At 43.6% G+C, this 288,358-nt stretch overlaps 2 protein-coding genes across 7 annotated transcripts; one reads left to right on the forward strand and one right to left on the reverse strand.

Annotated features, from left to right (window-relative positions):
* The first annotated feature begins 28,233 nt into the window (after window positions 1-28,233).
* TFDP2 (transcription factor Dp-2) lies at window positions 28,234-161,506 on the forward strand. Of its 6 annotated transcripts, none has more exons than XM_073625632.1 (11): window positions 28,313-28,393; window positions 60,556-60,611; window positions 119,327-119,451; window positions 120,145-120,192; window positions 125,629-125,791; window positions 127,498-127,641; window positions 134,480-134,548; window positions 141,748-141,899; window positions 142,211-142,377; window positions 149,943-150,045; window positions 153,967-161,506. In XM_073625632.1, exons 2-11 carry the CDS (start codon window positions 60,609-60,611, stop codon window positions 154,124-154,126), a joined length of 1,134 nt encoding a protein of 377 aa, XP_073481733.1. In that variant the 5' UTR covers window positions 28,313-28,393; window positions 60,556-60,608; the 3' UTR covers window positions 154,127-161,506. The 6 variants fall into 6 exon arrangements, with proteins under 6 accessions (XP_073481737.1, XP_073481733.1, XP_073481732.1 ...); XM_073625631.1 differs by lacking the exon at window positions 28,313-28,393 and adding an exon at window positions 59,696-59,759; XM_073625633.1 differs by lacking the exon at window positions 28,313-28,393 and adding an exon at window positions 60,345-60,423.
* Window positions 161,507-201,253: 39,747 nt separating this feature from the next.
* Window positions 201,254-267,598, reverse strand: ATP1B3 (ATPase Na+/K+ transporting subunit beta 3). Its single transcript, XM_073625637.1, has 7 exons — window positions 267,300-267,598; window positions 224,541-224,669; window positions 216,651-216,755; window positions 208,377-208,567; window positions 207,274-207,324; window positions 204,121-204,204; window positions 201,254-202,238 (listed from the first exon to the last, which is right to left on the reverse strand). The coding sequence occupies exons 1-7, from the start codon at window positions 267,406-267,408 to the stop codon at window positions 202,068-202,070; spliced, it is 840 nt and encodes a 279-aa protein (XP_073481738.1). The 5' UTR covers window positions 267,409-267,598; the 3' UTR covers window positions 201,254-202,067.
* Between the last annotated feature and the right edge of the window lie 20,760 nt (window positions 267,599-288,358).

Genomic DNA, 288,358 nt, shown 5'->3' on the forward strand with positions numbered 1-288,358 from the left:
AGTTATTTCACTCCTTGTCGCTTTGTTCAGCGAAAGGAAGAAAGTCCTATATAAGCTCCAAGTCACTTTAATTTGAGTTTACACAGGGCTGAGAATAATCCCTTTGCCCCGATGTGGTGGTTACCAGGCACCAGTTCTGCCATATTGGGGGGGTTGAATGACATGCTCCACCCATAGGTTTGCACAACTTATTGAATTAGGGTGTGCAACCCAAAACTTAAACATATACAGTATACATAAGTATATACATATACATACACACACAGATACATACACTCTCATAAATGAATTTTAAAATGAATTAAAACATGGATGGTGTCAATACAGCTGTGGACATGTCAGTAGACAGAGGTTAGTGTCAGTCAGTACAGCAGTGGACGTTTCATTGGGGCAGTCGTTGGTGTAAGTAGAGCAGTGAATGGTGTCAGTGGGACAATAGACTTTGCCAGTAGGGCAGTGGACTTTGCCAGTAGGGCAGAAGATGGTGTCAGCAGAGCAGTGGACAGTGTAGTAGAGCTGTGGACAACGCAGCAGGCAGAGATTTGTGTCAGTCAGTACAGCAGTGGACGTGTCACTAGGGCAGTTGTTGGTGTCAGTAGGGCAGTGGATGGTGTCAGTAGGGCAGTGGACGGTGTCAATAGTTTTTTATTTTTATTATTTTATATTTATATTATATTTTACAAATGTTTTAATTATTTTTTACAATATTTTTTTTATTACAATTCTTTTTAGGAGCACCATTGGGAGGCTTTGGTGAAATATCAAGGGTCTAAACAGACCCCTGATGTTTTACTTTTGAGACAGGGAAAGGGACTGAGGACAAAGATCCCCCAGTCCCTTTCTCTGCAGACTCAGCTGCACTGAACAGTGAATGAATGGACAGTACTCTGTGCTGAGCAACTTTCTGTTCATTTACAAAACAAAGCATAGTAAACTGTGTTTACTATGCTTCAGTCATGAATGAACACGGTGAATGATTGGTACAGAAAAGGAAGGGGCTGTAAATGACATATCTACCAGTCCCTTCTCCTGCTCTTCATTTCAAAATATGCCCTGTAGCAGCCAGCAAAAGAGGAGAGGTTGGAGGCCGACAGTGCTGGGGGGGTAAGGGGGGGGGGGGGATGACACGGGGGCCCGGGCAGCAGGGGGAATCTGCACCACATGGGGTAATTAGGGTTTGCCCAGGCACACCTGGCACATTCTGTGCCCATACCTGCCATTTTCTTTTCTCCTTTCTTTAGGCTAAGTGATGATGGTCTTTTTAGTGTTAAGTGTTATAGGTCAGGATGGGATAGGGTTGATAGTTAAAGTTAGGTCAGTAGTAGGGGATAGTCTAGAAGTCAGTAATACTTGAGTTCACGGTTTTTTAATCTCTTTTGGCACAGAAGCCCTGCTTCAGAAAATACCTCCCCCAATGCTGAAAACCAGTTAAAACTGTCTTTAACTCAATTTGGGAGGTTTTGGAACAGAAAGTGATGGGAAATGTTTCCAAAAGGCACACAGACAGCAGGAAAAACCTGTTAGCTGTACTACTCTTTCTTAGTTTTCTTTCTGTCTGTCTCCCTATTGGCATGAACAGCAAAAATAAATGCTGCTCCACCCTATGCAAAGACATACAGGTAATGTAGAAGGTGCAGCCACTGGGGTTAGCCTGGTCCCAGAAAAAAGGTAAAGCTGCAGAATCATCTGCTGCCACTGTGTGAACTGCAGTGGAAGGAAGACTGTGCATCTTCACAGTACCTACCTTTGGGAGATAGTGTTCCTGACACCAGTCCTTAAATCCTATAGTATAGGGATGTAGTGTAGTGTACCTCAGCAGGAATAATCTCTAAGCAGAGTCTTTTTTTTCTCTATTAAAAACAACAAATAGAAGTGCCATTAGACACTAACTCAAGCGCTCACAATGGACTGCTGGACAGAATTATTCATGCATATGAAGTGGCTGCATAAAGTTTGCGAGGAATGTCAGCTGTCAACTCTTGAAATAGCAGTAAAAAGGTTGCAAGAGATTAGCAACTGTCATGGAGTTTCTTAAGAATGGAAAACACAAGTGCCAGTGTATGATCAGCAGCTCTTGATATAAAAGATCAGGAGAAGATCCACAGAGAATTGCAAGCAAGTGACCAAGGTGCTGAACCATGAATTCTAAAAGTTTATTTATTAAGCATTAGCTAAAACGTATATGGATGTCTTGGACCGTAGTGGAGGAGGTGAAGGGGAATCTACAGACTGTCACAGCACAGATCAGGGGGAGACAGCAGGCTGGGTGGTGGTGAGCCGGAGCAGGATGCATGCAGACAAGCCACCTGATGGCCAGTGTGGAATGTGATTAACCCCACACCAAGGAGCCTGGTTCAAGGCAAAGATGGAATGTGGAAGCCCACAGATAATGGCCAAGACAGCAGGGGTGGCCAAGATCTCGATGACCACCACACCTGGATAGGAGGCTGAAAGTGAAAGTGAAATGCGCCAGAGAAGCCAAACCTCAAGCCGCCAAACCTCAAGCCGCGGCTGCAGTGTATCCTCACACACACTGTGCAGTCTTGTATAGAGCTTGTGCAAGGGATAGCAGTGGGTACGCGTATGCGTTTTAGGGTCCTGCCCCCTTTTCAATGTCATCTTTTGACGTTGACATTGAAAAAGGGGCAGGACCCTAAAATGCATACACCTACCCACTGCTATCCCTTGCACAAGGTCTATACAAGACTGCACAATGTGTGTGAGAATACACTGCAGCTGTGGCTAGAGGATCGGCTTCTGTGGCAGTTTGTATCCCTGGCTTTCAGCCTCCTACCCAGGTTGTGTTTGTCAGGGAGATCTCGGCCACCCCTGCTGTTCAGCATTTTTGGCCATTATCTGCAGGCTTCCACATTCCATCTTTGCCTTGAACCAGGCTCCTCAGTGTGGGGTTAATCACATTCCACATTGGCCATCAGGTGGCTTGTCTACATGCATCCTGCCCCGGCTCACCACCACTCAGCCTGCTGTCTCCCCCGATCTTTGCTATGACAGTCTGTAGATTCCCCCTCACCTCCTCCACTGTGGTCCCTGACCTCCATGTAAGTTTTAGCTAATGCTAAATAAATACACTTTTAGGATTAATGGTCCATGCCTTGGTCACTTGTTTGCAGTTTTTGTTTATCTTCCATTTGCTGTTTGAGCTTCCTCCAGCAGGGTGTACTAGAGCAGTATTTTTCTGTGTTATGAATGTTTAATGACTTAGCCAATCAGTAGGTTTGGGGGTGGGGGGGTGGGGGGGCTGGTGATGCATGTTGAAAGAACTGTTAAATATGTTGGACACTCCTGTTTTTTCTTGGGACACTTCTTGTTCCCTCTCTTGCCAGTGAGGATGTCCTGGTAGTAAGAATTGTCTCTCTCCCCAGGCCTTTGGGCCTAGGGCAAATAGAGAAGCAGGGATCTCCCCTTCTGGAAGGTATTCATGTAGATGCTGGCTGCTGGAGTCTAAGATTATCTGGCCTAGAGGAAACAAGCTGCAATTGTACCCAACAAGAGAATTGGGTGAGTTACTCGTTAAATGGAGAGAATACATAATAATCTTTCCATGTTGTCCTGCCTTGAAACACAAAAAGAGATATATCTTGAATCTCAATCGCCAAGGTGCCAAAACTTTGTGTCCAGCCACCATAGCCTATGTTCAGAAGATACAGAGAGAGACGTCAGAGATGAAGAGATTAAGAAGAGATTAGAGCCCAGTCTGGTGCTTTAGATTATCCAAGTTTAGGGGATATCCTGATCCACCCCTTCCCCATCCCATATTCCAATGCACAATAAACCATTTCTTGAGCTTACTTAAGTGACTGGGGCCCATCCTTTTTACGCCCTAAGAACAATGCCTGAGTCTGAATGCGCCTGGGCTTTTGTTGTCATATAAAAGTACCTAAAACTTTTGTAATGTAGCTGTGAGTGATCTGGAAGTCAATATTTATTGAAGATCAGTATTAGCAGTGCTACACTGGCAACTGTTCCTGACTTAACAGCATCGAGTTGAAGATTTATCCCTGTAAAAATAACCCTATTTGTCTCTTTGGAACCATTCAAATTGGTGGGGTGTGAGTTGCAGAGACTTTGAAAAAGGTTCCTGCACTTTTGTGCCATTTCATGTGCAACTTGCTTTGACATCTGTGTATGAAGTCGCACAGATGTCAGCAAGCCGCACATTAACTGTTGGGCAGTTTACTGTTGGGCAGTTTTGAAATCATACTAAAGTAGCACAACTTCAAAGATGCATCCGGTGTGAACCGGGGGTAAAGGTGCATTCACGCTTGCAATTGCACCCATACTGTGATTAGCTACGAGAGACAACCCCATTGAAAGCAATGGGAGGCTACTGACTCTCGCAGCTAATCACGGCCACTGGCATGTAATTTCTTATGCAGTGATTGCATGGGAGTGATCAGCCCTGGATGCAGACTGCCTGCACAGTGTGTCCTAACAGGACTCTGACAGCAAAAAAAAATTAACTGAACAGGGTTTTAAATATTCTCTACTCTATTCAAATCTAAAAAGAAAAAGTTTTCACTATACATACTTTAACCTAACTAATAAAGTGAAATTAACATTACCCAAATCTAGCTCCTAATCTAAACTCTAACAAAAACCCCTACTCTGCTGACTTAAGGGTCTCTACATTGATATCAAGCTGCTCACTTTTAAAAAGACACTTACTGCCCTCCAAAAATACAATTACTGCCTCCACACTGCCAAGCAGACCCTTTTTATCACTCTTATTAACAACTTCTCATCCAGTCTCCGTCAACTCTTCTCTACCTTCAACTCTCTGCTTCGTTCTCCATTGCCTCCATCAACTAACTCACTGCCCAGGAGATTGCTAAATCACTTCAAAAATAAGATTGATAAAAATTGTAAGGAGATCTCCTCTGTGCAGATACCTCCCCCACCTAATACTCTATGTCCACAGGTACAATTATTACTCCCCTCATTCAACCCAGTTACCATAGGCAAGATTGCTAAACTTTTTTCTAACTCCCACTTAACCACCTCCCCCCTGGACTCTGTTCCCTCTCAAATACTGTGACCCTCTGGCTCTATCCTACACTCTCTAACTCACATCATCAATCTCCCCCTCTCTACTGGCATCTTCCCCAACTCTCTAAAACATGCACTAGTCACCCCATACTTAAAAAGTATTCCTTGGACCCCACAAACCTTAACAACCTAATCTCCTTGCTCCCCTCTTCCTCCAAGCTCCTTGAATTCCTGGTCTACAAACAACTGTGACCAGCAAAGAGTGACTGTATTCTTCTTTGGTTCTCATCCTACCTATCCCACGGCATGTTCAGTGTCACTTACAATTCCACTTCCTCCTATCCTCCTCCTTTCTCCATCAGGGGTCCCCAAGGTTCTGTTCTTGGACCTCTTCTATTCTCGATCTTCAACTGCTCCTTGGGTCAAATGATAGCCTCCCATGGCTTTCAATATAATTTCTACGCTGACGACACCCAAATTTATCTCTCTACCCCTCAGTCTTCTCAGACATCACTAATTTACGGAACATCATATCAGTCTGGATGTCACACCACTTCCTCAAATACAAATTTATCCAAAACAGAGCTAATAATATTTCCTCCCCCACGTGCCCCTTTTCCTGATTTCTTCATCAAGATCAATGACACAACCATCAACCTGTTCTCCCATCCAGTGTGCTAGATTTTGTCCTGGACTCTGAACTCTCCTTTCATCCCCACATCCAAGCTTGCCGCCTCAACCTCTGCAACATCTCCAAAGTACGCACCATCCAAAGCAATGACACCACAAAGCTTATGATTCACTCTCTGGTCATCTCTCGCCTTGACTACTGCAACTCCTCCCTCATTGGATTACCTCTACATAGGCTATCCCCCCTTCAGTTCATCATGAATGCTGTTGCCAGACTCATCCACCTTACCAACCACTCAGTGTCTGCTACCCCTCTGTGGCAATCCCTTCATTGGCTGGCACTCACCCAGCAAATTCAATTCAAAATACTAACAATAACTTACAAAGCCATCCACAACTCTGCCACCAGCTACATCACCAACCTAGTCTCAAAATACCAACAAAATTATTCTCTTTGTTCCTCCCAAGACCTCCTGCTCTCTAGTCATCTTCTCCCATGCTTTCCTCAAAGGACTTCTCTCAAGCCTTTCCCATCCCATGAAACTCTGTACCCCAATCTGTTCAGCTTTCTCTTACTGTCCACTTTTAAGCGATCCCTGAAAACCCTTCTCTTCATAAAAGCCTATGCCACCTCCACCTTACAACTGTATTTCCACTCCATTTCCATCACCTAATCTCCCACAGTTATTACCTTTTGTATCTTGTGCCCCTCCCTTTTAGATTGTAAGCTCCAATGAGCAGGGCTCTCTGATTCCTCCTGTATTGAATTGTATTGTATTGTAACTGTACTGTCTGCCCTTGTGTTGTAATGTGGTGAGCAAACTGATAGCGCTATATAAATCCTGTATAATAATAATAATACTGGTCCAGGAGTCCAGCGTTGCTATCACCCAGGCAGGTTCTTCATTGGTCTTCAGGTCCCCGGTGCCACCATCTTGTTGTGGGAAGCTGGCTGTTACTTCCTGTTTCACAGCCAGCACCTCACTGCGCATTTGGACTAGTCCCTCCACCTCCTGGAAGTTTTGACGATGTCCCAGGAGGTTGTGCAGGCAGGGTGCGGGGGGGGGGGGGGGGGGGTGACCGTCCTCCTCCAAAAAAAGTGGTAGAGGATGGGGGAGGAGGAGGAAAAGCAGAACTTCCCTTTTTAGGTAATGTTCCGCTTTAGAAATCTTCCAAGGCTGTTATTCAAACATGCATAAAAAACTTCCAAACATAATACGCATTACATAATTATCAAGTGTCCCTGATTTTTAGCACCACTACCAGAGTTTACAGATTTGCCTGAAATTTATTGTGTCTGAAAAACCCATCCCTTGTTTTTAATTTTGATTCACTGTTCTTTTCTGTGTGCTAACTCTTGGTCTCAATTTGTTCTCAATTTCTTAGTTAACGTGATTGTAAATGCTGATTTTTTTAAAATTAAAATAACAAACATGTTATACTTACCTGCTCTGTGCAATGGTTTTGTACAGAGCAGCCCTGATCCTCCTCTTCTGGGTTCTTTTGGTGGTGCTCTTGGCTCCTCCCCCCTGCCAACTACCCCATAGCAAGCTGCTTGCTATGGCAGCACTCATGTGGGCTCGCTCCCGCCCCCCGTTCCCCCCTTACTGGCTTTGATTGACAGCAGCGGAAGTCAATGGCAGTGATGGGAGTAAGTCACACATGTGCAAGTCACAAGCAAGTCTCAAGTCTTAACCTTCAAGTCACAAGCAAGTCCCAAGTTACTGTGGCGAAAAGCAAGCAAGTCAAGTCGAGTCCCTGCTAGAAGTCAAGCAAGTCAAGTCAAGTCATTTATTTTGGTCAAGTCACAAATTAAGTCAAAATACTGATCTACCCTGAAGCCGGGACTCGGGTGGAGCTTTCTTTGGGGGGGGGGGGCAGGTTTTGCCTAGGCCAAGACACAGCACTGGTGGTGCCAAGTCATTGCAAGTCAAATAGCCCAAGTCAAAGTCAAGTCGCAAGTCATTAGTGTCAAGTCAAAGTCAAGTCGAGTCATTTATTTAATTTTGTCAAGCAAGTCGCAAGTCCACAAACATGTGACTCGAGTCCCCCACCTCTGGTCAATGGCTCCTGCTACTGTCTCTGAGCTGATCTGAAGGGTGAGAACCGAGAGAGCCTCTGCTCTTGTGCACATCGCTGGATTGAGATCAGGCTCAGGTAAGTATAAGGGGGCGCTGTGTGTGTGTGTGTTGGGGAGTGTGTGTTTAACCTTAATGCAGAGAATGCATTAAAGTGTTACTAAACCCACAACAGTAAAATCAGTGTGTATATGCAGTAAATCATACTTGTTATACTCACTGTGGAATCCAAGGGGTTAATCCTCTGCATTGTGTAAAAGGCTGTTGGATCCTATCTTCTGTGATCCTCCCTTTCTTCTACTGTCCCCAATCCATCTCCTGATAAGACAGAGCCTTTGTGGGCACTCTGCACATGCTCAGTTTGGTGTGTATTGTTAGAGAGTTTTTTTTCTGGGAGGGTGCATGTGATCAGCACAGGGCCAATCAGCACTGTCCAGACAGAGGGGTCGGTGGCCAAAGGATAGTCAGAGTAGAATGAAAACTCCTCCTACAAGCTTTAACCAGACACTGATAGAAGTCACAGGACTGTTATATACTGCCGATGAGAAAAGGTATTTAGCAGTTTATATTTACTAAAACTATTGCATTTCCAAGTTCTGTACTGTGGGAGACCAGATATAGTGAATGCAGGGTCCTGGGTTTAGTAAAAAGCCTTCAGCCTTTAGAACCATTTTACAAGATAACTAAATCCAAAAAACAATGCAATATATTGCAGTTTACCAGTCCTTGAATAGGGTGGCTGCATTCGTTTTCTTTTCCCAGGCTGAGAACATTTTCTACAAGTATAGAAAAATACTTGTCGATTCTGCCAGGAATGCAGTGTTCTTGTCACTTCCTGTGAACTGAAAAGTAAACTGATCTTTGTCAGTGAAACCTCTTTGATTGCTGGCCATGAAAAACATTTTTGATTCATTGCTTTGATACATGTGTTTTGTATGTGAAGATGAACAGCCAGAAGTTTACAGTGGGTGTTTTGGGAATAGCCCCCCGCATTACAAACATGTAAGCGAAAGTGGTTCCTGGATCTCCCAATTACCAAGATAAAGAAATAGGGTGGATTGGATCATATCAGCAGTGCTTGAATAAAAAAAAATGAAGCTCCGAGCAGATAGGCTAAGCTCCTAGTATGTTTGTAAAGCTTCATTTTGCATTTGGACTAAAGTATATACCTTTAGGGCTCATTCAGGCTGGACTTTGTCATGCTTATTGCTTCATTTTCCAGTGAGAGAAAATCCATTGTTCTTTAATAGGCGCTGTACACACTGTTCCTTTGTATTGATTTGCACTTTAAAAAGTCCAGCGTGCTGCATTTGGGTGCCGTGATCTGCGTTTTGCCATTAAAGTTCAAATTTTGTAAACAATGCAATGCATCTAAATAGATATCACTGCAACACATATTGGAGTGTAAGTGTATGCAAATAGCTAAATTCACGGAAGTACAAAAGTGTCAATTCTCCTACCTGCAAAAGATTTGTAATTTTCTCAGCCATCCTTTTCAATACAAATACTACTGACAGACAGCATAGCCAGGTCTATGGCAGTCCATACATTATGCAATTTTCCTTCCTTCAACCATGGGTTGAAGGAAGGAAACTGATCGATTCCCCCATCAATACAGTCCATATTGACCGAGGAATCCCTCCTGCAGCACTATTGTGTTCTGCTGGCAGAGAGCCTGCCTCACCAGAAGAATAAAATGATCACTGCTGGCAGCTATAGCCACCGGCAGTGATCAGATAAAAAAAAAAAGGCCAAGCTGGTTGTCCTGAAGTCGATCAATGGATCGACTTCAGGACAACCAGCTTGCCCATAGATGGATCAAAATTTCGTTGGTTCAGCAGGAATTTTGATCCATCTTTTGTTGGCTTAAGACCTTACTTTTCTCCAACACATGATAAAGTCAAGGTCTGCCCAAGCCTGTGACTGAATGGTGCAGTAGCAACAGCACACTGATAAGGTCAGTCCTTTGTACTACACTCCTCTTAAGCTGCCCATAGATGGGTCATTTTCTTTTGATCAGCCAGTGGATTCAGCGGATCAGCCAGCGAATTCCGGATTCCGCCATTCTCACAATGGAGAATGGTGGATAGAGGATACCTCCCCGCTGTGCTATTGTATTCTGACAGCAAGAACTCCTCCGCTGTTAGAATAAGCTGGTCAGCGCTGCAGCCACTGATCAAGTGAAAATTTTGCAACATTCCAACAGTTGTTAGGTCGACTTCTGTCAAGCAGGAACAGCCATAGATGGATTGAAACTCGTCTAATCCCTGCTGAACCGGCTGAATTTCGATCCTTCTATGGCCAGCTTCAGACAACACCTTGAGAAATGTACAATGTAGTACAATCTGACTGGCCGGGCGGGGATCTGTGTGAGTTTTCTATATTGGTCCCTTTGTTAAATGAACATTGAAACCACTTTTTATTTCACTCTAAAATAGAAAGTGGCATGGGTGACACAGACGTGGCTGCAAATAGGGGGACCACCAGTCCTCCTGTAGGGGGCCCGGGCACACAGGTCCGGACAGGGGGTGGGGGGGGATTGGTGTGGTGAGGCGGGGGGCCAATTACAAGAATGATGCAGTGAGCTGCTCTCCCTCCCTGCAGCAGCTGAAAGCCAGTTTCTCCCCCTCTCCCTTCGGCGGGCTTTCAGCGGCATCGTTCCTGTAATTGGCCCCCCGCACCAATCCTCCTCCCTGTCCTGCCAACATCTGATCATTACCCCCCCCCGTGTGCCCCCCAATGTGATGCCACCCTTCTCCCCCCGCAGTGCTGCCGGCTTTCATTTCCTGCCGGGCACTGCGAGTACACAGGGGGAAGTGTCAGCTGTGAAGGATGGTACAAAAACATTCACAGTATACATTGCTTACATATTACTGTATAGAGGAATACCAGTCAACCGTATTCAACAGGACTACTAGAAAAAAGAGGTTATCAGATATTTACTAGGAGAATAATACTCTCACCTGAACCAGTGAGTCTTGGATAGACACTGGAGGATCCCCACTGGGGGGGGGAGCAGAGGGGAAGACACGGTGGGGGGACATAAGGGGAAAGCAGGGGAGAAAGAAGGAGGTGGGGGAACAGAGTAGAGCGGCGAGGACATCGGGGGGGGGGGGCAGGGAGGATATATAGAGGGGAGGGAGAGACCGGGGGGGGGGGCGGCGATGACCAACAGGCTAAGGTACACCCGACCCAGTATTGTAGGCAATCCTAAGGTTCTGCTTCCGGGCAGGGAGGAGAATTCTCCAGCTGTAAAGAGCTCCAGGAGTTTATCCAGGAGGACAATATTTCTTTTTCGAACATCACGGGACACAGAGCCTCAGTAATTACTGATGGGTTATATAGGTATCACTGGTGATTGGACACTGGCACACCCTATCAGAAAGTACAACCCCCTATATAACCCCTCCCCTTGCAGGGATACCTCAGTTTTTACGCCAGTGTCTTAGGTGATGGACGTGTAAAGATGTCCTGTGCTGAGCGCCAAAGGGATTATCCTAAATCCTATACTGGGGCAGGCCAGGCGAACCGGATCCATTCCAAGGTGTCTTTCTAGGCCGAATTGGATGGTACCTGGGCCTCATGTCCGAAGAAACGAGGTTTTACCAGTAAAGCTTCTCTTTTTAGAGAGCTGGACCCCACAGATTAGAAAATGGTTTTTCTAGCCTAATTTCTAGCTGGGTGCTTTACAGGGCCAGAACTGTGGACCCCCCTATTCGTAGGAGGCCCCAGTCTCTGATGGTTTTTTCAAACGGAGCCCACCGCGAGAGGTGAAGATTGGGTCTGTAGAACAGAACCCTGCGGCTGGATAAGGTAAGAGGAGATTCCACAGAATTTTTTAGTTCTAGTAGGATTTCTCCTTTAAGGTAAATGCATGCTATGCCTATTGTGACCACCGGGGGCTGCCAAGAGCACATACCTTCTCATGCTGATGTCTGTCTCTGTGTTTCCACGCTGCACAAGCTCCTCTGGCCGGCTCCAGGTAGGATGGGATGGGGGGATTTCTCCTCAGGAATGTTCCCCCAGGCTAGGGGGAGGCCCCAGGTATCTGTGAGGCGGTTGTAAACGGCTCTATCACTGCCGCCGCCGCTATTTGACTCCATTGCCGCCGTTACAGACGTGCAGGCGCATCACTGCCGGCCTCTCTCCTTCCTCCCCCTCCCCCAGCCTTTCCTCCATATTGTGTCCGGAGGGTCGGCCAGCGCGGGAAGCGTTCGTTTTTCGAAATACGAGGGGGGGCGTCAGCACAGTGTGCTCAGATGCCCACACAGGCCAGCTGCAGGCTATTAAAGGCACTCTGTACAGGTGCGCACAGCCTTCAGAGGGACACAGAGCTGACGGTCGCATGTAAGGTGGGACACAGGCATTCTCCTAGGCATTTACTAGGTAACACCAGACTGGGCATTGGGGTAGCAAGGCTTTTTGCCGGACTACATCGCTCAGCAGTCAGTGTTCATTTTGTGATACCTCCACCTTGTTGCTTTGCACTATCGGTAGAAGAGGTTCAAACACCCCAAGAACCAGAGACTCTAGGGGATCTCGTTCAGGGTCTGAGGACCCCCTTTCTGCAGCATCCTCCCCCCCCGAGGGGCCAGGGATGGCTAGCCAGGGAGAGCCATTGGGGTCAGGGGCTATACCTGCCTCCGGCACTTCAGCCCCTGTATACATTACACAGGAGGTTTTTTAATGGCCGTGATTACATCTTCACTCGGTGGAAGAAAACGCACTAGGCCTTCCTCTGTTTCCCAAGACCCCCAGGAAGAGGAGCTCTGGGATAAAGGAGAGGAATCCCTTTCAGAGGATCAGGATGGGACGGATGATTCCTCTTCGGAGTAATCAGGTGGAGAAGGACCCTCTGCGACTTCCCAGGAGGAGAAAGTCTTAGTGCAGATCCTTACTGGATTGGTCCGCTCCACATTTAAGTTGCCCATATCCGGATCAACTAAAGAACCCTCTTCTTCTTTAGGGTCACTGAAACCTCCTCATATAGCACAGGCTTTTCCTGTTCATAATTTACTTAAAAAGCTCATTTATTCTGAGTGGGATCACCCAGATAAACGTTTTTTTCCGCCGAAAAAGTTTTCAACACTTTATCCAATGGAAGAAAAGTTTATTAAAATGTGGGGCATACTGGCCATTGATGCAGCTATTTCCTCCGTCAATAGTAGTCTGACTTGTCCTGTAGACAATGCTCAGATGCTCAGGGATCCTGTAGATAAAAAGATGGAATCCCTATTGAAGGATGTTTTCTCCTTGGCAGGTTCAGTGGCTCAACCTGCAGTTGCAGCGACTGGAGTCTGTCAATACTTAAGAGACCATGTTAAGCAGGTTATCAAAGTATTACCTGAACAGCAGGCCCAGGGGTTGGCTAACCTTCCTGCGGCCTTATGTTATGTTGTTGACGCTATCAGAGATTCTATCGTGCAAACCTCTCGTCTTTCACTGGGGTTGGTGCATATACGTAGAATCCTATGGCTCAAAAATTGGTCAGCCGAAGCACCATGTAAGAAGCTGCTGGCTGGGTTTCCATTTCGTGGTGCAAGGTTGTTTGGAGAAGACTTGGATGACTATATCAAGAGAATCTCTTGCCTGTTAAGAAGAAGAGTAAGCGTCCCTCTTTCAAACGGACTCTTTCCCCAGCGCCAGGGGCTTCAGTCTCCAGGCAGTCTCGACAGCCTCCTCCGTCTGGGCCCAGAAACAAGAGTCAACCCCAGGGACAAAAGAAGTCCTGGGGGAAGAAGCCTACGAGACCAAACACTAAGACCTCTTCATGAAGGGGCGCCCCCGCTCGCTCGAGTGGGGGGAAGACTGCAACAGTTCTCAGAGCTCTGGAGGGAGGACTTCCAGGACAGATGGGTAATCTCCACAGTAACCTTAGGGTACAAGCTGGAGTTTCAAGAATTTCTCTCTGCTCGGTTCCTCAGATCAAGTGTTCCCAGAGACCCAGAGAAGAAGCAGTCGCTCCTTCTAGCATTAGAGCGACTTTTGTCACAGGAGGTCATTATGATGGTTCCGGCAAAGGACCAGGGATTGGGATTCTATTCCAACCTTTTTGCGGTCCAAAAACCAAATGGGGATGTCAGATCCATTTTGGATTTTAAGGATCTGAACCGATTCCTAAGGATTCAATCCTTACGCATGGAATCAATTCGAACAGTTGTCTCCACCCTGCAGGGAGGAGAATTTCTGGCATCGATAGACATGAGAGATGCATATTTGCATGTGCCCATTTTTCCTGCTCATTAGAAGTTTCTGCGCTTCGAGATAGGAGGGCGCCATTTCCAGTTTGTGGCTCTGCCCTTTGGGATAGCCACTGAACCTCGAGTGTTCACGAAGGTCTTGGCTCCTCCTGTGGCCAGATTAAGGGCTCAGGGTATAGCTGTCATAGCATACCTAGACGACCTGCTCCTGATAGACCGGTCGGTAGCCTCCTTGAACGGGAACTTGAGAACCACAGTCAAGTATCTGGAACACCTAGATTGGATCCTCAACCTAGAAAAATCTTTCCTAAAACCAGTAAGAAGACTGGAGTATTTATGTCTGACTATAGATACAAAAGTAAGAAGAGAAAAGTATTTCTACCTCAGGCAAAGATCGCTGCTTTAAGGGAGCTGATTCTGACGGTCAGGACCAAGAAGGGTCCTTCTGTCTGCCTCTGCATGGGGCTGCTAGGAAAGATGGTGTCTTCATTCGAAGCAGTTCCTTATGCTCAGTTTCATTCAAGACTACTGCAACACAGTATTCTGTCGGCCTGGAACAAGAAGGTTCAGGCATTAGACTTTCCGATGCACCTGTTGCATGCGGTGCGTCAGAGCCTCAGTTGGTGGCTCAGACCCGAAAACCTGCAGAAGGGAAAATCCTTTCTGCCAGTTACCTGGACGTGGTAACAACAGATGCCAGTCTGTCAGGTTGGGGGGGCAGTTCTGGAACAGTCTGCGGTTCAGGGGGTATGGTCCAAAACAGAGAGGACCTTATCCATCAACATTCTGGAGATCCCTGCCGTATATCCAGCCCTAAAGGCCTGGACTATCAGGCTACAGGGTTGCCCGGTCAGGATCCAGTCCGACAATGCCACAGCAGCGGCTTATGTCAATCATCAGGGAGGCGCCAGGAGCCGAGCTGCTCAAAAGGAGGTGGACCAGATCTTAGTCTGGGCAGAGAAGCATGTGCCATGCATATCGTCAGTCTTTATTCCGGGGATAGAGAGCTGGCAGGCGGACTATTTAAGTCCAAGCAGTTACTTCCAGGGGAATGGTCTCTGCATCCCGATGTCTTTTGGGCCATATGCCAAAGATGGGGGGTTCCAGATGTAGATCTCTTTGCATCCCGATTCAACAAAAAGATAGACAGATTTGTGGCAAGAACAAAGGATACTCTTGCATGCGGGACGGATGCGTTGGTCATTCCGTGGCATTGGTTCTCACTGATTTATGCATTCCCGCCTATTCTGCTACTGCAACGACTCCTTCGCAGGATCAGGCAGGAAAGGAAGTCAGTACTTCTGGTGGCCCCCGCTTGGCCCAGAAGGATGTGGTATGCGGAAATAGTAAGGATGGCGGTGGGTTCCCCGTGGACACTACCGGTGTGCCCAGACCTGTTATCTCAAGGTCCAGTGTTCCATCCTGCCTTACAAATGCTAAATTTGACGGTTTGGCTATTAAGACCCACGTTCTGAAGAGTCGTGGGCTTTCAGGTTCTGTGATATCTACCTTGATCAATGCAAGGAAGCCAGCTTCCAGAATGATTTATCATAGAGTCTGGAAAGCTTATATATCCTGGTGTGAATCCAGGGGTTGGCATCCCAGAAGATATGTGATAGGTAGAATTCTGGATTTTCTACAATTGGGTTTAGAGATGAAGCTGGCCTTGAGTACCATCAAAGGCCAGATCTCGGCCTTATCAGTATTATTTCAACGGCCACTTGCTTCGCATTCTTTGGTCCGAAACTTTATACAGGGGGTGACGCGTCTTAATCCTCCGGTTAAGGCGCCCCTAAACCCCTGGGACTTGGACTTGGTTCTGTCTGTGTTACAAAAACAGCCTTTTGAACCAATACGTCAAATTCCTTTGGTCTTGTTGACAAGGAAGTTAATTTTTCTGGTTGCCATTTCTTCTGCTAGAAGAGTATCAGAATTAGCAGCCCTTTCCTGTAAGGAGCCTTATTTGATTGTACAGAAGGATAGAGTGGTACTGCGCCCTCATCCTAGTTTTTTACCGAAGGTGGTTTCAGATTTTCATTTAAACCAGGACATTGTTCTGCCTTCCTTTTTTCCAGATCCCTGTTCTCCGGAAGAGAGATCACTACATTCGTTGGATGTAGTAAGAGCAGTCAGGGCCTATCTGGAGGCAAATTCTCAGATGCGCAAAACAGATGTTTTGTTCGTGCTGCCAGAGGGTCCCTTTTGAGGACAGGCAGCGTCAAGAGCTACCATTTCTAAATGGATTCGGCAGTTGATTATTCAGGCTTACGGTTTGAAACCGAAGATTCCTCCGTTTCAGATTAGGGCACATTCCACAAGGGCTATTGGTGCTTCTTGGGCAGTGCGTCACCGAGCCTCTATGGCTCAAATCTGCAAGGCCGCAACCTGGTCTTCAGTCCATACATTCACCAGATTCTATCAGGTGGATGTGAGAAGGCATGAGGATTTTGCCTTTGGGGGTAGTGTGCTGCAGGCAGCGGTACAGGGTCCTCAGGTCTGATCGCACCCTACTTAGTCGTGGTTCCCTCCCCCCCCCCTCAGACGGCATTGCTCTGGGACATCCCATCAGTAATTCATGAGAATCTGTGTCCCGTGATGTTCGAGAAAGAAAATAGGATTTTTTATAACAGCTTACCTGTAAAATCCTTTTCTTTTGATGGACATCATGGGACACAGAGGTCCCGCCCCTCTTCTAATACACTATATTGCTTGGCTACAAAACTGAGGTATCCCTGCAAGGGGAGGGGTTATATAGGGGGTTGAACTTTCTGATAGGGTGTGCCAGTGTCCAATCACCAGTGATACCTATATAATCCATCAGTAATTACTGAGGCTCTGTGTCCCGTGATTTCCATCGAAAGAAAATGATTTTACAGGTAAGCTGCTATAAAAAATCCTATTTTTGTCAAACTTACTCGGGCAGTTCCTGTTGATATACGGTATTTTATAGAAAGGTAAGACATTATTCAGGGTTTTCCGCCAGGTGGTGACGGTGGGCGCCACTTCAGCCTTCCATTTCAGTAAAATTTCTCTGCAAGCATAGTATGTGGAATATATTATGAACAATTTGGCATATTTTCTCACCGTGGGGTTGGTGATCACATTCAACAGGACCTCAGGAGTTAGTGGAATTGTTATCCCGTAACCTGGTTAACATCCCCCCAAACCTGTTCCCAAAAGTTCTGCAGAAGGGGGCAGGACCATACCATATGTATAAGAGAGGTGTGGGGAGAGAAGGTCTCCGGAGTGCGATGCGACACCCTAGCTCGATACCAGATTGTTATTGTTGTACTCATTAAAGTTGTTAACTCGGGGTGGACCCTAACACTAGGTTGCTGAGCATTGTGTACGACCCCAGGGTCACTGCCGGGTTGTCCTTGGGCTATGAGAACCACCAGCGGACCGTCACTAGGATGGCTGCCCAGTAATACTGTTGGAAGTTGGAGAGGGCTAGTCCATCTTGTCCTACCGATAGCTGCAGTGTGGATATTGCCAGTCTAGGCACCCTATCTAGTCAGATAAAGGAGATGACTATGGACTGTAGTCTTTTAAAGAACGATGCCGGGAGCAGGAGTGGGCAGTTCCTAAAGAAATACAAAAATATAGGGAGAAAAATAATTTTTATTAAATTGACTTCCAGTCTGTACAACACTGTGAGAACGACTTCAAACCCAAACTTGTGAAGGACAGCCCAGAGGTACTCCAATTGAACCGAGTCAAATGCTTTCTCGGCATCCAGGGATACCACTGCCCCCGGACTGTGGTCTGCAGCCCTATCCATATGCCTCAATAGTCTGCTTATGTTTATATCTGTCCCTCTGCCCGGCATAAACCCAGACTGCTCTGGGTGGATTAAAGAATTCAATCTGCTGGCCAATACTTTAGCAAGTATTTTTAAATCAACATTTAAGAGAGAAATTGGCCGGTAGGATGAGCACATCTCAGGGTTTTCGTCAGGCTTAGGGAGAACCACCACCACTGCTTCAGACATAGACAGGGGCAGCTCGCCTCGGTTGAAGGCTTTAATAAACACCTCTAAGTATGTAGGCAGGAGATCATCAGCATACTGCTTAAAAAATTCCACTGGGTGCCCATCCGGGCCTGGTGTCTTCCCACACTGCAGGGACTTGACCGCCATTTGTATCTCTTTTAGGGTCAGGGGGCTGTCTAGCCTCTCCCTAGAAGAGTCTGTAAGACATGGTAGATCCACCTGGCCTGAATACGCGTGCATTTCTCCTTCTGTATACAACACCCTGGAACTATACAGTTCCTGATAATATGAGTCAAACCGGTCCTCTGGAGCACAGTACATAGACTGGATATACTGTAGGAGTCCGGATATCAGAGCCGATGCAGTCTCCCAGCATACGCTGGGAGTACAAACTTAGTGTTGCAAAAACTGAAGTGAACCAATAACAGTAACATATATATCCAATACAGCACTCTCGAGGCGTTGTGCAAAGTACCATCGAGATGCAATCCTAGTACTGGATAGCAGCAGAAACAGCAGTCATACAGTAGGTAGATCAGCAGCATAGACAGACGGCCAGACCATCCTAAGCGCTCGAGGAGAAAAGCCACCAAAGGGAGGGAAAGGAGAGGATCTCCCTACCGCCTACGGACCGTCTCTATCCAGGAGGACGCCTCTTCAGAAGCGGACCATCTCCCCATCTTCCACCTGCAATCTAGCTGGAAATAGCATGCTGTATTTGAGGCCCGTCACCCGCAGTTTGGCCCACACTGAATCAAACGACTTGCGCTGGCGCTGGGTCTCCACGGAGTAGTCAGGGAAAATCATAATTTTAGCAATTTCATCCTTTAAATCCTGTAGGGCCCTAGCTTCCTAGCAGCACCATGTCTCAATCTTTCAAGTGCAGCAATTTGAAGATAAACGTGTGGGGTGGGGAGCCCTGAAGGCCTCTTGCGGCAGGCATGCGATGGGTCCTCTCCACAGTAAAGAAGGTGGAGAAGCGAGCCTTAGGCAGCAGCACTGTGAGGAGGTGCTCTGTAAATGCAGTTGGACCTGCAGATTATTGCGCCTATTTCCGTTCTCTGCGTCTTCAGCGCGACTTTCCAGGGTTTTTACTTTAAGTTTCAGGATATGTAGGTCCCCAGTGTGTTCCATCACTGTATCCTCCATTGCAGAGACCCACTGTTCCACCTCCGCCACCCGGCCATGGAAGGAGTCAAAGTCCACGTTAGTCTGCAGGTGGTCTGTTTTGTCCATAAAAGCTGCTTGGCCCGTGGCGATGGTCTGCATGGCGACTGCAAGGTCCGACGCTCTGGTAGGGGAGGAATCTGAGGCCTCCGTCTGAGATGCCATGTGCATGGTGATGGCGGCCTTTCCTCTGGTTCGATCTGTCCAGGAAAGCCGCTGCTGAGTTGGAATGGCGGGATTTACCACTGGGCATATCCTGGAGCCTCCGCTGTGCACTCCGGACCGATCCACAGCCCAATTACAGCCTAAGCACCGGAGAAAAGCAAGCTATATCGGCCAGACTCCAGGAGCTCAGTTACAGAGCGTCCTCTCCCATCACTATCTTGGACACGCCCCCCGTCAGGGGTCTGTTTAGACCCCTGATATTTCACCCAAGCCCCCCAACAGCAAAAAAAAAAAAAAAAAAAAAATATATATATATATATATATATATATATATATATATATATATATAAATAATTTAAAAGATGTAAAAAATCAGTTTTAAAAGTTGTAAAAAATTAAAAAAAAGCAGTGTGAATGATCAATTTGTTGCGTCTGTTACTCTATGGGGATGCAGTGGCTGCATGGGCCCAATTGCATACTGGTTGGGGCCAACACCTGCATCCACACGCCTGTCAAATTAGAACCTGTGTTTATACAGCTGCTGCATCCCCATAGTGTAACATAGCCTGCCTGCACACAGCAATAGCCACATTCCACATTTAAAAAAAATGCTGATTCACACTGTACAGGCCACAGCACCCATGTGAATGAGCCCCATTTACACACAGAACTTTATTAACTCAATACAGTTTTATCATTTTGATTTAGCAGAAATTTGTAAGTTATGCTAAGTTTGTGTCCGCTAATAATGATTTTAGTGTATTTTTTGGTGAAAGTATTATTTTGATATTTTCAGGGGGGGGGGGGGGGGCTCTGTCAGGTAAGCTGTACGGGTCCTATGGTTTCTAACAGCAGCCCTGGACACAGATAGCCCTAAAACAAGTCTATGCCAGCATGCCCCTTGAGACAGTTTCTTGTACCATTGTAATGGCACAGGAAGATTTGTTAAAGGGGTTGTAAACCTTTGAGGTTTTGCATCTTAATGCATATGCATTAAGGTGAAAAACCTTTTGTAGTGCAGAAGCCCCCCAGAGCCCCCCTTTTTCTTACCTGAACCCGATCATTCCAGCGACGGGGATGAGCAGAGCAGCTCCAGCCCCTGCCTCGGGTCCTCATTGGCTAGATTGATAGCAGCAGGAGCATTGGCTCCCGCTGTTGTCAATCAAAGCCAGTAAAACGATAGCCAGCGGCGGGGCCGAGTCCTGCTGTCTGTGTCAATGCATGCAGCAGCAGGACTCGGGAGCGTGCCCACACGAGTACCCCCAGGGAATGCGGGTCTCCATGGGGGCACTCGAGAAGAGGAGGAGCCAGGAGCGCCATTGGGGGACCCCAGAAGAGGAGGATTGGGGCCAGTCTGTGCAAAACCCTTGCACAGAGGAGGTAAGTATGAAATGTTTGTTATTTATTTTTTTAAATGAACCTTTACAACCCCTTTAACTGGTTAACCACTTCAGCCCCAGAAGGATTTACCCCCTTAATGACCAGGCCATTTTTTGCGATATGGCACTGCGTAGCTTTAACTGACAATTGCACAGTCATGCAATGTTGTACCGAAACAACATTTTTGTCCTTTTTTTTCCACAAATAGAGCTGTCGTTTGGTGGTATTGGATCATCTCTGCGGTTTTTATTTTTTGCGCTATAAACAAAAAAATAGCGAAAATTTAGAATAAACACCAATATTTTTTACTTTTTGATCATCAGTTTAGGCCAATATGCATTCTTCTACATATTTTTGGTAAAAAAAAACGAAAATACAAAAAGCGTATATTGATTGTTTTTTGAAAAATTTATAGCGCCTACAAAATAGGGGATATAGTTATGGCATATTTATTATAAATTTGTTTTCAGTAGAAATGGCGATAATCAGCAATTTTTAGCGGGACTGCGACATTGCGGCGGACAGATTGGACACTTTTTTGGGACCATTGACGTTCATACAACGAAAAGAGCTAAAAATAGCCACTGATTACTGTATTAATATCACTGGCAGGGAAGTGGTTAACACTAGGGGGGCGATCAAGGCGTTAAGTGTTCCTTGGGGAGGTGTTTCTAACTGTGCGGGGATTGGACTGACTGGGAGTAGAGAGAGATCGCTGTTCCTAAATTCTAGGAACAGCAGAGATCTCTCTACTTCCCTGACAGAATGGGGATCTGTTTGTTTACATCGACAGATCCCCGTTCTGGCTCTCTGAGGAGCGATCGCGGGTCGCCTGTGGACATCGTGGCCACCAGACATGCGCATTGGCTCCATCATGGCGCCACATACACATACAGTATAACAGTTGGAGAGAAGGACTGCAGATAAGATTATGGACTTTATTTCAAAGCAGGCCTGTCACTATACCTGTCACGGATTGTGGCCCATGAAACTAATCTGTGAAGGAAACACTAGGCACCATCATGCAACTTCCAATTCTCACGCTACCACTGTATACTGCAATGCAATGCCAGTGACAATCAAAAGGTTTGCTGAGACCCCCACATAGAGAGATGTGGTGGGTATTCCTGAAGGCCAGAAGAACCTACTTACTGTGATATAATCTAAAGGAGCCCCTGCAACAAATGTTTGGCAAGTGAAAGGCAGCGATCAGTACCTTCCTTGTGGTGCCTAAAGCCGGCCATAGACAGAGCTAATTTCTAGAAATTCACTCGATTCCCCCATCAACACAGAACGTGTTGACGGGAATTCCTCCCGCAGAGCCATTGTATTATCCTCGCGAGGGGGTGGGGGTAAGCCGTCCCCGCCAGGGAAACATAGTGTTTATTGCCAACAAGTATACCAGCCGCTAGTGACAATCGCATGTAAAATCCAGACGGCTGGTTGCACCCAAGTTGATTGATCGATCAACTTGGGTACATTCAGCCTCCCTATACATGGTTCCAATCAGGAACCGGCCAAGATTCGAACCGTCTATGGCCGGCCTTACCTTTATTTTAAAGAGTAGCTTAGTCAATCATTGTAAGTAGCAAGAATGAACACAAAGTCCTATGAATATGTACAAAGTACAGTAACACATAGAGGGGAATTTATTAAAACTGGAGCAGCTTTGCATGGCAAACAATTAGCTTCTATCTTTCATTACACACCTTATTTTACACCAAGTGATGTCATCACTGAGCCTCTGTGCTTCTCCATGCAAAGTAGACAGATCATGACTAGAAGAAGGGGGACAGCAGGGTGGCGCTGCTGTGATAGAGGGTGAGCGAGATCGCTGTGGATGGGTGTATTTGTGGACAAGCAATACAGAAGCTCTACACTCATTCCTGTGATGATGGGGGTGCACTCCACGTATCATCCGTCCTAGTCCTACCTTATGTGCAGGTTAGTGCTGACCACTCAAAATGGTACCTTTTTCTTACTAGGCTTTGTGAAAGGCACGGTTGGCCTACAGGTATGTCATTTAAAGTGATTCTCCAGGTAAACATTAAAAAAACTTGATTTTGTAAGAGTCCAATAGCATGTGTACAGTACAGCATACTTCTCTAAATTAGCCTTATTTATTAAGAATAAATGATCTGGCAATCCTGCTGTGTCCCTGATTATAGCCTTCATTCCGGTTCCTGCCTGACGGTGCTATACAGCAGCCATTGAATTGGTCTATCCTCCTAGTTGTTGTTGGGACCCAGAAGCCGCAAGACCTACCTTCCAATGCAAAAGCTCTGTATACCTAGAATCCAGGGACTTGCAGTCAGGGGAGGCAAGGGAGCCTCACCTGCCATGAGCATTAAAAAACAAAACAAAAAACGATCGACTTTGAGGGTCGATCAATTAACTTGGGTGTAACCAGTCTGCTGGAATTTACATGCGATTGTTGCTAGCGGCTGTTATAGTAAATAATTAATGTATTCTCCCAGCAGGGACGGCTCCCCCACCCCCTGCAAGGAAAACACAATGATTATGCGGGAGGGATTCCCCTGTCAGCGCTGTCTGTGTTGATGGGGGAATCGAGTACATTTTTTTTCCTGTGGTTGCAGGAAAGAAATTTATTCTGTTTATCGCTGGCCTTAGGCTTCATTTATGCGGCTGCATGACGTTACTATACATGAGTTTTCTAGAAGAAAAATTCCTGTGTAATGCGTAAAATACTTGCATACAGTTGTGTTTAAATGTGTAAAGATGTTTATGCATACATAATTTGTTTTTATGAGAATTTATTTTTCCTCTTTGTTTAGACCTAATTTACATGCGTACAAATGCGTCTACATAAGCACCTGAACGACCACAACATACAGGGATATACAAGGTAATACTGACATATAATCACACACATAGGTTGGACTTGATGGACTTGTGTCTTTTTTCAACCTTACCTACTATGTAACTATATATGTGCTTACATACATGTAAGCTCGTAAAATGCATGTTGGCCATACACCTATAGATTATCCATCTAACCATAGAAAATCTGCAGATAATCTATAGGTGTATGGCCAGCTTTAGATTCAGATTTTTGGATTCTGTGTTGGATCTGAAAGCAGCTCATGTTTACGCACCTGTGTGAATGGCTCCAGTAAAAACAATGCAGCTGTGTTCAGATCCCTAATTAAAAAACACTTGTCAATCTGGGGGGGGGGGGGGGTGTTAAATTAACTAGCAGATTTGAATACACTGAGTCCTGGTTCACATTGGTACGATTTGACATGCAATTTGACATGTCAAATCGGAGGCAATGGCACCTTCCTGATCGGTGCAATGCTGCATTTGCGGCGCCGCACCGATTTCAAAAAGTAGTTTCTGTACTACTTTTTGCGATTTCGGGCTGCGATTTACATTGACATCTGTGCAGAAACCTGCACAGATGTCTCTGAAATCACGGCCCAAATAAGGACTGATATACGTGAGTGCAATCATGCGAGTTCAGCTGAACTAGCACAGCCTCATTCCCACAGCTCAGTGTGAACCTGGACTAAGGCTTGGTTCAAACCAGATGCGGCGCGAATTAGCTGCAAATTTGCAGCGCATCTAAGGGTTCACACTATTGCAAATTGGATGCGGGGTTTGCCCGCATCCAATTCGCATAGCAGGAGATTGTGACGGGCTCTCTATGGAGCCGGTTCACACATCTCCGCAGCAGCTCCGGTGCAAATTGCACAGAAGTCCTGTGTGTCTTTTAGTCTGTTTCAGGTCCGAATTCAGCCAAACATTCGAGCTGAAATCGGACCTGAAACAGTGAATGGAGACGCACCGGACCCCTGCTGTGAGCCACTGTGTTCTTTAGTGTGAACCCAGCCTTAATCGCAAACCTGTTCATACAAACTGATTGCAGAGTGTATTTTAAGTTAACGACACCCCACAATCAGTTCGCAAAACGCAGCGCGATTTGCAGAATTGGATCGCATAGGTGTGAACACCCACGCAATCCGATTCTAATGCGGACCAAAAAAAAAGGGTCCTGCGCAAGTTTGGTCCGAATGAGATGCGAATTCAGCCATACGATGTCTGGTATCGCAGCACTGTGAACCGGCCCTAATAAATTGAAGCTGAGCCCCAACTAACACTTTATAAGCAGTTACAGCACAGTTTTTTCCTTTTGGAATAAAGATTTTACATAAATAATAGATATTCATGTTAAGCACCACTGTCAGTTGTAAATAGATTGTCTCAACCCCTCTAATAACTAATCCTGCAGGACAGCTAGTTCTGTTGAAAAAAAACTAACTTATGGGCTGAATCACTAGGTCTAAATAGAAGAAAAAAAGCTTAAGGCTCCATTCACACTAGCGCGTTTTTTGATGCATTTTGCAGAAATGCACGGGAAGTTTTTTAACATGGGTTCCTATGGAACATGTTCACATCAATGCTTTTTTGTTTCTCTGCATTTTTGGAAAGGGTCAGGGACTTTTTTCATGCAAAATGCAGCGTTTTGCATGTAATAGAATTCAATGGACAAGCATCAAAAACGCAAGTGCACCGTTTTTGCAGCGTTTTTGATGCGTTTTTGGTGCGTTTTTGATGCGTTTTTGCCGGGTTTTTTTTTTATTTTTTTTAAAAAATTTTTTAAGACTGTAAAAAAAAACTGTAAAAAAAAAAACGCAAAACGCAAATCGCGGCAAAAACGCCGCAAAAACGCCGCAAAAACGCTGCTCAAAAACGTGGCGAGCATGAAAAAAAAACCTCCAAAAACGCTCAAAAGCAACATGCATAGGTGTGAATCGAGCCTAAGACCCCTTTCACACTAAGGCGGTTTTCAGGGGTTTTAGCACTAAAAATAGCGCCTGTAAAGCGCCTGAAAACCGCTTCCCATTCCTTTCAGTGTGACTTTTTTACACTGGGGCGGTGCACTTGCGGGACGTTCGGAAAAGTCCTGCAAGCAGCATCTTTAGGACGGTTTGGGAGCGCTGTATTTAGCGCTCCCAAAACACTGTGTCCATTGAAATGAATGGGCATCGCTTCCAAATCTCCTGAAAAGCGTTTCGGGGGCTTTTAACCCCTGCGGCCCCAATGTGAAAGGGGCCTAAAGGGTAACTCCACTTTCCTGGGAAAAAAATAGCAAATAAAGAAAAAATAATATAGCATATACAATTTCGACACAAGTCATATTGTTTTTGAATGTTATTAAAAATTACCCCCCCCCATAAATTTAATTTCCTGCTTGTGTGATTGGCCCACTGATTTTACCAGAGATCTGCACTAAGATACAAGTCAGATATCAGGCATCCCAATAGGAAATCCCATCTAAGGGATGCAGACCCTGCATTTTTCCTCATTAGAGCTTTGCAGGTGGAGCAGCTGGTTGATAATTATGAAACCACTCCCATTTACATTCACTATGCACATGGGCACAGGGAAACAAACAGGGATTTCTTTAGAATAAGAAAAGGTAGGAATCTGCATCAAAGTTTGTTAAAATCCTTGTAATGTACATACAGCACCCAGAGGGGATTTTTTTTTTCGCAACAAAAGTGGAGTTACTCTTTAGGGGTTGTTCACACTCAAAATACTGACGCTTATCAAATGAGCCTATAGCGTTAACGAACGTTAAAAGGTGCGATTGATAAGCATTTAATGAGCATTAAAAAAGGTCCCTCAAACGTCCTATGTGGGATGCTGCACAGTTGACATGCGTTTTGGTAGGTTAAAACTGTATCACAAATGCCTATTATTAACTGTAATGTACCACCACACCACAACGGCATGGCGGCGCAGTTGCGGCACATTACCATAGACTTGAATGGAAGGAGTTGACACTAAGGGCCCTTTCACACTGGCTTTCCGATCAGGTCCGCTTGTCAGTTTTTCCAGGCGAACCTGATCGGACGCTTCATGCACCTCTATGGAGCGGTGGATCTCAGCGGTGACATGTCTGCTGACATCCGCCGATAACAGATCCAATCCTGTCCGTGAAATCCAGATGGATGGAAACCCTATTTTCCATCTGTCTGGAGAATCAGATTGGATAGGATCGGATGAAAACGGACAGGCGGTCTGTTTTTATCCGATCTCCATAGAGGACAGCGGGGCTATGATGGGTCTGCCTGCTTAGTGGTGATAAGTGGATCGATCTGCAAAGCGGAGTCCATAGACGGACAAGCCCGCGTGAAAGGGGCCTTACGCGTGTTTTGATAATGTGAACAGCACTGTGTGCTGTCGATAGTATAATTTGTAAGGATGAGCTCCGGCGTGTTCGCACACTCCACGTGCTGAGCCCGCCAGGAAGTCGGCACGGCGCTACGCTAATCAAAGGCAGTGAGACATTTTCCCGATGTGTGGCTGCAGAGATCGGGAAATGTCTCGCTGCCTGTGATTAGCGCAGCTCCTTGCTGACTTCCTGGCGGGCTCAGCACGTGGAGTGTGCGAACACACCGGAGCTCATCCTTAATCATTTGCATAGGTGTTTGAGGGGCGTTAAGAACACCCCTCGAACGCCTGCTTTCAATGCCAGTGTGAACTAGGCCTAAAAAGAAAACAAATGCGAAATTGGTAAGCTGCATTATTATATATGTTTGCTTTTGGGTTTTTTTACCACTTTAAATACCTCCTCCATAACAGGCTGGGCCCCTCACTGGCGCCAGCATCTTCTCTCTAGGTGCTAGTCTTTGGGTATCTGCATACCTGTCTTGGGGTGATGTAACTCATACGCATGGGCAGGAATGAGTCGTCCTGGCACAATGGGACTGGGAAAAGTGTGTGGGCTGCTCAGGCTCGATAGGGAGGGGGTATATGGACAATGCCGCTGCTGTTAGAGTGCTGACAGGGGATGGAGCCTGTCCTCCTGGCTCCTGCAAAGTTCCAAGAAAGGAAGGGTGACCCCTGGAAGTCGCACATCTATGGTGTCCTACTGCAATGAATGGAGTGGCTACCTCAGCTTGGACACGCCCCCAATGTGTTTCGCTCCACCCCCTGGAGCTTAGTCATGGGGATCATAGTCCCCATGACTAAGCTTCGGGGGGGATGGGTGGAGTGAAACACATTGGGGGCGTATCCAAGCTGAGGTAGCCACTCCATTCATTGCAGTAGGACACCATAGATGTGCGACTTCCAGGGGTCACCATTCCTTTCTTGAACAATGGGACGGTGTTGGCGTTGTGCATGCCATAGAAGACAGTGAGCAGGCAAGGTAGGTGTATTTTAACGTAGAAGGGATGTCGCATGTCTGCCACTCGCAGGCTATTAGAAGACTTCAGTTCCGCTTTAACATTGCACTTGCCATCCGCTGGTCACAGTTGCAAAGCTTTGCAGACTTCCATGCAAAAAAAAAAAAAAATAAATAATAATAATAATAATACACATTCTTATTAACTAATACAGATTAATTTATTATTATAACTTTTTTTTTATTGTTTATTTGTGCAAAATGTGGAATAGTCTTTCCCATGTGGGATGCCCTCAGCTTGGTAGCAGACTAGCAGTGCCTGTAATGCTGTACATGGACAGAAGTACAATGCTATGGGAATAGATGAAGTAACAGGCAGGCACATGTGTACACCGGGGTCAGCCCTCTGCTCTCTATCCTCAGCAGCCTCCTCGCTCACTATTGTAGTGTGAGGAATGTTTAGCAGCTGCCAGCCCTGAGCTCTGACTGCTGGCTGGATGAGCTCTGCGCTCGGCTGCTCATGCCTGCCTCATTTTCAAGTTTTCAGGGTATGGTAACAAAGAGTGGCTCCTCCAGTAGTGAGCTGTGCATAGTCAGCCCAGTCGTGTCCTGTCCTCAGGTAAGTGTCTGCACTAGGGTCACCCCCCTGCATTTCTCTGCTTCTCTCCTTCCCCCCCTCCTGGTTCTGTACATTCTCAGGCTCTGATCCAGACACAATGCACTCATTTCCTGCAGCATGCTCTACAGTAGGGGGAGGGTCACTGAATACTGCTTTATTTATCAAACATTTCAGCAGTAGAGCAGATTTGGGGCTGATTGGGCTCCAATGAGGGGATGTAAACACTGCTGGGATCAGTGGGATTTTCAATGCATTTCTAGCTGATCCATTGGACTCATCATGGGGCTTATTGCTGTGAATGGCATGAAGTTCTGCAAACAGTCCCATGTGTATGGAGGAGCCTTGGAATGCACTGAGAGGGGGGATCAGCATGCATGCAGTTTGGGAAAAGTTGGGGAATCCTGATGATTGTGTATGGAGAGATGTTTGCAGGCTGCATTGGTGCTTCTCTCTTATTGTTCAGCATGGCCTGGGTCCATGTGTCCCATTGACTCCTTTATAATGAATGGCAGCCTGTTGGTAGGTGATGAGAGCGGAGGATTCATGATCATGGAAAATCTCACCTTCCCCACCCTTGGTTACTTTCATTTTTCCCTAAAGAATTCTCTGTATCTACTCTGGTGTAATCTGTGTGTGTGTGTGTGTGTGTGTGGATAGAAGAGCCAGCATGGGGTCTATACTGTGATCATCCTCCTAAAGTTCCTGCCAATACATAGCACTGATTTGTTGGTAACATTATTTGTAACATTGTGGTTTTTTTTTTCTTTTGTTATTGAAACTTGCATAACAGGGGGGATATTTAAAGTTTAACCCCATCCATGCCAGGGGATGAGCACAGACAGCTGCCTGGCAGGGAAGAGGTTAAGTGGGGGCTAGCGTCCCCATTTGTTCCATGTAGCCTGCTTCCTGGGTCAGACTGTCTCTGGGGACCACATGCGGCTCAGTGGGACAGTCACTGTGAAAAGAGCCAAGTGTCAGCTGTATGCTAATGAAGGGGACAGCATTGTCTGCGCCTGGAGAGGAGGGGACATTCCACTGGTCTTCAGACCTACTTCTAGTAATGCTGCCTGCAGAGTGGGGGAGGCACTGCCTGCTACTGGACCATTATTAATTAATGGTGGAGGGGGGAATGGAGATCAGGATGCTCCATGCTACCCATCTCTAATCTATACATTCTACACACCCCTATATATCATACATATATATATATATATACACACTGCATGAGGCCCAAGTGTGCATGTACATATATCACAAACGTGATCTATTTCTAGATTTATAAGTTGGTGCACTGTATACATTACACACACGTGTATGTGTGTGCGTATATACACACACAATGTATACAGTGCACCAACTTATATCTACATATAGATCACATGTGTGTGATATATGTACATGCACACTTGGGCCTAATGATATATATATTACTATGAGGCTTGAGACTGCATGTGTATACATCATGCACACATGTCATATCTATATCATTATATGTACATATAAGTTGGTGCACTGTATACATTACAGATATCAATATATATTATACACTTGAGTCTATGTGTATGCATCACACACACATATATGTCATATGTTTATCACTATATATAAGTTGGTGAACTGTAATCTATCAGTGCATTAGGCACTACTATCTACCCTCTGATGCATTAGGCCTGAGTGTGCCTGTGTATACATCATACACATATATCTCTCTATATTTATAAATTGGTGGCTGTGAAGGACAACACATATTCTGATGTATTCCATCCGCTTATAGCTGTTGTCATCTTATGAGCTAAAGGGTGCCTCAAATGCCACCCCTGACATCGCCAAAGGGCCACACATAATGTTCAATATGCTTGAGAGAACTGTCAGAACTGCAGACCTAATAGAGGAAATGAGGGTCGGAGAGTGTGGACACGCTACATTTCTGGCTGGGGATATGCTGCAGAAGACAATATGAAACTGGGAACAGTGGAGATTAATGATATTACCCCAATCAATGTTCCCACTATAGATTGCCGCGGTGCAAGGGCCGCACATCATATACCAAAGGGTCGCAGGTTGGGCATAAGGGATTTATACTGCTGGGTTTAAATAAAGAATTGCAACTTACAAAAATTTCTTGCACGTGGGTGCCAGGGGCCATGCAATGTAAAATTCAGGCATATTTTCCCACCTGGGAGACACAGGTGCTGCCTATAGATATCAATGGCTGTACAATGTTTTATGCCAGCACTTGCATAAACACCTGTATGACCAAGGGTGTACTTGCGTATAGTGCAAGTACATTGTTACTTGCGCATGTTTATACAAGTACCGGTGTATAAGTGTATACAGCCATTGATTTCTATGGAACGAATGTACGCACCACCTATGTCTCCACATGGGGAAATATTCTGAAGCTTCTATTGTATGGCCTAAAGCTCCCATGCGCACGAGGCCTAGAATGCACTTGTCCAACTTCCCCATATTTGTATAGTCTTTTGTGCTAGGATGCCTGTAGAGGTCCGTGGCAATGCCTCAAAATGTGTTGATGCATTTGCAATGGATATTTTACAAGCCTTGATAATTGGCTTTATCCAATTCAAATTAGCATTGAAAATACAAATCAACAAAGTATATCAACGCACAAGGAAGCGCATGTTAATGCATGTAAGCGGCCTTGCTCCATGCTACAAAGAAATGCACCTATATGTATACGCATATATCTAAATGGGCCCTAAGACATTAGCTCTTAGCAAGTTAAAACTTTTCTTTTTCAATTTGGATAGAGTAAGGAGTTATTAATACACCTGTTAAGTTTAATTTTTGCCATCTGTGTCCCATTGGGGATGTTTCCCTTCACTTCCTGTCTTGTAGATAAAACAGGAAATGAGAGCAAATCTCCCCAAAGATAGGGAACTGTCCTCTTAGATGGGTGTCATCATAACATGTGGCTTTATTGGAAGATTTCCCCTCCTGATTTTGTTCTGGTGATAACTTAAACTTTTGGATTTCACCAGGACGAATAGAGAATGTAGGGGATCCTAACAGCAATACAAATCTGACAGGGGTTCTAACTATTCCTTTGTTTTTTTTTTTTTTTTTTTTTTAGTTGTGGATAAACTTTCTGGCTTTATATGCACTTTAATAAAATTGAATTTCTGATTGGTTAATACCGTTATCTGTACAGCAAAGCCATTTTCCATTGGTTGGAGAATTTTAGTAAAATTTTTTGATAGTTTGATCTTTAACTCTGACAATACACACAAATCTGACGGTCTTTAACACTGAGCTGTCACATAGGTGGGTATAGCCAGCGTCCCTTGTTTGAGCTAGGAGCTCACTTGGCGCCCCAGTACCCAGCCCCTGCTGTCACCAACAGTTCCTGGTCACGTTTCTAATTGGAAGTCAGTGGGGCAGGCTCCCGATCATGTGACCCTTGTCACAGCCGATTACAGTGATCACATGACCCAGAAGCACATGTAATGCCTTCAAGGTTACAAACTTTTAAAGGGCCAGCTTGAAAGGGTTAATGAGGAGCTTTTGAAATGTATTTGCTTTACAGTAAAAAAAAAAATATTTGCAGTAAAAAGTACACTGAATAATTTCCGTCAAGTAGCAGATCACACACCCTTGTAACGGAAGCAGCTAATAGACAGCCTTGGACCTGAGACACTCCCGAATGTTGTGTGACATCCTATTGGTTGACATCACATAGTACATATCATGTATGCTGTGTGAATGCTGGGAAGACAAAAGCTGCACATTTCTAAAAAAAAGGTCAGCAGAGGAAATATGTGCCTATAAGTGCTTGGCCCCCTACTAAAAATGCTAGCTATCTAGTTGTCATGCAGAGCCTTTTGGTTTCATTTGACCCAGAATAAGTATACTGTCAGAGAAGTCAAAGCTACTCAATTGCATACAGGCTTTTGACCAGTGACTTGAAGCTGAAGTTTAATCATTAATCATTAATACATTTTACTTTCCTAGGCTCTCACCATTCACCATGAAAATGACATTTTAAAATAAATACCTTATTTTAAATCCAGTGATATCTTCACTGGATCTCTGTGCTTCTCTATGCAATGCATGCAGATCATGGCTACTAGGAGGGGCAAGCAGAGTGCTGTACATGGCTTCCTGAAAACATCATAGCACACTGCCCCAGAACCCCTCTGAAGAGCTCTTGGCTCTAATGCAAGCACTAGGCTGACTCTTGGGAAGAGTTATGGAAATCCTAGAAAATTCCTTGATATGTAGGTATCTGTGTGAGGGAGTGGGTGTTCCTAGGTAGATCGTATTTGAATGCAAACTCTCCTAGGTAACACCCACATTTGATGCAGAGCTTTGACGATTGAGAGAACTGAAATCCAATAAATAAAAGGGGTGGGCCAGGGATGTACGGCTGAGGAGTAAATGGCTAGATGATGGTGGATGTCCATCAGGCAGGAAATGAGGTGGGCTCTATCTGACTTTCTGCAGCTTCTAATGCACACCTGTAAGAAGCCCGCAGTGTGCAGTGAAATCAGAGTAAGTAAATTGAGTACAGGAGAGAAGCCTGTAGAACTCTGCAAGCCTGTAGGCATGGCTGGAGGTCAGTGTTGAACATTGGATGCAAGCCCACCATGTACATCTTGGCCATTCGTCTTCTGCCCAAAGGGGCTTGGTAGGGTCATGGAGGAACCCAAAGTCCTGAATGTTCCTTGGTCTGACTGCAATCAGCCGGATTGGGTGAGCATAGTGTGTATTGGCACCTTGTAGTAGGTTTGTTTGCTGTTCGGGTCAGCTTGAAAAATGAAAGGATAGTCCATAGAGCAAGGTGTAAAAGCCCGCAGGCACCTTGTACACATAACCATCTGAAAAGTTCTTTTATTCTGCTTTCTGAATGAAGGTAAGATTGATTTACATAGCATGGCGCTCTGGTAACTGGACTACAAAGTCCTTTAGAGATCAAGGAGATGTATGAGACCTTCTCTGATCACAGGTGTATGACTGGGCAGTCTGAGGAAATCACAGTGGTACCATCAGCTCTTATTTCTCTGGATCAGCCTTACACCCTCTGGCCTGCCTTCCTGGAGCCCTCGCCTTCATGCACGCTCTACATCAGACACATGGTAACTGCTGTCCTCCGGAGCCTTACCACTTGTAGTAAAGCTCCACCTAGAGGATGACTGTGTAGACTGACAACCATGGCCGGCTTGCAGGACTGAAACTGCCTAATCATGGTTAAAAATTAGTTCAAAAATTGTTCCTTTCAGTTTTCCAAGACAAATTGATGAACATTTTCAGCCGCAGTGATGAAGGCAAAGGATGGAAAAATTTCTGTATTTTTATCTCTACTAACAAAATTCTGTTAATGTGGTTCTCAATGGGGAAAGATGGTACTTTATTTTAATGCAGATGTGGTAGGAAACGTTTTTTCTGGAATAGGAACATTTGTGGTCATGAAGATATGTTCTTTCAAAGGGTTTATGTATGGTATAGGGATGCATGAAAGAACAATACAAAGATTTCAGTATAGCGTACGTAACAATGGATTTGTAAGTAGATTCTTTGTGTGTGTGTCTATATATACACTATATTACCTAAAGTATTGGGGCACCTGCCTTTACACGCACAGGAACTTTAATGGCATCCCAGTCTTATGCCCCGTACACACGGTCGGATTTTCCGATGGAAAATGTCCGATCGGAGCGTGTTGTCGGAAATTCCGACTGTGTGTGGGCTCCATCGGACATTTTCCATCGGATTTTCCGACACACAAAGTTGGAGAGCAGGAGATAAAATTTTCCGACAACAAAATCCGTTGTCGGAAATTCCGATCGTGTGTACACAAATCCGACGGACAAAGTGCCACGCATGCTCAGAATAAATAAAGAGATGAAAGCTATTGGCCACTGCCCCGTTTATAGTCCCGACGTACGTGTTTTACGTCACCGCGTTTAGAACAATCGGATTTTCCGACAACTTTGTGTGACCGTGTGTATGCAAGACAAGTTTGAGCCAACATCCGTCGGAAAAAATCCTAGGATTTTGTTGTCGGAATGTCCGAACAAAGTCCGACCGTGTGTACGGGGCATTAGTCCGTAGGGTTCAATATTGAGTTGGCCCACCCTTTGCAGCTATAACAGCTTCAACTCTTCTGGGAAGGCTGTCCACAAGGTTTAGGAGTGTGTCTATGGGAATGTTTGACCTTTCTTCCACAAGCACATTTGTGAAGTCAGGCACTAATGTTGGACGAGAAGGCCTGGTTCGTAGTCTCCCCTCTAATTCATCCCAAAGGTGTTCTATTGGGTAGAGGTCAGGACTCTGTGGACTCTGCCAGTCAAATTCCTCCACCCCAAACTCGCTCATCCATGTCTTTATGGACCTTGCTTTGTGCACTGGTGTGCAGTTTTCTTTGAACAGAAAGGGGCCATCCCCAAACTGTTCCCACAAAGTTGGGAGCGTATAATTGTCCAAAATGTCTTGGAATGCTGAAGCCTTAAGGCGTTCCCTTCACTGGAACTAAGAGGCCAAGCCCAACCCCTGAAAAACAACCCCATACTATAATTCCCCCTCCCCCCCACCAAATGATTTGGACCAGTGCCCAAAGCAAGGTCAATAAAGACATGGATGAGCGAGTTTGGGGTGGAGGAACTTGTCTGGCCTCCTGATCTCAACCTGATAGAACACCTTTTGGGATGAATTAGAGCAGAGACTACGAGCCAGGCCTTCTCGTCCACATTAGTGCCTAACCTCACAAATGCGCTTCTGGAAAAATGGTCAAATATTCTCATAGACACGCTCCTAAATCTTGTGGACAGCCTTCCCAGGAAAGTTGAAGCTGTTATAGCTGCAAAGGGTGGGCCCACTCAATATTGAACCAAGAGGATGGACTAAGAGTGGGATGGCATTGAAGTTCATGTGCGTGTAAAGGCAGGCGTCCCAATACTTTTGTGTGTGTGTGAGATGATTTGAGCTTTGTGACATGGTGCATTATCCTACTGGAAGTAGTCATCAGAAGATGGGTACACTGTAGTCATAAAGGGATGGACATGGTCAGCAACAATACTCAGGTAGGCCGTGACGTTTAAACAACGCACAATTGGTACTAAGGGGCCCAAAGTGTGCCAAGAAAATATCCCCCACAATATTACACCACCAGCCCGAACCGTTGATACAAGGCAGGATGAATCCATGCTTTCATGTTGTTTACGCCAAATTCTGGCCCCACCATCTGAATGTCGCAGCTGAAATGGAGACTCATCAGACCAGGCAACGTTTATTTTCCATTCTATTTTCCAATTTTGTGAGCCTGTGCGAACTGTAGCCTTATTATTATTATTATTATCTGACAGGAGTGACACCTGGTGCTGTAGCCCATCATGCTTCAATGTTCGATGTGTTGTGCGTTCAGAGAAGGTATTCTGCCTACCTTGGTTGTAACTAGTGTTTTTTTGATTTCCTGTTGCCTTTCTATAATTTCAAACCAGTTTGCCCATTCTTCTCTAACATCAACCAGGCATTTTCGTCCACACAACTGCCGCTGAATGGATATTTTCTCTTTTTTTTTTTTTTTGGACCATTCTCTGTAAACCCTAGAGATGGTTGTACTGGACTGGCATCCATTAAGGCAGGAGTAGATAACATTCGACATGCCAGGTTTAGTGAAACTACTAATCACATCATGTGTCTGGCTCTTGGGGTCATTCCTGTGGATGTTAGAGCCCTTGCACACTGGGGCGGTTTGCAGGCGCTATTGCGCTAATAATAGCGCCTGCAAACCGCCCCGAAAGTGCCGCTGCTTTCATTCCAGTGTGAAAGCCCCGAGGGCTTGCACACTGGAGTGATGCGCTGGCAGGACGGTAAAAAAAGTCCTGCCAGCAGCATCTTCGGAGCAGTGAAGGAGCGGTGTGTATATCGCTCCCTTACCGCTCCTGCCCATTGAAATCAATGGGACGGCGCGGCTATACCGCCGGCAAAGCGCCTCTACAGAGGCGCTTTGCGGTGGTATGTAACCCTTTCTCGGCCGCTAGCGGGGGGTAAAACCGCCCCGCTAGCGGCCGCATACCGACGGTAAAACGCCGCTAATAATAGCGGTGTTTTGACGCCGACCCCCGCCCCAGTATGCAAGGGCTCTTAGGGTCTTGCCGTGCCTCTTGGGACTTGTAGTTCCACAACAGCCATAGGTTGCCTTCTCCTGTATGAAGGAATTGGAAGGGTGGTGCAAAGTATCTGGATGCTGACTGCATCCACACATGTTTTCTCTCTCTTGTTCTGGAAGTTCAGTAGGGGTGATGAATATCTAGGTGAAGTAACAAATGAAGGGGAAACTCAAATGTGTAATGCATTGCTAAAATTCATGAAGGGAAATTCCAGATTCACCATGTTTAGAAACCAAAGCAGAATATGCCTTGTTGGATTTTAAATAGGTGTGCTACTAAATTAAAGAGGAATTTGAGCCATTATTTTTTTGTTTTCGGCAGAGTGAGGCTGTGTTAGAATAGCTGTCAGGTTTGTGTCGCTGCCTATGGCTCTGTTCATTTCTATTCTTTTCCTGTCTGTGCGCCCACTTGTCACCAGGACAGGATATAAATGGTCTTTTCCTAGTGGTAACACAGACAAGCAGCAGTAAAATGTAAAATGACTAACCCTTCCCCGTGCTCCCAAACAAATAAAAATACATTTTTTTTGTTGTTGAAGAGATTTTTCCTCACTTCCTGTCCTTGTGACTGGTTAATTGGGGCAGGAAGGGAATCTCAACTACAAAATACCATCCATTTATCTCTCATTTGTGCATGTACTTTGTCATCAACATGCCCAGAATCGCTGGTTTACTACTCAAATAAAATCTAAAAGACGTGTTCTACATTGTGTTCTGTGGTGTAGACCACGATTTCTCCTTCTGAGCAGTGTAGACCATGATTTTTCCTTCTGAGCAATGTAGGCTATGATTTCTCCTTTTTGAGTGGTGTAGGCCATGATTTCTCTTTCTGGGCGGTGCGGGCCATGATTTCTCTTTCTGGGCGGTGCGGGCCATGATTTTTCTTTCTGGGCGGTGCGGGCCATGATTTTTCTTTCTGGGCGGTGCGGGCCATGATTTTTCTTTCTGGGCGGTTCGGGCCATGATTTCTCTTTCTGGGCGGTTCGGGCCATGATTTCTCTTTCTGGGCGGTTCGGGCCATGATTTTTCTTTCTGGGCGGTGCGGGCCATGATTTTTCTTTCTGGGCGGTGTGGGCCATGATTTTTCTTTCTGGGCGGTGTGGGCCATGATTTTTCTTTCTGGGCGGTGTGGGCCATGATTTTTCTTTCTGGGCGGTGTGGGCCATGATTTTTCTTTCTGGGCGGTGCGGGCCATGATTTTTCTTTCTGGGCGGTGCGGGCCATGATTTTTCTTTCTGGGCGGTGCGGGCCATGATTTTTCTTTCTGGGCGGTGCGGGCCATGATTTTTCTTTCTGGGCGGTGCGGGCCATGATTTCTCTTTCAGAGAAAGGTAGACAGTGATTTCTGTTTGAAACTTTAAAAATTACACAGTTTGAGTCTGGTCAACTGTTCCCTGCGTGTTAATGCCTTCTGTGGCAATGTTGGTGTAAGTCCTGAACCTATATATGTCACTCTCTGGCAGCGCCTTGATTGATTATTGGTCTGTGATGGATCAGACCTTTCAGCTACTCCGCTCATCTCATTTGTTTGGTTCACATGATCCACCCATCGGCAGGATAATCGTGCTGTAAGCAATGTGTAAGGGGGAGCACTCATTTAGGCTGAGTGATTAAACTTGACAGCCTGAAGCCCACAGGAACTGGCACATTTTTGTTTTTAAAGGCCAATAGGCATAAATTACTAGCCGGTTTATGTAAATGCTGTTTTAACAAAATTCATGGAATAATGTTTAAGGAAGTTATCTGTACAGAAGATATTTAAACATACGACATTAACGGCCATGTCCTCTTATGATCCCAAATAGAAGCTGCACTCCTCACAGTACGTGACTTTTGAATAATCAGTGGTTGCTTGAAGTGATTGCTAAGGATAGCGCTGTGCCAAAAGTGGATGAGAAGAAACCAAGCCACTAGCAATCCATATAAATGTTTCACAATTTTATGTTGATGACAGCCTCAAGTAAGTCATAAGAAGCTGACATTTCAGGCCTTGTTGGGTCTCTTCCTCAAGCTGACATAATGACAGTAAGCATGAACATAACATATATTGTTTATACCCATTATGGGTTACACCAGGTTGTGTGTGTGTGTCATGTTCATGCTTTACTGTCTCTATCTTGCCTTGAAGAAGGGGCCTTTTTATGACTTGTGTGACACTGTTTTCACAATAAATACAGTGGGTATAGAAAAGAATCACCCCCTTTTAAAATCACATTTTGTTGATTTGCAGCCTGAAGACGGGCATGGTTTTTAGTTTATCTGTCTGCAATTTATAACATCCAAGTGACAAGTATAACACCAACATGTCAGAAAAAAAAAACCCAGAATCACTGAGTTGGAAAAAGGATCGCCCCCTTGTGTCAATACTTTGTTGAACCACCTTTTGCTTTAATTACAGCCCTTAGTCTGTTGGGATATGTTTCTACTAACTTTGAACATCTAGAATTTGTAATATTTGCACACTCTTCTTTGCAGAACTGCTCAAGTTCAGTAAAATTTGATGTTGACCATTGGGACTGCATTCCTCAAGCCATTTCACAGATTTTCAATGGACTTTAAGTCTGGGCTCTGACTAGGCTGTGTAAGGACATTCACCTTTTTCTCCTTTAACAACTGTGTGGTCATTTTTGCTGTTTGCTTTGGGTCATTATCTTGTTGGAAGGTAAACCTTCTTCCCATTGACAACGTTCTTGCAGAGGGCAGCAGATTTTCCTCAAGAATTTGACGGAATTTGGCCCCACCCATTTCTCCTTCTATCCTGACAAGCCCTCCAGTCCCTGCTGCAGAGAAACGCCCCCATACCAGGATTTTACCACCTCCATGCTTTAATGTAGGAATGGTGTTATTTGGAAGGTGAGCTGTATTGGATATCTAATAGACATATCGTTTGAGGCCAAATAATTACATTTTAGTCTCTTTTGAACTAACACCTTTTTTCCATGTGGCCTTAGAATCTTCAAGATACTTTTTGTCAAAACTCAGTCGTTATTGCATGTGAACTTTCTTGAGGAGTGGCTTTTTTTCTTACAACCCTCCCATACAAGCCACGTTTGTGGAGAATTTGTGATATTGTTGTCACATGCACAAAATGACCACTCTTTGTCATCAATTCCTGCAACTGCTTCAGAGTTGCTGTAGTCCTCTTGGTAGCCTTTCTGAATAGTTTCCTCCTGGCTCTTTCTTTGTTTCCAGCAATGTCCTGATCCAGGGAGGGTCTGTGTTGTACCAAATACATCCCATTTCTTAATAATAGACTTTACTGTGCTCCTAGGCATTAATAACATTTAAATTTATTGTACCCATCTCCAGACTTGTGCCTGTTCACTACTTTATCCCGAAGATCTTTTGACAGTGCCTTGCCACCCACATTTGATTGTTTGCTTCAGTTGCACTATCAGGGACTAAAATGCTCCAGAAAAGCTCTTTTATATTGTTATAAGTTGCACTGAGTAAATACAGCTGGATAAAACAAAAACTGTGCCTGTCTTCATTTCCGGCTGCAAAGCAACAAAATGTGAATATTTTAAAGGGAGTGATTAATTTCTATACCCACTGTATTTGGAATAAATTTATTTGGAGTGCTGGTGACTTTGTATCCTCATATTTGTATCCTTTGTATCCGTTGCTGTCATTGCTGACAACTTGCTAGTGAAAGGATTTGCTAGGCAAAGTAAATACTCACCTGGTTCCTCTCATTGCTTCCTTGCTATCCTGATAATTAGTGTGCCACGATCCTAATGTTGCAAGTTATAGAATGAAAACATTGATTGCTTTGAAAATTTGCATCAATACAGAACTGTTACCCATCATTTCCTCCTGTTGTTGTTGCTTTGCTCACCATCTGAAGCTATAGGGCCTAAAATTCCTGGCATTGCTGAGAGTTGTAGTTCCTATAAGGGTCAGGCAGAGTTTTTCTGACTTCTATGTAGAGGTTGTTTCTGTATAAATCTGAAAACCGGACTTAAGCAATACTAGGGTTATTGCTCAATGCAACCAGTTTAATTGTTATTCTCATTCTTTTATCTGCACAGGGAAAACAAAACAGAATCTCATTGGCATGAAAACATTCAGTTTTTAATAATCTGCCCATTGATATTAGAAAGCCAAAAAGGGTCTTTTTTTTTTTTTTAGTTTTTTTATTTTTATATTTTGTTTGTTTTCCTTAACCACTTCAATACAGGGCATTTTCACCCCCTTCTTGCCCAGGCCAATTTTTCAGCTTTTCAGCACTGTCACACTTTGAATGACAATTGCACCACCATGCAACGGTGTACCTAAATAAAATTTTCCTAATTTTTTTCCCCCACAAATAGAGCTTTCTTTTGGTGGTATTTGATCACCTCTGCGTTTTTTTTTTTTTTTTTTTTTTGCGCTATAAACAAAAAAAGACCGTCATTTTTGAAAAAACACAATATTTTATTACTTTTTGCTATAATAAATAATCCCCATATTTTTTTTTTTTTTTTTAATATTTTTTTCCTCAGTTTAGGCTGATACGTATTCTTATACATATTTTTGTTTAAAAAAAAAAAAAAATCGCATATTGATTGGTTTGCACAAAAGTTATAGCGTCTACAAAATAGGGGATAGATCAGTTGTCCTCTCCCCTGACAGAACGTGGATCTGTGTGTTTACACACAGATCCACGTCCCTGCTCTGTGATGAGCAATCGCGGGTGCCCGGCAGACATCGCGGCCGCCGGGCATGCGCACAGGCTCCCCAGTGATGCAGCGAGCACGCGCGCGCTCTTCACAATGCCGGGAAGATAAAGACGTCATATGACGTCCGCCTGGAGGGAGGAAGGTTCCTGCCGCCGTCATTTTACAATACGACAGTAGGCAAGTGGTTAAAGTGATTGTAAAAAGGTTAGTGTTTTTTTTTTTTTTTTTTAATATATTATTTTTTTATTTTTTAAATAACAAACATGTTATACTTGCCTGCTCTGTACAAGGGTTTTGCACAGAGCAGCCCTCATTCTCCTTTTCTGGGGCCCCCCGGCAGCGCTTCTGGCTCCTCCTCTTCAACGAGTGCCCACATGGAGAGCTGCGTTCCAAATGTGTGGGCGCGCTCCCGAGTCCTGCTGCTGTGTCCATTGACACAGACAGCAGGACTCAGCCCCGCCGCCTGCTACCGTGTCACTGGATTTGCTCCCGCTGCTATCAATCTATCCAATGAGGACTTGAGACAGCGGCTGGAGCTGGTGGGCTCGTTCTCGTCGCTGAAACAATCGGGTTCAGGTAAGAAAAAAAGGGGGTCCTGGGTGGCTGCTTCCCCTTTCACACTGGGGCGGGGGCATTGGCGGCGGTAAAGCGCCGCTATTGTAAGTGGCGCTTTACCGCCGGTATTGGGCCGCTAGCGGGGCAGTTTTACCCCCTGCTAGCGGCCGAGAAGGGGTTAAAACCACCGCAAAGCACCTCTGCAGAGGCGCTTTGCCGGCGGTATAGCCGCACCGTCCCATTGATTTCAATGGGCAGGAGCGGTATACACTCCGCTCCTTCACCGCTCAGATGATGCTGCTGGCAGGACTTTTTTTCCTGTCCTGCCAGCGCACCGCACCAGTGTGAAAGCCCTCGGGGCTTTCACACTGGAATTAAAGCAGCGGCACTTTCGGGTCGGTTTGCAGGCGCTATTATTAGCGCAATAGCGCCTGCAAACCGCCCCAGTGTGAAAGGACCCTAATCCCAAGATTAAGGTGAAAAACCTTGAGACTTTACAACTCCTTTAATGCATTCTCTGCATTAAAGCGGTTCTAAAGACTAAACATTTTTTACCTTAATGCATTATTTGCATTAAGGCATAAAATGTTTTTAGGCATCAAATTAGGTGTACACTGTAGTACGCCCATGGGGACGAAGCCTAATGCTGAACTACTTTTTTTAGTATTTTCAAGCATAATCATTTACAACTGTTGTTTCTCTTATAGTATATTTTTACTTCATGCGACACTTCCAAAATCTCCTGAGGAAGCTTGTCTGAGCGAAACATGTAAAGTAAGAAGTGGTTGTGCATGTTAAAAGAAATGATAAGAGATCCTTGCAAATGTTTATTGCGATTTTAAAGAATTTCTAAATTGATTGTTTATTTCAAGTCCCGCCTGCCCCTTCTTCTCCTTTTACTTTTTTTTTTAAATAGACAAAAACTTAAATTTCTATTGCTGTCCATAATTTTGTGGAGATTTCACCTTCTACCTTGCTCTGCTGAAAGTCTATGAGAGCGGGAGAAGGAATGAGAGGAGCGGTCATCACTGGGGCAGTGACCTTTAAATCAAAGCATATTTTAAGAAAGAGCCACGTTTTTTGCGACCTGCCAAAATGTATAAAATGTACATATATAATGTATCAGTACATAGTGAGCCAACAATGGTGGTTCATTCTGGGCGAGCACAGAAAGGGTGACAGTGTCGCAGCTAAACTGTGAGCAGGCATTGTCACCCTACTGCAAAGCAAAGTATGAATGTGGCCCTAAAAATAAAAAAATAATAAAAAAGGATTCCGCATTGTGACATGACAGAATATTTGGTGTAAGGAACCCTTCACACAAGCATCAACATTTCCATCACAACAACTTAAAAAAAAAAAAAAAAAAAAAAAAAAACTTTTTTTTTTTTCTTCAACAACTTTTTCCTTTTGTGACATAACTTATGCTGCTCATGTGAAAGGATTTTGAGTTTTTGGAAATGTTATCCGTTCAAAACAATGGTTATGTGCCAGTGCTGCATGACTCTGCAACAACGCTTGTTTCTACTGTGATACAAAGTGAAGTGAATGCATTTCTGAGCATCTGTGTGTTTGAATATCGTATACACTATCAAGTTGCACGTTAAAGGGTAACTCCACACACACACACACATAGATAGATCTCATATACAATTGCAACTCAAGTCATATTGTAATTGAATGTTATTAAAAAATACCTTTCTTTCTATAATCTGCAGCTCTGTCATTTTTTATAAAATGCAATACAATATGGCAACCTGGAGGTGTTCTGTTGTTCTGTACAAAGAATGTGTACAGAACACCTCCCCCCAGAAACATAATTTCCTTCTTATGTGATATGCTCACTGATTTTGCCAGAAGGCTGCACTAAGATACAAGTCAGATTTCAGGCATCCCCTGCAACAAAAATTTTATTTTAGTGACATACTGCCAATCGGAAATCGCGTCTAAAGGGTTGCAGAGCCTGCAATTTTCCTCATTGGTACCCTGCAGGTGCAGCAGATAATTATGAAACCACTACTATTACTACCACATGGAGACAGACAAACATACAGGGATTTCTTCAGAATAACAAAAGGCAGGACTCCGCAACAAAGGTTGTTAAAGTCCTTGTAATGTACATAGATCACCCAGAGGGGAATGTTGTTTTTTTTTTTTTTTTTTTTCTCAACAAAAGTGGAGTTACTCTTTAAGACGGGTTGGCAAGAAATGCAACCCAGATGTCTCCTTTTGCCACCTGAGTTTAGTGATCCTATCCTAATCCTGGGCAATTCTAATTGAGCGAACGATGAAGAAAAGGTAGTGGTTAATTGCAGTCAGGGTAATGGGTAGATCTAAAGATACAAGATGATAAAGCTGTATTCAGAACTTTGTCTTTCCTGAGAAAGTCAGGTTTGGCCCTGAGCCTTCAGGTCATTGAGGGCGCCCATCACCTCAATTGACCAATAGTGAGCCGTCCAGGAAGCAAGGACTTCACAAGAAAAATGAGATTTCCATATACCTTCGGCTACTCTTATCACTAGATCTGCTGATCATTTGACATACTTTTTGCAGGGAAGGTAGCTGCTGATCATGCAACCTTTCACCATATAGTCAGTTTGTGATGCCCAGGTTTGTGACATAAACACAATTTATTAAAGCTTAGCTCCTGACAGATAAAATAAAACACCAGTTAATGCAGCCCTGTATTCATGTATCAAATATATGCATTTATAATGCAAGCAGTATAAGTGCCTGAATTGAACTGTGTATAATCTTGCAATGTACAGCAAAGCTCAGACTGGAGGGGGGAGAAGCAGCACAAAGACCCAATGAATTGCACTATAGTGCAAGGATCATGCTGGCATGAGGAGAGAGCAGAGTTTAGTTCATCAGTCTGCTGCTTCTCCTAACCTGTAAGCTTAGGTCACTTTTCAGAGGTGTTTAACAGCCAGTGAGGAGACGATATGTGATCAGGGGTGTAAGGGGGAGCAGCCAGTTGGGGGAGGGGGTGTTAAAGCGCGGTTCAACTGTGTGTTTTTACTGAACCCAACCCCCCCCCAGATCCACAAGTGTAAACGATTCCTTGGTGTTACTGAACTGTGGCTAAGAATCAAAGATCAAATCTGCTCTTATTGGATGGACAGAGATACAAATCCTTTGGCAGGTAAAACGGCACAGCTATTTGTATTTACCTTTTTTTACCTGTTAAAGTTCAGCTTTTAAACTGTACATTTACAGGTGATACTCGAAAAATTAGAATATCGTGCAAAATTTAATTTATTTCACTAATGCAACTTAAAAGATGAAACTAATATATGAGATAGACTCATTACATGCAAAGCAAGATAGTTCAAGCCGTGATTTGTCATAATTGTGGTGATTATGGCTTACAGCTCATGAAAACCCCAAATCCACAATCTCAGAAAATTAGGATATTAAATGTAATCAATAAAACAAGGATTATACATAGAACAATATCGGACCTCTGAAAAGTATAAGCATGCATATGTACTCAGTACTTGGTTTGGGCCCCTTTTGCAGCAATTACTCAATGAGGCATGGCATGGAAGCTATCAGCCTCTGTCACTGCTGAGGAGTTATGGAAGACCAGGATGCTTCAATAGCGTCCTTTAACTCTTCTGCTTTGTTCGGTCTCATCTTTCTCTTGGCAATGCCCACTAGATTCTCTATGGGGTTCAGGTCAGGCGAGTTTGCTGGCCAATCAAGCACAGTAAACCCCTGGTCATTGAACCAGGTTTTGGTGCTTTTGGCAGTTTGGGCAGGTGCCAAGTCCTGCTGGAAAATGAAGTCCGCATCCCCATAGAGCTCGTCTGCGGAAGGAAGCCTGAAGTGTTCCAAAGTCTCCTGGTAGACTGCTGCGTTGACCCTGGACTTAATGAAGCACTGTGGACCAACACCAGCAGATTACATGGCTCCCCAAATCAACACAGACTGTGGAAACTTCACACTGGACTTCAAGCATCTTGCAGTGTGTGCCTCTTCATTCTTCCTCCATACTCTGGGTCCTTGGTTTCCAAATGAGATGCAAAATTTGCTCTCATCAGAAAAGAGGACTTTGGACCACTGAGCAAGTAACAGACCAGGTCTGTTTTTTCTTTAGCCCAGATAAGACGCTTCTGACGTTGTTTGTTGTTCAGGAGTGGCTTGACAAGAGGAATACAACATTTGAAGCCCATGTCCAGGATCCGTCTGTGTGGTGGCTCTTGATGCACTGACTCCAGCCTCAGTCCACTCCTTGTGAAAGTCCCCAACACTTTTGAATGGCCTTTTCCTGACAATCCTCTCCAGGCTGCGATCATCCCTGCTGCTTGTGCACCTTTTTTTTTCTTTCAAGCTTTTCCCTTCCACATAACTTTCCATTAATGTGCTTTGATACAGCACTTTGGGAACATCCAACTTCTTTTGCAATTACCTTTTGAGGCTTTCCCTCCTTATGGAGGGTGTCAATGATGGTTTTCTGCACAACTGTCAGGTCAACAGTCTTTCCCATGATTGTGATTCCTACTGAAACCATTTAAAGGCTCAGGAACCCTTTGCAGGTGTTATGGCTTAATTAGCTGATTAGAGTGGAACACTTTGAGCCTAGAATATTGCACCTTTTCACAATATTCTAATTTTCTGAGATTGTGGATTTGGGGTTTTCATAAACTGTAAGCCATAATCATCACAATTATGACAAATCACGGCTTGAACTATCTTGCTTTGCATGTAAAGAGTCTATCTCATATATTAGTTTCACCTTTTAAGTTGCATTAATGAAATAAATAAACTTTTGCACGATATTCTAATTTTTGGAGTTCCACCTGTATATGGAGATGAAGCTAGTGTAAGTACACAGCTCTGTTTTGATATTGGCCTCCTGTAATCCTTTGTATTTCAACACTGTATTTAGATCTCTGCCTGGATGAAAAGCTGCTTGGATGGCTGTGCCAAGGGAGAGGGGTAAAGGTCCTCTGGCAGACTGAGCCATGCCCACAGGAAAAATAACATCTTGGCTACAGTTTTACTAAAATATGCAGAACTGGAATTCGAGGGGCTTTCAGCATTGATGGAAGGTCGATTCCTGCATAAACCTGTCCCAGACTGCTGTGTAAATAGGGGGGGGCTAATGTACTCAGATGTAAAATGTATTTATTGTGAATTGATGACAGGAAGCCGTACAGGAGGATGGTGAGGGTGTAGGAGGGCATTGCTATTTTTCCCTTCTTTTTTTTTTCTTTTTATATGGACCTTTTAAGGCTGGCCATACACGGTTTGAATCAGCAGAACTGGCCAAGATTAGAACCGTTGATGGGCAGGCTGAATGTACCATGTTGATCGAACAATTTGGGTACAACCAGCCTGCCAGATTCTATTGTGATTATCACTAGCGACTACTATAGCCACTAGCGATAATCACTGTCTTCTGTCACTATCACTGCAGACAATGGCTTGGCAGGAGGGATTCCCCTGTCAGCACTGTCTGTGTTGATGGGGGAATCATGCAAATTTCTGTTTTAGGCTGGCCATAGACGGAGCAAATTTCTTTCCTGCAACCACAGGTTGCCATTCGTGTTCTCCTGGTGGGGAAAGTCGTCCCCTCTGGGAGAACATAGTGATTATTGCTAGCAGCAATTGCATTTAAAATCCGGCTGGCTGTCTTGATAGTTGGTAGATTATATTGGAGGATGTAGGGGTATCAGCTTTATGTTGATGGTTTTGTGTGGACTTCTTTATCCTGATTTACGGGGGTGAGCGTGTTGCACAGGAGGAGAGGGTTGGGAGGGGGATTTACAGTTAGTTGTTTAGTTCTGGTCCTCGAGACCTGTTGAGCCTGGGTATGCCCAATAGGCTCTGTGTTGTATGTCATACCCTTTTAAAAACCAATAAAAATCATTTTTAGTAAGAATGAGCACAAAGTGCTATGAATATGTGCAAAATACAGTAACAGTGAGGGGAACTTATCAAAACTGGAGCAGCTTTGAATGGCAAACTTTAATCTTCCATCTTTAATGACATACTTTCTTTTACACCAAGTGATGGGGCGGGGAAAGTCGTCATCTGAATAGCAATAATCGCATACAAAATCCGGCAGGATGGTTGTACTCAAGCTGATCGATTGTTTGACGTGTGTACAATCAGCCTGCCCATACATGGTTCGAATCTCACTTGATTCCTGGTGAACTGGCAGAGATTTGAACTGTCTATGGCTGGCTTTAACGTGAACCCTTATGTACTGTAAAAACAGAGCAATGACTTCCATTTTACCACACTGGATTAATGCTGGTCACTACCACAACACACAAACAATTGTTTTCTATGTGTCCTGTTCACACTGCAATACATCCAGCAGCTGCGGTGCAATAATCTGCAGACATGCTACATGTTATTGCAATGTATAGGAAGGCATTGCATGTCAATGTACAGCAGTTCTACACACCATGCTACTATGCAGTGACATAAATGAGGTGTCACTTTGTGCACTTTAACTACTTCAGCCCCGGAAGGTATAACCCCCTTCATGACCAGGCAATTTTTTTTTATGCGGCACTGCGTTACTTTAACTGACAATTGCACAGTCATGGGAGGCTGTACCCAAATTGATGTATTTTTGTTCCCACAAATAGCTTTCTTTTGGTGGTATTTGATCACTTCCTGCGGTTTTGATTTTTGGCGCTAGAAACAAAAAAAGAGTGACAATTGTGAAAAAAGCCCTATTTTTTATATTTTGCTATAAGACATATCCAATAAAAAAAAATGTAAAAAAACAAATTTCTTCATAAATTTAGGCCAATATGTATTCTGCTACATCTTTTTGGTAAAAAAAAAATCCCAATAAGTGAATATTGATTGGTTTGCGCAAAAGTTATCGCGTTATCGCTACAAACTATGGGATTTTTTTTTTTTTTTTACTAGTAATGGCAGCGAGTTTTGGTGGGACTGCAAAATTGCGGTGGACTAATTGGATACCTAACTGACACTTTTGACACTTTTTTGGGAACCAGTGACATTATTACAGTGATCAGTGCTAAAAATATGCACTGGTACTGTACCAATGACACTGGCAGGGAAGAGGCGCGATCAAAGTGTTAAATGTGTCCCCAGGAGGTGCTTACTATGTGGGGGATGGACTGACTGGGGGAACACAGATTCGCGTTTCTGCTTAGCAGGAACACAAGATCACTGTGTTCTTCCCTGTCAGAATGGCGATCTGCCTTGTTTACATAGGCAGATCGCCGTTCTGCCTCTCTGGGGAATGATCGGTGGGTCCCGGCAGACATTGAGTCTGCGGGACCCGTTAATGGGCTCCCCCTCTGGCCAATCAGCACACGCGTGCCCCCCGCTGTCTATTGCACAAAATGACATATGGGTACGTCGTTTTGCGCAATAGAGCCGCCCTGCTACAGTATATCTGCGGTACGTGGTCTTTAAGCGGTTAAATAAAGTTGACCCAACAAAGGAAAATGAACTGTGATGCACTGAAACGCACATCACAGCACTCCGTATCACTGACTCGCTGCAGCCGGAATGGAGAGCTGCCTGCATACTAACACTGCGGTTTAGTGTGCAAGCAGTGCAAACCGGCCCTTAAAGTAGAACTCTAGGCAATTTTTTTTTTTCATTTTGGTTAGAGTAAGGTAGGGTTATAACCCCTGTCAATTTTTTTTTTTTTCTCCCCCTATCTGTGTCCCCATGTGGAGATTTCCCTTTACTTTCTGTTCCATAAGCAAACAGAAAGTGAGATGAAATCCCTGCAAATTAAGGGAATTCCTTGGAGACCCCCAGGTCACCAGAACTAGTGTCCCCATTGGAAGATTTCCTCTCTATTACCTTTCTGGAGACAACCAAAATGTAGGATTTTCTTTTACTTTAACTTTTAGTGATCAGGGTAAACAGGACGAATCTCCCTAATGGGGGCACAGACAGCAATAAAAACTGACAGGTGTTCTAATCCCTCTCCACTCTTTCCAAAACTAAAAGAAAGTTTTGCCTTTCGTTACCTTAATGAGCAAATCACCTTTTAAGTATAACGGGTTTGTATTCTTGCCATCTCCACCTTGGCTGTATAATATGGCTCCCTTACTAAATGGTTGCTGGAAGCAAAAAGACAAGTACTGTGTAAAGCTGGCCATAAACCATGCCAATTTGGCGGTGGCGCTCTGTTAGCTCGACAAACTTTGTTTAAAAAAAAATCAGAGGACTTTGGGGAAATTGCCAGTCAACAGTCCAGTTGATACAGTCAGATACAGGTACTGTTCAGGTATTTAGATAGCCGCAGGTGCTATGGCTGTCTGAATACAATAGCCACCAGGGGAGATTTATCTGTTTGGTGGGGATTGGGGAATTCGTTGGAGGGGATGTGTGTAGGTTTATGGTTAGCCTAAGAACTTGGAGTACAGGGCTGAGGACACTCTCCCATCCCATGTGACAACACCAGTGCTGTATATGCATACAGTATGTAAGGAAGGGGGGGTGAATCATGACCCCCATAGGCGCCGCCAGGGGGTGGCTATCGAGGCTGGAGCCCCGAATCTGGAGCCCATAGCCCCAAGTCTCTTGCATCCCTGCATAACCAGCGGGTTACGGCTGCGCCGGGCGGGCGGCATTAGAGGTGGAGGAGAGAGACGAGCAGAGATGACATCATCTCTCTCCGCCCGCATGTCACCACTTTTCCGCCCTCACAGCCGGGCCACTTCAATGTGGGATCAGATGGTGGCAAGTGACAGTCTGCAAATGGTGGCAGCTGACGTTGCAAATGGTGGCAGGTGACGTGGCAATCTGCAAATGGTCAAAATGTAAAATAATGGGGTTCAGTCAGTGCAAAATGATAGCAGCTGTACACTAAAAGGTCATTATATGAAAATACTTCTGAACATGTAATAGATAAATAACAGGACAGCGCTAAGAATATATACAGAAACAAAATAACAGATTGCTCATAGCATAAGATGTTAAAAAGTCCCCTTTGGTATAAAAGTTGACAGATAAGATCTCCTCAGCAGTGATAAGGGTGTTCATAGACATTCATGTGTTATCTCCTAATCAGTGATTCCTCCACCAGCTAGCCAAACCGCTCACCTCAATCACTGGACCCCTGAGCTAACAGATGGGTCAAACAGGCGTTCGACACTTACAGTGGTCACAGGTGGAAGCTTGAATGTACAGATGAATAAGATACAATGTCCAACCACTTTTAACAACTGCACGTTGTCACTCTTAAATTCCAACCATGAAAAAATGTATAGAGCACACTGTGTGGTTAAAATACTTTCTTTTTATTCTTAAAAATCAGGTACTCACATAAAAAGCACTGTAACCCCAGTGCTAGGATGAATGGCATGTAATATTGTCGGTATACATAGGTGGATAAGGTGGCTGCAGTGACGTCATAAAGTCCTCTCGCACGCGTATCGTCCCTAAGCAGGATCGCTGAGGAAGACGATCTTATCTGTTAACTTTTATATCCATCTTTTATACCAAAGTGGACTTTTTAACATCTTCTGCTATGAGCAATCTGTTATTTTGTTTCTGTATATATTCTTAGTGCTGCACTGTTATTTACCTATTAACTCTGCAAATGGTGGCAGGTGATGTGGCAAGTGACAATCCACATCTAGTGGCAGGTGATGGTGGCCAGTTAAAAAGCTGCATCTGGTGACAGGCGACAGTGGCAAGTGACACTGTCCAATCCACTCCTTGCCAAGTGATATCAGAATGACATGAAATTGATGGGTTTTGATGAAGTCATCTTTCAGAAATGTTTGTAATTTTAATAGGGTAATGTAATGCTTTGAAAAATACATAACATATGCTCATGTTACGTTCTGTCTTGGCATCAGTTTTTATCACAGTATACAGAAATTGGCTGCCGGCCAGGAAATGGGTTAAGGAAGGTGTGCCGTTGTGGGAAATAGGTCATGCACATTCAGTAAATGTATGACATGTTAAATATAAACTTAACACCATTTTGCAGCAGATTCATCAATCGTAGCTGTTTTAATGGCATTGCACTTATTATATAGTTCCTGTTACGAGTGGCTCTTTTCAGTGTGATGCCGGATGACCATAGGCCTTGTTTCAGATTTAAGCTTTAATAGCTTTAGAATGATAAATAAATGTAGTTCTTTGGATGACCTTAGGGCTAAGATTACAAACCCAATACATTGCTTCACTGGTGGTAGCTGGCACATTTCTTCTACTTTTTTGTCTTGGAGACACAACAATAGGTGATGGGAAACTTTTTTTAAAAGTGAGAGGAAACTGCCCTCTTAGGCTCCATGCACACTGGGCTTAAAAAAAACGTCTGTTCTCTTTGGCGTAAAAAACGCTCCTATACAACATTTTTTGTACAAAGTTTAGGAGAGGTTTTTTCCGTGTGTTTTTTTTAATATTTTTTTTTTCAGAAATGTGAATGAGAAGGGTTATTTTTTTTTTTTATCCTGCCTCTAAACGTTGATCTGAAAATATACCTGTAAACGTCCTAATGTGTATGGACACATAGGATAATATTGAGCTGCTTCTACAGGCAAAACACAAAACTCCTGTAGAAGTAACGTTTTTTTACGCCAGTGTGCATGGAGTCTCAGAGAGTTGTCAATGGTACAGGGGTCTCCAAGGCAATGTCCCCCTTTTTCTCCTATTCTGATGACAACCCATAAAACTTTGGATCTCTCAATATTATCTGTCCCAGTGACATTAGTCATAAGGACAGATAGGGTAAATTTTCCCAGTGGACACACACACACAGCAATGAAAAGCTTACAGAGAATCCAATTCTCCCCTACTCCACCCAAAATGTAAAGGATTACTATACATAATCTTAAAGTGTTACTAAACCCACAACCGTAAAATCAGTCTGTATATGCAGTAACGCATACTTGTTATACTTACTGTGGAACCTAAGGGGTTAATTCTCTGCATTGTGTAAAAAGGCTGTTTGATCCTGTTGTGTCCTGAAAGAACAGAGCCTTGGGGGCAAGCTGCACATGCTCAGTTTGGTTGGTGTGTGTGTGTGTATGTGTGTGTGTGTTTTTTTTTTTGGGTGAGTCAGCACTGTCCAGACAGAGGGTAAGGTGTCCTGCAGCCTCATAGGACTATCAGGGATGAATGAAAACTCCTACAAGCTTTAACCAGACACCGAATAAAGTCACAAGACTGCTAATGAGAAAAAGTATTTAGCAGTTTATATTGACTAAAATAATTGCATTTCCATGTTCTGTGGGAGAACAGATATAGTGAATGCAGGGTCCTGGGTTTAGTAACACTTTAAAACTACAAAAAAGTGATGTGGAGGTCAAAGGACTAGGCACCTCACTGCCTCTAGGACCAGCTTGCCATACTCCATCCCCTGCTTTGTCTGGAGGGTGGAAATGGCCATTTTGGTAGAGAAGCAGATCTTTGCTCTCTCATGTTAGATCTGCCCAGCTGATGACTGGTGGTGAGGTAATGATCAAGAAGCAGCAGAAGAGGTCAAGGTAAGCTGAGATCCACAGGGTAAATGGAGTCAAAGCAGGGAGTTGATCGCCTTACATGTCCTCGGATACAGTTTCTTCTCCAGCAAGGAGAACAACGAACAGTACAGCTGTGACGTCACTAAATCTCTAAAACTCATGAAGCTATCAGTCAGAGACATTATTTGTATACATTACCCTTTAAAGGGTTTGTATTGCACATTTTGTAGTGTTTATACATCAGAATTCATTATATTTTAAAACTATACAGTGCCGATAGGTCATTTGAATTTTAGGATTTTCAGACCAGCTGTGTACAAGTGGATGCCATGTTGGGACGTTGGGTGGATGGAGAGATGAAGGGGGAGGCACAGATCTGTGTAGCTTGGCTCTGTGCTGGCATTGGGTTGACTGGACATAAGCGGTTTGTATGGAAAAGTAAGCTTGTGTATTTAACTGCCATTGAGGAAAAAGCTGAGACGAGAACTCTTCTTCCATACTGTAATTATGACTTCTGGCAGGACAGATGTAGAATGTCACTTTATTAGCTGTACAGCCAGCCATAGGGTGCCGCCTTCTGCCATAATGTGCCGTTTACATTTTCCTACTGTAAGCAGTAGTTTGAATGTATAAAGGATTTTTTTCATATGATTTACTGTACACCTTTTAAAAAACAGACTGAAGACAAGGAGTCAAATCAGTAATAAAGAATCATCATAAGTATAATAAAAGTTGATTTCCTATTTTGTACAGTTACCCCGATCTTCTTGTGTCATGTTCTCCCTATTGTAAAGCTTTGTGAAATTTGTTGAAGCATACAGTTTCATAGGCACCCCTGGACAGATTAAATTAAATTATTTATGTAGCTTTGAAAGGGAAAAGTAACATGCTTGTAATCCAAAGTGATTGTATAACAAAGTGAATTTCCCCATAAGAAATAATGGAAACTCAAATGATTCGTTCGACAACCATTTATTCATAAGTCCTTCAGTTTACAGTCCATATAAAAAGATTATAGCAATTCATTTTTGTTTTTTCTTTTGTTTTTTAAACATTGGGATATTTATTATAGCAAAAAGTTAAAAATATCGTGTTTTTTTTTTTTTGTTTTTTTTTTTTTTTCCCCAAAATTGTTGCTCCTTTTTTTTTTTCTTTATAGCGCAACAAATAAAAACCGCAGAGGTGGTCAAATAGCACCAAAAGAAAGCTCTATTTGTGGAGAAAAAATCAAATGGGTGTAGTGTTGCATGACCGCGCAATTGTCATTCAAAATGTTACAGCGCTGAAAGATAAAAATTGGCCTGGGCTGGAAGGGGGTGAAAATGCCCTGTATTGAAGTGGTTACATTTTTATATTTTTTTATTTTTTGACCTTTTTTTTTTTTTTAATACAAAAAAAAACAGAAGCCAGATTGCATAAACTGTAATAACTGCGAGAACCCTTTTTATTTTTGAACTGCGCTACTTGCTGCAATTGGACTTAAAACCATGTGCTGGCAGCATGCTTCAGCCAACAGTGCTCAAACTCCCTGAACAGCTCTGTTGATTGGACCACTGTTTAGGGGGCATGAATCTCATGGAAAGCTCACTCAGATTTTTTTCTTGTAAGAAAGTCCAGAACTGCCAGCAAGCTTTATGGCAACCTTTTGGGGAAGATCTTTGGAGAAGAAGATGGTGAGATCTGCTGACTACTGATCCAATTTGTGCATCCATTGACATTCCTGAGTCAAAAATGACTCCAAGACTTTTGGCTTTGGTGCTTGGGACGATGGTCTGTCCAAAGACGGTGGGTGGTGTCCAAGGGTTCCTGTTTTTTGTATTTTGGTTTGCGTGTAGTAGAAGAAGCTCTGCTTTGGATCCGTTGAGTTTGAGGTAGCTAGTGGTCATCCAGTCGTCTATCAATGTGAGGCATTTTTCTAGTTGCTGATAATGGTCTTTTTGTCCGGTGATGCGAAAGTAGAGTTGCATGTCGTCAGCGTACGAGTGGTAGCAGAGGTCCGATTTTCTGATGATTTTGAGGAGAGGACGGATGTAGATGTTGAAGAGCGCTGGTGATAAAGGTGACCCTTGAGGGACTCCATACGATATTATGCCTTCTGGATGTTGGTGGTAGATATAGGACATTAATATGTAACAAAAACACATCTTTGTGTGTGTGTATGTGTGTGTGTGTATATGTGTATATATATATATATATATATATATATATATATATATATATATATATATATATATATATATATATATATATATATATATAATCTATCCTTTAAACTGTTGGCTTAGGAAGCTTCATACTGAAACCCTGTCCCTTACTTTAAAGTAGGGACTTGCAAAAGTGTTCCCCTCTGTTGAACATACTGAATAAGGAAGAATGCTTTCTTGCAGTGGTAAAGAGCAAAGAGGTATGCAGTGGCAGCAAGTGTCAAGGCATGCTGTGGTATGGTGGCAGCAAGCGCAGAGAGGGACTTTGGTGTGGTGGTAAGAGCATGTAAAGAGAATGGGGATCGGGAGCAGTGGTGAGAGGGGGGTTGGCAGAAGCTTGAAGGTGGTGAGATGGTGTGAGCTGATGGGGGTTCTGTCCCATAGCAACATAGATTCACCTGCTGCAGGAACCACTTTTGATGTGCCTTCCCACTGGGTATGGCTGTTGTGTATGGTGGTGGTCTACACCTAAATATCAGTGAAACCACACACAGTAAGTAGCAATACATTATACCTTCCTGCCACTACTGTACATCTGCCAGATATTGGTGCCATTTTGACCCAAAGACTACACTTAGAGTGGACTTGCAGATGCAGCCAATTATCTCTCAGCACCGGAATCCTCCCGTCACTCACAAATAATTTGTGGTGCCTACATCTCACATTATCCACTGGAGAGAGCTGCAAGTAAGTTATTTGTGATGTGAGTCTTCCTGTCCAGTGAATTGATTTCTGGAAATTGGAGGAGGTCACTGGAGACTAGAGCAAATTCTGGCCCTAAGTCTTGCTCTATATGGGATTCTACTGCACACATGCAGGCAAAGAGAAGTAGAAGATGCATCAACCATAGGTATTCGTTGTAGCAAAACACTGGTGGACTTGGTGCCAGAATTGTGTGAGTTTACAGTGGAAGAACTGGACGGGTAGGGTAGATCAGCATGGTGGGAATCGGGGGAGAAAGGTTAAGAAAATGTTCAAAAAATGTTTTGGTTTCAATCAGGCAGATATGTGTTTTTTAGTATATTGAACGGCAATTCTTTTAATGTTTAAATTGTATAACTTCTTAAACTTTGAACTGCTTTAAAATATATTTGCTAGATCTTATATATTTATATATATTTGACGATCTCAGATCATTCATGGCAGCACATTAAATAAGAGAACAGTGTCTGGTCACTATACATGTCTCTTTAAAGCTGAACTCTTTAAATCTGGCCTGGAAAACCTACTTGATTCCAGAAAAATATTGTAGCAATATAGTAATTACCAATATAGTAACAGTTGTAACAAATTACCGTATTTATCGGCGTATAACACGCACAGGTGTATAACACGCACATTCATTTTAAGAGGGAAGTTTCAGGAAAAAAAAAAAATTTAAATAAGGAACTTTGAAGCAAAATAACGGTCAGTGCCCATCTGCAGTCTCACCATTGCCATCAATACAGCCTGATCAATGCCCATCTGCAGCCTCACCATTGCCACCAATGCAGCCTCATCAATGCCCATCTGCAGCCTCACAAGTGACATTAATGCAACCTCATCAGTCCACATCAATGCAGCAGCCTCACCATTGCCATCAATGCAGCAGCCTCACCATTGCCATCAATGCAGCAGCCTCACCATTGCCATCAATGCAGCAGCCTCACCATTGCCATCAATGCAGCAGCCTCACCATTGCCATCAATGCAGCAGCCTCACCATTGCCATCAATGCAGCAGCCTCACCATTGCCATCAATGCAGCAGCCTCACCATTGCCATCAATGCAGCAGCCTCACCATTGCCATCAATGCAGCAGCCTCACCATTGCCATCAATGCAGCAGCCTCACCATTGCCATCAATGCAGCAGCCTCACCATTGCCTTCAATGCAGCAGCCTCACCATTGCCTTCAATGCAGCAGCCTCACCATTGCCATCAATGCAGCAGCCTCACCATTGCCATAATGCAGCAGCCTCACCATTGCCTCAATGCAGCAGCCTCACCATTGCCATCAATACAGCCTGATCAATGCCCATCTGCAGCCTCATTAATGCCCATCTGCAGCCTCACAAGTGACATTAATGCAACCTCATCAGTCCACATCAATGCAGCAGCCTCACCATTGGCATCAGTGCAGGAGCCTCACCATTGCCATCAGTGCAGCCTGATCGATGCCCATCTGCAGCCTAGAGGGGACAGGGAGAGGGGACTTCCTTTTACAGAGGCCACCAAGTAAACAGGAGATTCTCACTGTAATCTGACAGCACTCGTCCCGCGCCCCCCCCCCCCCCCCCCGTCCTCTCCGAGGCATCTAAAATTGAAGTATTGGCGTATAACACGCACATGCTATTTGCACCCAATTTTTAGGGTGAAAAAGTGAGTGTTATACGCAAATAAATACAGTATCTCAGAGAAAGGGGCTTTAAAATATGAGAAGTCTTCAAAAAGTTTCCGCACTTTTATATTTTCGTTGGAAACAGTGAGGACAGGAGGAGTAGTAATTGGTCATGTCTGAGTGCTATGTGACTAGTTTGTCTGGCCAACCAGCTGACCTTTAGAGTTGGGGTGAAGATGGCTGGGAAACTTATTAAAAAAAGGTGCAGAAACTTTTTGAAGAATCCTCATATTTCCTGAAGTATTGACCTGGAAGATTACATAAAGAATTATAGCCTTTATCTACTGGAGGCCTCATTTAGTTGAAATTGTAAAGCACTCAGGGAGCACAGAAAGAATGAGAAGGCTGCATGTGGTTCAAAAACAATACATTTGAAATGGCTCCTTTTAAACAGATATGTATATGACGTGGAGGAAGCCTTGCAGAATCTTTCGGGGCTCAGGGAACCCCTGCTAATAATTACCCTGTACTATATACAGCTCACAGTACATTAGTGTGGTGGTCAGTGGGAAGAATGCCCCTTGCATTTGTGGTCACTGGGAAGTAATCCCTTTTTCAGATAGCTAAAAAGATCACTGCTGCACAACACAAAAAACAAGGGATATATCACACCTAGAGTAACCTATCAAGTTTATTGAAATATAAAAAGCTGGTCCCCCTATAAGCCAACACCCCCCATGTACATCCACCCAATATAGAGTATCCCCTAAACCACCCTCCCCAAACCCAGCTCTGATAACAATTACGCCCCCACCCCCTCGCACACCTAATGTGAATGGATGGGGTAGGGGATGCCGACTCAGTGGGCTGGACCAGAGCAATCCCCCAAAAGGAACCCCCTACAGATGGCCCAAATAAAAACTACTGTGGCAAGATGTGACCCACTGCTGAAGATATCACACCTTAAAACCTCAATGGGTGAATGGGGCACCTAACCACAGTGCTGACATGGCCCACCACAGAAGCTAACCTCCCATATAAACCCGCTAACAAAACTCACCCGAGAGGCAGAAATTACTCATTGCTCAAGGAACCCCTAGCAACCTCTACAGCACATTTGTCAAACATGAGGCCTGCAGGCCGAATCATGTGGCCCTCGCACCTCTTAGGCAGCTGCGGAACCCCCCTTATCTCCTCCACTACCTTGTCTCAGCAGTCTGAAGCAGAGAGGAGGACAGAACTTCTCCACCAGGTCCTGCCCTTCTCCGTGCAGCTGTAACACCCCTTCATCTCTGCCACCCCTGGTCTCAGCATTCAGCAAACTCTGGCAGCTGACTCCAGCACTCCTGGTCCTTCTCCAGACCCTGCACTTTCTGTTTCCCAGTTCTGCCCCCAGCTTCTTCCCAGCAGCAGCACAAGGTAAGGGGTCACACTTTGATGTAAGGGAAGGGGGGCTTGACATCTGATTGTAAGGGCGAGTGGTGTGCTGTGGACATCTAGTCTTACAGCTACATCTGACCCTCTGAGGGCAACCATAATGCTGATGCGGCCCGCAATGAAATTTAGTTTGACACCACTGCTCTAGAGGAACCATTGGATTTTACGGAACTCTAGTTTAGAGCATCCTAAAACAGGAACTTGCATCACTGATCTAAGTTTGGTTGTACTTCACTTCACTGGCCTCACCTGGAACCCTCCAACAGATCAATCCACGTATTGGCTTCCTTTCATTGGCTGTTCAGAAGTGCAATTTGCTGGCATGCATTTACATCACCAATTTTTTTTCTTTGCTCAGAGTTTAGCTTTTGAAAGAAACATGTTGTGGGAGAAATTAGTAGGCTTCCAGCCAGGCACTTTTGGAAAGTTTCAGGAATGGCTATCCCTATATTTCTTTCATAATCTGTGTACTAAAAACACTGGCCAATATGTCAAATTTCACAGACATCTCAATATATATTTTGTGGAATTAAAAATTGCCACAGCCCTAATTTCTTTTTTTTTTTAGAAGGATGTACCTGGAGGATGCTACATCTGCATTCATTCCCATAATCCCCTGTTATAATTGAACTGTAAGTACTTTTTCCGAGGGCCATTTAAAGCTGAACTACATGTTATTTTAAATAATGCTACTGTAAGCACCTGATGTGACTGGATATCCGTTTCGGTAAACCCCCCACACAGCTCCGCTCAGCCTGGGACAGTGAGAGGCAGTACTAAGAGCTAGTCAGATGTGCTACATTGTACAAATGCTGATGAGAAAAATTCTGGGAGACGAGCAGAGGGATGACCTCATCCAGTGTATTACTGCTCCTCCACTGATCAGTCACAGGCTGAGGGTGGGAAGTGACCAGGCTGTGTTGCTTAACCACAGAGGAAGAAGGCTTGTGACTTTCCTGGCTGAGTTGTGTAAATCTCTGGTTTGAAAGGACTAAAATACAAATCATTTGGTAAGCTAAATCAGCTTCCATATATGTTCTTTATATTTATATTTAGCTGTTTGCCTTGAGTTTAGCTGTAATTGCCTCCTCTGCCATTAGTATCCAGCTTCCCATTGCTCTCTATTGCATGCATGCCATTCATTTGTCTGTTACATTGGGTGTTGTGAAAATGAAAGTCAAACCATACGAAGCCCAATCATTCTGAAACTGAAGTTTGAACTTGAAACCCACGCCTAAAGATCATACTCTCCCTATATGGTAGGAATGACAATCATTTGTGTACTTCATCTCTATGGTGAGCCCATAACAGTGCCTTACCTTACAGTATCATGTTGTCTAGGTCTTTTATAAAGTATTAATTTTATTTAAGAATATATTTTTCCCCACTGGTGAGACACTGTAACCTCCTATATCTGTCCTCTCCCAGGGCTGGATGACTAAATAACAGCGTTCCTGGACTGCTTCTCTGCCAAGCTCCAAATGGTGAGTAGCTGATTAATTTCTTGTATAAGCGATATGATTATTTGATTAGGAAAATGAGAACAGTATAACCAGTAAGGTATGACAATACGTTACTGGTTCTGCAGCTGTAAAAAACATAGGCCGCATGGCTTTCTGCCTTATGCACATTTTCAGCATCATCTCTCTTTTGCACTGAGGATTGGTCATTAAACATACCAGAAATGTCAGCCCCAAAATGTCATAATTCCACGCATAGCAATCATGTGCTGAGCATTCTGCCAACTTCTACATCATTCCAGGTGTGACACAAGAGTACCCTGCATGGTGTCCTGTGGAACCCAGAAGATTATCTAGCTTTGGGTATTGTGGCACCCAGGAGAGTACCCTGCATGGTGCACTGTGCAACCCAAAATAGTATGCTACATGGAATTTTGTGGCACCCAGGAGAGTGCCCTACTGGGTGTACTGTGGCATCCAGCAGAGTACCTTCAGTGTGTTCAGAGGCAGCTAGGAATGTATCCGGCATACTATGTTGCTGCACCGAGTACCTTGAGTGTTTATATTAAGGCACACAGGAGAGCACCTGCCTAGAATATTGTGGCACCCAGAAATACACCCTGCATGGTATACTGCGGCACCCAGGAGAGCATTTTTCATGGTATACTATGGCACCTAGAAGAATACCCTGCAATGGCATCTTGGAGAACACCCTTTATGAATTATTGTTGCACCCAGAACATTACATGCATGGTATACTGTGGCAGCCAGGAGAGCACTTTTCATGGTGTACTGAGACCGCCAGAAGGGTACTCCTTTTTTTTTTTTTTTTTTTAATGACATGCAGTGGTACCTGGGAGAGCACCTTTCATGGTGTATTGATGCACCCGGTAGAATTCCCTGCATGGTTTATAGCAGGGACCTCCAAACTTTCTAAACAAAGGGCCAGTTTACTGTCCTTCAAACTTTTGGGGGGGGGGGGCGCAGACTGTGGCCAGTGGGGGAAATAAATATCCTGGCATCAGTGGGAGTAAACAATGCTCCATAGTTGGTATTAGGGGAAGTAATGGTGCCCAATTGTTGGTATCCATGGGAGGAATAGTGCCCCATCATTTGTGTCAGTGGAAGGTTTAGTGCCCTGTTACTGGTGTCAGTTAAAGGAATGGTGCCCCATCATTAATATCAGTGGGAGAAATAGTGCCCCATTATTGGTGTCAGTGGTAGGATTAGTGCCCCGTCATTGGTGTCAGTTGCAGGAATAGTGCCCCATCACTCGTATCAGTGGGAGAAATAGTGCCCCATCATTGGTGTCAGTGGGAGGAATAGTGCCCCATCATTGGTATCAGTGGGAGGAATAGTGCCCCATCATTGGTGTCAGTTGAAGGAATAGTGCTCCATCATTGGTATCAGTGGGAGGAATAGTGCCCCATCATTGGTGTCAGTTGAAGGAATAGTGCTCCATCATTGGTATCAGTGGGAGGAATAGTGCCCCATCATTGGTGTCAGTTGAAGGAATAGTGCTCCATCATTGGTATCAGTGGGAGGAATAGTGCCCCATCATTGGTGTCAGTTGAAGGAATAGTGCTCCATCATTGGTATCAGTGGGAGGAATAATGCCCCATCATTGGTGTCAGTGGGAAGAATAGAGCCCCATCATTGGTGTCAGTTGAAGGAATAGTGCTCCATCATTGTCAGTGGGAGGAATAGTGCCCCATCATTGGTGTCAGTGGGAGGAATAGTGCCCCATCATTGGTGTCAGTGGGAGGAATAGTGCCCCATCATCGGCGTCACTGGGAGGAATAGTGCCCCATTATCGGCGTCACTGGGAGGAATAGTGCCCCATTATCGGCGTCACTGGGAGGAATAGTGCCCCATTATCGGCGTCACTGGGAGGAATAGTGCCCCATTATCGGCGTCACTGGGAGGAATAGTGCCCCATCATCGGCGTCACTGGGAGGAATAGTGCCCCATCATCGGCGTCACTGGGAGGAATAGTGCCCCATCATCGGCGTCACTGGGAGGAATAGTGCCCCATCATTGGTGTCAGTGGGAGAATTGGTACCCCATCATTGGTGTCAGTGGGAGAATTGGTACCCCATCATTGGTGTCAGTGGGAGAATTGGTACCCCATCATTGGTGTCAGTGGGAGAATTGGTACCCCATCATTGGTGTCAGTGGGAGAATTGGTACCCCATCATTGGTGTCAGTGGCCATAGATGATTTGATTTTCCTCCCTGCAACCAAGGTTGTTAACCTTGAGAAAAATCCCTCTGCTCCCCCATCAACACAGTCAGTGTTGATGGGAGAATCCCTCCCGCTGAGCCATTGTGTTCTCCTGGTGTTGGGAGCTGTCCTGGCCGGGAGAACACACAGTGACTGTTGCTAGCGGCTAAAGCTGCTGGCATTAATCGCATGAAAAATCTGACATGCTGGTTGATCAGTCGATCAACTTGGGTACAGTAAGCCTTCCCATACATGGTTGGAATATCGTCTGGTCCCTGTTGAACCGTCTATGGCCAGCTTTACTAAACTAGAAGCACTCCAGTCTACTTTTACTAGATTAGAATTTATCCAGTCAAAATCAAAGGCAAGTGTTTGTTTTAAAATCGAAAGATGAAAACATCACTGAATAAAATGCCTAACATCTTTTGAATTAGGAAAACAACATACAGTACTATATATATGCAGCGCAGGAGATGACGCTTCTTAAATGTTATGTCTTTGTTCTCTGCTTCTTTATGTTTTTGGACAGGGAATTATACCAACACATATTTTTTTTTCCTGGTTCAAAACTGCTCAGCTTTATTAGGTATGGGAGGAGAAGTGTTTACAAATGGGCCCTGCAGGGTAAGGAGAAGCATATGTGTACTCCTGTTATCACAGTACCAGAAAAAGGTGCATTGTCAATCTGATCTCTGTGATTGGCCTGCTTTGGTCATCAATTTATCAGACCTCCCTTTGTCAGTGATTTGTTATAATAGCACATATACTGTATATTATTGGTTGTGTTGACACCCTGAATCTGAATGAATGAAAACTAGTTTATTTAATTATTCATTATTACAGCTATTTAAGAAATATTTGGCATCACAATGAAGACTGTAGACCTAAAGCAGATATAAACAAAGACACAGGGTGTCCATCTATATATACATTGGATCTGCGCTACCCAGCCGAGGAAGCAATTTTCTGCTCTCCTCACTTCCTCTTCTGCAGATAAGCATCCAGCAGTGTTGTCTTCTAGCATCCTATTGTATGGTTATCATGAGAAGCAGCAGGAAGCTCCTCTCTGGCTTATGAAGCAAGAAAGGCAAAAAAATATTTAGGAATTTTTAGCTCTACAAGGACAATTCTGTAAGCTGTAGCAGCCAAGTGCACAGTTTTTTTTTTTTTTTTTGTTCCGATGCTAAATGCCAGCTGAAAAAATGTAATAACTGGGTTATTTATTTCCTGTGTTCATGCAGCAGCTACTAAATGTATGTAGCTCTTTGCAGCATATATGAAACCATACACGCCCCAGTATTACAGTTTATTATGCTATCTTCACAGAAACCCGCTCACTTGGGGGTTAATTGAGCAGGAGCCAGTTATTAGATTTATAGGTTCCTAAATTGTTGAAGGGCCAGGTGGTTGTTATAGAATTTTGCATGTGCATGTAGATTATGGACATTAAAATAGATATTCCTGAACTATAACTGGACATTGCTCAGTATTTAGGATAAAATGAAGTGCTACACGTTGTATATCCCTAAGTAATAATGTGATATGCATACCAATTTATGCATTGAATTTACTGCCCTAACATCACTCTTCGTAACGTTTTTGGAAAACATGGCCTATCTTCAGCTCAGAACTGAAGCTGAGCATAGATTGCTTGAATTTTGGACATTCAGCCCACGAGAGACAATCACTCGATTGATTCCCCCATCCACACCAAACCACATGGATGGAGAAATCTCCATTGTATTTAGGCAGCTACGGCTTCTGCTCTGAAAGGATGCAATGGTTGTTAGACCTTTCATGTTCCACTTGGCTCAGTTGACTTGACTTGTAAGCCTAGGTTCACACACATGCGGTGCAGGAAATGCAGCAATCCCGGCATGGTTCCCACACTACATTGCAATCGCACTGTTTGTGTTCTGCTGCGGGTGTCAATACAAAGTTCACACCCCAAATGCATCACAAACGCAGAGAGGTTTGCCTGCACTATATCATATGGAACAAAATGACCATGCGATCCGGTTGCGGTGTGGCTCCAAAAAAGATGCCTGCACTTTTGTGCAGTGCAGTGAGATGAGCCCATTCAAAATGAATGGGCTCAAATCGCAGTGCACTTAATCACATATGAATAGCACAGGAATGCGGTGTGATTAAAAGACCCAGTCTATAGGCTTGGACAATTCAGTTTGCAAGAGGACAGAAATGTGACTAAAAAAAACAAATTGAGAGAGTAGTGGTTAAAGGAGAAGTTCAGCTCGTTTTGGCTGTACTTCTGTGGATCAAAGGAGTGCAGTTTTTTCTGCACTCCTGTAACCTATTTTTAGATGACAGCAGGCTGATGTCACAGAGCCGATCCAGGCTGGGGAAATATCGTGACCATATGGTTGGGATCCACTCAGGACCCTGGACTGGCACCTGGCTCAGCCTCTCAGCGGACCTCTGAGAGCCTGAGCTACCTGCTCCTGCCCCTTCCACAGCCCAATTTACAAGCCAACCTCAATGCAGTGTTTAATTGGGCAATTAGGGGTGCTTAAAAACATGCATGTGTCATACATACTAGGAGGAGAAGAGCCAGGAGAGTCAGTGGTGGTAAAGGATCTGGGTGTTCTGGTAGATCATAGATGTAATAATAGCTTGCAATGCCAGGCAGCAGTTTCTTAAGTTAGCAAAATACTTTCTTGTATTAAAAGTATAGACTCCAGAAAGTGAGAGAGAGATTTTTTACCCCTGTACAAATCATTTAGTGATACCTCATCTGGAATATACAGTTCAGTTTTGGGCACCAGTTCACAAAAAGGATATCAGGGAACTGGAAATAGTGCAGAGAAGGGCAACTAAACTGATAAGAGGCACGGAGGAGCTCAGCTATGAGGATAGATTAGAGGAACTGAATCTATTCTTTCTTGAGAAGAGGAGATTAAGGGGTATAGGATCAACATGTATAAATACATAAGTGGTCCATATAGTAAATTTGCTGTTGAGTTATTCACTTTAAGATTGTCACAGAGGCAATCTTTATGTCTAGAGGAAAAGCGATTTAATCTCCGAACACGGTTAGACTTCTGCACAGTAAGAGCTGTGAAAATGTGAATAGACTCCCTCAAGAACTAGTCCTGGCCAGCTCAGTAGATTGTTTTAAAAAAGAGCTGGATGCATTCCTGGGGGATCAGGAAAGGATTTTTTTTCCCCCCGCTGGGGCAAATTGGATCATGCTTGATTGTTTGTTTTTTATTGCCTTCCTCTGGACCAGCTGTGGGTATATGATGGGTTTTCTATGTATTTGTCACTTATGCAGTGTCATACCTCTTCAGTTTATTGGAGGTTGAAAATTAAAAGCTGCTTATATAATATCTGGGAGTGTATCTTAAACTATAAGCGGTTGCTACGAGGCCCTTCTTTCACAGTTGAGGTCTCGATTTGTCCATCTCAAGGTTGATCTAAGGTCAAGACTGTTTTGTGGATAGAATGGGGAGGGTTAAAACTCCATTTTTTTTTTTCCCCCATCTGTGTCTTACTAGAAATCTTTCACTTCCTGCCTTGTCGATTAAACAGGAAGCAAGAGGATACCTTTCCAATTTTGAGGGAAATCCCTAAATCCCTTTTAGGAAAGTTGTCATGGGAATAAGTGTCCCTTCTGGAAGATTTTTGCTTTATTCCTGTTCAAGTGGCAAATCAACATTTTGGATTTACCCTCACTTTTTTTCCCATTGACATTTGTGATCAAGGGCAATTAGAGAGAAATCTCCCTAATGAGGACGCAGACAGCAATAAAAACCAGACCTTTGTTCTAACCAATACCCACTCCATTCAGTCAAATGTAAAAGAAAGTTTTGCATTTAGCTATACTTTAAGGAAGAACGATTTTTAGGTAGTTGCTTCCACCCAGGTTCTCTTTCATGCCCCTAGTGCAGTATAGGCTGCTGACCAAGAACACATTTTTGGCCTCTGCTATTGATGGCGTTACAGCTGATCAGTACAGGCTTGTGCTCAGTCATTCACACAACTGCACATAACTCGCCAAGTATGAATGGACTGTGGTTTGTGTAGACTGACCACAGCAGCTGTGATATAGAGTAGCAACTGCATGGGATCTTACCATTGCATTGTGGAAAATGAACTATGACTGGACATCACAGAATTGCAGAATATTTAGGAGCTAGTGACCAACAAAGGGAGCAATGAAATAATTAAAGCTATGAAGAAATCACTATTAAAATCCATGCAATATCCAAAACTATAAACCTAAAACTTGTTTGGTAATTTGCATTAAGACCTGGGTGGAAGAGTGGAGAGCAGTGGGGATTGGGGGGTGTACAGGAATGGGAGAGGAAATAAATTGGTGCAAATTAGATAAGGGGGAAGGTATCCTTCAAAGTCTGAGGCCTCATTCACATCTCAGCGTTTTGTAGCTTGAAGCCTGAAGCTCCAAAACGCTGATGGAGAAAAAAAATCAATTATTCTCTATGGAGATGGTTCACGGCTCCACTCGAAAATGCCTGAAGCTTAAAGTTCTGGAGCTTTTTTTTTTTTTTTTTGTAGCTCAATTTGGGCAGATTTGAGCGTTTTTTCTGCTTTTTACATTGGTGACCTTTTTGACCTGTGTAAAAATTACGCAACTTTCTGCCTGAAGACAATACTCAGGTGTGAATGCAGCCTAAGAGCTTAAGGTGAGGCATGGCATTTATAAGCAGCTTACGCTGGGGGTATCGGAGAAGGAAGAACTGTGTATGAGTTCCCAAATTTCTAGACATTTCGGTTGTGAATTGATAAGAACACTGGATAGTTTCTCATTAATGAGCAGTGTATTCATGTGCTCCTTATTAAATCAAGTTTTTTTTTCCAGGCTTTTACAGTAGTGTGTTTGGAAGCTAGAAAGAGAAAAGTGTCTAGTTTTTGCTGGGAGGTAGTGAGTCCTGGAATAGTTTTGATTAGGAAGGCTATCCAGCGGTCCTTCGATAATATAGAACAAGGTGTGAACTCTGGGCCAAAGTTCCTGGACCAAAATAGAATTTGTTTCGGACAGGACCACCATTAATGTAAGACATTACTTTTGTGACAACCTTTCCTAAATCATCTGTCACTATAAGATGGTACAGCTTTTGCTATGCGTGCAGGTAGAGAAAACCACAAAAAAAGGAACTTGTAAGCTGACCCTAATATAGCTGCTTCAAAAAGCATTTGGATTTCCTAGACTAGATCTAACTCTAATCCTGTGTTGCTTCAGAATTCCTCTAACCTTGTTCCCAATTCTTGACAAATGTGAGGAGGGAGAGGGCGTCCAAGTATTCTAAGTAGAGTATAGGAGAGATAAAACTCAGGGGGACCCCAGAGAATTAAAGCAAACGTGGTCAAAGAGATTTAGTTTCCAGTGAGGATGGAGATCCAGTGTTTGATCTTGAGGTATTTGTAATATTCTGTTTGAGGGGCTTCATGTTCTCACAGGGCCTACCACTCAGGAAAGTGGCATAAAGTAAGGAAATGGTGTACGTGAGAGTAGTAATGACAACCAACAAGCAAAGGACCAAGGGTTTGCCAGTCTGGTTGGGGAAAAGTGGATTATTGATGATCAGCAATGAGGCGGGAAAGTTGACATTAATGTGCAGATCTAGTCCCGTGTTTTCAAGCTATAGAGCTTCAAAGGACCTAAAGTGGGTGGCCGTGTAGAATATTGAAGCCAAAATCAAACGGTAATTAAAATGGTATTGCACTTCGGAAGTTCCTTAAAGACCCAAATGGGCGAATCCGTGGTAACATGCAAAAGTGAGAGTTGTGAGATCTGCTTTGTAATATTTCTGTTTTTTTAGGGACACCGAAACCTCATTACTTTCTGTGTGTAAAGAGGGTGGAGTGCGGAATTCTGGATCATTTGTGAGTAAATTTATGTTCAGGCAATAGTAAAAGGAGCACCCGCACTTCAGCTTATTATTAGCCACTGGTTGGGTAAAGCTATTACTTTGCCTAGGGCCAAAGTAGCAATACTTTTGCTCTAGGAGTTGAGAAAAATTTAAAATTATTCTGTAACACTGAGCATCTCCTTTGATTTTGCTGCACATTGACCCTTGGCCAAGCATACTGTATTTAATATGTCATTGGATTTTGCTGAGGTATGATGGCTTCATTTGCTAACAGAAATTAAATTCTGAACTAAGCAAAGGTTCTATTATAAAACTGCTGAGATGTTGTTTTTTCTTTTTTAAAATGTCTGCACTAATGCAGTGGGTTACTGAAACTGTAGTTTAAAAACGCTAGCTGTTTTTAAAGTAGAACTATAGGCAAAACTTTTTTTATTTTTTTTTGGATAGGGTAGGGAGGGTTATAACCCCTGTCAGGTTTCTTTTTTTTTTTTTTTGCCATCTGTGGTCCATTTTGGAGATCTCCCTTCACTTCCTGTCCCATAGTCACACCAGAAAGTGAGAGGAAATCTCTGCAAATTAAGGGAATTCCTTGGGGACCCCCAGCTCACCAGAACTAGTGTCAACATTGGAAGATTTCCCCTCTGTTACTTTTTTGGGGACAGCCCAAAATGTGGGTTTTTCTTTTACTTGCACTTTCGATGATAATGCTAAACAGGACAAATGGAGAGAGTTAATCTCCCACTAGTAACACATGGCAACAAAAAGAATTCCTCTCTCCATCCACTTCTGTAAAGCAAGCCATAGATGATACAATTTTCTTTCCTGCAACCATGGGTTGCAGGAAAGAAAATTGCTTGATTCCCCGATCAACACAGTCAGTGTTGATTGGGGGGGGGAATCCCATCAGCAGCGCAATTGTGTTCTGCCAGTGGGGAGCCTTCCCAGCTGGCAGAACACAATGATTGCTACTGGCGCCTCACAGGCTGGTTGTACTGAAGTCAATCGATTAATTGACTTCAGTACAACCAGGCTGCCCATAGATGGATTGAATCTCGAACGGTTCTGCACGATCCAACTATGGCCGGCCTAAATCCAAATTTTGTTGCTAGTTCAAGGTCACTGCAATCTTCAACATTACTTAACAAGGAGCAGCTATTGGTCACATGTAAAAACTAAATTGCCCGGAATAGAAACTACAAATAGATACAATTGTTTGAAATAATCTTCCCAATGAAAAAAGGTTGAAATGACAATTCCAAGCGTTTTAAAGGAGATCCTGTAACTAATTTTAAAAACTGCAGTTAGTAGCACAAACAAAGTATTTCTTTTAAATGCTTAGTTGAAAATGTTTTTTGTTCTTTTTCATAAATGATTTTTATTCACTTGCAATATACCTCTGTATTTGCAGGAAAATGTGACTATAACAGGAGACTCAATTTCCTAGCATAGTCCTCTTCTTTTGGGAGTGTCAAATTATTCTCTGTGCTGACCCAGCTCCTCTGCTTCTCTCTTTACCTCCCTACATAATCTTTTCTGTCGTTGCTGGGTGAAAAGTAAAGGGGAATACTATAGAGCAGGCGTCTTCAAACTATGGCCCTCCAGTTGTTCAGAAACTACAATTCTCATCATGCCTAGTCATGTGTGTGAATGTCAGAGTTTTACAAGGCCTCATGGGATGTGTAGTTCCGCAACAGCTGGAGGGCCGTAGTTTGAAGATCCCTGTGATAGAGAATCACTTGAGTAACAGCTCTGAGTCAGCTGGGGCTGCTGATATGATGATGTAGCGTCCTGTAGCAGTTGGGGCTTTTGGATGTCTACACATAGTAGGCTTTTATGGGTAAATAACATGCTTAAAATACAATAAATGCCAATATAATCTTATGGAATTATTGAAATGAATGGTCTGGTAAAAAGGTCACTTTAAGTAAGCCCCAAATGACTGTGCTTCGCTATTGCATGTTAACTGATAGAACAGCACACGAAGGTCACAGCTGAGAGCAGATAACTTGATATTGGTACCTCACAATTGATTAATAGGTGTAATTAGCTGCTGTTTGGTTTTGTTTACCTAAAGCTGAGCTTCCCCCAAAGGGGAAGCTCTGCTTTCCCACTGCCTCCCTCCTATACCACCTTTTGGACACTTTTTTTTTTTTTTTTTGGGGGGGAGGGAATGGGTACCTGGTTTTGACAGGCACCCACTCCCAATTCTGCTTGGATCACCCAGGAGGATTGCCCACCAGGAGGTTTGCCTGCAGCCTTCTGGGACACATCACAGGTCCCAGAAGACTGCGGGACCATTCACGAAGCACAGCATAAAACGTGCTGTAAAGCCGCAAAAGTTACAGCCAGCTTCCCTTAGTAAACATGCTGGCATCAGGGACCCGAAGACTGGTAAAGAGCTGGCCCAGATGAGGACGATGCCAGCATTGATCCTTGGAAAGGTAGGTCACAAAAACTCCTCTCTCTAAACGTAAAGTGAACCTGTGACCAGGCTGTAAACATTAAAGAGATTCTGCCACCTTGCCCCTTTAGGGTAAAGTAACAGAATCTGCCCTGTCTGACCACTTTAAACTTGCCCCTCCACTGAAAAAAAAATGTAGTGTTTTTGCCTACAAAACAAAATGTTGCTGTAAACTTAGTGACCGTGTGGTCAGGCTATGGACATTAAAGAGACACTTTAATGTGGCCAATATAAGGCAATGTGATGTCATCTGTGTAAATGCAACCCCCATGATGCTCCTTCTATGGCCACCATTGCAAATATAAGTATGGTGTACTTCCTTGTATGATGCAGTGCTAGGGCCTAGCAGCCAATCATTAGGCTTGAGCATTGTCGTATAGTGGAGGGAACAGTATCACTTCTCCCTCAGAGCTCAGACATCAGGCATTTTGGTGGCTTCAACAAAGATATGATTGACAATGCTGGAGAGGTGTGTATAAAGTGACTGGGAGTTGCGCTTTACACCTGAATGGGCAAGGTGACAATGGTATTGATTCACTAAAACTGGAGAGTGCAGAATCTGGTGCAGCTGTGCATGGTAGCCAATCGGCTTCTAAATTCAGCTTGTTCAATTTAGTTTTGACAAAAAAAACAAAACCTGGAAACGGATTGGTTTCTATGCAGAGCTGCACCAGATTGTGCACCAGTTTTAGTAAATCAACCCCAATGTCTCTCTAAAGTGTTTATAAATACTTGGGCACCTAGTCATATTTAAAATAAACCACTGTAGCTGCATGTACTGTGGAATTATTCATCCTTAAAGCGGAGTTCCACTCAAAAGTGGAACTTCCGCTTATGCGCCTCCTCCCCCTCTCCGGTTCCACATTTGACTCCTTTCAGGGGGGAGGGGGAATGGGTACCTGTTTTACCCATGGTTCTTTTATTTAGAGACTTTTATTAAGAGTTGCACTCTTTTTTTTTTTTCTGGATGTGATCGCTTTGAATAAGGGCTGGTTCACACCACAAAAACACACTCCAGATCCCTTTCAGATTCATTTGTTAATGTGTTTTTGCCTTGTTCCGGTGTAATTTTGATGTGTCTTTAAGGCTTTTCTGGATGCATTCCAGGTGCTTTTTTATTCCTGTTCCTGTATTCCTGTCCGCATTTTTGATGCGTTTTACCTAGTTCCAGTACAGTTCAGTGCAGGAAAAATGCAGCAAGTTCTACTTTTTTTCTGGATCTGCCTGCACAGAGGGTTAATTATGGTAAACGAAGCTGCACAGCCAGTTCACAAATAAAGAGAACCATGTAGCATTTGTTTTCTTGCTTGAGGGTCCATAATGGAGCATATAAAAAAAGTAAGCTGCAGTTTTTAAATATGTATTTCTTTTTACCCTATACTATGTTAATGGAAACATGTAACAAATATAAAGTAGGTGTTATACCAATTTGGCAGCAAAAGTGGAAATGCTCATTAAAGTATAAGGCTGCTTTCACACTGAAAGTGCCGGCCGTTAGCGCTAAAGCGCCGCTTTAGGGCTGTTTTGGCGGCACTGTTTTAACACCCAAAAAAGGGGTTAAAAACTTCCGCTTTGCAGCGCTTTCAATGTGCTTTTCAGGCGCTTTGAAAGCGCTGCCCATTCATTCGAATGGGCAGGGCATTTTGGGTGCGCTAAATGCAGCACCTGCTCCAAAGATGCTGCTTGCAGGACTTTTCAAAACGTCCTGCAAGCGCACCGCCCCAGTAGAGCTGGGCGATTTTCTAAAAAAAAAAATTGCTATTTTTTTTTGCTTTGGACACCGCGCCGGTCCTGAGGAGCTGCGGGCAGGAATTTTTAGGCGAGGCCGCAGCTTCAGCCTAGTCCGCGGCGTCCGGCCTCACGGACTGGGCCGAAGCCGCGGCCTCGCCTAAAAACTCCAGCCCACAGCTCCTCAGGACCGGCACAGTGTCAGCACCGATCCTGGTGAAAAAAAAAAAAAAATCTAAAAAAATCGATTTGCTTAAATTTTGAATCGATTTGACCTCTCAACTTGATTCAAGATTTCAATCGATTTTTGCCCCAGTGTGAAAAGACACACTGGAATGAATGGGAGGCAGTTTTCAGGCACTTAGTAGAGGCTATTTCTAGCGCTAAAGCGTCTGTGTGAACTAACGTGCTTACAGCAAAACATTTTTTTTTTTGGGATAGAGTGGAGAGGGATTAGAACCCCTGTCAGTTTTCATTGCTGTCTTTGCCCATGTTAAGGAAATTCACCCTCTCTATCTGTCCTTTTTACCATTATCATTTAAAAGTAAAAGAAATGACCCAAATTGTGGATTGTGCCCAGAAAGGTAATGGAGGGGAAATCTTCCAATGGGGACACTAGTTGATGACCTGGGGGTCCCCAAGGAATTCCCCTGATTTACAGGGATTTCCTCTCTTTTCCTATTTGGCTATGGGACAGGAAGTGAAGGGAAATCTCTGCAATGGGACACAGATGGTGAAAAAAATTTGACAGGGGTTATAAGCCTCCCTTGCTCTATCCAATAGTTCTACTTTAAGGCTAGTGTACGCAGCCATTTTAGATGGATCCTCAAGCTGACCATATTACATGGTTCTTTTTTTTTTTGAATGCTTAGCACCCTTTTTTTTTTTTTCTGGGATGTGATCGCTTTGAATAAGGGCTGGTTCACACCACAAAAACACACTCCAGATGCGTTTCTGCATACACGTTTTTAATAGGTTTTTGACGTGTTCCGGTGCATTTTTGATGCTTTTTTTTAATGCTTTTCTGGGTGCGTTCCGGTTGCTTTTTTTTTTTTTTTTTTTTCCCCACTGTACTTGGGTTTAGTGCATTTTCAGTACATCCCGGTGTGTTTTTTATGCGTTTTTACCTTGTTCCAGTACAGTAAAACTGCAGCATGTTCTACTGTTTTATTTTATTTTTTCTGGAACTGGAAAGCCCTGGAACTGACTGCACTGGTGTGAACTATGCCATTGGAAACCATGTAACCATCCATGCATTTTTGATACAGAAAAAAAACATGCTGGACTGCATGTGGTGTGAACTGCCTTAATACCTTTTAAATTGGAATTTGAAGGCCCCTGGTGTGCTGGCAATTATATGCATTGACCTATGTGGGAGTATCTGGTTACTTCCATTCTGGCAGGTAATGGTACCTACAATATTTTACCATGCACTTTATTTTTTATAAATGAAAGTCCATCATTGTGTGGTCTCTGGCTCAAAGGATGTGCTTCACTACAGCAGATGAAGGGGATGGTTATGTGCATAATGGTGGGGGTGGGGAAATTGCCATTATGATGGGTGTGTTGTAACTGAGTAATTATCCCACACCTGTTACCATCGTTATTCTTTGTCGAGCATTGCACCTCAGAACAGGTGCCACCTGGCCCTTATCATTCACTCCTTTCCTAGGTGTAAGTACCTTTGTGCACTTTGCACATTTATCTGCTTTTTCCTGCTCTTTATTTTAGGTATGAACTTTGTTTTAGATCTGGTAGTCTTGCAATTGTAGTTACAAAAACGGTGAATATGATATGAACACTAAACATGTCTCCACGCACGTTCTTCTTCTCATTCGTCCTTCGAACCTCAGTCAACTGTTCTTTTTAGCTAAACATCTAATTTCCTTTTACTACTACTCCATTGTACTTTTCTTCTGACTATACTTCTCACTTATCCTTCTCAGTCCTTCCGAATGCCTCGGTCACTCATGTATCATCTGTGTTCTTCCAAAAGAAAAATGTCTGTTTTTATAGTTGCTAAACTATATGCTGATATATTGAATTCTTAATTCTGTTTCCCTTGTTATGTTCCTGCATACTTATATGTATGTGCAATTTTTATTTACATCTCTGATAATGAGGCTGGCCATCTTGTACCCTCTATTTCCAGGGCCTGGGTTTATCGGTCCTTTTTTCCCCACAAATAGAGCTTTCTTTTGATGGTATTTGATCACCTCTGCGGTTTTTATTTTTTGCGCTGTACGCCAACAAATAACGACATTTTTGAAAAAAACGCATTATTTTTTAATTTTTGCTATAATAAATATCCCCAAAAAATATATAAAAAACATTTTTTTTCCTCAGTTTAGGCTGATACGTATTCTTCTACATATTTTTGGTAAAAAAAAAGAGCAATAAGCGTTTATTGATTGGTTTGCGCAAAAGTTATAGCGTCTACAAAATAGGGGATAGTTTTTTATGGCATTTTTATTTTTTTATTTTTACTAGTAATGGCGATCTGTGATTTTTATTAGGACTGTGACATTATGGCGGGCACATCGGACATTTTGACACATTTTTGGGACCATTGTCATTTATACAGCAATCAGTGCTATACAAATGCATTGATTCCTGTGTAAATGACACTGGCAGTGAAGGGGTTAACCACTAGGGGGCAGTGAAAGGGTTAAGTGTGTCCTAGGGAGTGATTCTAACGGGGGGGGCGTGGCTATGTGTGACATGACACTGATCACCGCTCCCGATTACAGGGAGCTGTGATCAGTGTTCTGTCACTAGGCAAAACGGGGAAATGCTTGTTTATATCAGCATTTTCCCAGTCTTCCTCTCCGTGAAACGATTGTGGGTATCCCCGCGGACATCGAGTCCGCGGGACCTGCAATCACACTCACGGAGGACATGGTGGGCGCGCACCCGCAAACTGCTTCTCAAAGGGCAACGTACAGGTACGTTAATCTGCCTGTACGTACCCTTCTGCTGACGTATATCGGCGTGAGCCGGTCGGCAAGCGGTTAAAGTAATGATAGCACTTTGGGGGAGAAGTAGGAGAATCTTTGAAGAGTTCAGTGGGTTAAAGGAGAAGAAGGGGGATCTTTGAGGAGTGACAGAGGTTTGGAGGAGAAGTAGGGGGTGGTGGTGGGGGTGTATTTGAGGAGTGGCAGAGGTTTGGAGGAGAAGTAGGGGGTGGGGGTGTGTATTTGAGGAGTGGCAGAGGTTTGGAGGAGAAGTGGGGGTGGGGGGGGGTGTTTGAGGAGTGACAGAGGTTTGGAGGAGAAGTAGGGGGTAGGGGGAGTGTAGTTGAGGAGTGACAGAGGTTTGGAGGAGAAGTAGGGGGTGGGGGTGTGTATTTGAGGAGTGACAGAGGTTTGGAGGAGAAGTAGGGGGTGGGGGTATGTATTTGAGGAGTGACAGAGGTTTGGAGGAGAAGTGGAGGGTGGGGGGGTGTATTTGAGGAGTGACAGAGGTTTGGAGGAGAAGTAGGGGGTGGGGGTGTGTATTTGAGGAGTGACCAGAGGTTTGGAGGAGAAGTAGGGGGTGGGGGGAGTGTAGTTGAGGAGTGACGGAGGTTTGGAGGAGAAGTAGGGGGTGGGGGAGTGTATTTGAGTGACCAGAGATTTGGAGGAGAAGTAGGGGATCTTTAAGGAGTGACAGAGATTTGGAGAAGAAGTAGGGGGTGGGGGTGTGTATTTGAGTGACAGAGATTTGGAGGAGAAGTAGGGGGTGGGTGGGGGGGGGGGGTGTTTGAGGAGTGACAGAGGTTTGGAGGAGAAGTAGGGGATCTTTAAGGAGTGACAGAGATTTGGAGAAGAAGTAGGGGGTGGGGGGAGTGTATTTGCGGAGTGACAGAGGTTTGGAGGAGAAGTAGGGGGTGGGGGGAGTGTAGTTGAGGAGTGGCAGAGGTTTGTAGGAGAAGTAGGGGGTGGGGTGTATTTGAGGAGTGACAGAGGTTTGGAGGAGAAGTAGGGGGTGGGGGTGTGTATTTGAGGAGTGACAGAGGTTTGGAGGAGAAGTAGGGGGTGGGGGTGTGCATTTGAGGAGTGACAGAGGTTTGGAGGAGAAGTAGGGGGTGGGGGTGTGTATTTGAGGAGTGACAGAGGTTTGGAGGAGAAGTAGGGGGGGGGTGTAGTTGAGGAGTAACAGAGGTTTGGAGGAGAAGTAGGGGGTGGGCGGTGTGTATTTGAGGAGTGACAGAGGTTTGGAGGAGAAGTAGGGGGGGGGAGTGTAGTTGAGGAGTGACAGAGGTTTGGAGGAGAAGTAGGGGGTGGGGGTGTGTATTTGAGGAGTGACAGAGGTTTGGAGGAGAAGTAGGGGGGGGGGTGTAGTTGAGGAGTAACAGAGGTTTGGAGGAGAAGTAGGGGGTGGGCGGTGTGTATTTGAGGAGTGACAGAGATTTGGAGGAGAAGTAGGGGGGGGGAGTGTAGTTGAGGAGTGACAGAGGTTTGGAGGAGAAGTAGGGGGTGGGCGGTGTGTATTTGAGGAGTGACAGAGGTTTGGAGGAGAAGTGGGGGGGGGGGAGTGTAGTTGAGGAGTGACAGAGGTTTGGAGGAGAAGTGGGGGGGAGTGTAGTTGAGGAGTGACAGAGGTTTGGAGGAGAAGTAGGGGGTGGGGGTGTGTATTTGAGGAGTGACAGAGGTTTGGAGGAGAAGTAGGGGGGGGGGGAGTGTAGTTGAGGAGTGACAGAGGTTTGGAGGAGAAGTAGGGGGGGAGTGTAGTTGAGGAGTGACAGAGGTTTGGAGGAGAAGTAGGGGGTGGGGGTATGTATTTGAGGAGTGACAGAGGTTTGGAGGAGAAGTGGAGGGTGGGGGGGTGTATTTGAGGAGTGACAGAGGTTTGGAGGAGAAGTAGGGGGTGGGGGAGTGTATTTGAGTGACAGAGATTTGGAGGAGAAGTAGGGGATCTTTAAGGAGTGACAGAGATTTGGAGAAGAAGTAGGGGGTGGGGGTGTGTATTTGAGTGACAGAGATTTGGAGGAGAAGTAGGGGATCTTTAAGGAGTGACAGAGGTTTGGAGGAGAAGTAGGGGGTGGGTGGGGGGGGGGTGTTTGAGGAGTGACAGAGGTTTGGAGGAGAAGTAGGGGATCTTTAAGGAGTGGCAGAGGTTTGTAGGAGAAGTAGGGGGTGGGGTGTATTTGAGGAGTGACAGAGGTTTGGAGGAGAAGTAGGGGGGGGGGAGTGTAGTTGAGGAGTGACAGAGGTTTGGAGGAGAAGTAGGGGGTGGGGGTGTGCATTTGAGGAGTGACAGAGGTTTGGAGGAGAAGTAGGGGGTGGGGGTGTGTATTTGAGGAGTGACAGAGGTTTGGAGGAGAAGTAGGGGGGGGGGGGTGTATTTGAGGAGTGACAGAGGTTTGGAGGAGAAGTAGGGGGTGGGGGTGTGTATTTGAGGAGTGACAGAGGTTTGGAGGAGAAGTAGGGGGGGGGGTGTAGTTGAGGAGTAACAGAGGTTTGGAGGAGAAGTAGGGGGTGGGCGGTGTGTATTTGAGGAGTGACAGAGATTTGGAGGAGAAGTAGGGGGGGGGGAGTGTAGTTGAGGAGTGACAGAGGTTTGGAGGAGAAGTAGGGGGTGGGCGGTGTGTATTTGAGGAGTGACAGAGGTTTGGAGGAGAAGTGGGGGGGGGGGAGTGTAGTTGAGGAGTGACAGAGGTTTGGAGGAGAAGTGGGGGGGAGTGTAGTTGAGGAGTGACAGAGGTTTGGAGGAGAAGTAGGGGGTGGGGGTGTGTATTTGAGGAGTGACAGAGGTTTGGAGGAGAAGTAGGGGGGGGGGAGTGTAGTTGAGGAGTGACAGAGGTTTGGAGGAGAAGTAGGGGGGGAGTGTAGTTGAGGAGTGACAGAGGTTTGGAGGAGAAGTAGGGGGTGGGGGTATGTATTTGAGGAGTGACAGAGGTTTGGAGGAGAAGTGGAGGGTGGGGGGGTGTATTTGAGGAGTGACAGAGGTTTGGAGGAGAAGTAGGGGGTGGGGGAGTGTATTTGAGTGACAGAGATTTGGAGGAGAAGTAGGGGATCTTTAAGGAGTGACAGAGATTTGGAGAAGAAGTAGGGGGTGGGGGTGTGTATTTGAGTGACAGAGATTTGGAGGAGAAGTAGGGGATCTTTAAGGAGTGACAGAGGTTTGGAGGAGAAGTAGGGGGTGGGTGGGGGGGGGGTGTTTGAGGAGTGACAGAGGTTTGGAGGAGAAGTAGGGGATCTTTAAGGAGTGGCAGAGGTTTGTAGGAGAAGTAGGGGGTGGGGTGTATTTGAGGAGTGACAGAGGTTTGGAGGAGAAGTAGGGGGGGGGGAGTGTAGTTGAGGAGTGACAGAGGTTTGGAGGAGAAGTAGGGGGTGGGGGTGTGCATTTGAGGAGTGACAGAGGTTTGGAGGAGAAGTAGGGGGTGGGGGTGTGTATTTGAGGAGTGACAGAGGTTTGGAGGAGAAGTAGGGGGGGGGGGGTGTAGTTGAGGAGTGACAGAGGTTTGGAGGAGAAGTAGGGGGTGGGGGGAGTGTAGTTGAGGAGTGGCAGAGGTTTGTAGGAGAAGTAGGGGGTGGGGTGTATTTGAGGAGTGACAGAGGTTTGGAGGAGAAGTAGGGGGTGGGGGGAGTGTAGTTGAGGAGTGGCAGAGGTTTGGAGGAGAAGTAGGGGGGGGGGTGTAGTTGAGGAGTGACAGAGGTTTGGAGGAGAAGTAGGGGGGGGGGGGGCGGTGTGCATTTGAGGAGTGACAGAGGTTTGGAGGAGAAGTAGGGGGTGGGGTGTGTATTTGAGGAGTGGCAGAGGTTTGGAGGAGAAGAGGGGGGTGGGGAAGTGTATTTGAGTGACAGAGGTTTGGAGGAGAAGTAGGGGGGGGGGTGTAGTTGAGGAGTGACAGGTTTGGAGGAGAAGTAGGGGGTGGGGAAGTGTATTTGAGTGACAGAGGTTTGGAGGAGAAGTAGGGGGGGGGGGGGTGTAGTTGAGGAGTGACAGAGATTTGGAGGAGAAGTAGGGGGTGGGCGGTGTGTATTTGAGGAGTGACAGAGGTGTGGAGGAGAAGTAGGGGGGGGGAGTGTAGTTGAGGAGTGACAGAGGTTTGGAGGAGAAGTAGGGGGTGGGGGGAGTGTAGTTGAGGAGTGGCAGAGGTTTGTAGGAGAAGTAGGGGGGGGGTGTATTTGAGGAGTGACAGAGGTTTGGAGGAGAAGTAGGGGGTGGGGGGAGTGTAGTTGAGGAGTGACAGAGGTTTGGAGGAGAAGTAGGGGGTGGGGTGTATTTGAGGAGTGACAGAGGTTTGGAGGAGAAGTAGGGGGTGGGGTGTATTTGAGGAGTGACAGAGGTTTGGAGGAGAAGTAGGGGGTGGGGGGAGTGTAGTTGAGGAGTGGCAGAGGTTTGGAGAAGTAGGGGGGGGGGGGGGGTGTAGTTGAGGAGTGACAGAGGTTTGGAGGAGAAGTAGGGGGGGGGGCGGTGTGCATTTGAGGAGTGACAGAGGTTTGGAGGAGAAGTAGGGGGTGGGGGGAGTGTATTTGAGGAGTGACAGAGGTTTGGAGGAGAAGTAGGGGTGGGGTGTGTATTTGAGAAGTGGCAGAGGTTTGGAGGAGAAGAGGGGGGTGGGGAAGTGTATTTGAGTGACAGAGGTTTGGAGGAGTAGTAGGGGGTGGGGGAGTGTATTTGAGTGACAGAGATTTGGAGGAGAAGTAGGGGATCTTTGAGGAATGACAGAGATTTGGAGAAGAAGTAGGGGGGATCTTAGCGGAACAATAAACCTTTTGAGGAGACATAGAAGGCTCTTTGAGGAGTTCAGAGGGCTGGAGGAAAAGTAGCGGGGATCTTTGAGGAGTGATAGAGGTTTGGAAAAGTAAAAAGCAGAAAGACTGCAGTTTGTCCTGACTTGAACAGCCTACAGATAACCTCAAGTTGGCTGGCGGTCAGTGTACTCCCTACTGATTTTCTACAGCAGATAGAAGCTATCTGAGCCCTGCAGTTTACAAACTTCTGGCTAAGCAATATTGTATAGACAGAGCACTTTTTGTTTGCACCATTCGAAGTTAAGGTTTGTGCACACTTTTCTGCTGCTGAAGCTATTTTTATTTGCTAAATAGTGCATGAAACCCTAATTGGACTCAAAGTAATTTACATCTTTCGACTGTAAAATTTTATTGCAGCTCTACGCCTACCATGCAGAGGGACTTTTTTTTTTTTTTTTTTTTTTTAAACTACTTGCTAATGCTCCTTACCACTGTAAAAGCAATTTATGTGAGGAATTGGTAAGCTAACATTTAAAATGGGCCCTAAATAATATTTGGTGCCAGAGCTTTTACTCTAAGTTAATTATTTTGCTTGACATTATTTGAAATAGGAGGTTTAAGATTTTGTAGCAATATAAAAAACAATACCATGCAATCTGCATACCTGTAATATATATTGCAAATATCTCCAAGTTTCTATTGCTGTCTGTGTGCTGCTGGGGTTATTCACCCTCTGATTGTCTTGCTGACCTGAATGGAAAGTAAGGGAAACTCCAACATTTTTTTTAGGTTATTACGTGAAAAAAATTAGAGGGGAAGTCCTACAATGTGAAGACTCGCTATGATGACAGCATATTAATTTCATAGTTACAAAAGGGAAAGGAGGAGAAATTGGGACTTTATATGAGGCAATGAGTGGGTACGTTCATTTGCCTCGACCCCTAATATATGTATTGAAAGAAGGGGATTGGTTGGGACTTTATATGAAGCACAACTAAGGAAAATAGGTATGCAAAGATATGTTTAACGATTCCTAATGGATATACATAGAATCCATTGATGAGTGGTAACAGCCACGAAACGCGTAGAGCTCCAGACATATGCTACACCATTGCAATCATGTGTTTTGAGATTCTTCAGTATTATGTATTTTTGTCATTAGTTTTATTATCATTTCCAAGACACTCTGTTTACCATATATTAGAACAATGGACTATGCGTTTATTACTATATATTGTGAAATATGTCAATATTGTTTACATAAACTGTCAGGGTGCCTTTTACTGTCCACAGTGCTACATATTTTTACCATGGATTCTATGTATATCCATTCAGAATCATTAAACATATCTTTGCATACCTATTTTCCTTAGTTGTGCTTCATATAAAGTCTCAACCAATCCCCTTCTTTCAATTCATTTCATAGTTAGTTATTTTTACAATCTCTAATGCCGCGTACACACGGCCGGACTTGCCAATGGGCTAAACTCCGTTGGGATTTCCAAGGGAAAGATTTAGAGCATGTTCTATATCTGAGTCCGTCGGAAATGCAGACAGAAAAAGTCCGATGGGGCATACACACGGTCGGAATGTCCAACCAAAAGCTCCCATCGGACTTTTTCTTTCGGGAAGTCCGGCCGTGTGTACGCGGCATTACTAGGACTGAAAATAAGGGAAAGTCAAAAATTTTGGATGTCACCAGAACAGGAATAGAAGGTAAATCTTTGAATAGGGACACTTATTCCAGTGAGAACTAAGAGGAGATTTTTTTTTTCACTTTGGAGAGCTTTCTTTTCACTTCCTGTTCTATCTAAGGGCCAGAAAGTGAAGAGAATTCCCCCCAATGGTAGACAAATGGCTTAAAAAAAAAATCCTCCTCCAGACATAAATTTAACAAAGGTTTAGGCTTTAGATATACGTTAAACTTCCTGGCTGTATGTATTCTGTTGCTGAGTACTTGTGTGTCTTATTTGGTTATGTGTTTTGAGCATTTCTGCAGAAAGCTGTGTAAATCGCTTAAAAAAACGCTAAAAAACACTATTGCAAAGACATTAAAAAACGTTGAAAGACTCACTGCAAAGCTACTGGCGTTTTTATAAAGTTATTTTAATGTCCAGTGTGTGTGAAGCCTTAGAAAGCAGGATGTCATCAGCCATTGTATGTGTGAGAATGAGAAATCGTTACACCGTGCCGGCTGCTGCACTCGTCAGTTACAATACAGAGGATGTCTGTTTATGACAGCTGTTCATAGCAGGTGTGTGAGATGACAGGAACTTGTAACGACTCTGCTTTTTCCTTTTCATGTGTGTTGTCACTGGAGCGACAATCTTAACTGAAGTCCTATAAATTGTGACTCGCTATAAATGGTCTAGATAGTGTTGAGTAAACATGGAGGTTATAAAATGATTTTCCCACATTCCTGCGATTATGTTTATTGAAGAATTTTATAGTTCACAAATCTATAGCTTTATAAATCCAACCTCAATGCATTTCCTTCTGCAATCTTGCAGTAATTTGCATGGAATATGTTGGGCCAACAGAAATCTGTAGGGAAGTCCTGACACCAAGAGGGATTCTTACAGAGTTCCTGTCACCAATTTACCAATTTTTGAAAGAGCAAGTATTTGAAATGCTTACTTTCAGCTTTTTATCTTTCCATAAAACTTTCACATGCAATGTGCCTTTGAAGTTTCTAGTAAATTTGTCAACTTTAGGAAAACCATTTCCTTAGGACAACTCCCTCCCTTTCACATGGGCTTTCTGATCAGGTCCACCTGATATACTGACAGGTGGACCTCAGCCCATGTGAAAGGGAAGCTCTATGGGTGGTCAGATGTAAACAGACTTGTGTCCATCCAGGGGTCTCAAGCTGGCAGCCCTCCAGCTGTTGCAAAACTACAAGTCCCATGAGGCATTGCAAGGCTGACCGTTACAAGCATGACTCCCTCAGACAGAGGCATGATGGGACTTGTAGTTTGGCAACAGCTGAAGGGCCGCTAGTTTGAGACCCCTTATTTACACCATGGGTGCTCAACCTGTGGCCCTCCAGCTGTTGCTAAACTACAAGTCCCATCATGCCTCTGCATTTGGGAGTCCTGCTTGTAACTGTCAGCCTTGCAATGCCTCATGGGACTTTAGTTTCACAACAGCTGGAGGGCCACAGGTTGAGCACCCATGGTTCACACTTACCTACCTCTGAGTCTGACCAGGAAAAAAGAACGTAAAAGGACTGTATCCTTCTCTTTTTATCTAGGCCCCGAAATTTCAGTGGCCGAAACATATGGGCTGAAAATGGTGTTATTGTCATTTTTCAGATAATGGAGCCAAAAACACATATGATTTTGCCGCAATTTTATCATGATTTTACTGTGCTTATGGTTCGTTTTTCATAGGTCATTTGACTCAAAAACGGCATAAAAAATGTAACACAGATGCGTTATTGATGCGTTCTTGCTGCGTTTTCAATGCATTTTAACTGGGAGGTGAGTTTTTTTAACTGACCAAAAATGCAGCAAGCAGGATTTTGAACACCACAACGCAATAGACCAGTGTGAAGACATACATAGAATTTAAAGGGATACATTTTTCCTGAGCTTTTCTTGTGCTAAAGGTGGCAATAATATTCATATTCCTTGAAATTCATGATATTAATTAAAAAGTCGAATATAATACAATTTTATATATAAAAATATATATTTTTAAAAACTGTGCATCCTGTAGTTTTGGTTTCGGCACCAAAATTTCCATTCGGTGCACTGCTAGCCTAAATGTGATGGATCGGAGGTAGCCTGATGTAAACCGACACCAGAGTCCATTTATATCCAACCACCCGTAGAGCTATCACGGATCGTCCACTGGACGCACCTGAATGTACAAGGCTGTAAAAATAAAAAACTGCCACTGCCCCGTTTGGCTCTGATTCAGCAGGAGATCTGCTCACGGTTCCCCTGCTGATCAGAGCTGACCCTGCTGTGAAAGAGCTCTCAGGGGAAATACTACAGAGTGTCAATTGACAGAGAGTTCTGATTCTGCTTGGGCTGCTGATGACATATCCAAAATGGTGGTATGCAGCAGCAGTCTTTAACTTTTGGATGTCTGCACTAAGGATCAACCGATTATAGGCGGCTGATATTTCCTTTTTTTTTAAAGTATCGGCATTGGGCACAAACATACCCGATATTACCGATTATTGCTTCAAGGGGTTTTACTGGAGTGATGCATGCTGCATGCATCACTCCGGTACTGTTTTTTAGAGCTGACGGTTGGCTTTATTGTACTAACAACCGATGCGGCTCAGCACTTGCTCGGCTGTTATTACAAGCAGTGGGAGGGGACATCCACTGCCTTCCGCTTCTTGCCCTGGCTCTCCCATCCCACCGGGAGGCCCGAGAAACCAGCCGGCATGTCCGCCGGCTGGCTGAAGACTCGAACAAAGCCGATGCTTCGTTTGGGTCTCGGATCTAGTAACTCGGAAGCGATGTCATGACATCACTTCCCGGATTGCTGCCATCTTAAAGGCGCCAGTTTAAAAAAAAATATAAAGTATTCAAAAATGCAGATCTTGACGTTAGTAATACTTTCAAGTGGAGGGGTTTTGGGGTCTTATAGACCCCTGATCCCTCCATAAAGAGTACCTGTCACTGCCTATTACTGTCACAAGGGATGTTTACGTTACAGCAATAACCGTGATTAAAAAAAAAGTGTAACAATTTTTTTTTTTTTTAAATATACAGAATATCGGCAGACAATATCAGCCTGAGAGGTGGCGGTATCGTATCAGCTTAATGCTGTGAGTGAAAACGCATATCCTTCAGTACTACTTTAAAGCTGAACTTTTGGATAAGCATTTATAGTTTAAATATGCTGGTAGGTTAATTTGGCTTCTGTCTAAATTGTCCCTAGTATGTATGAATGTGAGTTAGGGACCTTAGATTGTAAGCTCCTTGAGGGTAGGGACTGATGTGAATGTACAATGTATATGTAAAATAATAATAAATAGAAGAGTTGTGTATTCTCCCTTGAATGTTGGCGTGCTTGGTGTATGCCTTTCAGATCTGTGCGGTATTCCATTGTGAAACTTTACCTCTGTAATACAGACTGGTCACTGCTGCTCTCTCTTGTGCCGTGTACCTGGTCTTGTCTCCACCCCCTCCTATAGTTTTCTGCAGGCAGCTTGTAGTGGGTGGAGTCTGCTGTGTCCTTCCTACATACAGCTCTGCTCTCCACGCAGGATGTGTACAGCACAGTGATGGTGTCACTACTATTTTTAAAAGGTAATAACTGGGTTTGCAAATGAATCTGGTATACACAAATTGGATTTCTATCCTTTGTGGCTAATCAGGAATGTATTTATATGAAACTGAAAATTTAAGTGCTGCTAGATCACTTTAGGCTGACCCCTTTTGCAGGTATAGCTATGTAAGACATAAAAAATAAGTGTCTATACTGTTTTTCAAATCCAGTAATACACGGTCTCACCCTGCTCTGCACATGCTCAGTTGCTCTCCATTTTTAGGCACTGCTGAGTTTGTAAGGGGTGATCTGCTGACAGCCTTAAAGCAGGATTAAACCCTCCTATCCTTTACAGCCAAGGAAGCTGCTTCTGTTTGATCTGCAACTGCCGTGGTGCTGCACATGTGATCAGTCATGACACCAGTCATTTGATTTTTTTTGACCGTTTGGTTCAGGACACAAGCAAATGTGACAGTTAGCAATCCCGGCATTCTAGAAATGTATCAGTTTTTTTAAAACTGTTAATCCGATATGTTTAGTTACATTTTATGATTTACTGCTGCTAAGGGGCTCTGGGCTTCAGCAAAATGTCAGCCTCCAGCAAGAAGAAACCATGATGGTGGCAATTTACAGCACACACTAATTTTGGTAGAATAATTATTAATGTGGAATGTTTGTTCCTTGCTAGAGAACATTATTTTTTTTTTATCAAGTTATGGGTAAAGTTCTGCTTTAAGTAGAATTGCACTTTAAATTTCACTTCTAGAAAAACCTATTGTTAGTAAGGGGGGCTAAATATAAATACACATCACACTTTTCACATATTTATTTGTAAAAAATTTTGAAAACCATTTATTATTTTCCTTCCTCTTCACAATTATGTGCCACTTTGTGTTGGTCTATCACATAAATTGTAAGCTCTAAGGAGCAGGGCCCTCTGATTCCTACTGTATCAAATTGTATTGTATTTGTACTGTCTACCCTCAAGTTGTAAAGTGCTACGTAAACTGTTGGCGCTATATAAATACTGTATAATAATAATAATAATAATAAAATCCCAATAAAACACATTTACCTTTTTGGTTGTAACATGACAAAATGTGGAAAATTTCAAGGGGGTATGAATACTTTTTCAAGGCACTGTATGTAATCCATATCCTGTAGCACCTACAATCCATACATTTTTAGTAGGACAATTTTCCTATATTCAATTCCAAAATAATGTTTGTTTTCGTTGACTCCAGTCCAGGTATTTTTTCTGCGGCGATCCAGTTACTAACTTTAAAGGGGTTGTAAACCTTAGGTGTTTTTTCACCTTAATGCATCCTATGCATTAAGGTGAAAAAACACCTGTCAGTGACCAGCCCCCCCGTTTTGCTTACCTGTACCCTCAAACCTGACCGGTGGGGGGGGGGGGTGCTGCCTCCCTGCCTGGGGTTCTCGGCTCTTTAATGGATAAATTGATAGCAGTGCAGCCATTGGCTCCCGCTGCTGTCAATCAAATCCAATGACGCGAGTGTCGGTGGAGGGGCCGAGTCCTGCATTCAACCGATATGGACTCGTTAGTGCGCCCGCAAGGTAACCCCCTCGGGGAAGCGCTTCTCAGAGGGGGTTAACAGATGTGGGGAGGAGCTGCGAGAGCCAACGATGGACCCCAGAAGAGCAGGTTTGGGGCCACTCTGTGCAAAACGAGCTGCACAGTGGAGGTAAGTATGATATGTTTATTTTGTACCTTTTCAATCACTTTAAGGAACACTTATTACATGGTCATAATTCATTTCCTTTAGTCCTGTTTTTGTGCGGTTGTTGAATCTTTTGAATAATATATTCATGATCGCCCTCTAGAGTCATTTGTTGTTTGTGCAGGAGATTTTTCTGTGCTGCTTGTTCTATAATGACATCATAGGAAATGTACTGAGATACTTTGCCTTTGATCTAGATTTTGGGAAGGCCTTTTAGGATTATGAAATCAGGCGGAAACACAGGCGGCTTGCAAAATAGAGAAATAATGTACTGTATGTACAGAGAAATACAGAAGCTGTCATTGCCTTTCCGTGTAATAAGGCAAAAAGAGCGCCAAATGAAAAATCATTGGGAGTCCAAAGCCTTTATTGTTCATCTAGTTACAGCAAGCATTCAGGGTGTGTCAGGGGGTCACACAATCCCCCCTTCATCAGGGCTGGGTGAAATAGAATGTTAAATGGACTCAAAAGTACTCCTAAGCAGACTGATCTGCAGGCACACGGTGGTATAAAAAGCAGTCAGTGTTGGTGTTCACAGTATAATTAGCAAGATGTGATTGATCTGCATAGTGTACTTCCAGGTCAGGGAGTCGGCGTAAAAGCCAGGCAACTAGCATTTTCAGAAAGATCAGCATTGGAAGCCACCAATGCAAGGCCTCATGCACATGAACACTTGGGTACATTTACCAGTACAAGTGAATGGCACGCTCAGGTAAACGCTGATAGCGTCTGCATCTACCCACACATGTGCGTACATGCTTCTCCCCTAATGTGCCATCTGCATTTACCCGAGGACAGCCATGTACAGCCATTCACTTGTATTGACTGTAGGTAGCACATGCAGCTCCCCAAGCACCAGAAAGCATTGAGGATCTTACATCCAGTGCTGCTAAGTGTCTGTGTATTGCAGTAAGGTGTATTTTGCTATGCATCACTGCAACATATGGTAAAGCATGACCAGGGCTGCATTGTGGTCCCATTCAATGCACTTTGTATTTGTATTGGGTCCACAGGAAATACAATACGTAGCTTGCTTTCACAGCAATGGAAATCCAGTGAATTAAATGTCACTGAGATCCTGGTCTAAAGAATTTACATCTCCCCTAAAGGAAAAAAAAACAACACTGTAGGACAGGGGTGTCAAACTCCATTTCATCACAGGCTGCATCAGCATTATGGTTGCCCTCAAAGGACCAGTTTTATCTGTAAGACTAGATGACTAGAGCACCCCACCCCTCTTACATCAGAAGTCAAGAGCCCCCCTCCCACCCTCTCTTACATCACAGCGCACCCCCACTTACCCTTGTACTGCTGCTGGAAAGCAGAAAGTGCAGGTTCTGGAGGAGGGCTGGAGTCAGCTTCCGCAGTCTTTTGAATGCTGAACCCAGGGAAGGTGAAGCAAGGGGGTTCTGCAGCTTCACAGAGAGGAGCATGATCTGTAGAAGGAGTTCTGTCCTCTCTGCTGCCGACTGCCTGGTGGGGGGGGGTGGGGGGGGGTGGGGGGGGTAGAGGCAAGCCTCTCTGCAGCTGCATGAAGAAGCACAGGATCTGGTGGAGGAGTTTGTTCTTCTCCGCTGCCCACTGCTGAGAGAAGGTGGGGGCTCAGACTAGGGGGGTGCTAAGCTGCAAGAAAGGTGCAAGAGCCACATGAAATGGCCTGGTGGGCTGGATTTGGCCTGCGGGTGCTTTAACGCTTTAACACTTACCCCTCTAACTCACCTAAAAGTGTGCCCTTGACCTCCCCCCACCCCTAAATCATCAATCCTCTAGGGTTATAACAAGGGGTAAGGGGGCACTATTTACAACTGGATGTGTTTTTTATCAACCTGACAATTTGGGTAACTGTCTTCTTACCAGTGTTAATTTTGTTGATTAAAACATTTTAGTCGACTAAATGAATACTATTTTAGTCAATGCAACTAAAACAATTGAGATAACTAAAATATGACTAAAACTAAAATGGCATTTTAGTCAAAAGACTATGACTAAAACTAAATTGAAATTTGACTTCAAAATTAACACTGGTCTGTAGTGAATGCTCATACCTCAATACTATAAACAATAACATATTTGATTTGTCACTCCAGCAGTATATAATGAGTTAGGAAATTGTAGAGAAAGGTTAACTAATGCATTACAATTCATTTACACCCATTAGATTTTAGTCGACTGAAATGTACTGGAGGTTTAGTCGACTAAATACGACTAAAACAAAAACAATTGCAGAAAACTAAAATGGGACTAAAACTAAATTTGCTGCCAAAATTAAAGGGGTTGTAAAGGTAAAAATGTTTTCACCTTAATGCATTCTATGCATTAAGGTGAAAAAACTTCTGACAATACCGCCGCCCCCAGCCCCCCCGTTTTACTTACCTGACGCCTCGAAAGTCAGCTTCTCGTTCCCGACATCTATTCCGCCGCTGATTGGCTACAGTGGATGAATTGGAAGCAGCGCAGCCATTGGCTCGCGCTGCTGTCAATCACATCCAATGACGCGGCACGCTGGGGGGCGGGGCCGAGTGATACAGTGAGCGGCTATAGCCGCCGGCTGTATCACGGGAGCGCGCCCGCAATAACTAACCACCATGCGAGGGAGCTCGCATTAAGGTGGTTAATGCTTGCGGGGAGGAGCTGAAACAGCCGCCGAGGGACCCCAGAAGACCAGGTTCGGGGCCACTCTGTGCAGAACGAGCTGCACAGTGAAGGTAAGTATAACATGTTTGTTATTTTTTTTTTTTTTAAATTTTACCTTTACAACCCCTTTAACACTGCTTCTTACTACATACTGTCCTCATCCTCTTCTGGAATCCTGGAGCTAGAAGAAAGTGTTGCTTTTTGTGCCCTAGGCAACTTAAAGTGACCCCAAGTTGTTCTGAAAGTGTGCAGTTAAGAATAGAAGGTAAAGAAATGTATGTTTATAGTGAACACTGAGTACAGAGCTTTGGATGTTGGTGTGGTGGAGTACCTTGTTTTGCCTGTAGGTGGCACTGGTGTTTCAGAACTGATATGTTAGCCATGACACAGCTGTGTAGCAGCAATCTGGATATTCACTCCTCTACTTTTCATAACCAAATTAACTGCTACAGTCAGTGTTAACTGCAGTCAGGTTTATCTATTTTCGGTCCATATTTTTGATTTGTCTGAAACATTTAAAAACAAGACAAAGAGGCAGGAAATATATATATATATATATATATATATATATATATATATATATATATATATATATATATATATATATATATATATATATATATATATATATATATTATAATATAATATAAATCACCGATCAGCCATAACATTATGACCACCCACCTAATATTGAGTATAGTCCCCCTTTTGCTAAAAACCGCCATGACCCATTGAGGCATGGACACCAAAGTAACATCCACATGAATGTCAGGACCCAAGGTTTTCCAGCAGAACATTACCCAAAGCATCACGCTGTCTCTGCCGACTTGCCTTCCTGTACCGCATCCTGGTGCCAACTCTTCCCTAGGTAAGTGATGCACACGCACCCAGGTATCCACATGATGTAAAAGAAAATGTGATTCATCAGACCAGGCCACCTTCTTCCATTGCTCCGTAGTCCAGTTCCGATGTGCAAGTGACCAATGTAGAAGCTTTTGGCTGTGGACATTATTATTATACAGGATTTATATAGCGCCGACAGTTTTCTCAGCGTTTTACAACATAAGGGCAGACAGTACAAGTACAATACAATTCAATACAGGAGGAATCAGAGAGCACGGCTTGTTAGAGCTTACAATCTAGGAGGGAGACACGGGTCACCATTTGCTTCACAGCCCCATATACAACAAACAGCGATGCCCTTTTTTTTTTTTTTTTTTTTTCTACTTTCACCACATCAACTTTATGGACAACGTGTTCACCTGCTGCCTAATACATCTCACCAATTTTCAGATGCCATTGTTCACTTTAACTGTCAGTGGTCATAATATTATCCCTTTCATGACTAAGCCTATTTTTGAAATTTGGTGTTTACAAGTTAAAATCCGTATTTTTTGCTAGAAAATTACTTAGAACCCCCAAACATTATATATATTTTTTTAGAAGAGAATCTAGAGAATAAAATGGCGATTGTTGGAATATTTTTTATCACACGGTATTTGTGCAGCAGTGTTTTAAACGCAAATTTTTGGAAAAGTGACACTTTCATGAATTTTAAAAAATCCAAACAGTAAAGTTACCCCAATTTTTTTGTATAATGTGAAAGATGATGTTAGGCCGAGTAAATAGATACCAAACATGTCACCCTTTATAATTGCACGCACTCGTGGAATGGCGACGAACTACGGTACCTATGAATTTCCATAGGCGACGCTTTAAAATTTTTTTACGGTTACCAGGTTTGAGCTACAGAGGAGGTCTAGGGCTAGAATTATTGCTCTCGCTCTGACGATCGCGGTGATACCTCACATGTGTGGTTTGAACACCGTTTACATATGCGGGCGCGACTTCCGTATGCGTTTTCTTCGCTGCGCAAGCTCGCGGGGACAGGGGCACTTTAAAAAAATTTTTTTTTTTTTTTATTTATTTTATTTATTTTTGTACTTTTATAAATTGTGTTTAAAATTTTTTTTTTTTTTTTTTACTTTTATTGCTGTCACAAGCAATGTAAACATCCCTTGTGACAGTAATAGGTGGTGACAGGTACTCTTTATGGAGGGATGGGGGGTCTAAAAGACCCCCCATCCCTCCTTTACACTTCAAAGTATTCAGATCGCCGAAAACGGCGATTCTGAATACTGTGTACTTTTTAAAATTCGGCGCCATTGGCAGCCGAGTAAACGGGAAGTGACGTCATGACGTCGCTTCTGCGTTTACAACAAGTAGGCTGGAACGAAGCCGCTCACAGCTTCGTTCCAGCCCGCCCCCAGCCGCCGAAGATTCCCGATTGGACGCCGGGAGGCCCGGTAACAGCGGCGGGAGGCGGCGGGAGGGGGGGGATGTCCCCTCCCGCTCCCCCGGTATAACAACCGAGCGGCTTTTAGCCGCATCCGTTGTTATACTCGGGTAGCCGATCGCCCGCTGAAAACAACGGTACCGGGATGATGCCTGCAGCTGCGGGCATCATCCTGGTATAACCCCGGAAAGCCGAGTACGCATATGTGCGTACGGTCGGCGGGAAGGGGAATTATAGCTGATCGGGGGGGTGTATGTATGTGTGTATATATACACACACACACACACACACACACACACACACACACACACACACACACACACACACACACACACACACACACACACACACACACACACACACACACACACACACACACACACACACACATTTTTAATGAATATCATTAAAAAGTTTAATTTATTTCAGTAATTCAAAAAAAAATTATATATTTTTTTATGTTGGCACTTTTGGTATGCACCATTAAGTGTGAAGGGTTTTTTGTGCTCTTATTTATACTTTTACATTTATATATTTGCATCCGTGAGCACTTTCCTTGATGTATCTGACTCATGTATTCAGGTTATCTGACATTACTATAGTACATACATAGTGATAGTCCCCCTTTTCCCTTTTCCCATTCCCCTTCTATCACAGCGCAACTACCACCCCTCTATTTACACAATTTTATTGCCTGTTTGGAGCAGTCTTTAGGTGTTGCAGCAGTGTCCCTTTAGAATAGGCTTCCGCCGACAGCGCAGGAGTTATCACTTTCACGCAAAGTTGGGATCCTTCCATAAGTCCCGTGCCACATAGTCACCATGCCCTGTGAGTAGGCACTGCTGTGTAACACATTTCGCAGAACCTGCCTTCTGATCTACAGGGGTGCTGATAGGAGGAGTTTCAGGAGGCGGAGTCAGTAAAGAAATCACTGTTTGCGGACAGCACGGTACCGTGGGATATGTAGTCCTTAGACATTGAATGTAAAAAGCAGCGGAGAAGCTGCAAAGCATGCAAGGAGTCTAGGAAGTTGAGGAAAGAGATGGCCATCAGACAGGCAGTACTCGCAAGATCAAAGGAGATTTTTCAAAGAAGCTTTTATTGGATTGTTAATAATATTGTATTGCTATTACAATACTGATGTTCTTAAATTGTTGCCATGACCATAGATCTCATTTTTAATGACTCAATCGCTTCTGCTGTGAATTTTGAGGATGAATTGTTATACACTATCTGCAGCTACAGAGAAAATTAAAGATTCTTTGCTTCTTTATTGTTTTTTCGGAATATGTAAATGCTGGAATGTCCATGACCTTGTCACAGTTCACTTTAAAAGATAAAGTATTTCATTTTATTAGATATACAGGTAAAATTAAGCTGTTTAATATATAATCGTAACAGTATGATAATCCTTTAAAAAGCATTGTTTTTTTTTTAAATCTTTGGCTTATTATTATTATTCTGCCTATGTTTGCGCATTACACATGCAGGCTCTACACATTGGCTGTACTTCCAGCCAGCTTATTTAAAACTGTGCGCTCCCTATATGGCTGATCTCTTCTCTCAATTGTGAAAGAAGAATGATTGCAGTGGCTAGTCTACAAATTTTACATTAAAACAATAATAAAATTTATTTTAGCAACCATGTAAACGGTAAAGTCAGATAAAAAATAGAAAATGACTGCCAGGTAAACACTGAAAGCACATTATACTGTCCCTTTCAGATGGAACTGGCTTTGTCTTGAAGGAGTAAATATTGTTCTCCATATACTGCTTTAGAGACTGTAGCAGTACTTTTAGCAGATACCTAGTTGCTTCTGTTCTGGACATATTTCAAACATAGTTTTCCTATGGGCTGATAGATTTGCTCAGAAGCAGAGCCAAATCGGAGGTTCTGCAGGGCGAATGAGGTAATCCGCCAGACGTTCTATATATAAAACTACAAGATGCTGAATGTATTAAAGGTTCAGTCTGTCCAACAGTGACCTGTTGAGTTATGGCCCGTACACACGATCGGAAAATCAGACGAAAAATACCGCTTTCGATACGATCATGCGTTAATCGGATTGTTAGTACAGAGCTTTCGAGAGCCGATCAAGACAGTTCATCCGATATTATTCGATCGGACAAGCACAAAAGTTTTTTCCTTGTATGATTTTCATTTAGTCAGTACAGTTGTAATCCGAAAATACAAGATATTGTACTTACCAAAATACACTACAACATGTGACATCACTTCCGAATTATTATTATTATTATTATTATTATTATTGTTATTGTTATTATTATTATTATTATTATTATTATTATTATTATTATTTTTTTTTTTTTTTTTTTTCTGTTGTACGAGAATTTTAGTGACTTTAGTAACCTATTCAATTTCTACTTGCGACTAGTAAGTGAAAAATGTCGGACGATATGTCGTCCGATTTTCGGTTCGTGTGTACAGGGCATTAGTTTTTAAAGCAGAATCAAAAATGTAATATATTGCAGATTACCAATATTTAAATGTGGTGGCTTGCATTCGCTTTCTTTAGGCTTTTTTTTCCCTTTATTTTCACTTTTTGAACCTGCCAGTAACAAACTTCCTGTCTTCGCCCCTTTCACACCAAAGGACCATTCGGGTCCGAACGTCCGTTTTTCAGGTGGACCCGATCAGACCACCTATTGTTCTCTATAAAGTGGGGGACAGTGTCTGCTGGCACCCGCCGGCATCCAATCCGGTCTGCTTAAGACGGATGAGGATCCGTTCCCCATTCATCCAGCGGATCAGATCCGATGACAGTCAGATCGGATAGAAATGGATGGACAGTCCGTTTCCATCCGACCACCCCATAGAGAACAGCGGGCTGTGTCCGCTCTGCATAGTGGAGTGGACAGTGATTTGTCATCTGCCTGCTCAGCTGGGATCAGTGGAGAAATGCCCTGCTAAGCAGGCGGATCCTCTTCACGGATTCCACTCCATCTGAAAGGGGCTTATGCCCCCTACACACGATTGGAATTTCTGTCAGAAAAAGCTGGGATGGTTTTTCCGACGGAATTCCGCTCCAGCTTGCCTTGCATACACACGGTCACACAAAAGCTCTCTGAACTTTCAACCATCAAGAACGCCGTGACGTACGGCACTATGACGAGCCGAGAAAATGAGGTCCAATGCTTCCGAGCACGCATCAAATTGTTTCCGAGCATGCGTGATTTTTCCCCATTCATCTTTCAGGACAGCACCATAGAGAGACACCGGCTCCTCCCCTCTTAGGAAACACCGCCTTCCAATTCAATATTTAAATCTCATCCTCCCAACGGCCCCTCAGTTCAGGTGTTTCCTCCGGTGGGGAGACACTGCTTGGGAACCGTGGCGGATCAGTCAGGGAGACTGAAGCCAAAGATTTGGTGTGAGGAAGAGGGGGAGTCGGGTCTCTCTAGCTCTTTCCCTCTACTATTGTTTATTCAGTTAGGTAAAGGCTGGGGAAGCCATACTTACCTGTTTTTAAAACTGAATTGGCGCGCCTCAGCCTCTCTTGGGGAAAGAGACAGCTGAGGAGGTCCGTGTTTCTTCTGCCCAGGGGGGCGCTGTGGGAAGTGCCTGAGTCTCTCCTGCTTGTGCAGCCAGCGTTTGAAGCTCTATGGCCGGGTCGGATGACGGGTGACGTCAGTTCCGGCGAGGGCGGGCACTTCCGACGATTCCGCGTCTTCCGGTTCCGGACGCGGGGAAAGAAAACGGACCGAGCGTTCGGCTGGTGCGACCCTCTTGCTTTGCTGTAGAGTCAGCTGTCGGGGGAAACGATCGACCACCATCCTCAGCGGACATGTCTGAGACAGAGGTCTCTAGAACTGCTCCAGGAGACAGTAGCACCAGCCATGCTAAGGTAAGTGGAACCCTGGGGTGGTGTTCCCTTGCCTAAATCCCGATAGCTTCACGGGTGTTCTCCCCTCACTGGTGGTTGGGGGGAAGGGGAGTGTGTCTGGGACCCTGGTGGTGGTTGGTCCTGGGGGGGGCACTCCTGGTGGTCCTCTGTAAAAGCACTGGTGGGATTGGGCATTTATGGCAACTCTCTCTCTTTCTTTTTCAGAAAGCCACAGAGAAAAGCAAGTCGCCTCATGGTTCAAAGAAAAAATGCCCCTCTTGTAGAGTTAGTATGGGGGAATCCTGGACCAAGGCACTTTGCAAGGAGTGCATTGATGGATTAGTCAGGGAACAGGCAGCAGAACAGGGTACAGATCTTGCTGCATCCGTCAAAGAGCTTTCTAGCACCTTTCAGTCCTTTAAGGCACTCTTTTCTAGCTTCCAGTTGCCGCAAGCCCAAAGCAGTCCTTTACCAGTGCAGCAGAGTGTTACACCTAGCCCAGTGGATACTCCCTCTGTTAGTGGAGAGAGACCAGGGGGCTCCAGAGTGGAAATTGAGGAGGAGCCAGATAGCACCGCTTCAGATTCTCAAAGGGAATCGGATGTGGAGGAGGTGGATGGGGAATCCACAAAAACCTCTCGCTATAAGCTTTCCCTGGACGAAGTGGAGGAGCTCTTGGGAGCTATTCACACCACTTTGGGAATTCAGGAAGAAAAGAAGGTGTTATCGCTCCATGACCAAATGTACAAAGGTCTTGGGGAACAAAAAAGGAAAGATTTCCCAGTCCATGATGTTTTGGTTGAGGCCATAAAGAATGAATGGAAAGATCCTGAGAGAAAACCTTTCTTTTCAAGGGCTTTGAAGCGAAGGTTTCCTTTTTCAGAAGGGGAGTCTCTAGTCTGGAATAAGACCCCTAGGCTGGATGCTGCTTTTTCTCAGGTTTCCAGGCAAACAGATCTGGCCTTCGAGGACATGGGGGTTCTTGCAGACCCCATGGACAGAAGGATGGACTCTCTCTTAAAGAAGTCCTGGGATTCGTCACAGGGAAACCTTAAGCCTGCCATGGCGGTCACAGTAGTGGCCCGCAATATGGAATATTGGCTTACGCAGATAAAGGCGCATATTGAGGCAGGAACGCCAAAAGAGACTATTTTGGCTTCCTTTCCCATGCTACTTAAGGGTGTAGCGTATATTGCGGACGCTTCCGCCGAATCAGTGCGCATGTCCGCAAGGTCTTCAGCCCTCACTAATTCGGCTCGAAGGGCCCTATGGCTTAAGACGTGGCAAGGAGACAGCGCGTCTAAAGTTAAACTCTGTGGAATTCCCCTCACAGGAGATCTCTTGTTTGGCCCAGGGTTAGAGACCGTTTTAGACCGGACGGCCGATAAGAAAAAGGCCTTTCCCATTAAAAAGAAGTTTGGGGAGCAGGCTAAAAGAAAGTTTCGCCCCCAGAGAAAGTTTGAAACCCCAAAAGGAGAGCGGCAGAAAAAAGCTTGGGGGCAGAAGGGCAAGGGGCGGGGAGGGGCGATTTTTCGCCCTCCTGAACAGCCCAAGAAGACCCAATGACGGGGTAACCACGGTGGGAGGAAGATTGGGGGCCTTCCTCCCACAATGGGAGATGATCACCTCCAACCAGTTTGTGTTAGGGATCATAAGAAGAGGTTACCAGCTAGAGTTCTCAGAACCTCCTCAGCACAGACTTCTGGTCACCGAGCTGCCAAAGTGTGCAGAGAAAGCGTCAGCTCTTCTATCCTCCCTACAGGAGTTAGAGGAACAAGAGGTGATAGTGAGGGTTCCTGTAGAGGAGATAGGCAGAGGCTTTTACTCCCACATTTTTGTGGTCCGCAAGCCTTCGGGAAAATTCAGGCTTATCATGAATCTGAAGCCTCTGAATGTCTCAATTACCTACAGGAAATTCCGGATGGATTCTATCTATTCGGTGAAAGCACTTCTTCCCCCAAATTGCTTCATGGCGTCAATAGACTTAAAGGACGCTTATCTGCACATTCCAGTCGCAGAAAGTTACCAGAGGTTTCTCAGACTGGCGGTGAGAACTGGGGAAGGAATGTTTCATCTACAGTTCAAAGCACTCCCCTTTGGACTATCCTCTTCCCCCCGCATCTTCACCAAAGTGATGGTGGAGGTCCTGGCTTTCTTGCGGCTCAGAGGCATCTCTGTAGTCGCGTACCTGGACGACCTACTCCTGTTTGCTCCTTCCCCGGAGCAGTTGTACCAGGATCTTCAGGTAGCAAGAGACAGCTTAGAAAACCTGGGATGGCTCTTGAACCTGGAAAAATCCAGTTTGGTTCCGGCCCAAAAGGTCACCTTCCTGGGCTATGTACTGGATTCGACAAAACAAAAAGTGTTCCTTCCAGCAGAAAAAATCCAGAAGGTGGACAGAGCAATATTACTGCTCCAGGGCAGCAGTCAGATCTCAGTAAGGAAAGCAATGTCAGCACTGGGCTTACTGACTTCCACGCTTCCGGCAGTTCAGTGGGCAGGGCTGCACTTTCGCCCCCTACAGCTGTTTATTCTGAGTGTCTGGGACCACAGTCCAGCATCTCTGGACTCCCTTATATCTGTGCCAAGTCAGGTCAAAAGGTCCCTCTGGTGGTGGAGGAAAGGGGCCAATCTCTCACAGGGCCTGGAGTGGGTTCTTCCAGTGTCCATAACGGTTACGACCGATGCGAGCGGCACAGGGTGGGGAGCACACCTAGATTCCAAGATGATGCAGGGCACCTGGGAAAAAGAAGACGCAAAGAAGTCCTCGAACTGGAGGGAACTGAGAGCAATAGAGTTGGCTCTCAGAGCTTTTCAGAGAGAACTCCTGGGGCAGCATGTGAGGGTCCGTTCGGACAACTCATCAGCAGTGGCCTACATCAACAGGCAAGGGGGAACCAGGAGCAGATCCTTGTGGGGTCTGGCAGAATCCATCCTCAGGTGGGCCGAAGGGAGCATTCTCTCTCTCTCTGCAATACATCTGAAGGGGGAGCAGAACCACGTAGCAGATTTTCTGAGCAGAAAAATGCTGAAGGAAGGCGACTGGGTCTTGAACCAGGACATCTTCGAGATGATTACTCGGAAGTGGGGGGTCCCCTCCGTGGATCTCTTCGCCTCAAAGGCGAATACGAAAGCTCGTCTGTTCTTTTCCCTAAACAGATGGGACGGAGCAGCCGGGGTGGACGCACTAGCTCAGAGCTGGCGTTTCTCAAAGTGTTATGCTTTCCCCCCTCCCGTAATGATTCCAGCAGTTCTGAGAAAATTTCGGTCAGAAGACACAACCCTCATTCTGATCGCACCACACTGGCCAAGGAGGCCGTGGTTCTCCCTCTTGAAGAGTCTGACAGTGGAGCCTCCCTGGATTCTGCCTATCCGGGAGGATCTTCTCTCTCAGGGTCCAATCTGTTGCCCTCAGGTGGAGCGATGGAACCTCGCAGCGTGGCTACTGAGGAAGAATTGCTAAAGGGCAAAGGTTTCTCGGATCGGCTAGTGACAACTCTCCTAAATTGCAGGAAAAGAGAGACGCAAGCCATTTACCTAAAGGTGTGGAAACGCTTTAACAGTTGGTGCACAGAAAGCTCCTTCGATGTACGAAGTTCTGTAGCAGTATTAGAGTTTCTGCAGGCAGGAGCGGACAAAGGATTAGCCTTTAGCACCTTGAAAGGACAAGTATCGGCACTAAGCGTTTTTCTGGAAAAACCGCTAGCTATAGATCCTTGGGTAGCTAGGTTTTTTAGAGCTTTAGGCAGACAGAGGCCTGTTAAAAATTCCCCATTCCCAGTGTGGGATCTTTCCTTAGTTTTACAGTCTCTTACAGGGGATCCTTTTGAGCCATTGGAATCCTGTACCTTGAAGTTGATCACCCTCAAAACTGTGTTTTTGGTGGCGATCACCACAGCAAGGAGAGTAAGTGAACTCGAAGCCCTTTCTATTAGGGCGCCTTTTTTTCAGGTTTTTCCGGACCGTTTGATTTTTAAAACGGATCCGGCCTTTTTACCGAAAGTGGCCTCTAGTTTTCATAGGGGCCAGGAAATTATTTTACCTACCTTCTGTTCGAATCCTGTGAGGGAACAGGAGCATATTTTTCACAAACTGGACGTTAGAAGGTGCGTCCTTCAGTACTTAGATAGTACAAAACAGTTTAGGAAATCCGATTCTTTTTTTGTATTGTTTTCAGGGGCTAGGAAAGGGTTCAAAGCCTCTAGACGATCAATAGCCAGATGGTTAAGGTTGGCCATTAGCCAGGCCTATGTAATCGGGGGTTTGGAGCCCCCGGAGGGTATTAAAGCACATTCCACCAGGGCAGTGGCAACTTCTCAAGCAGAGTGGGCTGGTGCTTCTCCGGAGCAGATCTGTAGAGCAGCAACGTGGTCCAGTTTTTCCACGTTTGTGAAGCATTACAGATTGGACCTGCTGTCAGCCAAAGACCAAGCCTTTGGGCGTAAGGTGCTGCAGGCAGTAGTCCCTCCCTAAGGTAAGGTGCTCGCTTATCCTCTCTATGGTGCTGTCCTGAAAGATGAATGGGGAAAAACGGAGTTACTTACCGGTAACATCCTTTTCCAGGAATCTTTCAGGACAGCACTAGTACCCACCCAGGTTTTTGATTATCTATGAGAACTCATCGCATGAGAACGTCAGGTAAGATAAAGATTTGTATGACGTATTCTTGTGTCTCCCCAGCTGGCCGGAGGAACTCGTGAAGAACTGAGGGGCCGTTGGGAGGATGAGATTTAAATATTGAATTGGAAGGCGGTGTTTCCTAAGAGGGGAGGAGCCGGTGTCTCTCTATGGTGCTGTCCTGAAAGATTCCTGGAAAAGGATGTTACCGGTAAGTAACTCCGTTTTTTGCGCGTCCGAATTGCATACAGATGAACATGTTTTCGGATAGGAACTTTTCCGGACCTAAAAATAGAGAACATGCCCTCAATCTTTTGCTGGCTGGAATTCTGCCAGCAAAAGACCGATGGAGCATACACACGGTCACATTTTCCGACAAGAAGCTCTCATCGGAGTTTTCCTGGCGGCGATTCCGATTGTGTGTACGCGGCATATGGGTATCTCCACTCTGGATGGAGGAGCACCAAAGACACCTTTTGAACAGCAGCATTGTCAGTCTGGGGAAGGGGTAGTGTTAGCGCGGCCATAGACAGTTCAAATCTCGGATGACTTAGCAGGAATCGGCTGAGATTCAAACTGTATGGGCAGGCTGAATGTACCAAGCTGGCCAAATGATCAACTTGGGTACAACCAGCCTGCCAGATTCCCTTGCGATTATCGATAGCAGCTGCTATAGTCGCTAGCAATAATCACTGTCTTGCGCCTGTCCCCGCCTGGAGCAGATCATTGTTTTGCAGGGGGATTCCCCTGTCAGTACTGACCGTGTTGATGGGGGAATTGTGCACATTTCTTTCCTGCAACCCGTGGTTGCAGGAAAGAAATTTGCAACATCTATGGCCTGCCTAAGATGCACTAACATATTTAAATGGACCTGGCTAATGAATTAAAGCCGATCTTCAGCTAACACTTTTATTGTTACAGAAGCGTTTTGGTTTTTTGAGGGGGAAAAGGGTTTTACATAAATGATTAAAAGCTGACCATGGTAAGCACCCCGGTAAATGGTAAATGGGTTTTTCAACCCTCTAATTGCTACTTCTGCAGGACAGCTTGGTTTGTTTAAAGAAATAACAACAGGTGAAAATAAAGAAAAAAAGCCTAAAATATATTAGCAATATATTAATTTTTGGTTCTGTGTTTAATACTGCTTTAGTCCCCTTTCAAACTTATACGACTTGTCCCACGATTTTGTACTGCAAAATTGTATGACAAGTCATTCTCCATGATTTTCAAAAACTACCATTCATATTGGCACGACTTTAAGTCGTGCCGACTTCAAAGTAGTCCTTGCACTACTTTGGTCCAACTTCCATGCGAGTTGTACTCCATAGACCTCAATGTTAAACCCTCATTTAGCATGCAAATCGTACCTGAATAATATAGACACTATTTCAATACAACTTTGTAAGCACAAGTCTCACACGATGTATGTTTTCATTTTTTAATGCCAAAGTTGTGGCAAAGTCGTAAAAAGTAGTACTGATCCCAAATCGCGGCAAAATCGTGCAAATTCGCTGTAAAATCGTGCCCGCAATATCGCGGTAAAATTGCGCGACTTTGAAGTTGCACAAGTGTGAAAGGGGCCTTAAGGTTTTTCTGCTGGCCTGGGAATGCCTTCACTCCAATTGTCCATTCTTCATAATATAAAATCAGTTCAAAATCCAACAGGGAGAATAGGGCCCTATTTAATGGCTACAGAGGGTGTTCAGCCCTAGAAATTTAAATTATACACATCTCAACCCTTGTGCCTACGAAATGTGTGAAGCAAACCGCTAAGTAAACATTGGAAACACGTATGTGCTAATTGTTTTAGCTGCAAAAATATATTGCAGCTGGGCAGCTATTCTTGTCAGTCACGCAGCTCAGTGTCATAATACAGAGCCATGCAATCTCTTCTCTTCATATAAAGAATGGATAAGGGTTGTCAGCTCAAGGAGTGGAATCTGTAGAGTAAACCTGAAAAACTTCACGTTGAACTTGGTACATTGTACATTTAGAGGAATTCCCTTTCTTGTTTTTAGTGGAGTTTGAGCTGATCTTTTTCAGGATAGAAAGAAGAGTTGTTTACTGTCAGTGCTGGTTGTATGGCCCCGGAAATCCATGAGCAAGCACTCCCGGCCTCTATCCCCACTTGGGTGTGCACAGTCCACTCTCCTATACTTACACAGAAGTGCCAAAGTGAGAGAGCGAGCGGACTTCAAATATGCAGGTGAGGAGAAAGGCTGGGAGTGCTCGTTCATATATTGCTATGACCGCACATCCAGTACTTGGTGTGCCTGACATTTGCAGGACTAGTTGGTGAAGACAATTATGTCAACGGTTGAAGATCTGGGCATTTGTTTGGGGAAAGAAGCACAGCATTTTAATGTGGTGCTTGGGGACTTTTTTAGGAAACGTGTGTAAAAGTGAACTTACCCTTAAAAGCTGGTCATACGCCTCCTAGATTTCTCTTGTTCAGCATAGATGGAGGAACTTCCATTGGCAGAACCAGTGGCTGTCAAAATACCGGAACACCAACTGCATCTGAATAAATGCAGGCACTGTTTGGCCAACAATTTTCCTCCCAGCTCCTTCGACAAAATCCAAATGTTCAGTTGCCTTTTTTTTTATTTCATCAGGTGGTGCTGATTCATGTTGAATTGGCTGAAATTCTAACTGTGTTTGGTAGCTTTTAGACTAGGAATAGCTAGGTTTCCTAGCACTTGTGGATAAGATATTAGTCACCCAATCCATGAGTTTTTATCTCAATCAGATGAAAATCACAAAGCCTCTGACCACAGGTTGAAAAGCTGTCCCCCACCCATATCCATTTTCCTCTCCAATCACATAAACTTGTATGGTCGGCAAAGCCTGCCTATAAAAACAGCCAGAGTGTGTACATCTGTTCAGTGACCAGATCATGTGTCTGTGCTCTTCTGAAATCTGATGTCTGTAGATGACTAAAGGTTTGACAACCTCCTCATCTTTTTTTTGGACTAAGAGGGCATAGACATGGACAACCCCTTGAATCATAACCGCTTTAACAATCGATAGTGAAGAGAACATTTCTATTGAAATTAATTACTTCTCAGTATTTTGTTGCTGCAGAAGTTCTATGTATATTTAAAAAGATCAGGATTGATGAAATGTTGTCCAATCAAATTTTCAGTCAGTGTTCCTGGGCCCAGGACCAAGGTCATTCGTACTTCATAAACCTGCTTGAATGATCAAGTCTAAATCTAGAGTAAGGCTAATGTGTGAATCCTTCTTTCATCCCGTATTTGTTTACTACTGCTTTTAAAGATTGTCCAGTGAGCGTGGTTTCTTCAATCCAGTTACACGATGTGCCCTGAGAACAGAATGGGTTAAGTCAGGGTGGGAGTAAAGTGTTTATAAAGTAAAGCAAATTTTCTGTTTGTAAGAAAGCGCTCGGAATGTTTGACTGCACATGTGAAAATAATTCCTCTAACAAACCCGCTGAGCAGGAGAGACACAAGGTAACATTACCCGCGGAATTCTGGCAACTATTGCACGATAACCAAACAGCTTAATTGGTTTTCACGGGGCCAGACGGCTGTGGCAGTATTTTCTTTAACAGTATTAGGGACCTGATTGGGAATGATTTGTTCTGATGTCTTAAAGTAACATTGTCGTGTGAAATATGAGCCGAAATTACTAAGTGCCTTATGACAATTCTGCTTCCTTGACCATTATGCTGACCTACCGGCTTCAGTACTTTGAGTCACTGGCCCAGAAAAAGTATGCAGGAAAGTCAGAAACTGTAAGATGTCCTTATCTGAAATACTTGTTCCAGGTCATTTGACTCACATCACTACCATGACAGGTAGACAATTGGCATTGTCAGTAGAGGTCAACCATGGCAGCCTCCAGGTTTCCCTTATGACAGGTTGAAAATATTTAGAAAAATATAAGTTATGGGAAGTTCGGCTATTAAAATAAAGGTTTATTTGTCCTTTTTAACAGTCTCCGCTCCCCATATCGATGCCATCACAGCAAGGTACTATGTGTGAAAACCAGACATTTTTTGTAGTTGACCCTGTCATTGTCAACAAAGCGTGCATTAGGAGGCTATGACATTCTACAGGTAATTTGTGGTTTCAATGGTAAATTAACATTAGGGTACATGGCCTTCAGACTCCGAAGTATGGCTGAGCTAGTGTTCACAGGTCACATATGCATTTCCCATGTATTCCTGTTGATATGTGTGAAGAAATAAAACCAAACCACAGTTGTCAGATTGGCTAAAACTAAAACTTTTGTTTGGGAGAGAATAGAGAGAGGTTTAAACCCAAGCCAGTTTTTTATTGTTGTAAGGGGTGACCATGATCCACAGGAAGTGAAAGTGAGGGGAAATATAATATTTTGAGTTCTCACTGGAACAGTTATTCTCCCACTTCCTGTTGTGTCTACGGTCATTTTTTGGTGTAGAAGTGCTGAACCTCATGGTGATGTGTTATAATGTGATGGATGGTGTGCACTCCTAGAATCTGCTGAACCCCTAGGAAGAGTTTACTAAAGTGTTGAAATGATTGGAATGCCACATTGGCTTGTACAGTCCTTTTTTAAAAATGTTGTTTTTCAACAGCCAACACGTTTTAGGGGATCAGCCCTTCTTGCTTCATCAGGGCTACAAACTATAGACAATAGAGAAAATGCATTTTATGTATTTTCTCTATTGTCTAGTTTTTAGCCCTGATGAAGGGGAGAGCTGAGCCCCTGAAACACGTTAGCTGTTGCAAAACAAAAATCTTTCGAAGGACTGTACAAGCTAGAGTGGCACTCCCATCCTTACAACACTTGTGTCTACAGAGCAGGAAGTGAATGGAAATGTCTACAGTTGGTCAAAGACAACAAAAACACGATGGAGGTTTTATCCATTACCTACTCTTTCCAAAACCAAACCAAAAAAATGGCTTTAGATACACTTCAGCCAATCTCAAAAGCCTTAGTACAATAGGCAAAAGTGGTTGTTTTTCAGGTTGAAATTACATATGTGTGAGATCAGTTTTATATAAATTTGAGTGCAAATATGCACAAGCTTATAGGAACAATTAGTTAAGCCTGCAATCAGTTTGTGTTCTATACATGATATATTCATCTCAAAATCCACACTAGCTTTGTTCCATACAGAATAAAAGCAGAGCTACAATGCATGACAAAATCAACAATAAACTTCGGCGTCAGTGCTCAATTATATCTAATTCTAAATTGAAACCCTGCTTTCCAGGTCCTTCAAAAATGCTTCGTATGCTGATGTCAGTGCAAAACAAACACTTGTGCGCTTTATTATGTTGGCCTCATTCATTATAGGAGCCTGGATGTGTCATCCATGAGTAGTTTATCATCAGAGCTCCATTTCCCAGTACTGGATATATAAATGTGCTGAAAATGAAGGACTAGTGTGCGTTGTACACTGGCTTCAACACAATGCAGAAAATTGGCTTGGATTTGAGATCAGTCAGTTTGAGGTCAGCTTGGGACATCGCTGATTTGTATCCACATTGACTTTGATGGAGAAATAGAAGCATTGGAAAGCAGCAATCTACACAGGCATACACCTCATTCCTTACCCTTCAAAAATGCTTTGTAAAACACAATGTCCTGGTTCACCATCTCTATGGGTTATATTATCCTCATGACACCAGCGGTGCTAGGGTGGAAAGTCTTCCCCATCCATGGCAAAATATTCATTTTGTTTAATACCTAGGCTAAGCTCTATTGTAAGTTATGGTAATATAACAACAATGTACCCACAGACAACAATGACACCTTTTGTGAATGAAATTCTTTTTACTGTTTATTCCACCAGGGGGCTTTCATGCATCTTAAAGTGATTGTAAACCTTATAAACAACCCATTAGTTTACAACTGAAATGAAAGGCACAACATTTGTGTATAGATATAAAAAGAACATTATAGATACCTTTCTTTCCCTTTTTTTAATAAGTGATCACATTCCCTCTGTTCTCAGCTGCATAAGAGCTGGGGGAGGAGAAGCAACAGCACATTGAGCTTCCCAGTGAATAGCTGTGCAGAGGGGGGGTGTCAGGACAAGTATGATCATTGGAGAACAGGTTGAGTTCCCAGCAGAGCTAGAGAACTGACCATGGTGTGCTTTCCTGCTTAGTGTGGTCTGTTTTTAATAGGATAGCAGAGGGACTGGCAGTAACACCAGGGATTTCACACAAAGAAAGCAGTACAAAGAGAACAGGATACTTTTTTTTTTTATACAAGTACATGGTATAGCAGAGATATATCAGGAATATAAAATTCTGGGGTAGCAAACACGTTAAGACTTGATTGACACCAAGTAATGGATATCTGGATTGGGAAATCAAACGTGCAAATTTGAAGCCAGTTTAGCAAACGAAATGAGCTGCTACAAGAGGCATCAGAAATCTAGTACTTGTACTTGTTTTAGTTTTCAGTGAAAGTTATTTATTGTGATCAACTCTGATTTTGCTGGTAAAATAGTTAAAATGATTGCGTGTCTATCATGGAATTGCATTTTTGAAGTCCATCTCTTTAAAGCAGTTCTAAAGTCATAATATTTTTTACCTTCACACATTCCCTGCATTAAGGTAAAAAAAGTCCCAGTAGCAGGATCATCCACCCACCCACCCTTCAATTCTGTGAGCAGAGCAGAGGGCAGGGTTAAGCCATGCAGTGTGTGTGTCTAAGGATGCACACAGCCTGGCTCAGGAGCAAGTCTGCATGTCTACCGCCATAGCAAGTGGCTTTCTAGAGGGGCAGACACAGAAGAGGAGCAGAGAGTGCAAGTGAGGGACCCCAGAAGAGACCATACCAGATAGGTATAACATGTTTTTTATTTCGGGTAAACAAAAAATGTTATCCCTTAGAACCACTGTAATGTAGTGAGGTATTAGCAATAAATACATTTTCCATTAATAACTTAGTGGAATTCCAGATTAACTCTAACTACTCTTAAAACCATCCCCTCCCCCCTCCGAACACCTATGCTTACTAACCCTGCGTATACTTACCTATTTTCAGGCAGCTCTGGTCAGGTCACGTGATCCCACTCCCCTGTGTTGGCCAGCGCGACTGCAGGGGAGAGGAGGGACCACCGACAATGGATGGGCCATTCAAGCCTATGGGTGACATCACTGCTTTAGGCTTTACTAGCTGCTGTCAGAGCACTCTCAGCGCTGCTGGCAGACATGGGAGATCACATGACTGGACTGGAGCAGCTTGAAAATGGGTAAGTATAAACATCTTTTTTACAGAGGTTAGTAAACCTATGTATTAGGCGGGGGGGAGGCAGTTTTAAGAGTAGTTAGATTAAGCTGGAAATCCACTTTAAAGAGATTGTATAGACATGACCCAAATTGACCCCCAAGCCTCCCCTTTAGATCATGGCCCAGTATTTTTTTCTGTAAAGTGTTAGTAAACCCAGGACCCTGCATTCACTATATCTGGTCTTTTACAGTACACAGAACATGAGAGTGCAATTATTTTAGTAAATATGAACTGCCATATACCTTTTTCTCATCAGCAGTATATAGCAGTCATGTGACTTGTATCAGTGTCCTGCCGAGCACTGGTTAAAGCTTGTAGGAGGAGTTTTCATTCTCCTCTGACTGTCCTATGAGGCTGCAGGATCCCTGACCCCCCTGTCTATACAGTGCTGATTGGCCTTGTGCTGATCACATGCAGACTTCCAACCCCCCCCCCAAAAAAAAACCTCTCTAGCAATACACACCAAAGTGAGTATGTGCAGAGTGCCCCCCAAGGCTCTATACTATCAGGAGATGGATTGGGGACTGGAAGAAGGGGAGGATCAGAGAAGACCGGATCAAACAGCCTCCTCATAGGACAGTTGGAGGAGAATGCAGAGGATTAAACCCTTAGGATCCAAAGTGAGTATAACAAGCATGCTTTTCTGCATGTACAGACTGAGTTTACTGTTGTGGGCTTAGTAACACTTTAAGCTTTGCTCTGTAGTGAGAAACAACTTGTATTACTCCCTGTGGCATCATCACCAAGCTCGTAAAATTCTTGCTAGGACAGCTACTAGGAGAAGGGAATCGACAGGGTGAACAACATCAGTCCCTATTGATGTGCATATGCAAATTCCCCCCAGATCTACATCTCCCAAGAGCCTTTTCCCTATAGACAGTATGTAGACAGGCTCTTGGGAGTCCAGGCAGCAGCCATGCCTGCTCACTTCAAGATATCAGGAGTTCACTAGATTTCTGTCAGGATGACTGCCTAGATTTCCTACTTGTCTTTTTAAAAGGAAGAAGCATGGAGAAAGGTGCAATGGCTGCAGAGATGTCCTACATTTGTTTTTTTATTTTGCCCAGACACATACTTTAAACATATTTCAGTAAAAATAACTAAAATGTTTTCTTCCCACAGAAGGGACAATATATTAGGGATGTAAAGATTACATTGTGTACATAACGGTGAATGATTTGGGCCCAGTAATGATTCAGCTTCTCCTTGGGTGGAGATGAGTTTACATATTCAATGTTTTCATGGTTTTGGTGAGACTGAAGCTCCCACAAATGTAAAAAAGCAGTGTGTGTGACTTACAGTAAGTAGGAAGGAAGTGCTGGCTGATACAAAGGCAGGCAGAGAGCTGGCAGGTAAAAGCAAGAACACATTTTCATAGCATGCTGTATGCTAAGGTCTGCCTCGAGCTGTCGGGAAAGCCTTTGAGTCTGGCCAAGAGCAGATTTATTGGAAATACTGTGCTCCACTAGTAACAATGGACAATATGAAATGGTAAGCAGACCTGTTATTCACTCATAGTGGTGTACATGTGCCATCTTCTTCAACAAAGCTAGGAGGGCCTGAAACTGGCCAGGTTTATAGGAAGGTGAAAGGTGTAAAAAATGCAGATCACTTTTGCAATACACAGAACAGAAGAAGGGTGGGGGGAGCACGCCTTACATAGAACAGAAGAAGGGGGCAGTACAGATTACATGGAACAGAAGAAAGGGGGGTGAGCACAGATTACATAGAACAGAAGGGGGGGGAGCAATACAGTTTACATGGAACAGAAGGGGGGGCAGCACACCTTACATAGAACAGAAGAAGGGGGCAGTACAGTTTACATGGAACGGGGGGGGGGGGGGGGGGCAGCACACCTTACATAGAACAGAAGAAGGGGGCAGTACAGATTACATGAAACAGAAGAAGGGGGGGCATCACAGATTACATAAAAAGCAGAAGGGGCGGCAGCACACCTTACATAGAACAGGAGAAGGGGGCAGTACAGTTTACATGGAACAGAAGAGGGGGGGGGGGGCAGCACACCTTACATAGAACAGAAGAAGGGGGCAGTACAGATTACATGAAACAGAAGAAGGGGGGGCAGCACACCTTACATACAACAGAAGAAGGGGGGCAGTACATATTACATAGAACAGAAGAAGAGGGGCAGCACAGATTACATGAAACAGAACGGGGGGAGGGGCCAGCACACCTTACATAGAACAGAAGAAGGGGGGCAGTACAGTTTTACATGGAACAGAAGGGGGGGGGGGGGCAGTACACCTTACATAGAACAGAAGAAGGGGGCAGTACAGATTACATGGAACAGAAGAGGGGGGCAGCACAGATTACATAAAAAGCAGAAGGGTGGGGCAGCACACCTTACATAGAACAGAAGAGGGGGGGGCAGTACAGATTACATGAAACAGAAGAAGGGGGGGCATCACAGATTACATAAAAAGCAGAAGGGGCGGCAGCACACCTTACATAGAACAGGAGAAGGGGGCAGTACAGTTTACATGGAACAGAAGAGGGGGGGGGGCAGCACACCTTACATAGAACAGAAGAAGGGGGCAGTACAGATTACATGAAACAGAAGAAGGGGGGGCAGCACACCTTACATACAACAGAAGAAGGGGGGCAGTACATATTACATAGAACAGAAGAAGAGGGGCAGCACAGATTACATGAAACAGAACGGGGGGAGGGGCCAGCACACCTTACATAGAACAGAAGAAGGGGGGCAGTACAGTTTTACATGGAACAGAAGGGGGGGGGGCAGTACACCTTACATAGAACAGAAGAAGGGGGCAGTACAGATTACATGGAACAGAAGAGGGGGGCAGCACAGATTACATAAAAAGCAGAAGGGTGGGGCAGCACACCTTACATAGAACAGAAGAGGGGGGGGCAGTACAGATTACATGGAACAGAAGAAGGGGTCAGTACATATTACATAGAACAGAAGAAGGGGGGCAGTACAGATTACATGGAACATAAGAAGGGCGGGCAGCACACCTTGCATAGAACAGAAGAATGTGGGCAGTACAGATTACATGGAACATAAGAAGGGGGGAGGGTACAGATTACATGGAACAGAAGAAGGGCGGGCAGCACACCTTGCATAGAACAGAAGAAGGGGGGCAGTACAGATTACATAGAACAGAAGAAGGGGGGGAAGTACAGATTACATGGAACAGAAGAAGGGGGGGGGGTACAGATTACATAGAACAGAAGAAAGGGGGGGGGGGGGGGGGAGTACAGATTACATGGAACAGAAGAAGGGCGGGCAGCACACCTTGCATAGAACAGAAGAAGGGGGGCAGTACAGATTACATAGAACAGAAGAAGGGGGGCAGAACAGATTACACGGAACAGAGGAAGGGGGGGGGGGGGGCAGCACAGATTACAGAAGAAGGAGGGGCACAGATTACTTAAAACAGAAGAAGGGGGGGGGGGCAGCACACATTACATAGCACAGCAGCAAGGGGGCAGCACAGAGTACATAGAACATAAGGAGGGGGGGGGGGGGGATCAGATTACATAGAACATAAGAAGGGGGCAGCACTCGTTACATAGAACAGCAGAAAGGGGAGTTATATCAACGTATAGATTTCAGACACTATGGCTGGTAAAGACACGGGAGTTGATTTATTAAAAATGCAGAGTGAAAAAGCTGTGCATAGTAGCCAATCAGCTTCTAACTTCAGCTTGTTTAATTAAGCTTTGAAAAAAAAAACTGGAAGCTAAATGGTTTCTAAGCACAGCTGCACCAGATTTTGCACTCTCCAGTTTTAGTAAATCACCTGACTATCTTTGAAGCCTAAAGAAACACACCCTTCTAGATCACCTCTTTCAAACTGAACATTTCCATTTTTTACTGGTCCTAAACCTTCTTGCGTTGTAACGGTAGCTTATATGAGATGAAGATTTTTCTGCTGATAGAAGAAACATTTATTTATTGCTAATAATTATACAGATAACCTGTGCCTGTTTGCTTTTGTCATCTGTAGGTGTAAGCCTGCTGTGGCAAATAGCAAATCCGGTCCTGAACATCTGACTGTATGTGGATCAGTTGCAATTATTATTTGAATTTATTCATTGCTGGTATATATATAGTGCTGACTATTTACATAGCACTTTACATATCAATATACAAGCACACCCCTCCTAGGGCCAGTTCAGACAGGAGTTGACTAGTCTATCAGAATGTCTTTTGGAGTGTGAGCGGAAGGCCATGCAAGTTCCTTGCAGGTAGAGGCCTGGTTGGGATTTGAACCCAGGACACTATTTAGGGTTGCCACCTGTCCAGGACTCACCCAGGACAGTCCAGGTTTTGAGTCATGTGTCTGGGTTCCAGTCCACCTGAAACCCGGACACATTATTCAGACAGGAATGTGGCTCGGAACAAGGCTTAACAGGAGGATGAGGGGACACTATGTGCATCCTATTACTATTTTCTTTGGAGTGCCCAAAGGTGTCCCAGGTCTGTTCCAATCCTTTACTGTATACTAAAACAAAAAAAATTTACTGTGCGCCACTAAAATGTTTGGCTTGAAGAAAAAGTGGCAACCCTAACCCTAGTACTAATCACTAAGCCGCTTATCGAAATTCTTTATATTACAATTGCCAGGGTTCTGTTATGGGATTATTGGGTGGAAGAAGATTGACTTGCTGGAAAGTAATCCATCTAACATACTACATTCTGCAATACCAAAAACATCTAATTTCTGCTTACTGTGTTTTGTCAGGAACAGTATCTCTATGTGCATTGAGGACAGGCAGCACTCGTATTCCACATCACAGCAGAATTAATTACATCATGCACTCCTCTGACCTTCTATACATTCTGGGACAAAACCATCCAATCTATAAAGTGTTATAATTTAGCTAGTCTCCTCCTACCCCCATGAATGAAAACACCATAGTACCCAAAGGTTTCAGCAGTGCAGGCTATGGCTTTAAATGTTTGTGCAGCCGGAGAGGATGTATGAATGATTGTCACTGCACGCCTGTCTTTCTCTGTAGGTCTCTGAAACCTGCAGTAAAGCATCTAGTGCAGGGTCGCAGCCTGGGGTCCCAGCTTAGCTTCCGGTGGAGATCAAAGCCGAGAGGTGGACCTGAGGTCAGCCAAGAACAGCAGTGACGTGTGTTCTGGGGGGCCTGTGACTGGATGGGAAGGGATTGGACCGGTGTTTGGTTCTCCCATGTGACAATCATTAGTCTTTTTTTTTTTCTATGCACCTACTGCGGGCTTCTGGCTTGCGAAGATTAACCCATCCATAGCTGCAGTGCATAGAATAATCAGCCAGAGCCACAAATGGCAAATTTTAGAAAGGCTTTAATAGGTAGAGATATAAACACCAGATTGGACAAGAATCTTTTGTACCTGCTTTTTTTTTTTTTTGGTTTTATGTACCATGTCTACAATACTGCCCCCACCTATAACTGGTCTTCACAGCAAGGAGCACTGGAAGGGCAAGCGCATGTAAAATAAAACCAAAGAATTTCCAAGCTCAACTCACCAACCAGCCTGCGACCAACCGAATTAACCTGCCTAACAGTATGCGTTAAAAACAGGGGTTTAGTTGCACACATTTGCAAATACATGCATAAGCTGCAGGCCACGGCAAGGCACCCTGTATCCTGCAGACCCTAACTCTAACTTTGAAGAGTCTCCACAGTGGGAGCACATGTATTCTAATGGATAGTTGAAGGACAGATGACTGGAGGGAGCCCAACCCTCCTTAAAGGCCTGCTGTAATACTTCATTTCTTTTCTCTGGTCAGTCTTGGGTTCAGACAGCCTGAAGCATTGGGGTTGTCACACTGGCTGGACAATACACAGGCATAGCGAGAGATGATACTTGGATGTGCAGGAGTTATTGGACCACTGGACCCTCATTTTGTCAGATGATCAGCTCAGGAACATGGACATTGATATCCACATCCTGTTTTTGTAGTGGGCATAGAGATTGCACATATTCAACGTGTTGACCATTTCTCAAGGTGAACAATGGTGGTCAGTTAGAGAAAGCCAACTCTACCGATTGGCTGTTCTTTGAGAATGATCTGCCACAGTTTTTGATTCTGGTTATGGTGCCCATACACACTTCACTTTTACTATCTAATTGATTTGCCATCCAATGAAATTGGCAAACAATTGAATAGACATATCTTCCGTTCCGTTCCAATCAACTTTAGACTTGACTTAGATTGAATTTGATCAAGCTGAGTCAATTGCCCAGTGTGTAAAATTTTCAACCACTTTGCATCAATTGGCAACACCGAGAGGCTTTGATCTGATTATGTGATTGCATGGGGAAAACAGAGGTGCCATCTGACACTTGCGATGGTACCTTCCAACTGTCATTCGAAATCCAATTCCATGTGTTTGGTATATCGATTGAATAGGTTGTACACTATAGGATAATTCAATCAGGAGGCATCAATCAGAAAAGAAATCGATAATTTATCATAGCAAGTATGCTCCCCCTTAGGAGAATCATGGCCTGATCCAGCTCTATAGAATGACAATCAATGTATGTCTTTAGGAGCAAATCAATTCTAGCTCTACTACATGTTCCCAGTTTGAGCTAAAAAAGGTGTTTATTATGTAATAATGAGCATGATTTCCTTTCTGCCATAGGAAAGGAAGCTACTCTTTTACTTCGTATTATTCTCAGTTCACATATGCGAATTGGATGCGTTTTGAACTGCTTTAGATTCGCATGACATGTGAACCAAACCGGCTTTCAATGGAGTTAACATATATGCGGTGCAGCAGCAGTGCGAATCCTCTTCAAATTTATATAGAGTCCTGTGCATTTTCTGAGCACCGCGGTGCAATTCAGATGCAAATTCCAGGCTCATTGCCCTCTATGGGAACGTATCATCTCATCGCACATCTCATCCATTTTGAAAACTAATTCAATCAGAAGAAAAAAAAGCGTGGGCCCCCCAAATACATGCCAGGCCCTTTCGGGTCTGGTACAGATTTTAAGGGGAACCCCACACCAGAATAGAAAAAATGGCGTCCCCCCCCCCCCCCCAATCCATACCAGACCCAAGGGTCTGGTATGGATTCTGAGGGGAACCCCCACGTAAATTTTATTTTTTTTTAAATGGGGTGGGGTCCCCCCAAAATCCCTACCAGACCCTTATCCAAGCATGCAGCCTGGGGCAGGCCAAGAAGGGGGGGGGGGGACGAGAGAGTGCCCCTCTCCCTGGAGCATACCAGACCCTTCCCCTTAACATGGAGGGAGTGTTTTTGGCAGGGGGGGGGCCTCTGTTTTGGGCACAGTACAATTTGTATATGTGTTTTACACACAGTATTGGCCACATTCCTATTGACTTCTATTAGAACACGTTTTTATGAAAGTGCATTAAAGTGCTGCATCTGTGATGTGCTTTCATAAAATGCACATTCTAATAGAAGACAATGGGAACACGCCTAAAAACGCATGCGTTTGTTGTTCAGCCAGTGTTATAGCTCAGTCATTAAGGGCCGACCACTCCTCTGTCTATTTCCATATAAAGAATGTGTCATTATGGAGAGATACTATTCTTTTTTTATTTAGTATACTAAAGATGGATAGAACAAGTTGATTTATGTCAGAGATGGGTGAATTGCCACCCAGCTGTTGGGCCACCATCAGCATGTCCCTAATCCAAATTATTGATACGTAGAAAGACAAAGAAATAAAAACAAAAAATAATAATAAAACATTAACCAATGAGCTAAAAGTTTTTTGTTATGAGCTCATAGGAAATGTCACATGAATGTATCAAACTATTTAAGAATATTTTTTTTTCATTTTTGATAGATTAAGGGAGAATTATAACCTCTGTAAGGTGGTTTTTTTTTTTTTTTTTTTTTTTTTTTTTTTTAATTTTTTTTTTTTTTTTATACTATCTCTGTTAGATTAGGGAGATTTTACTTCACTTCCTGTCCCATAGCCAAAACAGGAAGTGAGTGAAAATCCATCTGAAGTGAGGGAATCCCTGGTTGTCACCAGGATCACCAGAACTAATGTACCCATTGGAAGATGTTTCCTCATTCCTGTTCTGGGGGCAACTCAAAATTTTCAGATTTTATTTTCGGTGATAACAGTAAAAAGGACAAATAGAGAGGGTGAATCTCCCTAACGGGGGCACATAAAGCAATAAAAACCTCACAGGTGTTCTAATCCCTCTCCACTCTATCCACAAGTTTAGCAGTAAAATACTTTTTTCTAGCGCAAAGTAAAGTAACCTGTAGAAACCAATCGTCTTTGTTATGAAATGTGTCTGCTATGCGTTTCTGTACAGAGCTTGATGTTACACTGCCTTGTTATGTCAAGTGTCCTCAAGTACATTAAATGGTACAATGTGAACACAAAATGTGTACAAAGAATCTAAAAGCTTACAGAAATCCATAGTGGGATCTTCACTTCTTTACTGCTCCATGGCATATGGCAGCTTGATAATCTAATGCATAATAATTAAGCACTTTTGCAGGCTATCGGTTCATCTATTGTATTTTATTCAGATCTCTTTGTTCTCTCATGAGCTTGAGTTTCTAGGTAAGGAATCTGCTGTGCCCATTACTGGGCCTTCCCACATTCACGGTTGAATTGTCATTTATTTTGAATTATGGAGAATGCAACATGAGGAGTGGGAACACCCAAATGTGGGCAGAAACACTCAAATCTCCAAGGTTGGGAGAATATATTACTACAGGTACTTTTCTTTGGCATTTTCTAGAGGTAAAATGAGCCATTCGTCCACCTGACCTCACCTGTAACACTTTTTAATGCAGAAAACACATTTTCTGACTTAAGATGGTGTGGAGAAGAGTTAGAAACTCTGTTAGGGTCCTATGATTGTCTGCAACTCCATTACAGAAATGTTCCCCTCACTAAATGTTAGAGCTGCACGATTCTGGCTAAAATGAGACTCACTTTGCTTAGAATAAAGATCACGATTCTCGGCGTAACATCTTTCACATTATACAAAGAAATGGGGCTAGCTTTACTGTTTAGTTTTTTTAATTCATTAAAGTGTATTTTTTCCAAAAAAAAGTGCATTTGAAAGACCGCTGCCCACATATAGTGTGATATAAAATATTGCAACAGCCGCCATTTTATTCTCTAGGGTCTCTGCTAAAAATATATAATATTTTGGATGTAATTATATTTTGTAATTGTCTAGCAAAAATTACTGATTTTAAAGTGGAACTGCAGTCTGCTCACATAATTTTGTAATAAAAACATCTTTGCCATTCTGAAGCATCCCTCCAACCACTTTATATATACTGTGATTGTGTACTTGCCAAATATGCTGCAGAAATCTCCCTCCACTGAGTCTGGCTGCAACCATTTTAACTGTGGGCAGGTAAAGCTGCTGCCTGTTCACTTCCTGGATTTACACAGAGGCACACCTCCAGTTCTGCAGTTCTCATTAGCCCTCTTATGACTCATCCCCTCTCCCTTCCTGGCAAACTCTCAGGAGACGAGAGAGAGAGCTGTGCATGATTTTACAGACAAACAGGAAGTGGGCTGTATAAGGTATGTACTGGCAGAAAAAAATGTTTTACTATCCAAAGGTAAAAGAATAAGGGCAAAAGATTTAATAGATGGAAAGATGAAAAATGACTGAGGCCCCTTTCACACTTATACGACTTGTCCCATGATTTTGTTCTGCAAAATCGCATGACAAGTAATTCTCCATGATTTTCAATGACTACCATTCATATTGGCTTTAAAGTAGTCCCTGCACTACTTTGGTCCAACTTCTATGCGAGTTGATGTCCATAGACCTCAATGCTAAACCCTCAAGTAGCATGCAAATTGTACCTGAATAATATAGACACGATTTCGGTACGACTTTGTAAGCACAAGCTGAGGGTCAAAGCATTTGTAAACCCCAACCCTGTAAAGTAGTACTGATCCCAAATCGCGGCCACGAAATCGCAGTAAAATCGCAACTTTGAAGTCTCACAAGTGTGAAAGGGGTCTGAAGTTCCACTTTAACTTGTAAGCAACAAGTGTCAGAAAAAAGGCTTAGACTTTAAGTGGTTAAACTGACCTCATTTACAGACAGAAGTTCATCCAAAGAACTGAGAGATACTTTGTTTATAGTTAGCTGATAATGTTGTGAAACTTGGCAGGCTGCCCTTTTTTTTGTTTTTGTTTTTCTTTTTTACAGCTGTCCACTGTGAGCAGAGAACTCTGCACTCAATGGAAGAAATGCTGTGTTAAGATCAGGAGGGGGGTTGAATCGAGATCACGATTTTTTTAATGATTAATCATGCAGCTCTTCATATCCAGAGGCACAACAGAACCATAGGCAACGAACGTGAGATGAAACCTCCCCAAACAAAGGAAATCTGACCTTTCATAGTTTTCACTGGTCTTGTGTCCTTACTTGCTGTTTGGGCGACAACTGTCAGATATTAGATTTTCTTTACTTTCTGTTCTGGTGATAGTAATCAGAGCCTAAGGAGTAAGCCTTCATAATAGGGACTTGGGCAATGGCCAAAAACCTGACCTTTATTAAACCGTCTTAATTCCTAAAGCTGAAAAACAAATTTAGGCTAGAGTTCCATGTTGTTGATTGACTCTTCAAGAATAATTTTACTGTGGGCTTATTATGTAATATAAAAACTGTCAAACGCCTTCTTCCTATAATTAAACCACTGGGTCTATGCTGCTGGTGACCCTACAATGATATGAAGCACACACGTCAAGTTTTTTTAGATGCATTATAATCATGCATTTAAAGCTTAGATTATTATGAAATTTCTGCAATCATTAATGATTTTAATATATATTTTATGATGTGGATTACAAGCCAGCCCACAACAATTATACTTTATACTGCAATGCGTTCATGACGTGTGTGTGTGTATGTGTATGTATGTGTGTATATATATATATATATATATATATATATATATATATATATATATTATGAATTATGATGTATGTATATAAAAGAATAAATATGTCATCATGCATTTGACCACTTTTACCAGCTATGTGTCACAAACTTCATTTAAAATCCCAAACCTTTTCCTTTTTAAAGATGTGACAACCACCTCTGCGGCCTTTAAGAATCATAAGGACTCATTCTGGGGAAATTGAGACCAGATAAAATGAATACCATGCTGGAATAAATACTGTAATGTTTTTCCTTATCTTTTCTAGATTATAAGCACTCCTCAGAGACTGAACGCCGGAGCAGATCTTCTCATAGGGAGACCGTTCTCTACGGCTACCTCAGCCATGGTCACTCAGAGCCACATCACAGACACAACTAGCTGGATCCCCGGGTAATTCATATCTTTTGGATGCATGTTTTGTTCCTAATGTGGTACTGTATTTTGTGGGTTTAGACGCTTGAAATAGCACACACTGCTGCGTGTGTTCTTTGTGCGTTTTTTGTGTATCCTTACTATGAAGGAGTGTGGGGTGTAGCAAGATGGTGGCGACGGAACGTCACTTCTGTTACACATTCTGACGGGTCGCCTAATCTGGCGAAACACAGGCTCGGTGAAATGTGTGACACAGCATTGCCTACTTACAGGGCATAGTGAATATGTGTCACAGAATTCAAGGAAGCAAAGGTGTGAGGGTCTTCACAAAGTTAGTTTTCAAACTTCAAAATCATTCACGTTAGAAGGAATAGGCAGATGCTCAAATGAATGACTAATCGGGAGAATTGCCTACTTTAAAGGATTTTTATGTGTAATGCTAGATGTAGGGAAAACTGCTCTGAGCCTAAAAATATTGGACTGAGTACTCGGAAACCTTTTTAGCACAGAAAACAAAATATTGACGGGTGATCCCCCACACTCATTTCTGTACCCTTTCCCCCTAATTCACTACCTGATAGCTTAGCCTCGTCTGCTCCTATTGATCTACATCCCTACATTTCACCAGTTGTAATATTAGCATTTGACAGAGCATTAATCACTATTTGTGTAGTTTTGCAAAATAACATCATTTTATCTCTTATTTTGTAGGGACAGGAAGCGTTCCCGGGAGTTCATAGAGGCTGACTTCTCTGAAGGGTGAGTGTTGAGAGTTTTTATCTGCTAAGAGTGGTGTTGGAGGTCCAGTTGAGTACATGAAGAGGGTGTGAGGTGTCTGGAGAGATGGTTTAGCAAAGTGTGAGATTTTAGGATGTTGGGGTTTCTTTGAAATCTTGTAGGACAAAGTCAATTTCTGGACTGCTGAGTGGCTGTTTGGGTTTGGAGCGTGGGTAAATTGGCAAGACTAATGATTTTGAACTACTATTCCTAATTATCCCATGCCCAGAGGTAAAGAAAATCAGTTCACAAACAAAGATTTTTTTGATTCACCTATGCAGATTTGTATAATCAAAGGGTCAGCAACCTAATACACAGGTGGTCATGCAAGGCCATTTACAGTGGCACCGAGAAGATCAAAAGTCACATGTATACAAAATGATTTGATATTACTTATCAAATCATAAATGTAGTAAAGTTTGCTAAATAGTGTCTAGTTCGTATGCTTGAAAAAAGTGACCTTTGCATTAATCTCTACGTTTGGAATCATATACATGTGCAAACAGATTATTTCACACCGTGTTTGTCCATCTCAAAGCTGCATTACAAGATTTGGTTCAGAAGTGTGCGTGCAGTTAAAATTAACATCCTGTAGGCCAGGTGTAGCACAACTAAGCCATGAAAGATAGGGATAGGAATCTCATTGAAAGGAAGTCTAAGGCTTGCCATAGATAATTTGAATCTCAACCGGCTGAAACTCGAACCATGTATGGAGTAGGCTGAATGTACCAAGTTGATTGGTCAACTTTGGTACAACTAGCCTGCTGAATCATACATGCGGTTATCGCTAGCGACTAGTCAAGCCAAGGTTGTAGTAAAGAAATTTTCACCGTTAATGGCCGGTTTAAAGTGATACTAAAGTCTTGTTTTTTTTCAATAAAAATAACAAACATGTCTTACTTACCTCCTCTGTTGCAGTGGATTTGCACAGAGCAGCCCAGATTCCCCTCTTCTCAGGTCCCTCTTCGCTGCTCCTGGCTCCTTCCTCCTGTTGAGTGCCCCCACAGCAAGAAGCTTGCTATGGGGGCACCTGAGCCGAAACGCAGCTCCCTGTGTCTATTCAGACAGGGAGCTGTGGCCTGGCCCGCCCCCTCTCTCTCCTGATTGACTGACTTTGACAGCAACGGGAGCCAATGGCGCCGCTGCTGTGTCTCAGCCAATCAGGAGGGAGAGTCTTGCACGGCCAAAACACTCGTGGACATCGCTGGACAGAGATGGGGTAAATATTAGGGGGGCTGCTGCACACAGAAGTGTTTTTATCTTCATGCATAGAACGCATGAAGATAAAAAAAAATTCTGACTTGGCATGCATTGAATCTTTACCATTGGAAAACATGGGGTACGACTTGTCATGCAACTTTGATGTCCAAAGTCACACAGTTGTGAATGGGGTCTTACTGTGTACATAAATGGTAAATACGTTTGTGTTTTGTGTTTCACCTGTTAACATAATGATTTATAAATCTAATGTGCCATTAGCAGTATAATTATGGGTGCAAAAATAAAAAATAAACTATATGGTTAAAATGCGCTGTTGTTCACTGGCACACCGGATGTCTAATGCTTGTAAATTGAAACTTAATGGGAAAAGGTGGCTGACCCTGGTCTAATCTATGGAAAACCATATGATTCATGACTCACAATTACCTAGATTCTGGAATTCCATGACTGGCGAGTGGGGGGTCCTGTCAGGTAGGCCCGAATGGGGCTCAATGATGAGTGTCAGAATTCCTTATCTCAGTATTTGTTCTGGGACGGTGACTTGGACAGCATAAAAGCTAAAGCATGAGCACGACAACCAGGAAACTAGAGGAGTTGGCAATGGCAGCCTCCATTATTCTCTTACAACAATTTCCCTTTAAGACATGTTTTCAAACTGGTGGCAGCTCGCTTGTTTGAGGCCTCAGAGCGTTCGACCCCTTTCACACGGAGCTGTCCTTGTACGGGCTCCGCTTGCTCAGCAGGGATCGTTCCGTTGATCCCTGCTGAGCAGGCGGATAACAGGTCCATCTCTGCTCACCGTGGAGAGACGGACCTGTCAGAGCTCCGCTCTCCTCTATGGGAGAACGGATGAAAACGGACCGCCTGTCCGTTTTCATCCGATCCACCAGATGGATAGAAAATAGGGTTTGTTATTTGTTATTTAACCCCATATTATAGTATTTCTAGCAAAATGTACAGTTCTGTGGAAGTTTAGTGTATGCAGAGTGAATATTGAGCACACATCGTACAATTTAGTGTACAATGGAAGTAAGCAGATGCTATAAAACCCTCTCTATGTGAAAGCAGTAAATGCTGAGCAGTTCAGACTAGTTGGTCCCTGGCAGAGTTCTGACTCTTCCAGTTCTTTTCACTTCCTGCTGCTGTTCCTAACAAGGAATCTGGAACTAATCCCTCTGGATGCTTTCGCAGAGTGCCTGGCCACTGTGGCAACCACTTGTCAGGAAGCGTTTCTATCATCTGCAGCACCTTTTATTTCAGACACTGCAGAATATAGTTGTACTTAGCATCTTGCTGTACATTCTGGGAAGGACACCCAGGACTTCAGCTACTGTTTCTGTGACCGGATTTTTCCATTTTATCCAAAAAAGGGAATTATTACATGCCAAGCACGATATTTGTATAGCCTGTTCATTACATAATGCATTAAACACTGTGTAGACCTTCTTTACATATGTGCTGCCTATAAAAAGAAATCAAGGATCCACAGCAGCATAAAATAACTGGAAATAAAAAAAAACACTTTTGTAACATTTCCAAGATTTTGTACTGAACAGTGAAACTTCTGTTTGTTGCCAATACATGGGATTAAATTGTTGACAGAAATCTTTATATACCCACTTTGTATATACCAGGGATGGGCAACCTAAGGCATGGGTGCCAATGCTATTTTCAGTGACAACCATGGCAGGCATGCAGGCCCACAGGATCCTTTGGTGGGCCCCTGTTCCCTACAAATATAGTGCGGCTGTAATTGACAGCTCACTAAGCTGTCCTTGACAAAGCCTGGCCTGCCCACAGTCCACCCACCTCCATGATGTTTCAGAGGTCTGCCTGAGGTTGCTAGTGTTCAAGTGCAGGGCTTCCTCCCAGCCCCAGAGTATTCCTGCCTGCGGCTTCAGAAGCTGTTGCATAACAAAGCCACCTAACCTCTTCCTTCTCCTATTGAAACCACCAGTTGTGGTGTAAAACCCCTTTGTTTCTGATGGAGCAGGAATTGGGACTGATCTGGGGTCTACAGTGGTTATTTAATGCTTGTAAATTCACATTTTTAATGTGGAAAAGGTTGCCGATCCCTACTATAATACAGCAGCATGAGTTATGGACACATCATTGGGGTGTCTTCTTTCCAGGCAGTCATCTTGGCATTTCCAACCCAATTGGTTCACATTTTGTCCAGTTCAGCTTTATAACATTTCCTGCTTCATAGAGTTAAACATTGTTTTTTTTTATTTTCTCAGTTATAGTTACTTTATTCCTCCCTTTTGCACAATTGTTTGCTTTGTTTTGCTCTTCTAACCCCACACTCTTTTCTCAAATCTTGCTGATTGCTGTAGAATAGATGATCGGCTGATATATGGAGTTTACTATGTAGAAAACAAAGGCTAAATAGGAGTGTAGCTACCAGTCATGCATAAACTACCACATTGCAGGGCTTCTAATCACCTGGATTGAAGAAGTGTATGCAGAGAATCTCTGTTGAGTCAAGCATGCCACATGATAAATGGAACAAAGAAAATTGCGTAAAAACAAAATTCCTCAAAAGTGGGAATTTAAAGGACCACGAACACTCAAAAAAATTAAAATTATGTAAAAAACAGTACAAATTTATTACAAAAAGTAAATGTATTCATATTCATACAACATGAATAAAACTGAAACACATGATATACAAAAATAGTTCAAGAATGGATAAATGGAAGAGGCCCAAACCAGCTGTCAAGGAGACAGGTGAAAACCAAAGTGTTTCAACATGTGAGGTAAGGGTCTTCTTCAGGGAAAAGGAATGGGCTGGGAACTTCCAGGTAAATGCAAACAATCTACAATGTTAATATAGACATAATTGCACATTAGAATTCAAAAATATCCTATATCTAATGAACTGATTGGCTAAGTCATTGTAAATGGACATAACGCAGAAAGACATAAATATTGGTATCAATACTGACCTCATGTGTAAGTGTGTAAAAAAATGGAGATCCTAGGCTCAACATAGAAGAAGAAAACAAATGCCTGAGAAGGCGTCAGACAAGCCAGAGCAGGATGGGAATAAATCATGTCCAAGTAGAGCCCTCCCGTATCTGGAAATCACCTCCCAAAAGGTGACCCAGAGCACTCACAGATGAGACCAGCACAGATCTGAATGTGAAACAAAGTGATCAAAAATAGGAAAATAATGTAATATACTTATGCACAAAAGAGGCTAAGCACATAGTGAAGGAACACTCATTATAGTTGACCAATATATCTAAATACACATACTTATCGCTTTAGATTTTGTAGATTTTTGCAAAGCAAAAGTTCTTTCACAGACCCACATCAACTGAAAATGGCCATTAATGTTGAAATACAACTCCGCCGTGGATGGAGCCATAGAGACCTCTCATACTTCAAAGTTGTTGCCCCTGATATGGGGGGGGGGGCTGGCTAGATCAATAAATCGCAATGAACCAGGGACCAAAAAATCAAATATGGTGTTCATTTGTATAATGCCGGGAAGAATATCCAAGCATTAATGTTTCAAAAAGAGGAAAAAATACCCCATCATTGTACATAGATGTCACAAAGTAATCTGGCCCAGGGATCTTACCTAGAGAGTGTCACAGATGCAATGATGTCCTATGTCTCCAAAATGAAGCCAGGACCATATTAGACTGCCAAGTTTATATAGGGGCCAGCATAAGAGGAAGGGTGTGGTAAATGTGCTTCACCTGTGGTAATCCGTCTATGACGCTCCCTGAATGGCCCCCCCTGGGCCGGCGGCGCACCACGCCGCCAACACAGGTGTGTGCGATCGTAATGGCACTAAACCGTGGCGCCACCCGCCGACAATGCCTCGTGTTGTAGTATATGGAATAAATTCTTTATGTAGGTTAGGATAGGTTTATACAAAAGTGCGGTGATCTGATGTCAGAAACAGTCATATTACCCAGTTGTTTATGTTTAGAGGAAGAGGTGGTCCAAAAGATATCACGAAAATGCAAAGTATCAGTGTTTTACCTTCACATTTTGTGAGTATTAGAAGTTGATCCTAGGTTTTAAAGAGTGTGAAATAGTTGATGCACTTGATCGGCCTTCCAGTTTTTACATGATTTTTTACGTAACACCCCAGATTTTATGTATTCTGTAATAACAATGTTCAACCATAATATTCATTTGCAAGACTAAATTATGTCTTTTTCGTTTTACAAACTAAAGCAAGAGGAGCAAAAGAGGAGAGAAGAGTGGAAAGGGTCTTCGCCATTTCTCTATGAAGGTTTGTGAAAAGGTTCAAACCAAAGGCACTACGTCGTACAATGAGGTGGCTGATGAGTTGGTGGCTGAATTTACCAATACTACAGGTCACCTGCCCACTGATTCGGTGAGTGGAATCTGTGTTATCTTGCTGTTTATCTGCCCTTATTGTATGCCTAACAAGCATTGACAATTAATGTTATGATACATTTGTATTTTGACTGTGTGACTTCAAATTCTAATTTATCTGTACAAAACTTGCAATGTTTAGTCTTTTTCAGCACATATAGCAGTTCATATTTAAGTTCTGAAGCCAACAAAATAGTTGTTCCAATTCTTGGTCACACGTTAGCACAATGAAAAAACGTTATGAAAGAAGTTCCCTGATAGCTTATTTGGGTGATGACCATTGTGTCCTTGGCTTCCAACAAAAGGAGAAAAATGGCAGCTGCTCATGGGTTCATAACTAGCAAAGGACGGTGAAGGTGGTAAAGGCAAAATAAGACAAGTGCTAGGGAAATTTTATTGCACATCTTTTTTCTTGAATTAGTACACTAACATAGTCTCGATCTCTGCGAGTGTTGCTGTAGATTGAAGTAGGATGGTTCAAACTCCAGGTAAACTTGTTCTCAGTTTGTTGTTGTAATGTATATGTCTCTGTGTTGGCAGAATCACAAGGTATGTGGAAGAAAACTTTTGCTTCTTAAAGAACGCCAGGGAAATTTTTTCTTCTCCCATGCAGTTGGGCTGTGTCTGCACTACATGGATTAACTGCTTGTCTAGGGGTGCATGGAAAGGCTATAGTTACCCAATCCTTCGATCCTCTGGAAAACAGCACTCCCCCCACATCCAGTGGTGGACTGTTCCTGTTGTCCTCACGTCCAGAGCCAGTCTATAGGCGTGATAACATCAGGAACAGTCCACACACGAGCAGGAGTGGCAGGAACCGGTCTTGCATTTGGAGGATCAGTGGATTAGGTAAGTACATCTCCGTCCTCCTCACCCCTAGGCAAAAAATGAGCAGCTTACCTATGCAGTGCGGGCAAAGCCCCAAAATTGTTTTTCTGAGTTCTTATTTAAAGTGGTTGTTAACTCACTTCTATAAAAAGCTCCCATCCCCTCTGTAATATAACAATAAGTGCCCCTGTGCCTGTGTTATATAAAAAATGATGCAGATCTGTACCTATATCACAGCGGCTCCTGGCAATCAGGTGGCTCCTCTGCCCGGCTGACAGCTCCAGTGGGCGGGGCTGAGCACTGCCCCTGACATCAGCCGAAAGGGGAGAGAGAGAGCCGAGGAGTCATGTGATCGCCAGGAGCCACTGTGTTATAGATACAAATAAGCATATTTTTTATATAACACAGGCACAGGGGCACTTATTGTTAAATTACAGAGGGGGTGGAAGCATTTTATATTATGAGAGCAGCAGGAGCGGAGGGGGCTGTCGTCTGACAGGAGCAGACAGGCAGGGAGGGGAGATTGGACAGAAGAGAGGACAGAGAAGGACATAGCAGGGCTGCAGATGACAGAGGCACGTATAACATGCTTTAAGGGAATAGGGTTTTTTTTGTTGGGTTAACAAACGATTTAAATTTGCAGCTAAGAGGTCTGTTTTTTTTTTAATATATTAGAAACCGGTTTTATTAAAGTACTCTTTGCTATGTAGCAGTGTTGAGTACTGTCTTCCAGCTGACATACTCTACCTCATATGGCTGCCATGTATGTCACAGGAGATTTCATAGTATGATATTGAATGATAACTCATTTGCATTGAAATTAGCCTTCCAAGCAATAATGAGTTACTTATTAGAAATTGTTTGTTTACGTCTCAGGCTTACGATCAGAAGAATATCCGAAGAAGAGTTTATGATGCTCTTAATGTACTAATGGCCATGAATATTATCTCTAAGGAGAAAAAAGAAATTAAGTGGATTGGTCTGCCGTCAAACTCCGTTCAGGAATGTGAGAATCTGGAGGTAATGTTCTATCAATAAAACCTACTTCTCTCCTCTCATGACTTTCATAATCTTATCCTACAACAATGCATGCACTATATATGACTATGAACTTCAGCTATAAAGCAGCCCTGTCACTATACTAACGTTCTCAAGCAAAGTTCTATCTGTAAAAGAAGAGTGTAAATACTTACCTCTCCTGTGCCTAAACAGCCAGACAACACTCTGCTCATGAGAAATTCCTCTGGGAATCTTGAAGCGCCCATCTCTCTGTCCCCCACAGCTTTCTCCTTTTTCCTCCATGCCACTACTGCTGTCTCCTATAATGGTGTGAAAGTCAGCAGGAGGAACCAATGGGAGCTGTGAAAGAAAAGAGAGACTCTTCTGCATGTTCCATTTTTCAGCAGAGTTTGGGGATTGATATCTCAAAAAAAGGAGCTTCTCTGTGTTGTGGATGGCAGGAGAGGAAAGTATTCATCCTCTTCTTTTTACATGTATGACCTTGTTCAAGAACTTTGGAATAGTGACAGGGTCCTTTAAGCAACCATTTAGCAGGTTGTGAGAACTGGGACAACTTCAAGCACCCTTAGCTGTACCAGAACCTTTACAGTTCTGTATTGAGATCTTGAAGGACCCCACCATGGAGTCCCACTGAAGAAATAATATTGAAGAACAAGGAGAGAGGTGATCGTTTCTGGATATTGCATGCATATATGTTTTTCCAAAAATGAAATGACTTCTGGATATAACGACAAATGTTTGCCAAAACAGCCTTGTGATGATGATGGCCTGTAGGGTATTCACAATCTCAGGACATTTCCTTGTGTATGCCTGTAAACCAGCATTTCAGTGCAGTGTTGTGTTTGAGGCCTGGCTTAGATGTAGTGAGTCCTGGTACCCAACTGTGGGGAGCAGCTGACTCAGCAGCTCATTACTAGTGTGCTTCAGCCTACCGTGTCTTATTGCAGGAGCGACAGTGTTACATGCTCTGCATTATCCTGTGCTATTTCCACACTCTGCATTATGTAAGGATACTGCAGTCTTACAGGATTTACTTTATCCACTAGAATTGTATATATTTCTAAATGATGCGGACAGTAACTAGTAGCCTCTCTATAATAGTCTTATAATAAATGTTCTTGTACTGTATATATTTTTTGCTCCAGTAACAATAAATCATACAGAAAACAAAAGTGCCGTTAGACACTAAATCAAGCCCTCACAATGGACTGCTGGAAGGAATTATTCATGCATACGAAGTGGCTGCAAAAAAGGTTGCGAGGAATGAGCAACTGTCAACTCTAAAGGTTGCAGAGGATTAGCAACTGTCATGGAGTTTCTTATAAATGGAAAACACAAGTTCCAGTGTATGATTCCCACAGCTCTTGATATAAAAGATCAAAGGAAGATCCATGGAGAATTGCAAACAAGTAACCAATGCGCTGGACCATGAATTCTGAAAGTTTATTTAATAAGCATTAGCTAAAACTTACATGAATGTCTTGGAACATAGTGGAGGAGGTGAGGGGGAATCCACAAACTGTCACAGCACAGATCAGGGGGAGACAGTGGGCTGGGTGGTGATGAGCTGAAGCAGGATGCATGCAGGCAAATCGCCTGACAGCCAGTGTGGCAGTGGCGTAGCGTGGGTTGTCAGCGCCCGTGGCAAGGCAAAGTAATTTGCGGCCCCTAACCTGCAGTCTTTTAGCTCTCCCTAAGCCCCCTTAACTTCCTACAATAGTACTTACCAGCCTGATTACACTGACCACTACACTAACCTACCTGATTCCTACACTGACCTACCTGACCACTACACTAACCTACCTGACCACTACACTAACCTACCTGATTACTACACTGACCTACCTGACCACTACACTGACCTACCTGATTCCTACACTGACCTACCTGATTCCTACACTGACCTACCTGATTCCTACACTGACCTACCTGATTCCTACACTGACCTACCTGACCACTACACTGACCTACCTGACAACTACACTGACCTACCTGACAACTACACTGACCTACCTGACAACTACACTGACCTACCCGACCACTAAACTGACCCTTAAGCTGACCTCTGCTACACTGACCTACCTGATTCCAACACTGACCTCTACACTGAGCTGCCCAATTCCTACACTGACCACTACACTAACCTCTACACTGACCACTACACTAACCTTTACACTGACCTACATGATTCCTATACTGACCACAGCACTGACCTACCCGATTCCTATGCTGACCACTACACTGACCAACCGGATTGCTATACTGACCACTACATTGACCTACCTGACCAGTACACTGACCACTCCACTGTCCACCACTCTGCACTGACCACTCCACTGTCCACCACACTACACTGACCACTCCACTGTCCACCACACTACACTGACCACTCCACTGTCCACCACACTACACTGACCACTACACTGACCACTCCACTGTCCACCACACTACACTGACCACTCCACTGTCCACCACACTACACTGACCACTCCACTGTCCACCACACTACACTGACCACTCCACTGTCCACCACACTCCACTGACCACTCCACTGTCCACTATACTACACTGACCACGCCACTGTCCACTACACTACACTGATCACTACTCTACACTGTCCTACACTACACTGGCCTGGCCACTACTCTACACTGTCCACCACACTTCCACTGATCACTCCACTGACCACTACTCTACACTGACACTCCACTGTCCACTACGCTACACTAAAAAGCCAATGAATAAAGCCACCGATACCACTGGAAGCCTACAGGCATGGAGGGGATAACAACACCCTGAAGGCTCGCTGGTGGAGCATGGAAGGGCACCAGTGACCATGCTGGGGAGGATGGAAACCATATCTGGGCAGAGACGCGGCTACGTCCAGAGGATGGTGGTACCGCAGTTTGCAGGAGGACGTGGGGCCGGCATAGGCAAAGCTGGGGGTCCAAGGGGTCTGCCAAAAGGAGCCTTGCCGATGGAAAGGGAGGATGCCAGCCAAGGACCAGGGGAGCAGAGCTGAGCCGAAGGTGTCCGGCGCGCTACAATGACATTAGCGCCGAGCCAGAGGTGGAAGAGTAAAGCCGCATATGACCCCATTCGCCCACTCACGGCGCAGCCTGAGACTGAACATGGCAGCCGGAGAGCAGGGACAAAGGAAATAGCAAATTAGGAGCGCAGAGCCAGGAGTGACATACACTGGCCTGGTATTTCACCCCCCTAAATGTTGCTCCCGGGGCCAAGGCCCACTCGCACCCCCCACGCATCGCCACTGCAGTGTGGTAAAAAGCCTGGTTCAAGGCAAAAATGGAACGTAGAAGCCCACAGATTATGGACAAAAAAAGCACTGGACACCAGGAGCAGCCGAGATCTCTATGACCAACACACCAGGATGGGAGGCTAAAAGCCAAGGGTGAAATCCACCAGAGAAGTTGATCCTCAAGCCACGGCCGCCAAGACATTCATGTAAGTTTTAGCTAATGGTTAATAAATAAACTTTTAGAATTGATGGTCCAAGTGCCCTGGTCACTTGTTTGCAATAACTCATACAGGATTATGCTGTTTTTTTTTTTTGTTTTAAAATGATTAAATCCTATAAAAGCAAGGTCCAAGAACTAATATTTTATAAAGGTGTTTTTGTTCACAATAAAAGGGACATTAATATAAGTAAAATATCCTTTATAACGTTGGATCTGGATAGAAGATGTCAGAGTTTTGCAAGCTATTTTTAGGGGGGATCTTGAGTTTAGATGACACGCCCCTATCTGTTCGGAGTGGCGTCATCTAGTAAAAGGTCCCCATCACCTAAAGGACTCATAACCATCTCAGGAAATTGTGAAATTTTGTTTTGTAGCCCCTATTAATACCTACAGTGGATATAAAAAGTTTACACACCCCTGTTAAAATGTCAGGTTTCTGTGATGTAAAAAATGAGGCAAAGATAAATCATTTCAGAACTTTTCCCACCGTTTAATGAGAATTATAAACTGTACAACTCAGTTGAACAACAAACTGAAATATTTTAGGTGGAGGGAAGTAAAAATAAAAAACTAAAATAATATGGTTGCATAAGCGTGCAAACCCTTAAACTTATACTTTGTTGAAGCACCTTTTGATTTTATTACATCACTTGGTTATTTTGGGTATGAGTCTATCAGTGTGGCACATCTTGACTTGGCAGTATTTGCCCACTCTTCTTTGCAAAAACACTCCAAATCTGTCAGATTGCGAGGGCATCTCATGTGCACAGCCCTCTTTAGATCACCCCACAGATTTTGAATCTGATTCAGGTCTGGGCTCTGGCTGGGCCATTCCAAAACTTTAATCTTCTGGTGAAGCCATTTCTTTGTTGATTTGGATGTGTTTTGGGTCGTTGTCATGCTGAAAGATTAAGTTCCTCTTCATGTTCAGCTTTCTATCTAGCAGATGCTTGAAGGTTTTGTGCCAATATTCACTGGTATTTGGAACTGTTCATAATTCCCTCTACCTTGACTAAGGCCCCTGTTCCAGCTGAAGAAAATCAGCCCCAAAGAATGATGATGCTGCCACTACCATGCTTCACTGTGGGTATGGTGTTCTTTTTGTGATGTGCAGTGTTGTTCTTGCACCAAACCTATCTTTTGGAATTATGGCCAAAAAGTTCAACCTTGGTTTCATCAGACCAGAACACATTTTCCCACATGCTTTTGGGAGACAGATGTGTTTTTGCAAAATTTAGCCTGGCTTGGATGTTTTTCTCCTTAAGAAAAGTCTTCCTTCTTGCCACCCCATAGTCCAGACATATGAAGAATACGGGAGATTGTTGTCACATGTACCACACAGCCATTATTTGCCAGATATTCCTGCAGCTCCTTTTAATGTTGTTGTAGGCCTCTTGGCAGCTGCCCTGACCAGTTTTCTTCTCTTTTCAATAATTTTGGTGGGACATCCAGTTCTTGGTAATGTCACTATTGTGCCATATTTTCTCCACTTGATGATGACTGTCTTCAATGTGTTCCATGGTATATCTAATGCCTTGGAAATTCTTTTGTACCCTTCACCTGACTGATACATTTTAACAATGAGATCCCTCTGATGCTTTGGAAGCTCTCTGCGGACCAAGGCTTTTGCTGTAGGATGCAACTAAGAAAATTTCAGGAAAGACCTACTAGAACAGCTGAACTTTATTTGGGGTTAATCAGAGACACTTTAAATGATGGCAGTGTGTACTGACTCCTATTATTTAACATGAGTTTGAATGTGATTGCCTAATTCTGGACACAGCTACATCCCCAGTTATAAGAGGATGTGCACACTTATGCAAGCACATTATTTTAGTTTTTAATTTTTACTCCCCCCCCCCCCCCCCCCCCCAAAAAATATTTCAGTTTGTTTTTAAATTGAGTTGTACAGTTTATAAGTCACATCAAAGGTGGAAAAGTTCTGAAACGATTCATCTTTGTCTAAATTTTTTTACATTACAGAAACCGTGTGGTAGTTGTAGAACTATCCCTGGTGTGCCATTAAAAAGCGTCAAACTCAAATCTGACTTCAGGGTATTGGATCCAGTTTTTATTCATTATCATTCTGTATCAAAGCTCTAATGAAGTTAAAGTGAATAGTAATATTAAGTTGTATTAAAGTGGTATAAAAGCCACTATTCCTAAAAATGTTCGCTCCCCCACTCCTCATTCCTATCCTGCCTAACCTCTGTAAAAAAAGATGTGCACGCTTACACATTTTTAATCTGCTCCGGTCCAGTCGCGTGATTCTGCAGCTCCAGCTCCCACTCAGCAGCCACTCACTGACACAGAGTTGGAGCTGTGGGTTCACGTGACCGGATCAGATTAAAAATCGGTAACTACACACTTCTTTATTTTTACAAGTTAGGCAGGATACGTAAGAGAATAGGGGAGGAGACTTTTTTAAAGCAAAGTTTTACCCCAAAAAATTGAGCACTGCCACATTTGGCATGTCATTTTATTGGGGGGGGGGGGGGGGGGAGCAGGTACTTCCTGGGCGGAAGTTCACCTCTCCCCCTCCCTGCAGTCTTCTGGGACATGTCACAGGTCCCAAAAGATTGCCCGGCCATTCAGTGAAGCCACAGCCGGGCACACTCAATTGCAGTGCCGGGGCCGCAGAGAGGAGGGGGAGAGAACGGAGGCTTCAAGCGGCCACATTGCTGGACCATTGGACAGGTGAGTGTCTGTTTATTAAAACTCAGCAGGTACACTTTTTGTAGCTGCTGACTTTTAAATGGGTGGAACTCCGTTTTTTGATGTTTTTTCTGTGTTTCGAACAGTATAAGCAATGCTGTTTCTATTTTCTCGTTATGCTACAGAAGTGCCTTTGTTCTGTAGCCTTTCCTACCTCTTTGGACCAATGTTACTCTAAATCGAAAGCTCAACCTGCCTAAAACTCTCATTTTAGGTTTGGTTGGTGTTAAAGAGTTAAGAAATGGTTTCTTACTTTGGGAACACTTGAGGCAAGATCTCTGTATTTTGGTTTGCAGCCTGAATGCGTGCCATGGCCTTAATGAGGGGTAAACACTTCTTGTTTAACTAATGAATACAATGTAGTAGGAAGATTGGGGCATGCCACCCCCTGAAAATTCCACTTTACTATTTAGTCAGACATAAGCATATAAGTAAAGGCAATTAACTTTTTACACTCTTCTTGACGCATCTGCTTATTGGAATTGCTCTCTAATTCTATAAAAAGGACTTTCTGTCTTTCTGAGTTTAAGTAAACCAATAGAGGTGATCACCCAACAGATTTGTTTGAAAGGTTTACATTGTCCTGATTGAGTGGATTCAGTTGTTATCATTTACACTGATCATTTTATCCTCTGGAATTTCAGATGGAGAAACAAAGGCGAATAGAACGCATCAAACAAAAGACTGCTCAGCTCCAGGAGCTGCTGCTGCAGGTACCTAATCATTTTTGCGATATCAAACACCATCACCTTGTATTAATATTAGTTTGGAATTATTAAAACTCAATGGGCCTTATTTTAAGTATCGATACCATCTGTCCAAACTGCATTGGCAGATAAATAATGAAAGTCGAAATTTAAGTGGTTTTTGTATGTTGGCCTATGCAAACCTATTGAAAATGGCTAATGAAAATTGGAGCAAAAAACAAAACAAAAACAATGGAGTGAACATAAAGATATTGCTTGTATTTGTCTAGAAGATTCAGTGGAAGCGATTTTAAGGCTGTCAGAGAGCAATTGAATGTGCAAGCATAATCTGGCAGTCCATATTCATTCCTGCTGGCTACGTGGTTCAAAAACATGAGTGACTGCATCATGAGAAAATTTTGTGTCTATTATGGAGAGGGGTAGAAGTACACTGCAGATGCCTCTGGCACTGGCTTAACAGGAGAGGAAAACAGAATTGATCCTGCTGAGCACACATTGGTGGCACTGGCAATCATTTGTAGGCTCTATATTGTGTCTCCTCATTACTTGAAAGCTGCTTATGTGGGTTGCTCTCTACTTGGGAACAAGCTGGCTTGGTGACCACTACCCTGCCCTCTAACTGCCAAGATCACTGTGTTCTTCCCTTTGCCTGCCTGTATCATTGTGACCTTCCTTTCATCTGCCTGGGTCACCATGTGTCCTGTCTTCTGCTTTCCTGTATTATTGTGAGTCCTGCTTTACGTCTGCCTAGATCACTGTGTGTCTTGCTGTCTGCCTACCTGGATCTCTGTGTGTCCTTCAGCCCACCTGCCAGTATCTCTTTATATCCTGCACGCTGCCTGTCTAGATCAGTGTGCCCTGCTGTCTGTCTGGATCTCTGTGTATCCTGCCCTCTCAAGGAAGAAGGAATCTGCCACTCCAGGTGTGTGCAATGACCCAAATGGAACCAAGTAGGAGTGCTAGCCCCGGCTCGCCTCCATAGGATACTTGGAAAAAGAAGAATGGCGGCACATCCAAAGGTTCCAAAACAAAGTGCCTTTATTGAAAATCACCAGGGTACACCAGGGAGACCACATATTTAGTCACATAAACGCGTTTCACACATCCAACCTGTACTTAATAATTATCCTGCCCTCTGCCTGCCTGGATCACTGTATGTACTGCCCTCTGCCTTTACTTCTCTGCACCTGAATTTATTTATATCATCACCTGTGCTTGTATTGCCATAATCAAAAAGGTCAATTTCTTCAGGGCAGTAACCCAAAGGAACCAATATAAGTTCACTCTTTAGAAGTTGGTTAAGTGCAAGATGGATTCTAAATAGCTGCCATGGCTTTCTGCACTTCAGTGCAATCAAAGAAGGCCATGAGTGTGTCTGAATTACCAACTGCAGCTGCAGTGCCTTGGCAATGTTACTGCTGCTGTTTTTGTATTCAGGCCAGACCATACACAGGCCCCCCCATCCTAAGCCATTGTATGTTGGGGTCAAACAATATGTATTAAAAAGTGCCTGTTTGGTGGGGGAGAGGTGGTGTAACAAAATCTCAGACTGTTTTCTGAAATTATTGTTTTGAAGTCTACATCATTCATCAACAGAAGACTTCTGCTGATGAATGCTGCATGTTCTTCTAACAATCTTCTTACTGCCCACTCAGCTTCTGGCAACCAATATAGTTGAATGACACGACAAGAGAATTTGGGCGTGTGTGGCCTAATCTTGACTTGGTCAAAGCTCCATGTGCAGCCTGAGCCTATGATCCAATGATCCAAGGGGGATCAAAAGGGATATAGGAAATGATTTACAGATTAACAAGGACTTGCAGGTACCACAAGATCCCTGCACTTAAAGGGGTTGTAAACCCTCGTGTTTTTCACCTTAATGCATCCTAAAACTTCTGACACTGACTAGCCCCCCGTTTTACTCACCTGAGCCCATTCGTTCCTTTGGTGGAGACGCGCTCTATCTCTCTGCCCAGGGTTCTCGGCTCTTGATTGGATTGATTGATAGCAGTGCAGCTATTTGCTCCCGCTGCTGTCAATCAAATTCAGTGACACTGGGCCGAGTCCGGCATTTTGTGTTTTAAGCAAGCAAATGCTGGATTCGGCAGGGCGCCTGCAAGGTAACCCCCAGGGAGAGCGCTTCTCCCAAGGGGTTTACCGATCCAAGGAGGAGCCGCAAGCACCGCCGGAAGACGAGGTTCGGGCCCACACTGCGAAACGAACTGCACAGTGGAGATAAGTATGATATGTTATTTTTAAAAAAAAATGAAGGTTTACAATCACTTTAAGCACGTCTATTACCATTGAAATATTTGGGGCCGGGTCTAGGTCACTTTAATAATAATAGCCTATTAGAAGAACATTCAGCAAACTCCCGATTCATTAGTGTGTCAGGGCCTGGACTTGAACCTGGGACCTCTGCTGTGTCTAGCAAGGACTCTTCTTGCTGAGCTACCTGAGATGCTGGACTGGACCCTGTCTGATCCATTGGACAACCCTGCTTTGTGTCTTGACTTCTGCTTAACCATGAACTCTTTGCTCCTCCTATGAACTTTCCGATTTAAGCATTGTCTCTGCACTTCCTGTTTTCCAGATTATTGTGCTCTCTCCAGCTTATATGTTGCTCTTGTGTTCCCTGCTGCCATCCATTTTTTTTGCTACCACTCATTACCAACCTTTAGCTTGTTCCTTGACTATGCTTCTGCCTGATCCCAACCTGCAACCACTTGTTACTGACCCTTGGCTTCTTTACTGACTATGCTTCTGTTTGATCCTTACCTGCTCTATGCGCTACTGTACCCTGGGTTGCTTACCTCCTGGTGGGGTGATCCTGAGGACTGCAACCTGATACTAACACGCAACAAAACCTGTCTCCGCAATCAGGAGCTCTGCTGAATACCAGTTAGTACTTAGACTCAGCACCTCAGATGAGCCTGCGTCATCCACCAGGGTGACCTGCTTATATACCTATCCTGCTGGTTGGTGAGAGTCTCCCTACTGCTTTAGCTACTGGTCTCTGAGCCTGGCCCCAGATCGTGACATAGTGTATCCTTCTCATTGAATTTCAGAGTTGTTCCACATTTTCGTTTACATACACCTACATTTCTGCAAATATTTGCTGTGCTTTGAACTAGAATGGTGTGATAGGATTTCGTATCACCACATATGTTTTGATCTTGTCTGTTTATTGTTCCTTTCTCTGTAGTAGGCTTTTTTTTCGTTATCATAATTGTGTTTTTTTATTGGCATTAAAACGCACATAAAATTCCGCTCCATAGCTGCTATATTCAAACACTGCTTGTTCTGTGTGTGATTATTGTTGGAAGTTTGAATCATGTGAAATAGCGGTCACAGGGCCACGCGTTCACTTTTTGTAGTATAGTAAGAATGAAGAGTATGACAATGGAAGTGTTTGTTGAGTCCCATCAGATACAGACCTCCCTCTCAACTGTGTTCTCACCACATTACTAAGTCTAGCTAAAGCATGTTCTTACTACTTCATATAGCAGGCCAGAATCAACTCTCTATCTCTTACTGGTGGAAAATCCTATTATAGAATAGAAATGTTTTTCTTTACCTTCAAGGGGTTTGGTTCTGAATTTGGTTCTTTGCTCAGTTTTTTGGCTCTTCACTACTTTTGTCTATTACTTGCAAGCTTTTCTGAAACTTCAACAAACAGACAATAAAGGCAACCTGTACTGGTTAAAGTTTTTAAGCTTCCATCGTTGACATTAGCTTCTAAAGATCCTATTTGCCTGTTTTTTTCTGCCTTAAATCTTTTTAGTCTGTGACCAGAAGAGTCTGAAAATTAGGAGTTCTTACTTTTACTTGGTGCATGCTTGTTCTAGATTAGTGACTTGGAAAATTTTAAGCTCAGGCATCTAGTATGTTTGATGTATTTTACAACGTATATCTTTCTTTGGAATATTAATCATTTGTATCTGAAAGTGATATTTTATGCATTCTTACTGTGGTCTCCCCTTTTATTACATGGGAATGGGGTTCAGGAGCTAACTAAGGTTCAGGACAATAATACAGAATTGCCTAGCGTATTCCCCTTTACATCCTTATTTTTTCCTCTGTTCATTATTACAACTATTATTATAGTCATGAAAGGCCCTTTCATATAGTTCATATACATAATAAATCTCCACTTTCCTTTCAAGATCAGAGGCACATGTGATTACAATGAGAAGCTGTTTAGTATTCATAAGCACCATTTTATATCAAACCCCACCATTCAGGGCCCAGTGTGCTGTAACAGTTTTATGTGCCTTGCAAAATATAGTACCATTTTTCTTTCATAGAGATCTTTCACCAGTTTTCTTCCTTCATCTCTGTGCTTGGATTGGACCATCAGATAATCAGAATATGCACAGCACTTCATTACAATAATATATTCTACTAAGTGTGTGTTCTGATCTTGTGAGAACGTATGACTTGTCCACTCGTGATTATGTTGAGCTAGCTACATATAAAAATATTAAAGTTGGTGAATTCCACCCAATTTACCAAGAAAGTACTCTTAATTGGATTTAAAAAGAATATCCTCTATTTAAAGTGATACTAAACACACACTGTTTAATTTACATTATCCTGTCTCTTTTTGCGGATGATGGCACTGTATATATATTTTAATTAAAAACAAAAAAAATGAAGTACTTTTTTTCCTAATCGACATACAGCTGTCACATGACCCAGATCTTTCTCAGCCTGTCTGCAGGGAAACATAAGTAGGAGGAGCTTCTAGTCCTCTGCTGCTGGTCACATGTTCAAGAAAAAAAAAAAGCCTTTGGAATACAGAGTAAAAATAAAAACAATGATATAAATAAACTGTTTTAAATCATCATACTAATATATATTTGAAATTAAATCTTTATTATTTTTTGACAATAACCTGGTGTGGGTGGATTTCTGTTACGCCCCTCCAGCCTGTGTCTTAGAATAACAGGGAGGTGAAGCCTCCATCAGTCAAGATGTAATATCCCGCCCCATTGTTTTTAGCTGGTTAGTGGGTATGAAAGAGGACATTTGGGAAAAAATGGCATGTTATTTACCACTGAGTGTACTGTACGCCCACATGTGTGGCTCTATAGTAACATGGGCTGTTCAGGGTAGAAAATATACTTAAAAAATTGAGCATGTGCACTAACCATCAACACTGCCCTGCGAAATCCCCAACTGCAATGGGGACATGGACCGAAGGGGGAGATAGAGAACAACAGGGTCAACCAGGTTTTTGCAGAATACAGAAAATGAATACCATAGCGACTGAGTGAGTATCAACAGCATGTAATACAGCATTTATTAATAGTTTTAAATGATGTGGGTTTAATGTCATTTTAAGTCTATTTTTCATATCCCTGTATCCACACTTTCCATAACCACTTTTTACTTAATCTGGTCTGCTAGTAACTTGTTCATTGGACATCCAGGATAATCTGTACTGTTCTAAAGCCTCCTCTAACCTGATCATTATTTATGGTTGCAATAGTGAAGGCTGCTATTGCTTTGGTTTCATCTGTATATACTTATATGTTTCAATTGTTCTCTTAAAAAGTGGACCTTTGGCCACCTTGGGTTGTATTTGGAGGGATTGAAGGACTATAGATTGTGAGGATAGGGTGGGAAATTCATGGACAAACCACTGAAATTACTCTTGATTACTTCTGACTCTTCAAATTACTCTTGACAAGCCGGCCTCAATTCACTGTCTAATTGGGGAACTGTGTGGCAAGTAAAGATTATTATGCATCATGCATACTATGGGGAGTACAAAAGGGGAATCAATGGTGGAGAAGGATCTGGGTGTTCTGGTAGATCATAAGCTTAATAATGGAATGGCATGCCAAGCTGCGGTTTCTAAAGCAAGCAAAATCCTTTCTTGTATTATGGGAAGTCTAGACTCCAGAGAAAGATATATAATTTTGCCCGTGTACAAATCATTAGTAAGACCTCAACTGGAATATGCAGTTTAGTTTTGTACACCAGTTCACAAAAAGGATATCGGGGAAATGGAGAAAGTGCAGATACGGGCAACCAAACTGATAAGAGGCATGGAGGAGCTCAGCTATGAGGAACGTTTAGCTGAACTGAGTTTATGGTCTCTTGAGAAGAGGAAATTAATGGAGAATATGATCAACATGTATAAATACATAAGTGGTCCATATATTGAACTTGGTGTAGAGTTATTCACCTTAAGGTTATCAGAGGACAAGGGGCACTCTTTACATCGGGAGGAAAATAAATGTAAACTCCAAATTTGAAAAGGCTTCTTCACAGTAAGAGCTGTGAAAATGTGGAATAGACTCCCTCTAGAGGTGGTTTTGGTTAGCTCAGTAGATTGTTTAAAAAAAAAAAAAAAAAGGCCTGCAATTGTTCCTAAATGCACATATAATAACTGGATACTAACATTTATAAGTAAAGTTGATCCAGGGAATATCCGATTTGTATTGGGTGATCGGGAAGGATTCCCCCCCAGAGCAAATTGGATCATGCTTTATTTGTGGGTATGTGGTTGCATATATGGAGGTTTTCTATTTGTTTGTGTGTGTGTTTTTTTTTCTCTGTTGGTTGAACTGGATGGACTTTTTTTTTCCAAAATTGCTAGCTGCCTAATGGTAATCAATTATAAAGATCAGGAAGGCCAGAAAAAAAGTCATGTTCTTATCTGAGTACTTGTTCTGGGTCAGAGACCAAGTATGGGTAAAAGGGTTAGAATGACAACCAGGCAACTGCCATTTCCTGAAGAATAAACCAGACTCTGTTTTCTCTCATTAGAAGTTTCCTGTAACCAGTATTGTTCAAACATTGAGCAGCTGTGATTTGAATATACAACAGACCAAGGCGTACAAGGATATTTTTAAACTGTTGGTGGTAGTCGATAAGACAATGCCGTGTTAATGTGTAGATTGCAACAATCTGTATCAACCAGTCAGCTGATTTGTGAGCATCTGATTGGCTGCTGTAGGTCACTGAATTTTACTCAATAATTAATCTGACTGCAGGGGATATAAACATGATTAACATTTGATGGTCCGAGCACTTTGCTGATCATCATTGCTCTATACAGTGCCTTGCTGAATATAAATGTATGTGTCACTTGGTGCTATGGATTCATTAGTGTGACTTAGCAGTACCTTGTCATTATTATCTAGACATAAGTGCAAGACTCATCACCTGATTATGTTTCCTTTTCACCCTAGCAAATTGCATTCAAGCATTTGATTCAGAGAAACAGACAAATTGAGCAACAGAGCCAAACACCACCAGCTGTAAACTCCACCATCAAGCTGCCCTTTATCATTGTGAACACCAGCAAAAAGACTGTAATTGATTGCAGTATATCTAGTGACAAGTGAGTGCGATGTATAGCCAAGTACTGAATAGTAGTGATTCATGTTTCAGTTGTGAATAATTTGTTCTCCATCACTTATGGGCAGCAACCTGATCTCCTCCAGCTGTTGAATAGTGCAGCACGTCCTGATAACGAGTGCCATAGGCTATGTCTACTATATGTCCTCATCTCTTGCACCCACCACCTTATTCTGTGCTGAGTCTTCTCCAGACCTTCTTCTACCTATCCTTCTATTCTAGCTTTCTTTGTGTGATTTTTTTTTTTTTTTTTTACCCTTCTGAACATATATGCAAATGCCTATATTTTTGCAGGTTTGAATACCTCTTTAACTTTGACAATACCTTTGAAATCCATGATGACATTGAGGTTCTGAAGAGGATGGGGATGTCATTTGGACTTGAGTCTGGCAAATGCACAAAAGAGAACCTCAGTCTTGCCAAATCGTTTGTTCCAAGAGCCTTAGAAGGATATGTGACAGGTAAATAATCAATAAATTTGGCAGACATTTTTTAGGTTAGTTTTTCTTTCTGTTCCTGTCTAAAATGCAGATAATGTGTTCTGGGTCACTGCTGAGCTCTCATATCTTGCAGAGTCACTACTTTTACTAACAGCAGGTGGCAGAGTGGATACACCAGACATTGGCTCCTCTGGTTTGTTTGAATTTTATTGGAGTGATGTCTTTTCATGGAGAGAAAGGTGGATCCATACACATCAGATGTTTATCCTGTGATTTCAAATTGATGGCACTATATGTGCATTTTTACAATAGTATACCCAGACGATGCAAGCAAGTTTACAAATATAACTTACATTTTTCTCCTCTTCTGTCACCTGGAAGCTATACTGGGATCTTCATTCATTAGAGTATACTGCATGATATGGTCATCAGATGCTGTATCTTCAGACAAAGGGATAGTTATAACCTCTTAGAATCTCTAAGAATACTTAAGATGTACAAGCTCACATCGCTACTAGCCCACAATCTCTAACACTTTACCAAATTACAATATTGCCAATATCCTATTAGCCGAGAATGCTCTTTTTCATGTGCACATAAAAAAGAAATATCTCCTGTGGCTATTAAGAAATAAATGTAAAGTATAAATAAATGCAAAAACTTTTTTTTAGTTCGGGACAGGGTGGACACGGATTAGAACACCACACGAATTGTTATGGTCTATGACCCCGTTATGGAGATTTACTCTCTTCACCTGAAAGTGAAAGAAAATCCCAATTTTGGTGGTTTGCAGAACAGTAATAGAGGAGAAATCATCCAATGGGTGGGGGGAGCGCACTAGTTCTGGTGACTCTGCTGACAACTAGGGATTCCCTCACTTTGGAGTGAAATCACTCTTCTCACTTCCTGTTTTGGCTCTGGAACAGGAAATGAAGCAAAATCTTGCCAGTGGAACACAATGGCAAAAAAACCTGATAGGTGTTATAACCCTCCTTTACGCTATATCCAAAATTAAACAAAAGTTTGCCTTTTTAGTTCCTCTTTGAATAAAATTTTTTGTTCCTGAATTTCGCAATTATCTAAATATTGTTAACACTGGTAGCACACTGCAATGCATGGACATATGTTAGGTGTTCTAAAGCAGGGGTCCCCAACTCCCGGGCCGCACAGGGCTATGACAGACCACGGTCGGCACTCACCTCCTGCTGTGCGGCCATGCCTGCTTGTCCTCTCCCAGCTCCTCCGCCCACCTCGATGTTGTCATCCAATCAGCAGGGCAGGAGGAGCTGCAGATCAGAATGGAGAGCTCCCCACACTGCTGATTGAAAGACCTCATCGGGTGGGCGGGGGAGCCGGGAGAGGAAGCATGGACTGATCACAGCCTCTGCCCTGCTAAAGGTACGAGTCCTGTGCAGGGGAGGCAGACATTAGAATAGGAAAGTGTCATGTTGGAAAGGAAAAGGGGGAGTTCAGGGGCACTGTGATGAAGGAGGCTGTGATTGCTAGGGGCACTATAATATAAAGGGGACTGCACTACAAAGGGGCACTGTAATTATTACTGTGCCCCTTCACAGTGCAGTCCCCTTTATATCACAGCCCCCCTTTACATTACAGTCCCTCCTTACAGAGCATTCCCCTTTACATTATAGAGTCCCCATTACATTACAGTGCCCCCTTTACATTTACGTAACGGGGACTGCTCTGTAAAGGGGGCACTGTAATGTGAAGGGGGAGTGTGCTGTAAAGGGGGTGCTGAGGACAGACTCTGTGAATAGCCCCTCCCATAACCCCTGCCCCCCCAGTCAAATTGGCTGCAGTGAAAGCGGCCCCTGGTGCCAAAAAGGTAGGGGACCGCTGTTCTAAAGGATATGTGCACTTTCTTCAGGTCCTCCACCTCCCCGCAGAGCTCTGGTCTTCCCTGGGTAGTCTCCTAGCATTGCATAGCCTTATGTTGAAAACCTGCTCATCTGGCTGAGAAGCACTTGTGCACCTTGGATTTCATTCAGTTATGTAGATGGCCCATCACCTTTAAAAGGTTTGAAAGCTGGGGCGCGCATGCATCAGGGGTACTCTGACTGGTGAGTGGACCAATGAAGAAAAGGGTGTTATGTTTGATAGCCACACATTGAAGATCGTTGTAGCAAATGTTGACCACAGCCAGAATGGCCCTAAAGGATAGGTTCAATATGAACACACACTCCTTTAAAATAAAGACACCTACATCATTATGTAATAAGGATCTGATCATAGCGTTTATGTTAATTTTGGTAATAAAGTGACAGAAATTAACTCAAGAAAGAAAACTTACCAAACTTCGGAGGTTCACTGTCATTTCTCACATTGATCTCTGTGATACAGTCACCAGCTCCTCAATAAACTGCTTGTGGCCCTATAAAGTGTCATCCAGTTCACCCCTCAGCAGATGGTTAGTTGAAAAAACTGAAAGAGTTACAGGGAAGTGGGCGGCATTTGGGATTCGGGAAACCCATTCAAAGAAGCTGAGAGATGGAGCTTCCTTTAGTCTAGGACATTGTGTGTGGGATAGGGCAGAGCTGAAAGTAGACTCCTTGTGCATATTAAACATAGAGCCGGCTATTCATTGCCTCCTAGGTGACATTTCTTCTTAATGAAAGGGCTTTTCCTGTTGATCATTGAGAACAACCAGTACGAACAGGGGAAATCCCATTCATAGTTATTGAAGAGAGTACTACCATCTTAAAGGGACAGAACACCCAGCTATACTTTTAGAATTGAACTTCATGCTTGTAATGACTGTAATACCTGTAAAAAAATGTCTATTTGCATGTTTGTTCTATATAGAGAGAGTTGTGAATAGTTAGCTTAAGTTTTAAAGTTTTTTTTTTTTTTTTTTTTACCCCCCCCTAGCCAAAACTTTTTTTAGCGGGTTTTGATGAGAGTAGGATACAGAACATCTGACAAGTTGTGGGATTTTTTTTTTTCTGGTATCTTTTTTGAGGAGGTTTCTTTTCACTTCCTGTCTTGATAACCGCATTTTAAAGAGGGAGTCCACCTAGAAAAAAAATACTAAAAGCCAGCAGCTACAAATACTGCAGCTGTTGACCTTTAATAAATGGTCACTTACCTGTCCGGGAGTCTAGCGATGTTGGCAGCCGAAACCGATCAATCTCTCGGCTGCTGCCGCCACCATTCTCTGTGAGGGAATCAGGAAGTGAAGCATTGCGGCTTCACTTCCCGGTTCCCTACTGCGCATGCGCGAGTCACGCTGCGCGTTCTAAGTGGTCCCTGCTATCTCCTGGGACCTGTGTGTTTCCGGGAAGGGGCATGACTCCCGCGGGAGTCTATTCCAGGAAGTGGGTGCAAATACCTGTAGTAGACAGGTATCTGCACCCCCCTCCCCTCTGAAAGGTGCCAATTGTGGCACCAGAGGGGGGGGGAGGAATCAGATGAGCGGAAGTTCCACTTTTGGGTGGAACTCCGCTTTAAAGCCCTGTGCACATGATCAGAATATCGTACAAAAAAAATACCGCTTTCGACACAATCGTACGATAATCTGATCTGTAGTACACCGCTTTCGTCCAAAATTTTCCGAATGGACAAACACGAACATTTTCGTTTAATCAGTGCAGTTTTCGTCTGAAAATACAATACAAATACTTTACATCACTTCTGAATTTTTATTCTGTCGTACAAGAATTTTCATACTTCAGTTAGTAAGCTATTCGTTTTCGATATGGAGACAAGCATATCTCATCGTGTGTACTAGGCTTTACTGTGGCAGGAAGTAAGGGTTAATATCCAAAGGAGACACAGATAGAAATAAAAGCTAATGAAGTTTCTCCCCTTCTCTCATTTGAGACAAGTTCTTTTTCAGGGCTCGTTTACACCACAATCCTTGCGTTCAGTGTGTGTTTGTAATGCGATGCTGTTGCAGTGTGGTTTTTTTTGGAATTTTTTTTATTTTTTTACTAAGTTGCATTTACATGCATTTGTGGTGCGTTTATGTGTGAAAAAATGCAGCATCCCCAATTAATGCTTACTGGGTATTCTCAGTGATCTTCTGGTCTGGGGGTTGTGTAGTGAAGCTATGGCCAGAGCCCTATTCCAAGCTCGTAAAGTGATACTATCACATTGAAAATCGACAAAACCACTACTACTGGCAGAATAGATAAAACAAATGGGAGAGAAGCTTAGGTTAGAATGCTATATTTACCACCATAGGGTGTCCGGATAAATTTGAGAAACTCTTGGCTAAGTGACTGGATACCCTTGGGCTGAACCCTATTCATTGGTCATAGATAGACTCCTTCCCGGAAGTTTCTGGATAATTTAGCTATGTCTGAATTGGTTTCTCTTACTGCTGCATAATTCAGTACCTACTATAGATATGTTGTTTTTGCTAAAGTTTGAATATGTTGATTTATTTTGAGCATTGTAATATGTTACAGCTACTGACCTGATGACACTGTAACTTGTGTACTCGAAAGCAGTGGTCGTTAACTTATGAGCTAAAGGGGGCCTCAAATGTGGCCCCTGACATCACCAAAGACATCAACATCAGCACATAATGTTCAGTATATGTAATGTTTGAGAGATCTGTCAGAAACTGCAGACCTAATAGAGGAAATAAGGGTCAGAGGGTGTGGATATGCTACATTTTGGCTGGGGATATGCTGCAGAAGACCGTATGAAACTGAGAATATGTTATATGTGGATAGTAGATATTAATGCTATTACCATAATTAATGTTCCCACTACAAACTGCTGAGATCTGAGACCATATACCAAAGAACCGAAGGTTGGGCTGCATCGATGTGAGTGAAAATTTGCCCCCTCCTTTCCCCGCAGCCTTCTAGGACACATTACAGGTCCCAGAAGACTGCTGGACCATTAACAAAGAGCAGCATGACTTATGCATGCACAGTGGGAACCGGCTGTAAAGCCGCAAGGCTTCACTGCCGGTTCCTCTTACTTAAGATGCCGGCGCCTGGACCCGAAGCTGATTGAAGAATCGGCTTGGGTGAGGACAACTCTTGATCCCTGAAAAGGTAGGTGTCCTTATATTAAAGGTCAGCGGCTACAGTATTTGTAGCTGCTGACTTTAAAAATTTATAGGGGAGACTGGAGCCCCTCTTTAAGATTAGAGTGTGGTGTTATATTTCATGTGTCATGAATTGATGTTTATATTAGATACATTTCAGGGTGCTGAACTCACTTAGTGCCTGTTCCAGTCTATTCAGTCTTATTTCAAGTCAAATGTTTATTTGCCATTGTGTGCATACCTCTGCAAGTTCTCAATCTATGTGCTGAAAAAGAAATACCCCCCCCCCCCCAAAAAAAAAAGCGCAACATTATATTTAATTAATATATATAACTATTTAACTAAAATAATATAAATAAAAAGATGCCCTGGAAGCCGTAGCAGGGCCCCGACAGCATTGTCATATGGGACATGATGCGTTCCACATAAAAGGTTCTTTTTGTTCAGTTATTGCATTTTTATAAACTGTGAAGGTTAATTGTGTGCAGAAGTACTGTTGAAACCTATACATTTTATGAAATGTTTCTTGTAGTTCCTATAAATAGGCATGCAACTAGGTCCTCCATGAGAAATAAACCCTTGCTTCTAATTATATTACATGTATTTGGTAATGAAAAACACACAGTAGCCCTTATTTGTAATTGAGGAGAATGTTCCCTATAATAACATTTCCTAGGAAATGAATTGGAGGCTTCACAGCAATTTCTGTTGCAGCAGCTGTGATTTAGAGTGGAGCAGAGTCTCTCATATCGACAGATGTTTTGGTGTGTGTTTATTACAGACTAGGCCAAGGCCAGGCATTTCTCACAACAACTCGCTAACTGCTTGAGATCTTCCCACTAACACACAGGGAGTTGCGGAGCTTCCACTAGGAGCAATTTGTCATTAGCTCTTATTATGACGTTCCAAATTGTCAAGGCCTTGCTGAACAGTACAACCGAACCTAAGTTTAATAGCTCACTCTGTGGGATGACATAGGTGACCGATAAGAACAGGACTTGTGCTTACTGGGATAAAAGGACTGTCATAAAGACATTTCTGGTTAAAGGAAACCTGGTCTGACAAATATGGGGGCTACATCTGCTGACCTACTTCAAGAAAGCTCATTAACCTGCTGTCCCTGAGTTAAATACTTCCTCAATCGCTCACCGGGAACCAGCATTTAGATTGGGAAGTCATAGTGAACTCAAGACTTCTGATCTGTATACTTGTACCAGGTCAGGAACTCAGAAGCTATTGGAGCCATTGGATCAGCATGACAATCAGAAGGGGGGGCAGCAATGGCCTCCTCTATATTAGTTAGGTAAGGTTAGTTAGGACTATTCCATGGAAATGTTTCACTTGTCATTTAAGTACATTGGAGTAATACTCTGATATTGCTTACATAATGCACTCAATCGGCTATGAGCAGTCCTGCAGGCTGTTAGGATGATTAATAGAGGTCAGAAGTTTCTTCTCATGCATGGCCAGATTCAGGAAGAGAGATAACGTAATTGTAACATAAGGAATGCCAAGTGCCCTAATACTCAGCCGTTTTTATTGACACTTTTGTCATCCCAGAATGAAAAATTTGCCCATGAACACCATGCGGCCACCAGAGAGATTTATTACCTCCCTGTATCTGATCTATGAGCACACTAGACCTGTGGCTGAAGCTGTAGGAACAGCCTATTGATAGGGACCATTTGATTGGCTTAAACTGTCCTATACATAAATTAGGATCTCAAATACATCTGTAAACTAATCTATTTAAGGCCCTTTGTATCAATGTCTTTTTGGAATTTTAGTTGCTTCCCCCCTGCCATCAATCAGTGTCAGGCCTGTTCTAACAATTTAAATCTGATTAATGGATAGAAAGTAACTGCGTTTTTAGGAAGCATGCATTGGTACGTAAAGCTGATAGTTAATGGGCTCTGTGCAGTTTTTGGAGGTCTTGTCCAGCTATACCATTACTAAGTTATATATTGGAAATACCTGTCACCTTTTTGGTTGTAAAATTTTAATAAAACATTGGCAATATTTTAGCATTGACATGTAGAAACCCCATGCATGCAGTTGTGCTTAGTCAGTGCTATTGGTGTTCATCAAGTGATTCCACTACTATAAGATTCCTAAAGCTACTGCCGCTCCATCTTGCAGATATTGTGATAAAGTGATAGAAATGTATGTAGAAATGTATTAAAAACTATATTTTTAAACTTTAGATTTGCATACCCCTCAATTTTCTTTTCACTGTGCTCCATCATCGAAACTGTTGTAGGTGTTCTGGACCGTTGTCACCCAAACAGGTGGCTCCATTGGAAGATTTCCACTTACCTCCTGTGCTTGTGACAGCTGTATAATTTTGGATCTCCCATCAGTTTCTGTCACAGTGACAATGGTCACCAGGACACATAGAAAAGTGTAAATCTGCTCAGCAAAGACCCAGAAGAAAAGGCAGGGATTCTAATCTTTGTCTACTCTTTGAAAATGATATGTTTACAAAAAAAATACTTATTTAACTTTATAATTTAAATGTTTCCTGTTTGAAGATTTCTGATATGCGCTGTATTTCTTTGTTTAACAGAGATGGCCACAGGAAACTCTTGGGTGGAACAAGGTCTTAATTTCAATGCATCACAGTGTTCTTCAGTGCCTGCTGCGGGTTCTACCACCTATTCACAGACAAGGTATGAATAAAGCAAATTGAGTGTTTTAGGAGTCCAAATCTTTGGTAAGCTAGATTTGGAAGCTTCTGCCTAAAAAAAAAAAATAAAAAAAATAGGGTCATCTCTGTGCGGTCACGTGACCTACCAGCGCTCTAAGGGCTACAGCGGGAGGGGCTGAGATCCCCCTCTAACGTCTGCTGGGAGATCACGTGACTGCTGTGCTGTCTGCTCAGCCCTTCCCGCTTAGATCGGGGGAGGAGATCGGCGCAAGGTTCAGTGATCTGAAAAAGGGTACTTGGCGACATCAATTTAAACAAACATTTACACTGTGTAGCATATCTTGGATTAACAGATGGGCTGGCAATAATCCTACTCTGACTTTACTGCCAGCTACTAATAGCGGCAGGAGGGGAAGGGGCAGGGAGGAGATCGCAGAGAGGGAGGGGGAGGAGAGACTGCGGGATGATGGAGGCACGTAAACTGACCACGGCAATCATGAATCAGCAGCCCTGATTACCATGGTCAGTTTACATAGGGGGACACAGGAACAGACAGGATCAACCAGGTTTTTTACAGCATAGAAAGGTACAGATTAGACAGCACAAGCACTATGCTGCTTAACCTGCATTAAAGAAACAAAATCTTTAACAGCAGCAGCTTTAATAGCCTCTGTATTTATGCAACTGTTCCTGTCTGTCATTTTGATAGCCAGTAGTTTCCAGCAAATGCAATAATGGGGGAAACGTTACCAGGGTACCAAGGCACTCGCAAATTCCACAGCTGGTTAAACCTATTCCCCTACTCATGGCATTCTGAAGAGATAATGGTCACAAAGCAAGTTCTAATGATCATCTCTGTAGACATACTAGTTTACTTTTAGAAATGAGTTTAGACCTCTTGTGACACTCCATCCCATGCCATAGACCTCAGGTGTTTGGGGCTTTTATAATCGCCATTGCTTTTAGCAGCCCATAGATGGGGTAGATATCCCCCCCCCATCCTTATCCAAACTTCAGATTGATCAAACAGGACACAAGTTGCTGTCTGATGGTAACCTTGAATTTTACAACCAGTAGTGCATGGCTCTCCTTGATTAAATATAAATTAAATGGCTTACTTAGAAAATACGTCACATTTTATTATTTTGCAAAATCTAAAAGAGACTGAAGACAAGTTTCAGATTCAGATTGAAGATCTGGAGCTCGGTTTAGGGCTACTGGCTCTAGGCTGCCTGGATGATTCATTTAAACTTTAAACTTCCAGGGAACAGGAAGGTTTAAATGGACCGTAGCCTCCCTGGCGGTTTTCCCGAGTGTGGCTCGGGGTTAAAATTCAGTACCATTAGCGGTAACCCCGAGCCACACTCGGGATCGCATTGCAGGATCCTGGGGCGGCGTTACTTACCTTGTCCCCGGGATCCTGCGATGTCACCCGCAGTGTCCGAGGACTCCGTCCTCCTCCGAAGCCTCTCCGTGCCAGGCTCCGTTCCCTGCGAGCGGCGCGACGCACGGGGGCGGAGCCTGGCGGCAAATTCAAAAAAATGTCAAAATCATAACACATACAGTACTGTAATCTTACAGATTACAGTACTGTATGAAATGATTTCACATCCCTTTTGTCCCCAGTGCTCTGGCCCATGCCCTGCATGCAGTTTTGCATGATATACACTGTTCTTTCTGCCTGGAAACTGGAGATTGTCCATAGCAACCAAAAAGTGTCCCTTTACGTCAAAAGTGGCTTTAGACCAGCTAGAAAACAGCGATAGTAAATTAGAACACTTGCAGAATTGAGCGATAGTGAATTGTGGGGAAATTTATTTTATTACTATTTTTTTTTTAATTATTTATTTTTATTTATTATATTATAATTTATGTTTTTGTGTTTCAAACTTTATCATACCCGGGATATCTACTAGACTCTGGTTTGGACAGATTTAAGTGTGTTATTGTTAAGATTTACAGACCTACAATATAAAACGCCAAATTTCCATGCAAAATAATTGTACTGCTTTCAGCACCTAAAATCCGAAATAATCATACCGCCAGGGAGGTTAAAGTATAACTTCAACTTTGTAAAAAAAAAAAAACAATTGGCACATCTTTTTGCAGGTAAAAAAAAGTGTATTTATTATTATTTTTTTTTTTACTAGGAGCCTTCAAAGCATTGCTGATCGCGGGTGCAATGCAGGACTCCCACAGACTGTGTGTAAGCTGTCTGCTCTTACCTCATACAGGCAGGTAGTTACACACTGACAGGAAGCATCAATGAACTACCTAGAGCACTCAACATCGCCCTTGGCAGTTCATTGAGAACTAGAAGCCAACAGCCATTCACAGAACTCTGTGAACGAATGACATGACCAGGTGGGCGGAGCCCCGCAGAGACTTTTTTTAAATTGTGACAGCAAGTGCAGGGAGAAGATCCCTGCTTACTGTTACAACAGGGGATCCAGGGGTGGGGGTGCAGCTCCTGTATCTCTAACATGTTACATGGTACACCCTGTATATGGGTGTAACATGTTATAAAAGGTGAACTTATCCTTTAAGAAGTACTACAATACTGAAAGACACTTTTGTGTTGCCCAGCTTTCCCTGCAGTTTAGGAGATTTATTCAATGCTGTAGCACATGGCTATTTTAACAGGAAAAGTTACTCAGGCTTCCCATTGCACAGCTTATCGAAAAAATTGCGTGTTGGGTGGAGATCAGTTAAGGACTGGAAAGAAATAAAAGATGTGTGGAAATGCCCTTTACATTTAGGCATTGAAATGTCTGTGTAATTGTTGGTGTGGTTTGCTACAAGGAATAATTAATTCCCACATAGGATACAGAGAATATGGGACAACATTTAAATTAGTTTGCAGTCACTGCACATATGCAAATGCAGACAGAATGGGCTTTTTTTAGAAGAGAAAAATTCATTGCTTTTTAGTGAAACTATCTTTTCTATCAAAGCATAATGCTGTGGGCAGCATATTAGAAAGTCAGGCCACTACTCTCACACAATGCAGCAGGATTGGTATTCAGCAGTCCCCTTTCCTCCCCTGCACCAGTTTGCAGCACTGTTCGGAAAGATAGAGTGCTGTTGAATAGAGTGTCTGGGACTCCTGTATTCTCAGTGTATTAGAACAGGGATCTCCAAACTTTCTAAATAAAAAGCACCAGTTTACTGTCCTTCAGACTTTATGGGGGGCCGGACTGTGGCCAGTGGGAGTAGGAAATGGCCAAATGTCAGTGGAAGTAAACCATGCTCCATCATTGGTTTTAGTGGAAGGAATACAGGCATACCCCACGTTTAAGTACACAATGGGACCAGAGCATGTATGTAAAACGAAAATGTACTTAAAGTGAAGCAATACCCTTTTTCACTCCTGGGGTGTCAGGGGCTGTAGAGGGGGTCAGGGACTGTAGTAGGGGGGGGGGGTTCAGGGAGTGTGTTTCCAAGTAGCGAGGAATCTGAACTATCCATGCACGGATTACTCAGCTGCAGCTTTTAGCTTGAGAGCCACTTTACATACACTCACGGGTATGTCCTTACTCGCGAGTGTATGTAAAGTGAGTGTACTTAAAGCGGGGTATGCCTGTAGTGCCCTATTGTTTATATCAGTGGGAGCAATAGCACCGCATCCTTGGTTTCAGTGGAAGGAATAGTGCCCCATCATTAGTGTCAGTTTTGTATGAAGTAGTGCCCCAAGGGCTGGATAGAGGCAAGCAAAGATCCACATCCGGCCGCATTTTGGAGACTACTGTATTAGAACATGAATTAAGTAGTAACTGCTGAAAGACTGGATCCACCTGACGCAACAAATTCCTCACATTAATGGGTTTCTTATTGCTGACTAGACTAACTTCTTAAATGAACTTTTGAGTTTGTCCTTATTTGTAGACTGTTCTCTCAGTTTCCCATTTTGTTTATTGCTTTTCTTCCTTGTATCTCCACACAGCATGAATCCAGGATTATTTTTCGACACAGAAGTATCTCTCACAAACAGCAGCCACCACTCCAGTTCAGGAACATCCCATTACACGGAATCCCGAGGGGAAACCCCCTGCTCATTTGATGATGAAGAGGATGATGACGACGATTCTTCCTCTCTGGAGTAACATGGTTGTATGATGTGCACACGGGTGAAGTTATATGTAAGCGTGTGCTCCTAGTCCAGTCTTCCAGAGAAATTTCGATGAATCCCATCGAGATCAAAGACAATGTTCTATAAAGAGAAGCAGTGGATGCAGTCATATGTGCAGAGTACTTCAAGATGGCCTCTTGATTGCCAAGCAATGTTCAGATCGCACCAGCAACACTGTTTAGTTTTGTTTGTTGAGCTGAATCTAAGAGGATCACATGCAGGGTATTTGAAGTGATTTATTTCCACTGCTCCTGAGATAGGACTGCTGCAGCAATGACTTATTCAACTCCTATCACAAGCCTAAGGCCACTCCAGTGATATGGAACATCTAGATACATTAGGCAAGATGCCTTTTAACGACTTGTGGAACACATGCTGCTATGTGCGGAATTCTGCAGAAATAGGGGGGGGGAGCATATTTCTGTCTGTCAGACCGATTGCCGAAAACACAAGGACTTAAAGTTTTAGGATCATCCTTGTCGATGTTCAAAAGGGAAGATTATGCTGCCATGGCAAATTATATTGACAGTTTTTTTTTTTTTTTTCCTAATTGTGTAAAGATAGATTTTCAGTTTATTTTTATTTTAGGGTAAGTTCTCCCAAATATAATTTTGTTTTGTGCCGATGTAGCTGGATTGAATCACCCTTCAGCTTCTGATAACGCTCAACAGTGGTTCCATCCCCTTCCAGCTGGGTCTTACAAGGAAAGCTTGCCTGGTATCCTGAGTGTTTTAAAAAGCCAAAAAATGAGGAATACATCTCATGCCAATGAATTCATTAAGTTTCGGGAGGGCTTATCTTGTAATATTTCAACCATCTTACAACCAAAAGGTGGAAGCAAAATGCTTAAAACTCACTGATTCATCATTTTCAGCAATGTTGCATAGGTGTCTTCACTATACAGTCATCTGCTAACAAATTTGGATTCTTTTTTTTTTTTTTTTTTTCCATTAAAATAAAGGGTGTGAGAGTGCATTTTGTCTATGTGGCACAAAGCTGATGCAGCCATTTTGTGTGATGAGGCAAAGCTCAAGCGGAATACAAGAGAACTTCTACATAAAGTTTTTTAAGTCATTAGAGTGAACTGCTAGAGGGCATTCTCATAAACGAGGCACTGTGTCAAAGCTAAGCACCTTGTGAGAAGACTCTGATAAAAGCATCCATTCCCAGACTCTTCCACTTGGTTCCAGGATAGTGATTCAATGAACAGATGCAGGTTTATTGCCATAGAACGAGCATGTTAAAGTCTTTTTTCACATATGTATTGGTCCGTGACAGGTTCCCATTAATACTGGGTGAGAATATACATCATGGCTGCCTTCATTGTGACCTATAGATATCCTAATTTTAAATCCATGAAATGCCAGTCTTTGATGTCAATACTCAATGTGTATTGACCATCCCATCCTGGATATTCAGACTGGAGATTTAGTTTGAAAGGCAGGCATAAGACACCTGAAATGCAAGCACAGCTTAACCTGCATCTTTCTGGCTGCTGTACCAGTATAGTAACAGCTAATAGTTTTCGTGTGATGCTTTTTTTTTTTTTGTATAAGTTACATGGGCGGCAAGAGGTTAAAGTGGAATTACATTTTTTTTGTTTTAATTAAATTGACCCCCAGGAGGTTTATGTCATATTGTGCTAATATGCACTACATATTAGCACATTATGACCTGACTTGCCTGTCAAATGATGCCCTTCAGTGTTGCACTGTTGGCACTCCTGCTGGTTCCAGGAGCTACCATCTTCTCTTGGCATTTCATCCAGGTTCCGTCTGTTCGGCTGCTTGAATGGCCAAGCCACGATGACATCACTCCCACACATGCGCATGGGAGTTACATCATCAAGGCACAGAGCAGTGCCATAATTGTATGATGAGTGGTGCATGTGCAGCTCGGTGTACAATACAGGACAGGCACGGGGAAGCATTTGACAAAAGAGACTATCATTCTGTCATAAAAACCTACCTGGTAGCAATATTTTAAAAACGTTCGTTTTTATCCTGTTTTAGGACTTGTGCCGATGGGCTGGTATTGCTCACTTTCAGGTGTAGCCAGTTCATATTTATATAAGTTTGAGATGCTTCGGAGATCAATCAAAGTACAATGACAGGTGTGTTTGACCTGCATTTGTCCTCCTCCTAAGCTGCATTCCCTTTTTTCTTGTATGGAGATATATAGATCTCTATATATCTCCCTTGCCATTAAAGCGGTGATTTGGTTGGATTCTTGTACCCAATTCTATATTGTTTCTGCTAGCTGTGCAGAGAAAGGCTTACACCGTATATTGCCAATGAGGAGATTACTTACATCCATGTATACCCATACTGTCTAAAAATACATTTTCCACAGGGTCAGTCATACTTTCCACAGCATAATGGTGGAATATTCTGGCACTAACATGGTACCAACAGGGAGGTCATCAGCAACGCATTTAAATAAGTGACATTTCCAACTAATAGTGACTAATAGAAAGGATGGAGATTTGGGGCAGTGTCTCATTTTTTTTTTTTATATACACATCATGAGAGAAAGAGACATGTACTCTCAGAATGTTGTATGGGATTTTGAGGGGGCAAAAAGCCTCTTTGGGAGCAAATTTAATTTAGTTTTCAGTCCAGTCTGGGGGTTTGCTTACCATTGCTGTCAAATTAGACTGTTCTGCACATTGTTTTTTCCATCTGACAGCACAATAAGGCCTAGTTTACATATGCCTCGTATCATACAAGGCAATATAAAGATTAATGTGTAGAGTAGGCTTTTTAGCAAACTTCCAACCACTATGAGAAGCATCTAAAGCTTCAAGCAAAGCCAGCATTAAAATAAGGAGGTGGCCATTACTGACTTCTAGTTGCCTGGCTGTTCTATCAGGCTTCAGTGATTTGAGTCACTGATTGAGAACAATGACACAGATAAGAACTCTGAACTTCATGATCTATTTTGTTATAGGTCAGTGAGTTAAGCTTGCCATGAATGGATCGAAATTTGGCCAGTTCAGTAGAGACCAGCTGAATTTCAATCCATCTATGGCTGTTCCTGCTAGAGAGAAGTCAATCTAACAGTTGGTTCTTTTAAATGGGAATCTAGGAAAATTCTTGTTCAATTAGCGCTGATCAGTTTTCTGATGGAGGACTCTCCGCTGTCAGAATACAGTATTGTATACAGATTGCTCCATCCACCTTAATTTTGTGGGTGGGGTAAGCCTTTTATTTGATCAGCTGGCTGATAAAAAAAAAAAAAAAAAAAATGATTCAACTATGGCCAGCTTTAAAAAGTATTGAAGCCAGTGTGTCTACAGCCAGGCTCCTAGTTCCTTTATATTTAAAGCCCTTGAAGCAGTAAAGGAGCCTGCTAAACGTCTGTCAGCAGCTTGTTTAAAGCTACAGCCAGCACTCCCCTACTAAGGACAAGAAATGATGGTTGTCTTTCTTGGCCTTCAAAGTAGCTGCTTGGTACTTTCTGTAAACTTTATAAATGCGCCCTGTACACGTGGCACTTCGGATTAGCATTTGCTAGCTGAAGCCGGTGTGAATTAAGCCTAAGCTTGATGTAAAACCTTGACTGTGCACTGCCATACTCAGAAACTGCTGCATGATCTCTTGAAAGTACACCATACTCAACCATGTATAGGTGAACTGAATCAAATGGAATAATTATCATATACATTTGATTAAACTGCTGCAATGTGGAAGTTCTTCAGTCCTGTGGACAGTCTACATGCTCTGCATTAGAGATCTATTCAGCTTACCATTTATTTCTATAGCACCAGTGTGAGAAACTGTGTGCAGGCAATACGTGTACATCCTTTATTTGCTTTCCCATCCAACATACAGATCTGCTAAATTATGCATGTCTGAGAATCTCTCCTAAAAGAAGACACACAGCGCCTGCTTAATTAACATTGGAATCACCCGATCATATTAGTACATTTCTTGTTTTCAGTTTCTGTAATGTAACTCTTCAACCAGAAGGTTGGTTGACCATACATGGGCCAATATTTAAAAATCTGATGACGTACACAACAATTCTACATTGTAGGCACGTAAAGAAATGTTTAGAAATGAAAGATGGCATTAGAAATGATGTTCATACTCGGAGTATCATTCTCTGCAGATATATAGATAGAGATATATATCTCTATCTTGATATATCTATTTTTTTTTCCTCACCAATACAATACAGTGGTTTGAAACATTGGACAGTTACTGGAAATAATTCCAAGTGTACATGATCAGAGCCAGCATCTACTCACTATAAACCAGTAGGATTTGCATTTAATGTTTAGAATTCATAGCTACTATAGTTCAGACAATTGTGATCAATCTGAATAAAGGGCTCTGCTTCTAGAAAAAGTACAAGAGCCATTATTGATCTTCCAGAAATACTAGCTGGCTAGCTTTTTGATTTCAAGACCCTGTTTCACTGACCCTGGAACAAGTATATATTAAGTGCAGTCCAGACTCCTGACCTGTGTGTGTGTTCCTGAGTATTGAAACCAAAGACGGCCAGGCAACTAGTATTTTCAGTATGACAGCCTCATGACCATTTTCCTTTAGAACTGATTCAGATCTATGTATTGTACATTTTTCTGCGGCATGCATACTGCGGTACCGGTCACTTTGACTAGAAACCCGATGCATTGACCCAGTAATGAGTGGCACACCCACACCTCAACGCACAAGCCAAGCATGTGCATTTTAATACATCAATTGGAATTTTCATTTAATATTTGACAAATTATCTTTATGTATGGCTAACGTAGCTAGTAAATTATCATTGGCAGTCTTGGGAGAATTCCTAACGTACTCTTCTCCTCCCCTTCAATCATTGTCGTAGGGTCATTGAGGAGCAGGACCTTTTCTTTAAGGCTAAACATTTTAAAATATATATTTTTAGTCATAGTTTAAAAGCCAAAAAACTGTCATTTCTTTTATATTCCAGTGGGTTGATTTGTATTTATGAGATAAAAGTAGAACCTTTTCATTTTAGTTAGATGAAGTCTTGTTTGTTCTCTGCAGCCTTGGCTCTCTACATCCACTGATAAATCAGAAAGTTTTATTATACAAATAGGAAAAAAGGTGATTTTTTTTTTAGCAACTAATTACATGTTGGCGTTTATTAAAAGAAGTTTCTTTGGTCCATTGAGGAATATTGTTTACTTTTCTCTTGTAGCATTGTAACAAATTGCTTCTTGGTCCAAGAAGTCTCATAACAGATTTTTAAAGTGTATGTAAATGCAATATTTTATATATAAATATTTTGAAGAGGGGCTAGACTCGCTGCCAAGTCTCAATTGCTGTCAGTGTCCCTCTGGAAGGTTCATCCCTCTTTGTCCTTATGACCATCCCAACACAGATAGTGGAGGAAAATCCTAACATTTTAAGATTTTTTTTTTGAGAGCAAGAGGTGAGGGAAATCGGGAACAAATGTTCAGGTGACAACTTTTTAAGATTGAAATTTCCCTCGCTGTCATTTTATCATCAAAACAGGAAGTAAAGAGAAATCTCCCCAGCATAAATAACCTGATATGAGTTTTAAAGTGGATCTAAACCCACAACCAAAAGTGTAATATGCTGCAGTATACTTGTCCTTGGTGTGGTGGTTGCATTTGTTTTTTTTTTTTCAAGCTTATTTTGCTTTATTTTAACTCTGTAATCCTGCAAATAACATGCTTCTTGTCTGTGGGTGGTTACGTTACTCTTCCACTGTATCTATGGAGGGAGCTATGGTTGTCATGCTAGGCTGCTCTCCTGCTATAGACTATAAACAGGTCTGTATCTCTTCATCCTCATTACATTGAAGGCAGGGCAATCGGTGGTCTACAAAAGATAACAACTAGGAAGGAAGATATTCCTTCAGAGGAAGTGACAAGGACACTGTATTTCTGGCAAGATCAACAGGTGTTTACTAAAAATCTGTTTGGTTATCTTTTAACCTTTACTTACCTTATTTAAAACTAGCAAAAATCGCCTGCCTTTATGTACACTTTAACATCTCCTGTAAGTATTACATTCTATAAGAGCTATCAAGGCAATACATGAGAATACATGTGCTCATATATATATATAAAAAGTTAGAAATACAAATGTCTGCAACAGCCAATCACATGCTTGTGCTCATATAGTAACATAGGAGCTTCATTATGAAAAATGTGATAAAACATTTCTTGCTTCCTATAGCAATCATTCACTTCCAGCTATCATTTCTGCAGTGCAGAGTTGAAGATAAAACGAGGATTCTGATTGGTTGCTATTGGCAAGTCCTCTAGAAGAGAAGCCTTCTAGGCTAGAACATTTTTGAGCAGAACTAACCCCCCCCCCTAACCTTGACATCAGCGCACTGCAACTGGCGTGACATGAATTGGAACTGCTTTGGAAACAGGGCTCCTTCACACTAGTGTTTGGGGAGCAGTAAACACCCCCCCCCCTTCCTCTTCCCAATCATTGCCCTCTTTAGCATTGCAAGACAAAACATTACAAACATGACTCCCAAAGGCAGAGGCATGATGGGACTTGTAGTTCTGCAACAGCTGGAGCACCCTTGCCTTTTAAAGCGGAGGTCCGCTGAAAAAAAAAATATTAAAAGCCAGCAGCTACAAATACTGCAGTTGCTGACTTTTAATATATGGACACTTACCTGTCCAGTGAGCCCGCGATGTCGGCAGCCAAAGCCGATCCACTGTAAGGGAATAAGGAAGTGAAGCCGTGCGGCTTCACTTCCTGGTTCCCTACTGCGCATGCGCGAGTCGCGCTGTGCGTCCTCTCTGGTCCCTGCTGTATTCTGTGTCTCACAGAATACAGCGGTGGAGGAGAGTGTAGGCGCCGGAAGTGGCGTAGGGCGCCGCAGTGATCTATGCCAGGAAGTGGGAGCAAATACCTGTATTAGACAGGTATCTGCTCCCTCCTCCCCCCTGAAAGGTGCCAAATGTGACACCGGAGGGGGGGGGGGGGATCCAAAAAGTGGAAGTTCCATTTTTGGGTGGAACTAAAGTGTATCCATTGTCATTTTTTCTAGAGGATGGAGTGGGGAAGGATTCCCCTTGTCAGATTTTACTGCTGTCTGGGGTTCTGTTGGAGAGATTTCCCCTCACTTCCTGTATCATACAGGAAGCGAGGACACAGACAGAAGAAAACTTACTTTTTAAGGGCTTATTCGTGTGTAGATGTGTACAGAGTATAGTTTTGTATACATCTAAACTGAACAAAATAGGAATCAATAGGGTCATACACACAGCTTTGTCTACAAACGCAAACGTGCACTGCGTTTATCAGTGTACCATAAGAGTAGAGCAGCGTTTCTCAACTCCAGTCCTCAAGGCGCCCCAACAGGTCATGTTTTCAGGCTCTCCATTATTTTGCACAGGTGATTTGATCAGTTTCACTGCCTTAGTAATTGCAACAGCCATTTCATCTGAGGGAAATCCTGAAAACATGACCTGTTGGGGCGCCTTGAGGACTGGAGTTGAGAAACACTGGAGTAGAGAACAAACGAATAAGCCTGGATGGCAGCACTCTGATACAACACCTTTATTGGGTTAAAATCCAGTGTAGAGCAGTCAATCCATACAGTACAAAAGAGGGGGATGCAAGCAGCTTGCATGTTTTGCACCAGATTCAGGTTTGAAACATGTAAGCTGCTTGCATCCCCCTCTTTTGTACTGTATGGATTGACTGCTCTACACTGGATTTTAACCCAATAAAGGTGTTGTATCAGAGTGCTGCCGTCCAGGCTTATTCGTTTGTTCTCTGATCCCAGCAGAGCCTGCACCTGAGTGCCTATCAAGGGTGTGTATTATTTGGAACCTGTGCTTTGAGAGTGGCTTTTCTTTTTCGTTACAATAAGAGTAGGACGCAACCGTGTCCGGGGCTGTACAAATCTGCAGATTTTACACATATAAATGTATGCATTCATGTGCGTAAAACCATCCGCAGAATTGTACACACCTAAACGTACATGTCTAAACGTGAGTAGAGTGTTTTACGCAGGATCTTCTAGCAAGGACCTGCATTCCATGCAGAAGTTACGCATATGCCGGTGTGAATGAAGCCTTGGAGTTAAAAGTAAGGCAATGCTTGAACCTCTGTTTTCCTGTGGCACATTCTCCTTCACTTCTTATCTGGTAAAAAAAAAAAGGAGTCATCAGAACAGGAAGGAAGGTGGAATCTCTTGGACAGAGCTCAGGAGAGCAGTAAATTCAAAGTTTTGGGTATAGATACGTGTAAAATCATTGGGTTTAGTTCCACTTTAATTTTGGAATCTTACTGCTTACGTTGGGCAGCACGGACACTTTTTAAATTTTTTTTTATTCCTACATAGGCAGGTTGGGCTGAATTGTGAAAAAAAAAAAAATGGAGGCATATAATGGGCTGTCGCCTATACCAGCCAATCTGATTTCAGTTGTTGCTCTCTGTTGAAGTAAATGCCAGGCCACTATGGGAAAGGACACATTTCTTCCCTCCAGTTTTCGATTTAGTTGGGAGAAGTCATTTTTATTTTTTTAACAAAACATTCTGTCCAAAGCAACTTTGCTTCTGTGCAGTTGACATAAGCTAAATTTTCAGGTCGCTTGTGATCTTCAAGGGTTTTGCTTGTTTGAAATATTTATATCTCTGCAGCGGTGTGATGATGTTTTATGGCCAGTGTGTGACAAAATTATGCTATTGACGCCATCGCTGCCGAGGACTGAGGTGAAAGTCTGACTGGTGGCTTGTATGGTAGTGAGGAGGGTTTGTTGTATTTAATGCTGTAAATGCTCATTATCTTTCCAAGAAATTGTGTACCATATGAAGTGTTTATCTCAGTAAACATATTTTTATTTTCACGTTTTCTGTTCATTATTGGAAACGATCATTACTCGTAACTAATTATGAAGGAAAAAATCCCACTTGGAGGCCATTTTTGCACTTTGATTTCCCAGCATTCAGCCTTACTAACCAAAAAAGGGACCTAATTAAAAGCTGCTGCGAATTTCTTTGATAAAAGCAGAGGTCTCTGTTGCATATCTGTAAAATCTCCGGTGCCTAACCTGCAGTCTTTGGGGCCCCTGCATACATTAGTCTGTGTTTTTCTTCTCATTGGTGCTTACCCATATTTTTTTTTAAGGCTCGGTACACACTGCCGTAGCTTGGGATCCGACTTGTGAGACCCCAAGTTGTGTGACACTTGAAATCCCATGGTAGTCTATGTGAGCTGTCCTGTATGTCCTGTATGTCCTGTAAAGGTTCCTGTATGACTTCAAGGCGACTTTTATCCGACTCAGAAGGGTCCAAAGCTTTATTTATATGGTCACAAGGTACACATACGGCAATATTTCGGATCCACGCAGGACCCCTTCGTCAGGCAACTTTATAGACTTTAATGGAAGTTGCTTCCAAGTTGGATCCTCATCTTAATTAATGTGATTTGAATCTGACATTACAGGAAGCTCACACAGGCATTCCCTGAAGTTGCGTGACTTTCAGGTCGTGGCACTGTGAACTGAGCCTAAAGTGAATCTACATCTGCATGCATGAATGAATCTGAGCAGCACCACCACATGATTAGAGCCTCTGACTCTAATCACGTGCTTCAAAAAAAAACGCCCCTGCCATTGGAGTTCTTGCATCTGGTGTCCTGCAAGGGGCTGGACGCATAGATTGGGGGGGGGGGGGGGGCGCGGCAACGTGCGCCCTTAATGGATTGGCTGCCCCTGCTAGGACCGATCCAGTAGCTCAGCGGAGCCTTCTGGAGGAAGGAACAGAGGATTGGGTAAGTAAATTAGCTTTTTCTCTAGGAGGCATGAAAAAGTTTATAATTAAACCAACTTTTAAAATGTTACTGCCCCATTGCCATGCGCACATTTTATAATTAAAGAATAGTATGTACATTTAGCTTTAACAGATGGCCTCATTCATATGGACATACTTCCTCCATTGAATTCGAAGTCCACATACCTAAAGATATCTGTACAATTGTATGCAATTTGTAGCTTGCGCAATCAGATTGTGATGTGTGTGTTTATCTTTAGAGAAAAGGTGTGTGCAAGAAAGTCAAATGACATAAGGCAAATCTGCTGCTTTATAAATTGGGTCCTAAATCTGGCCATACATAGATCAACAATTTCTGCTAAAATGGACCAAATTAATTATGTGGGTTGGCCTATTGCCGCCACCCTGCTCAACAGATGTCAATATTTCAATCTACTTTTGTCAAAGGAACCAGGTGAGGAGATTCTTGGCTGAGAAGTGCCTGCATTCAATTAGATGCAGCTGATGTTGGGGTGTTCTGACAGCCATGGGTATGGGCTGTTGGAAGACAATAGCTGGAACTGCAAATTCGTCCACAAAGAGCCCTTTCACACGGGCTGTCTGATCAGGTCCGCCTGTCAGTTTTTCAGGCGGACCTGATCCGACCCTCCATTCACCCCTATGGAGCGACGGATGTCCGCTTTCATCCGATCATATCCGATTTGATCCTGTTCACAAAATCCGGACAGATGGTGGTCCTATTCATCTGTCTGGTGGATCTGATCAGGTATGATTGGTTTAAAAGTGGACAAATGGCACGTTTTTATTTGATATCCCCATCGAGGAGAGTGGGACTGTGGCTGTTTCTGCTCTGCTCACTAAACGGAGATGGACCCGTCCATCCACCTGCTCAGCGGGGATCAGCGGAGAGAACCCCCCACTAAGCAAGCGGAGTCTGGCAAACGTGTGAAAGGGGCCTAAGGCTGTTTACGTGGGGCTGAATGAGAGGTTTTAACGTGTATGGCCAGCTTACCGCTCCACATTTGTCATTTCATTTTCAATTGCCAGAGGCTCTACTGCACTTTGAAATGCTGGCTTTTCAGAGTTGGATTGACAGGGGGCATGTTGGACTAATGGAAATGGGCTTATTCACTTCCAGTGGAAGTTCCTAAAGGTCTGCTTTATTATAAATAAATATGGTAGTAGATCTTCCACACAGGACATTTGGAATCAGGAGATGTGGTGGACACCACCTGTAACTATGCACCAATAATCTCCACTCTAATAAAAGAAAGCCTGTACTGTGAGAAATATCAGGCCACCATTTCTGACCTAATACTAACAATGCTAAACTATTGGCTGTCGCTGACATGATGGAAGTCAGCAGAACTTTCCCTAAACTTTGGAGCAACTTGCAAAGTGTGCAATCTTTTTGCCTTTAGTAAATTGCACCCCAATAAAATGCTGACCAAGAACAAGTATGTAGCAACCAAAGTGTAGTCAGACTCCTGATCTGCATGTTTGCTCTGGATTAAAGTGACTCAGAGAGGGTTATTTACGAAAGCCAAATCCACTTTGCACTACAAGTGCACTTTCAAGTGCAGTCGCTGTAGATCTGAGGGGGACATGCAAGGAAAATAAAAAAACAGCATTTTTGCTTGTACATGATTGGATGATAAAATCAGCAGAGCTTCCCCTCAGATCTATAGCGATCTATGCCGACTGCACTTGCAGTGCACTTGTAGTGCAGAGTGGATTTCCCTTTAGTAAATCCCCCCAGAGTATTAAGTGTCTGGATCAGTATGGCACCAGCGAACTCATATTTTTAGGGAGATTAGTTATGACAGTGGATGTTATCCTTTAAATTTGATAGTTGTTTAAAAGGCAAAAGGTGTAAAGTTAAAGAGGTTGTAAAGGCATTTATTAAAAAAAAAAAGCAAACTAAAACACAATATACTTGTATGGTATTGTATTGTAATGGTATTGCACAAAGCAGCCCTGATCCTCCTCTTCTGGGGTCCTCTGTTGGCACTCTTGGCTCCTCCTCTTAAAGCAAGCCACTTCCTATGGTGGCATACCTGCAGACTTGCTCCCGAGCTGGGCTGTGTGCATCTATTGACACACAGAGTGTGGCTTGGCCCCACCACCCCCTCTTTCCTCACATCATTTGATTGACAGCACCAGGAAGCAATGGCTCCAAATGCTGTCTCTGAGCCTGTGAGGCAAGAGAGAGAACCAGTGCTGCTGCACATGGGCACTGTGCTGGATTGATACAGGACTTGGCTAAGTATCTAGAAGGGTGGTGGTGGGAACAAGTGGAAGCCTGGAAGGGGTTTTTTTTTTTACCTTAATGCAGGTAATGCATCAAGGTAAAAAAAACTTCTGACTTTAGAACTACTTAAGGCAAGTAAACTTGTTCAACTTTTTTTCACGTAATGTTTTTTCACGCCACAGGTCTGTCTGCAGTCCCGGCAACCTGCCGTTAATGGAAGTAAATGGCAGTCTTATCACCATAGCAACCAACCAGTCAGCAAATGCTATATTCTTTCCTGCAGGTCAAACTTAGCACTATTCTATAAACAATGCAAAGAGCAGTTAGACACATAACAGGGAAGTACCAGATAGCAACCATTTTATTCATTTACTGGGGTGAGGGGGTAATTTGTGGATGCTATTCAATCCTGCACTGTGCACATCATCATCACTCTGTATTGCTTTATTGAACAAGCCCCCAGTTGCTTCTTTTCTTCACTGGGAAGGATTATATCTCGGCTTCAGAAGAAGAGAGTGATATTTGTGCTGGAAAGGGGAGACAGTTGTATTTGCAGGAAAAATACAGAATCAGAGATGGGAGGAAGTGATCTTTCAATGTACATTGTGCTGCTCAGACATAAAAAAAAAAAAAATAATGCATATTGCAATACTTATTGTTCATTTGGAAGTATTACCCTGCAATGAGACAGGTAGAACTGAGTGTAATATTGCAAAATTTAAAAAAAAATGGATTTTTGTATGCATCCTAAAACTCTTTCCAAGTTCATTAAAAGAAAAGTGTGGAAATACAGAAAAATAAAAAATTATACTCATCAAGATGGCTGCAGCACCGGTCCCAGCTGCCGGCTCTACCCCAAGAACTGAGAGATCAAACACTGCTGATCACTCAGTTCTCCCCCTCCGCTTTGAGCAGAGAGCGGTGACTGACAGTACTGCAGTCTGCTCTGCCCCTCCAGTGCTCGCTGGAGTGCTGGAATGTGGAAGGGGCAGGAGGGGCTGGGCTCAGGCTCCCAGCAGCATGCTGAGAACCTGAGCCAGCTGCTACTCCAAGCTTCTGGGTAAATCTTTTCTGAGCCTGGACCAGCTGAGTGACATCAGCCAACAGCGGGCTTTAGCCCACTGTCGGCTGAAAACCGGTCAGAGTCGTGCAGAACAAACTGTACTCCTGTGATCCATAATCCTTGGCTAAACTTCTCCTTTAAGAAGAAGAAGAGAAGAATACAGGATTCAGAGACATTTGGGTTATACTGCTGCCTACAGGAAGTTTTGGGGTGGCACTCAGTTTGGTAAGAAAGCTGTGCCGAGAGTAAGGGTAAATTCAGACAGCTGCCAGTGTGCTTTACCTCTCCCATAGCTGTCCACTCCCGACTGCTGTAAGTTCACGATTCAGCGCATCATACATGGCTCCTTTTTTTTTTGTACAAACTTTATTTGAAGTCCAACTGAGGGGTGGGCAATACAGCAAACACTAACAGGCCCAAGTATGAAACTGGAGACTACTTGCAGCTGAAAGAGCTGCCCGAAGGACCTCATGCCCAAAGCTGGTATCAGAATATGCCTGAGAATCTACCTGGTAAAACTTAGAGAATTTATGAACACAAGACCAGGTTACAGCCTTACTAATCTGGGAAACAGTTGCCTGGTGCTGAAAAGCCCAAGAAGAACTCGACCTGGTAGAGGTAGAGTGACCAGAAAAGGACCACTCTGACCATTAAGATCATAATCTTGAATAACTATTTGTCTGAGACACCAAAATATTGTGGAACGAGAAGCTGGTTTCCCTTTATGGGAATTATCAGGAATGATACATTTCCCTCAACAGGAGGTTGTCCAAATATGCCATAGAAGGTATGTGTAAGACAGTTTGAATAGCAGGGCCATGAACTGGAAGTGTTGAGGACCCACAGCTAAGAGAGGATAACACTGATGTGCTGGGAAAATAGGGACATGCAAATATGCATTGTTGATATCTATAAATGCCAGAAGCAATCCTGATGAAGAATGGCTATGACGGAACTCGTGGATTTCATACAGAGTTTCTGGACCCGAATGAAGACATTTAGGGCCTTGAGATCTAGAATGTGACCTATGCACTCTTTTGTTTTGAAACTGTGAAAAGGTTGGAATAAAATCTTTGAAAGGCCCACAAAGTCTGCATAGAGATGTGCTAATCTGAGCAGTGACAGCAAAAAGTTGGAAGACATGAAGTGAGGAGAAGGTTAAGAGTGCAACTCTACCGTGTAGCCCCGTGAAACCACCTTCCCAACCCCAGGCATCTGAGAAGCTGTTTGTCCAAATGTCTGCAAAGGTAATAGACACCCTCCCACTTTAGAAAGTGGGAATGTCCTCATGCTGAAGAGGATTTATCCGTGGGTTTGGGGAATTTGGAGGCCCAAGGTTTGCAGTATAACTGGACTCCTGATTTAGGGTTTTGCTTATAGATTGAAGCTTGTGAGTATCTTAAGCTTCTTTTGCTGGGGTAGATAAATGAGTGCTCTTACCCTCAGTGCCGGATCACACAGGGGCGACTTGTCAGGCGACCTAGCCGCCTGACAAGTCGCCTCCCGTTCTGTACAATGGAACCGTTCTAATAGGAGCAACGCAAGTTGCTCCGACTTAGAAAAAGGTTCCTGTACTACTTCAGGGGCGACTTGGGGCGACTTGCATAGACTTCTATACAGAAGTAATTTTGCAAGTCGCTGTGGCAGTCGTGTGTAGGTCGCCTCGGTGAGGCGACCTGCAAGTCGTGCCGCCCCTGGGTGAACCGGAGCTTAGTAACATCGTTGAGGATGGTGTCCAAAGCAGCTCCTAAGAGATATTCACCCCCAAACGACATGCTTCACAAAGAAAGGATTAGTGTGGAGTAAAGCTGGATCAACAACAACCCGCCTCTCCTGAGGTTTAGCTATATAATCCTAGGGATGGGCGAACATACACAATAATGATTGTGCTAGGAGGCAAAAGGTGCTAGAAACAAAACAATAAAAGTGTTTGTAAAAATACAAATAAATTGTGCACTAATAATAAATACAGTGCAATCAATCATGGCATGGATCAAGTGACACCATGTAATCAGGTGACACCTTGTAATCCAAATGGCAGAATACAAACACATATAACAAAATAACAAGTGTTCGTGTTATATCAGTGAATAGTCAAATTAACTTTAACACATTATAACACAGTGTAAAGTCCATCAATGATGAATATCATGATGTATTCCTCTGGAACAACCCATGGTGCTGTTGATAGATTTCAAAAACATGGCTGGTAATATTCCAGTGTTCAAAAAAACAACCGGGACTGTGCTTCCACCACCCAGGGGAGGGATAGGTACTCTTACCTTAAGATGTGGACACACACGCCAGCAGCGGGGGGTCAAACAGGCATGGATAGAAACCTGGATCTCAGGCCACAATCTCCTGGCGTTAGAAGGGTATGGACGCACACTTGCAGTAATGCAGCAGACCAGCGATATAGGAAACAGGAACTCAACCAGGATCTCCTGGTTTGTGCAGTCTCCTTAAAGCACTGAAGTTCCATAGGATGAAACGCGGTGGGTTATTGCCTGCTAAGCTCCACATACTGCGCCTGTTTTACAAGCTTTTTGTGATCACATTTTATTGTACACATCTTGAGTGATGTTTGTATTATTCTTTTATTATTAACTCCATACATTGTTTGATCTACGTCATGTGGAAGCCTTCGTTTTTTCCTTTATGATCACCATTTTTCCATTGCTGGAGGAGAGCTTTAAGAAGACTGCAGAAACCAGAAGATTGTGGTTGAGTTCCTGTATCGCTGGTCTGCTGCATTACTTTGAGTGTGCGTGCATACCCTTCTAAATTCGGGAGATCGTGGCCTGAGATCCGGGTTTCTATCCATGCCTGTTTGACCCACTGCCACTGGCGTGTGTGTCCACATCTTATGGTAGGAGTACCCCTCCCCTGGGTGGTGGAAGCACAGTCCCGGGTGTTTTGGCAACACTGGAAAATTACCATCCATGTTTTTGAGATCTATCAACATCTGATACCCACCATGGGTTGTTCCAGAGGAATACATCATGATATTCATCATTAATGGACTTTACACTGTGTTATAATGTGTTAAATTGAATTTGACTATTCACTGATATAACACGAACACTTGTTATTTCATTACATGTGTTTTTATTCTACTATTTGGATCTCATGGTGTCACTTGGTCCATGCCATTATTGATTGCACTGTATTTATTGTTAGTGCACAATTTATTTGTATTTTTACAAACATTTTTATTGTTTTGTTTCTAGCACCTTGTGTATCCTAGCACATCTCTAGGTTTACACCTGGGGCATATATGTATTTGTAATGCTGCACTTTTTCCATCACACATTTACATGCAGGTAGTCTTATTGTTGGTGCTGGCAGCTTATTTTCTAATATTAGTAGCACAGTCATTTTCTATATAACCACTTATCTATATAATCCTTATACAGTATACTGGTGACCTACTGCTACAGCGATCGTCACAGATTTTCTTAAGGTCACTGCCAGACCAACAGCAGGAACAGCCCAATTCCTAATAAATGCCTCTTGAAATGTGTAAGAGACCACACAATATTTGAGGGGAAGGGGGAAAAGTGTATCAGGAGTTCTCCACCAAGCCTACAGAAGTTGTCGAAATGGTGCGTGAATAGGAAATGTTTTAGTGCAGGGGTCGTCAACCCCCGGTCCCCGGCCCACTACCGGGCCATGGCACTTCTGCAGCTGGGCCGCCAGTAAGAGACAGCGCTTGGTGGATGGAATAAGCGAGTGGGCGGACAAGCAGAGATAATATCTCTCTCCGCCCCCCCCCCCCCCCCGCATCACCGCTCTTCCGCCCTCAAAGCCAGTGCTCTGCGTCAGTGTCGGAGGTGCGGCGGGAGCAGAGAGATGACATCATCTGATACTGCCCGCCCCGTATCACCGCTCTCATGTTGCTCCTTGCTGTGTGAAAACAGATTCTGTTCAGCGGGGCAGATTGCCTGCCCCCCCCCAGACAGCTAACCAGGAATGGCAGAAGGGTGGAGCCAAAGAGTGACAGCCGGAGGAGTCCCGGACCCTCCCTCTGCCAGGTGAGACTGGCTGCAGCATGAGTGAGACAGCTGCGACCGACATCCAGAGAGGCGATCCCACAGAGATATGACATCATCAGTGACAGGTGAACTGTGTGTGGGAGTACAGGTGGGTTGTGCTGGGATTTGTAGTTCACCCCCCTCAACTGTCTGCCTGACAGACCACAAGGGGTTCTCCACTCACTCTGCATCTGGTGACAAGCAACATGGCAAGTGAAAAATCCACATCTTGTGGCAGTAAGCGTGGCAGGCGATGTGGCAAGTGACATTCCGCATCTGGTGGCTGGCAGCGTGGCAAGTGACTATCCACATCTGGTAGCAGGCGACATTGGCAGGTGACGCACTCAGGGCTCCCACTGATTCTACATTATGGTGAGTTGAACTATTTCATTTATTACTACAATGTAATAATAGAAATAATGCTCTTCAATCACCCTGACACCATATCAAGCATGGTGCCGAGATGATTGAAGCACAAGTGGAAAGTGCAATTTTAAGTGCACTTTCCACTTGTAGTTTGCACTTGTAGTGCAAAGTGGATTTGCCTTTCGTAAATAACCCCCAATGATTCACCAGAGGTGGGGTAATGAGGTATGCTTTTATCCTCTGCAGGTTTAGCAAGTAACATTGCAATTTTGCCCATCAACTCCAGCACAACTGCAATGACCTTTCCCCCAGGTTAAAACTGAGGCAGTGATCAAGCCAGAGCCTAGGAGGACTACATGGACTCAAGCAAGGGGCACCGTTCCAGGCTATGTTAGCTCCTTGAGAGGAAACACTGGCCACCTCAGAACTTTTAGTAGATTGAAAGATGAAGTTCTGCTCCTCTTATGTTTGTAATCTGATATGGTGCACCATGTATAATATGGCAGCCAATGGTTCTAATACATATAGTAACTCCCAATGTTCGGCCCACAGAGCCTACTCATAGCTTTGCTATGAACCTGAAAAGCATCACAAGTAGAGTCCACTGTCCAAAGGTCACATTCCAGTCCGGCCCTGCAATTGTCCAGTCCAGGGGAGTCCTAGTTCAGCCTTTGAAACTGTTGGTGAGGATAAGATGATTCAGATAACTGCAAAAGGAACCAGACCAGACAGTGTGTAGATCAAATTTTAGAACAAAAAGAAAAAACAATCACCAGTGGGAGGGGCTATATCAGGCTGGTCAGTTTTTTTTTTTTCAGTATCCAAATACTTTTGGTGGCAGTATAACCCCAATGTCTCTGAATCCTGTGTCCTTCAATGAACGAAAAAGAAAGATTTTATTATTACATTGATCCATATTCAGGTCCAAGTACATTTTTAAGCGTTAAAAACTTCCTGGAACAAAGAAACAAGGTCAGTATACTGTAATGCCCCGTACACACGGTCGGACTTTGTTCGGACATTCCGACAACAAAATCCTAGGATTTTTTCCGACGGATGTTGGCTCAAACTTGTCTTGCATACACACGGTCACACAAAGTTGTCGGAAAATCTGATCGTTCTGAACGCGGTGACGTAAAACACGTACGTCGGGACTATAAACGGGGCAGTGGCCAATAGCTTTCATCTCTTTATTTATTCTGAGCATGCGTGGAACTTTGTCCGTCGGATTTGTGTACACACGATCGGAATTTCCGACAACGGATTTTGTTGTCGGAAAATTTTATATCCTGCTCTCAAACTTTGTGTGTCAGAAAATCCGATGGAAAATGTGTGATGGAGCCTACACACGGTCGGAATTTCCGACAACAAGGTCCTATCACACATTTTCCATCGGAAAATCCGACCGTGTGTACGGGGCATTAGTGTGCATATACAGCTGTGTAAAAGGAATACAACTGGGCAAGGAACAACACACAGACCAATATCACACCAAAGATTTGTAGCAGGTAGAGGATTGCACTCCTTAGCTTTTTTTGTTTGCTAGAAACCAATTAATTGCTTTCAATATAAATTCTGTCATAAAAATGTCATGCAATTTCTGCTCTACAAAGTTTGGAGCTTGATATAGAACTCAAAATTTCGCCAGCTTTAGTAATTACTCATGTCATCTAATGCAGCTGCTGATGATCATGGTTCACCAGTTGTTGATCTGGAGCTGCCTTTAGAAGCATTGTAGTCAGCTATAGACAGCTACCATCATAAGGCCTCATGCACACTGGACGTTCTTGCAGCTGCTTCTAGGAATGTCGGGTGTTTTTATTTCCTACCTCTAAACTCCCCTGCATATTAGCCTTTTTCCATGCACACATAGGCTTTAAGCAGCATTTTGTGGCAGTGGCTTTTAGAGGCAGGAAGAACCCTCTGCCAACGCATCCAGGAGCAGTAGAGTTTTGGCAGAAAAAATGTTTGACGCTGTTAAACGCGCCTAAACACTAGACGCGTTTGGCGCTTGAGCAATAATTAATTTCAATGGCCAGAATTGTCACGGAACGTCCCACACTCCGCTTGAGTGCTTCCGTCATATACCACTTCCTCCCAGTCTGTATACAGATATCAGATATTCCAACCTCTCTGAGCACAAAACAAGGCAACACTTGCTTGTTGCTACCATGAACTCACTTTATTTAGAATCAAAATTACAAGACTTTATATGCCGTTGGAACCTCCTCTAACAATACAACTGTAACCTAATTAACCTAATTAACATGAGCTAATTAACTAATCCTTTATACAGCCTAGGTGATTGAGACATGACCTTTTGCCCAGACTGAGTTAATTATCACAGGACACCTTCTCACAATAGCAGCAGCTCCAATAGGAGTCGTCCCGTCTCCTACATTGTATAGAGGACAATGTGATCAGCTCATTCAATTAACATAAACACAGGTAGTTGGAGTGGATGACACCAGCATCTCCTCACAGGATGTGTCCCAACAGTATAATTCAGTCTTATCATTCTAATATGGCATATAAAGGGTTCCCAGAGTCTGTGTGTTTTGGGGGGACATGGAGCTGAATCCAAAGTAACACCAACCCCAGGGTCCCCAGGCATACAGCTCACAGAGAGCACCATTCCCCCAAATGCTAGGGCCCATAATCAAAAGGCAACAGGCTTGCATTCAGTCCTCTCCAACAGCCTCTGTCCCGGCTAGGTCTGTCACATTTCTCCCCTTTCGGCAGGAGACTAACACAGGAGGAGACCCCAGACGGGTTGACTCCGAAGTTAGTCCATAGTTCCAGTCCTCTACTGCCTGTACCCACACAGTACCCCAAATAAATTATTCCAAACAGAGTATCACTCACCCAGCCAACCTCTGCCTCTCTCAGAGAACATATCTGCCGCTGGGGAGAGGCCTGGACTGGCCCTTCTCCCTGGAGTCCTTTCTGCCGCTGGAGAGAAGACAGGGGGACTGAGCTCACTCCATCCTGCTGTTGGGGATCTGGGCCAACTGCCCAGCATCCCTGGGGTATACAGGTGGGAACTGAAGCCCCATCCCCCGACACCAGATCAAGCTGCAGTTATGAGGTGATGACTGCATTCTCTCCTTGGATCCTGATCTGCAGATCGCGATAGACTGCCACCTCCTCAACTTGGGTCTCCACAATTGCTGCAGGTGTGGGGCAGAGGTCTTGGACCCTCTGTCCAGTTACCAGATCTTCAGCTGGAGAAGTTTGTTGTAACTCCATAGATGCTGCTGGCAGAAAATCACATGTCCCTGTCAGTGTTGTGGGAGAAAGGCCGAAGCCACTGTTGGTGCTGGGCAGAGCACAGTGAACTTTGGCCCTGATAGCAGCTCTTCTGCTGCAGGCTCATCAGGTTGTTCTTCCTCAGCAGAAAAGTCTATCAAATCCCATGTCTCTGCAACTGATGTCTGGGGATAGAGGTTCACCATCTCCTGTCCGTGGAAATCAGAAGATGCCATCAGTGCTGAGCAGAGCGCAATGAAGTTTGGCCCTAATCCCAACTCTTCTGCTGGGGGCTCACCCGATGGTTCTTCCTCAGCAGAAAAGTCTATCAAATCCCCTGTCTCTGCAACTGGTGTCTGGGGATGGAGGTTCACCATCTCCTGTCCATGGAATCCAGAAGATGCTATCAGTGCTGGGCAGAGGTTAGCAGAGCTCTGCCCTGTTGTCAGCACTTCAGGTTTGGGGATGGCAATCTCCAGATTTTCCACTGCAGATTCTCTGGCATGCTGCTGGACAGGCACATTCCTCCATCCAAGATCATCCCATGCAGAAACAGGATCATCAAGGTCAGTCAGCACTTGCTGCATCCGCCATAAGACCTCCGCCTCCATAGCTGCGGGGGCAGGTTGGCAAAGCACACTATTGCTCTGCCACATTGCCGACTCTTCAGCCAGGATTTCAGGGTTGTCAGCTGTTATTTCCTGATAGTCCCAGGCAAAGGGAGCCCAGCCCTGGCACTGAGCAATGTCTAGCAGCCGTATGTAGGCGATCTCTAGCTCCCATTCCTGAACGGCCAGAAACTCCAAATCTTCCTGTGCCCAGTACACTTCCGAAATGTTCAGTAGCCCTTCTCTGAAATCCATGATTTCGTCCACCCGCCACTCCAAATCACTCCCAAAGTTAGAGTCCCCTGTCAGCTTCACATACAACAGTCCCAAGCCGCCGTAGCTTAAGCCTTCCGTTGGGCTGTCATCCACTATCCAGGGACATGCTTGGGATACATGCCACCGGAGGGCTCTGTAGCTCTCATCCAGCTTTATCTCTGCCCAGACCAGCCTGCTTAATTCAGCTGTCTGCTTCTTGTGTGGTTTTTCTCCCAAAAACCGCACCCGCAGTCCGTACTGCGACCAGTACCTTTCCTCGATGGAGGGGAGAACTTTTCCCTGGTGTCGCTGCTCACGGGCTAGCGCTTCCTTCCAGAGTTTGCAGCGAATAGAACCACACCATCCCAGCAGGACCTGCTCCGATACTGGTCCTCTGTGCTGTATCTGCACCTCTCGCAACCTCCTTCTGAATTCCTCATCCATGGCGGCTGGTATCTGTACCTCTCCTCTCCTGCTATCTGGACCTTGGATCCAGATGGAAGTTTGGATGTCCCAGACTGCAGGAAGCTTTCCCGCTGCTTGCCACCAATGTCACGGAACGTCCCACACTCCGCTTGAGTGCTTCAGTCATATACCACTTCCTCCCAGTCTGTATACAGATATCAGATATTCCAACCTCTCTGAGCACAAAACAAGGCGACACTTGCTTGTTGCTACCATGAACTCACTTTATTTAGAATCAAAATTACTTACAGACTTTATATGCCGTTGGAACCTCCTCTAACAATACAACTGTAACCTAATTAACCTAATTAACGTGAGCTAATTAACTAATCCTTTATACAGCTTAGGTGATTGAGACATGACCTTTTGCCCAGACTGAGTTAATTATCACAGGACACCTTCTCACAATAGCAGCAGCTCCAACAGGAGTCGTCCCGTCTCCTACATTGTATAGAGGACAATGTGATCAGCTCATTCAATTAACATAAACACAGGTAGTTGGAGTGGATGACACCAACATCTCCTCACAGGATGTGTCCCAACAGTATAATTCAGTCTTATCATTCTAATATGGCATATAAAGGGTTCCCAGAGTCTGTGTGTTTTGGGGGGACATGGAGCTTAATCCAAAGTAACACCAACCCCAGGGTCCCCAGGCATACAGCTCACAGAGAGCACCATTCCCCCAAATGCTAGGGCCCATAATCAAAAGGCAACAGGCTTGCATTCAGTCCTCTCCAACAGCCTCTGTCCCGGCTAGGTCTGTCACAAGAATAAATTATCATTCTGACCAATGAAATGAATGAATGCCCAAGCTCTTGAAGCCTGTAAAGCACCTAAAAGCTTGTAAAAGCTTTAGACACTTTTACAAGCTTCAGGGATTTTTTTTATGCCAAAACGCTGCTGCCAGGGGGAAAGGCTTTTAGGAGAGTTTGCAAAACGACCTGTGTGCATGAGGCCTAAAAAGAAAAAAACTATTTGTAGTTGCTACAGTTTCTAGTGTGATGTAAAAGATGATGTTGTCAAAAGTAAATTAAGGCAAATCCGGGATATTATACTGCTTTGCAAAGTTGAAATGGGTGCTTTAAAATGTATCCAATTGTTGTGTTTGACAGAGTTGTCAAGTTTTTATTGTATGTAGCGCTAACTCACGGTGGAGCTGCTAGTTTAAGCGGGTCTGTTACCTTCACCTTGCTTCCCTTGGTTTCACCTGCACCGGGTCTAGGGGTTCCGTTGAGTTTACTTCTGGACGACACACGCACTAACACTGGAGTACGTTTTCAATGCTTTATTGAACAAACAAACTTTAGGAAGCAGGAAAGAGGCGGAAAAGGAAACTTTCAGAAGAAACTCAAATATCTTCTTGCAAAATCTTAGCCACAAAAGTCCAAATAAAATTCAGATAATTATGTGGAATGCGCTCCCCTCATGGGACACACTTTTTGCTCGTCTGGATAGGCCTCTCTCACCGGTCTAGCAGCCAGTACGCAGCACGAATCTAAAGTCTCTGCCACAGACTAGTTTTGGGGGGGTAAATCTGCACAATCCTCTGCCACAGGATGTATCAGATTTTCTGCAGTGAACAGTCACCGTGCCTGAACCTTTAAGCAGAACCGGCAACACTATGCTGTATAGTTACTTCTTTTGGATACGTCCTCCAGCCGAGTCACCAGGCCCCTCTATAGACCAGCACGCTGCGTGATCTCTCCAAGACGGGTCCTCCCCTGGGATCTCCTCGGCTGTCCAGCTTCGTCACACATGACCGACAGCTCAGGACCATTCCTCGGCCGCGGTGGTAGGCCCCAGACAAGCCTCTGGACCCACCCCTGCGCCGTAGCATCATGGGCCTCCCGATCGGAGGACCACGAGGTAGCTCCTTAACGCATACCTGTCGTCCAGGAGGGCCAGCAGGTGGCTGTAAAAAAACCCTAGAACATGGCGTCTGTCCCATAAGTACCCCCTTCCCAGAATGCAACTCGGAGGACCACCTCCACCGAGCTTGTCTCCAAGACAGAGGAGCATCTATACACTTCGACACGTTGCCTTTCCAACACTGACCAGTAGCAACAGCGACACCCACCCGTCAGCACGGAAGCACACACAACGTCAGCCAAGCTGGAACGGAGGCGAACTTTTAACCTTCCTAAGACACAATTTACTAAATTTACCTAACCTGCGGTAGATTGTAAATCTACCAGCGCTACATGTACATTTCGGCACTGGAAAACATCATGCGGTTTGTTCTGGTGGGCACTGTTAATAGAGCAGAAAGTGATGGAAAGACAGACATTTTAGTTGTTACTTGACTGAGGATAATGGGGAAATCTTCCAATGGGGACACCTGACCTGTCTCCAAGACCAGACCTTCCTCAGCAAAACGAAAAGTCAGATTTTCACCATTCTACTCGATCCAAAAATAACGTTTTTCCATGAGATACACTTGAAGGCAGGTTTGCCATAATGGAATAGAGACATTTTTTAATGTTTTGAGTCTGTCAAAGTTTTTTTTTTTTTTTTTTTTTCTCTCTTCCTTCACTTTTTATAATGTTGTATTCCATAATAAACAGTGTAACAGATGGGTTACTGAAACAGGTTAGCTCATAAGCAGCTTGGCTTAACAGAATACTGTAAAAAAAAAAACAGGAAAGAAAGAATAGACCACAAAACAAAGAACAATTTCCTTAATCTGTATTCACTGACCTTGATGCCAGATTGCCATTGTCTGAGACAGTGAATAGACTTCCCTGCTGGAGGAAACCTGACATTCCCCATATTCAGTACAGCTGACAGGGTTAATTGTAACTTTGTTTATACAGTGACATATATACAGTATACACACACACATATATTTATTATATCTCACAATAGATGATGAGATAAAGAGCACTTGGTGTAAAGTCTTCTGATGCTCGTCAATTCAGGAGCAGCACAATGGTCCAAAATCTATTAAATCCACAATGAGGATTTCGGCACTACTGTGAAACTTATTTAAGATTTGTGATCCAGAAACTGAACAAACAAGAATTCTGGAGATGATAAATTAAGGGCACATCTACTTCTTTGGAGTAAATGTGCCCTTAAAGAGGGGCTCCAGGCTCCTGCAGAAAAACATAAAAAAGTCACCAGCTACAAAATACTGTAGCTGCTGACTTTTAATATTAGGACACTTACTTGTCTAGGAATCCAGTGGTGTCCTCACCCAAGCTTTCACCCAAGTGTTTAAAAAAATGCATGACCCTTTTCTAGTGCAATGCACTAGCATACATTTTTGTGTGCTACACACCTACTGGTGTGTTGGGGTGTCAATCAAAACAATGAATATTGCAGAGATTCAAACCGTTATTGCAATGCAGAGGTGTGAAACTGGCTCAAAAGCAAGAAGTTACCTCAGTGATATGACCAATAAAGACAAAAATAGACAATGAGACAATAGGATAGACAAAATGAAGATGGGAAAATTGGATTTTTGACTTGCCTATAAAATCAATTTCTTGGAGCACAGTACAGGACACTGGCAGATTCAGATGAATGGTTATAAAGCAGGCACGTGTAATGACCCCATATAACATCTTCCATTCCCAGCAAGCCTCAGTTGTGTAGCAAGCAATATGAGGACCACAGAGGGGAGGGAGGGCCATGTCCTACTTCATAAAAATGGATTTTACAGGGGTCAAAAATCTTTAATTTCATGTTCATACAGTACAGGTCACAAGCAGATTCAGAGACTACCGCAGCCTGAAGCACCAAGTCTTGCTGTTTGTTTGCTGTCTGTTTGCTGTTTGCTGTCTGTTTGCTGGGTTGCATTTTTGGGGCTTTTCCTTTTAGTTTTTAATTTGCCTTTTGCTGTCACTTTTTAAATAGCTTTTTTTTTTTTTCTCTGGTTTCATCAGTCTATCAATTAAGGGGTGTGGTTAATTGCTCACAGGTGCCTATTTAACTGGTTGTAGGACTCAGTCTGAGCGTGCTCAGTCTGAAGCTGTGGAGCTTGGTGTAAGTGGAGCTGGAATAAGTGGGAGTTAAAAACCAGAGTTTAAAACAGGAGGTTATAACAGGGGTCATAGTACCTGTGTAGTGAGAGTATCTGAGTGTTGTCTGAGTAGTGTGTGTGGATCGTTAGTACTTGTGTATTGTGTACTGTGTACTTGTGTATTGCGAGTGCACGTAGGTCTGTGAGTACCTGTGTATTGTCTTGTTGTGTACCTGTGTATTGTCGTGTACCTGTGTATTGTCTTGAGTATTAGTGCCAGGAAGCTAGCCGTTAGGTAATTTGGACAGGGTAAAATCCCCAAATCCTCACTAAATTTAATAGGTACGATGCCCGGCGGGTGTGGAGAGGCGACTCTTTGTACATCTTGCCGCATGTATGCGTTCCTTGATCATCCGATCGAGGGCGAATACTGCTGTGCAAAATGTAAGCACATTGTTTCCCTGGAAGCCCAGGTTCTGAATCTGGGGAAGCAACTGTCAGGACTGAGAAGTCCCTCCATACTAAAGGTGAGCCAGGAACGTACACGGCAGGTGCCGGCAGGGGCCAGCACAGTGGCGGGTGGAGACAAAGAGGTGCAGGCACTAGCAAAGAGTAGATGGGTGACAGTCAGGGGGGGTAGAGGGGGAAGTGCCAGAGAGGCCGATCCAGGACTGGAGCATCCCAATAAGTACGCTCCATTGAGTGACATTGGTGAAACCAGTCAGGGACCAGCACTGCTGGAGATGAGGGACTCTCCTAGCTGCCAGGGGAAGAACTCCTCCAGTGAGAGTGGGGGGGCAGCAAAGGGAAAGGAAAGACAGATTCTGGTGGTAGGGGACTAAATTCTTAGAAGGACAGAGAGGGCAATCTGTAACCAAGACCTGAAGCACCAAACAGTATGTTGTCTACCGGGCGCTCGGGTTCGGCACATCACGGATCTTGTGGACAGATTACTGGGAGGGGCTGGGGAAGACCCGGCTGTCATGGTGCACGTTGGCACCAATGACAAAGTCAGAGGCAGATGGAGTGTCCTAAAGAACGATTTTAGGGACTTAGGAGCTAAATTAAGGAAAAGGACCTCCAAGGTAGTGTTCTCAGGAATACTACCAGTACATCGAGCCACACCAGAAAGGCAGAGGGAGATTAGGGAAGTAAACAAGTGGCTGAAGAGCTGGTGTAGTAAGGAGGGGTTTGGGTTCCTGGAGGACTGGGCCGACTTCTCAGTCGGTAACCGGTACTATAGAAGGGACGGACTGCACCTAAATGAGGAGGGTGCAGATCTGCTGGGAATGAAGATGGCCAAAAAGTTAGAGGGGTTTTTAAACTAGGCGATGGGGGGGGGGGGGGTCCAGAGACAGTGATAGCCAGCGCGGAAGATATTCCAGAGGGTAGTATTGGGGGCATTAGTGGTAGGTTAACCAAAGCACAAAAACACAAGGTGAGTATAGTAGCAAGTCCTAGTTCCAATCTTGAAACACCAAATACGAGGACAATATGCGACCGGTCTAAACTATGTGGCATGTTCACTAATGCCAGGAGCATGGCGGACAAGATGGGTGAACTAGAGATACTGTTGTACAAGGAGGATTTGGATTTTGTGGGAATTTCAGAGACCTGGTTCAACAGCTCTCATGATTGGCTGGCAAACATTCAAGGGTATACCCTATACCGCAAGGATAGAGAGGGTAAAAAAGGGGGAGGGGTATGCCTATATATCAAGAATAATGTACAAGTGAATGTGAGAGATGACATCACTGAGGGGGCTAGGGAGGAGGTGGAATCTTTATGGGTAGTGCTCCAAAGGGATGAAGCTAAGGGGAAAATAATACTGGGAGTATGCTATAGGCCCCCTAACCTGAGGGAGGAAGTGGAGACGGATCTCCTATCACAAATTGGATTAGCAGCAAGGATGGGAAGTGTTATCATAATGGGGGATTTTAATTATCCAGACATAGACTACGGAGGAGAGATGGGTTTGCTTTAAGAGCATATTAAATAAGGGCATTAGCCAATGTATCCCATTGGGTAATAAATTTAAAAGAGTGAACAAACATCCTGGATGGCTTAACTCCAATGTAAAAATGCATATAAAAGCAAAGGAGAAGGCCTTCAAAAAATACAAGGTTGAGGGATCATCCTCAGCATTCAGAATTTATAAAGAATGCAATAAGAAATGTAAGGGTGCAATTAGGATGACTAAGATAGAACATGAAAGACACATAGCGGAGGAGAGCAAAAAAAATCCCAAGAAATTCTTTAAGTATGTAAACAGTAAAAAAGGGAGGACAGACCATATTGGCCCCATAAAGAATGAGGAAGGACATCTGGTTACAAAGGATGGGGAGATGGCAAAGGTATTGAATTTATTCTTCTTCTCAGTCTTCACGAGTGAATCGGGGGGCTTCAGTAACCAAAACTGCAGTGTTTATCCTCATGACACAACACAGGAAGCACCTACATGGTTAACAGAGAACGGAATTAAAATTAGACTTGAGAAACTTAACATTAATAAATCACCGGGACCAGATGGCTTGCATCCGAGGGTACTTAGGGAACTCAGTCAGGTAAATGCCAGACCGTTGTTCCTAATTTTTACAGACAGTCTATTGACTGGAATGGTACCAGCTGATTGGAGAAAAGCCAATGTAGCACCAATATTTAAAAAGGGCCCAAAAAACATCCCTGGGAATTACAGACCAGTTAGCCTAACATCAATAGTATGTAAACTCTTGGAGGGGATGATAAGGGACTATATACAAGATTTTAGTAATAAGAATGATATCATTAGCAGTAATCAGCATGGATTCATGAAGAATCGTTCTTGCCAAACCAGTCTATTAACCTTCTATGAGGAGGTGAGTTGCCATCTAGATAAAGGAAGGCCCGTAGACGTGGTGTATCTGGATTTTGCAAAAGCATTTGACACAGTTCGCCATAAACGTTTACTGTACAAAATAAGGTGCGTTGGCATGGACCATAGGGTGAGTACATGGATTGAAAACTGGCTACAAGGGCGTGTTCAGAGGGTGGTGATAAATGGGGAGTACTCAGAATGGTCAGGGGTGGGTAGTGGGGTTCCCCAGGGTTCTGTGCTGGGACCAATCCTATTTAATTTGTTCATAAACGACCTGGAGGATGGGATAAACAGTTCAATCTCTGTATTTGCAGACGATACTAAGCTAAGCAGGGCAATAACTTCTCCGCAGGATGTGGAAATCTTCCAAAAAGACCTGAACAAATTAATGGGGTGGGCGACTACATGGCAAATGAGGTTCAATGTAGAAAAATGTAAAATAATGCATTTGGGTGGCAAAAGTATGAATGCAATCTATACACTGGGGGGAGAACCTCTGGGGGAATCTAGGATGGAAAAGGACCTGGGGGTCCTAGTAGATGATAGGCTCAGCAATGGCATGCAATGCCAAGCTGCTGCTAATAAAGCAAACAGAATATTGGCATGCATTAAAAGGGGGATCAACTGCAGAGATAAAACGATAATTCTCCCGCTCTACAAGACTCTGGTCCGGCCGCACCTGGAGTATGCTGTCCAGTTCTGGGCACCAGTCCTCAGGAGGGACGTACTGGAAATGGAGCGAGTACAAAGAAGGGCAACAAAACTAATAAAGGGTCTGGAGGATCTTAGTTATGAGGAAAGGTTGCGAGCACTGAACTTATTCTCTCTGGAGAAGAGACGCTTGAGATGGGATATGATTTCAATTTACAAATACTGTACTGGTGACCCCACAATAGGGATAAAACTTTTTCGCAGAAGAGAGTTTAATAAGACTCGTGGCCACTCATTACAATTAGAAGAAAAGAGGTTTAACCTTAAACTACGTAGAGGGTTCTTTACTGTAAGTGCGGCAAGGATGTGGAATTCCCTTCCACAGGCGGTGGTCTCAGCGGGGAGCATTGATAGCTTCAAGAAACTATTAGATAATCACCTGAATGACCGCAATATACAGGGATATGTAATGTAATACTGACACATAATCACACACATAGGTTGGACTTGATGGACTTGTGTCTTTTTTCAACCTCACCTACTATGTAACCATGCATCCAAAGATAGCATCAGCAGTAAAACGTGTGAACTGAAGACCAGGTTGCAACCTTACAAAATTGCAATGCAGACGCTTGATGCTGAAAAGCCCAGGAGGCACTGACTGATCTAGTAGAATGAGCCATCAACGGAAAGGAAGGAACCTTATTACTGGCTGAATAAGCCCAAACCACAACTTCACAGATCCACCTAGTGCTGGTGGAATTAAATGCAAGGGGCTACCTGAGAGATCCCTCCAGAAGTACAAAGGCAATAGCTTTATCTCAGGTTGGCCATGACTACAAGGTAGCTTCTAAACAGCTCAAAACCCCATTCAGAGAGTGTTTCAATGTGGGACAAAAGACAACCTCATCTTTGTGAATGACCAGGAAGGAATCCCTTACAAGATAAGGCAGCCAGTCCGAAAACCCTCCTGGCAAAGGTGGTGGTGATCAGGAAAACCACCTAGCAAGTAAGGTCAGAAAAGGATAGCATTTGGAGAGAACAATTTGAGCTATCTCCCTGTATAAAAGTCTTCACTAGACACCAACAGACACTGAAAAAAATACCCAGGGCAGATATTTGGCCCTTGATTCTACTCAGGACCAACTGCTGATCCAGCCCTGACAGAAAGAAAGCCACATCTCACGGGGTATTGGCAAGGACTAACTTTCTGCTGTTCACACCAAGCACAAAGCCTTCCAGGCCCTGGCACTCAAAAGCATAGGGACTTGGACTTCAACAACCAGGCCGTCAAAGCCAGCAACTGAAAAGCAGGATGGAACACTAGACCATGAGACAGTAGATCTGGAAATGGCAACAGAACCTCTGCTATAAGCTAGAGTATGCTTGCATGCCACATTCTTCTCAAGCAATTTGGGGCCACAACAAAGGAAGAGTTTCCCCACATTGGGGTTTTTAGGCAGCACAATAACAGATATAGTCAATGTTGTATGAAAAAATATAACAATTTTATTGGATAATATACTTCCAGACGTGCCTTCCCGGCAAGGGGGGGGGGGGACGGGCCTGCCCCTTTTGGGCCGCTCCTCCCCCCCCATGTTACCTCATTGGACGCTTGGTTGGCCACCGGGCGCCGCGTTGGGGATCTTTCCCTCCTTGCCGGCGGCATTCCGGAACATCCTCGGATGCCTTCCGTCACTGCGCATGCGCGGGGCCCCGTGCGAGCGACGTGACGTCATAGACATCGCGAGATTTCGGCGAGGATGACGAGATCTCGGAGCGCTGCTTTTCCGGTACGCCGGGGAGACCACACTTGGCTGCCACGTTGGCTGCCTTGCTGCCCGCCATGGGATTATCGGCGGATTGCACACACCTGGATGGATAGATGCAAGGTACACACACCCCCTTAATTATAGGTATAAAAACCGGTACTTGGCATATGTTCTCAATCTCTTCCTATCTGGTGAACTGCAAACACACTCTGCTGCCTGTTACCACTCCTGCTGTTACTCTCGGCTACCACATAGTAAGTACACCTTCTTAGCCATGTGTTGTTATAGCATCTTTTTGCCCCACATAATTAGGGCACACTGACCCCTATTATCATTATTTTTTGACTACCAACAACATACTTGGTCATATTCCTTACAATTATATATTCTGTTTGTTCTTAGACTGGATGACTCAGGTTTTGGATACCAACCCCCTGAGTCTTATACAGCTTGTGACCAATCCTGGGTTGGCTAACAAGCAACAGTCTAGTCATATGGGACAACTTGATGCATTCACATGCGCTATTTAGCACCTTTTGAGGTGATAATTTTGTTTTTCACACCACCACCCCCTAACAATCCCCTTCCCCTCTCCCCCTTTCACCCTCCCCTTCTCTCCACTTATTTGCACCTGTTTGCACTATTTATGTTTATTACATCTTATCACATTTAGATTGCATGTTTTATCTCACTCAATCCTCTTTTCACTTTCCTTTCACTCTGTCACCACCACTTCTCTTTAGCACAGATAGAATACTTACCAATATCCTTGCAGTTATGTACCTCTATGATATTTACTTTTAAACATATACCAGATAAATATGGTTCGGAACCCCTTTGGCTTGAGCCATATATATTACATTTATAATGTCCTTGATTCCTCAGTGGCTTTTTTAGCCCACAGATTAAATCTGACTACCTCATTATGGGCTTTTACTTAATTTTTGCAAATTTGCAAATTTTTCATCGCAGGTGGTTTGGTGCTTTCCAACCGGTCATCTGCTTTGGCGGGCGGTGCTCAAAAGTGTGACCTCTCGTAAGCCACATTACTTCTCACCATCCTGGTCTGGGTTATGGTGGCGGTAGAGGTGACTGGAATCCTCCCTTGGTGAAAAGGGCAAAGCAACATATCTTTTTAAAGGGATCTCCATGTGGGAATCTGTGTTTTCCGTTGGACATACACTCACTTGGTAACTATACTGTATTGATGTATCACATAAGTAATGTAGCAAATATTGTATTTATACCAATGGAATTTATATGTGTATATCAACTCTATTTTCGTGTTCTTCCCAGCAGACTGATCCTCTGAAGAAGACCCCAATTATAGGGGTTGAAACGCGTCAGTTTAATGTTCATGATATAAAGTATTGTTATGAACAAATGTCTGCTTATGTATGTTCAGCCAACAATTTTTTAAAAATAATTCCCACTGGAGCTCATTGTTTTTAACTCTGATGGTATATTATCCAATAAAATTGTTATATTTTTTCATACAACATTGACTATATCTGTTATTGTGCTGCCTAAAAACCCCAATGTGGGGAAACTCTTCCTTTTTTGTTCCAATTTTTAAGGGGTGAGCAGCAATTTTCTTTTCTTCTCTCTAGTGTCCCCTCCATTTTTTGACAAGTATCATTTGGATACTTTCAAACTCAATCTGGCAGAGCAAGCAAGGGAGGATCTTTAAGGGAAGAAAGGCATACATCAGGGAGAACTGATCCCATGGGGTCACCAGAGCTTCCACCCCAAAGATCCTCAGATGTCATGATTGAGACACAAACCTCTCCACCTTGTGGGTGATTCTAGGAGATCCATCTCCAGGATCCACCAGCTCTGAAAACCATCCAGAAACACTTTCAGGTGTAGGGACCACTCTCCCAAGTCCAGCTGCTGGCGGCTAAGAAAGTTCACCTGACAATTTACCATGTCTGGATTGTATACGGTTGACAAGGCTGGAATATGACATTCTGCCCAGAGCAGAATCAGCTCTGTTCTCTTCCAGTGATTGATCTAAGCCACAGCCGTGGCATTGTCTGACTGAACCCATGTACAGTACCTGAAGTTAGCTTGTCCACTTCTGAAGAGAGGCAAATAGCTCCGTGTTCAAAGATGTTGATAGAAGTTGAGATTTCTGCTCCAACCAAGTCTCCTGTACAATCTCTGTCCAAGTACACCTCCCCATCCCAACAGACTCCAGCACCAGATTGTATATTCACTATATTAGAGTATCTGGCCTCTGCCAACAGGCGCATGGGTCGATTTAGAGACATCTGCTTGCCTCATGCAGCCAGGATACTGTGTTTTAACAGCCTAAAATGAATTTGAGCATACAGCATTGGGGGCCATCAACAGACCAACACTTGAGCCTAGGCTGTAGCCAGGAGAAGGTCTAAGTTTTCTAGGTGGTGAGTTTGAATCGAAGCAGATTTTTGCAGACTGGGGATTGAAGTCTGAAGGCCTGCTGCAGTTGAGCCAATCAGCTGAATGTTGCAGGATAGAACCTGGACAGATCTAGCTTACAACAGTTGGCTGTGCAAGTACCCCACAACATCCTGAGAACGAAGTAGGGCAAGGATCAGTCATGACCTTTGTAAAGACCTGAGGCCATAGACAAGCCAGAAGTCCCACAAATTGAAATCGTTGTTGGCCTAGGGAAAAGCACAGAAAGTGTTGGTACGGAATATAAATGTGAATAAGCATCTTTGATATCCAAAGAAGCCAGGAAATTCCCTTGTTGGAGGGAGGCAACAACCAGCCAGGCAGATTCCATGCTGAACTTCCAGATATACAAACTATTTGTTGAAGACCTTAAGGTCCAAGATGGGACACACATCACCATTAGAACTGTGGGCAGGTTGTAATAAAAGCCTTGAAACCTCTCTGTGACTGGAACTGATATAAAGACCCCCAAGTAAAGAAGCTGTTGGAGGGCCACTTGAAGAGCCTGCGATTGTTGGGCGGGTTGTAAGTCATAAAGCGGGGAGGGGTAGAGGACTGAAGCATACAGTACATGAATCTGAATTCAGCCAGATCAGCTGAATTTGATCCATGTGTGGCCACTACAATTGAACAGAAGTCGGTCTACTGTTCAGTTCAACTGCCTTGTTGGAAAAATGCTGCCTCGATCACGCTGATCTGTGTATTCTGACAGTGGGGAAATAGAAGGTTTGGAACTGGGGTTAGTTGATTTTGGTGTCCACAGCTTGCGTCTGAACAGTTTTCTCTGTGTGGACTTGGAAGAGGGGTGGTGAGGGGCAAAAGGAACCCTTCCTCTGGGTAAAGTTTTGGGACTTACCTTCAGGGTAGCCTTGCATTTACTAGGTTAAAGGGTACTCTTACTCCCAGTTACCTTCTTGATAAAGGAGTCGAGGTCCTCGCCAGAGACATCCACCCACGAAAGGAATATCCTCTAGCTGTTTCATGCATGCCAGTTCTGCCTACGAGTATTTGAGGCACAACAGTGTGTGAAAAGATAAATGGCCTACCCTAGACATCTGACATAAGGAGCCAGCCAGCCCATTCAGGGAAATTGGTGGGCACTCCAAATGCTGAAGAATCTCCAGGTCCACAGAAATAGATCCCGGTTCCAGGACATACACTCTGTCCATAGTGCAAGAGTCTGACATCATAGAGGCAATTGCAGGATACATTGCAAGACCAATCAAGGCGAAAAAGAGGCTTTGAAAATAACATCAAGTCTCTTATCCACAGAATCCTGGAACATCCCCAACAGGCACTGTCAGAGACCTGTTAAGAAAATAGCTAAATCAACCTCGAAAACAGCCCATTTTTGGAAGAACGAGTTCTCAACAGGGTATTTTTAAGGAAAACATTTTGGTGGAGCATAAACCTTCTCAGAATGTGGCCAGTCACCATACAGTGAGTATAGAAAAAAAAAAGTAATCAGAATTTGTTGCATTGTAGCCTGAAATGAAGACAGGCACATTTTTTGTTTTATTGAGCTGTATTTACTCAGTGTAACTTAATAACACAAAGTCAAAGATACTGTTGTACAACTCTACATTTATGCTTCATTAGAGGGAGAGCGCGTATTTTCATAAATTCGCGAATTTAGCTCTGTAGGATGTTTGAGAGGGAGACTGGCCAATAAGAATCCTAATATTTCATAATCCCAATTGTTCGATAGTTTAGAATGCCTTGATTTTAGCTAGGTTGTTTTTATTGTGATTGTATTGTGCTTTTGTTTCGGTTTGTTGTTTTTTTGCTATGCAATTGGGCCTGGGTATGCCCAATAGGTTCTGTTATGTACTGTTAACTTCGAAACCTGCAATAAAAATAATTTAAAAAAAAAAAAAAAGATATTACACCATGTCAGAAAAAAAAATATAAAAAAAATAAACAAATCACTGAGTTGGAAAAAGAGATCACCCTCCTTGTCAGTATTTTGTTGAACCACCTTTTGCTTTAATTAAAGCCTTTAGTCTGTTGGGATATGTCTCTACTAACTTTGCGCATCTAGACTTTGCAATATTTGCCACTCTTCTTTGCAGAACGGCTCAAGTTCAGTAACATTTGATGGTGACTGTTTGTGGACTGCAGCCATCAAGTCATACCACAGATTTTCAATGGGGTTTAGGTCCGGGCTCTGACTGGGCCTTGCAAGGACATTCCCCTTTTTTTCGTTCAAGCACTGTGTGGTCATTTTTGCTGTGTGGATGGTGAGCTGCATTGGATTTCTGTCAGACATTTTGTTTGGTGTTGAGGCCAAATAACTCAATTTTAAGCCTCGTACACGCGGTAGGATTGTTGGCAGGGGATTGTCTGTTGACAGACTGGTGTCCTAAAATCTTACTGCTATTACGTTCCTTTTGACAATTGTCCAACTTTCAGCCAACAAATGTTGGATGGCAGGCTAGTAAATTTTTGGCAGACAACGGTTTGACGTCAGATTTTTGTATGGTCAGTTCACAAATCCGTCACACATAAGTCGAAAGTACAAACACGCATGCTCGGAATCAATGCTCACCAAACACGAAATTAGCAGAAGGGGCCCAAAGGGTGGCGCTCAAGAGCTGAAATTCCTCGTAGTACGTCACTACATTCGTGTTTGTTGCCTGACAATTGTGTACTGTTTGTTGCCCAAACGAGCGTCTGATCTTGTCTTGCGTACTATCGTAACGCGTGTACGAGGCTTAAGTCTCATCTGACCAGAACATCTTTTTCCACATGGCCTCAGAATCTTCAAGGTACATTTTGGCAAAGCTCAGTCATTACTGCATGTGGCCTTTCTTGAGAAGTGGCTTTTTTTTTTTTCTTGCAACCCTCCCATGCAAGCCACATTTGTGGAGAATTCTTGATATTGTTGTCACATGCACACAATGACCACTTTGTCATAAATTCCTGCAACAGCTTCAGAGTTGCTGTAGTCCTCTTGGTAGCCTCTCTGACCAGTTTCCTCCTGTCTTTTATCAAGTTTGGAGCAATATCCTGATCCAGGGAGGGTCTGTTTTGTACCACTTCCTAATAATAGACCTCACTGTGTATCTAGGCATTGATAAAGCCTTAAAAAAAAAAAAAAAAAAAAAAAATGAATAATAAATTATATCCATCTCCTGACTTGTGTCTGTTCACAACTTTATCCCAGAGATCTTTTGACAGTGCCTTGCTACCCATAGCTGATTGTTTGCTTCAGTTGCACTACCAGGGACTGAAATGCTCCAGAAAAGCACTTTTCATGCTGAGCTAATCAAAATGACCACAGCTGATGACAGTTGAAAGTCAAATTACTGTGTGTGCCATTGAGAAGGTGATTAGCTACACTTGATTGAGTTTACAAGTCATTTTTAGGAAGGGGGTGATCCTTTTTCCAACTCAGTGATTCGGTTTTTTAATTTTAATTTTTTTTTTTCTGACATGTTGGTGTTATATCTTTGACGTGGAGGTTATAAGCTGCAAATAGTAAATACTGCATGATAAAACAAAAACTGTGTGTGTGTCTTCATTTCAGGTTGCAAAGCAACAAAATGTGATTATTTTAAAGGGGGGTGTCAATTTCAGTAAATCTGTAAATAATATAACTCAAGTGCATTTATAATAAATGTTCATTTGAATATAAAGAGTCTCCGGAAGTGCTTCTTTACCGTCACTTTAGTGTATGCTTCTGTATCTCCTGTGTAATTATCTATCGCCACTGTGCTCACAGATCTTTCACATTCTTTACACTTGTGTCAGGGTATATACAGTGCCTTGAAAAAGTATTCACACCACTTAAAATAACAATATGATAGGTGAAAATTGGGCCTGAAAATGAAATTGGTGTGTTTTCACAAAATCAATGAGGCTCCATTCACATCTGTGCCTTTCCAAATGCACGGCAAACTGCACCGTCATTACATGTTAAAAGGCACTCCAAGTGTGGCAAATGCATCAAAAACTGCAGTAAAAACACACCACTCCAAAAAAGTTCTGATGCTTCTGTGAATGGGCTGTCCTATATGGGACGAGTGAAAACGCCACGCCGCCGCCACCCCCCAAAAAAAAAAAAACACACCACATGTGGGAATGTGAGTTCCCGTTACATGGAGATGTGAACGGGGCCTGACAACTGAGTGTTTTCGTCTACTCCCTCCTATTTACTTGTATAAAGATGGCCATATACTATGCAATCTGATTGTGCAAGCTCATTAAAATTTCCTTTAGATTTACAAGAACTATGGAATAGTTCAACACAGAAAGGCCCTTGCACTACACAGCTGATGGGAGATGTAAAGGAAATTGTACAATCCGATTTTGTGGGTAGAAGGTAGTATTGTAATGAGGGAGATGTGGTCCAGAGTGGTGATTACACACTATCACACCCTCTTCTGTAATGCAACAAGAAGTGAATGCTGCTGGGAGATGACCAACAGGAAGTGATGGAATCTGAATACCATTTAAAAAAATCCTAAATTGACAAGATTTCAAAACTCTTTATAAACAAGTTAAGTGAGAGAAAAGCACTTTGGGATAGCTGGGCTAGAAATGTCATTAGAGAATGCTTATATTTATTAAGGAAGGATGAACGTATCCTTTAACCACTTACCGACCTGCTCCTGTACATATACGTCGGCACTTTGAAGGTGGATATCTTGGTAACGGCAGCAGCTGCTGCCACAACCGTGGTATCCATCTTTTCAGGAGCCGGACATGTTTCTGATAATGGTGGTTTCTGCAGCGGATTTGCCGCAAGATCACTGTTATCGGCGGCGGGAGAGGTGCCACTCCCCTCCCGCCACTCTCCCGAAGCCGTCAGTAGCGGTGGAGGTGACCGGGACCCGCCACGTCCGTGGCATGGAGACGAGTGAGGGGAAGATGGACCCCACCCGTCTCCATACCATAGGAGGGCGGAAGCGATGTCATAACGTCAGCTCCGCCCATACGTCTTAAAAGCATATTTTTTTTTGTTGTCATTTTTTCAAACGACAGGTTTTTTTTTGCATTTAAGTCCAAATATGAGATCTGAGGACTTTTTGACCCCAGATCTCATATTTAAGAGGACCTGTCATGTTTTTTTCTATTACAAGGGATGTTTACAGCCCTTGTAATAGGAATAAAAGTGATCCAAAATTATTTATTTTTTAAAAAGTGAAAAAATAAATAAAATAAAAGTAAAATAAATAAGAAAAAAAATATATAATTTTTTAAAGCGCCCCATCCCGACGAGCTTGCGCACAGAAGCAAAAGCATATGTGAGTAGTGCCTGCTTATGAAAACGGTGGTCAAACCACACATGTGAGGCATCGCCGCGACCGGTAGAGCGAGAGTAATAATTCTAGCCCTACACCTCCTCTGTAACGCAAAACATGCAACCTGTAGAATTTATTAAACGTCTCCTATGGAGATTTTTAAGGGTAAAAGTTTGACGCCATTCCACGAGCAGGTGCAATTTTGAAGCGTGACATGTTTGGCATCAATTTACTTGGCGTAACATTATATTTCACAATATAAAAAACATTGGGCTAACTTTATTGTTGTCTTATTTTTTTATTCAAAAAAGTGAATTTTTTCCAAAAAAAGTGCGCTTATAAGACCGCTGCGCAAATACGGTGTGAAAAAAAGTATTGCATTGACCGCCATTTTATTCTCTAGGGTGTTAGAACCCCCAAACATTATATATTGTTTTTTTTTCCTAAGTAATTTTCTAGCAAAAAAAACTGTTTTAAACATGTAAACACCTAAAATCCAAAACAAGGCTAGTCCTTAAGTGGCAATGCACATAGTGTTATACAGAGGATATGTGGCAATTGTCCACGTTTCTGTACTAACCAGGTGGGGAGATTGCGAGTAAAAACTCAAACAAAAAGGAGGTAGAATGGATTCATCATTACCATTCAGCCAAGAGGTCTTATAGTGATAAAGGTTCAAAACATTTTTCTTAAATAACAAACATGTCATCCTTATCTGCTCTTGTAATGGTTTTATACAGAGCAGCCCAGATCCTCCTCTTCCTGCGCCCTGTTGCTATGGGGGCACTTGTGTGTACTCGCTCCCGAGCCCTGCTCCACGTGTATATACACACACACACAGCGAGGCTTGGCTCCACCCTCCCACTCCCTCACTGGCTGTGATTGTCTGAGCCAAATGAGGAGGGAGAAAGCCGAAACAGCAGCTGCTGTTGTCCACATCACTGTACTGAGATCAAGCTCAGGTACATATGGGGCTGGGGGGAGGAACTGCATGCAGAACATTTTTTACCTTATTACAAAGAATGCATTAAAGTAAAAAAAACTTCTGCCTTTACAATTACTTTATAGTAGACCTGAATCTGTAACATTTTTTTCCTGACGCCTTCATGGCAGCACACACTGGGTTGTGACTCCGCCTCCACAACCTGACAAGATTGGTCTAGCTATAAAAGTTGGAGACGCCCCCCACTATTCTTTTTTTATCCTCACCTGAAGAGATTGGATGTCTCAGCCTCTTACCGCAACGCCCCAGCAGGTTCAAGCCTCTCCTGTTTGGAAGTCCCTCCTGTACAGTCTCTAAAGGAGCTTCTATGGAGGGAACCCCACTCTAGTGGTCTCAGGGGCATCGGCAACAGATCCTGGCACGGAAATAAGCTTTAACAAAGGTTTAAAATATTGCAGTGGTCTCCTCTTTTACACCCCTGTTTAATTTGTCCCTTGTGGCAATAAACTTATGCTTTTGCTTCTTTTACCGTCTAGGACCTGTAGTCCCACAACGCTTGATCCTCTCAGTCATGGCCGCCGCATCTTTTTCCCTGCATTGCGAATGCCCTGGGGGAGGAGATTAGGCCGTTCGGAGTCCTTCGCCAGGTTCCAAGATAGCGTCATTTCCACCGCAACAGCGTTTTTAAAAACACAAGAAATGACTGTCAGTGATTCCAGATCACTGTATCACATACAAACGTTGTATGTATGACCCTGGATTTTCAGGTAAGTCTCCTATCCTTCTTCCCTCTTATATCCCAGGCTTTTTATTTTTGTTTTCCCCATCTTTCCTGACCTTTGTGTATTCTTCCAGGTTCCTTATTCTCCCTCCTGCCATTATCTGCACTGCTCATGGAGACCACCGCCCACGCAGACAACTCTCATCCAATAAGGTAAGAGGCTGTCCGCCTGAATTGGTAAGTATGGAAGAGAGAAAAAGAGCACATCAATTAACATGGCACCTTCTGACAGCCCTTTCAAGTCAAGACGTAAAGAACAGTCGAGCCATGCTTCAAGCAGACGATCCCGCAGAAGCCGATCACGCTCCTCATCCCATCATAGGCACTCGCATCGTAGTCACTCTCGGCATGGTCACTCACACCACAGCCACTCTCATCACAGAAGATCACCATCTCCACATCGCAGCCGAAGACAACACACTCGTCCTACAGCAAATGCCTGCTGAGTATGTGGCACCCCCGCTTTGCCAGATAAACTAGCATGTCGCACATCCTTCATGGAAGCCACAAGAGAAAAAGAATCGGATGCCAGAGAAGTGACTGAGCCGATTCGAGAATCTGTGCAAGAATCCACAATGGGGTCGACAACACCTGCGCCAGCCAGACCAGCGCTAAGTACTTCTTCTGCGTCTCCCGCTCGCTCAACAGAACCAGAATCCCCTTCCGAGAACGATGATCCAGAGATACCAGCGGGATTTGACTTTGCTCTGGTTGAACCCTTTGCGAAATCAGTCAAGGAGGCCATAGGCTGGGAGGAGCCTGAGGAAGCACCTCAAAAATACCGTAAATATTTTCTGAACTTGAAAAGGGATCCAGAAACCTTCCCCTTCATTGAGGAACTAGAGGACTTAATTAAGGATGAATGGGAAAGATCTGACAAATGGCCCAGCCTTAATAGGCTATCAAAGATGTATCCTTTGAAAGAACCTAAAGTTAACCCTTTAATTAATGCTCCTGTTGTGGATGCTTCCCTAATGCGCTTGGCAAGACATGTCACTCTACCCATCGAGGACGCAGTCACCTTCCGGGATGTTTTAGATCGAGAAATCGATCTAGTACTAAAAAAAGCATATTCCACGGCAGGAGGCGCCTGTAGACCAGCAGTCACCACAGCAGCGGTTCGTAGAGCCATCTCGGGTTGGGCTTCCAATATCGAAAAATCTCTTCAGGAAGGAGCAGATCAAGAGAAAATAATTACTTCACTGCAAGAACTCAAGTTGGCAGGCGATTTGGTCGCAGAAGCCTCAGTGAATGTTATCAGATGCTCAGCCTGGACAATGTTAGCCTCGGTGATGGCAAGAAGGGCTTTGTGGCTAAAGCCTTGGATAGCTGACGCTGCATCAAAATCAAATTGGTGCAAAATCCCCTATGACGGATCTAATCTCTTCGGCTCTAAATTGGATACAGCCATTTCCAAGGTGACAGGGGGCAAGTCGGGCCTTATTCCTTCTAACAGGAGAACCAAGACACCAAGAGGTCCTACCTACAAACGCAACCTTCCTGAAACATACAGAGAAGCCAAGTCCTATTAGACCAGGTAAACAGTTTAAACAAAACTGGAGAAACAGTCATCTTTCCTGAAAATGCGAAAAACCAAAACCACCCCTTCTGGCAAACAGCAGAAGTCCTTTTGAAGGTACGCCCGCCCATCCTTCAAGGGTGAGCGCCAGACTCAAGAGATTCACTCAAATATGGTCAGAAAACATCAAAGACCCTTGGACCATTTCCACAATCAAGTTCGGTCACAAGTGGAGGTTCTTAAACCAAATTCCCAGGAACCACTTTTGCCCAACCAAGCTCCCGTCTTCTCCAATCAACAGAAAGATGCTTCTAAAATATATAACGGAGTTAAAACAAAAAGGAGGCTATCCTGGAAGCTCCATTGTGTCAAAGGGGCAGAGGATTTTACTCCCCCATATTTCTTGTAAATAAGAAAACAGGGGATTTATGACCAGTACTGGACTTCGAGAGACTCAACAAGAACATCAAATTAGAGTCCTTCAAGATGGAAAGCCTCCAGTCCATACTATTAGCAGTGAATCTAAAAGATTGGATGCTGTCCGTAGATTTGTCGGACGCCTATCTCCACATCCCAGTACATCCTGCCTTTCAAAGATTTCTCAGTTTTTCGATCAACCACTATCACTTCCAGTTCCAGTGCCTGCCATTCGGCATCTCGTCGGCTCCCAGAACCTTCACCAAAGTTCTTCTACCCATCATTGGATATCGCAGCGAAAAGGGTCTAAGAATACACCATACTACTAGCAGAAAATCGCCAGATTTTGATCCAGCACCGGTAGATCATACTGACAACACTGCAAGATTTCGGTTGGCTAGTCAACTGGCAGAAAAGCCAACTGCAGCCCACACAGAAGATGATATTCCTGGGGGCGTAATTGGACACCGTTCTGAACAGAGTACAGCTTCCTCAGGAGAAGGTTATGGCTCTAGTCCAAAAAATACGGAGGCTAATCTCAGCAACACATTTACCAGCCAGAGTCTGTGTGAGCATCCTGGGTTCCATGTCGGCAACTCTGCCCATGATCCAGTGGTCCCAGTGGCACACAAGAGTGTTGCAGAATTCCTTTCTGAGGCAGTGGAGTGGAGGATCAATGCTTCAGACAATCTACATTCACAGACATGTGAAACAATCAATGTGGTGGTGGACATGTTTCAGCAACCTCAGGCGGTACAAGCATATAGTCCCTCCTCTGCCGGAGGTTGTTACTTCAGATGCCAGTCAGAAGGGATGGGGAGCCCATTACTAGAATCTAGCAGCCCAAGGACAGTGGCAGTTTCAAGCTTACGGTATAGTTTCAAATATACTGGAGCTCAGAGCAGCCTTTCAAGCGCTTCTAGCCTTTCCTCCGTACTTGGCAGGGAAGAGCGTTCTGATTCAACTGGACAACAGAGTTGCTGTAGCATATATTCAAAGACAGGGAGGTACAAGGAGTCGCACACTAATGGAAGAAGTTCGCCCTATCCTGGATTGGGCACAAGTACATCTGATAGACCTAAGGGCAGTGTATGTCCCGGCAGCTCAGAACATGCTGGCTGACTAACTAAGCAGGGAACTCTCGAACAACGAGTGGTCATTGAGCCAACAGGCCTTTTCTCTCCTTTCTTGGGGAATACCGGAGATCGACCTGGCAGCTACTTCTGTTAACACCAAGTGCCGGAGATTTCTGTCGAGAGCAATCTTCCCATCGGCCGAGGGAGTAGACTGCCTGGTCCACCCGTGGAATTTCAAGCTGGGATACATTTTTCCACCGATTCCCTTAATCGCAAGGTTCCTATCCAGGCTTCGGAGATCATCAGCCACGGTGATAGCAGTAATCTATTTTTGGCCGAGGAGGCCTTGGTTTACAACCCTACTACAGCTCAGCCTGCAACAGCCTCTACCTCTCCCGATAACATCAGACCTCCTATCCCAGGGTCAATTCCTGCATCCAGCTCCGGAGAAGTTACACTTGACAGCATGTAAGTTGAGAGAACTCGGCTGCTAGAGCAGGGATGTTCACAAGAAGTAATTTTGACTCTTCTACATGCCAGAAAAAACGCCACCAACAAAACATACTCATAAGTCTGGAGTAGGTTTTGTACATTGGCCCAGCAAAGGAACTGGAACCCAATATCACCAGAACCACCCCAAGTTCTAGAGTTTCTTCAATTGGGTATTAAAAAAGGACTGAGTTTGAGTACCCTTAAAGTTCACGTTTCCACCCTATCAGCTAGGCATTAGATGGGCCCTACACCCCCTGGTAGTCCAGTTCATGAGGGCCTGCCTAAAAATCAGACCTCCAAAAAAAAAAAAAAAAAAAAAAACATTTCCAGCATGGGATCTTTCTACAGTTCTTGACGCACTGTCTAACCCTTTTTTCCAGCTGAATCAATCCCTCTTTGGAACCTGACTTTGAAGTTAACCTTCCTTATCGCCATTACATCAGCGAGAAGGGTTTCGGAACTTACAGCATTACTGATAACGGAACCATATCTGTATATCTCGATAGAGTGGTACTGGAGACCCTTGGACCATTTCATTCCCAAAGTATCATCCTCTTTTCATTACAATCAGGATATCATCCTTCCATCCTTCACTAACAACCAAGGCGAACCCCATGCATTAGATGTGAAAACTACCATTACTATCTGGAGGCCACAGCTTCCTTCAGGAAGTCAGATACTCTCCTCATAATTCCACATGGACCTAGGAAGGGTCATCCAGTAAACTTCCCAAACGATTGCATCCTGGCTGGTTAACTATCAAAAAGGCATACTCTATTCAACAACTGGCTATACCAGAAGGCATCAGGGCACACTCAACCAGGGCAGTGGCGACTTCATGGGCAGCATACTGTAAAGTTTCACCAGAAACAATCTGTAAAGCAGCGGCCTGGTCATCCAGAAATACATTCATTTCTCACTACAAGATAGATTCTGCTCACTAACAGCAGACTTTGGAAGATCCATCACTAGAGCCAATTCTACAGCTCTTTAATAAATAAAACTTACATTTTTTCTTGCACCCACCCATCTGGCAAGTTATTTCCCAGTGTGTGCTGCCATGAAGGTGTCAGGAAAACGGAAAATTGTATACTCAACTTTCCATAATTTTCCTGACGCATCTTCATGGCAGCACACAGGAACTCTCCATTTCTAGATGATATATATACACAGGAGAATAGTGTGTGTGTGTGTGTGTGTGTGTGTGTGTGTGTGTGTGTGTGGGGGGGGGTAGGGGTCTCTCCAACTTTTATAGCTAGACCAATCCTGTCAGGTTGTGGAGGCGAAGTCACAACCCAGTGTGTGCTGCCATGAAGATGCGTCAGGAAAGGAAAATTACAGAAAGGTGAGTATACAATTTTCCGTTATTCTAATACACTGACTGCGTTATGTATATTGGTGGATTCATTTAGGGATTGTACATATGATTTGTGGTTTAATGGGTTGATACACAAAGGATAATGAATTAAACAAAGTGTGATGTCATTTAGAGCATGAGCATGAGGAAAGTTGCATTGTATTAGAGAGGTCTTCACAGGCTTGAAAAAGAGCAAGCAGTTTGAGATTATTGCCATTAAAAGTTTCACAGTGCTGCAATCCAATCCAAGAGATAAAGCTTTATTAATTATAAATTAAATTCTTGCCTCTGTGTCCAATGCTTCAGAAAAATGCTCCATTCAACAGGAGCAAAATCACTGTCTAAAGTCTACTAGGAAACCAACACTTCAGGAACGGTCCATCTCCTTTGATCTGCGCAGTGCTCTGGAGTTATTCCTGCTGTCCCCAAATCACTACAGGACATGGTAGAGACATGGAGGTCAACAGGAGGAACCACCAAGGGCACCCAGAAACAGAGGATTGACATGCCCCGAAGTGTTGGTTTCTGTATAAACTACTGCTGGCGATTCCTCTTGATTAGAACAGTGGCAAATATTTACTACTTTAGAGGGAACATTTTTACTTGGACTTTGGGATTGCTGAAAGGGTCACCTTTTAGCTAGTGCTGGATTTACCCTGAACATAGACTTCTATTTTCTGAGTGACAACCCTAAACTGAAGTTTCCACTAAGGTCTTATGTGATAAAGCAATAAAATTACGTGCCTGAACAAGGGTCTTAAATCACCAGTTATCTAAGTGAAAGCTTCAGATTAAAACTACTTTGAAATTTCATTAACATGTTGAAGCTTGTATGAGATTTTAGTGATTTGATTCAGACCTACTTTAGTGCCGCGGTTCACACTGATGCAAGTCCGTTGCGATTTTGATGCGTTACAAAAAGCCTAGATTTGCATGTAATCCAAAAACACATTGTGTTCAATGACAGTTGTTCACATCCATGCGTTGCAATCGCTATGCAAATGCGGAAACAAAAAGGATAGGGTGCGCGTTTACTGCATTGCGATTTTCCTCTCCACGGACATCAAAACTGCACTGAAAACGCATCTTGTGTTCAGATGGGTGTGAATACCTTTTTCTCTATAGATTTTTACATATTCCCCCCCCCCTCACAGAAATCGCAGCTGTGCCCAAGCCCATTCCAAAAACACATTAAATTTGCATTACAAATCGCACTGTCTTTAGCACAAAATGCAATGCAAAAATGGCACTGAACTCTAGGAAAAATCTGCACAAGAATCGCACCCATTCGCATCGCATAGCTGTGAACCCAGTGTTCAGCATGTATTCTTTAGATGCAGTCAGCGAGCACTGTCCTTATATAAAAATTACTTCCTAGCTATAGGTACTCTATGAAGCAGAGACACTGATCAATATAAGAATTACCTGTAATGGCATTCAAATACAGGTCTCAAATGAACTGAGGAAATCAGATGCTGGCGTGCAATTTAAACCATCTTTTCAAAATCACTCAAGGTATGAAGTACAAATAAATCCAATGCTGCCAATTCTCACCTTTAAAATCCACTTTATTTTGCTTTTTTCATACAGAACTTAAGGCATCTGCACAAGACACACAACTCTTGCAGAGGTTATAAAATCTTTCCTTTTTTGTTTGTTTTTTTTTTTTAATCATTTTTAATTCCTTATATTTGTTTGTACATGTTGGTCAGGTACCATTCACTTGTTTGTCATTTTTGTTCCCTAAAACTGTGTAGGCGTTTGAGATATGACCGTTAAACCAGTGTTAAATCAATTAAATATTTACATAGCACAACACATTAAGCTTTGTAACACTCACAGAGGGGGGCTTTGGGTGAGGGGGAAGAGGAGGGATAAAATCACATCAAAAATATGACGAACACCACCAGTATAATGTTCAGAATCAGCTATTTACAGGTCCCCTAATATGAAACGATAATTTATTTATTTTAAATGGTTTGTAAACTGGCCCCACACAGGGCCTTAGAGATGCGTTTAAAGGGAAGATTTAACCACTTTTGAGCTGGGGATAGATACTGGAAGAATAAACTCCATCTATATCTCAGCACAGAAGAAGATAAATCGTCAGGACTGGAAGCACACTCGTTATGCTACCCTGGATCATGTGCCATTTACATCGGTTTCCCAGATGGTTTCAAATCCTACAAAAGAAGGTATGGCTAATTTAAAAAAAAGAAAAAACAAAAAACAAACAAAAAATAATAATATTAAAAAAAAAATTAAACAAATTATAAAAAACAAAAAAAAAAAAACAAAAAAAAACAAAAACAAAAAAAACACACAATGTATTTCAATTGGACACTGTTTAGCTGCCTAGTTCTATTCCTTAATTTGGACTCTGAAATTGACTCGGCCAAGGAACTTGTCTCTGTCATCCTCATTCTTCAGGTTAGGAGAGCCATAAATCTTGCACTCTAGCAGTATCTCTGATGAACCGGTAGTATTGGAAGGTATGATCTTCACTGCAACCAAAGGCTGCACGTATTGCATCTGCAGAGTGGGAGAAAGTAGCAGAAAGGTTGGAAGAAAAGAGTCATTAACAGGCACACTAATTACAGATCAAGAGCTGTAGGATGTGGTTTTCAAACATACAGAAAAAAAAAAACACGTCCAGAGGGCAAGTGAAGCTAGACACTTTTTATAAGCCCATTCTGCCATCTCATGTCTGGTAGTAGAATATCTGAGGTCCCTTCAGGCACACAAATTGATGCCCTTTGAGAGAGTTGAGAGATCACTGGAAAGGGATGCATTTAAAATGTGCTCATAGGTCAAGACATTTTTATTTCAGATTTTGGATAGCTACTGGAATAGTAAGAAAATTGACCATGTAATGAGAAACAATGGGGCCCCTGTAAAGATGAGATCTTCTACTTACCGGTCCTAACACCTGTGCTACGATGCTAATAAAATCCACTTCAGAAACTGCCAGATGCATGGTTCCCCCAATAAGCAATGCGGTTCCTTCCAGCAGTCCCTACCATACCCTCGCTTTCTTGGACACCATTGTTATTGGCACAGAAAGTGATGGGAAATGCTATAAGTTATCTTGTGATGACCAAGACGGTATTACTATCCACTCTCGGTTTTGTCTCCGAAGCATGAAATTTAATCTCCAGATGGGGTCTTAACCATTGCATACTTTGCCTGATGGAGCACGCATGCTCCGGACATGAGCGCTCAAGCCTTGCCCCCTGTTCTCAAGCGTCTGACGATGCCTGCTGTAATATCCGCCAGCCTCGGAGCTACGGATGCCTACGGAGCAGCCAGAGATTGATCAATCACTGCTGCCCAGCTGGAACTGAGGGAACATCCAGGACAGCTGACAGAACAACCAAAACCAATGCCCGATTACCACTGTTCAAATGTGAGAGTGTACTTTTAAAGCAAATTAAAGCTTTAATCTGTTACGCTTAGTGCGGTGCTGCTCTCTTCCTTTCTGCCATCCAGAGCAAGCAGCTTGCTTGAACTTAGCACTCGAAAGGGAGAAGGATGAGCTGAGAGCACAAGCAGGGGACCCCAACAGAGGTGGTTTGAGCCTGCTCTGTGCAAAACAATTGCACAGAGCAGCAAGTATAAGATGTTTATTATTAAACAATTTAATAAACAAACCTTTACAATCACTTGAACTACCGTGCTGGAAATTAGCAGTGCATGTAAAGATTCATGATGTTATCTGGGAGTGACCAATTTCCTTCTGTCTAATGAACAGAAGGACCCTTCTGTTTTCATCCCACTAAACAACTCGTTATGCCTTTTCTTCTTTTGTATCCGACACGGACTTTATTTCATAAACTGGTGATTTTTGGGGAAACTATTTTTTTTCCCCTCCCATTGACATCAAATTTGGCCCGGTTCACACTGCTGTGACTTGGGATTCGACTTGTGAAACCCCAAGTTACATGACATGTGAAATCCCATGTTGGTCAACGAGAGCGGTCTTAATTAGTACTAATGAAATCGCTGCGACTTTAGAAAAGGTTCCTGTACTACTTCAAGGTGACTTCTATCCGACTTGTGCCCATAGACTTTAAGTCGCCTCCAAGTCGGATCCTCATCTATATTGATGTGATTTGGATCAGACATTACAGGAAGATTACACTAGGCATTCCCTACGGTGTAGCCCCCCTCCCTCACTTCGCATTAAAGTAGTACTCAAGTCGCCAGCAAGCTGCCTGGCAAAGTTGCACAATAGGTCGCAGTAGTGTGAACCAAGTCTAAATCACAACCTTAACGAAGCGGCAATGCACAAATGAGAGGAACAAAAGAAGATGAGATAAAAAAAGAAAAGTTTGAGTTCTGTTTTAAATGTAAACCTTAATATCGGTTACCAAAACCAATCATTGTTAAACCCATCTCTAAAGAGGTCACTTACATGAATTTTCTTTCCATAATACGGAAAATACATCAAGTCTAGCTTCCCGTATTCAGGGTAATATTGCAGGCTGACGTCTTCTACCTGCAAAGGTTAGAGACTGCTTGTTAGGAAACAGGTCATTATGTGTGTTAAAAACACAGCATATATATATTAGAGACATTAATGAACTTCTTAAAGAGACAGACAGCATCACTTTTACCATTCAGTGTCTAGTGGCCAATCGCTGCATCCATGCACTGTCATGTGATGAGTCAGAGTGTCCTTTTCAAAGCCATTGCATTACATGGCAGTAAGCACAAGGGGGAACATTTATCAAATCTGTCACTAGTCAAAGCAATGCTAAACAGAAGCAGCAACACACATCACAAGCCAGATTTGTTACAAGATTACAGCCTGGGTCATAATTTCCTCCTTTGGCTGCTCTAAAGTGCACACCTGCAGCTACATTAAACCTGATTATTAATAATGTATCTGCTTAAAGTGAATAGCTGTCTCATCTTCAGTAATAAATCTTTCAACTTTGCAAACTGTCACACTTGGCTGCATAGGAGTCTGTAAACTTGATGCAGAGACTTTACTGAAGAATATGAAGCCCAATTTGCAAGGTAGATAAAAAAATCAAAGCTAAAAAAAAAAAAAAAAAAAAAAAAAAAGATTTTTTTAAATTTAAATCAAATTTAATAAAAATGCTTTTGGAGTAAAAATCTATCTAAAGATAGTTTTATATTTAGGATACATTAATAATTTAGTTTATTCAGCATGAAATGGAGTTTAGTTATGTAGCATGAGGCTGCATATTCTGCAATATTTACATTTTTGGTAAACTCATTGAATGAATCCAAGCTCTGCAAGCTGAGATAACATGCACTGCATTAATGCATTCACACAATTTCCCAGTAACCATAAGATAAAACAAAGTTCAGGAACATTCCTTTATCCCATTGTTTTGCAAACCTATGTGCACTACAAACTGTATGATTGAATTGGTTCTGATATCGCTGTTTTAGCAACCTGACAGCTTATTATAAATAGGAAACCTTCATTTTGTTTGCAAATAAATAAAAATTCTAACTACCAGCAAGAATGAGTCCTTACATTTAAAGAGCACCTGTCATATCAGATCCATCATGGCAGTGCCTGTTAGTGGGCATCCACTCACCTGCTGCCGCCACGTCCCTCACCTTGTTGTGTCACTGCCACATCACTAAAGTGAATAGGACTGTCGGTGAGTCAACAGTGGGTCAGAGGAGGAGCCGCTGCGGGACAGAGACGACAGTTGCCCTTTAAAAATTATGATTTAAATCAAGTCTTTTTACTAGTGATTTAAATTGCGATTTAAATCAAATCCACCCTATTTGCGACTATTTGTGTTGCTAACTTGCTTGATAAAATGTCCCTCAATGCCTCTTCAAAATGACAAACAATTATAATGCACTTTGCTGAAGTCACACTAGTAAAAGATAAAATTCCAATCGGTTGCTTTAATACAAATGAGAAAACTCTTTGAATAAATTTGCAATTGTCCGGCACAGTCCCTTCCATCAGATAAGATTATTAATGATTACACTGCTTTGAACACATGGCTGAACCACTATGAACAATGAATGAGGTGATACTGGACTACACCCTAAAAAGCATGAAGCATCATCCTGCAGACGAGGCAGTACAGGGGACAAGATTTATAAACATTTGTTCCATAGCTTGTGAGGACGATTGTGGATTTGTGTATTCAGCTGCTCTCACAAACTGAGTTAACCGAGCGCAGCTACAGCTGCCTGAAGAAAAACAAAACACGTGGGGCAATGAGTAAGGGTGTGACTGTGACAGGGGGTAAAAGGTGCTGGCTTACAGCCTGTAACACAGGAACAGACCCTGCTGTGTTCTGTACACCCCAGCAGTGCTCTGTGGCATTGTGGGAATTCTCCACATACTCTTGTAAGAAAAGTATCAGCACCACAATCTCATCTGATCACCCACAGGGAGCACTCACAGCCTTATTTATCAAAGGTTTCCAGGAGAACTCTGACTGCACAAAGCCACCAGCCAGGTTAATCCTTTCACTCGCTGTACTAAAAGAGTGAAAGCCTCTTCGAAAGAAGCTGGTGGGTGATTAACGGATAAGTTCACTGTTCTAAAAAAATAATAAATGCACATCTTTTTGCAGGTCAAAAAATATGCATTTTTTTTTCTTAGGAGCCTGTAAAGCATTGCACCCACGATCAGCAGATCTGCAATCTCAGGCTTCTGCAGACATCAGTGTATCCAAGTGGTTCTTAACCTCAATACCCTCAATGGGTCATGTTTTCAGGTTTTCCTTTACTTAACACAGCTGCTTTAAATACAAATCAATGGCATGGTATTGATAACAGCCATTTTATCTAAGGGAAGTTCCCAAAACATGGCCCGTTGAGGGTACTTGAGGACTGAGGTTGAGAACTGGTGTATCTGACTGCTCACACGGGCAGGTAGTTACACAATGACAGGAAGACACAATGAACTTCCTAGAATGCTCAACAGCACCACCGTAGCTCATTGAAGGCTTGTTCACACCAAACGTGCATGAAAACTGATGGGAAAACTGAGATTTCACTTGCAGACACATCGGTTTTCATGCACGTCAGTCAATGACCCTATTCACACCAATGTTGAGGTCAGGTTTTTTTCCCGTGTAGAAATAAATCCGTACATTGTGGTGTTAACAGGGAACATAAAAACAATGGTTCTATGTAGCCTTGCAGAACATGTGCAGAAAAACTGACCTCTCTGCACCATGGTGTGAATAGGGCCTGAGAACTACAAGCTGTCAGGAAAGGCTATCGGTACTTGTAGTTCATTTATTGACATAAAACGGTGAACGAATGATGTGGTCCTGTGGGTGGAGCCAAGCATGGCCATGTTCTCTTCAAATTGTAACAGCGGGTGCGGAGAGAAGATCCCCGGCCCGCTGTCACAAGGAGGGAGGGGGAGCCTGAATCGACAAGAGGCTGCAGGAGTGGGAACATGTTGCATGCTCCCAAAGGTGAACGTATCCTTTAAACCCTGCAGCAATAATCTGAATTAAATATAACTTTTGAGTGGAGCTAGAGGTGTTATGATCTCAAACTGCTGACACTATTCACGATTTCCTATATAATCAATTGTTTTACTTACCCTAGAAGTACAGTTTATTTTCGGATTTCCTAGTGGTTTTAGTCCAATTACCTATTAAAAAAAAAAAAAAAAAAAAACACATAAGATATGGTCATAAAATGTGAATTCACAACATTAAACAACGTTTGATAAATGAAAAAAAAAAAAAAAGTGGTCTCTGTTCTGCACACAAGATTTCTCTTCCTGTCCCAGAGACACAACAGGAAGTGACAGCTTTTAGACACCTTTAGACAGCTGTCAGCTTAAGGTTACCCACAGATACAGCCTGAAGAAGCAGGCAATTTCAAGTTGAAGGTTGTTTTTTCCAAGAAAGACAGCTCATACAAAAGATCTTTTCTAGGCAATCAGAGAAATTGAACTGTGCAGCCAGATTTGTGTAAAGATTTCTAAGAAAACCGATTAGAAAGGACCGCGGGCGGTAAGTTTGACGAGTCATGTGCATTTCAATTTAAATTATACTGATTGCAGTATGAATTTCCTGTGCCCAGAAGCATTGTTTCAACATGATCAGTCATTATATTTTTCAAACCAATTTCCTTCTCAGTAGAGAAAAACAATAATGAAGCCAAATCTTAACGATGGGAATGCCGTGACATGTATCAATTAGCACCTGCCAACCTACCTGTTGGATACCTGACTGCTATTCAATATGAGCCATAGAAGTCTGTCTCTTTCAATGCACAGTGAAGGCTAAAGTTAGGCAAGTATCATGACTTCTATAACACAGCTGTCTTTTCACCCATTAGGCACAAGTGATCTCTTTAATCCGAGCCATTATCCGATTATGATGTGCTTTGTTACAAAATATTAGTAGTACAAAACTACAGTATAAAAATGGATCAGAACGCTGGTAAAGTTTAGATTTGTTATCACTTCACAATTATAGTCCAAGTTATGGGGCACCATACAGGCTTCATCTTTCTCAAGATACAATGAGAAAAGCAGAGCTTGCACTGTATGTAAAATGGTTCTGGCATCTTAAAAGCTGCCTAACTGCACTGATTGGTCCAAGTAAAGAAACCTCATACAACAACTGGGGCCAATCCTAGCATTCAGGCATATGGAACTTTCTGCAGACAATGTACAGACATCAGACAGCATACCCTGTTCATCTTGACAATCACGCAGGGGCTTCCTTCATCGTACCCAAAGAACTTGTTTTCTTCAAGCCCGGCACAGGGGCCCAGGGAGGACCTGTTAAACTGGCACGACAGTTTTTTCTCTTCTGCTTCCTGTTCAAAATAGTGGCCTGGCGGGCATTGCACATTTGAGGCTTGTAGACTGTCGTTGTATGCTGGAAAACACAACAGAAACAATAAGGAATGGCAGAAAATAAAATGGCTAAACACTTTGGGGATAACCAGGGATAATAGAGGAAGAGGTAGACATTTAGCAGCCATCATGGTTCAGCGGCTTTCACTTCCTGAAAGATAGCCATGGTTTATCTCTAGAGGAAAAAAAAAACTGTACTGACATAAGAGAAATATGATGGTTTATACTGGCCAGTAATTATAGCCATTGTGTAAAAAAAAAAAAAAAAAAAAAAAAAACATAATTTCTATGAAAGTTATGAAAGTCATGAAAGCTGGGGGGAGGAGAGACAGCAGTATACTGAGCTGCCCAGTGAATGTGTGTCAGGACAAGTCTGATCATTGGAGGAGAGCAGGACGAGTTCCCAGCACAGCTAGAGAACTGACCACAGTGTGTTTTTCTGCTTAGTGTGGTCAGTTTTTAATAGGAAAGCAGAGGGACTGGCAGGATCACCAGGGATTTCACACAAAGGAGGCAATACAATAGAGAACAGGATACTTTTTTATACAAGTACATAGTATAGCAGGCACATATCAGAAATATGAAATGCTGGGGTAAACAAACCCTTTAACATTGACAGATTGCAACTGCAGGGTGGGGTGGAAAACATGCATGGATTGGGTTTCCTGCACCATGTTTTAGTGTGAACCAAGGCTTATGCCCTGTACACACGGTCGGACATTGATCAGACATTCCGACAATAAAATCCATGGATATTTTCTGACGGATGTTGGCTTAAACTTGTCTTGCATACACACAGTCACACAAAGTTGTCGGAAAATCTGATCGTTCTGAACATGGTGACGTAAAACACGTACGTCGGGACTATAAAAACGGGGCAGTAGCCAATAGCTTTCACCTCTTAATTTATTCTGAGCATGCGTGGCACTTTGTGCGTCGGATTTGTGTACACACGATCGGAATTTCCGACAACAGATTTTGTCGGAAAATTTTATAGCCTGCTCTCAAACTTTGTGTGTCGGAAATTCCGATGGAAAATGTGTGATGGAGCCTACACACGGTCGGAATTTCCAACAACAAGGTCCTATCACACATTTTCCGTCGGAAAATCCGACCGTGTGTACAGGGCATTAGACTGTGAAAACGCAAAATTAAAAAAAAAAATCTTAAGAGCGTGAATAAGTATTCGCCATCTTTGCTATGAAATCCCTAAATAAGATTTGGTCAAACTGTTTAACTTCAGAAGTCACTTAAATAGAGGATTGCATAAAGGCAACCTGTAAGCAATCAGTGTTATATGATGTCAGTATAAATATAATACACCTGTCTACAACACCACTAAGCAACATGAAGACCGGGAGCTCTCCAAAAAGGTCAGAGACAAAAGTAGTAGAGAAGTATAGAACAGAATTTGGTTATAAAAAAAAATCCCAACCTTTGAACAAACCACAGGGCACCATTAAATCTACAGCAGAGATCTGTCCAAAGGACCATTTTAAGTTGTACACTCAACAGAGCTTCATGGAAGAGTGGCCAAAGAAAGCCACTGCTTAAAAAAAAAAAGAATACACATTTGGAGTTTGCCAAATGGCAGTGGCAGACCTCCCAAACACATGGAAGACGGTTCTCTGCTCAGAGGAGACTTAAATTAACATTTAGTCATCATGGGAAATGCAATGTGTGTGGCAAACCCAACACTTCCTTCCCTGAGAATACCATCCCCACAGTGAAGTGGGGCGGGGACAGCATCATGCTGTGGAACTTTTAATTAGCAGGGACTGGAAAACTGGTCAGGATTGAAAGAAAGATGGATGGTAATACATACAGGGACATTCTTGAAGAAAACCTGTATTAGTCTGCCAGAGATTTGAGGTTCAGATGGATGTTCACCTTCCAGCAGGACCCTAAACATGAGAAATGAGACAGATCGCTGCTCCAGATGAGTACAATAATCCACCAAAAAAGGAAGGGCTGGGTGCTAGCTCCGGCTCGCAACCACAAACATGTAGACCAAGTGAGAAAAATTAGCTGCACGCCAACATTTGTCCAACAGGCTTTTTGGAAGACCATCCACCAGGAGAAAAACAGACCAAGGGGTGACGACGTTTCACACATACATTGTGCCAGCCTCTAAACATGCTGATAAAAGTACACTTCAGTGGTTTAAAGGGAATATTTAAATGTTCTGGTACGGCATAGGCACAGTCCAGATTGAGAATCTGTTGATCGACTTGATGTACACCAAAGCCACCATCTAACTTAAAGGAGCTTGTTTGATTTTTGCCCATTATTTAAAGGCAAAACTAAAGTGGCAAGATGTTCAAAGCTAATGGAGACCTGCACCAAGAGAGTAGCAGCAAATGTTGGCTCCAAAAATATTAGCTTTGGGAGGGGACTACTTATGTACCCAAGATTTTTTTGTGTGTGGTGTACATCACATGGTGCAAAGCCCCCCAAAATACATTTTAATTCTAGGTTGTAATGCAACAACCATGGGGCTGAATACTTTCGCGAGGCACTTGTTTTTCTATAAGAGAGACATCTACAGGCAGTGCCTCATCCGTGCTTTTTTCTGTCACTGCAACCCATTAAATAGGAACTAGTAAAATTGTTAGTTTCAAGTCAAAGTCTGGTTTAACCCACAAAATGGTCTTGTCTACAGTATGAGTGGCAGGTACTCTTTAAGAATATTTGTTAACACAAAGAAACATGTTGCTATCAGTATGAGAGGTACAATGCTGGAAAACAGCAATCTTTGCAGATATTTTTCTGCCTCAATTCTACGGGACAGAAGGTCATTTCAGCCCTGCTGGGAAGTGAACAAGTGACCTTCTGATCACAGCATGTCTAAGAAAGGCACATGTAACCATTTCATCACTGGACAGCTTCACCATAAACACAGCTAAAGCCTTGTGAAATCTTTTAATAACCAGCTTCAGTTCAGCTCCTCCAGCTCTCAGTAGAAAACACTGGCGCTGTAAAGCCCGTCTCCATAACACCACAAAAGGTGTAATCTGACCGACAGCAAACCTGGAGCAGATTCTGGTTTTAGGGTCAGTTCACACACTAGGAATCACATAGGAATGCTCTGCGCATTTATGTGCGATTCCCATGCAGTTCAGAGGGGTTGCGATTTGAGCCCATTCATTTTAAATGGGTTTAATTCACACTGCACCAAAAGTAGTGCATGCACTAGTATTGGAAACACACTGCAGAAGTGCCATGCCATTTCGTTGGCGAAATTAACACTGTTTAAGTCGACTAAAATATGACAAACAATTCAGCTGACCAAAATACGACTAAAACTACAATTGCATTTTAGTCAAAAGACTGACTAAAACTAAATCGAAATTTGACTGGTTATATAGTGTTAATTTCACTGGTTATATGGTGTTAATTTTATTGACTAAAGTATTTTCGTCAACTAAATTAATAAGATTTTAGTCGACTAAAATATGACTAAAACAATTCAGTTGACCAAAATACGACTAAAACTAAAATTACATTTTAGTCAAAAGACTAACAAACTACACTGAATTTATATCAATGGCTAAATCAGTGCCTGTAGTACATGTTTAAACCTTAAAGTGATTGTAAGGGTTGTTTTTTTTTTTTTTAATAACAAACATATCATACTTGCCTCCACTGTGCAGCTCGTTTTGCACAGAGTGGCCCCGAACCTAGTCTTCTGGGGTCCCCCGGCGGCTCCTCTCTACATCAGATAACCCCCTAGGAGAAGCGCTCTGCTGGGGGATTATCTTGCAGGCGTGCTCCCGAGTCCATCATTCGGCGTCCATAGCAACCGAATGTATAACTCGGCCCTGTCCCCTGGGCGCCCGCATCACTGGATTTGACTGACAGCAGCGGGAGCCAATGGTTGCGCTGCTATAAATCTATCCAATCAAGAACCCCAGGCAGAGGGACAGCGCATCCCCGCCAGGTCAAATTCCAGGGCTCAGGTAAGTAAAAAACAGGGGGGGTTGGGGGCTGGTCACTGCCAGGTATTTTTTCACCTTAAATGCATAGGATGCATTAAAGTGAAAAAACACAAGGGTTTACAACCCCTTTAATACCATAAATAATAACATGTTATTCGATTTTTACTCCAGGAGTATATAATGTTCGGCAGTTCCAAAGAAATAATGCATTAAAATTTAACTAAACCCATTTGATTTTAGTAGACTAAAAATGTACTGGAGACTTTAGTCGACTAAAACCAAAAAAAAAATTGCATTTTAGTCAAAATACTATACCCAAATCGAAATTTGCTGTCAAAATTAACACTGGTTATATATCACAATGGCTAAATCTGTGTCTGTAGTGCAAGTCCAAACCTTAATACCATAAATAATAAAAACATGCGTTTCAATATTTTTACTCCAGGAGTAAATAATGGAGGTTAAAAAATTCTAGTGAAATGCTTAAATAATGCATTACAATTTAACTAAACCCATTAGATTTTAGTCGACCAAAATGAACTGGAGATTTTAGTTGACTAAAATGACAATTCAGATGACTAAAATACGACTAAAACTAAAATGGTATTTTAGTCAAAAGACTGACTAAAACTAAATCGAAATTCAACGTCAAAATGAACACTGGCAAACACTTTGAAAATTAAAGTTAAGAAATGTTGACGGCGTGGTCATCCACTCACAGGACGTTTGATGTGGGAACCAATTCATTCTTTTTGCTAGATGTTGGGTGTGTAATAGAGCATTTTTCATCTCCACCACCTGTTCTTAATCAGTCACTTGCTACTTGTTTTAACCACTTCATCACCCACGTATAATCATATGACGTCCGCAGGTGGGATCTCCCATCCTGAGTGGGCGTCATGACTTCCCCGGCTTTCTGGCGTCACTTGGGAGCCGATGCGCATGCCCGGCGGCCGCGACGTCCGCCGGGCACCCGCGATTGCTCGTCACAGAGCAGGAACGTGGATCTGTGTGTGTAAACACACTGATCCACGTCCTGTCATGGGAGAGGAGACAGATCGTGTGTTCCTAGTATATAGGAACACCGATCAGTCTCCTCCCCAAGTCAGTCCCATACCCCCATAGTTAGAATCACTCCCTAGATAACATATTTAACCCCTTGATCGCCCCCAAGCGTCAACTCCTTCCCTGCCAGTGACATTTATAAAGTAATCAGTGCATATTTATAGCACTGATCGCTGTATAAATGTCAATGGTCCCAAAATAGTGTCAAATGTGTCCGATCTGTCCACCACAATGTCACAGTCACGATTAAAAAAAAAAAAAAAAAAATTAAAAATGGCGTACATCTTTCCCCCTTTTTGTAGGGGCTATAACTTGTGCGCAAACCAATCAATATAGGCTGATTGCAAATTTTTTTTACCAAAAATATGTAGAAGAATACATAATCGGCCTAAACTGCGGAATTTTTTTTTTTTTTAATTGGGATATTTATTATAGCAAAAAGTAAAAAAGTGTTTTTTTTTTAAATTGACGCTTTTTTGTTTATAGCGCAAAATATAAAAACTGCAGAGGTGATCAAATACCACCAAAAGAAGGCTCTATTTGTGGGGAGAAAAAATGATAAAAATGTCATATGGGTACAGTGTAGCATGACCACGCAATTGTCATTCAAAATGTTACAGCGCTAAAAGAATTGGCCTGGGCAGGAAGGGGGTGGAAATGCCCTGTATTGAAGTGGTTAATAAATTAATTGGTCAAACAAATAAGAAGAGAAGAGAATACTGGGCAGGACTGAAGGAACCACATTGTTTAGTGTACTGATGTACTCGGTGCACCTTGTGCAAAACTCAGAATAATGACATATGTTTTGTATGGGTGGGTAAGATTTGAATGTTCTGGACAGTCCACAAGTAACCATCAGCAATGGGACAGGTCTGTTGTCACGAAGATCACTGCCCTATTTACCATTTGACCTTACTGAGTGTGCAAGGAAAGCTCAATCAAAAGGCAGCAGAGACTTATTTACCTTTTGCAAAAAATAAAAAAGGGCCCAATACTGCTACCTAAGACCGTTATGCCTAGTACACGTTTTTTTTTTTTTCAGTTCAACCCAGAAAGGCTTAATGGAAAAAATAAATAAAAAAAGCTCAGGGAGGAGCCACTGTACTAAATCTCATGTTAGTACATCAATCTTCCCTGCTGTGCTATTGTGTTCTGACAGGGGGACAGCCCCCTCCAGAACACTCCAGTCAGCTCCCCCAGCCATTGGCTGAGAGTGCTGATCGGGAGACGTTCGACAGACCTTTTTCGGTCATGCCCCATCGACCGAAGCCTGCCGAACAGCCGGCTTCTGTCAGACCGGCTGCCATACACACGCAGGCCAAATATTGTCCATTTTCTATTGAATTGGCCGATGCGGCCCGACATTCGGGCCATGTGTACTAGGCTTTAGCGATTCTAAACACAGAAGTCATCTAGGAGGTATACACAAACTTTACACTTCACAGATCCCCTTTTCCTGTGTTTAGAAGTTTATGCTTAGCAGGTTTAGGCGCATTTAGAGAATCAAACTTAATTCTTGACGTGCAGAACTCTTTTTTTTTTTTTTTTTTAACAAAAAAGGTAAAAGCACACAATGTGAATAGCTCCGTCACAACCCCCCCCAGTTTAGAAATGTCCTCTAAAAACAAGTTAGACTATGCCAGTGTGAATGAGGCCCAAATTCCAATTTTTCTGCCATAGTAATGCAGAGCTAAGTGCTAATACCAAAAACATAATGAGAAAGCACATATTTAGAAATAAACTAGTTACCGTTATGCTTGCCTGAACATAATTTTTTAAGTGACACAACCCTATTCTACTTATATGCTGTACCAAATCCTTATGACTATTTTATATACAGAATTTCCCTCCAGGAACGTATGCAGCAGAGCAATTGGCACTCTGCAGAACAATTGAAGTAAAAAAAAAAAAAAAAAAAGCCACAGCAATGGATTTCTTCTAAAGATGCTCACTTATTGGTAACCAGCTCTTTACTATAGGAGTAGCAGAGATAAAAAATTCAGTTTTTCTTTAACTTGCATTTGCTCCAAGCTGGCTCAGTTCTTGCATTTGAAGAACCAGCCAGTTATTTTTAAGATGTAAGCAATTGCAGCAAATGTACACCGACAAACCATACCTTTATGACCACTGACAGGTTAAGTGAATAGCTCTGATTATCTTGTTACAATAGCATCTGAAAGTCGGTGGGATATATTAGGCAAGTAAACATGCCCTGAAATAGATGTGCTGAAAGCAGACCAAATAGGCATCACATTTTGTTGTGTATGGGGCTGTGTAGCCGCCTACTGGTCAGGGTGCCCACGTTGACCCATGTCCACAGCCAAAAGTGCCTGCAATGAGCATGTGCGTGTCGGAACTGGACCAAGGAGCAATAGAAGATGATGGTCCGATGAATTAGTTTTCTTTTACATTATGTTGGACGGGTGTATGTGAGTCACTTACCTGGGGAACAGAAGATGCAGTATGGGAAGAAGGCAAGCCAGCAGAGGCAGGGTGATGCTTTGAAGAATGTTCTGCTGGAAACCTTGGATCCTGTCATTTATGTGGATGTTATTTGACACCTCTACACATTTGACCATCTACCTAAACATTGTTGGTGACCAATTACACTCTATTATGGAAATTATATTATGGCCTCTTTCAGCAGGACAATATGCCCTGCTATACTGCAAAATGACAAGAATGGATTGAGGAACAAAGCGAGTTCAAGGTGATGACTTGGTCTCCAAATTATCCAGGTCTCAATCCAATCAAGTATCTCTGAGATGTGCTGGAAAAACAATTCCAATCCATGAAGAGCCCACCTCGCAACTTAAAGGATCTGCTATTGACAGCCTGGTGCCAGATACCACCGCATACCTTGAGTGGTCTAGTGGTGTCCATGGCTCAACAGGTCAGGGTTGCTTTGGTGGCAAAAAAAAAAAAAAAAATGGACCTATTCAATATTAGGTGGGTGGTCATAATGTTATGGCCAATTGGCATATGTCTAAAGACTACAGAATGACTAAACACCAACCTCTGTGTAAACTACAATGTTCAATCCAATTAGACAGCCTATAAATAATATCTACTAGTAATATAGAATGGTGAGATTATACTTACGCGTTAGGAAAGTATGAAGAGCTTTCACAAAGTCGTCATATGTAGTCCTTTCGTTTTTATTAAAGGTGAGTTCCAATCCAGCTGATTTAGGGGAAATCATAAGACCTGGAATTATAGGGGAAACAAATGAGAATTACACCCCAATTTAAAAAGACATTAATTCCCATAGATTTCATTCACTGAAAGATAAAATGAAGGCAAGAGTCCGAACAATTTTTAACAGGATAAAACCAAAGTTTATTTTAGCAAAATTTGCAATGAGTGGTAGCAAAATCAGACACAAGACAGACCTGGAAAAAATAAAAACAAGTTGTACACAAGTTGCGTGCAAATCGGTGACAGTGCCAGCAGGAGGTGGAGCCCTCGGGAGATGGGGCTCACAAAGGTGTGTGTGTCAGGCCGACACACTGACAGTGTAATGTGGAATTTCAGTATGAAAAGCTTTTTTTTTCCCCGTCACGGGGGAAGGTGTGGACTGACGCACAGGGCACACTGGGCCTGTTGTCAGGAGATTTTAATAAAAACAAAAGGTTAAAAAACAGGTAAAAGCAAGTTTATAAACTCAATCACGTGGACTACAGAGATTATAGCAGAGCCATCAGCTGGCCTATCTATTTTTAAAGACAAAATCCTGGTATTCACCTCTTACAGGGTAATTCAATTTATTCAACCTAAAAGGGTTTACGGATCAGTGAAGGGAAAAACACATAGCATTAAAGATTGCACACATGGTCACATTAGGTCAGGCTGCAGCCCCATGGTCAGTTAGATATAACAAGAAGACAGTGAAGGATGAGAAGCAGCTCTGCTCCTCTGTATTCTCAGATCACGTCTTGTCTACTGGCCCCATCACTGCAAGCATGGTTAGCAACCTGCAGCATACAACATACTACTGAGACACAGGGATCAATTGTGATTATGAATTACAGACAAATGCGTACCAAGCAAGGGCTTCTAAACCTACTTTCCGTTGTGCTGGGATCACATGCTTAAAGTGATATAAATTATTTTTTTTTTTAATAAAATCACACCAATCAAGATGTTATACCTACCTGCTCTGTTGCAGTTGATTTGCACAAAGCAGCCCAGATCCTCCTCTTCTCGGGTCCCTCTTCAGCTCTCCTGGCCTCTCCCTCCTGTCGAGTGCCCCCCACCACAAGCAGCTTGCTATGGGAGCACTCATACAGGCTTCTTCCAGAGCTGCCCTGTCTGCGTCCATTGACAGAGAACAGGTGGACCAGCCCCACCCCAGCATTTGAATGACAGCAGTGGGAGCCAGGAGGGACAGCACCAGGAGAGCTTCAGTTCTCATGCACAGTAGTGGATCGTGAATGGTCTCAGGTAAGTATATGGTGGGGAGGGAGGGTTCTGTTACAGAAAGTTTTTTTACCCTAATGCATAAGGATAAAAAGCTTTAGGCTTTGAAAGCCCCTTTATTGTATTCAGAGGAAGGCGATCCATTTTCCAGCATCTCCTTCATATACCTATTTCTACATGTTGTGAGAAAATATTGGGTGTAGTAGACTGCAATCATGAAAGATTGATCCAAATGGTATTTTTACCAGTTACACCTGTGTGATGGTTTAATTCACCAAAGATCATAATACATGAAAAAAAAAAAAAAAACTATTTTCTTTTTCTGAATAAAGCCTTTCTCGCATATGTTCACTAGATCATTGCCAACATAGGTGATCCCATTTGGATTGGTTCCTGACCAAGTGATCCCATTAGGACTGCAACTAACGATTATTTTCATAAATCGATTAACTGGCCAATTATTGTTTCGATTAATCGGTTAATAACCTTTAAAAAAAAAAAAAAAAAAAAGTGTGGTGTATAATTTAGTTACTATGCAAAATTTAAGAATAAATTGCCTTTTTTTAAAAATATCTATATGCAGTGGTAAATATAAATAACTATATGGTTAGGGAGCAAAATAACTAATCCACTCTGAGAATAACAGACAGAAGAGATCTACTGTATATACTATTAGAGGAGAGATACTGTATATACTATTAGAAGAGATCTACTGTATATACTAAGAAAAGGGTGAATCTGGTATATATCAGACTCAGAGATCACATTTTTTTTAATTTAAAAAACAATGTCGTCCTTCAAAAAAAAAAAAAAAAAAAGTCATTTTAAGAACATTTGTTCAATTTTCTAATTGTTAGTGGGGTCAAATCGACGTTGATTTTCAACCACAGTGACGGGAAAATTTGGAAATAGAAATGGTCAAAGGATTTTTCAGACAGACAGTGTATGTGGTTTTCATTCAGAAAATATAGAAATTTTCAACAACATTCTTTCATTCAGTGAATGTGCAAAGATTTTTCGGCTTAATATTCTTGTCTGAAAATTGATTGGTGTGGCCAGCATAAGGCTCGGTACACACCTATGCAGTTTGCTTTTGATCTGTTTCTGCAGTGCTTTTTGCGCACGTGATTTTGCTGCGATTTGCGTTTTTTGCATTTGTTTTGGCCAATTTGTTGTTGGGCAGATTAAAAAAACACTAAATTGCTGCAAAAACGCATTACATGCTTTTCTGCAGCTTCTCCACTGAAGTATATTGAACCAAAAAAAGCAGTTTTGCGTTATAAAAAAAAAAAAAAAAAAAAGTCCCTGACCCTTTCCAAATACGCAGCGTCTGAAAAAAGCATAGATGTGAAGGTGTCCCATAGGAAACCATGTTAAAATGAACTGTAGTGTGTTTCTGCAGAAAGCACCAAAACACACATAGATGTGAACCAGGTCTAAGACGTTTAGTAACATAATGGGGTTAAAAAAAAAACTAAAATTAGCCCTTTATAGTACAAAAAAAAAAAAAAAGAAAGCAGATAATCGCTACTGTAAGGGGTTAATTTTTTTACTGTAGAACTGTGAAATTAATATTTACAGTAGCGATTATTTGCTCTTTTTGTACTATAAAAGGCTCATTTTAGTTTTTTTTAACCCCATAATGTTACTGGCCGATTAATTGATGAAAATAGTAATCAATTTCATAATTAGGGCTGTTACTGATTAAAATTTTCGTGTTCGATTAATAGATTTTTTTAAAATCGATTAATTTCAATTATAACACACATACAGATCCAACTACTTTTAGCTGATCTCCTTGCATTGCAACTCTGCATTAGTCAGTGGTAAATGTGGTATACACTATATACAATTACCCGACACTAGTTAGTTTTCACAATCCATGACTTAACTTCACACAAATACATTTTAAATCCAAACTGTAGCACTGACGTAAGTAATTTTTTTTATTAAACTTTAAGAAAAACGTAGAACGTTAGCTTAACTTTAATTTAATTATAAAACTTATCTAGTATATTGACTCTCAAATTTGGTTATCAAATTTGCCTACACTTAGCTCACTGAATGATCCCAGTTAACCACATCCATATTTACCATCACTGTCCAGGCTGTCCGGTGACGTCATGGACACAGACGTCACTGGGCTCCTCCCCCCTTCCCTTCGTTAGCAAACGGAGGCACTTGGGGAGGGGGGGAGTCCGGTGACGTTGATGTCCATGACGTCACTGGATCTCTGACGGAACTCCCTGAAGGCCCAGAAGCCAGCGGAGAGGTGAGTACCGATCAAATTAATCTTTAATTTCCACAGCCCTATTCATAATCAATTAATCGATTAGTTGTTTCAGCCCTAGATCCCATTTACACCTAAAAACCGGTGTAACATGTATCATGGTTCAAAAAGTGAACTTAGCCTTTACCACTGCTGTATCTTGGCTTTTGCTTTTCGCTGGGTACAAAGCTGTATTGCTCAGGTCCACTACATTAATGTTACATGAACAGAGCTGGATTTTAGGAGCCTCCTTTTTTTTTTTTAAAGTAAAAAAAAAAAAAAAAGAAACCCACTAATAGAGGATTAACAGTTTTGCACACTGGCTTGATATTACCATGACCAGAATAAGTAGCTGCTTGCTATTTTTGTAATGGCTTCTATGCCCATCACCACAAAGTGATGATACCTTTTCTAAATATGTTATATTAAGGTGCACTGGGCTAACATTTTAGCCTGCTACATGCTAAACCTCAGTTCAGCTATAGCTGGGATAAGAAGGTGAGTGGCAGAATTTCAACTAATGAAGTGAAGCAGGAATGGAGGATAAGAGCCAAGTAAAGAAAAGCAAAGAGCAGAAGGACAAAAACATGAATATTCCCCAGTGAGATACAGAAAGTCTTAACTGTAGGATAGATCATAAATACATATCACGTTTAAAACAAAAAAAAAAAATCAAACATAGCAAGGGATATTGATCAACGCAGGAGCAAACAGAACTAAAAAATAAAATATATTTCTCATATAGAATGGAGTCAATTCTTGAGAAAAGCCCTGTTTCTGCAATTTGTGTTCCTTGTAATTTTGACCCTTCAAGCAAAGTCAGCCTAAAGAAAACCTGACAAGAGAAATCTGGATGCTGCCATGTTTGGCCTCATTCTTGTTGCCTATCTTTCTTCAACATGCTTCAGTCACAGGCCTGGAACAGGAATGCAGTAAATGAAAGTGAGAAAAACCATTTCATATTTCCTTAAGGTGGAACTATATTCAACTTTAGTCCTGTCCCGGAACTCCCTGTCGGCTGCTGACATCTTTGAGTAGACGACTTGCAGATTGCGATAGCAGGCTGCTCTCATTGGCCAGGCTGATAGGACATCACTCCCGTTTTCGGTCAGCTTCGACACTGCCGAATTTGTGCATTGAGCTGCGTCTTCACAGCTCACTGTACATGGGCGGACAAGCAGGTAAGTAGCTTTAATGCAAAAGAGACAACACATGTCTTTTCTGCATTAAAAATCCTGCCTGTTCCTTCATTTTCTAGCCTAAAGTCCATCTTTTATTCTATACATGTTCTGAGCCAGTAATTCAAAGTATTGAGGCCAAAACATCAACAAGTTGCAATTGAAGGAAAGCTAGGTATTTTTCTCATGACCGATTTCCTTTTAGTGCAAATTGTTCTACCAACAAAGACCTCCCAACTACACTACCATACATACAGGTAGATGAAAATCTATGTGCCTCTAGGTTTGCCACCAACTTTGCGATTTCGTCTAGGTTTGTGTCTGTCCAATTTTTGTCTATGGAATGTCTTCATCAACACTGTCTGGCACAGCAGCAAGAACAGCTAGACCTTGTCAGAACAAGGTTTCCCAGGCTAGTATAACAGGATATAAAGCCCTCACCTTCCCTGTGCCAAGCTCAGATCCAAAGCCCGATGCCAAAACATTACTGGACTGTAGTGGCTCAGGTGTTCAAGCGCCAAATGTAGAGGTAGAGTATAAAGCGGATTTATGTGAAAGTTGAGGCCCTGTGTACAGGGTCCTCCATGAGAACATTGAAATTTATATTAAACACCAACTCCACATTTAAATGTCCATTTTACTAGTTTGTGCGGGCCAAGCTGGCCCACACAATCTATTTACTGCACTAACAGGTGCGCATGCTGGGCGCACGGTATTGTGTGTGGGCCTCAACTACATACAGTGGTATGCAGACTTACCATCCCAATCACAGAGCAAAACAGAATCAGACTGAGTGCTATTCGGCCATTCACGGGAAGCTTTATATGGGTAGATGACTGGTGGATGATGTTACAAATGCCACCTCAGCCAACCAGAGGAGGCTTTGTATTAAATTAATAGAATGGCACAGTGTTGTATAATGTATGGAGCTTTGGCTACATACAGCATGCCCAGGAAGAGCACCTGTTAGAGCAGTAAATTGTTAGTTTTGGCCAAACTATTTAAAAGGAACATTAAATGCGGAGATAGGCTTTAAGATCAAAGCAGATACATGCAGGCACTTTAGCAGTACTGCTCGCTGTATATGGTTAGCTGAATGAAGCCTACTGGAAATGATAAAAATCTCCCAATAGTTCTATTTTTTGTTTTAAAGGGATTTTTTTTTAAATTCCTCAATGTCTGCAGTTTTTTAGGTTGCAATCATATTAAAGGCAGTAAAATGTCCAAAAGTGGAGTACGTTATCTATGCTACGTTGATAAATGTCCCAAGATCAATCAAAACCCTATCAGATTACGAATTGAAGGTGATCTAACAAGTGTGCACATAAAACAGTCTGCACTGAACTACGCAGTTATACTGAGAAACGCAAATCCATGGGTTCTGCAAACAAGAGCTCAGCACTGTGGAGAGAAAATAGTTTACATAACAGGTTAAGAACATTAGAATGGTCTTTGCCATTGGCTTGGCAAATAGATAAAACCTCCCATTAAACTCAGCCATGCCGCTTAAGCAAGGATTCCTCCATCCTTTTCATAAAATAATAGATTTACGGACAGAGTGGTTTTGCTTTCCGATAAGCAATGCAGCCTTATCTAGAACATACAGTACTGCAATAACAGAAAATATAGCAGATGCACTTAGCAACCAATAAAGAGTGATCTTCTATCTCCACAGAAGACGTAAAATGACAGCTGAAATATGGTCATTTAGGTATATTTGTACGACAGCTATACAGGTAGATTGCACACAGAGATATTAGTCACATATGGTGAATATGTATATGAACCATGACCATATTTTGTCCCAATAAGGTAATTATCCATCTTTACACATGGTTCCACCTTTTAACACCACTACTCAGATGGCAACCCAGATCTCCTGCAACCCAGTTTCTGGGAACCACATTTTCTGAGTTGCAGCTCCTCCAGTTAAAAGACTTGTAAATCTCTTATACAATAAAACAGCATTTGAATGTAAAGAAAATCCCCTCTTTCCAGCTTCTCCATTTTCCCCTTGACAGAAGCCCAATTTGTGGAGGTTGCTACTGTCCCTGATCAGTGAGTGCGCCCGAGGGAGACTGTTAGCTAGAGGGCTCCCACCCAGTTCTCCTGTTTAACCCCATCTTTTAATTCTTTGTCCCTGGTGCCTAGCATATTTGGTTGCCAGGACACTGGCATCATTAGTTGGTATAGTGCCGACAGCCTCCTGAGTTCTAGCAACCTGTGTGGCAGGGGTCACCTGCGTCCTAGCAACCAATAGAAAGGCAGAGGGTAGAATGGGGGGACAGATATGACCCCTTGCCCTGAATATCTTGTGACCGTGCTTGTTTTGGAGAAGCACCTGGCCCCAAAGACAAGCACCGTTCATCATAGTTAATGAATTATTTATCTCTTTGCTAGATGCGTGGTCAGAAGGTGGTGGAAATGGCGGCGAGAGGGGATTCTGCCATCTCAGCACCCAGACGAGCTTTAAAAATGGAAGAAAGTGCTATATGTACCTAGGGGACAGGTGTACAAAATGTAAATATGTATTTCATATATTTGGCCATTTGACTGAATTTCTAGTTTAAAGCGGTAAAGTAAAAAAAAAAAAAAAAAAAAAAAAAAAAAAAAGGACAAGGCGGCAAACTTTTCATTCAGGTGAGTTGGCCGATCTATGTACAGTCTTTCTACAGGTCACAGAGCAATCCAAGGGAAGGAAAAGCTCTTGCAGCCCAAAAGCACACAATTCTTAAACACCACTCTGTAGTACAGAATAGACAATCATGCCCTTGACAGGAGTACTTACAAATATCCAGTGTTTATATAGTACCAACATATAGCTTTGCAGGGTACATTAGGCTGTCGTCAATCAGTAGTGTTGACATATGTACACATGATTCTGTTTTACAAACACTTTACTTATCTCTTCATGGGCAATAAAGGACAGAGAGGAAATCCAACAATTTCCAACTCAGCTAATCATTTGTTTTCTGCTGTTCCAAGGTTCTACCACAATTGTTTGTAGAGATTACTCTATCTGATCTGAGTATCTAAAGTCTGAGATCCAAAAACACACCAACAGACACAGAATATCAATAAGAATACATACAGATGTAGAATGTCAGTGTGAAATTACAGCCTTACCTGGAGAGGAAACCCGATCGCGATATTTAGGAACGTTGTCGTCCAGTGTCTGCAGCATCACCCACATAGTCAGGGTGAAGAGTCCGGCCAGGAAGCCATAGAACACCAGGTAAAAGAGCAGGATCAGAGCTGGGGATAACAAACAGAATGCATTAGTTAAATTATTCAATTTATTATGTATCACACATTGCTGCCAGAATTCTACTGATATAAGGGGGAAAGAAAGGACAAAGAGCTCAAATGATAAAGCAGCACAAGTCAGTTACATCTGCTATATGATCATAAAAGGAGTTTCGCCTTCTACATACAGTATGTCTATTACCTAGGCTGAGTACAGAAGACAGCCACACAAGAAACCGTGTATATTTATTGGTCTGACGTTATCTGCTTCAAACTGTTAAACTGCCTATGTATTTTAATTTTGCAAAAGTATAAAAGCATATTTTTTCAAAGGAAAATTTAAGTTTGAAAGGTAGGCTTGACTCCACCATCTACTGGTGCCTGTCATTTGTCAAGCCAAATGCTGCAGGACCCACTCAGAAGCTGAAAAGCCTGAACGTTACAGCATTCAATTTTGCAAAAACTTCATTCAGGAGCACAATGCCTCCTCATCTCTTAAAAGAGAAGTTATGTTTTTTTTTTTTTTTTTAGAAATCATACTCACTTAGGTGGATGCAGCATGGGTCCGATGCTGCATCTGTCCCCCGCCAGCTATAACACTGAGGACCGAGCAAACACCGCCAATCGCTCGGTTCTCAGTGCTCGGTAGAGGGGGTGGGAGCAGCTGAGGCTGATCAGGTCGCCGGTCAAGGCATCTGGGTGGATCCCAAATACATGGTCGCAAACTCCCTCGCCTGGACTGTCTTTGATGTCAGCCAACAGCAGGCTTCAGCCCACTGTCCACTGGAATAGGGTAAGAGGAGTGCAGAACAAATTGCACTCCTGTGATTCATAGGAGAAGTACAGCCAAACAGGCTTTGGCTGAACTTCTCCTTTAAAAGCAATGCAATGCTGAGTCCTCAGGCACCCATTGCAAACTGTAGAGGGGTGTGCCCTAAAACAGGAAAGTGGCATACTGCAAGTGCCAGGGTTTTGGGACTCTCAAAGGCTTACAGTACTATAGCAATAGTATACAAATTGAAGCACCAACTGGCACCTCCTAGTCCAAGGGTAGGCAACCTTGGAAGTCCAGCTGTGCTAAAACTACAAATCCAATCATGCTTCTGCCTCTGGACGTCATGCCTGTGCCTGTCTGAATCTTGCAACGCCTCAAGGAACTTGGAGTTCCACAGCTGATGGAGTGCTAAGAAAGCCGACCCCTGCCCTAATCCTTCATTCAAAAATGAGTTTTCTTTAAAACTTTGGAAGACTGCATGCTGGAGGTACCGTATACCTACATCTAGTTATTTGCAACAATTTTGCTGCATAAAACGCACACTTTCACCTTTATTAATAAGATTGCATGAGGTTATCAGTCAATTATCGCTACTGCACCCTAGGTTGCCCAACTTATTGGCTGCCAGGGCATATGAATGCACAGCCTAAAACAAAAGCCGCCAGAGCAAACAAGTGTATTGTCTGTTTAGCTAGAACATGTCTGTCCTTTTATTATAGGGGTTTCTTTTCAGTAGGGGCCAAGCTCATCTAGTATTTAGTCAATGGTAGCAAACTGGGAGCCAGAAGGCATTTTAAAGAAACCAGGAAAAAAAGTGCTTTTAGAAAAGCAGATAAACTGGAAAAAGCTTTCAGCTTAGCAGATCCTTACTTGAATTTAAACAATGTTTACCAATAACAACACTTAGGCCCCTTTCACACTGGCGGAGTCCACCAACGGATCTCCCTGCTCAGCAGGGGATCACTCCGCTGATCCCCACTGGTCAGGCAAGAGCAGATGCTGGTGCAGAGTGGACACTGACACAGCCTGCTGTCCTCTATGGGCTGTCAGATGGAAACAGACCGCCTGTCCGTTTTTATCCGACTGTCATCTGATCTGCCAGAGGGATGGAACGGATCCCCATCCATCCATTTTTAGTGGACAGGATTGTAAGTCTGTTGACATCCACTGCTTCACAGAGAGCAATGAATGGTCCAATCTGAAAAACTGTCCGCCTGAAAAACTGTCAGTCATCGGTCCCGTCCGTGTGAAGGGGCATGGTTTGCAACAAGTTGATCTGTCAGGTTCTTGGTCCTCTATGTCTGATGGCAATCTGAGCCAGAAGGTATTTTTAAATAGAGCAATGTCTCCTATTCAGTTTAAAATAGAAATAAAAAAGTAAAACAAAAAAATGGAAAAAAAATAAAAAAAATGAATAACTAATTATTTTTATTTTTTAAAAAGTGATCACATAATCTGTTCTCAGCTGCATAAGGGGCCTTAGAGAGGTGGGGGTGGAGAAACAGCAATACACTAATCTTCCCAGTAATCTTCCCAGTGAATGGTTGTCCAATGTGGCCATTGTAGGGCATGCAGGCTGTGCTCTCAGCACAGCCTGAAAACTGACCACACTGGAAGGATGCGTTTTCATGCCTAGCGTGGTCAATTTGAAATAGAAAAGCAAGAAGGCCCGGTCAGGAAAATTAGGAATTTCACACTAAGGGAGCAATACAAGGACAGGATACTTTTTAACAGAAGCACATAGTACATTAAGAGCAGTTGGCCAGAAAGAAAAAAAACAAAAAACAAAAAGCCCAGGCCGGTGAGAAGCCATTTCTATCTCAATGGGCTTTCTTTGGAAACAAGCACATTTTAACAAAGATGGACATACAACAAATTTAAATGGAGGAAAGGGGAATGGGTAATGAAAATTACTGAGCAAATCAATTTCATATCAACTTAAAAAAAATTCAGAAAAGACTTGAAATATTTTAAAGATCCACTCAAGTATGTTCAGCACGATTATCCAAATCTCAAATCAACACTTGGGTCTGGAAAGGGCCTGAAAAAACCCAATGAAACCATAAACCCCCTCACATGGACAAGTCCTAAGCACACCGTTCAGCTGCAAAAACAATCAACATTGCACATCATAAGAGAAATGGAAAAAATCCTACGTGGGCATAGGAAGTTCAGGCTGTGTGCTACTAATGATCACACAATCAAAAGATCCGACGCATGTCCACGTTTTCATTGGTCAAAGGCTAGAGGGCGTGCCACAAAAATCGGACTTATTTCACATGAGTTTATCAGCTGTAGTAAATCCCCATGCACGCATATCATATTTTGAATGAAGTGGAACTTGCTTATGCCCAGATATTAGAAGTAGACAGATGCAAGAAGGTGTCAAATCACCCACGTAGATAGGTGCTAGTAATGTATGAAAGTGAGAAAAGCGGACCCTAGAGAACAAAACAAACAAAAAAAAAAAAAACACAACTCGGCTAAAAACCGTCTAAGAATGAAGCTGGAGAAAGATATAGGATGGTCAGATTCACCCACAATAAGAGACAACCCATATCTGTACCAGTACTAGCAAATTGCACAAGACCTCCCTGGCCCACTGGTCTGCGGGGAACTGTGCTTGGCCATGCTGCTAATGTATTGCCTAAGATAAGCTGGTGCTGAAAAGTATCTGGGCCGCTATACCATCTCCAAAAGCAAAGTACAAAAACACCAAACTATAGAGTAAATGGTTAACCCCTGGCAATCTTTGCCTCCTGTGTTCCACTTGTCCTGTAGACACAACATGTAGATTTATTATATACTGTGCAAGAGTATTAAAAGGGAACTGCAGTCTGTGCGATTTTTGTATCTACACACAGGAAAGTAATCAGTTTGATGTAAAGATCATCAGTTTGTGTACTTAAAGTAGATTTTTTTTTTTTTTGTGCATAACCATGTCACAGCATCTAAATTTGTAATTGTCTATATGTACAGGGGAAATTATAGTGCCTTCCACTATACATTGCTGATCCTCCAATATCATTACAGTCAGGTTTTGTCTGTCTGTCCTATTTAATGATTGATGCCAAGGCTGGGAGCCTGGAAGGTTTTTTTATTTTTTTTAATTAACAGCAAGCAAGGGATTCTTTAGTCAAAGGGTATAATTTGGTAAGGCTGACATATTTCTGAGTGACTCCTGTGTAACAGGTCCACTTTGAAGACCACTGAACCCAAGAACAGCCCTTTGCTCACTTTTTAACTGGCCCTTGGGTCATTATACTCCCCACTGTCAGCAATGATGGTACATGGCTCATGCCGCAATGGTGGGGCACCCACTCCTCCCACCGACACCAATGGGTAGGGCACCCACTCCTCCCACCGACACCAATGGGTAGGGCACCCACTCCTCCCACCGACACCAATGGGTAGGGCACCCACTCCTCCCACCGACACCAATGGGTAGGGCACCCACTCCTCCCACCGACACCAATGGGTAGGGCACCCACTCCTCCCACCGACACCAACGATAGGGCAGCTTTGTAAATGGAATCTTGGATAATTCTTGTCTGTGCAGCTCTCTGGAGACCTTTCATATGATAAAAACCTACCAGTCATTTATTTTTTTTAACTTTTGCAAACAAGTGCCAGCCACTTTTTATATAGTCTGCTGTCCAGGAATTATTTTTTTCACTAGACCTGGGAAAGGTTTAGACAACGCTGGTTTCTGTCAAGTGTTTTTTTCTGTGAATCATTTTCTTTTCGTATCCCTGTGACAGCTGGACCAAAAATGACGGGTTCAGTTGTCACTGAAACAGGAAAACAGACCATATTAAGCGGACTGAGGTCTAAACCTCATCCATTTTTCCATTCTGAAAAAACTGTTTTGTTGTAGTCTGTGACTGACCATTGTAGGGGGATCTCTCTCCAGTGGTGGCAGAGGGCATTAAAACCTCGACAGGGGTTCTCTCTCTTCCCTTCTCCACCTTAGGAAAGAAAACAGTTGACTGGAGTTGAGCTTTAGCCCTGGTTCACACCGGGTTTAACAGAAGTCAATGCAAGTCGCAATGAGAAAAAAAAAAAATGAATGCAGGTGTGCAGGAACCCAAGTCGCAATGAGTCAAACTTAAAAAGTAGTATGGAATTAGTTTTTGTTTTTTTTAACTCATACTTGCCTAGCTGGATGCCGCATCCCCCCGCCAGCTCTAACACTGGACCGAGCGATCAAACACAGCCGATTGACACTCAGCTGCTCAGAGGCTGAGCTGGGTGCCAGTCCAGGCATGTGGGCGAATCCCGGCCATATGGTTAAAATCCTTCCCAAGCCTGGACCGGCCCTGTAACTTCAGCCAACAGCCCACTGTCTACTGAAAACAGGTCATAGGAGTGCAAAACGAACTGCACTTCTGTGATCCATAGGAGAAGTACAGCCAAATAAACTTTGGCTGTACTTCTCCTTTAAAATGCTATTTAAGAAATTTGCGCTATGCATTACCTAATGAGACTGGGAGGTGACTGCCATACTTGGAACCCGCATATACCAGTGGACAGCCTAAACGACGTATGTATGAACTGTAGAAGCACAAATGCCTTGCATATAATTATAAAAAACACACATGCTAAGTGAGATTTGCAGCACCATGTGTAGTGTACCCTTTTCTCAGTCTTGTACTGCACTGAAGCCTATCAAATGATCTTTTGGCTGTAGGACATCCCCTTGTTACAGCCCATCAATCACTTGTCTGCTGAAGAGCAGTGCAGGGAATTGTGAAGTGGCTCATCTCTCACCCTCTATACTGATTAAAAAATTCAATTATAGGAAACGCATCAACCAAGGCCATTGCACCAATTGCCAGGAAAACCTAATCAACACAAGGATTTAAGTGAAAGAAATAAAAACTTTCTACACTACACTGCACTATAATAATCTGCTAGGCCTGATTTGTGATGGATTTATTGTGAAAGCAGCCTCCAGGGGCCGATTACATGTAATCCTGATTACACGCTTGTTAAGAAAAGCAGAAAGATGTCATATGCCATACTTGATCCTGTTCGACAGCAATACAGGCAACCCAGTAAACACCACATGTCCCAGCATTCCATCACAGCTTTTACTGACCTAGGTCTATTTACAAAATATAAAAAAAATACTGAACATTTACCACATCAGAAGGGCTGGTGCTACCCAGCTGCCTACAAAGACAAATAGGTTCCACCTATGTAATCATCTACAGACATTAGATGTTGAATGGATGTGCAGAAATGATGCCATTTAAACACCTAAACGATGATCTTTCGACAACATGTGTGCTGAATTTGTCTGAACATGCAAGGTTGGGCCTAGAGAGGATGGAAAGGAAGCACCTGGCAAATTACCACTATGTGGAAAACCACAATAACCAGACCAAGTAATCAATACTTTCTCCAATAAGCCTCAATCCACAGAGATTTGTCAAGGAAAGGGGGTGCGTACACTTATGATCAATGCCCCACCCAGCCAGTTACAGAGTTCTTATTTCTGTATAAACTAACTGCTTACCACTGTACGTATATGGCCAGGAAAGACAAATGGGATGTACAGATAGGTCCTGTGCGACCCTGGGGGCGTGCAGCGGCGTGATCTATGATCGCTGTGTCCACCGGTCACAGTAAATCACTGATCTGTGTAACAGGGCACTATGCTCCACTCTGGTACCATGTGATCACTGTGACCAATCATAGCGCTTACATGTCCAGTAGTAAACAATAAATGTCATTCATGACACCACTGCTTACTACTGTTATCCCCGATTGGTCACACTGATCAAAAGGGTACAGGGCCAATCACAATGGCCCTGTACTAAGTGACAGCTGTGGCCAATCACAACTATCACAATAGTAAACCATGGTATTAGGTGTGGATCCCAAACAGTGTAAATGACTACTTATATATTACAGTGATCACTGTATAAGCAATCAGTGTAAAAAGTGTCACTATGGTAACACTGCACTACTCTGGCGACAGTAAATAAAAAAAAATTTAAAAAAAAGTGTCATTATGGTGACCATGTAGAATGGCTGGCTGCTCAGACTGTATGTCAGTGTTGCCAGCCATCATCTTTGATCACTGCCACAGCAGAACACTTCATCAGACCTATGCTACCAATCCGTTTCTCCAATAAATGTCAATCAGTCAATGAACCTAATCGTCAGCATCCACTCACTGTTCCAAATCACCGTCACAACAGTTGCAATGTCCCTGATCACTGTCATGCAAGTCATATTGTCCCTGATCACCGTCACACCAGTTGCAGTAACACCACAGCAGTGTAAGCCAGCATTAGTGTCCCTGATCATCGCCACACCCATCTCAGTATAAGCAGACCAGTGTAAGTCAGCAGCAGTGTTCCTGATTGGGGACTGGTGTGGCAGCACAGTCAACATGCCAGTAAGCCAGCAACAGTGTTCCTGATCACCGGCACACCACCACTGCGGTGTTGTCTCTGCCTGCCGCCTGTAGTAACCCTGGCCAGTTTACTGACCATGTTTCTGCCTGCCGTCTGGACCGATTGTTTACCTGTTTGTTTACCATGTCTCTGCCTGCAGCCTGAACTGACCCATCTGCATGGCCCACTATGTCCCTGCAAGACATCAGTCCCAGCCATCCCCTGCAGACAACTGCACTCTTGGAACCACAGGAACCCTTGTGTTCTTGCTTTCTTCAGTCTTCTGTACTTCCTGGCCAGTGAACATGGTATTCCCGGGGGTAGCCATGTACCAGTAGGCTAGCTTGGCTTATAAGAACTGGGGCGGCTATATGTGACACTACGGCAACTTTCACACTGAGACAGTTTTCAGGTGCTTTAGGGCTAGAAATATCCTCTGAAAAAAAAAATCCTTACAAAAAGTCCTGCAAGCAGCATCTTTGGGGCGGGTTAGGAGTGCTGTATTTAGCGCTCCCAAAACATCCTGCCCATTGCAATGAATTGGCAGCGCTTCCAAAGCAGTTTAAAGGTGCCGCAAAACAGGACTTTTTACCATTTTTGGGAGTGGTAAAAAGCGCCCCGCTAGCGGACAAAAGCACCGATAAAACGAGTGGCGCTTTAGCACTAACGCCCGGGCGTCCCAGTGTGAAAGGGGTCCAAGCTATATTCCCTGAACACTTGTACAGAAGCAACAATTACTTACATTGGTTTTGGTACAATTGATTGATTTGTGCAATACACAAGATACAATGTCCGGTACATAAATCAGACCAGACACTCAAAATGTATAACACGTGTGGAATCTCCATCCTTAGGAGTATGTATACTCATACAAAGCTGTGGCAGAGCTATATATGCAGCTTGTAGCTCTGTTAATACAGAGAGGCAGCAGTGCATATGTAACATCTGTGGCCCTCTGTGCTTGCATGTATCAATTCCATTTTTACAGTAAAAAAAAAAGCATATACCATGTATCTATGCTAAACCCACATACATCTTTTTACTGTAAAAATGGAATTGACACATGCAAGCACAGAGGGCCACAGATGTCACATAACACATAAGCACTGCTGCCTCTCTGTATTAACAGAGCTACAAGCTGCATATATAGCTCTGCCACAGCTTTGTATGCCATTTCTGAGCTAGCATTAAAAATATATAAATTATTATATCTATTTCAATGGTAACCAGTTACCATTAGGCATTTGCGATAATCAATCATAGCTCTTGAGTGATTGCAACAGTGAAGCCCTTCCTCTCTCAGGACTACTTGATTTTTGGTTATTTACTAGTATTTTCTCCCTGCCAGAGCTGAAGTGCAGGCTGAGTGTTTAGCTGTTGTATCTCCTCTGCCTGAGCTTTGTGCCGATAACAGACACTCAAACTGTCAGATAACAAGCATGCTGTAATGATCATATGAAAGAAAACAGAAGGCTTTGTAACAGACAGTTTTACCTTTAGTGAGAAGCCTGGAACAAGTGTGAACCCCAAGACTAAGGCTAACGGAAATGGGCTTGCCTTCATTGGGGCCCTTAAGCCAGCCATAGACTGTCAAAATCTCAGTCTGTTCTGTAAAGACAGGCCGATTGTACCAAAGTTGATCAATTGACCAACTTAGGTACAACCAGCCTGTTAGATTTTTCATGCAATTATTACCAGCAGCTTTAGCCTCTAGCAATAATCACTGTGTTCTCCCAGCAGAGACAGCTCCCCTCTCCCCGAGAACAGAATATCTCCACGGGAGGGGTTCCCCCCATCAACACTGTCTCTGTTGATGGGGGAATCAAGTGATTTGCTTTCCTGCAACCACAGGTCGCACAGTCTATGGCAAGCTTTACATCAGGCTATCACATCTGAATGACTAATGACACACACACATCCCTGAGGTAAGTTTGCACCTTTTTTTGTTTTGTTTTTCCTGCAATATTCACCCTTGCTCTGACCTGGTTCCCCACAATTACCTGTTCCAGTTGTCCAATGCTGATACTCCTCTGGGTTAAAATGATGGCTTATTCCTGCGAGTGGACCATCATGGACACACCCCTAGGGGTACATCACCACACTGGCCTGACCTCATGAAGGAATGCTGTAAAGAATGGCACCGACATCGCTACGTGATCCCTGTTCTCTGCGGCCTTAAGGTCAGTCTACTGCATTGCCACAGCAGAAGAGAAAGGCCCTTGGGGTGTGGCATGACAGAAAACAGCTCCAAAAAAAAAAAAAAAAAAAGGCGTTTATATACCGTATATGACGAGGCACCTAATTTTACCACAAAAAACTGGGAAAATGTATTGACTCAAGTATAAGCCTAGGGTGGGAAATGCAGCACCTACTGGGTAAACAATGCCCATTTGCAGCCTCACGTGATAGATGGAACACTGATACAGTTTCCCAGCATTGTATCAGTGTTCCGTCTATCACAGACGAGGAGGAGGTGGGGCTTTGTTACAGTGGACGGCCTCACAGACTGGAAACACCCACTGTTTTAGTTAGCACAGGTACAGCTGCAGATGGGCATAGTGAGGCTGCAGATGGGCACCGATGATACAGGTGGGCACAGTGAGGCTGCAGATGGGCACTGATGATACAGGTGGGCACAGTGAGGCTGCAGATGGGCACTGATGATACAGGTGGGCACAGTGAGGCTGCAGATGGGCACTGATGATACAGGTGGGCACAGTGAGGCTGCAGATGGGCACTGATGATACAGGTGGGCACAGTGAGGCTGCAGATGGGCACTGATGATACAGGTGGGCACAGTGAGGCTGCAGATGGGCACTGATGATACAGGTGGGCACAGTGAGGCTGCAGATGGGCACTGATGATACAGGTGGGCACAGTGAGGCTGCAGATGGGCACCCTCATTCGAGTATAAGCAGAGGGGGGATTTTTCAGCCTAAAAAATGTGCTGAAAAACTCGGCTTATACTCAAGTATATACGGTAGGTAATTTATTTAAAAATAGTTTTGGTGATGGTGGGGGCTAAAATTATTGCAGTCTGTCGTACATATATAAATGTCCTGAGTGGTTAATAACAGGATCCCATCTTCCAACATGTTTTTTTTCAGACAGGGATCACTTTTACAGCACTGAGAAGGGCCCCTCCCTCCCCCATGGTGGTCCTTGGGCTCATCTGGTACAAAAGGCACACAGACAAATGCGTGCATAGGTCCAGAATGCATATATATGTAAATGGTGAATTTACCACACATATGGGGTATCGCCACGATCGGAGTGAGAGCAATATTTCTAGGGCCATAATTCACAATAAAATGATAAACCAATAACCTGTAAAGTCTTTTAAGGTGTCACCTATGGACAATTTTAGGTAATATAGTAGCTGCGTGCATTTTTAAATTAGCCTGACGAAGGGGTCCTGCGCGACTCTGAAACATTGCACTGTTCTTGTGATGTGATCATGCAATAAACAATCCGTTTGGAAGCCACCTTAAGGATCCATGGTGTGCTGGCAAATATCTCTTTTGCAAATTTAACATGTTTGGTATCAGTTTTCTTGATGCAATGCCATATTTTAGATTTTAGAATACCTAACCAAACATTGGGTATTATAATGCATTTCTGTGCACCAAAATTTATTTAAAAGAGATGGGTCTGGGGTTTTTTCCTTCATTATACTTACCTAGGTGGCTGTCCCCCGGCGCCTCTACACTGAGAACCAAGCGATCGAACTTCGCTGATGGCTCGGTTCTCACAGCTCCCCGAGCAGAGGAGTTGCTGACTTTCAGCAGCTCCACCCCACCCCCCAGGCACCTGGCAGATCCAGACTTAATAACTTTAGTCCGCTCTCTGCTAAAAACAGGTCACAGCAGTGCAAAAATGAATTGCACTCCTGTGACCCATAGAAGCCCAGCCAAATGAGCTTAGGCTGGACTTGTGCTTTAAGCACATTTTTTTCCTGAAAATTTGCATTTGATAAATGACTTTATAAATATTGTGCGAATTAAACATTTGCAACAGCCACCATTTTATTCTCCAGGGCCCCAGCTTTCAGAAAATAATGTTTGGAGGTTCCAAGTAATTTTCTAGCAAAAAAATGCTGATTGTAACATGTATGTGAAAAATTTAAGTACGGGGCAAGATAGCTAGCTGGTGGTTAAAGAGACAAGTGCCTAAAATACAGAAAGCTGGTAGCAGGTAAAATGATTATCACTCAACTCCTGGGAGTTTAATGGCTTGAGGTTTTTTTTCCTTTACACTAAGGCTGTAGCGCCTGGATATTGGTAATTTGCTGAAAAAATGCATAGGCACACCCAAGGGGCCTGCACATATCTGCACAGCAGCTTTGATTGCATTCTGCTATTCCCAAAATCCAGACCATTCTGAAGGCCAAAATGACATACTTTGGTGGATGAACCTGCATATTTCAGCTATGCATTCATCGGTTTGTCTGGAGTTACACTTTAAAGATTCGAGATTTCCTTTGATAGATTTTTCTACATAGACACTATAAAGGAAAGCAGTTTTATTCAGTATAGTTCCATTTCCAAAAGTCCACCACACGATTTTGCTAACAGCTCTTGAGGCTGAGCACTGTGTGTTCCAAAAGGCAGAAGTAAACGCCTCTTCTAATACCTTTACCATCACAACACCTAATCCTGTCCCGAGCCCCGGTTTCACCTGTTCCAGTATACAAATTAAAGCAGACCTCCAGAGAATGATTCACTTATTAATTTTATATATTATATATATACACACATACATACACACATATATGTGTGTGTGTGTGTGTGTGTGTGTGTGTGTGTGTGTGTGTGTGTGTGTGTGTGTGTGTGTGTGTGTGTGTGTGTATGTGTGTATATATATATATATATATATATATATATATATATATATATATATATATATATATATATATATATATATATATATATATATATATACACACACACACACACACACATACACACACACACACACCTTTTTTTGCCCTGACCACATGACCCAGAACATTGCGGCTTGAGCGGCTAGGGGCATTACTCCCCAACTTGTTTGGGTGTAACTAGCGCTGCTTAATGATCACCTGTGGTCCGCAACTACTAGCACCCACTAGCATCATCTGTCAGAACATCACCCTTGTAACCTGAAGAACTACACAGAGGAAACCTAAGAAGGCTGTATGATGCTGCCTATTGAAGAGCTGGAGGTTTCATTAAAGCTGAACTGAAGAGACAAATAAGGGTCAGGAGTAACCCCGCCATCTGCTATCCCAGATAAAGTTGAACTCCAGTTAGCATGATTTAGCTTAAGACCTCTTTCACACTAAAAGGTTTTTAGGCGTTTTAGTACTAGAAATAGTGCCTGAAAACCACCTCCCATTCATTTCAGTCTGACTTTTCACACTAGAGCGGTGCACTTGCAGTACATTAGGAAAAGTCCTGCTAGCAGCATCTTTGGGGCAGTTTAGGAGCGCTGTATACAGTGCTCCCAAAAACACCCTGCCCATTGAAGTGAATGGGCAGCGCTTCCACAGGGCCCGAAAAGCCCTTTTTGAAGCGCTGCAACATGGGCGCTTTTAACCCCTTCTGTGGCCGCTAGCGGGGATTAAAAGCGCCCCGCTAGCAGCCGAACAGTGGTAAAGCCCCGCTAAAATGAGAGGCGCTTTACTGCTAATGCTCGGCGGCCCCAGTGTGAAAGGGGTCCAATTATATTTGCTTAACCAATTCGTAAAAGATTATTCACTTTAAAGTAAAGTAGAATGCCACTTTTTTTTTTGTGACATTCAAAAGCTAAATTACAAAAGTTAATATTACATTTGGTAATATTCTCCTGTGTGGTTATTAGACATTAGCACTAGAACACCTATATTTTATTGTTGACATTTTGTATCTATATAGAATTATTAAAGTGGGAGTCCCGCAAAAAAAAAAAAAAAATGTAAAAGTCAGCAGCTACAAATACTGCAGCTGCAGACTTTTAAAATAAGGACACTCACATGTCCCAGGGTCCAGCGATGGTGGTGCTGCCGCCGCCATTCTCTGTAAGGGAATCAGGAAGTGAAGCGCTGCGGCTTCACTTTCCAGTTCACTACTGCGCATACGCGAGTCGCGCTGCACTTCCTAACTGGTCCCCGCTGTCTCTGGGACCCGTGCGTGTCCCAGCAGACCGTGCGGTGGGAACGGGAAGAGGCATAGACTCCCGTGGGAGTCTATGCCGGAAGTGAGTGCAAATACCTGTCTTAGACAGGTATCTGCACCCCCCTCCCCCCTGAAAGGTGCCAAATGTGACACCGGAGGGGGGGGTTTCCGAAAAGCAGAGGTTCAATTTTTGTGTGAACCTCCGCTTTAAATAACCCTTGACAATGGCTTCATCTTCCTTTCTTCCTAGACGTGCGGCACCATCTATGTTCAGGCATCTTTTAGCATCTGCTTCTTGAACGGAGATTATGGTGCAGAGATGACAATTCTGTAAATCCTGGTGTCTGTGCAGTACTTTTTATATTTGGAGATGTATGTACATATGCGGTGTCAGTACGAGAAAAAGTTTGGCGTTTGTCCCTTCGGGAATTTTCGTACGGAAATGCGGAATCAGCTGTCGAAAGTTGCGTACACACTATACTAAAATTCTTTGGACGGAAATGTTTTCCTGATTTTCTTAGTGTGTACGAGCTTTTGGCTTCATGTACACGGGATGTTTTTACAACCTCTCCTGAACGATTTAACTTGACAGATAGTAACGGACGTTTGAAAGGCCCAAGAAGACGCAAGAGTCCCCTTTTTGCTCTCTCACTCGTGGCTTTGAGCCCGAGTGTGTCTCATTTCAGAGCAAGAGCATTGCTGTGAGGGGCTTATCTCCGCATTATCCGAGGCAATTAAGAAATCGGAAGAACCAGAGGACCCACCAGTCCCCTACAAAGGGCTTAATCTGTCTGACTGTATGACCCTGCGCTTGAGGGGGTCCACCAGCTCTGGTAAGGGTTCCTGCATATAGAGCCTTGCCCCCAGGTTGTGATCCGTCTCTCCACCACCTGTGATCTGGGGAGGTGGAGACGGGGACCTCTGAATCTTACCTGTAGCGACCCCTATCGTCAAAAGTATACCCATCTCTGCACACACCTATCAATGCTGTGTATGTGCTTTACTAAGGACATTGGTTCTTTTTGGTTTCATTGATGCACCTTTGGTGTATATGGACTTCTTTCTACTCATCTCATTTATCTGATATACTGCATATGTTGGTTTGTCACATTTATTCTGTGCACTAGTATGTTAATCTGTAGACTCACGAGCTTGCTTTTTAAGTCAAGTTGGTTTTACTTATTTTTTATTGGAGGTATTATAATTCTATTGCACCTTTAGCGCAACTTAATTTATATATGAAAACATCTGTTTTGCCAAGTTTACTTGCTGCGTTTTGCAAAAAAAAAAAAATAAAATAAAAATTTGTTTTTCTGCAAAAATAGCCAAAATTGATAAACGCCTGTAAACGAAACACGCGTTTAGCCGCATTTGGCGCTTGAAATGCCTCTAAACTCAGCTTCTGAATGCAATTTTTTGCATTCCAAAAAAGCCTCTAAAATCAACTGCCTAGAAACTACTGTAAATGTACCCTGTGAACATGTACCGATAAGATAACAGAGGAGTTCAGGAGCAGTTGAAAAGAATGCCCAACTGCTCCTAAACGTCCGTTTACCAGCAGCAGTGTACATGAGGCCTTACCCTGGCATATACTGGAAAGACATACTACCTGTACATAGGTGTAACTTGATAAAAATCTGTTGGAAGTTAAAAACCATCACTAGCATGGTGGTGTATATTTGTTATTTGGAAGCCTGAGATGACTGAACTCACAAAAAAAATTTAAATGCAAAATTAAAATGTGTCCTAACACCAGATATCCATCCACCTGATTGTACCCGCAGCCTTCATGCAGCAGTGGCTTTTCCTAGGGCTTCACTGCTGCAATTAAGTGGTTAATAATCTTGCTCCAGGTTACACAAACCTAATAAGATATGGTAGACACAAGGATGTGGAATTTGAGAGCATTCCAATCCAGTCTAGAAACAAACTGGCTACTTTTGGCCATATACTTCTGCGGACATTAAAATAAAGGAACTGAAAAAGTGAATGGTTCATAACATTTAGGTCCTTCCAGCAGAACAATGACCCTAGGCCTCATGTACACTGCTGCTGGTAAACTGACGTTTGGGAGCAGTTGGGCGTTTTTTTCAAATGCTCCTGAACTCTCCTCTATGTTATCTTATCAGTACATGTACACAGGGCCCCTTCTAGGCAGTTGAGTTTAGAGGCCTTTTTGGAACGCAAAAAAAAAAAAAAAAAAAAATGAGTTCAGAGGCATTTCAAGCGCCAAATGCTTCTAAACGTGGCAACTCGCATTTAGCCACATTTAGTTTACAGGCGTAAATTTTTTTTTTTTTTTTCAAAATAGCCAAAAAATTATTTTTCAAACTCTTCTAAACGCAAATGCGGCATGTAAACGCGGCAAAACGGACGGTTCAAACGTGGGTTACCATCTGTCTAGTTAAATAGTTCAGGAGAGGTTATAAAAACATCCCGCATAGATTAAGCCTTTTTACATACAGCCAGGGCTACAATGGAAAGGTTTAGATAAAAGCCTATTCACGTGTTAGAATGGCCTAGTCAAAGTCCAGACCTAAATTCAATTGAGAATCTGTGGCAAGACTTGCTGTTCACAGACGCTCTCCATCCAATCTGACAGAGCTTGAGCTATTTTAGAAGAAAGAATGGGCAAAAATTTCACTTAGCTGTGCAAAGCTGGTAGAGACATCCCCAAAAAGACTTGCAGCTGTAATTCCAGTGAAAGGTGGTTCTACAAAGTATTGACTCGGGGGTGTGGGGGGGGGGGGGTTGAATACAAATACACACCACACTTTTCACATATTTGTAAAAAAATTTTGAAAACCATTTATCATTTTCCTTCCACTTCACAATTATGTGCCACTTTGTGTTGGTCTATCACATAAAATACATTTATGTTTTTGGTTGTAACATGACAAAATGTGGAAAAATTCAAGGGGTATGAATACTATTTCAAGGCACTGTATTATTTTTTTGGTAGGAGCCTGGAAAGCATTGCACCTGTGACCACTGGTGTCATGCAGGGCTCCCACAGACTGTCAGTGTAAGCTGTCTGCTTGTATAGCATATGAGCAGTTACACAAGGACAGGAAGAATCAATGAACTACCACAGCGCTCAACGGTGCCATGGTAAGTTCATTGAGAACTACAAGCTGACAGCCGCAAAAGGCTGTTGGTACTTGTAGTTCACTGATTCACAGAACTATAAATGAATGGATGCGGCCGCGCAGGGTCACAGTCGCTTTGAATTGTGACAGCGCGTGCAGGGAGAGGGTCCCTGGCTCACGGTCACAGGGGGGGGGGGGGGGGGGTATGAGGGAAAGGGTTCAGATGCTGAACATGTTACATGTACCACCCTAAAAATGTAACAGTTTTCAGCGTTTGCGTTTTTTACTTTTTTTTTTTTTTTTTTTTTTTTAGCAAAACTACTCTCCCACAAGAGCTAATGGCTCAAAAACATTCAAACGCTGAATAGCAGTGTTTTTTTCAGAGTTGGAGCATTTTTACAGCTGAAAGACTCCTCTTCAAATCCACTAATTCTGGGGGTTTTTTTCCAGCCCAGAACCGCTGATAACAGTCTATATGTGCATGGACACATAGGATAACATGCTGGGGAGTTTACTGGATAAAAAACTCCTGAAGCCAAAAACAGCAGCTGTGAAAACGTCCAGTGTGCATGAGGCCTTACAATCATAATAAACAAAGCTTCAACTTGGCTTTAAAGCATCCTCAGCTGTAGTCTATGAGCACTGGATATATCATTTGGTAGTTTCCAACAAGTGTCGGCAACTCCTTGCTGAAGCCCCATCAAACGTGCTAAAAGCTGAACTCCAGGATCAACAAATATTGTTTAAATACAAGAGTCATGTGAATTCTTACTGGGTGCTTTGTGTATTTCTCCCAGGTCAGAGTAATCCAGTGTAACGTTACTTCTGTGTAGGGAGTGTCCTGTAATAAAGACCGGTCACTGCTGTACTCCTCTTGTGCAGGGTGACTGGCCTTGTCTCCACCCCCTCATAGTTTCTGCAGGTAGCCTGTAGTGGGTGGGGCCTGTTGGGTCCCTCCCACAGTTCTGCTTAGGCTATCTACAGGACAGTGATGTCACTGCTAATATCTGGGTTTATAAAGGGGGACTTAAAAGCTCTGCTCTTCTTTCCTTGGGGCTTCCAGGACAGACCATAGCGATTCCGATTGGTGAAAGTGGTCATGTGTCCTGGAGGGTGTAGGGTATTCGTTCACTAAATCGTAAATGCCTTTTCTCACAGCAATGACTTGTTGTCAGTGACATTTCTCGGCTCATCTTCCCTGATGTAAGAAATGTGGAGGGAGGGGCTGAGATAACCCTCGGACATCAGACGGTGTTCTGACAAAATGAACAATCTGGCAGAATGTGCAACCCGTGTCACTTCCTGTGACGTGGAATCAGCTGCATCACCAAACCGTGCTCACTGCGTATTTGTAACGCGTCATACATGCCTTCAGTGGTTGACATTGGTGCACAGAGGAATTTGCCTGACAAAAAGCTCGACCAACTACTGTACATGCGCACGGCAGAAATCAACTAACACTTACAAAATTACGTTGCTAAGAATACCAACCAAACTGCGAAGGTTGCTCATTTTGTCAGAGTACCACCTTGTAGGTTTCAATATACTATATTTAAGTAGATAAGCTCACTCGATTCCTGAAATTAGTTCTGAAATTCAAAACTGGGTTTGGTGTAGCAAGATATCTGCTGCCCCACCTTTTCACTGTAGGTGTGATGAGGTCGAGTGTAAGGTGTACCAAGATGGGCTTAGCAGCATAAATGTCGTAAATAACCGATTTCTGCCGTGCGCATGCGCAGTAGAGCATCTTGTCAGGCAAATTCCTCTGTGCACCGACATCAGCCACTGAAGGCATGTGTGATATATATCTATCTATCTATCTATCTTAGGGTGACGTGGCCACAGGCAGACGGAATCCTGGCACACAACGGATTCTAATACCCACTTAACATCACTTGTCTTACAGGCTTGTAAACTGTACACTTTGGCAAATGAAAAGATCATTGTGTGCTTATAACTGGAGGAATCTCAATACAATTACTTTGACAGATGGTACACCAATGCTGTTTGACTATGCTTTATATGTCACTTCAGTTTTTAGGGATGACATTGTGTACGCAAAGTCATATTTGAATTACTTTCCAGGGCAGGAAGCAGATTTAATCCGCCAAACAATGATTGTCAGCATCAGCCGTCAGGACAGGTCTGTGAATAAACTGTAATTTGGCCTTCATTACTGAGCAAAATTAGGTAAACATAACATATCCGGTTTAAAAGAACAACTCCACAGAAACCTGTCTCTGGGAATGCTTAGTCAGCTGTTACACTGCACTACAGCCAAGCCACATGCTGCTGCCACAGATATAAAGCAGAAGATGTGTGTGCGGCACATCAAACTATACCCAAAACGACAAGGACTACAACTCCCAGCATGTCCTACTGGCCCTGAAGCTTAGAGCACCACAATTGTGGGCAGCTCCTAGTGAAAGGAAATGGGTCAGTTCAAACTCAAGATGCCTGCACTGAGTCTACTTTATAGTAATGATGTGTTTGCTTCCTGGCAGGTTCGATCTGAACATGCCCAGTCATTGCACACCAATCATAAGCAGTGAGGCATTTCTCGGCCCGCAGCTGCACATACACACGCTGCCCAGGATTGGTGGTGTGCCGAGCCAGCTTCCTGGCATGTTCAATCCGAACATGCCGAGCCCATTGCTACTCTATACCAGTGTTTCACAACTCAAATCCTCAAAGCTCCCCAACAGGTCATGTTTTCAGGCTCCCCACTATTTTGCACAGGTGATTTGATCAGTTTCACTGCCTTAGTAATTACCACAGCCGTTTCATCTGAGGGAAATCCTGAAAACATGACCTGCTGGGGCGCCTTGAGAACTGGAGTTGAGAAACACTGCCCTATAGTAACAACCAGCCATGACTTTCCCCAAATTCATGCAACTAATTCTGACAGTCACTGCTCTCTGCTCAGCAAAATGGACAACCAAGCCATCAGCGGTCATCAGAATACTTTATTAAACCCAAAGGGAAATTATTGGGACATGTGACCACTCCGTTATCAGTCTTAGCCCCGATTCTCGGCTTTGGAATCTCACTACTTTAGTGCGATTTCATGTGTGGCGTGCCGACATTTGTGTCATTTCCTGCATAGATGTCAATGTAAGTCGCACATGAAATCGCCAAAATAGTGCAGGAACCTTTTCAAAGTCAGTGCAAGTCAAAGTCCCACCGATCTGAACATATCCCTAGCCAGAAATAGGGTGCAACTTGTCATGCGACTATGGTCTGTCAAATCACATGACAAGGTGCATCAGTGTGAACGGAAAGTAGAGCCAGCAGTGAAAGCTGCAGCATCAGATTGTTGCTGCAGCTACATGAGTGTTTGTCATATCCCTCACTGCTTAACAGGGCGAGAGCTTTCTCATTCTGGGTGAACTACATATGACGCCTCCCAGTGGCGGGATGTGTCACCCGCTGTGTCTAGTGGATGGATGACAGATCAGTGTACTGGGCCCGTTGCCAATACCATGTGATCGCTGTGACCAATTTTTCCCCGATTACAGCCATTATATTCCTAGATTGTAAGCTCTAAGGAGCAGAGCTCACCAATTACCCCCTGTATTGAAATGTCTGCCCTCATGTTGTAAAGCACTGTCAGCGCTATATAAATCCTGTGTAATAATTATTATATGATGACCCTGTACTCTCAAAAAAAAAAAAAAAAAAAAAAAAAAAAAAATTATATATAAAATTTTCATAATCGATTAATAACCTTAAAAAAAAAAAAAAAAAAAAAGTGTGGTGTATAAATTTAGTTAAAATGTATAGTTTTTTTTTTTTTTTTTTTTTAAAAAAGCAATTTATTCTTAAATATCTCTATGCAGTGGTAAATATAAATAACCAACTATATGGTTTGGGAGCAAAATACCTAATCCACTCTGAGAATAACAAACAGAAGAGATATACTGTATATACTATTAGAGGAGAGATATACTGTATATACTATTAAAAGTGTGTGTGTGTGGGGGGGGGGGGATCTGGTAAATATCAGACCAAAGGTTTTTAAAAAAAAAAAAGTCTGATTTTCTAATCGACGTTCATTTTCAACCACAGTGACAGGAATATTTGGTAATCAAACCTTCTTGGTCAAAGGAATTTTCAGACAGCGTATATGGTTTTCGTTCAGAAATTACATTCGTATTAAAAACAGAATGTTAAAAACAAGTGAAAATTTCAAACATTCTTTCATTCAGCAAATGGACAAAATATTTTTCGTCTGAATATTCTCATCTGAAAATTGATCGGTGTGGTCAGCATAAGGCTCGGTACACACCTATGCAGTTTGCTTTTGATCTGTTTCTGCAGTGCTTTTTCCTGTGCGTTTTGATTTTTGCACATGTGATTTTACTGTGATTTTACTGCGATTTGCGTTTTTGCATTTTTTTGGGGCCAATTTGTTGGGCAGATAAACAGATAATCACTACTGTAAGGGGTTCTTTTTACTATAAAGTGCTCATTTTAGTTTTTTTTAACTCCACTATGTTACTGGCCGATTAATCCATTACGAACCTATCATTAGATGTGGTGGCTGCATTCATTTTCTTTTTACGTTTTTTTTTTTTCCTCTTTTGAACAATTTTTGGTCCCTTTCAGGTCCACCTATCAGTTTTTCCAGACAGACCTGGTCGGAGCCTCCAGTCTCCCCTATGGAGCGGTGGATGTCAGCGGTGACATGTTCGCTGACATCTGCCGCTATCCGATACGCCAAGCCCAGACGGATGGTAGTCCTTTTTTCCCATCCGTCTGGCGGATCGGATGGAAAAACAGACAGGCGGTCAGTTTTCACCCAATTTTCCTATAAAGGAGAGTGGGACTCGGTCCGTCTCCACTCTGCTCTTGCTCAGTGGGGGACATGTCCATCTCTACTCACTATGCAATCAGCCAAAAGAAGACAGTGGCACCCATGTGAAAGTGGCCTACAGCTGGTCATACACATTTTATTTTCTTTCATTCAACCAGCAGTTCGAGGTAGATAGGGGAATCCCTCTTGCAGAGCTACTGTGTTCTGGCAGCGGGGAGGTTTCCCTGCCATCAAAAAACAAACACTCATCGGCACCGCTGGCTAAAGCCAACGGGACTGATTGAGCAAGATTTTTCCAACAGGCTGGTTGTACAGAAGTTGGTCAAAAGATTCACCATGGGTGGAAGGAAAGAAAAAAAAAAAAAAAAAAAAAATCACTCGCTGTTAAATGGGGGAAATCCTACCACTGCACTATTGTGTACTACCAGCAGAGGGGAGCGGGGAGCCTTTCCGGCTGTGAGAACACATCGATCACTGATAGTAGCTATATCCGCCAGGAGCAAATAGCATGGAAAAAAAAAAAAAAAAAACACAATCAGAAAGGCTGGTTGCACCCAAGTAGATCCGTCAATCGACTTGGGTACAACCAGCCTGCCCATACAGTGATCAAAATTTGCCCAGTCCCTGATGAACTGGCCGAATTTCAATCCAGGTATGGCCAGCTTTACTTGTTCCTGTTTGGTCTGTCAAATATACAACTGAAATTGATTTTGAGCTGATAACATCTTGTGCTGTGGCTGTGAGAGATGGGGGGGGGGTTTGGTAGGCAAAGATTGGGGAGGGGGGTAGAGAGGGAGACGAGAAGGGGTCCGTTTGTGTAATCCATCAGAAAATAAGTAGGGAGGGCAGATATATACCTAAAGTGGTTAAATCAAAGCCTTTTTTTATAGTTTTGGAATCAGTGGGGAGGAATTAGAACTCATGTTGGGTTTTACAGCTATCCATGGCTCAAGTAGAGAGACTCCCCCCAATTCCTGTCCTGCTGACAAAGGTTTCATCAGACCGAGGGTGAGAAAAAATCTGCAAGAAAGAATCCTGTTTAGTATCTGTGTCACTGTGGGAGAGTTTCCCTCACTTCCTCTTTGGTAAAACATCAGCAGGACAGGAAGAGGGGAAATCTCTTATGGAGCCCTAGATAGCAGTCAAATCCTGACAGGGCTTCGAACTAGGGGTTCACCGATGATGTTTCAAGGGCGATACAGATTTGTCGGCTGCCTTTAAGCTCGATATCAGGTGTCGAAATTCTGTAGATTTAAAGGGTTTTTTTTACACTGTCCTTTTACTTTTTTGTTCTACTCCCATAAGTCTTCATTCCGAAGATTTACACAAGGATTAGGAACTTTATTTTCCACCATTTCAATCACATGGAACTGAAAATAACGGTCACTGAACAGAAAGATCATTATCATGGTGTGTTAGCTTTGTCAGCTGATGGTGTTTTAAAGGCAAAAAGTAGAAGGGTTTTTTGATCTTGGTTTACTTTGTATTCCACAATTACAAGCTTCTAAAATAAAGTTATCTAGAAACATGTTTCCTCAGCAAACTGGAAACATCCACAAACATTCAGCCCTCCTAATCTGTGCATCAGTAAAGATACGGGCCAACCACTAGACCGCACCTACACTGACAAGGCCATAGGTATCTGCCAGCTGAATAAACTAGACACCCAAATGAGTTGCCAAAGACTTTCCTCCCATCAAAAACCAGCTACAGAGCAGAAGATCTATGAAATAAGAAGTCGGATCATCGCAGCACAAAAAGACATTTGAAAATTTGGAGGAGACCGATAAAAAAAAAAAAAAAAAAAAAACACAACTCTAGTCACGGTTCGAATTGAGTTTTTTTATTTTTTTGGACACCGCACCGGTCCTGAAGAGCTGCGGGCAGGAGTTTTTAGGCGACAAATGGAAAAAAACAAAAAGGACAAATGGACACTTACATATCAAAAGGATGTACATAAGCAAATTAAACATGAAAAGGATGAGCCGGACGGCTTCCAAACAGCCCGTAGCTTCCGGGCTTGGACGTGCAGCAGTGACGTCAGAACGTAGCTCCTCCTCCCTACGTCGTTTCGTCACTAGCGGACATGGTCACGGGACATCCTTCTATATGTAAGTGTCCATTTGTCCTTTTTATATCTAAAAAAATGCTAAAGGATTTACACTATGTGAAGCATTTTGTTTTTTTGGTGAAACTACTGCCCAACCACTGATTCTTCTGTTTAACCATTCCTGCTGAGGAGTCCAGTGCTTGCCAATGAGATCCCAGGCTGGGGTTACAGTCACTCGCCCAGTGTGGTCCCCTGTAATAAGGGACCACCGATTTCTGGTAAGCGGCAGTATTTTTCTGTGGTGGAGGATATATTTTTTCACTCATGCACTCAATTTTGCACTTTTGTTTTGTGTTTCTTTGACCTTTATTTTGTGTCACTTATCGAGATTCTTTGGCACCTATCATTGGGAGCATATATTTATATTTCACCGATTAGCGCAACTTTTTGCTTTGTTTATAATTCTCTCATGACTGAGTCATTTTGAGCCACTGAGGCCCACAAAAAAGGCAGGGAACTGCATGTGACCCATGAAACACCAGTTTGACTTTCAAGAAGAAATTCAGTTTCCTCTTTCATATATGTGGCTCTACTGCTGCTCCTCTGAAAAGTGATCTGCTGTGGATCCCTATTCAGGGGCATTTGACAGGCAATGAGGAGATATGTTACTTCTGGGTCCCCGTCTGCTTTAACCCTCAAAATGCTGGCCTACATCATCACAAAGACAGGCTGCATGCCCTAGTCAGTAAAACCGTGGCTTAACAGGCTGCTTTTACCACCCTCTGGCCACTTACAGCCCTTAGAGACTTATGGTAGCTATACACCACTTCAATTAATCATTTCTTTTCCAATCAATCTCTTCTGAAAGGAATAATTTATCAACAGCAAAGCAACCCACTCCATTGATATGTCACATGAGGAATAAGAATGTTAGTTAATTTAGGATTGTAGGTTATGTTCGTATCTTGTCGATCGCATCTGTTTCTCCCATGTAACCTCAATCTGATCGCATTCAGAAACAAAAGCATCTGTGTTATTATTATAATACAGGATTTATATAGCACCAACAGTTTACGCAGCGCTTTAAAATATAAAAGGGAGACAATACAGTTATAATACAATAAAATATAAGAGGATTAAGAGGGCCCTGCTCAGAAGAGCTTACAATCTAATAGGGTGGGGCAGGTGGTACAATAGGTTGTAACTGTGGGGAATGAGCTGGTGGAAGTGGTAGAAGATTAGTTGGAGACGTGATAGGCTTTCCTAAAGAGATGAGTTTTCAGAGATCGCCTGAAGGTAGCAAGAGTAGGGAAAGGCTGGATAGATGGAGGTAGCGAGTTCCAGAGGATGGGAGAGGCTCTGGAGAAATCCTGGAGATGAGCATGGGAGGAGGAGATGAGAGAGCTTGAAAGCAGGAGGTCTTGAGAAGAGCGGAGAGGTCGATTTGGGTGATATTTGGAGACAAGTTTAGTGATGTAGCTCGGGGCAGAGTTGTGAATGGCTTTGTATGTTGTGGTTAGTATTTTGAATTTAATTCGCTGGGTGATTGGGAGCCAGTGTAGGGATTGGAGGAGAGGATTGGCAGACACTGAGCGGTTGGTCAGGTGGATAAGTCTGGCAGCAGCATTCATGTTAGACTGAAGAGGGGATAGCCTATGTAGAGGCAGGCCAATGAGAAGGGAGTTGCAAAAGTCAAGATGATTGATAACAAGGGAGTGAATGAGGAGCTTGGTGGTTTCATTTGTTAAAAAGGGGCGAATTTTAGAGATGTTACGGAGGTAAATTCTACAAACTTTTGACAACGATTGGATTTGAGGCTGAAATGATAGCTTAGTTTTAGAGAGACTTAGTTTAAGGAAGTGGTGCGACATCCATGCTGATATGTCCGTTAGTAATGCGAGAGGAGACGAGTAGACAGATAGATTTGGGTGTCATCAGCGTATAAGTGGTATTGGAAGCCATGGGCAGTTATTAAGTGACCAAGGGAGGAGGTGTAGATAGAGAAGAGAAGGGGTCCAAGAACCAAGCCTTGGAGGACCCCCACAGAAAGGGGCAATGGAGAGGAGGAGACAGAGTTGTAGGTGACACTGAAGGAGCGCTGTGATAAATCGGCAGAGAACCAGGATAGAGCAGAATCTCGGAGGCCAAGGGAATGTAGTTTATTGAGAAGGAGCGGGTGGGTGGTCAACAGTATCAAAGGCTGCAGAGAGGTCAAGGAGTATGGAGTACTGGCTGTTAGTTTTAGCAGTTAGTAAATCGTTAGTGAGTTTTAGTAAGGCAGTTTTCGTGGAGTGCTGCGGTCAAGGGGTCAAGAAGGTTATTTTCATTGACGTAGGAGCTAAGACGGTTGTAGACTAAGCGTTCTAGAAGTTTAGAGGTGAATGGGAGCAATGAGATGGGTCTTAAGTTGTTCAGGTCGGTAGGGTCCAGTGAGGGCTTTTTAAGAATGGGAGTGATCTGCGCATGTTTTAGCGGGGAGGGGAAGATGCCACTTGAGAGGGAGAGATTGAAGATGTGGATGAGGGAGCATAGGATAGAAGAAGAGGGTGACTGTAGTAGTTGTGAGGGAACAGGATCCAAGGGACAATTGGTTAGGTGGGCATACGAGAACATTTTTGTGTCGCTGATTGATGCAAAACAATCAATGATATTTCCCCCTGGCGGTCTAACTTTACATGATCAAATCTTATCAAAGCAAAGTCTAAATTGATCAGAATGGAAAAGTATGGTTATTACGTTGTTTGAGAATTTGATGGTTATGATTGAATTGCACAGTGTGTGTGACCACTATAAGGCAGTGGGTCTCCTTGACATAGCTGCTAATGCTATGTTCTCTGCTCTGGGATCCCACACCTCTTGCTGCATTCTGTTTAATACAATTTCTGTGATGGTGGGTAGGCCTGGGAACAAAAATTTAGCAATCTTATTACCAGAGTCCCCAGTCAATTCAACCCTAATCCATCCATGTAAAAAAAATGAACCAACTTCAAAATATTATTCCAAGAGGTGTGCAACAAATATCGGGGCCCTCCTAATTTAATGCTGTGTAAAACAGCGGCGATCGAACAGTGTACCTCAAAAAAAAAAAAAAACACACGACTGCTGATCTATCAAGGTAGTAACCCTGGTTCCCAGGAAGCCGGCATTTCTCTGCAGAGAAATGTTGCAGCCTCTTGAGAACCAGTGGAAGCCTTCAGTTCCACTTCACCTAATTAATACTGCATGAATAGAGGCTGTTTTCTGAGCAAAGGGGGGCAGGGCAAGGCAAGAGCGGCACCAGAGCCAAGAATCGGCCACAGGACAGCGCACTGCAGTACAAGAATCTATACCTGCACTCAGCAGAAACTCTGCAATGCATTCATTAGAGAGCACCATCTGCACTGCACAACGCACACACACACACCTGCATTTCTGTAAGAGGGAAAAAAAAAAAAAAAACCCTTCCAATGCAGCCCATAATGATCAATGGCCTGGAGTGGAAAGGTCAAAGAATGGCTTTATAAATGATCTTGTCAAGTTGTATTTCATTAAAACATGGCTACCAATTAACACTATTAAGAAATGGGGGTCACTGCAGAGGGCTACAGATATAATACAGGCCTTTATGTAGGCGTCTAAAAGGAAAAGATTCAAAGTGTGTGTGTGTGTGAGATGAGATAGAGAGAGATAATATAAATATATCTATCCCTATTTCTTTTTTTAGCGTGCACGCTATAGTACACTGCATATACTCTGTTATTGTGCTGCATTAAAAAAAAAGGAAGTATTTTTTCATGCACTGTGTTAAAGTGTCCATTAGGGGGAACCCCTGCTGGGTTAAATCAGGCAGTGTGACTCTAGTCTCTCACAGGCAAGCAAAGACTATGAGCCGTTACTTATACATGTAATAAAGATTATATATTCAATATTTTCACGTTTTCTTTTGCAAAAACACACTTTACTATAAAATGTTTGATCCTAGATACAGAAGACGGATTCAATCTGATTGGATCTTCTGCCAGGGCTGACCGCCCCTTTCACAATGCTGTCGATTTGTAGAGAACACAATCCTTTCAATTGAAACAATCTTATTTTGAATGATCACAGAGTTATCTACAGCCAGCATTAGGTAAAGTGAGAAGATCATACATATATCATCAAAAAGTGCATGGGAATTCACACAGTATATAGGAGATTATGGTGCTTTCCTGGGATTCTTAATCATTGCAGCTTTCGATGTTCTTTAGCATTGAAATAATGAAACAAGAAAACAATGTTCTAATGTAAAGCCATAGGTTCCAGCACAGCAATCCAAACCACCCCCTGATAGAAGTAGAGCAGCCTGTGCTGTATAAGGAGGGCCCTGGCAAACAGCAGGTTAACCCAGAAGTGACGCAAAACAAGTGCGAAAAAAAAAAAAAAAGCCGACAAATTCATGCGGGTGCTGTAACGGTTACTGTGACACTCACCTATTCATTCGACCTACGCACAGAATGAATAAAAGGAGGGAGGCAGAGAAAGTGCTGATTGGGTTCTGAAATCACAAGGCAAGCAGCAGCGGGAGTGGAAATTTCCCTTCCTTTTTCAGTGAGTGGCATTACCAGGGTCTTATTTCCATTTCAATTGTAGGGAGGCGGCACATCACAAAAGCAGCCTGGAACATGCAAAGGAAGACACGGCCCCCCTCTTAAAGAACCAGTTCTGGCCAATGGAAGCTCTGGCCCCTAGAAGAACCCCCCAGTTCAGATATCTCTGCTCAGCGTACAAGAATGATAATGCTGCCCATAGCTGTGGCATTGTTGGGAATGTGACATTTGCAGGCAATATCACACAGCTGGCACGCTTGTATCCTATTGCACACAGATACAAAAATAAACCATCAAGCATGTTGGGGCGTAAGGTTATACCCCAGAAGGTTGGGATCACCTGTAATACAGCTCAAACTTTTCAAAGTCAGAGCTGCTGAGGGTGAAAATGGTTCATAAGATTCAGCCCTGGTAGGGTTCATTGTACAGATCAAATGGGGGTAGATGCTACATCTACTGTACACCTATTCCCTACACTCAGTGGAGCAAGGTATAAATGCTGATGGCATCTCTGGAAAATGGTTAAAGACTAGCTCAAGTCTCCCCCCAAAAGTACAACAGATACAAATGCTGTAGCTGCAGACTTAAAGTGATTGTAAAGTCTAGTTTTTTTTCTCCACATAAAAATAACAAACATGTTATACAAATATATTTACCTGCTATGTTGCAGTGGATTTGCACAGAGCAGCCAGGATCCTCCTCTTCCCAGGCATCTCTTCTGTGATCCTGGCCCCTCCCTCCTGTTCAGTGTCCCCACAGCAAGCAGCTTGCTATGGGGGCACCTGAGCCGAGTCAAAGCTTCCTGTGTGCCCTTGGATCCAGCAATGTCCTCACCGAGCTAATTCTTCAATAGTCTCCAGCATCTTCACTAAGGGAAACTGGCAGTAAAGCCTTGCAGCTTCACTTAGATCGCCACAGCTAACAGACCAGAAGTGGCAGACCGGGTACCTCTCAAAATCAGGAGGAAGAAGAGTGGAACTTCCCCTTTTGGGTGAAATTCCGCTTTAAAAAAAAAGGAAGAAGAGCTACACTTATGAGTTAGCCTAACTCCCCAGGTTGGTGCAGAGGGCTATGTTTATGCAACTTTGTTCTTTGTTGCTGTGATCTGACTTCCTGTTAAGAGAGTGGCTACATTCATTCTCCATGGTCCTACAGTATGTAGAAACGTAGCCACCCTCTCTTGCTGGCTCCCAACATGGACTGGGGGATTTCTAGTGTGCATAATGCAGTGCACTGCTCATTCCAAACAAAGGCAAGCAAGAGGGAAAAGGTGAGGTTCGGGAGCTTACAGAAATGGAACTAGTGGATGTGTATGGACTATTTTTGGAGAAAAAAGATATGGTTTAGTATCAGTTTAAGTGCACACAAAAAAAATATATTTTAGAGGGTGATCATTTACACCTTTTCAGTGTGTTGTGGGAATGCATGAGTTAACAAGTGCATTACAGCAACACGTGCTTAAGCATGTTGCAGTGCTGCTGTCAAGGGCACCTCAGCACACTAACAACTACACCGCTGGTGTACATGCCTTGCAACACACTACAGTGCATGGTAATGCATACTATCTGTGGAGGTGCAAGGTTTAGAGAAAAAAAAAAAAATTGTGCATGTCCAATTTTTTTTTTAATTTATTCTGGTGCACTAGCAGTCTATTCATTTGCATGAGCTGCCCAACAGTGATTGTAACTCCTGGCTCCTCCCCCCACACCGAGTGGCCCCATAGGAAGCTTCCAATGGGGGCACTCATGTGCTTGATCCCTAGCCAGGCAGTTTGCGTCTATGCAGACACACAGCCCAGCTTGGCCAAATGGCTCCCGCTTCTCTCAGCCAAGCCTGTGAGATCTGGGAGAGGGGAGAAGAGCTGGGAGAGGGGAGAAGAGCTGGGAGAGGGGAGAAGAGCTGGGAGAGGGGAGAAGAGCTGGGAGAGGGGAGAAGAGCTGGGAGAGGGGAGAAGAGCTGCTACACACATGCACAGAGCTGGACTGGGATCGGTTTCAGGTAAGTATTTGGGGGGGTGGGCTGGGGGCTCTGCTACTATTAAATTATTTTTTACATTGAAGCAGAAAATGCATTAAGGTAAAAAGCCTTTTACCTTTACAACCACTTTAATGCATGACATTATTGCACCAGAATGGACAAGTGAAAAATGGTCCCTTAATGTCTGTGGGCATATTTAGACACGTTATAAAGGCAGGCTGAGCTGTCATACAAAATAGCCTACTCCAGCTTGTATAATGAAATCTACAACTCCTGCAAGACAAAGGACCTGAAGTAATCATGATTTGCTAAAATTAACAAATTAATAAACACCCATCTGCTTCTGACCAGTCTGCAATCCTGGATCCCACCTGCGGAGCTGCTATTAGTCAGATCCAATACCATGCTGTAATCAGATATAAAATGAACAACTCCTGAGCTGCCCCAAATTAAACCCATCTTTCAAAATTTGTGCTCAAACAAACAAGCTGCAGCAAACACACTGTATTCCCATATTAAGCCAACATCAACATCTAATAGTATTAAGGTGGTTGTAAAGGCACAAGGCTTTTTACCTTCATGCAATATATGCATGAAGGTAAAAAAAAAAAAAAAACAAAAAAAAAAAAACTGTGTGCAGAGGCCCCCCAGGCCCCCCTCTTACCTGAGCCCCCTCTCGATCCAGTGATGTCCACGAGAGCCTTGCCTCTTTAGCCCCGGTTCACACAGGGGCGGCACGACTTGCAGGTCGCCTCACAGAGGCAACCTGCACACGACTTCCACGGCGACTTGCAAAACGACTTCTGTATAGAAGTCTATGCAAGTCGCCCCCAAAGTAGTACAGGAACCTTTTTCTAAGTCGGAGCGACTTGCGTCGCTCCTATTAGAACGGTTCCATTGTACAGAACGGGAGGCGACTTGTCAGGCGGCTAGGTCGCCAGACAAGTCGCCCTTGTGTGAACCGGCACTTAGGGGCTTGCACTCCCGATTGGCTTTTGGCAGCAGCCATTGGCTCCCGCTGCTGTCAATCTCAGCCAGTGAGCCAAGTCACGGCTCCGTGTGTGAATGGACACACATAGCTGCGGATTGGGATTGGTGCCCCCACAGCAAGCACCCAGCAGGAGGGAGGGTCCAGGAGCACCGATGGGGGACCCGAGAAAAGGATTCGGGCTGCTCTGTGCAAAACCATTACACAGAGCAGGCAAGTAGAACATATTTGTTTTTTTTAAAACAAGGCTTTACCATCGCGCTCACAGAATAAAACACATAGTTATAAATTAGCGGTGCACTATTTACCACAAACAACAATGCTACGAGTCAAACACTGGTAATAAATCAAATTATAATAAACTATTACATTTAGTGCCGGTTCACACGGGGGCAACCTGTCAGGCGGCTAAGGCTTCATGTACACGGGACATTTTTACAACCTCTCCTGAACAATTTAACTTGACAGATAGTAACCCACATTTAAAACATCCATTTTGCCGTGCTTACATGCCGCGTTTAGAAGTGTTTTCTTCAAGATCGCCAAAAATGAAAAATGCCTGTAAACAAAATGCGGCTAAACACAAGTTACCGCGTTTAGCGCTTGAAAGGCCTCTAAACTCAGCTTTTGAACCCATTTTTTGCATGCCAAAAAAAGCCTCTAAACTCAACTGCCTAGAAACAGCCATCAATGACCCTGTGTACATGTACTGATAAGATAACAGAGGGGAGTTCAGGAGCAGTTGAAAAAAATGCTCAATTGCTCCTAAAAGTCCGTTTATCAGCAGCAGTGTACATGAGGCCTAAACCGCGCTCCATGCATTGCAATGGAACTGTTCTAATAGGAGCGACTCAAGAGTCAAGTCAGTCCAAATTAGAAAAAGGTACCCTACTACTTGGGGGCAACTTTGGAGCGGCTTTCATTGACTACTATACAGAAGTTGTTTTGCAAACCGCGCTGAACAGGGTGGATTCAGAGTCATACAACTTTGAAGCCACCCCCGTGTGAACCGGCACTAAAAGTTTTTTGTACAGGTTTGTGATCCCACAACTCCGGTGCTGTAAGTAAAGCAACACATGTGCGCCACCTTTGTAGTGACTATGCCCTCACCTAAAGGATGGGACCTATATAAAATTATACAGATCACATACGTTTATTCCCAAGTCAAAAGGATCTTCAATAAACTCAAGGTCAACAGATGAAAAAAAAAAAAAAAAATTTATAATATAAATCTATCTATCTCCAATAAAACAGGTCTGCTCTCCTTTAAGGGATCGACACTCTACTTTGCAGCTGTAAATGTGCTCAATATATGGAGAATCACCATAGTGCAGTATTTAAAAATCACAAATTATAATATAGTTTTGCACTCACATGGTTATAGGTTTTTCCAGGACAGAAAAAAGTATTGATACACTAGAGAACTCTCTAAGCGCTGCACTTCCAGTATCTGTAATGACGTCAACTGGATCCACCCAACGCGTTGCGTCATCAAATCATATTACTTCACCAGGGAATCCCCTGATGAAGTCATGTGATTCGATGGCGTTCACAAGGCTAAATGTAAATGGGCCCCAATTAAGCTAGACAGTAAAAAAGCACAGTACAATAGCAGCAGGCAGATTTCATAAATGTTCACAAAAGTACACCTACAAAAGCACGCTATTCCTCTAAATAGAGTCAAACAATAAGATATCACTATATTCCCACCTCCTTTTTTTTCCCCAGGAGTTGAAGACCTTAACTTTCTTCCTTTCAGATGTAAGACTACTACATAATGGCTGGATTCACACATGTGCGTTACAGTAATGTGTGGCAAAACCTGCAAGTTAATGCACCATATATGCAAATGCTTAGCGCAGCTTCATGATCTCAGACATTGAGGCATGCTGATGGGTTGCCTTACTACTTATCTTAACAAAAAATGTAATATTGAAAGTTACCAGTCATTAAATGTGCTTTTCTTCTCCATTTTTACCTGCTGATCCTGACAGTAACTCCCTTCCTGTCCTAGGGTGACAATGCTGATTCACTGTGCTGTATTTAAGAAGTAGCAGTGTTGTCTCCCCAGGCTGCTCACCCGATATGAAATTTACCACTTCCTCCTCTCCATAACATAAGGGGGAGATATTCTGTAGTCCAAAGAACAGAACTGGGAAGGCCAATAACACAATTTGAGATTTCAGTTCAGTGGAAAGGAAATTTACAAGATTGCTGGATTTCTGGCAGGATCAGCAAGAACTTTTCTGTACTCAAACAATACACAAAAATGCTTAACCACCAAATCTGTTACAAGACTAAGCAATGACCAATAATTAACGCAAAGGTTGAAATGGATGTTCTCATTCATATAATGGAAAAAGCAGGTTGCCTCTCCTCCCCCTCCCCTTGGGATTTCCTTCTGAATAAATGTACAGCTGCAACCACTTCTGTTCCTTGGAACATCTACACAAATGATAATGCAAAGTTCCAGGCTCCACCCCCCCACCCACCCCCCAAAATAAATTTCAAAGTCAGCAGCTACAAATACTGTAGCTGCTGACTTTCACTATAAAGGAGACCTGATCCAGCAATGTTTTCACCCAAGCAGATTCTTCAATCGGCTTTAGGTCCAGGCGCCGGCATCTTAATAAGGGAAACCAGCAGTGAAGTCTTGCAGTTTCACAGCGGTGTCCTACTGCGCATGTGCAAAATGCGCTGCACTTTGTAAATGGTCAACCCCTTAGGCCCCTTCCACACGAGGCGGATCCGTTTCAGCGGAGACCGCCAGCTGTCATCCGCCAGCTCAGCAGGAGATCAACAGAGAGATCTCCCGCTGAGCCGGCGGATGACAGGTCCATCTCTGCTCACTGAGCGGGGAGGGGCCTGTCAAGCGCCGCTGATTCCTATGGAGAGATCGGACGAAAATGGACATCATGTCTAATCTGATAAGATGGATGGTGAACGTATCGCCATACGTCTGATTTTAGCGGATCGGATGTCAGCGGACATGTCACTGCTGACATCCGTCGCTCCATAGACCTGCATGGAGCATCCGTTCAGGTCCACCTAAAAAACTGACAGGCGGACCTTTACAGTCCGCCTATGTGAAAGGGGTCTTAGAGAGCAACTACACTTATAATTAACAGATAAAAAAAAAAAAAGAAAAAAAAAAAAAAAAAAAGGGAAGAGCCCCTAAAGATCAACTCTGGGAAACTATAAATATCCCTTGCAGTGGGATTCTGCCCACACTGCAATGGTTTTTGCTAATTTAGGTCTGGGGGACACAGTAAAGCAGATTCTCTCTCCACCCCCCCCCCCCCTCCCCCCAGCTGCTAGCCTGGTCCTCACAGCACTTCTCCCCATGCTCCACCAACCTAGGATCCTGCAGTCATTAACACCAGTGCAGAGTCCATAGCCCCACGTTGGACATGAGGGCACCAAGAGAGAGTCCGCCACTGGAGAGCCAGCTGCTGTAAGAGTGAAAGATCAGCAAGTAAAGGTACTTCTACTCTCCACTAGACAACACAAGTAGTCAGGGTGGATGAAAAAATATCATAATAATAATAAAATGCTTTTGAAAGTAAAAATCTATCTAAAGATAGTTTTCTATTTAAGATACATTAATAATTTAGTTTATTCAGCATGAAATGGAGTTTAGTTATGTAGCATGAGGCTGTATATTCTGCAATATTTACATTTTTGGTAAACTCATTCAATGAATCCAAGCTCTGCAAGCTGAGATAACATGCACTGCATTGGTGAGTTCACATAATTTCACAGTAACCATGGAGATAAAACAAAAGTTCAGGAATATTCCTTTACCCCATTGTTTTGCAAATCTATGTACACTACAAACTGTATGATTGAATCGGTTCTGATATCGCTGTTTTATTAAATTGACAGCTTAGTATTCTAAATAGGAAACCTTCATTTTGTTTGCAAATATTAAAGATTCTTAACTACCAGCAAGAATGAGTCCTTACATTTAAAGGGCACCTGTCATTTCAGATCCATCATGGCATGTCATGGCTGTTAGTGGACATCCACACACCTGCAGCCGCCATGTCCCTCACCTTGTTGCGTTTTTAAAAATCATGATTTAAATGAAATCCACCCTGCAAGTAGTTAATCCAATACACTGTGGGCAGAGCCCCACTGCAAGGGATACATTTATAGTTTCTCAGGGTTGGACTTTAAACCAGAAGCCCCCCCAAACTGGCCCAAATAAAGGCTTACTTACCTTCTGACAACAGTGGCCTTCTTTATTGTTACAGCATCTGATGAAATACCCCCCTGCTCTGACCTCATTTGCACAATAACTCCTCATGGGACTTGTATTATCCCTACTGTAGTCCAGCCCCATTCAAGTCTAGTGTTACCAACACAGGAGATGTACAGGGCCTCAATCAACCAAAACAAAAAGGAGACCTCTCATAGCTGCCTCTGCAAGAGGAAAACAGCAAATTTTTCGAATTAGGTGTCGCAGACACACCAGTTTGGGATATATCCCCACTCACCATTAGCACACAGCAACAGCCCTGAAGGGGAAATCTCAGTTCCCCGAAACGCCTTGGCTCGCTCATCTGTTGCGACTTTCAATATAACGACCACATATTCACCTTTGTTTTGCTTCTCACTGGATATTAGGCGCTCCTTTTACATACCCTTACAAGCTTATATTTACAGGCCCTCTAAATAGGTGGCAAACCATACACAGGTCAATTACTAGTGGAGGCCCTAAAGCAAACTTGGTCATTAATATGCCTGTATATCAGCAATTTAAGGCCCAACCATCTCACACAATACCTGCAAATAGCATACGCTGAAAGTGGATGAGGTTGCTTGGTATATGCTTTCTGCAATTATCTTAAACCATAAAGTCATGCAAGCCCTACTGTCCCCTAGAAGATAGGACATTCTCATCTAGGTTCAGATTTAATTTGGTCCCTTGAGAAAGCCCTCTCTACAGACATCTTCAGAGATGTATAGGTATCTCATAACTAGGCCACAGCAGTGACCTTCAACCAGACCTAACTGGCATGGAAATAGAAGTGGCAAAAAAAGTTTCCCATTGGTTAGCTGGACCTAAACACTCTTTGGCTTGCTGAATCTTGGAATGTTAGCTGGAAATCAACTAGTAGTCCCTCAATGGCCTGTAAGCATGGGCAAGAAACACAAACACAAGTTCAACAACAGCCAGCTTCCCAAATCTATTACTAGATTGCAGTAAAGCAAAATCACCACCTCCACCATGGAGAAGGGGAAAACTTTTACTTGATGGAACGGATTACTATCGGGAATGACTTACCCATGCCAGTCCTAGAGGGATTTCATGCTGTCTTGATGCTCTCCAAAACACTAGATCTCAGCTAGTTGTTAAAACACCATCCGCAGGTCATATGACCTCGCCACAAAATAATGAAGGGGTTAAAAACCACAAACTGGCCATATTTGCTTAGCGAACGCCTTAATTCTATGTAATTAGTGTCCAACGTGGCTGCCGCTGAATGCATTCCCACAACATTTACCTAGCTACAGCAAGGGTAACAACTGTCTTAACATTATAGAAAACAGTGCAGGGGATGTTTTGTTTTTTTAATCGGATGCTACAAAAGGTCCCACATTTTTTTCTCTCTAAAATGAGGTGTTGGAGGTGCTCAGTCCCACTTCTCCACCTACTGGAAGACATTGCTGAACAGTACAAAGGATGTTGGCTAATCTCTGTGTATTGATCATGAATGACTATCTCAGGATCTCTGGAAATTAGCAGCTTTGCAAAGTTTATCCAATTTTCTAATCAGGTTTGTAGATAACACTGTGGTACAATACAGTAGGTCACATTGCTCACACAATAATACAGAGATTGCCTGGCATGAGCGGAATGGCAAAATGAATTTGAGTGGCAGAGACATGGGCTCCTTTTCTTTAGGCCACAGAAACTTACTAGCGTAGTTAGAAATCCAGCTGTAGAAAGGCCCTTTCACTGTACATGTTTTTCAAGGTAATAAAAGCTAAAATTAATCCGCCTTGAGCATCAAGTGTAGAAAAAGAAAACCTGTTCTGAGAAAAATAGAGGGGCCGCCATTGCTAACCTCCTCAAATTTCTGACTGACTGGCACTAATATTTTGAATCTCTGTCCCAGAGAAACCACGTGCCAAGTGAAGTCTAAATTCCTGATCTGCATACTTGCGCCACATCAGATACTACAGTAAGTAAATCAGCAGGCAAGTCTGTATTTTCTGGAGGCAATTAATAATAGCTTCCATAATATGCTAAGCACAGGTTTCCGTTAATGACAATCTTGAGCTTCCATCCATTGCTGCAGAAAACCAAAGCCTGGCTTGCGGATGTGGTGTGGATGCAGAAAGGTGACGTGGGTGGAGCGGATCTAGCGCTGATTTTGGGAGTTAGGCAATGACGGCCCCCCCACATTAGATAGGAAGCTCAGCTGTGACAGGCAATGAACATCTTTTGATACACCGAACTTCTAAAAGGAAAATAAACATTGCTATTACCAATGCACTGAAATTGACAAACGCACAGGCTTTCAATACTTTCACTGCATCACTTAAAATGTTTTTCCAATACACTACAACTACTTTATATTTGTTACATGTTAACATAGCATAACTTACCAAAATATATTTAAAATTGCTGGTTACCTTTTTACTTGCTTAAAAATTCTTACATGCTCTCCTTGCTCTATAGTGTTTAGAAGAGGGTTGTGGAGTGATGCTTAAAAAAATTAATTAACCCATTCTGTACTGTGTTCACAGTTCTTCATTATTAGCTGTAAACTAGATTTAAACATTGACCAACCTAACAAAAGGGTTAAAATTTTTGAAACCGCCTTCATGCTTTGCATGTTAATGAGATATGGCGACAAGACACTGTAAAGCAGGCCGTAGACGGTGCAATTTCCTTTCCCACAACCACGGGTTGCAGGAAAGAAAAATTGCCCAATTCCCCCCATCAACACAGTTAGTGAATCTCTCCTGCGGTGTTCAGGAGGGGGCGCAGGCTGGCAATCGCATAAAAAAAACTGAAAGACTGGTTGTACTCAAGTGTATTGATCGATCAAGTTTGGTACAATCAGCCTGCCCATACCTGGTTCGAATCTTGTCCAGTCCCTGCTGAACAGGCTGAGATTCAAACCCTCTATGGCCAGCTTATGACTGTTCAGAAATTCTTAAATCAGCTATGACACCTTCTCCTTAGAAAAACCATCTATAAAAAAAAAAAAAAAAAAAAAAGACTCTCCCTCATTGGCCACTGCTGTCAAAGTCAATGAGACAATGAGGATAGAGAAGGGATGGGGCAGAGCTGCGGCTCTGTGTCTGAATGGACACACAGAGCAGCGGCTTGGCTGCCCCCAAAGCAAGCTGCTTGCTGTGGGGGCACTTGACAGGAGGACGGGGCCAGGAGCTCCGGTGGGGACCTGAGGAGAGGAGGATGTGAGCTGCTCTGTGCAAAACCACTGCACAGAGCAGGTAAGTATAACTTTTTTTTTTTTTTTAAATAAAAACAACAAACACGAGACTATTATCACTTTAAGGTATGCTGTGTAAGTAGGACATTAAAGGGGTTGTAAAGGTTCTTGTTTTTTCACCTTAATGCATCCTATGCATTAAGGTGAAAAAACACCTTGCAGTCACAGGGCCCCCCCAGCTCCCCCGTTGTTCTTACCTGAGCCCTGAATTTCCGTAAGTGCATCCCCTGCCGTCCCTCTCTCCACAGGTTCCCGGCTCTTGATTGGATAGATTGATAGCAGTGCAGCCATTGGCTCCCACTGCTGTCAATCAAATCCAATGACACGGCCACCGGGGGGCGGGGCCAAGTCCTGCTTTCAGCCTCTATGGAAGCTGAATGCTGGACTCGGGAGCATGCCCACAAGCTAACCCCCTCAGGAGAGCGCTTCTGCAAGGGGGTTATCTAATGCGGGGAGGAGCCGCAAGTGCTGCTGAGGGACCCCAGAAATGAATTTTTGGGGTCACTCTGTGCAAAACGAGCTGCACAGTGCAGGCAAGTATGACATGTTTGTTATTTTAAAAAAAATAAAAAAACGATCCTTTAGTATCACTTTAAATACAGTGGAGGTTTCTCAAATTTGGCTGCATAAGTAAGAATACAGTTTAAGGGCTCATTCACATCAGAATGTGGTTTGAGAAACCTGCATTCCATGTGCGTTTCCCACACCACCTTTAAAACGCACTGGGTGCAGAAGCTGCTGCGGGTTTTCAATGTATTCCTTACGACACCCCAAGTGCAGATCTCAAACACAATGCGTTTGCCTTCCTAAGATTGCATAGTATAACAGTACCATGTGATCCAGTTACAGTGCATTTTTAAAAGTAGTGGGATCCAGTGCAATTTCAGTCTGTTCAAATGAATGGGCTAAAAATCTCACCGTAATGAATCGCACAGGAATACAGACCACAGTCCTGTGCGATTCAGGTGTGAACAGCCCCAAGGGCATCACTTAAAATCCAAACGTTCTGTACTGCACTTTCCACTTAACGGTATCGCTTGAACGCCAAACTGTCTACTTCTTTGGATGAATGACATGTCCCCCTTAGCTCACCTACAGCTCCACAAAAGGCACTGGAGATCTAGAAACCCCCACCGACCACTGAACATCCAAACCATTCAGCATTCCCTTCCACATTACGTTGTTTAGGGACAGCTGCAGAACACACACAACCCTAAACATATTCAGAGGGGTGCAATACTACTGCAAAAAAATTCACAGGACCAAATGGCATTCTATACTGAAAACGACTGTACAATCTAAATTCCCATTCCTGCAAATGTACTACTTCCCATACCACAGGCTTGTGCACTCATAAATAGGAGTAAAAAAAATACAAATTGCATTTACAGTTCTATCTGAATGTATGAAAGAAGCCATAAAGAACAAGTGCTGGCTCTGATGGGCTGGTCTCTTCACTTACAAACCATCATCAATGCACCACAGAGAATATATTTCTACACATAATGGGTTAAGAAATCTTCCAGAAGCGGAGTGCTGCAAAGACAGTACCCACACATTTACAGCAAGCCTTTTTGCCTGTGTGTGGTTAACATTTCGCGCCACGTAAATGTGACGCCTGTACGAGAGAAAGGAAATAACACACAAAGCTGAGAATCTGTACAAAATATAGACAGGAGCATGTCATCTATAAAGAGATTCTTGGCCATCAAGACAGGAAAGGGTTAATGGATTGTGTTCTTGCAGTTGTGTCTATGACAGACCATCCCCCACCCCATCCCCATCTCCTCTGAGTGGCTGAAAGATTCATTCAAACAAGGAGATGGGAGATGGAGGAATCAGGACAATCTCACCTAACACATCAAAAATCCCCCAATTATGTCATCAGCCTCAGCAGACCTAATCTAACTGAGCCCACCTTCCTTCCTAAACAGGTGGGTGTTTGCAAAATGAAAAGACCAGGGATGTGGTGATGGTGGGATTTTCTGCCAGGATAGAAGAAGATGGCAGCCCCCCTCAATGTCTCCCATCCACAGTCACAGAGAGCTATTTTTAGCATCCAATGCGCCTGACTTCAGAAGCGCCCCCCACCTCCTCCCAGATACCAAGAAATGTGTCACACCACCGATACAGAGCCTTCCCCACCATTTCTGCCCAACGTAACCCCTGCTACCAAAGGGGTTAATGCAAGGTGCTCCTCTAGAATAATGGTGAGCATCCCTGAGATCATCACTACACATCCAGCACATCATCCACTGCAGAACAGACAACTCTTCCCTGGCTTCCACCTCACAAGCTCCATTCACTGACCCATTTTATAAGAATTCCATTGCAGCAACAAACATGTCATCGGAATGCCACCAACCTGACATCTGCCACCAACATTCATGGGGAAAATATAGCAACACAAGGCATTTATTGGAAAATACCAATCCTAGGCTTCATAATTACACCTGGTATACCAGACACCCACATACTAAAGTCATTTAACATTTGCCTGCTCTGAGGGGCGGACATCTCTCCTGATATAAGCATTCTAATGGAAGAGATGCTCCATCACTGGGAATCCTCGCCATTACACAAGACTCCATTAGCCAGAATTTATTTCAGCTCTCGTCCACCAGGGGTCACCAATTTATGGAAGTTATCACTTCATTGATCCCCCTCTTTATCTCAGCCATTCCGGTTATGAAGACAGAATTAGAGGGATGTCATACATGTTTCATACATGCAAGGGTTTGATTATTAAAATAAACTCCAGAACCTACAGGAAAAAACATTTACAAGTGTCAGCATTTTTTTTCTCATTACCACTGCTTCCTCTGATCACCTATACTAAACAACTACGATCACCTACACCCAACAACTGTTAATGCTGCATCCTCCAAATCACCTACCAGCATTCATTTCTACACCCAACCACCATTAATACTACATTCTTTGATCATCAACACCCAACTGCCATTAGTGTTACAGCTTTTGATCCCCAACCAGCATTAATACTACATCCTCTGATCCCCAACCGGTATTAATACTACATCCTTTGATTCCCCACACCCAAAAAGAGCTAATGTTTCTTTTGATCACATATACCCAACCAGTATTAACGCTACAGCCTCCGATCACATATACCCAACCAGTATTAACGCTACAGCCTCCGATCACATATACCCAACAAGCATTAACGCTACAGCCTCCGATCACATATACCCAACAAGCATTAACGCTACAGCCTCCGATCACATATACCCAACAAGCATTATTGTTGAATCCTCTGATCACCTACACCAAATAAGCACAATGCTATATCCTCCAATCGCATACATCCTCTGATCACCTATACCCAACCCAGTATTAATGCTACAGCCTCCGATCACCTATACCCAACTAGTATGAATGCTACATCTTATCTTCTGATCACCTATACCCAACTAGTATGAATGCTACATCTTCCGATCACCTAAACCCAAACAGTGTTAATTCTATATCCTTAAAAGCACCTATATCCAACCAGTATTAATGCTAAATCCTCCGATCATCTACACCCAACCAGTGTAAATTTTTCATCCTTCGATCCCGTGTACACCCAACAAACGTTCCTGCTGCATCACTGCCCCCACCACTGTCCTATAGGATAACCTCTAAGACTGGATGCTCAGCTCAAGGCTATGGCGACAACACTGGCATCTGCATTACTACACCTCACTACTCACTGTCAGCAAACAGAAATGGTGCAGGACTGCATAGATCTACATAGGGGAAAAGGGAGCCCAATACTGGCCCCCAGCTAAGGTGCCAAAGAAACACATCAACCAAAAAAAAAAAACACCATTAATATTTAGGAACACCTCCAACGTTGAGGATCTCCCGGTCTCCAATAACAGACACTATAGACAGATCATAGCATACAGTGACCTAGCCTGACGAATGAATGAAACTTTCAGAAGGCAATCACCATGCACATTACGGGGTAGCGATCAGGCAGCTCGGAGACATTTTAGTCGTGGGAAGATGATGGTAGACCACTAACATGGCTTACAATGGTGGACCAGGTGGTCACCCATCAGCATTGCCTATTTCATGTCTGCCAGCCCTTGCTATGGAATCTCACTCCTTCTGCTGCATTGGTCCCAATTTGTAACATCTAATGGGGACACATAGACGGGGATGGGATGTACAGATTTCACATGTATGAAGATGTTGGGGGTGTCAGGGAGCTGTCATGAGATTTAGGAGGACAGAGCCTTTAAGGAGCAATGTGATAGGTGGAGTTAGAGGATCAGTGATGACTGGCACACTGCAGTGGGGGGAGGATGGAGGATGTGCCCGGGGCTCTCCTATGGAATGGTGGTCGTAGTCTGCTTACCCCAGCTGCTGGCCGTGCGGCCCAGGATCTCTCCGCTCCGCGGGTTGTAGATGAACTGCTTCCATTCAGAGCTAGTCTGCTCTGTGCTCTTGTTCTCCTCCTTGGCCATGCTGATGCTGGAGATAGCGGAGTATGTGCTGGGGATAAAGCAATGGAGTCCAGGCGCTGCGGTGCACTCTGTAGCGTGAAAGCACAGCCTGGACCACTCTACGTCCCCGCCGGCCGCTCTCCAATCTGAGGCTGCTGCGGCACCAGCACACAATTCCCCGGCACAGCAAAATTTGGGCGTGACCGCGCTCAGCCAGTCAAGAGCTTCGATGGGAAGAAGGGGCGGGGACGTTAGCGGGTCCAAAACCTATCCTTTTAGGAGGAAGGCGTGGCCTACGAGCGCGGTCAAGACTAGTGGAGGGGAGTCCTGCGCAGGAGGGCGGAGCTGTACACGCCGAGTTCAATCTCCGCTATTGCTGCAGAGAAGAGAGCGCGCGCCTAACCAAATAGCGGTCGTCTTGCGCTGCGGGAGCTAGAACGCGCATTCTACAAAGGAGTGAGCGTGTTCACGTGTGTGCGCGTTCACGCCAGGACTGATAGGAGCTGGGGTCTCCTTAACTCAACAGCCGCAGCCTGGTCACGTGCATTGCTAAAGGGGCTTACCAAGTGAATAAATATATACACAAATAAAGAGTGTCACTACAATTGGGGTCACAGTACATGAGGGGGTCCAGGCCCCCTTATTTCCATTCAAATCTCCCAGAGGAGAGATGGACTGCTCAAACTTTTTACTGCCCTAAAAAGTGAAAGAAGTTTCTGGAAGTGAAAGGGATAGTTCACCTTTATCACAAAACAACCTATACAGATAAGGGGCATCTGTAGATAAAAACAAACTGTGCAGTTTTGACTAAAATTGAATAAAGCCTTTGCTATAGGTGTAGTCCATTTACACAGCTTATGAAGACTGACTGGAATACTCCAAGGACGTTGCTAAGTGAGGCCTAGTCGTCACTGCTCACTTAGCAACGTCCTGGGAGTCTTTAGCAACGTCCTGGAAGTATTCCAGTCAGGCTTCATAATGTATGTAAATGGCCTCCCACCGGATAATATCGGATGAATTGTCGTAATCGGCTCTCAAAAGCTGTGTACTAACGATCCGATTATCGTACGGTCGCTTTGAAAGCAGTATTTTTTGTCCGATTTTCAGATCGTGTGTACGGGCCATAAGCAACGTCCTAGCAAGGTAGGACGGAATGATGCCATCTCTGGGAGTATTTTATGAGGTAAATAAATGGTCTCCACCTATAGCAAGGGCATTATTCATATTTAGTCAGAGCTGCACAGTTTGTTTTAATCTGCAAACATCCCTTACATGCATAGGCAGTTTTTTGTGAAGGTAAACTGTCCTTTTAAAGTTATTAACATATTATTAATCATAGTATTCATTGGAACCATGTTGCTTATCATAGGTAGCACGTTGCAGGCAATTAGCTCTATGCCACCATGGGAGCTTTATATGTGGCCTATAAGGGCCTCATCACCAGATATATTGTCCGTGACACATGAATCCGACATAAAACATTGCAAATGACTGAATCCAGCAACAAAATCCACACTAGTTAGGTTCCACTCACATTGACATTGAAAAAAAAACACCAAAATACTTGTGAAGATAGCACTAGTGAGCGATTTTGCCATATTTCAAATGTGTTCTGGAGATGTTTGTAAAGCGCTGTCTGAACCTTTCAGAACCTCTGGTAAAACATGGAAATTCAATAAAAGTTTCTCAATTTTCCCAAATGTCTCATAAATGATTGAAGGCAAAGTTCACCTTTACAAAATAGTGATGGTGGAGGTGAACAGTAACAGCTAGGCCTCTCTTATGGCCCGTGCACACAATCCGAAAATCGGACAACAGATTGTCCGTTTTTTGTTTTTGTTTTTTTGCATGCTAGTTGCATATTGAAAAATGGAGAGGTTACTAAAGGTACGAATATTCTCGTACGACAAAATAAAAAATCAGAAGCGATGTCACGTTGTTGTAGTGTACTTCTATTGTATTTTCGGCCGACAACTGTACTGATTGAATGAAAATTTTACGATCTGGTATCATACAAGAAAATTTTTCGTGCTTGTCCGATCGGATAATATCGGATGAACTGTCGTAATCGGCTCTCCAAAGCTGTGTACTAACGATCCGATTATCGTACGGTCGATTCGAAAGCGGTATTTTTCGTCCGATTTTAAGCAATGTCCTAGCAAGGCAAGACAGAATGATGCCATCACTGGGAGTATTTTATGAGGTAAATAAATGGCCTCCACCTATAGCAAGGGCATTATTCATATTTAGTCAGAGCTGCACAGTTTGTTTTAATCTACAAACATCCCCTACATGCATAGGCAGGTTTTTTGTGAAGGTAAACTATCCTTTTAAAGTTACTAACATATTATTAATCATAGTATATATTGGAACCATGTTGCTTATCATAGGTAGCACGTTGCGGCAATTAGCTCCATGCCGCCATGAGAGCTTTATATGTGGCCTATAAAGGCCTCATCACCACATATATTGTCCATGACACATGAACCCGACATAAAACATTGCAAATGACTGAATCCAGCAACAAAATCCACACTAGTTAGGTTCCACTCACATTGACATTGAAAAAAAAAACACCAAAATGCTTGTGAAGATAGCACTAGTGAGCGATTTTGCCATATTTCAAATGTGTTCTGGAGATGTTTGTAAAGCGCTGTCTGAACCTTTCAGAACCCCTGGTAAAACATGGAAATTCAATAAAAGTTTCTCAATTTTCCCAAATATCTCATAAATGATTGAAGGCAAAGTTCACCTTTACAAAATAGTGATGGTGGAGGTGAACAGTAAGTGCCGGTTCACACGGGGGCGACTTGTCAGGTGACCTAGCCACCTGACAAGTCGTGTCCTGTTCTGTACTACGGAACCGTTCTAATAGGAGCGGCGCAAGTCGCTCCAACTTAGAAAAAGGTACCTGTAGTATTTTTGGGGCGACTTCAGGCGACTTGCATTGACTTCTATACAGAAGTCATTTTGCAAATCGCCGCTGAAGTCGTGTGCAGGTCACCTCGGTGAGGCGACCTGCAAGTCGTGCCGCCCCTGTGTGAACCGGCACTAACAACTAGGCCTCTCTTATGGCCCGTACACACGATCCGAAAATCGGAGGACAGATTGTCCATTTTTTTTTTTTTTTGTATACTAGCCGCATATCAAAAATGGAGAGGTTACTAAAGGTACGAATATTCTCGTACGACAAAATAAAAAATCGGAACCAATGTCACGTGTTGTATTGTATTCCTATTGTATTTTCGGACGACAACTGTACTGATTAAATGAAAATTGTACGATCTGCTATCATATAAGAACATTTTTCGTGCTTGTCCGATCGGATAATATTGGATGAACTGTCGTATTGTCGGCTCTCAAAAGCTGTGTACTAACGATCGATTATCATACGGTCACTTCGAAAGCGGTATTTTTCGTCTGATTTTCAGATCGTGTGTACGGGCCATAAGCAACATCCTAGCAAGGCAGGACGGAATGTTGCCATCTCTGGGAGTATTTTATGAGGTAAATAAATGGCCTACACCTATAGCAAGGGCATTATTAAACTTTGGCCAGATCTGCACAATTTGTTTTTATCTGCAGACACCTCTTATCTGCATAGGTAGTTTTTTGGCAAAGGTAAACTACGTCTTTAGCCGCTTGCCGACCATATAATTTACATATACAGCAGCAAGGTGGCTTGGCTGTCAATCACCAGGTGCCAGCAAATTGATTACCGATGGGACCCAGTGATCATCATGAATTCACACAGGACAGAGCCCTGCCTGTGTAAACAAGGCAGAGCCCTGTCCTGTCAGCGGGGAAGTAATAGATTATCCTTCTCCGCAAAGCAGGGAATAAAATCTATTACTTCCCCTAGTAAAAGCTCCACATGGTACACATATAAATACTGGCTACTGGCTAGGCACATATTTAACAGTTTGATTACCCTTTGATTGCCCCCTTCCCAGCCAACGTCATTAGTACACTGACAGTGTATATTTTTAGCACTGATCACTGTATTAGTGTCACTGGTTCCCAAAATGTATCCAAATGTTCGTCGCAATATGGCAGTCCCGCTATAAGTCATTGATCGCCGCCATTACTAGTAAAAAAATAAATAAAGAAAAAACTCCAGTATATATCCCATAGTTTGTAGACGCTATAACTTTTGCTCAAACCAATCAATACCAATCAATATACACTTAATGGGATTTCTTTTTACCAAAGACGTGTAGCAGAATACATATTGGCCTAAAATTATTAGGAAATTAGATTTTTTTTCAATTTTTTTTCTAAAGCAGAAAGTAAAAAATATTGTTTTTTTTTATTAAATTGTCAGGGGTTTTTTTGTTTATAACGCAAAAAAAAAGGTAATCAAATACCACCAAAAGAAAGCTCTATTTGTGGGGAATTTTTTTTATTTGGGTACAGCGTCGCAAGACTATGCAATTGTCAGCTGAAGTAACGCAGTGCCGTATTGCAAAAAATGGCCTGGTCATAAGGGGGGGCAAATCTTCCAGAGGGCAAGTGGTTAAGGTGCATTTGGGGCAGGCAGTCAGTGTCTTGAATCAAGGTGTATACAGTCCTGTGCCAGAGGGAGATGCCACCTGAGGCAGCCATTCTTGCTGTTCACATTTCCTCCCATTCAGTTGCTAGGACACAGGTGGCTGCATAGTGTCTTTCCTTGGATGCATGCAGCCAAACAGCACAGCTTCCACCTGCACCATAACAACCTGTGGCGTCATGTGAACATATAGAGGGCTGAATATGCACTGAGGATGGAATATCTGGTATGGGCACTCCAGCCTCAGTGGCACCCCCTACTGTGCCTCCATGAGTGCCATCTTTACCTTAACAACCAATGATGCAGTGCGGCCCTGGAACTGAACATGCATTGAGGATTCAATGTCCAATATAGACACTTTGGCCCCAGTGCCAACCCCTACTGTGTCTCCATGAGTGCTATCTTTACCAAAACAACCAATGATACTGGGCGGCCCTGGGGCTAAACATGCATTGAGGATTCAATGTCCAATATAGACACTTCGACCCCAGTGCCACCCCCCCTACTGTGCCTCCATGAGTGCCATCTGCACCATAACAACTAGTGTTGCACCGATACCAACAACGGTATCAGTGCCAATACAAAGCATTTGCATGAGTACTTGTGCTTGTGCAAATGCTCTGAAACTAAAATCGATACCTTCAAGACGCAGCGATTTTGAAAAAGGTTCCTGCACTACTTTTTTGCGATTTCATTGTGACTTGCATTGACTTCTGTTAAATGAAGTCGCAAGTTGCAATGAAATTGGAGGTCTAAATCGCACTGACCTGCGGCTTTGAAATCGTGCTGAAGTAGCGTGATTTCAAAGCCGCACTGGTGTGAACCAGGGCGTACAGTTCTTCATAATTATGAAGAAATTGTAATAATTTTTTATTTGTCAATATTTCATTATTAAAAAACTGTCATATGACACTAAAACTAGGTATCAGTAATTGGTACTTGAGAAAAAGAAACAGTACTCGTATTCAGTCTAAAAAACTGGTATCGGTGCATCCCTAATAACAACCAATAAGGCTGTGAGGCCCATGTACTGAACATACACAATGCTGGACATGCACTGAGGATAGAATGACCGGTATGGACATTCCAACCTCAGTGCTACCCCCCTACTGTGCCTCCATGTGTGCCATCTGCACCATAACAACAAATGAGGCTGTGCGGCCCATAGTCTGAATATATGCAGGGCTGAATATGCTCTGAGGATGAAGTGTCCAGTGTGAACATTCTGGCATCGGTGCCACCCTAGAGACACTCTAGTTTCTGTGCCTCCATAAGTACTGCTTGAACCTTAACAACCAATAAAGCTGGTCAGCCCGAAGCTGAACATACAGTACTTATAGAAAAAAGAAGGTCTGGTGTCACCAGTGACACACCTCTATTCCTGAAATATGCAACAAAACAGAAAATTCACCCTGGGACTTTGAATGAGGTGGGCACAGTTTAGCCAATAGACATAGCAACAGTAAATACAGTATAACATGTATTCAAGTAGAGATAGTACATGCATTGATCTCATCAAAAAATGCCAATTCATACGGGATGCATAAAAATAAATAAATTGCTTGAACCATAACAATAAAGTTGGTCAGCCCAAGGCTGAACATACAGTACATAGGGCTGAATATGCTCTGAGGATGAAGTGTCCAGTGTGAACACTCTGGCATCAGTGCCACCCTAGAGACACTCTTGTTTCTCTGCCTCCATAAGTACTATTTGAACCATAACAACCAATAAAGCTGGTCAGCCTGAGCCTGAACATACAGTACATAGGGCTGAGTATGAAATTAGTAGAAAGTACTCGTATTCAGTCTAAAAAACTGGTTTTGGTGCATCCCTAATAACAACCAATAAGGCTGTGAGGCCCATGTACTGAACATACACAGGGCTGGACATGCACTGAGGATAGAATGACCGGTATGGACATTCCAACCTCAATGCTACCCCCCTACTGTGCCTCCATGTGTGCCACCTGCACCATAACAACAAATGAGGGTGTGCGGCCCATAGTCTGAATATATGCAGGGCTGAATATGCTCTGAGGATGAAGTGTCCAGTGTGAACATTCTGGCATCACTACCACCCTAGAGACACTCTTGTTTCTCTGCCTCCATGAGTGCTGCTTGAACCATAACAACCAATAAAGCTGGTCAGCCCGAGGCTGAACATACATAGGGCTGAGTATGCATTGAGGATGGAGTGTCCAATATTGATACTCTGGTCTTAGTGCCACCCCTCACAGCTTGAAGCAGCCACTTCAATTTGCCTCACGGGCAGCACAGGGCAGCCCTGGGTTTTTGGCACACTTTGATATTTGCCAATGCCTGGAAAATATTGCTGCCAGAAACAACAAGAAGTAAAGCAACCTGAAGACAATATGATTTTCTGGCAATCTGTGGCATAGACAGTTGCTTATATGTTACATTTAATTTAGACATGCGTTTAGAGGGTGGCAAAAATGCAGTTCAACTGTGCATTTTTTTGCCCCCCCCCCACGCCCTTAAGCTGCACTAGGCAGAAGAGCTCGGCGGTGTGCGGCTCCCAGCAGCATTCTCGCAGGTCATCGTCAGTGTCGGGACAAGGCACGAATCAATGTAAGCAGGCATTTTTTGTATCTTTTATCATTTTATTAAAAACAATATTACGCTATTGGTTCTCCCTTTGTCTTTCATCCCAGGTATCGTGGTAGAGAGGAGACCATAGCTTAGAAGATTAAATGTTTCTCCAGTCTACCTACTGCAGGATTTCTCCTTATAGCGCTTCCAGACCTTCTTTTTAGTTAAAGAGGTCATGGTCATCTGGTGAGCAGGTTTTTCATTTGAGCACTTTGGGTGCCATTTGGATATTTTCAAGTGGTGAAGGACTTTCTATTGATAATCTATCAAGACTGTTTCACTGAAGATCAATGGACTTATAAGATAGATTTATTTGTATACTTTATATTATTATTGCTAATTTGTCTTACACTGTTTCCATGTTATATGGTCCTAAAATGCACTTTAGTATATTGGGAATTTTTTCCACATAAACGCCCCCTATCATCACAAATTTTTTCTGGTCTTAGTGCCACCCCTCATACCCTGAAGCAGCCACTTCAATTTGCCTCACGGCCAGCACAGAGCTGGGTTTTTGGCACACTTTGATATTTGCCAATGCCTGTAAAATGTTGCTGGCAAGATCACAAACAACAAGAAGTAAAGCAACCTGAAGACAATCTGGTTTTCTGCCAATCTGTGGCATAGACAGTCGTTTATATGTTACGCTTAATTTAGACATGCGCTTGGAGAGCGGCAACAATGCAGCTCAACTGTGCATTTTCTTTGCTCACCCCTGCCAACCACCCCCCCACCCCCAAGTTGCAATAGGCAGAGCATGGGGGTGTTTACATGCTGTGGTTGCAATGCTTTGCTTCACGCCTGTGGCAAAGTTTACCCTACACGTAGCGCCACACACTCAAGCAAATGGGGAGGCACCGCAAACACCCCATAAATACATGCAATCAGGGCTGCTGTTAGAAACCATGGGGCCCCATAAAGCCTACCTGACAGGGCCCCCTTTCCCAGTCGAAAGTGACTGAGGACATAGATTTATCAGCCCCTTTCTTTGCAGACTCCGCAGCACAGATTGATGTATAGGAAATGCTCTGAGGCTTTCTCGCCATTCACAAACTGAAACATAGTAAACACAGTTTACTATGCTTCACTGATGAATGGACACAGGAATGATTGGTACTGATCGCTCACTGTGTTAATTCAGGAAAGGAAGGAGCCAGTAAATTACATATTTACCGGCCCTTCCTCCCACTCTCTGTTTGTGCCTTCCCCTAGAACATCTCTATTTGTGCCCGCTGTAGCAGCTGGCAGGAGAGGAGAGGAGGGAAGCTGGAGGTGCTGCGGGGGAAAGAGGCAAACAGGGGGCCCGGACAGCAGATGGAAGGGGCACATGTGCTAGGACCAACCCCCCTGCAGTGCAGACGGAGGGAGAAAAAGGAAGAGAAGCTGGCAGTGCTTCAGGGGGAGGCAGGAGAGGAATGGTGGCTGCAATAAGACAGTACAGCTGGCCCTCCTACTCAGCAGGTGCCTGGGTCCCCCTTTTGAACTGACAGTGCCCAGGCCCAGTACAGGAGGGCAGGCTGTACTGCCTTATCAGCTGCCCTGCATGCAATACACATGGCTGCAGCGCATTTTTTTGGGCAAAAATGGGGTTAAAATAGGCGATGAGGAGGCGTCATATCACTTCCTCATCGTCTGTCAGTAGTCTCTGAGCACGTCCTGAAAAAAGGGAGATTTAAAAACACGTCTAAATCTACCCTTACGGATCAGGTTTTGGCATTATAAAAGTCTTTGGAAAACTCTCTTAACACAAAGTAAACTCATGTTTGCTAGGCCCGTATGAACAAAGCTTTAGCGATAGTTCACACATGAGCTACTACAGCTTACACACACTCCTACTGGGGCTGACACACATTTTTTATGCTTTCAGCAAGTGCTTGTTAGGCAGTTTTTCTTGATGCCAGTCATTAGCTAGCAGTGCTAACCATTCCTCCAGAATTACTGACAATTTGCATCAGATGCATCTCATATGCCAACAGTCAACATTACATGGACCCTGCCAGCCATTTTAAACAATTACAAGTCCTGATAAGAGCACATGTTTATTATTAACTTCATTAGACACAGAACACTCATCAAGGTGCCTCTGTGAAATGAATTTCAGATTGTTATGGGGACCTTAATGCCTTGACTTCTGAATAAACCCCTGTTTATTGCTATTCCCCTTTCTAGTGAACGTGCCCTTACTGGGAGTGTGGGAGATAATGGAGGTTGGCCCTGAACTCAGGCTCCTCATAACAAAGTGAGACCTAGCAAGATAATAGCAGGTATCCTTTACATTTAAATGTTTAAAATGAGTCAGAGGATTGCTTCAGGTTTCGTCTAGTCACTCACTGAAAATACAACCTGAGTATGAAGCATTCTGAGCCCTATGGGCAGTAAATCCTCCACTGTCTACTTCCACCAGCTCCAATCTGAAAGCACAATGTACACAGCAGCACTGCCCATTGGCAGCACTAGCTTTTGTGAAGAGGCATCACAGCCTCATCAAGCAGGCAGCCCTTAGGCCTCATTTGAGTCACCCAGTAGTAGATTTTTTAGGGACATTGCCTTCTCTTTACATATGTAGCAAAGACTCCTATCAGGCCCCGCTGATTTTGCTAAAGGTTTTCTTCCCATTTGGTTGTACAGGCAGCCAAGTGCACAATAATTTGGACAGTCTCACTACACAATGACAAGGCAAGTGATATCTTTTTATGCTATAATGCTCATTAAACTTGGTTGTGGTTCAGGGGAGCTTTAGAATACTCATCATTTAGTGCACAAAGTAACCAGAGGACACTTTCTGCTCTGTCTACTCTCTTCAGGGTAACCTACCTCTCAGCAGACACTAGGAACACAGCAATTCTGGGACTCCAAACGAGGGAAAATCCCAGTTCAACAGCACTGGATCAGACAGGGGGTTAAAGCAGTAGACAATCACTAGGATCCTACTTCCAGGCCTATAGTCACAATGTCCCCAGATACTTGAATACCTCCATCCAGACAGTTTACCTTCGAATCTCCAGGCCAGATCCTCAGTGAACCCTCTGTACTTGGCTCCAATTTCTTCCAGAAAATAGGCCCCCCAGCTCCTATTGAGCTGGGACCTCGATGATTCCAGAAAATAGGCCCCCTAGCTCTAACCGATGAACTCCTGCCAACTTCAGCTAAATTGCCCAGAAGGGCAGCAGCCCTTCAGTCTGGGATCTTCTCTTCTTGGACAAGAACCTTGCTGCTCCAGCCCTCATGCTATTTATGCCCTCCTCGGCCACCTACTGAGCACCCCCTCCAGGGATTGGCTGAGCCCTCATAAATATTCAGGCCAAGGGTCTGCCTCTTCCAACTCACTACATTCTAGAATCCACTAGAAGGCAGGGAGAAGCAGTAAGACCCAGAACAGCCAAAGACAATCACGCACTGCTCCAATGTTTACAGAGGAGCTAAAAACTACATTTACCTGAGCCTCTCTCTAGTAACCTATTCAAGGAGGGTGCTACACATATATTTATTTTCTGTACTTCTAACATTATTACATAGGTCTTTACAGGTTTGGCAGGTCCATTTCAGTCAGTTCCTGGCTTGCAATGGAGATTTAAATCTAATGTAATTTCCACCTTCAAGGGGGCCAGATTTTTTTTTTAGAAGTAAGCATTATAATTATAATTATAATTATAATTTTGGATTGTGGGAGGAATCCCATGCAAAGAATTAACTTACAAACTCAATGTCCAAGGAGTTTAAAGACAAGGCCCAGAGCTCTAAGGCATAAAAGGCTAAGAACTTTGCCACTTTGCTCACTCTCTGAAGAAAGCAAGGAAATATATGTGACGGGAAGACACTCTTTAACTAGTTATTACATTTCTGTACCTCACTGATGCTGCCTTGTTTTGATAATCCATATTTTTCATTTATAATTTTTATATTTGGAATATCCCCAACCCTAGGGTTTAAGAGTGTTCTAGCCCAAAAATACCACTCCTTAAGAAAAGCCCGCAGCAAAAGAAAAGAAGAAATAAGCACAGGGCTACATAAAATGGGACCTTGTAAGCTGGGTCAGTGAGGGTTAAATTATTCCTGAAGTTAACTTGAGCTCACAGGGGATTGGTCAAAGCGTTGTGAGGGGGAGGCAGTGCAGAGGGAGGTCAGAGGTGCAGACATCCGGTCAGCATTCAAGGAAAGGAAAAGCTCCCGCCCATTATTTGAGATTGGTTGCATGGGCAATTGATAATGTTGATTTTGTTTTTGTGTTTGTTGTTTTCCTTTTGTGTTTTATGTTCTCTTAGGAAGGCGGTTGGGTCTTTGGAGGCATTTGGAAGTAAAATGATGGAATTAAAGGTTTGGGACACACCTGAGGTATGGGTCCCCGGTGAATGCCAGTTACATGGTTAACTGAGAGTTTATGGTTATCTGCTGAAGGTGGTTCGTCCCCAAGTCGGTTGAAAAGCGACAGGGGCCATATATGGTTAAGCAGATATAAGGTAAAGAGTTGGATATGTAGTGCCTCCAAGGAGTAGGAAACCAAAAAGTTTATGCTTTGTTTTTGGTTTATAATGTTAATTATTTTATTTCAATAAAGGGGGCGTAAACGGACAGTTTTATCCCAACCTTTGGTGTCAGACTATTTTTAGTAGCAATAATAAGGGGCTACAATATGGGGCAAAGGATATGGGTTACCTTTTCATGCTTCTGCAGTGTAGCTCTAGCAGCCGCTGTGTAGTCTTTTCCTATATAACGTACACTGAAAAATACCTTTTGTCATTATGTGGTTTGACTTATTTTGTGATCTTTCTGAATTATAACCAATAAAATCATTGTGTAAAAAATGAAGGCACCCTTAAGTTAGAGAAGTATTCATAGCCACTGCAAAATATCTTATACAAGTCTGTTCATTTTTTTAAGATATGTTGCATTTGCAATCATACTTTTTTTAAGATGTTTGTATTGTTTATGTTTAGGCACCAATAATGTCAGATCAGTAAAACATAGCTTCCATTTGGAGAATGTAGATGTCACCAGCCATTTAGAATGTATTTCTAAAAAAATCCATGTTGGTGGTAATACCCATCAAAGCAAAATTAGTCTAGATATAAATTTTACAGTATCTCACATATGGACTTTTTTTGTTGAAAAATAATATAATAAATAATTATATGCATTGTGTGCCTGTTTTTCTTTTTTCTATATAACTAAACACATAATTCACATTTTCATTGCAATAGTTTTTATAAAAATATTTAATCAGAGGTATAAGTTTTGTCCAGGGCCGTTTTTAAGGCAGGGCAAAAGGGGCAGCTGCCCTGGGCCCTGTCATTGTTGTGGGGCCCAAAGCAGCTGCTTCATACTTGCCAACTATCCTAATTTAACCTCCCTCGTCCCTTGAGGTTTTAGTCCCATGCTGTGTCCTGATATCTCAGTGTGAAGTGCTGCTACTAATGCTGCCCAGCTCTGCCCTATTGTTGTTGTGTACAGATGACTCACCTGCAGACTCTGTGTTTACATGTAAATTACCGGCATTCATATGTAAATAGAGGTGGCATTCATATGTAAATAGCGGTGGCCAGCGGCATTGATATGTATATCATGCCCCCCTGAGGTCATATTCACAGTAATCTCTAGCAACCAATCAACAAGCAGAAATCATGTGCTGTAACCTCTAGCAATTAATCAGTGAGCCGTAATGTGTGCTGTAACCTCTAGCAACCAGTCAATGAGCGGTAATGATACACTGTAACCTCTGGCAACCAATCGCAATAGCTACCTGATTTGATTCAGTAAACTGATTTTGAGTCTAGCTGCAATTTATTGTATGTCTCAGAGCAGGTGGAGAGCGAAACTGCATGGGGGGCCCCCAAGAAAAGTTTTGCCCAGGGTCCAATCAATATTAAAGACGGCCCTGGTTTTGTCTGGTTATAATATATGTCAGTAAACAAAGCACAATTCACACAATTCACATTTATACAAACATGTATTGCCTTTCTAGAGACAGTTATACAAGTGCTATACATCATTTGGAACCCTGATGCAAAAAGCACTTGTTCCTGCATTTTTGGAATTTTGGTATTGATCTGTTACACGTTGCCATGGTGCCAATACAAATCATCGCAATGTCCTCCCTTTCTAAAAGAAATCGTATTTGTGTCCTGTCACAAATAATTCAGACCGACACAGCCATTGACTTTATTGGTAAGGATTGGTTGAGCAATTCTCTCTAATTACTGTAGAAAAATTTATCTGATGGTATATTCAGTCATGTGCACCATAAAAGGTCTTCTCTGTCTTTCCTCCAGGCCTGCACTCACAATGTGACCTTCACTCTAAAGACCTCATGACCCAACTGACCTCCCAAATAAAGAATGGAATGCAGTTATTGTCTCTTGTTATGCAATGAACGCTGCAGTATGAAAAAAGACTAGTCTGGCAAAGGTGACACTAAAAATCAATTGTTCAGAATAGGCAGTATTGTTCTGTTGTGGACCAATTTTACATCTTAAGCAGCTGATACTATAATGAATTGCAGTGAAATTAGCCATTTTGTTTAACATGTACAGGCGTTTGAGGCGTTTTGTCCTGTGAATAATATTTGGATGTTTGAACCTTGCATGGGCAGCACAGAACAATAAATAAATAAATTGTCAGGGACAAACTTTGGGGTGCAAAAGGACTAGCCGTTAGAGCAGAGGTTCCCAGCTCATGATTGCTAAAAAAAGGTTAAAGTAGACTAAAGGCAAATCTTTTTTTTTTTCATTTTGTATGGGAAATGAGGGTTATGCCATCTGTTTTTTATTTACTATCTGTGTCTCATTGGGGAGATTTCCCTTTGCTTCCTATCCTATAGCCAAAATAGGACATCTTCTCATTACTACTAATAATACTTTATTGTCATTGCATACCTACAATGAGATTTCTCTATGTACTCTTTACAACAGCAATATAAGAAAAGAAAATAACACACATGCATTTTTCCTAACATATGCCCCCATATCCGTCCTCTCAGATAGCAAGCAACTTTGCTGCAAGTTTGAAAATGACTTGCTAATAGGGTTGCCACCTTTACTTCAAGCCAAACCTGAACACTTTAGCGGCCTGTGACACCTTTGGGTGCCCCAAGTAGAGTAATAATGTGGTGCGCATATCGTGCCATAGCAAACAGTGGGTGTGGACAAATTGCTTATGCTGACATCATCACCCTACCCCCCCAGTGATGCCGAACCTGCCCCCAGACAGCCACCCGCAGTGTGACTGTTTTGGTTACTTAGGGAGCCACAGCCTGGTCTGAATAATGTGTCCGGGTCTGCCTGAAACCTGGACACATGATTCAAAACCCGGACTGTCCTGGTGAATCCCGAACAGGTGGCAACCCTACTTGCTAAGCTATTGCTAGACTTGCCAGGCTTCACGTTTGTTGCGCAAGTCTGCATTGCATGACTCTAGATCAACTTTATTTGCAAACATTCTCCAAGTCTGCTGCAAGCTCTGGTATAGTTATGTTGTGCAGTAGTCATCCCACCACAGGGGTCACTGTGGCCGAATTTTCATGTTGTAGACTTGCAGAGCTCTTTCTGTAGAGCAGGGGTCCTCAAACTTTTTAGACAGCGGGCCAGTTCACGGTCCCTCAGACTGTTGGGGGGCCGCACTATAGTTTAAAAAAAATATGAACGAATTCCTAAATTCCTATGCACACATCTTTTTTGTAGTGCAAAAGAATAAAAGAATGAATAATAAATAATAATATATATAGGGGATGGACAGGGGGACAGAGGGATGGACAGGGGGACAGTGGGATGGACAGAGGGGTGGACAGGGGGACAGAGGGGTGGACAGGGGGACAGAGGGGTGGACAGGGGGACAGTGGGGTGGACAGAGGGATGGACAGGGGGACAGAGGGATGGACAGGGGGACAGAGGGATGGACAGGGGGACAGAGGGGGGGGCAGTGGGGTGGACAGAGGGATGGACAGGGGGACAGTGGGATGGACAGGGGGACAGTGGGGTGGACAGGGGGACAGTGGGGTGGACAGGGGGACAGTGGGGTGGACAGGGGGACAGTGGGGTGGACAGGGGGACAGAGGGGTGGACAGGGGGACAGAGGGGTGGACAGGGGGACAGTGGGGTGGACAGGGGGACAGTGGGGTGGAAAGGGGGACAGAGGGGGGGGGACAGTGGGGTGGACAGGGGGACAGAGGGATGGACAGGGGGACAGTGGGATGGACAGGGGGACAGTGGGATGGACAGGGGGACAGAGGGGTGGACAGGGGGACAGAGGGGTGGACAGTGGGACAGATGGGGGGACAGTGGGACAGTGGGGTGGACAGGGGGACAGTGGGGTGGACAGGGGGACAGAGGGGGGACAGTGGGGTGGACAGGGGGACAGTGGGGTGGACAGGGGGACAGTGGGATGGACAGGGGGACAGTGGGATGGACAGGGGCACAGTGGGGGGGACAGTGGGGTGGACAGGAGGACAGTGGGATGGACAGGGGGACAGTGGGGTGGACAGGGGGACAGTGGGGTGGACAGGGAGACAGTGGGGTGGACAGGGGGACAGAGGGGGGGACAGGGGGACAGAGGGGGGGGACAGTGGGGTGGACAGGGGGACAGAGGGATGGACAGGTGGACAGTGGGATGGACAGGGGGACAGTGGGATGGACAGGGGGACAGTGGGGTGGACAGGGGGACAGTGGGATGGACAGGGGGACAGTGGGATGGACAGGGGGACAGTGGGGGGGACAGTGGGATGGACAGGGGGACAGTGGGATGGACAGGGGGACAGTGGGATGGACAGGGGGACAGTGGGGTGGACAGGGGGACAGAGGGGGGGACAGTGGGGTGGTCAGGGGGACAGTGGGATGGACAGGGGGACAGTGGGATGGACAGGGGGACAGTGGGATGGACAGGGGGACAGTGGGGTGGACAGGAGGACAGTGGGGTGGACAGGGGGACAGTGGGGTGGACAGAGGGGGGGGGTCAGGGGGACAGAGGGGTGGACAGGAGGACAGAGGGGTGGACAGGGGGACAGAGGGGTGGACAGAGGGGGGGACAGGGGGACAGTGGGGTGGACAGGGGGACAGTGGGGTGGACAGGGGGACAGTGGGGTGGACAGGGGGACAGAGGGGTGGACAGGAGGACAGAGGGGTGGACAGGGGGACAGTGGGGTGGACAGAGGGGGGACAGGGGGACAGAGGGGGGACAGGGGGACAGTGGGGTGGACAGTGGGGTGGACAGGGGGACAGAGGGGTGGACAGAGGGGGGGACAGAGGGGTGGACAGAGGGGGGGACAGGGGGACAGAGGGGTGGACAGAGGGGGGACAGGGGGACAGTGGGGTGGACAGTGGGGTGGACAGGGGGATGGACAGGGGGACAGAGGGGTGGACAGAGGGGGGGACAGGGGGACAGAGGGGGGGACAGGGGGACAGAGGGGTGGACAGGGGGACAGAGGGATGGACAGGGGGACAGAGGGGTGGACAGAGGGGGGACAGGGGGACAGTGGGGTGGACAGGGGGACAGTGGGGTGGACAGGGGGACAGAGGGGTGGACAGAGGGGTGGACAGGGGGACAGAGGGGTGGACAGGGGGACAGAGGGGTGGACAGAGGGGGGACAGGGGGACAGTGGGGTGGACAGGGGGACAGAGGGGTGGACAGGGGGACAGAGGGGTGGACAGGGGGGTGGACAGGTGGACAGGGGGACAGAGGGGGGGGACAGAGGGGTGGACAGGGGGACAGTGGGGTGGACAGGGGGACAGAGGGGTGGACAGGGGGACAGTGGGGTGGACAGGGGGACAGTGGGGTGGACAGAGGGGTGGACAGGGGGACAGAGGGGTGGACAGGGGGACAGAGGGGTGGACAGGGGGATGGACAGGGGGACAGAAGGGTGGACAGAGGGGGGACAGGGGGACAGGGGGACAGTGGGGTGGACAGGGGGACAGTGGGGGGGACAGAGGGGTGGACAGAGGGGGGACAGGGGGACAGTGGGGTGGACAGGGGGACAGTGGGGTGGACAGGGGGACAGAGGGGTGGACAGAGGGGGGGACAGAGGGGTGGACAGAGGGACAGTGGGGTGGACAGGGGGACAGAGGGGTGGACAGAGGGACAGAGGGGTGGACAGGGGGACAGAGGGGTGGACAGGGGGACAGAGGGGTGGACAGGGGGGTGGACAGGGGGACAGAGGGGTGGACAGGGGGGTGGACAGGGGGACAGTGGGGTGGACAGGGGGACAGAGGGGTGGACAGGGGGACAGAGGGGTGGACAGGGGGACAGAGGGGTGGACAGGGGGACAGAGGGGTGGACAGGGGGACAGAGGGATGGACAGGGGGACAGTGGGATGGACAGGGGGACAGTGGGGTGGACAGGGGGACAGAGGGGTGGACAGGGGGACAGAGGGGTGGACAGTGGGACAGAGGGGGGGGCAGTGGGACAGTGGGGTGGACAGGGGGACAGTGGGGTGGACAGGGGGACAGAGGGGGGGACAGTGGGGTGGACAGGGGGACAGTGGGGTGGACAGGGGGACAGTGGGATGGACAGGGGGACAGTGGGATGGACAGGGGGACAGTGGGGGGGACAGTGGGGTGGACAGGAGGACAGTGGGATGGACAGGGGGACAGTGGGGTGGACAGGGGGACAGTGGGGTGGACAGGGGGACAGTGGGGGGACAGGGGGACAGAGGGGGGGACAGTGGGGTGGACAGGGGGACAGAGGGATGGACAGGGGGACAGTGGGATGGACAGGGGGACAGTGGGATGGACAGGGGGACAGTGGGGTGGACAGGGGGACAGTGGGATGGACAGGGGGACAGTGGGATGGACAGGGGGACAGTGAGGGGGACAGTGGGATGGACAGGGGGACAGTGGGATGGACAGGGGGACAGTGGGGTGGACAGGGGGACAGAGGGGTGGACAGGGGGACAGTGGGGTGGACAGGGGGACAGAGGGGGGGACAGTGAGGTGGTCAGGGGGACAGTGGGGTGGACAGGGGGACAGTGGGATGGACAGGGGGACAGTGGGATGGACAGGGGGACAGTGGGGTGGACAGGAGGACAGTGGGGTGGACAGGGGGACAGTGGGGTGGACAGAGGGGGGGACGGGGGACAGAGGGGTGGACAGGAGGACAGAGGGGTGGACAGGGGGACAGAGGGGTGGACAGAGGGGGGGACAGGGGGACAGAGGGGTGGACAGGGGGACAGTGGGGTGGACAGAGGGGGGACAGGGGGACAGAGGGGGGACAGGGGGACAGTGGGGTGGACAGTGGGGTGGACAGGGGGACAGAGGGGTGGACAGAGGGGGGGACAGAGGGGTGGACAGAGGGGGGGGACAGGGGGACAGAGGGGTGGACAGAGGGGGGACAGGGGGACAGTGGGGTGGACAGTGGGGTGGACAGGGGGATGGACAGGGGGATGGACAGGGGGACAGAGGGGTGGACAGAGGGGTGGACAGGGGGACAGAGGGGTGGACAGGGGGACAGAGGGGTGGACAGGGGGACAGAGGGATGGACAGGGGGACAGAGGGGGGACAGGGGGACAGTGGGGTGGACAGGGGGACAGTGGGGTGGACAGGGGGACAGAGGGGTGGACAGAGGGGTGGACAGGGGGACAGAGGGGTGGACAGGGGGACAGAGGGGTGGACAGAGGGGGGACAGGGGGACAGTGGGGTGGACAGGGGGACAGAGGGGTGGACAGGGGGACAGAGGGGTGGACAGGGGGACAGAGGGGTGGACAGGGGGGTGGACAGGTGGACAGGGGGACAGAGGGGGGGACAGAGGGGTGGACAGGGGGACAGTGGGGTGGACAGGGGGACAGTGGGGTGGACAGAGGGGGGACAGGGGGACAGAGGGGTGGACAGGGGGACAGAGGGGTGGACAGGGGGATGGACAGGGGGACAGAGGGGTGGACAGAGGGGGGACAGGGGGACAGAGGGGGGACAGGGGGACAGTGGGGTGGACAGGGGGACAGTGGGGGGGACAGAGGGGTGGACAGAGGGGGGACAGGGGGACAGTGGGGTGGACAGGGGGACAGTGGGGTGGACAGGGGGACAGAGGGGTGGACAGAGGGGGGGGACAGGGGGACAGAGGGGTGGACAGGGGGACAGAGGGGTGGACAGAGGGACAGTGGGGTGGACAGGGGGACAGAGGGGTGCACAGAGGGACAGAGGGGTGGACAGGGGGACAGAGGGGTGGACAGGGGGACAGAGGGGTGGACAGGGGGGTGGACAGGGGGACAGTGGGGTGGACAGGGGGACAGAGGGGTGGACAGGGGGACAGAGGGGTGGACAGGGGGACAGAGGGGGGGACAGAGGGGTGGACAGGGGGACAGAGGGGTGGACAGGGGGACAGTGGGGTCCTCACTTGTTCGTAGGCTGTTGCTTGAAGCCTCCGCTCTGTCACTCTTCCTGCCTCCTGTCTCCGTGCGGGACTGTGCTGGGAACTACACTTCCCAGCATGCAGCGCGGCACACGGAGCCCTCCATTACTGGTGTGGGGGAGGCGGCTTGAGCGGAGCGGATATGCTCCCTGCCGAAGCCAAGCCGACCTGGCCCCGGCCCGAGCCTGGATTGTCGGGAATCCGGCCCTGGGTGGATTGGGCCGGATAAATGTCCTCGGCGGGCCGCATGTGGCCCGCGGGCCGTAGTTTGAGGACCCCTGCTGTAGAGTCACCACTGCAACTTTGTTCTTACTAGATTTGCCACGCAAATTTGCTACAAATTGGAAAAATATCAACTAAAACTTGTTCTTCAAGTGCTGTGCAAGTATACAACTTGCCAGTCAAAATGTGCAGCAAGTTAACAGAGTTCCAATTTAACACTGCCACAAAATTGTAGCGAGTTATCCTTGCTATCTGGGCTTAAATATGGAAAAAATGTAAATATTTTAAAAAAGTAAAAATTTCACATAGAATTCCTAAAACTCTTCACCTGGTGGATTTATAGACAATATAGCCCTAGGGATAAAACTATACTTCATGCAGTTAGTTTGGGTTTTAAGTCTTCTACATCTTTTCCTTGATGGTAAAGGGCAAACATACAGTAACCTGGATTGGTTGGATAACTACTAATAGCTTTTTGCCTGCTTTGCTAATTGGTTGGCATATGTTTTATCCAAATTCAGCAGATTTGTACCTATGATCTGCTGTGCTGTTTTCACCACACGAGACAAACACTTCTTATCCTCTACCCTGCAGCTGGCACACCACATTACAGCACGGTGGGGAAGAATATTCTCTGTGGTGCATTGATAAAAATTTTTCTCAGAAATTTTTTGTTACATTTTTTGCACATGTACAGAAAAAAGATAAGCGGTATACTTATAACATAATACATACAGTGTCGTATTACATAACGGACACAATACTACAGGAATTCGTAAACAGAAAAAGAGAAAAATATGTAGTTAATGTCAATGCTGCTTGTTCAACACATTTCGATAATTTCAGACCTATGTTGGGTGGTTACATCTAAATCGATAGGGTGTATTTGATGGGAGAGTATCCAATATCTTCCAATCCGCTTGAGCCGTAGCTCTAAGAAGTGAAGAAAGCAGGCTAGGGGTTTTGAATGAAACATGAGGGTAAACCAGTACAGGTTGACCCAATACCCGTTCACCCCTAAAGGGATCTAACTGTGAGCGGGAGGGGACCAATAGTTATCCCATGTAAGTTGCTACAGATATGGTTTACCAATTGTAACGTAACTAATTTCCCCTGTACAGAATTGGATCGCTCTGTAGTTTGTGTGAAAGTTGGAGACCATTGCCGGACCAGCCAGCGCGTTACATCAGATACAAACAGTGTTAGCGTATGTCATATGACTTTCTGCATAGACAGATTATGAAGTCCAGCAGTAACCTAAAGG

Source organism: Aquarana catesbeiana, linkage group LG04, assembly GCF_042186555.1.
Source record: "Aquarana catesbeiana isolate 2022-GZ linkage group LG04, ASM4218655v1, whole genome shotgun sequence".
Classification (NCBI taxonomy): domain Eukaryota; kingdom Metazoa; phylum Chordata; class Amphibia; order Anura; family Ranidae; genus Aquarana; species Aquarana catesbeiana.

Coding starts and splice junctions, on each gene's coding strand:
- TFDP2 (XM_073625636.1), top strand. CDS start 28,295: ATGCCTGCCTCATTTTCAAGTTTTCAGGGTATGGTAACAAAGAGTGGC. Junction 127,642..134,479: donor AGGAATGTGAGAATCTGGAG/GTAATGTTCTAT, acceptor CTGGAATTTCAG/ATGGAGAAACAAAGGCGAAT. Junction 150,046..153,966: donor ACCACCTATTCACAGACAAG/GTATGAATAAAG, acceptor ATCTCCACACAG/CATGAATCCAGGATTATTTT.
- ATP1B3 (XM_073625637.1), bottom strand. CDS start 267,408: ATGGCCAAGGAGGAGAACAAGAGCACAGAGCAGACTAGCTCTGAATGG. Junction 208,568..216,650: donor TCTTCATACTTTCCTAACGC/GTAAGTATAATC, acceptor TGTGTTTTCCAG/CATACAACGACAGTCTACAA. Junction 202,239..204,120: donor ATTATGGAAAGAAAATTCAT/GTAAGTGACCTC, acceptor CCCACTCTGCAG/ATGCAATACGTGCAGCCTTT.